This window comes from Pagrus pagrus, assembly GCF_965226575.1.
Source record: "Pagrus pagrus genome assembly, chromosome: 6".
In the NCBI taxonomy this organism is placed as follows: Eukaryota; Metazoa; Chordata; class Actinopteri; order Spariformes; family Sparidae; genus Pagrus; species Pagrus pagrus.
Window position 1 is genome coordinate 10,476,555 of NC_140190.1, and position 286,559 is coordinate 10,763,113.

General features: G+C 41.0%; 16 protein-coding genes across 35 annotated transcripts in view; 6 read left to right on the top strand and 10 right to left on the bottom strand.

Moving 5' to 3' along the window:
* The first annotated feature begins 3,256 nt into the window (after positions 1–3,256).
* Positions 3,257–12,103, top strand: fsd1 (fibronectin type III and SPRY domain containing 1). Its single transcript, XM_084354087.1, has 13 exons — positions 3,257–3,433; positions 4,810–4,905; positions 4,999–5,130; positions 5,995–6,096; positions 6,359–6,381; positions 6,814–6,935; positions 8,429–8,638; positions 8,724–8,822; positions 8,943–9,090; positions 9,182–9,264; positions 9,778–10,029; positions 10,287–10,375; positions 10,470–12,103. The coding sequence occupies exons 1-13, from the start codon at positions 3,419–3,421 to the stop codon at positions 10,578–10,580; spliced, it is 1,482 nt and encodes a 493-aa protein (XP_084210213.1). The 5' UTR covers positions 3,257–3,418; the 3' UTR covers positions 10,581–12,103.
* An 83-nt stretch (positions 12,104–12,186) lies between these two features.
* Positions 12,187–19,482, bottom strand: LOC311258040 (signal-transducing adaptor protein 1-like). Its single transcript, XM_084354088.1, has 12 exons — positions 19,293–19,482; positions 17,432–17,503; positions 17,219–17,338; positions 17,065–17,121; positions 16,759–16,910; positions 16,040–16,171; positions 15,846–15,915; positions 15,406–15,508; positions 15,110–15,199; positions 13,915–13,995; positions 13,537–13,674; positions 12,187–13,450 (listed from the first exon to the last, which is right to left on the bottom strand). The coding sequence occupies exons 1-12, from the start codon at positions 19,377–19,379 to the stop codon at positions 13,386–13,388; spliced, it is 1,167 nt and encodes a 388-aa protein (XP_084210214.1). The 5' UTR covers positions 19,380–19,482; the 3' UTR covers positions 12,187–13,385.
* A 2,226-nt stretch (positions 19,483–21,708) lies between these two features.
* On the top strand, positions 21,709–24,953 carry LOC311257993 (ras-related protein Rab-11B-like). Of its 2 annotated transcripts, none has more exons than XM_084354014.1 (5): positions 21,709–21,883; positions 23,131–23,326; positions 23,419–23,612; positions 23,704–23,784; positions 24,216–24,953. In XM_084354014.1, exons 1-5 carry the CDS (start codon positions 21,844–21,846, stop codon positions 24,359–24,361), a joined length of 657 nt encoding a protein of 218 aa, XP_084210140.1. In that variant the 5' UTR covers positions 21,709–21,843; the 3' UTR covers positions 24,362–24,953. The 2 variants fall into 2 exon arrangements, with proteins under 2 accessions (XP_084210140.1, XP_084210141.1); XM_084354015.1 differs by lacking the exon at positions 21,709–21,883 and adding an exon at positions 22,370–22,476.
* A 1,287-nt stretch (positions 24,954–26,240) lies between these two features.
* On the bottom strand, positions 26,241–34,232 carry marchf2 (membrane-associated ring finger (C3HC4) 2). 2 transcript variants are annotated; one of them, XM_084355057.1, is made up of 5 exons: positions 33,825–34,232; positions 30,791–31,083; positions 30,405–30,609; positions 29,968–30,177; positions 26,241–29,817 (listed from the first exon to the last, which is right to left on the bottom strand). In XM_084355057.1, exons 2-5 carry the CDS (start codon positions 30,970–30,972, stop codon positions 29,659–29,661), a joined length of 756 nt encoding a protein of 251 aa, XP_084211183.1. In that variant the 5' UTR covers positions 30,973–31,083; positions 33,825–34,232; the 3' UTR covers positions 26,241–29,658. The 2 variants fall into 2 exon arrangements, with proteins under 2 accessions (XP_084211183.1, XP_084211184.1); XM_084355058.1 differs by having other exon boundaries at positions 26,484–29,817; positions 30,414–30,609; positions 33,825–34,230.
* A 1,584-nt stretch (positions 34,233–35,816) lies between these two features.
* Positions 35,817–38,697, bottom strand: LOC311258364 (ras-related protein Rab-11B-like). The gene is made up of 5 exons (XM_084354589.1): positions 38,566–38,697; positions 37,376–37,571; positions 37,090–37,283; positions 36,918–36,998; positions 35,817–36,808 (listed from the first exon to the last, which is right to left on the bottom strand). Exons 1-5 carry the CDS (start codon positions 38,603–38,605, stop codon positions 36,663–36,665), a joined length of 657 nt encoding a protein of 218 aa, XP_084210715.1. The 5' UTR covers positions 38,606–38,697; the 3' UTR covers positions 35,817–36,662.
* A 1,875-nt stretch (positions 38,698–40,572) lies between these two features.
* pip5k1ca (phosphatidylinositol-4-phosphate 5-kinase, type I, gamma a) lies at positions 40,573–107,705 on the bottom strand. Of its 3 annotated transcripts, none has more exons than XM_084353984.1 (18): positions 107,341–107,705; positions 67,049–67,080; positions 66,116–66,202; positions 65,628–65,758; positions 65,342–65,459; positions 63,019–63,171; positions 59,568–59,867; positions 58,582–58,790; positions 57,723–57,806; positions 57,423–57,471; positions 54,888–54,972; positions 54,224–54,385; positions 53,446–53,587; positions 53,164–53,196; positions 52,786–52,899; positions 50,472–50,736; positions 46,068–46,157; positions 40,573–44,121 (listed from the first exon to the last, which is right to left on the bottom strand). In XM_084353984.1, exons 1-18 carry the CDS (start codon positions 107,471–107,473, stop codon positions 44,119–44,121), a joined length of 2,190 nt encoding a protein of 729 aa, XP_084210110.1. In that variant the 5' UTR covers positions 107,474–107,705; the 3' UTR covers positions 40,573–44,118. The 3 variants fall into 3 exon arrangements, with proteins under 3 accessions (XP_084210110.1, XP_084210111.1, XP_084210112.1); XM_084353985.1 differs by lacking the exon at positions 46,068–46,157 and adding an exon at positions 50,191–50,224; XM_084353986.1 differs by lacking the exon at positions 46,068–46,157.
* A 1,664-nt stretch (positions 107,706–109,369) lies between these two features.
* gpx4a (glutathione peroxidase 4a) lies at positions 109,370–114,661 on the bottom strand. 3 transcript variants are annotated; one of them, XM_084354287.1, is made up of 7 exons: positions 114,474–114,661; positions 111,281–111,375; positions 111,031–111,175; positions 110,727–110,878; positions 110,353–110,377; positions 110,010–110,069; positions 109,370–109,711 (listed from the first exon to the last, which is right to left on the bottom strand). In XM_084354287.1, the coding sequence occupies exons 1-7, from the start codon at positions 114,564–114,566 to the stop codon at positions 109,679–109,681; spliced, it is 603 nt and encodes a 200-aa protein (XP_084210413.1). In that variant the 5' UTR covers positions 114,567–114,661; the 3' UTR covers positions 109,370–109,678. The 3 variants fall into 3 exon arrangements, with proteins under 3 accessions (XP_084210413.1, XP_084210414.1, XP_084210415.1); XM_084354288.1 differs by having other exon boundaries at positions 114,501–114,660; XM_084354289.1 differs by lacking the exon at positions 114,474–114,661 and adding an exon at positions 111,497–111,804.
* Positions 114,662–114,729: 68 nt separating this feature from the next.
* Positions 114,730–117,451, top strand: polr2eb (RNA polymerase II, I and III subunit E, b). The gene is made up of 8 exons (XM_084354270.1): positions 114,730–114,896; positions 115,466–115,640; positions 115,820–115,935; positions 116,089–116,169; positions 116,279–116,337; positions 116,517–116,595; positions 116,973–117,045; positions 117,301–117,451. The coding sequence occupies exons 1-7, from the start codon at positions 114,840–114,842 to the stop codon at positions 117,036–117,038; spliced, it is 633 nt and encodes a 210-aa protein (XP_084210396.1). The 5' UTR covers positions 114,730–114,839; the 3' UTR covers positions 117,039–117,045; positions 117,301–117,451.
* A 426-nt stretch (positions 117,452–117,877) lies between these two features.
* Positions 117,878–133,197, bottom strand: arhgap45b (Rho GTPase activating protein 45b). 2 transcript variants are annotated; one of them, XM_084354539.1, is made up of 24 exons: positions 132,600–133,197; positions 131,299–131,551; positions 129,899–130,081; positions 127,393–127,536; positions 127,176–127,260; positions 125,498–125,570; positions 125,228–125,303; positions 124,651–124,782; positions 124,162–124,223; positions 123,953–124,063; positions 123,592–123,672; positions 123,331–123,498; positions 123,009–123,146; positions 122,723–122,919; positions 121,862–121,983; positions 121,600–121,686; positions 121,329–121,430; positions 121,065–121,228; positions 120,786–120,974; positions 120,568–120,705; positions 120,047–120,318; positions 119,724–119,961; positions 118,942–119,047; positions 117,878–118,756 (listed from the first exon to the last, which is right to left on the bottom strand). In XM_084354539.1, the coding sequence occupies exons 1-24, from the start codon at positions 132,876–132,878 to the stop codon at positions 118,296–118,298; spliced, it is 3,861 nt and encodes a 1,286-aa protein (XP_084210665.1). In that variant the 5' UTR covers positions 132,879–133,197; the 3' UTR covers positions 117,878–118,295. The 2 variants fall into 2 exon arrangements, with proteins under 2 accessions (XP_084210665.1, XP_084210666.1); XM_084354540.1 differs by lacking the exon at positions 132,600–133,197 and adding an exon at positions 132,035–132,504.
* Positions 133,198–135,326: 2,129 nt separating this feature from the next.
* tjp3 (tight junction protein 3) lies at positions 135,327–155,795 on the bottom strand. The gene is made up of 30 exons (XM_084354616.1): positions 155,619–155,795; positions 147,006–147,062; positions 146,303–146,427; positions 145,757–145,859; positions 145,380–145,674; positions 145,194–145,297; positions 144,926–145,115; positions 144,678–144,753; positions 144,474–144,571; positions 144,187–144,280; positions 143,556–143,738; positions 143,359–143,462; positions 142,957–143,044; positions 142,185–142,261; positions 141,834–141,930; positions 140,848–140,936; positions 140,679–140,751; positions 140,490–140,572; positions 140,329–140,392; positions 140,082–140,238; positions 139,207–139,315; positions 138,902–139,121; positions 138,608–138,813; positions 138,424–138,519; positions 138,246–138,325; positions 137,670–137,880; positions 137,453–137,553; positions 136,764–137,342; positions 135,953–136,017; positions 135,327–135,864 (listed from the first exon to the last, which is right to left on the bottom strand). The coding sequence occupies exons 2-30, from the start codon at positions 147,051–147,053 to the stop codon at positions 135,744–135,746; spliced, it is 3,936 nt and encodes a 1,311-aa protein (XP_084210742.1). The 5' UTR covers positions 147,054–147,062; positions 155,619–155,795; the 3' UTR covers positions 135,327–135,743.
* Positions 155,796–157,595: 1,800 nt separating this feature from the next.
* Positions 157,596–217,070, bottom strand: sbno2b (strawberry notch homolog 2b). 3 transcript variants are annotated; one of them, XM_084354551.1, is made up of 32 exons: positions 216,859–217,069; positions 204,525–204,751; positions 203,476–203,564; positions 195,301–195,421; positions 177,285–177,461; positions 175,111–175,197; positions 173,830–173,935; positions 173,552–173,712; positions 173,287–173,420; positions 173,026–173,116; positions 172,735–172,878; positions 172,516–172,633; positions 172,306–172,411; positions 171,969–172,122; positions 171,675–171,851; positions 171,218–171,315; positions 170,484–170,566; positions 170,054–170,236; positions 169,768–169,889; positions 169,377–169,508; positions 169,124–169,259; positions 167,856–167,968; positions 166,185–166,256; positions 165,965–166,073; positions 165,800–165,871; positions 165,528–165,671; positions 165,105–165,199; positions 163,924–164,016; positions 163,639–163,770; positions 162,957–163,033; positions 162,465–162,655; positions 157,596–162,030 (listed from the first exon to the last, which is right to left on the bottom strand). In XM_084354551.1, exons 2-32 carry the CDS (start codon positions 204,630–204,632, stop codon positions 160,814–160,816), a joined length of 4,842 nt encoding a protein of 1,613 aa, XP_084210677.1. In that variant the 5' UTR covers positions 204,633–204,751; positions 216,859–217,069; the 3' UTR covers positions 157,596–160,813. The 3 variants fall into 3 exon arrangements, with proteins under 3 accessions (XP_084210677.1, XP_084210678.1, XP_084210679.1); XM_084354552.1 differs by lacking the exon at positions 175,111–175,197 and having other exon boundaries at positions 216,859–217,070; XM_084354553.1 differs by lacking the exons at positions 195,301–195,421; positions 203,476–203,564; positions 204,525–204,751; positions 216,859–217,069 and adding an exon at positions 187,892–188,186.
* Positions 217,071–221,004: 3,934 nt separating this feature from the next.
* On the top strand, positions 221,005–233,753 carry tm6sf2b (transmembrane 6 superfamily member 2b). The gene is made up of 10 exons (XM_084354554.1): positions 221,005–221,173; positions 223,373–223,476; positions 226,440–226,537; positions 226,705–226,808; positions 227,451–227,533; positions 227,941–228,065; positions 229,534–229,635; positions 230,341–230,433; positions 232,704–232,823; positions 233,378–233,753. Exons 1-10 carry the CDS (start codon positions 221,094–221,096, stop codon positions 233,612–233,614), a joined length of 1,146 nt encoding a protein of 381 aa, XP_084210680.1. The 5' UTR covers positions 221,005–221,093; the 3' UTR covers positions 233,615–233,753.
* Positions 233,754–240,875: 7,122 nt separating this feature from the next.
* hapln4 (hyaluronan and proteoglycan link protein 4) lies at positions 240,876–251,164 on the top strand. The gene is made up of 7 exons (XM_084354404.1): positions 240,876–241,054; positions 242,452–242,569; positions 245,798–245,987; positions 246,639–246,811; positions 246,927–247,042; positions 247,427–247,613; positions 249,868–251,164. The coding sequence occupies exons 1-7, from the start codon at positions 241,052–241,054 to the stop codon at positions 250,257–250,259; spliced, it is 1,179 nt and encodes a 392-aa protein (XP_084210530.1). The 5' UTR covers positions 240,876–241,051; the 3' UTR covers positions 250,260–251,164.
* A 7,924-nt stretch (positions 251,165–259,088) lies between these two features.
* Positions 259,089–270,621, top strand: LOC311258927 (uncharacterized protein). Of its 3 annotated transcripts, XM_084355635.1 has the most exons (16): positions 259,089–259,562; positions 259,606–259,967; positions 263,382–263,581; positions 263,982–264,189; positions 264,876–264,951; positions 265,139–265,392; positions 265,538–265,588; positions 265,762–265,838; positions 266,625–266,764; positions 267,164–267,361; positions 267,622–267,708; positions 268,027–268,280; positions 268,767–268,937; positions 269,312–269,452; positions 269,648–269,768; positions 270,002–270,621. In XM_084355635.1, the coding sequence occupies exons 2-16, from the start codon at positions 259,959–259,961 to the stop codon at positions 270,217–270,219; spliced, it is 2,205 nt and encodes a 734-aa protein (XP_084211761.1). In that variant the 5' UTR covers positions 259,089–259,562; positions 259,606–259,958; the 3' UTR covers positions 270,220–270,621. The 3 variants fall into 3 exon arrangements, with proteins under 3 accessions (XP_084211761.1, XP_084211760.1, XP_084211762.1); XM_084355634.1 differs by lacking the exons at positions 259,089–259,562; positions 259,606–259,967 and having other exon boundaries at positions 262,953–263,581; XM_084355636.1 differs by lacking the exons at positions 259,089–259,562; positions 259,606–259,967; positions 268,767–268,937 and having other exon boundaries at positions 262,953–263,581.
* Positions 270,622–270,666: 45 nt separating this feature from the next.
* On the bottom strand, positions 270,667–277,107 carry LOC311258928 (uncharacterized protein; the record flags this gene model as incomplete). Of its 4 annotated transcripts, none has more annotated exons than XM_084355640.1 (8): positions 276,659–277,107; positions 276,254–276,615; positions 275,998–276,028; positions 274,023–274,068; positions 273,653–273,685; positions 273,408–273,518; positions 272,133–272,403; positions 270,667–270,882 (listed from the first exon to the last, which is right to left on the bottom strand). In XM_084355640.1, exons 4-8 carry the CDS (start codon positions 274,037–274,039, stop codon positions 270,667–270,669), a joined length of 648 nt encoding a protein of 215 aa, XP_084211766.1. In that variant the 5' UTR covers positions 274,040–274,068; positions 275,998–276,028; positions 276,254–276,615; positions 276,659–277,107. The 4 variants fall into 4 exon arrangements, with proteins under 4 accessions (XP_084211766.1, XP_084211764.1, XP_084211765.1 ...); XM_084355638.1 differs by having other exon boundaries at positions 273,653–273,744; XM_084355639.1 differs by having other exon boundaries at positions 273,653–273,744; positions 274,023–274,812.
* Positions 277,108–279,022: 1,915 nt separating this feature from the next.
* ncanb (neurocan b) overlaps positions 279,023–286,559 on the bottom strand; it is a 182,673-nt gene continuing 175,136 nt past the window's right edge. For all 6 annotated transcript variants that reach the window (XM_084354923.1, XM_084354927.1, XM_084354926.1 and 3 more), the window contains one exon: positions 279,023–284,862. In XM_084354923.1, the coding sequence (XP_084211049.1) occupies positions 284,726–284,862 (137 nt within the window). In that variant the 3' untranslated portion in view covers positions 279,023–284,725. The remainder of the gene's footprint in view (positions 284,863–286,559) is intronic.

The window sequence follows — 286,559 nt, forward strand, 5'->3', positions numbered from 1 at the left end:
CACTCTTACCTGTGAGGAACACCCGAGTCGACCGTTTCAGCCACATTTCCATTGTATCATGTGCGAGGTGGTCTTCCTCTCAGACTCATCCTGTTTCTGCCTGGCTGCCTGTCTACATGTCTGTCGCTATGAGAGAGCTAGACACAAAAACCTGTGCGTGGGTGGGAGGAGGAGTTTTTTTTTGTTGTACTGTACTGTGAGAATAAGTTCCTTTATCACTGAGTTGCGGAGGTTGCATAAACGACGAATAAAGATGGAAAATGGTGTAGGCTTATCTGACCAAAGACAGATTCCTGACCAAACCTTAGTGCACTATTGTTACTTTTACTTTTAACTCACAGACATCACAGCCACATGCTGCTGCTATCTGAATCTATAAATGTACATCCTGCTGAGGCACACTGCTGCAGATGTGGCAATCAGCGACTCCCCCAGTGAGATAAAGACGCGTGTGCTGACTTGCTGAATGCTGTCAAATAAAAACAGGGCAAAAGACGATGATATGAGGGGTTTGTGAAACCTTTGTGGGTTTTGGTGCGAGGGTGCTAAACGCATTTCACCTTGTCCCCACAGCGTCTTACTAGAAAAGAAGCTCTTGGCTTCCTGTGAGAAGACACAACTAAGTATGGTGGGATAGATGAACTCTCTGATTCGATATCCGCAATTTAGAGGATAACTGCAGAAAAGACAACAGAGATGAGAGATGATATAAGTTGAAATACAGAGATACTGACAAAACATTATAACCTCTGAGACCGTGACCTTTAACAGTCTGAAATCTGTGGCACTGATTGATTCTGATATCAAGTAAAAAACATCTTTAATTCAGTTTAAGTCAAAAAATGCAGCATGGTAATTCATGTCTGTGTGTTATCTGTTCATGTGAGTGAACAGTGAAGAAAAAAGGCCTCAAGAAGAAACGTCTCAAGGGGGAGTATAGCATCGGAAACCTCAAACTTTAGAGCTTCATTGTCACAAAGAGACTGAAAGTAGGTCCTGTGTGCGACGCAGTGTGAAGAAATGATTGCAAATCATTTTTTCTTTTTGGGCAGTCCTGTGCAAAGATGTAAGTGTGGGTAAGTGTTATCAAACAAACTGAAAATGACTTTTTTTTTTTTCTTCAAATAAAAGGCAGGCCTACAGAGAGGAATCTTGTCTCATGATGAATCTGCTTTTCCGTTCTGGTCTTATTTGTGTAACTTGCTGCACATTTAAGTGTTTTGTGGTTGGAAACTGCTTTTCCAGGTCATACAGATTTTGTTTTATGTTTTATTTTATGTAAGCGGAATGAAATAATCTGGCTATTGTTTTCCCTCATTGGCCAGTCAGTTAACATTTATTTGATATACTTTAATAGGCTATATATATATATACAATGATATGAATAATATGAATTAACTCTTTTAATCAACAAATCAACAATGTATTACAAAGTTTAGAAGTGAAAAATGTAGATATACAAACGTTAACATCTTTAGTGTTGTTTTATTGTTGGATTGATCAATAAAAAACAAATATACTGTCATTTTTTATTCTAATATACCTTGTGTTTTTTCTGTAATTGTTTTGTAGCAGAGGGTAATTTTTTTTTTCTCTGTAACTGCAACACTACCGTTTATATTTTGTTGTTTGATCTTGATTAAACGGTGACTCATGTACTGGGCTTCATGCTTGATTGTGTTGTGTTGTCTTGTTTTGTTATCTAGACTCTAATCTTTACTTTCGCATTCACGTTATTTAGCTGCGGTGAGAATCTTTTCACTGCGGTGGTCCACCACTCCTAAATGAGTGTCAAGGAAAAACTGACTACACTTGTTTGTTCTCATCTGTATGCTCATAAAGAAACACACAGGATTAAACAATTTACAGCACGTTTTGCACTTTGAGGAAGATGTCACATTGGTTCGGTCATATTGCCAGCTGCTACCTGAGAGAAAATGTTAAAGGAATATTTGTGTGATTTGATGTTGCTGCAGGTGATGCCTGGAAAGGGATATAGCCAGGAATGAATTCTGCCCAGGACAATTATTTACCAAATCGTACCATCAGCCAAGATGATGCATTAGGGACAAATGATGCTACATGATTGCGCAGCAGCCAAAGGACAGAATATTACAAAAAAAGAACAATAACAATAGCCAAAAATGAGCAATATAAATAAAAAGGTAAGAAATAGAATAGACTTGTATATACATATAAACATGATATTGTACAAAATTAACAGCAGTGATTTTTTATTTACAATACAAATAATAAATATGGGTATTAAGAAAATTGACCAGATAGTATAGTCGTATTGCACAGTGCAGAGTGCAGAGTGAGGTCTGTTGGGGGCAGTGCTGATTGTAGAGTCTGACAGCAGCAGGAAGGAAGGACCTGCGACGCCTCTCCTTCACACACTTAGGGTGTTATTATGAATATTATTGTTGTTGTTGTTGTTGTTGTTGTTGTTATGTGAAGAGGCCTTGTAAATATGTGTGCATTATCCTAAAAAAATATTTTTCGTCAAAATACCTGACAGGGAAACCTGGGGCAAACTAGTATCATAGTGTAGAAGTGCTGGTTGGTTTGTGTCCCTGTGTAAAACATACTGTCTATAATGTGCTGTGTGGTGCCCCGAGGCCCCCAAACAGATAAATCCACCCACGTTAGTTAACATCATTAGTTTTGATTAGAGGAGGCAATCATTTTACACCCTATTTCAATTAGTATGTAGACACATCCTGTCATTTTTAGTGGTAACATAATGTCAATTTGAGGTTTTAAAATAAACCTTCAAAATATGTTTCTGTATACAGTTCATTTGTAATATCTGCCTTTGCTTTAACTCGACGTCTTGTTTAATCCATTGTGACTCACACACATAGTCTTTAATCTTCTTATAATGCAATAATCCTCTTAATATAATGTGTTGGTGGTGTTACAGCAGCTATTCTGAATGATAAGCCACCTCAGACTGGTCTAACTACAGACACCCTCTTCACCCTTCAGCCAAACACCATATATGTTTAATTTAATTTAATTTACACATAAACTGACTCTTCAGTTACATTTCATGCCGTTATTTTACAGCGTTAATATCTAAATATTCATATTTTTGTTCTGAATATTGTCAGGAAAATAACTACATTGGAAGCACAACATTGAATTCGCCTGTTCTGCTCCCCCACTGTCCCTGAAGGCAGCATTACTCACCCACACAACAGAAACATCAGTACCCAGAATCCTCCTCTGCCGCATGCGCAGTCCGCACTACGGCCCGAAGGCGTTGGTGGTTGGTGTCCGTACGAGGATGCGTCGCACTCCGGCAGCATCAGTACCAGCTCCGCCGTGCTAATAAACCAAAAACCCGGGGGACGGAGGACTAATACGGGCGGTGTTTGCGGCTCGAGTGGCGCCGGAGCATCGGAGCGGCGACATGGGGGACCAGAAGGTGAGCCGGAGCCGGTGAACAGGTGTCCCTGATGGGGGGAAGCCGTTTCAGGGCGTAGTGTACAAAGGAAGGAGGGGGACGAGCCGCGAAGCTGGGGAGTTTGTGGATGCGGTGCGGGCTCGTTTTTCACAGACACGGTTCATGTCTTCATCGCTGTTTTGTCCGGTTGAACGTGGGCTTTATCCGGCTCAAACCAGCGGTGACTTGGTTGTGGATGTATCGGCTCTGTGGTCGGGGACAGGGGGGCCTTGGCGCAGCAGCTCCTCTCGCATCAACAAACATTAGTCCTTCAGTATGAATGGGCTTGTTCACTGTGGGATGGCCAGCTTGAGACACAATATAACCGGGGTGGTGACGTATCAAAGCTGTGATCCGTGTAATAATCGACCCAGTGTGTGTCCGGTCCCTTTTAAGTCGGCTGTTCAGCGGTTGTGAAGCCGCATTATTAAATTATGAATGCGCATCCTTCCGCCCGTGAAGTGTCCTCCCTCCCTGCCTCCCTCCCCCCCTGTGCACTGAGGCCAGGTCCAATCTGCACAACTAATGTTTAATCATGTTTGTTTGTTTTTTTTTTTAAAAAGGAGCTCAAAGCTCCATGTGGCCTTTGCACATAGACACTGATGAACAACCAGAGAGGAGGCAGAGAAAAGAGCTGGAGGTGTGTTTGACCTGCACTCATTCAGACCTCTGTGCTACAGCTTTTAATGAAGAATATTAAGAGCTGCAACGATTAAATTAATTGCAAACTATTCTGATAATCGACTAATTGGTTTGAGTCATTTTTTTAAAAGAAAAGGCGTCCCCAAATGTTTTGATTCCAGCCTCTTAAATGTGAATACTTTCAGGTTTCTTTCCTCCTCTGTGACAGTAAACTGAATATCTTCGGGTTGTGCACAAAATCAAGACATTTGAGGACGTCATCTTGGGTTTTTCACCACCTAACATCTAGTCGACTAATCAAGAAAATCTACAGTTTACAGAAGCCTGACCTATATATCAGTTGTCCAATGTTATAGGCTGATATTGGCCTTTTTTTTTTACAGAGCATAACACAGAAAAAGATGCTTGTGGTAATTTCTGCTCATTGAATTCCCAGTGTAGTTTTCTGTTCCAGTGCACTGATGTAATTGCATTACGCACCATATGCATCCTCATTATATGTAGTGTCCACTAACCTCATTTGAGGGATTATTGCAGAAAAAAAATGTATGTTTATGTTATAAAACATCCAGCAAAGGTCGGGCTCTAAAAAAAAGCATTCATCGCAGCACTGCAGAATAATCACATGTATAGTGTTTGCTGAAAAGGATCCGATTTAGTGTTTTGCATGAGAAAATGTTGAAAATACCACATTAAGTTTTTGTCTGTTTCTTTAGGAGTCACTGCGTAAGATCACCCACACGCTGGCGTTGAAGAATGAGGAGATTTCCAACTTCGTCTGCACTCTCAAGCAGAGCCTCGACAACTTAGAGGTACAAACACCGACATGGATGAGCTACAGTTTAATCCGGGAGTTTTTCCTCTGTCAGTTCCTGTGTTCACTCATCTTTCTGTTGTGGCACCAGGCGAACTCCAACAGAGTCCAGGGCGACCTGGAGTCTGAGTTCACCTCCCTCCACTCCGCTCTGGACGAGATGAAGGAAAGCATGTTGACGCGCATCAAACAGGAGAGAGCCAGCCGCACGTATGAGCTGCAGGTATCTGCTGCTGTCTTAATAGATTTTCTCACATTCTCTCTGTTCTTATAGTTTCTTGTCATGTCTTGATCACCAAATGAATGATGTGTTTTTGCTTTGAAGTCATCAACATTAACATAACCCAGACATCTTGACCTTTTAGTGTCTGACTGAAAACTGAAGATGTTCTCAGAACCTGGCTCTGTAGACAAAACTTCAGATGTCATCAACTTTGCTTTGAGCTTACATTTACATTTACATTTACATTTAGGGCATTTGAACAAAATCAAACTAAAACTAGACGTTTCCTAAAAGAAGGAAATGTAGTAGCCTAATAGATTGAGCACACATTTGAAAGATTTAGAAAAATCACAATAAAATCAAATTATTTAGGCAACAAAAGGAGAAAGGATTCACATGCTAGAGGGATTTTTAACTATCAAAGTAATGTGTTGGATGTTTAACCCCATCTTACAATGTAGAAGTTTGTAAAAGACCTTTTGATTCTGTATTAATTTATTTTTTTGTCAAATACAATTTCAAAAATTCAGTGTTTTAAGATTTGGTATCTTTGCTCTTAAAGGTCCATCACAAGTTTTTTTACAGCAATCACTCCAGTTTGCACATGCACTCAAATATGACGTTATATAAAGCTCCAAGGTCAAAATACCTTAGACTGCGTACTTCTCAAAGCTCTTCGTCTTGGTCTTTTGTTATATGCATTTAAAACTGTGCAGCCTCAGGACCAAACTGTGACTCTCAAATGATGCAGCCCTCTCCGCAGCTCCTGCAGGGAACACAGTAGCCTCATTATAACGAAAGACGAACGTGTTAAAGTTGGCAGACGTGACTCGTGTTTGACTGTGGGTTCTGTATTTTTCTCAGAGTCAGCTGAGCGCCTGCTCCAAAGCCCTGGAGAGTTCAGAGGAGCTGCTGGAGCTGGCCAATCAGACGATGTGCTCCTCTCAGACGGATGGTTTCAACCAGGTAACTGACCCCACTTATCTGCTGACGTCATGCTGCTGCACTGTTCTCTGTTTATAACTTCATGTTTTAATGACTGATGGTGAATTTCAGTGTCCATATGCATATGATTTTAATCTGTCCTTCTCGTGGTGTCATACTACCAGTGATTTTAACACAGCCACCAGCCACGTTTTGTGTTAAATGACGACATGATGGGCTACAACTCAGTTTTCTCTTCGCTCCGTATCTCTCCTTTTCCTTTCCCTCTCTGCTTCTCCTCCAGGCGGCCAAAGACATTAAGGATAGGTATAGTACTCAGCCATCCATTGCTTCCCTTTTGTCATAGTAACCACTGAGCCATCTCATAATGTAGCATGCATGCATTCAAACTATCTAGCCACCACCCATTTCGTAGACAATAAGCACTTTGGAAAACTTTCCACTCGAGAGCCTTTTGTCTCTGTGTTTCCCACTGTCTTCTCCGGTCTGTACCATCCTGTGTCAGCCCCTCCCTGGTTGCTCCCTCTCTAGCTCCGCTTTTTGAATGTAGATCAGGGTGATGAGTCAGTGTTAGTAGCAGAAGTCTAGTTAGTGGCCTTCTCTTAGTGAGCAGCGGTAGAATCACCTGTTTCTTTATTCGTTTGCCTCTGTTCCAGTTGAATAATGGTCCACGCTTGTTTCCACTCCGTGTGTGTGTGTGTTTTTGTTTGTGTGTGTGTCTCTTCTCTTTGTCCGCAGCGTGACAATGGCTCCAGCCTTTCGCCTCTCCCTCAAGGCTAAAGCCAGTGACAATATGAGTCACTTGATGGTGGATTTCAGCCAGGAGAGGGGGATGTTGCAGAGCCTCAAGTTTCTCCCAGGTCTGCATCACTTTTCATTTAAAATATTTATAACGCAGAGAACAGGATCCTCCACCAAAACATGCTTCCTTTTTCCTTTTTTAAACGAACAACGATATCTCAAAGAGCTTAACGTCACTGTGTACAATATCTGTGAAGAGGACTGCTTATCCCTTGTCAACAGGAGAAATTCAGTCTTCACATCACAGCACAAAATGAACAACAGAACAAGAACTAAATAACTCACATGAGCCTCCCAGGGAGGGTTACCTGATATAGTATGTATAGTAAGTTGTAAACAGAGGTCTGCTCCACGAGGGCTGCAGAATTAATTATGTATTATCTAAGTTAATATTGAATACTGAATTAATATTATCCGAATCGCGATATGGATAAATCACAGCAGCTACAGTTGTTTGATAAAGGTAAAATGTGACAGAACAGCATTATAATGAAGTATTGTAGCGCTGCAGAGATGCCTTGTTCTTGTTCTCCAGATGTAAGACGACATGTTTGTTCAGTACAGACCCCAACAAATGTCACATCATCATGATTTTAATAGTCTTTTCTGAAAGAGTGAAAATTGTGATGCCTAATTGATCCAATCATCATCAGTGATCATGAATCATACTGCAAAATACAAAATGCATTTATGAAAAAAGAAAATCTCTTTCTTATCTCAAACTGATAAAGTATATCTGATCTATACATCTCGATATTTGCAAAGAGTCAAAAGTAAAAATTGTTGTGTTGTGTTGACAAATGAGTAGTAACCACACACAGGTGTTAACTTTTGTCTCGGTTATGCAAAATCTCCGTTCCTTTGTGTCGAACCATACTTCAGAAAGTCAAACCACAGAAGAACAATGGCTCAAACAAACAAGCCGCCTGCTGCATTGGCTTCACTCAGCTCCACTTACCGGTGTTTTCTATATCAATGAGACGGATGACTTTATGTAATGTGAAGGGGGTCGTTTCTCATCGACAAAACCAGTATCAGCCGAATCTGCAGCTGCGTGAGGCTTCTTAACCTCTTGGTGTGGTTTTACAGCCCACGTTTCTTCTGAAGGGCTCGTCTTGTTGCTAGCAGCCGTTTGCAGCAAAAAAAAGCCACTGTACAACACCTGTTTAGCACCAAACAGCAAAACGGACATAATTTAGTGACTAGCTGGTGAAGAAAGTTGAACTATTAGCAACTAAACAGCCAGATGTTAACCTCTGGAGACCAAAACAGAGCTAAAGGTAGAGTGAATATTGGTCAGGTGGACACAAAAATGACTTCAGCAAGAGGTTCATACTAGGCTGTAGTTTTTATTTTGGGGTTATTCTGCCCCCTAGAGGCAAACATTTAAAAACATCAAATGATGCAGCTTTAAAATTATTCCCATGTGACCCATGTGTCCGTGTTTTCCCTTGAAAATTGTCTTGTTATTGAATACATTACACAATACTTAAAATGTTTGCTAACAAGTGCAGAGGAAGATGATTTTTCCTTCTTCTTCTCTTCTCTCCAGTTCCCGCCACTCCTGAGATCCAGGTGTCAGAGTGCCAGGTCTGCGATAACACGGTGAGCATAGTTTGGACCCTACCGGAGCCCGACAGCAAAATAGACCACTACATACTAGAGCATCGACGCACAAATCACGAGGGCCCGCCGCGCATCAGAGAGGACTACCCCTGGATGGTGTTGGAGGGGATAAAAGAGATGGAACACACACTCACAGGTAGGAGGAAGACTGCGAGGAGACGTTTGTTGTCTGTACTTTGATGACTCATAAAGGATCCTCCTTGTGTTTTTTTTATTCTCAGGTCTGCGCTTCGACACCCGCTACATGACGTTCAGAGTGAGAGCGTGTAACAAGGCCGTGGCAGGAGAGTTCTCTGAGCCGGTTACACTAGAAACACACGGTGAGGATACTGGAAACAAACTAGCTTTAGAAGATAGACAAGACAGGAAAAGTCTGCTGTATAATGATATTTAATAATAATAATAATAATAATAAAGTCTGCCTCATTTTCTATTTGAAGCTTTCACCTTCAAGCTGGACGCTGCTTCGTCCCACCAGAACCTGAAGGTGGAGGACCTGAGTGTGGAGTGGGACAGCAGTGGAGGAAAGATACAGGAAATGCGCAAGGAAAAGAACCGAACCAACTCCCCGATGCACTCTCCAGCCAGGTTTGTACGGATGTAAACTTGCAGTGTCTTTAAACCTCGATTATTGAATCTCAACAATATGGATCTTTGCCCACCATCTGTCTCTTATCAGATCAGCCCTGATGTCCCCTAAGAGAGCACCGACAGCCCGGCCCGGCAGAGACAGATTCACAGCAGAGTCCTACACAGTTCTGGGTAAGAATATGCACAAAAAGCACGACACATGTATTTCTACATTTCTAGCAGTAAAGCAAAACACACTAGAGTTATAACTGTAGCCAACATTTATTTGAATCTGAGCTGTTCTCGAAGAAAAAAAAAATATAATACTTTGAACTGAGTTTGAAGGCTAGCTCATTAGCCTAGCTGGCCTGACTGCACGAGGCATTAGCTGCTCAGGTAAGCTAGTTAGTATAAAAAAACAGCTGATCATCCAAGATAAATGTCACGCTGAAAAAGTTGAAACGTGGCAGTTCTTTGCATCAAAGCTGGTTTACAGACATTTCCTTGCCAGCTGTCTCTATTTCTCATTCCAACTTTTATTGGAAGACTCTCCTCTGAAACAGCCAACACAGATAACTTTCACAGATCTGAGGTTTCGTTCCAGTGAAGTACTGACAAACATCTCAACCAGGAAACAACACACTAAAACTTGCACTGATACGTGAACACCAGGTATTTATCAGCTGGGGTTATGTCTCGTGACAGCTGACACCATGATTGACGCTGGCCAGCAGTACTGGGAGGTGAAGTTCGACAAGGAGAGCAAAGCCTTCGCTGTGGGCATCGCACTGCGGAGCCTCGGCCGATTCGACCAGCTGGGGAAAAGCAGCGCGTCTTGGTGCATCCACCTGAACAACTGGCTGCAGCAGAGCCTCACAGCCAAGCACAACAACAAGGCTCGGACACTGGACTGTCCCATCCCAAACAGTATAGGGGTCTACGTCAACTATGACGAAGGTACGATGGACACAGAGTCAAATGTTGAGAACTTCTCCCCCCAACAAAATAAGAACTGATCTTAAAATATTTTGCAAACATTAAGTTCACACATTAGCAATTATCTCTTTCACGAGTGTGTGTGAAATAGTCCTTTTTAACAGTTCTTAGTGCTGAGACCAGGGACGGATCTAGAGAAATATTCATGAGATGGCAAGAGGGTGGCATGGTGACAGAAATATATACAATATTTGCTGATTCAGTGTGTTCCCCCTCAGGTGTTCTGTCTTTCTACAACTCCAAAACTAAACAGCTGATGCACACCTTCAAAACCAAGTTCCAGCAGCCAGTCATACCAGCTTTCATGGTGAGAAACATTTCATGAAAAACCTTTTAAATATATCTGTTATCTCCAAGCATTTTAGTTTTTAATCTGCTTGTTGATGTGGCGCCCCCTGCAGGTGTGGAACGGCACTTTCTCAGTCGTGACGGGCCTGCAGGTTCCCAGTATTGTGCAGAGCGGCCAGAGGAAGAACAGCGGCACCAGCAGCTCCAACGCCAGCCTCACCTAGACCCCTCCACTCAGCCGGCTGCTGGACGCCTCCCATTGCTCCTCGACCACAGTCACCGCTGCAGAACATCACCTCTGCCCTGGCTGCGGTCCAAGCCATATCATGGAAGAGTTACATCACTGGAAGATGATGGTTCAGCCTGTCCCACATACGGTGTTTGTGTTGCATGACGACCAAAAAATAGATGTGGGAACGAGTGAGTCATCCAGGCTGTCAGTGACAGAACTCTTCAGATGTATGACTCTGGCTGTTGTGATTGCTCGGGACATGTTAGCTGTAGTCCTGCTAGTTTTCCCTCTCTCGACACATTCATTTAGCACTGTCCCACTGCTGCTAGAGCAATGGTTTAGCGCTGGCCGCTGCCCTTCATTTCCTCTCCTTCACCAAAACTTTCAGTAGTACTGTCAAAGCAGCCAGCTGCAGGCCTGTCCTGTCTGCTCTCTCCCTGTGCCTTCCTCCTCATTTCCAAACTGATCAGCCAAATCTGGTGCTCTGCACCAACACGCTGATATCTCACAGCAAGAAATGGCCTCTCTTTATCAAGTTTAAACAACGTATCGTGTCAGTGTCGAGGTAACTTGTGTCAGTGCCAGTATAACCCACTGAATCTGCCTCTATCCATCAACCAACCTACTGTATGTAACCCAAATAACAGCCTGCTCTTAGACAGTAACGCTACTGAGTAGAATCTAGTTTAATACTTAATCAGGATTATTAAATTTTGCCAGCAAGCAATAGATCGAGCAGAATGATCAACACATATAGGAATGTTGTATTTGTTTCTTGCCAAGGCGTGCACACTCAACAGTGTTTACTACATTTCACTCTTTTGTTATCAGGTCCCACAATTTGCGTGCAAGAAACTGGGTCCTGTCACCTCCTGCTGAGGTTGCATTAGTTTTTAAAATTAGAGTCAGTGTCTGCTCTGACGGCCAGGCTGCACAGATAGTCCAAGGGGAGTGTTAATCAGTGTAACTCCACGTACTGTAGAGGAGTCATCAGATATGGCTTCAGGATTTTGGAAATGACTGTATGTTCACCTGACTGCATCCTAATGCTTGTATGTACAGTGTGTATGTGTCTAATCCTGATAATAACCACTTTATTTGCTGAAGATGAATCCCATTTACGAGTAGTGGACTGTGTAGTCCAAACATAACAAATAGCTAGCAAGTAGCCTCAGCTAACTAATTGTATTATGAGAGTTAGCCAGGTTCAGGCTCCACCTGGATGAGAAACACAAGCGATCAAACTCTGGAAGCTGATGTAATGAAGTCCTTTGTGCACCGCCCCGACCTCTGAGTTGCGTTCATGTCATACGTTACACAGTCTTGCTTTGCCACGTTGCTCCTTCTGTATGCATCTCCTGAATAACTGTAGCCTGCAATGCTTTAAAGAAGCGTCAAGCTGAGAATTATGTTGACTTTATTTCACATGCTGACAAAATGTCACGATTTATTGTAAATAGTTTAATTTTTCCACTATAATGTATCAGTCGTTGAGGTAATAAAGGAGTGAGAGCACTTTGTTCTTGGATTTCTGCTTCAAATAAGAATGAGACACAGCAAAAAGAAATAAACATCAGTTGTGTAAAAAGAGGATAAAGAGCAGGTACAGAACATTATTAAAGGAGACCTATTATGCTTTTTTGTTTTTTTTCTTTCCTTCGGTGCTTTATATAGGTTCATGTGCATGTAAAAGATCACAAATGCATAATGTAAAACAATATTCACAGTACAAATTAAGCTAACTGGTAGCTGCAACCATGACAGACACAACTGGAGACAGCAGTGCTGGCTCAGGCGTGTGTGAGCTGACCAATCAGAGCAGACTATTCGAGAGGGTGGGCCCTTAAAGAGACAGGAGCTAAAACAAAGCGTTTCAGACAGAGGGCGAACACAGTGCTGCAGCACTGGACTGTTTGAGAAAACTGATGTGTTTTTTGAGCATTAAAGCAAGTCACCCTATTCTAGTAGTAACCCAAAATAATTATGAACCTGAAAATTAGCATAATACGTCTCCTATAAAATAATTGATTAATAATTGTTGCATGTAGGGCTGCAACTAGTTTATAAAATGTCAAAAGATTCTTCATTTATTATCATAAATGACAAAGAAAAGCAGCAAATTCTCACATTTAAGAAGCTAGAACAGGCTAATGTTTGACATTTTTGATTATCAAAATAGTTTGGGATGAATATTCTTCTGATCAACTAATCGATTAATAGACTGTTGTTGTAGCATGGCACATACAAGACTGCTTGCTCACATGTATCTGATGCGATGTGACAAAAGCAAGAGTTTTACTTCATTGAATAAGTATATACAATACATTCACATACAATAGGTATAGTTACTACAAGCCAACTCAAGTGGGTACTGTATATAAAAGACATGCCTCTAAGGCAGAACAGATATAGCCATCTTGGCTACATAAAAAAATATATACAAGTGGACAAAACAACACTGATATAGTCAATCCAATCAGGCAAATCTACACCATTGTCAATGGTAAATGTGCAAAACGTACAAGATAAACGGTGAAGATAATGTGACGGGTACACCCCTCATTACAGTCGATTCATTTGCTAATGAGTGTCTTAAGAAGGGGGAATCAATACAGTGTTAATCTTCAGAGAGGCTTCACTGCTGACAGCCAGCTGACGAGGAGGAGGAGCAGAGCCACGGCGCAGGCGAGGAAGAGGCCGTCTGTGTGGAAGCAGCTGGTCTCTGCTCCCGTGTGTTTGGCTCATCTCGCAGGAAACAGAAGTCACAGATAGTTTGAGAGGCTCCGACCAGCAGAGGTCACTCTACACACTTCGCCTTTTGTTCCAACTTCATTTTCAGCTCAGACAGTGCTGCGAGAGGAACTGGAGCATATCAGACAATAAGTTTAGATATTATCTAAAGACAGCAGAACATAAAAAGATGGCACAGTGAAGCAGCGCGGACTTACTTTGTCTCACGTCCTCTGTGTTGGATCTCGTCCTGTTTGTTGAGGAGGTAGTGGAGGGGGGTGATACAGACGAGGTCCACTTGCGAGGGGCGGGAGTGGGAGGCATCATTGCTTTCTTTGGAGTGTCTGTCTCCAGTTCTGTGGACGATCAAAAGCACAGTGATTTAGGGTTATAGAAGGTAAATACTCACACACGGTGAGTCTCTGAGATTGACAGATGAGACGGAGGGACCTGCGTGTCAATGGAACAACTCTAGTTCGCAGTCGCAGTGGAAAAAATGAAGTCACACCAGTTTATGTTTGCGACACAGATAAGCAGCAGGCAGGAATGATAGATGAGCTGACTGATGGGGCCGCTGCCAGAAGAGGTAAACTCACCTTTGTCGTTCAGATAAATGGCTTCTTCTTCTTCTTCAAACGATACTGGCACTGGTTCAGGAGTCGGCACTCTTGGGGCCACTGCAACAAAACATGTAATTATAATAATTAAAGGGTTTGTATACAACCTATGCCATATTATTTAATGTGAACAACAACTACTGTCCCAGTACTCTCGCGAGAAATCACGTAAACATGAAGCTACGGCCGAAGGAATAGAGGCAAAGGAGATTTTTAGCCAGACCAGTGGTTTGTGATACAATCATGACGGGTCACTGGAAACTTACAAAGATAATAAAAGTGTAAAAATATAAATCTGCTACAGTATGTGATATTTCATTTTGTCAGATTTTGCTGTAATCTTTTTTGTTTTGTTTTAAGCGAATTACAAGATAATTTGACTTGTTGATAATTATTCAGTAAAAGAGAGCAGCTCTCCGGATGTCGAACAGCTTTTCCATTTTAACATAGCCTTAGAAAGCCCGTACGAGCAAGTCAAAATGATCATGCAAATTGCTTTTTACTTAAATAACTCATACACACGTGGAACAATTTCATTTTAAGTTTGCATTATGGTTTTAATAATCCTCTCTGAGCTTTCATAGTAAAACATGGGAAAAAGTTACTATTCACAAGTAGCACACAAATGTAACCTGTGAAGAGCGATCGCAGGCAGGCATTTTGTCATTTTAAGGGGTCGAGCGCTTAAAAAAAGGCTGTGAACCTCTGCTGGAGACTCTTACGTAGTCTTGTAAACATTTGCTTGAGTTACAAAGTCCAAAGTAAATCATAACTCGGCGGAGGAATTTTTTTACCTGCTGCACAAAGGCTCGAAAACAAGCAAACCATGAGTGATTGGCGGGTGTGGGTGACTGGAGTCATAATGCAAAAACTTCAGTGTTGCCACAATGGTTTGATTGATATGCTTACTCACCATTTAAGATATATTGCTTTTAAAGTAGTAGTATTCAAGTAGTAAAAGTGGTTTTGCTTTATGATGTAAAAAAACACAAGTAAAAGTCATTTTCCATGTCACTGCTCTCTGGAAATGCCCCGAGATAAAATATCTCTGTAGGGGCGGAATTCCTAAATACCTGACACGACATACCGTGACGACAGAAAACAGGGCGGGCAAATACTTGCACGAGATGTTTGTGTTCATGTTTGTGTGTTTTTCTATTCATAGACACAGTACCTGGTTTTGGGGGGAGAGCTGGTGGGACAAGGCTCGACTGGGCCTGCTGAACGCTCTTCTCTCCATTTTCATTATCAGAGCGAATGAAAGCTGAAAAAAAAGAGCCAGAGCTTGAATTAATCATGTGAACCTTTTGGTAAAAGCACATGCTTGGTCAATGGAATAATAATGACGCAGCTAGAAAGGTGACCTTATTTAGATAAGAAGCGAGAGAGCAAACGAAAGGCAGGAAGAGGAAAATAAGCAGAGTGAACGAGGACGTAAGACACAAATGTCTTTGTTTTTTTTGCACGTACAGATGTTTTTCTCATATTGCTCCTCGATGATGAGAGGAATCAAAACTCCGTCAGTTTTCTCCACCAGGTAGTTGACCACATCATGTAGCGTGGCACAGGGGACCTGCACGGAGAACATCTTCATTTAACAACTTAAAGCCAATAAAACACATCCAGGAAATAAAACAGGTTGTGTTTTTTGAGACAACTTTAAAAAAAACACAAAAATATCCAACACGTGCACAGAAGACAAGTGCAGAAGACATATGACTGCGACTGAGCTAATGTGACATTTTTACTGCCACTTCTGTTTACCGGTAATTGCTCTCTGCTTTTCCAGGAGGTCATGTGCTCATCTTGTCTCTCATGAGATCAACAAACAATTAAAGCTATCAAGTGAAACTGTTTCCATCTCACTGAGGAGTCAGAAGTACCTGAAGTAAAGGCTTTTCAATACTCACAGGGATGTCGACGTCGATGTTGAAGCCCCCGTTGTGTTTGCGAGTCACGCGGTAGTGTTTGAAAATCGGGCTGATGGAGAGAGAGAGAGGCGGTCAGAACACAAATAAACACATTATAAATGATCCGAGAAAAATATCACATCAGCAAAGATAGATGAGTCGGTCGTGAAGTGTTGGAGTGTGTGTGCGTTTACCCATCAAGGTCCTGTCTGGTGGTGACAGCGAAGTTGTTTCCACCACCTGCGGGCCGCAGCAGCAGGTTTCCTTTCTTGGCCTCTCTCTCGAGCAGCAGCTCTGCCTCCTGACGGGTCCTGTTGTAGTAACAACTGCAGGACACCAGAAGAGCTTATTAAAAAAAGTGATGCGTCCAGATCTCACATGTCGAGTTTGTATACGTGTATGTAGAGCATGTGAGGACAAGGAGCGTGAAACCCTCGAAAAGTCTTGTTTGAGATTCAAGACAGCTACTGTACTGAGCTGAACACGCTTTTTGGTTCTGATACCACAAATCAGTCTGGATTTAAGCTTCATAATGCTGCATTTTTTAAAACAATTCAATGGGGTTCTAGGTGTTTTTTTGAGCATTTTAATCCTTCTGAATGCCAAATATGAAGACACATAGTTTTGCCTGGACAGCACTTGTAAACACTTTCTAAGCTGCTGCAGGCCGGTGCAACAATGCATGACTCAGATGCAGGTGTCTGTTGCCTTTAGGCAGGGTTGGGAATTTTGCCATTTCGGTATGCTTCAAGATAAAGATAAATAATGCCTGTTTTGTCCTGTCTTATTCTGTGTTTGCAGAATATAGGAGGACAGGAAACCGAGAGCATGTAGGAAAGATCACATTTTCATGCTGTCAGCCCTATAAGTAAGAATTCCCCCCAATATTTCACTTGAGCATGAGTGTACTCACGCTGGCATATCTGCTACGAGGCTGAGGTAAGGGCTGAAGTTGGTGGCAGCAGGTGGAGGGATGGTTTTTAGTCTTTCTTGTTCTCTGTCGACGGCCTCTTTCAGCATGTGGATCTGACCTGGCAGAAGGTTGAGGGAGGATGGGACCGACAGCTGCAGGGAGACAAAGTTCCTGTTTTAAATGATCCGTGCAAATGACGGATGTAATCATCTACATCTGGCCTGATGTTACATACATCAGTCTCTTAAAGGTACATCATTTAAAACACTGACGGTAAAGAGAACAAGGCTCTTCAACGACACAGACCTCAGTCACAGAGTAGATGAAGCCCTTCCACAGCTCACGAGCCTCGGCACTAGGGACCTTCAGGTGCAACGGAGGAGAGAAAAACGTTAAGAATGAGGAATTACTCTGAAAAAAAAGATACTGTTCAACATATTTGCAGTTTTTTCCCCCTCACAGTGAATTTGATATTTCCGTCCTTCATCTGCAGGTTGAATCTGGCTGCATCTAAGTTACGATCCTGGCTGCTGTCGTCCGTTATTGAGATCAATTCACTCAGATCCAGTTTCTCCATGTACTGATGAAACACACGCACACAATGAGGAACAATTTTCATTAAAAACATTTAAATCCGTCTCTTACATTCACCCGAATCTGTGCGATTACTTACATCCATGTCTCTCTTTTCATTGAAGAAGAACAGAGTGTTTCCACACAGGCACGTCCACATTTTCCGCGACGTCTGCACAAACACAAACATACAGAGGCGTGCTGAGTAAAAAACAGCATACCAAGCAGGTGAAATTGCAGATGTGAAGAGGGAATTCAAAAACAGATGTCTAATTGTGTTAAACAAACACATAAAAGGAAGGAAAAAGGAAGACTTATTACACAACAAGGAAATAAATGGGGCAGCTGCAGTCTGTCTGTCTGCGTGACATTCCTGGATCAGACTTGAGCGAGTGAGTCAAGCCTTCGTTGCCACAATAGAAAACAATTAATCACATTTAGTTGGAATTGGGCCTGAAGGGAAATATATTAATGTGTCATTGATTAAGTTTTTCGTGTAGGCGAAAAGGTTCTGAGTTTTGAGGTTTTGTATGAATCGGACTTTACGTTCATTATTGTCTGTGTCAGGTCAGAGCCACCGGCAACGCTGTGTGTCACTAGTCGAACCTGAACTCGAAACAACTTACGTATGAGATCCAGGTAGTGAACTGTGACCCAGGACTGGGATAGTTTTAAAGGTGCACTATGTAGTTTTGGGACCTTCAAGTACTTTGGTTATATGTGGCGGACCCTGCCACCTTTCTAGCTTCAAACAGTGTTCTGGGGACCTCATTTTCCTCTGAAAACAGCTTGTTTATTCAGTTATGGAAATATAAATATCTATGATTTTGTATTGTGACCGCGTTAATGTTTCTTCTCCAGAACTACACAGCGCTCCTTTAAAAGTTTCCCCCTGATCTTATGTGCTCTCATTAAAGTGTATATGGCCTCTTATCAGAGAGGGCTGGGCAGAACAGCACACAGGATTTATTATCCTTAAAGCCGGCCGTGCCAGTTTGCGTCTTTAGTTTTCTGTCAGCTCCAGTCTTTATGGCACAATGAGCCGAGAAGCAGTCGGACCAGTTGGAGCCTTTGCACGCATTGCGGAAGGTCAAAGTCTACACAGCTTACAAGAAACTATCTAATCACAGACGGGCTGCTCCACCCACAGAAACAGCTCTTACCCTGTCTTACAGTACTAATAAAGTAATAAACATCACACTGGTTTTGTAATATTAAGCACAGGTTAGTGCAGGAAAAATCAGTGGAGTAATTGTAGTTCCTCATCATGAGGGTCAGCCAACTAGGAGACAATAGAGCTCGTCTGCACACCATCACAAATCAGCGCTGAACGCTCTGACATGTAAAACACACTGAAGCTGACAGCAGTGTCATGAAGATCCAACACGTCACTGCACATTGTCGAGATGCCTCAGAGAAAGAAAGAGAGCAGCCATCAACCTATTTCAAACATAAGCAGCTCGAACAACTAGTCGATTAATCGATCAGACGAAGAAAAACCTATTCTGATCATCGTTAAAGTCGTTTTTCACATGTGAGGACTTTCCTCTTTTATTATAGGATAGTAAACTAAATATCTTTGGGGGTTTTTCAGTGTTGGTAAAAGAAAATAATAATAATAATAATTTGAAGATGTCAGCTTCACAATTTCAAGATGTGCAGACATTTTATAGAGCAAATGATTTATCAATTAATTAAAAAAGAAAATTAAAATAATTAAATTACTGTTAGAAACAGCCCAAAAACATCCTAATCTTATGCTCAAAATCTACTTTTATAAACATTATTTCTAAAAACTGGTTCAGATTTTAAGATGTTTTTCTATTTCTAAACATAAAAATTTAAGTAGAAGAGATAAAAGTCATAATAATAAGCTTTTTGTCCATTTCACCAACAAAGTCACTGCAATGTGTTTGCACAGTAAAACAAAAAAATGTCTCCACTCTTCTCCAATGAGTTACCTTGTCTTTGAACGACCTCTTCTCCAGGTATCCTTCATAGTAACACGCTGGCAGCTGGTTCCTCTGTCGCGCGGCTCGCTTTGCCATCACGAGGAGTGAAGTTTCAAAAATCAGAGCTCAGGTACAAACTTCACTGAAGCTGTGGAGTAAAAAAGCCCATGGAAATATGAGCGCACGCTGCTTTGCCCCACCAAAGCACGCCTGTGAAGTGAAGTGACGTGAAGAGAGCACCTGTCTGTTGACGCTGACAGGCGGCTGCGTCCTCGCCGCTGATTGGTTGATATGAGGAGTGGGCGGGGTGTTTCTAAGAAAAACCACAGGTGAGACTCTCTGCTGTTGGCGCAAGGATGGAAACCACCCGCCTGAAGGCTTCTCAAAGTCACGACACTGTGTGATGTTATATGGTTTTATTATTATTATTATTATTATTATTATTATTATTATTATTTTACAGGTTTAAAGTGAACAAAAACTGGCAAAACAAGCTTTGAAAACACTACACAGCCTAGGATTTGTACAAATGTAAAATTAAATAAAAAATGGCAATTTTTATCATCTTATATAGCTGTTATCAAAAGTATTAAAGAAATCAACAAATAGTGCAGCAAATGTAAAAAGTATGAAGCCACACAAGGCTACTGCTTGTTATTGTCCTGCGGCTCAACAGTGCAGGTATAATCCAGATAAGCCGCTGAGCTGGTAACAAGTTAATCATTGGATCATATGTGGAATGAGGATCTATAGATGGTTCACTGCTGCTGATCTGTGTTTCATACATTTATCTTCCAACATGAACTACAGTGTGTTATGGGACAGATCAGAGATTCCCCCAGGATCCTGATGTCAACAGGGATCTCTCCAGATCTAGGTCACAGGTAATCAGAAGCTGCTGGGTTCCCCTGCTCAGTGGTTGTGTGTTTTCAGGGAGGCGACACCATCAGTTGGCTCTCTGCATTTTCTGTTTGGGTGAAAATCTGGTTGAGTGTGTTTGAGATTTCTTTCTTTTGGCCAGTTTCTATACATTTTGTTTCGCCCCCTGATCAGTGACTCTGGGTTTTATTCCCACCACCACCTTTTAGACACCAAGGCACCAGTTTGTTCTGACCCTTTTGTGATTTGTGCAGTGCTTTGTTAGTTTCCCAACCTGCGACCCCTGTCCTTCAGGTTTTGTGCTCTAGGGCAACAAATGCATGCTAAGTACATTTACTCAAGTACTGTACATAAGTAGACTAAATAGACTGATTAATCTAAAAAATATCAGCAGGTGAATCCCTCTATAGGAGGCTTGCAGGCAGACCCCTCTCAATTAATCAATAAAGACAATAATCATTAGTTGAAGTCCTGTACAAATAAGCTCCACTTCAACCAACTACACCAGTAAAATCATGCACAAGTCATAATACTATAATGTCTATGTAGTATAATAGTCACAGAGGGCATTTTCCTGCATTGAGTACTTAAGTAACACCTTAAAACAGGACTTAACTTGTATTTTTCAGTATTTTTGGTGTTCTTACTAAAGGACTTCCTCCACCACTGTGCAGACTCACTTATAATGTGAACAAGCAGAGGCCTGAAAATAAAAATATCTATCAAGAGGAAGAGCTGGTGGCTCCCTCTGCTGGCTGTTATGAGGTTTCATCCTAAAACTACTGCAGTCTAATGCAACATTTATGCAGAGGGTGCAGATTATGGTGTTGCTGAGTTGTATTATGGCACCTGAAGTGCCTGTTATGGGGACAGAGGGAACTTGAGGTTTGTCCCAGTACCATATAAATGTAAAGATAAATGGTTAACTTTACTGACTCTGAGCCACGACATGCTCAACTTTTATTTGTCAAATTAACTATAAAACAATAGAAATAAAGTTTGACGATAAAATCCAAACACAAGGTCCACTTGCAGCTCTTTCCTGGGACTTTGCTCAGTTTTATGAAAATAAGATTTATTGCCACTTAAACTTTGCAGGTTATACAACTTCATAGTTTTAGGTTTCTGGTCTTGGTTGGTTTAAACATTGAGCATGAAAGTTTATTCTGAAAACTAAAAAAGTTAAACAACTATAAATCACTATCTGAGTACTTATTGGTGATTAGTTGCCACTATTAGGCTACTATTGTTTATAAAGCTGATAAAGATCATGTTTAAACATCTAGAAAGAGATGACCTTGGCCAGAATATGATGAAATGAATGAAAAAGATGCAAAAACATTTTTATTTTCATCTTCAGTGGCCAAATCTGATCAAACTGACCAATAAGAAGAAGCACAATCAGTGTTTTTTTATCATACAGTTTTATAAATTGTGGCTGTGAGGCCTTAGTGTATCACTTTAAAGGTATTTATGCAAACAAAACAGGTGTAATGTTGATTACTTTACTGTACCAGGAGCTACACGCCGGTAGATCACGTGACGCAGTGCCGTGAACGCAACTCCAGTCTCTCACGGCTCTGCTCTCGTCTCCTGTCATCTTGGCACAGCTCCCTGGTTAGGGCAGGGAAACTACTGTCTGCCATCACCGTAATCACAGAAAGGTGATTGTCTTCAAACAATGGGGAACAGAGACGACGAATATGACTTCTTGTTCAAAGGTAAGCGGAAGAGAAACGCCTTGTTTTGGCGTTACCTAGCGAGGAAAACTGGCTAAAGCGTAGGTTAGCATGGCTGCTAGCTGGTTTAGTATCAGCTGGTGGTGGCAGCTAGCTAACGGTCGCTAGCCACACTGTTATCTTAGCCTGAGCGCATGTTGGCGTGTTTTCGCACCACGTAACCTCACTTTAACTTTGACTTGAGATGTATTTGCGCCTTTTTATTCATGTCATGTCATGTAGGGATATTCATGTTTTGCTACATGGGCTTCACAGAAAGTAGGGCGTGTGGTGAGTTAGCCCTGCAAGCTAGCAGCTGGTCCAACGGGTGGAGCTAACAAGTTTATTAGCAATAATTTTTTTTTTTTAATGCAGCTTTATTGGCATCGAAGAGAAGTTGTTATCATCCATAACCACAGTGTAAAACATACGTGTGCAAACATTAGCATGAGACTTTGACCTGTTTTCTTGAGACTGCCTCATGAAATCAAGATAAATGTAATGGAAAAGAAAACAAGAGTTGCCTTTGTGGAGGACTTCCCATTCAGCTGTGCAAACCTGTCGCCTGAGGGAGGACACTCACTCCTTTATGAGAAGTATGAAGAGGAATCTGTAGTAAGGCTTTGATTTGTAGGTGATTCCCCAGCAGACACCGTCTGTGATGACTCAGGGAATAATCCCAGTATGAGTCTCTGGTCACATGCTCCTTTTAACACCAGTTTCGTGATAACAATGCATTTTTCTGAATGGGATTCTGCTTATTAATGTGTTGTTATGTTGAATCACTCTGTCACAACACAAGTCACACAATGGAGCCTTACAAACTAACACAGGTCAGATGTGTGGGATCTCATGTTGAGATTTCAAACCGTCCGATTGCCCAAGAACCCGCTTTTTTTGTAACTTCCCAAGCAGTGGCGTAGATAAGAAAAAAGAGAAAGCAGGATACATCACCTGTCACGAGTTTGGATGCAGGGTTTTAAATGATTAAAGAGTTCGCTCGGGCCATTACGACAGTTTGGAGATAGTGATGACGCGTAACAACAGACACAGGAACAGAGGCCTTGAGAAACCGTTGAGTCAGATTTCCCAGAGAGCAGGTCCTGGCAGCTTCTTCCTGCATGACTCCCAGCAGGGCAAAGTCTGATAAGGTTTTGTCAGTGCAGAGAGTAGAAAGAAAACAAGTCAGCACTTTCGTCATGGCCGTGACAGTCAGCTACAAGGTTTGTCTGTTTTTGATTCTTTTGCAGTCGTACTTATCGGAGACTCGGGAGTGGGGAAGAGTAACCTGCTGTCCCGTTTCACGAGAAATGAGTTCAACCTGGAGAGCAAGAGCACCATCGGGGTGGAGTTCGCCACCCGCAGCATCCAGGTGGACGGCAAGACGATAAAGGCTCAAATCTGGGACACAGCTGGACAGGAACGCTACAGAGCCATCACCTCAGCGTGAGTATCTTCTTTGCGTGTAAACTGATATATATTGTGCTTGAAAAAAGACATTATAGTTATTGTATTCGTCTGGTTTATGATGTCACCAGGTATTACCGGGGTGCCGTCGGAGCTCTCCTAGTCTACGACATCGCCAAGCACCTGACATACGAGAACGTCGAGCGCTGGCTGAAGGAGCTGAGGGACCACGCCGACAACAACATCGTCATCATGCTGGTGGGAAACAAGAGCGACCTCCGCCACCTCAGGGCTGTGCCCACTGATGAGGCTCGGGCCTTTGCAGGTAAATCACCAAACACCATGGTAATAAGCAAGCCGAGCCAGCTTTATAGTCTTTTAAACACTAAAGCGTCTTTCTTTTCCTCCCACATTAGAAAAGAACACTCTGTCATTTATCGAGACTTCAGCGTTGGACTCCACAAATGTAGAAGAGGCATTCAAGAGCATTTTAACAGGTAGGAAGATGAAGACTTGGCACAGTGTCTCATGTGATGTTCTGATCTGGAGGTCTCATTGTTGCACGTAGGGCTGTACCAAAGCCTCTATTATTATTTTTAAATTAACAAAATCCTCAACTGCAGTAACATGATTCATTGGAAACTGAAATGTCTGACATGTTGATGGAGTTTTTGTTATTTTGGTTATAAAAATGTAATTTATGGTTGGTCTAGCGTTTAATTGCTGCTAGACCAACCCGATAAAGTTTAAGTTCACCCAAAAATTTAAAATTCAGTCATTATCTTACGCCAGCATTATGAATTAAGCTTTGAAGCTTCTATTTGGTACGGCCCTAATCACATATCTTTGATTTTCTGACCACTTATAAAAAGTTAAAACAAATCAAGAGCCTCACTGTGTTCCTCTTTCTTGAATTTTCCCTCTGCAGAAATCTACCGCATCGTGTCACAGAAGCAGATAGCGGACAGGTCTGCACACGACGAGTCTCCGGGCAACAACGTAGTGGACATCAGTGTCCCGCCGACCACTGACGGGCAGAAGGGCAACAAACTGCAGTGCTGCCAGAGCCTGTGACACTCCATGACACTCATCCTCCACCTCTCCACCTCTCCACCCTATCATCACATCACCTGTGCACTTTTTTTGTTCCCGTTGCTCTGCTCATGGCCAACTCCCGCTGTCCTTTACTTTTCTCTCTGCCTTTCATTGTTTTATATTCTTCTGAACTCACTCGTGCTCTTTTCTTCTGCCATGAAAAAAAAACAAACTTCAAGAAGCCTTTATGTCACTTGGTCAGTTCGAGTTGTACATGGAGTCAATGTGAAGGTTCCTGCAATGCAGGGACGAGGCATAACGAAGCCTGTGAAGTTGATTTGAACTCAACTGAAACTCTGTCGTGTGCAGGGAGGCTGGGAAACACATTTCAATGGTTACCACTAGATGGTGCTGTGTAAATAAACTACAGGCAGTTTACTCCAACCTGGTGAAGCAGTGTTAATGCGTCTGACAGTGTGGTCCTTCTAACTTCTCTCTTACATCAGATAAGTTATCATGCCAAAAATATCCTCTTTATGTATTTATTGAAGAATATTTGGCATAAGTTGTCATTGTTTTACTTTAAATTTAAGAACTGTATAAATTTACAATAAAATTCTTGACAAAAGTAGCATGTTGTGTTTATCTCACTGGTTGAAGAGAGGATCTGAGTCACATCAAGTTCCTGGAAAGTATCTGAATACATTTACTCAAGTTCTGCACTTGAGGTACTCGTACTTTACTTCAGTACCTCTGTTTTATGGTAAATATTGTATTTGTTACATTTATCTGACAGCTGTAGTTACTGAAAAAGCTGACCAGTTTATTAATTATGAAAAACTAATCAACGGTATATAAGGTAGTTAAATTAGCTCCACCTTGACATCATAATCCTGCTCACATATAAATGCAACAGTAACAACAACTAATCCAATAATGCATTTATGACAAATATAACACTTTAAAGGGACAGTTCAAAATCAAAACTCTGCCTTGTCTCTTATATAATGCAACTAGATGTAACTCAGTTTGTTGTGCGCAAAGCAGCAAAGAAATACATTTGAGAAACTCAACACATATTTTCAGGGGAGTCGAGCCCCTCTTCTTATTTCTCAGTGTGTACCTCCTCGACTCCTTTCCTCAACTCCTCTCCTCGCCTCTTCCACATGAGATGCAAGCAAGCGACATGAGGAGTCAAGGAGGCAGGCTATTAATAAATTCAGTCTGTTCAGTTTGTGGCAAAGCTGAATCATCTGTTCATCGTTTTCTAATAATCTAGATGTATACGTAGCACTACATGTGAGAGGAAACAAGTATTTTCAGATTTTGGGGTGAACTTTCCCTTTAAATCACAACATTTTGCAGAACTTTTACTTTTGATACTTTAAATACACTTCACTCAATAATTCTGCACTTCTACTGACGAACCTTTTGAATGCACTACCTTCACTTGTAGTGGAGTTGTGATGAGTTTTTTTAAAGGAAAGATCTGAAAAGTGCGTAAATCTGGAGCGATGATATCAGGGTTCCAGTTCCATCTTGTGTATGTAGGCAGATAAAATAACATTTTCAGTGATTCCTTCCTGGAGAGCAGAGACCGTTCACCGCGGCAGCATATGGAATATTTTGAACTTCTGTTTTTTGTCTTTGAACTCGTGTGTTTTTTTCTAACTAAGCTGCTTATATTTCGAGTAAGGACGAATAAATTCGGAGGCTCTCCAGAGCAAGCAAAACTTGACATGGGGCAGTTGTTTTTCATCAGGATTAATGGGTCCGTACAGCTGTGGTGAAAAACAGACTTACAGTAATGACATCAACCTCTCTGGACTAAGAGGATGATCCGTAAACAGCCATATCAGAGCAAAAATAGCGATTATCATTAACACAGCTCTCAGAACAGGAAAACAAATCACTTGAATTCATGTTCACCCACAAGTTATCCTTGGGTTTTATTCGCTTTGCAAATTATTCTTGGCTGATTGCAGGTACCAGTGTTTTGGTGAAGACGTGTTTTTCCCCCCCACAGCACACCATAAACATTGTAGTATTTAAAAATGTGAATACTGAAGAACTGCAACGTAAAATACAAATGACACATATCAACATACCCGCCATCCAAAAAAGACATTTAGGATTAAAAGATTACAAAAAATGTCATAAGCAACATCACAATTACATGTTTATTCGTGTAATAAACAACAAAGAAAACAATGATTTAAGATCCCTTTCTGGATTTGAAGAGTGGAGGCTATATAAAATAAGTATTACATCATGGTTAAAGTGTTATAAGACCTAAAAACTCTTTGGAGACGTGAGGATCTGCTTCATGCAAATAGCTCTGACAGCAGCGCTGCATACTTTGTACAGACTTCATACTATCGAACAAACATCAACATCGTGGTCAGTGGCTGTGTTGACTAACTGCACCTCAGCTCTTTATGTTGCTTCAGAACCAGCCCCGATAGATCCCAACACTCGGAGTAAGCCTCGTTCACGACAAACAGTAAACACACGGATGATCAAATGACTCATAAGCTTGTAAGGCCCCCCCCCCCCCCAGTTGCATCGCAATACTGCAGGATTTAATCCTTTGTTCTGAGGTCGGTTAAAAACACAAACAAAAGATTAAGTGGGGCAGAATGTGGGACAACCCACCAGGAGCTGACAGTACCAAAGTGTGATAGTGGTGTAGACGGACAGCCAGGGCAGGGATTTAACGCTTACAGCCACTAGTTACTGGTGATGCCAGCAGTCAAACACGTAAAAATATATTTTAAAAACAAATGTCTGCTCAACAGTTAGAGCCATAGCTGGTGTCAACCGCCCACTAACTACTGAGACGCACCCCGTTCCTAGGACTGTTTTACAACAACTTCAAGGAGCTGCTGCACAAGTGAGTGTAAAAACGTACTCGTATCAACGTCGGTAACAAAATCTGCTCTGAAAAGGTGACTGAAACACCACCACACACCAGTTTAAGTCAAATATCGTCCGAGCCTGATTGTTATAAAGTAAAAACGTGTACTACTAACAACACAATTGTGCATAAAATCCAGACGGTTGGCCTTTTTCACAATGAATCCATGCCTCGACTTTGACATCCAGAAGATGGAAAGCACAAACTATGATCAAAGTATGCCAATCAAAAGCACGATCACTCAAAAGAACCAAATCCAAATATCTTATTGTGGTTTTGGGACGTAAGTTTAGCCCTTAAATGAATAAATATGAACCAGTCTGGACTAGTTTTAAGCTTCCCTCATGGACCACATTCACATGCAGCCGTTTTCCGCTCAGGGTGGGAAGAGCTCAACTGTGGCACGCTGCCTTGTTACAGGTTGGTCGTATAAATGTAGGGAATATGAACTTCACAGCTCTCGACTGATCAGCATCTGAAGGAGGGACATCGGGCTCCCGGATTTTCACTATCCTTATCGGTTTGCTGATTAATTGGGGAACTGTCAATGATTCCCTGCATATGACATTATCACATTGATAACATTATCTGAGCTTCCCACCCCGAGCGTGATGAAAATGGCTGCCGTGTTAATGATTTTTGTGTAGCACAGCTATAAAGGTAATTTTCTTATTATACCACACAGAATGGCACACTGACAAATAGTAACACCTGCACAATATTACTGACCCATATGCTGGATTATGTTGGTTTGAACAATAAAATCCTCCTCAATACGACCTTGCTGTTGGACTTTTCATCCGTCTCCCTTTGACCAGGCCACAGCGAGCTCAGGCGGCCATTAACCGTCTCACCATTAACTTGTGGAATGATGTAATAAACCAGGTAGTGTTTCTACGACTGGTTAATTAACAGCCACTGTAAGTGACTTGATTCGAAATGGCACCAAGCTATAAACTTCAAGAGTGAGAAGTCCTAAATGAGTCTGTTCAGAAACATCAAAACATGCCTAGGAACAAGTTTGCAGCCCCCCAAAACAAAGACGACATCCCACCAAACGGCATCTCCTGGCTTTTCTTGAAATTAGCGACGAAACAAAGCTGAAGGCAGATGAAGCCTTAGTGCTGCTTGCATAATGTACCCACCGCGAGAGTCATCGTTGGCGGGTAAAGGTTACGTTAGACTGGCAGAAGCACTACAAACACTGAGAGCACTGACAGTTTTGTTTTGCATCAGATCAGAGAAAACGATGTTTGAGCTTGACTTGCAGGAAGTTTTTGTATCCCTGATTGCACGTGGAGTGTTTTAATAAGCTGTAACAACCAATCAGAAGGATGCTTTAGTAACCTGCATCGACAACGTTCCCCCTAAAAGCCATTTTGATGGAGATTTCTACCTACTGTCAACAACACCTACTGGCTAAGTGCTGATAAGGAACCTCTACGAGGACGCTGTTAACCCTACTCCAGTAGGAACAATAAGTCGGTTCAGGTTTTTAAACCACAAAATAATTTTGACACCAACACTAGAAAAGAAAAAGAAAAATATCAGAAATAAAGAAGTTATTAACAGTGCTTTGCATGCATAACTGTGCATGTTGGTAGAGGTGAAGACCTCCATGTCCACAGTGGTTTATTGCACATTCTCTGGTTTTACTAATGCTTTGCTGCCATCCAGTCTTGGATGAGATGTAAAAACAGATGCAAGGAAAAAAAAACAACAACCTTGGAATAAGTCTGATAGGCTCGTCTTGAAATGAAAAGTTTCATCTCAGACAGAATACTGGCATCTGGATTTGTGAAATGTAAATACATCAAGGATCTCAAATTTGCATTTTTCCTTTAGAGATTCACGTGGACTCGCACAATAACTGCTCAAAAGAGCTCCTCAGTGGGCAACGCTGTGCAGAGGATGCAAGGCCTATGTAGTTAATAGCCCAGATGTCACATGTGTCAAGCAGATATAACTCTTCATCAGTGCGTCATGACAATGAATGACCTGTCATCTGCGGACCATCAGCGGGTTGTTGGAACGAAGCAAAACAATCATTAGCACATTTCACAGTCCACTACACGAGTTAGTTTGGTCATTTCTTCTTCATCCGCGGTGATGAGACTGTTTTCCCATGTTAACGTCTCTGCACATGTTCATGTCTTTGCATAAGTCTGGTCAACATCCAGCGTCAGGACAGACAGACTCCGTTCAACTGTGCTCATTACTGCACCCACCGGAGGACAAATTAAAGAGAAAGTGAGGCAAGTTAAGTTCTGATGGGGCAAAGAAGTGTTTCTTTTTTTAAAAAAAGCAACAAAAAAAGCCCGCAAGTGCTTCTGTAAAGGCCAGCCGGCGGGGGTTGAGGCGTAGACAGTCGGCCCCCGCACATAAAGACACCATTATCACCGATCGTCTCCGTTTGGTCTCATACTATACTCTCATTGGCAGACTTCTTCATCAGTTTGGTAGACAGCAAGGAATGCTGGGAAGAGTTGGACTCCTTGGCTTCAGGAATGAGCAGGCGTACTTTCTGATTTGTTCTTCTCCACTCGGAGTACAGCTGACAGTGGTAGCGGAAAGATACCTGCACAGACAACCAGGCAGAACAAAGAGGTCAGTTATGTGAAGCTGGTTATTATGGCCTTAAAATCATGTTCATGGCAAAGCAGCAAGCCATTTTAAAACTTAAGATGCGTACTACAAGAGTCAAATCTGAAAGTGAATTCATTTTTACCAGCGTCCACAGGACATAGATGGTGAAGAGGGCGATGGTGAGGGCTATGAGGCCCACAGCCTGCAGCCAGCTGCCCAGCTGAAGATGGTCCTGAGCGCCCCTCAGGCACAGCCAGCCTGAAATGGCTGCTAGGGGCGTGATGAACAAGAAGCACACCATGTCGCAGAACAGCGTCCTCTTCTCGTTACGAGGGCCGGGGTCCCGCAGCCACTGAGGAATAGAAAGTGGGAGAGGCAAAGGAAAGGTAGCGACAGGTGGAAGAGAGATCTTCAGTCAAATCGTAAAGAGACAAGACACACGATAACAACAAGCAAGCAAGCAAGCAAGCAGAAAGATGAGATGGAGGAAAGCTACTCCACACAATCCTTCACAAACCACATACAATAAAAAAAACCACAAGCAGAAAGATTGATGCAGACAAGGCAAAGGGCATTGACCTTTGTTACCTCTGTGAGAGGCCTCGGCCGGCGCTCGATGCTGAACTCTGTGTGGCAGAGCTCGCAGTAGCTGGTGTTGGAAGACGACAGCCACTTCTCCAAGCAGCTCTTGTGTACCGTGCCCAGGGTGCCCGTGCAGTCGCAGGGAGACAGGAGGCCCTCGCTGCTGCCTCCTTCGTGGCAAATACGGCAGATGGGGCCATCGCTGAGACAAATGACACATATTTTTCAAGTGGAAGAGCGAGTAACACATTTTACATCTGCATCAGAACATTTTATTCCCCGACATTTCTCTTGTGCTTAATAGATCAGTCATTTTCTTCTTCTATGTGGATATTTCTGTCCATGTTAATGACGTCTTCCCCGACAACACGAGTAAGTCGTACCTTTGCGTGCTCATGGGTTTGAGCACCGAGGAGAGCAAGCGTCCGTCTATGGCCGTGACCTGGGTGACGTAGAGCGCCTGGCACCCGTCGCCACCTGCCTCCTCCACGTTCTTCCACAGGCCGGTGCTGCTCGCACAGTCACACAGAGAACCGGGCAGGTGGCAACAGCCCCCTGTCGTCATGGTTACAGTGGCCGCAGAGGTGGTGGGGTGAGGGCGTAAAAAAAGGTCAGAGGTGAAGGTTGACTCGGGGCGAAGTAACTCTGCACTCCACAGGTTGGAAACAGATATTTTCTACAAACAGAGAAAGAGAGAGACAGATTGAGAGTTAATGGATTTATATGCAATGAAGTATTAACAAATAATACGTGTCAAGCTGCAGGTTTAACTGGAAGACATCCATAATCAGGCTGACAAAGGCCTGAGCAACCTCGAAGAAACTCTGAGACACGTGGTTTGTTGTTAAGATAAACTCTACCTAGTTAACCTTGTACGTTTTAAAGGAAATGTGCTTTTGTAACCGTCATATACGTCGTGTCCAAAGTGCAGTTTGCTCATTAACGTCGTCAGCAACTTGTCAGCATTCCTGACTTCCTTTCTTGTTCCCCAGTAGTAAGTCACACAGTTAGTCAGCGCTGTGGTTTGACGAAGAAGCTAACGCAGACAACGGACGGGATGTGACTACATCTTTCATCTTTTTTATTTTTCAAACTTGCAACCTCAGTGGTTCCTTGAGTCTAAATAAAGGTTTGAAATGAACACTCACGCATCAATAATACTACTAAACAAATCAATTTTAATCAAGAAATAAAGTATATATTTCTCTCAAATGGATGATTTGTTTTGTAATTTAACTGCATTTTTATCCGAATACTAATCTTCTTTGACTCAAGTAAAACTTTGCAGGACTTTTACATGTCAGCAAGGCTTAAAACGTAAAACAACAACGTCAGAGAAGGTAAAAGAACAATATAATAAGCAACATAATGCTGGATGACAGTATAAAATAACAATACAGTGTAATATGCAGTAGCTGAAGCAGGCATACTTTTATATGCTGCCTCAAAAGCAAAATATAGTACAGTGAAGTGAGACACTATGTTGATTTATCGAAATTGTATTGTGTTGATTACAATACTGTGGAAGAGTTAGCTGCTTTACAGCTAAATGTTACAGTATTCATTTACAGTTTCGTAGATAACTTAAGTTCACATCACATGAAAGCAATCACAATCGTTCCCAGAGTGAGTTTGTATATTTATGATTTTGTCAACACAGTCTAGTTCTTGGTACTTTTAGCTTTATGTTACCACTGAGGCTTTAATTTCCTGCCGCACCACAAAAACTGAGATTATCTACAAAGACATTTTGTCATTTACAAGAAAAGCTGTCTGGAGATGGGCCAATTTACCCAAAGCATTATAGCATCCATTAAAGAAGCAAGTACAGTGTGTGACGTGCAGCAAACAGCTGTCTCCCCTCAGATAACCCTTCTCCGCAGATAAGAGGCAGACGGCCGAATGCGATGCAGCCTGTTGTACATTTGTCGTGCTGTTCGGAAATGATTCTGTACATCAAAGACAAATTCATATTTCTAAGTGAAATGTTTTTATTTTGACTAAAAAAAAAACAGATACAGGAAGAGTTATGGCATAAGACATTATAAAACCAAAATGAATGTCTGCAGTGTTGTAAAAAGTACAAGTACAGAGCTTTGAGTAAATGTACTTGGTTACATTACATCACTGGATACGCACGAAGATACACGCCGACATGTCGCCCACGTGCTCAACGCTGTTGCTGTCAGGAGGTTTAACACGGCAGACGGTGCGAAAACTCTATTCTGTCTCCTTATAAATATTTAATATAATAAATCACACTCTACAGTCATTTGAATATCAGAGAAGAGTGGTAACTACAGGTGTTGAACAAAACAACAACATCTGGTCTAATCTGAGGTAAAAACAACTGACATCTCTGATCACAATGTTACATTTTAACTCCGTTGTATTTCCCTCTGCTACAACTATAACGTATGGAACGCACCTTTAGTTGAGTTAGGGGAAATTAAGCTATATGAAAATGGCAAAGTTAATATAAAATATTAATTTTGCCACATTTCTACTCATTGTATTCTAGTCGTATGTTTATGATCCAGATATTTTACCATGCTGCGTATTAGTTTCTGCAACAACAGTGATCTAATGTCCCCACAGTGAACAGATTGAGCTCGTCTGTTGTATTAAATATGCTTTATTAGCTGTTATCATCTAACTTCAGACAGCTCTGTGACACTGGCTGGTGTCTGGACTTGAACGTGAAGCCCCTGGTGAGATGACCTCTTCACCCCTTTAAATCAATGGCTGAGTGTGCCAGCATCACTGACTGACTGCTGTTGTTATTTACACATACTGATACAGCATGGTACGATTAAGAGGCACAATCCCTGACCCAGATAAACAAAAGGATAGCCCTAAAAAACTAAAGACAGCAACAAAACATGTTGAGTTGTTTAAATTTAATCAAGCTCCAGTGATGTACTGAGTGTAAACACAGGAATAACACAGGCCAGTGTTTTGTTAGAGAGGAGACAAACTCCCCAATCATACACGTGAGTGTGACTGTAGCTGATGAATATTTTCAGGAAGTGGTGGGCATTTAAACAATGGACATTTTTCTTCTTCTTAATGTCCCTTGGCTGTTTATCAGAGCATCCAGCTGCTGTGGTTTTGATCCAGTCTATTGTCTGGAGTGTAATCAAGCCAATACAGTAAAACCCTTCCACTGCATGGCGACATCATTTATAAAAACAGGTTATAGCCATGTTTAGGGACATTTAAAAAAAAAAAACAACACTAGTCCTTTCTAATGTCATGTTTTATAAATATGAATAAACGTATTTTCCCATTGTACAGCAGACAAACGGTCCCGCTCCAGCTGTGCTGCTTGCTAGCTGCCAGCTGTTAGCAGCTAACTACAGTAAACTGCTAGCTGCTGTAAAAAAAACAAAAATACAAATTAAAACATCTACTCACCCCGTGTCTTCTTACAGATGTGACACAGCCGCGGGCATCACCGCCCTGATGACCTCGTACATCCTTCTCGTTTCATTTTCAGCTGTGACTACGTGTGAATTCACAGCACTGCTCCGAAAGCTAGCCTCTGATAATGCTACGTTACAGCCCCGTGCTAGCTAGCAGCTCCCAGCTGATAACACACACTCACACTCACACACACACAGCAGGCCAGCCTTCCGCTTTCCCAGGGCTTTAAATATACCCCAGGGGCTCATCATCAGCTGTCTGCCTCTGCTGTGAACACGGGCCAGACGACTGCACAACACAATCCGGACGACTTAAAATGTGATTGGGAATAACAACAGCTTGCCAAAGGGAGGGGCGTTCACCGAAACATCACATGCGCAGCACGGAGCAGACGTAAACAGAGAAACAGAGCAGGACGATGTGATTAATAAATGTCTTTATGAAGGGGAGAAATACTGAGCAGTGCTTATAGTTTGTCCTCTATACCCTCAGCTCACTATGCACAAATAGGCCCTATAGGCCTTTTTTTTTTTTTTTGTTACATGATATGTGCTGTTTCTTGCTTGTTTTGTTTTTTCTGAAAAACTAATAAAAGTTCAAGAGAAAAAAAAAAGCAAATTTCACCACAACCATCAAAAAGAGACCTCATTTAATAAGGAAAAGTAGGTTTAAAAAAAATCAACTGATTTTATCTTACAGTCCTGGAAATGTCAGATCTTATAATATAATATTAATTCTTAATAATGATTAAAACCTTAGGATTAAACAATGATGTGCACTACTCAAAATTAGTTAGGGATGTTGGGATGCATGTGCATTAATATGCAATAAAAGTCCAATTAAATGTGTCACATTATTTTTTAAATATTCACAAAACACATAAAATAAAAATTCAGATGTCACTGAAAAAACAATCAAGTGAAGCACGAAAATATCCCAAATTCCCTCACTAAATTTTAAGTGTTGTTCAACTATATTCACATTGACAATATTTGTTTAAATGAGGATGAAATATCCTAAAAGTGTCCAATATTTTAAGAGGCGTGATTTCACCTTGTGCAAGACCACCTATATCACATGTGTAGATTTAAAAAGGTAGCCTAATAAATAAATAATTATAAAAAGGAGCCTGTGCTAATGGACTTCAATGTGATTAAAGCCTCTCCTGCTCTGTGTACAAACACTTCTGTTGCTAAACAACAGCAGGGGACACAACATTAGGGGTACACTGTGATTCACACATCCAAAAATAAGTCTGTCTGCTATACGGTCGTGTGGATTAAGTTTATTTAGGTCTGAGTGATTCCTCTGTAATGTGAAAGTAGCAAAACATGTTTACATCCGCTGCCTTGACATCTTTTTTTTTTTCTTTATGAAGAAATGTGACATGTCACAAGAGAAGCAACACATCGAATCGATCACACATGAAAGCTTTTCTAACAGATGAGTGAAAAGGGAAAGTTCAGCCGACCGTTTACATATTTGCATTTCTTATTTTCAGTTCCAACTTCCCGACTAACAGCCGTTAAAGTGGCTGAGTGAAAGTGTTAAATGAAGAGCATTTCAAGATCGCACACATCTTTATCCATTTCCCTTCGACAGATATCACATTCAAATGACAGCAGAGGTCGATGGAGCACATGAGAGGAAATGTTAAGGACGCACACACACAAAAAAAAAGCATACAGTGCATGTTTTTCTCTTTCCAGCACTTTCCTTTACAACCGACAGGAAAATGTTACTTGATAAAGATGTTAAGTTTTTTCTTTTAAACAAATGGTGTTTTGTTCTGGTGAAAATTATTGGACATAAGTGCAAAAGAAAAAAGATTTCCATTTCGACAGCCTGCTGAAACAAAGTCCGACCTGAGCCAACCCAAAGAGAGGAACACAAGGCTCGAGTCCAGGCTGATTCCATTATTTCACAAACCATAAATCACACAGCACAATTTAGAGCATTACTTTTGTTGTAAAGCATTACAGATTTTGCGGTAAAAGCTCCAGATTGGTTTTGCCAAGTACAGCAATGAAATGCAATCTCAGCAGCCTTGAACGCGTTTTAATGAGAAAAAAAACCTATAACTGATGACGATTGCATCCGTTTCCTTTGGTATCTTTGATTTACACACACATACGCACACGCTCGCACACAAATAAAAACACTTCATTTGTTTCACACATGCCCGTATCAACTCAAAGACAGTCACAGCCAGTCTGGACCCTGGCTCATGCTAATTTCATGCCTCAGCGGGCACGGGGCTCAATTAAAACTGAAGAGGCAAATAGAGAACTCCAGACAGAGTACACATCGATACTCCAGCGGCACCTTCTCCTCATCTCCTCCTCTAGACTCGTAGTGCATGATAGGCAGAATCAGGTCAACCAGACATGAAATTGGGATTCCACTGTTGCAAGTCTGTATCATTGCAAGCGGAGAAAAAAGGAGGCGAGTAGAAACCACTTGAAGCACCGATACACACAGTCTACCGATCCCTCACCATTCCTTCAACAGGAGCGGGTCAATGGGACCATAAAGGCTAGTTAATTAAAAACAAATTGCAGTTTACTACAGCTTTAAGATTAACCTCGTAACACGCTATTATGATGCCATATATCTTCTAAAATCAGAGGAAGACAAACATACCATGAAAAGAAAAAAACATGGATAGAAACCAGCAAAAAAGGAATGTCAAATACAAGAGTCTTGGTGCCAGAAACTTCTGAACCCACGAGGGTTATCGTGATGACAGCAGCATGACAGTTGAAGTAAACCAGAGGTAAAGAGAGGAAAGACTGACAGAAAGTCAAACAGGGAAAGAAAACATGAGTGTCACAGGCTTTGGCAGCAAGGGAGTTTGCTGCCTCTCTGCCCGTCCGAGGTTGGGGGGAGGCTTATGTCCACTACGTTGTTTCCTGGAGACTCATCATTTCCGGATCTGTCTGATATTTGCTTCTGAGATACGATACGGTAGATTTCTGCAAGAGAAAACGATGAACGTCAAAGCAGTGAAACTTAATATTACATTGCCGTGGAGATTTACAGCAGGCTGCACATGACATTGAACAGTTCATCACTTTTTCCTACCTGTGAGAATGTTCTTAAAGGCTTCTTCTACGTTAGTGGAGTCCAAGGCCGAGGTTTCAATGAATGAGAGAGTGTTCTTTTCTGAGGATGAGGAGACAAAGTACGACGTGAACAAACAAACTTTACATGAAGTGCGATGCCGATTCATTAATAGCCTAACTTTATAATTTACCTGAGAAAGCTCGAGCCTCATCAGTGGGCACAGCCCTGAGGTGGCGGAGGTCGCTCTTGTTTCCCACCAGCATGATGACGATGTTGTTGTCAGCGTGGTCCCTCAGCTCTTTCAGCCAGCGCTCGACGTTCTCGTATGTCAGGTGCTTGGCGATGTCATAGACTAGGAGAGCTCCGACGGCACCCCGGTAATACCTGGTGACATCATAAACCAGATGAATACAATAACTATAACGTCTTTTTTCAAGTACAATATACATCAGTTTACACACAAAGCAGATACTCACGCTGAGGTGATGGCTCTGTAGCGTTCCTGTCCAGCTGTGTCCCAGATTTGAGCCTTTATCGTCTTGCCGTCCACCTGGATGCTGCGGGTGGCGAACTCCACCCCGATGGTGCTCTTGCTCTCCAGGTTGAACTCATTTCTCGTGAAACGGGACAGCAGGTTACTCTTCCCCACTCCCGAGTCTCCGATTAGTACGACTACAACCAAAAAACACACAGCAAGAATACATTACAAAACAACAGTGATGGTGTAAAATCAACACGGCTTCTTCCTGTTCAAGTCAGTGAGTGACATATACTATAGATATTTAATACTGTTTTATATACAATGTCCATCAATCACCTTGCTGTACAGTACGATCCTGGTGCTGAGTTCACTTCCTATTCTCAGTCTTTTATTGTGGCTGACTCTTTATGACAGCTTTCATTGTATCATGCCTTATAAGTACTTCCTTGACTCTCTATATATCCCTTTTCTTTTGGGGTTTGTTATTTTAATTTCCCAAATGTACTAACGAGCATCAAGCAACATATAATCGGGTTGTTTCAGTAGCCTGACATGTTTGAAAAGTGTGTTTTACTGTCTAACACAACTGATAATGTGATCATCAGGAGCAGCTTAGAGAAATATGTCAAGCAGCAGTTATATCTGTTGTTCGGCGATGTCAACAAGTTAGCTTAAGCAGCCTTAGCTTAACAAAACTCATAAAGTCAACTAATTTAAAATTAAGCGCATGTCTAAGGCGACAGAGGGCAGCTGTTGAACGGCGTGTACTTTAAAGTGCACTTACGGTCGTCTCAGCTGTTTCTAACGAGGCCAAGTAGGTGACATGTTAGCAAGCTAACGTTAGCTTACTTATGTAGCCACCTACTTACCTGGCGTTAGCCTGCTACGACACTAGCGTTAAATGCCATCACTGTAATCGCTAATTGTTTTGCGAGGTTAAGGTCTAAACTACTACAGGTGAAGTATTGGACTATTAAACACCACTAGATGAACTTATAACAGCGACTGCACAGTTTGCTCGACAGTCAACGGCTATCATGTTACCGATTGCCACTTCACTGCTAGTACAGCTAACTTTAGCATTAACGCTGGCTTAGTTGACTTCCTCAGTTCGACCTGCTGTCACGAACTTTTACAAAGAAGACGAACACGCTGTCATTCGTCCGCCTCCCGAGAAGACATTACCTTTGAACAAGTAGTCGTACTCGTCATCTCTGGTTCCCATCTTAGAAGAGTTTATGCACTTTTTAAATACTTTCCCCCACAAACAACAACAGCCCTTCCCACCGGCAGCTAGTAGTAGGCACCGCCTTCGAGGAAGAAGAGAACAAGCACGTGAGTGCAGGAACGTCGTTGTCGGCCAATTAGAAATGTTATCGCGTTGACTGGCAGATAGACCGGCCAATCAGGTGCTCCCTTTGAAAAATCCAACCAATCACCATCCACGGTTGAACACACGGAGAGGCATTACACCCTTTGTTCTCCAAACTTCAACGCCCTACGTCCTCCTCACTGTTTCATAATGTTTACCAGAGGCAGAGCACACCAGGATAAGTACAGTAAATATTTGTCAAGAAATAAAAAATAGATAAATAACATGTAACATATAAAAAAACATGTATTACTACTTAGAAAAAGCAGGTCCTCTAACAAACAATCTAATAGGGTAATATTTGCTCCTAACTATGCAATCAGTACACTGTTTATAAAGCAGGTTATTGAGTAAGTAACATGTTATTGTCCATTTATACTGCACTGTGTTGTCTCTTAGTGGACACACACACACACACACACCACCAATAATAGATTGTGCAGGTTCTGGTCGCTCAGTCTGGCCTGTTGACGAGGAAATTATTCCTCAGTTTCCCTCAAACCGCAGAGAAAGATGGATTTTCGAGATTCACTCCTCTGATCTGCTGGTTGTCTTATTAGTGGTCGTTTCCTGTGGCAGAAGTTTCCCTCTGCTGGTGGGAACAGACGCTCTCTGGCTGTTAGAGGGAAGTAACTTTATCTTCAGAATGACCTTCCCAGCTCCCACAGCCACGTTTTGCAGATATCAGTCCGACTAACAGGCCTCAGTGGTGTTGTCAACTGGCTAGTTAAATCCATCCCTCCTACAATTTGGTCTAGACCAAGATAGCTCAGCAGCTAGTGCCCGGATTTCCAATAAATTATTCCTTATCATTTTTGGCAAATCTTACAGGCAGACTGCCACCTTCATTTATATCCCACAGTAAGGAACAACTGAATATGTTGCCTTCAGGCGGTGTCGTAACTGCTGAACAATCTCAACATGTGAATGTGGCAACTATGATGGAGGAAGTTGAGATCACATACAGCTGTAGCTGTTTGGATGAATGATGGTGAAACAATGCATGTTTCACTGTTGCTATTAAAGGAACAGTTCACCCCAAGAATGAAAATTCAGTCATTCTCTCAAGTTTTTTTAGTCCACAAAACATTTCCGACAACATTCAAGTCTCCAGAAGCTGGAGCTATTTACACATTTTTTAAAAGCTGAATTTTTCGCTATAGCTGCTAAGCTTAACTTGTGAGCACAAACCCCATCTGAAGTGAGTGCACAAGCTCAACTGCTCATCAGGGGTGTAAATAATGTCTTTTCAAATCATTCTGGGATCTCACAACTACCAGAGACCTGGATAACACCGGACGAGCTGTGTGGAGCCATTTTATGTCACGTTTTAAAACAAGACTGCATCTACTTCAGTTGTTTAGGAGAATGCTGCGATGCTGTGAAGCTCCAGAAATGTTTTTGTGGACATGAAACTTCGCCCGATTTTTCATCGGCAGGAGACTAGATAATGACTGAATTTTCATTTTTGGGTAAACCTGTCCTTTAAGCTTTGATTTTCATTTCTATTTCTATTCTATTTCTATTTTAATTGTAATGTGCATGTAACCCTCTGAATTACATACCTGGTGTGCAAAAGGAGCTAAAGTAAACATATCCCTAAAACTGAAGCCTGCAAAACAATGTATTTGTTTGTACATTTCCACAGTTTTTGTACACAATTACTCATGTGACCCATATGATTCATAAACTCTGTGGTGGCAGTTAAAGCATTACAACTGAAAGCAAGGTGACCGGTACAGATGACTCATTTCCAATTTCCGAGCAGACGTCTGATGATTTCAACAAGGACTTAATAAAAAATAATTTATGATATCATCTCCATGGACAACAATTCATAGAACTGCTTTATTTTGTATTCATTCTGACTGAGTCCAAACACACACACATACAGCCATCTATTTATCCTCACGTATAAATAGATGAATATACACAGATATACATAAATACACATTTCTGATATGCATATTCATTTTAAAATCATGCTATGTCTCTGTAAAGGACTCTCCCTATTGGATGAGGGCACACAGCGATTTGAAAACACATACACAACACAGCTGAACAGTTGGAAGAATCCCTATTGATTTGCATGTACAGTAAAACCCACAAATCTTTCAGTTTTGGATATCTTACAAAGAGACAGCTGTGGTTTATAGACCATAAATATACAGCAGCTGCATCTCAATAAACACACTGAAGGATATGGTACAGTAAATTATGTAGATTGCAATCATTTCTTGCCCAGCAGCAAAAATAAAACCAAATAAAAATAATATTCTCCGATTCAAATGGAAAATATATTTGTATATCTTTATATATGTATTTATAATTTTATGTACACATTCTCAGGAGCACAACTATGAGAAAGAAAAATAAATACAACAGCACGAGTGAAAAAAAAATATAAACGATAGGCCTACATGTAAGATTTCTCAATAAGGCAATAAGAATGAACTTAAAAGCTAGACTGTACAAAATATTGCTGCTATGGTCTCCATCTGATGAACAACAGCAAACTGATTACAACTGGCCACTGCACATCATGAGAATGAGCCGATTTTTCTATTTTACAAAGTCTTGACATTGATGTGTCCCGTACACACAAATACACATAGAAACGTACCAACCAACTGAAGAAACTGCCTCTGAAGTCAGATCATAAAAAATCAGTTTGTTGAACTTAAGTCTTACTTGAGAGTCCTAAGATGTCAGCCACAGAGAGACTACAGTAAACACTAACCCTACGATGACTGTGATCGACTTCACCAACACACACACTTGATAATCCTAACATAAACGCCGTCTAAATATCAGCCCGTGTGAAGCAGAAACGAAGATAACGTGATGTATGTTTATTTGGCCTCTATCACTAGTTCATCTTCAGGTCCTCTTGAGAAGTGCAAACAACATTCAACCCATTTACAAACTGCTGTGTCTCACCGAGTCAACACTGCAACGCACTGTGTTCATTCACATTTACAGATAACAGGTACGATATTGACTGCAAATACTACAACTGATGCTTTACATCTACAAATGTCCAGTCGATGGATGTCTTATTGTGAGGAGGTGAGGGCGACTGTCACCGATATGCTCGTTGTTTTTCCACCCTAAGAAGAAATTCTTTTGTTACAAATGATTTGTGTGCATCTGTCCAAAAATACAGCAACACTGGAAGACATTGTCATAAGTTAAGATTACCATAATGACCAACAATGTTGCCTTAGTGTTGCGATTTAGTCATAAGCCTCAGCCGTTTAGTGAAAAAAGTAGTAACACTAAAATTACACGACAAATACGTGATGTAAAAAAACAAACCAACTGGGAAACTACTTTAAAAAAAAAAGTAGTTCTTTGGATGCAAATGAAAAAAAAATCGAAGCATTTGAGAGTGAAAAAGTAGCAGTAACAGTGAAGATTGGAATAAAATACAAATAAATAAAAGTTCATAGCAGTAAAACAGCAGAAGAAAAGCTCAGGAATAAAAAACGTTCAAAAAAACAACGACATTTGACATAAATAATAAATTATGATGCTATGAATGAAACAACATGATCGCTAAATATATTCTCTAAAGGACATGATGCGATTCAATTCTTCCATCTATAAACAAAACTGCATATACTGACTACCAGGAATGTGACGATGTCTGTGTCTGAAATCGCATACTAACACACTCAATCAGTGTCTACTGCATACTGTCGACCAAATGAACGACTAAGTATGCCATATCCAGCAGACTGTTCGCACTGAAGTATACTCAAAGCAACTGCATCACATGACTGTACCGATCACAACGTTACTGGTCCGTGCTACCCTGGAATATAATGTATTTATTTGAAGGCAGTTAGCTCACATAGCTGCATACTCAGAAAGTCCTGCTAATCTATGTTTTCACTTTGCAGATCAGCTGGATTTGGGGGATCACGTGATCTTGTCCGGCTTCAAGTTATGCGCTTGTGTCTTATGAGGAACCACTGGCAGCTACGACGTGGTTTGGATGTGACGACCAGCTAAAGAAGCAACGATTCGTTTGAAAACAACAAAGGCTGCTACTCGAGAGGTTAGTGTAGATGCTGCTACAGCATCAGTCGTCAGTGACGTAAGAACTGGAGAGTTTATTTCATCGAGAGAAGGCACTGAAGGCTTTTCTTGATGGAAAATATGTTTTCCCCTCTTCTCTCAACTGGCTTAGGTAAGAGTTTGATATACTAACAAGCTCAGACCCCACTGTTGAACTGACTGGATGACGTCAGCTTGCGATAGACGGTGATAGACAAATGGCTCGTCCAGTCACCTGCCAAGTATCTTTTAAAACTGCCTGCCCTTTTCCGAACAGTTTCTCAGGGTGACTTCCTCGATCTTTCTATGCCCCAAAAACCCCCGTCTGGCGCGTCAGGTTAGGCATTTCTTGCGTACACAATATCCAAGCACTACATACTGAATTTGACATCATACTTGCATGAACAGTACATTAGTATGTGATTCCAAACACAGCTGATGACAGACACATATCGATGATCTTTTTCAATTGGCCAAACGGTGGTTATCATTGTAACTCCGGCTCTACGAAGCACAGGCAGAGCCCTCCAACACCACAGGCTCGACCGCTCACCGCTCACTCTGAAGTCCGCGTGTGGCTGGATGTGCTGCTCGCAGGCGGACATCACGTGTTGTGTTTCTCTTCCAGCTGTTCAAAGAAAGCTGGATGGAGGTGAGGAGGGTACAACAGCGATATAGCCACTACCCAGAGCAGCACAAGTTCAGTGAGTGACTGGGAAAGCCTGTTGAGCCTGTCAGAGGGCGCTGCTTGTGTGAACTAGAACAAACTGTACAATACATACAAAAAGTATTCACCCCGTTTGGAAGTTATTATGTTTTACTTTATGTTAACTGACTTTAAAGAGTCTTTTTCTGCTGTTCAGTGTAAAAAAAAAAAAAAGCCACATTATATCTTCTTTGATTCGACGTTGTGAGATAATAAAACATGAAAACGTCCAACGAGGTGTGTACCTTTCATAGGCACTGAGTCACTGTCATGGATGTCGAACAGATAAGACCACATCCGTATACACACTACTGTATGTCACACATACACATTATTATTAAACCGATATAATTTTTGTTTGTGAAGGGTGAAAGGCAGGGATGGTTGGAGATCAGTGATGTCATCACTGTCAGGATTTTTTTCCCCCTCTCTGGTACAGAAGTCACTTTTTTTTCCCCCTCGGTGTTGTTCAGTTTCTGTATGCATGTTTAAAATCCTGGTTCGGACAGAGATCCTGCTGCTACCGCTGAGGTCTGGACATCAGACCGACGAGTCCTCTCCACTGAGACATTCGCTCCTCTCTGCCAGAGAACAGGGTTTACTGTGGGAGACACACACACAGACAGACAGAGTTAATGTGTTGGTGTTCACAGTGTAGATACTTTGTATTTCCCCAGGGTGTGTCTTCTCATGCATTACTTGCTAATAACAGTGGAACAGCAGGCAAGATAATAAAAGTGCTTTCATCAAATAAAGGGGGAGGCAGGAATCTCATAAACATAAAGTAACAGTGTAGATGTATTCGTGTTTTACACAGCAGAGTGATTTTAAGGTCTTGACACGGCGGTCCACAACAGTCTGACTGCTGCGAGTCTGATAGTATTAACTCCACATCTGATCAATTTCTGCTGTGGATTTTGGGGATTGTTTTGTATCAAGTAATGCTGAAATTTCCGGAAGACAAGAGCAGACGTACGTGTAATTAATTTTTATATTATCAAGATCAGGAGTTTATTTTTGCGCTAACAAATCATTTATTATGAAAACACCACTTTATTAGAGATTACAGTTTCAAAGCAAACTGTATAAACTTTTAATTAAGTTTCGTCATATGTTGTGCGAATGTTTTACCTCATGATTGAGGGTGTTTACATTATGACTAATTACTGTAAGGGATAAGTGTGATAACAGTACTATGGGCTGCTTGTTTCCACACTGACACTTCCCACACTTGTGAGGAGTAACCAGGCGCCATCTAAGCATGCTGACATGACACTGCCGATCTCAATGTCAATTAACTCGTGATCACAAAAAAACCCCCAATTTTTATTATCTTGAAATCAAGCAACGTTTATCTCAAAATGTCGAGATTACATAAAATAATTGCACCTACTGCCGTTATTGACTTCTGGAGTAAAGTAGGAATTTCCTGAACAAATCTGAAATATTTTAATTTATGCTTCACCTACGTAGTTCAAATCAAGTTTGGTCTCTGGTATATTTAAGCTCTCTTTGGTCCCTCCTCTACAGCTGCCATGTCTGTTGTAAACAGACATCATTGAAAACTTCCAACACGTGTCTGCTGAATTATTTTAAACTGGAAAATGAAAGTCCAGCCACTTACGTTCGGCCAGCTATAGACCAGTGTGATACGGCAACAACCGGAATTAAACTAAGTAAATCAAAACACAATTTAATATTCTTTTACATCTTTTGTTGCACATATCTTCCCAAACCAATGAATGTAGTCACATAACTAGTTTGGGAACATCCCTGGTGTAAAGATGTGTCTGAGAAGATGAAAAATAACATGAGCAGGAAAAAGAACCAATGGTGGATGACACCTTATCAGAGCATGCGATACGTTAGCGTATGGGCAAATGCTGCTACAGTGAACAAAGTAGACAAGCAGCCGCACATTAAACCTCTAAAGGAAAATAGTCTGAGCCAAGTGACGTCATTTCTAATTTAACTTGATGTCTTAACCAGATTGCTCTCACTGCAGTGAGAACATTTACATGTTTACACTGAAAATAAACTAAAAATCTGAACTCAAAAATGCTTAAAATTAATTTATATTGCATTAAAAAAACACCCACGTTGCCCACGATAAACAAAATCATGTCCACGTCCTGTAAAATGTGACTCCTCTGTGAGTTTCATGTACACATCTTTAGTGGGACCGTCTAGCAGCGTGAGCTGTGGAAGTCTGGTGATCCACGAGGCCGATGCAGTAACCTGTTGTGGTAAATGCTGAGCAGCTTGTTGTTGGAGGGACACAGGATGGCTGGTCGTGGACTAAATGGTCACGCAAGCTGCAAGTGATCATTTCCACCCAATTCTCAATGAGGACGAATGAGTTTTGTAATGTAGGGGTGGGTTTCTGGATGCAGAGCAAAGATGGTCTGTTGAACCTGAGAAGCTTTTTCTACATTTACTGTAGAAACCTCATTACCCTGAATAAACAGTCACCACCAGACACACCTGATTTTATCCCTCATCTAAAGGATTTTTCCTGTACTTGATATTTTAGTGCTTCTCACTTACTGTCTCTCTTTCCCAATCCCCATCTGGCAGGGCCTTTGACTCTGAGCCATAGTGTAGCGGAGAGTACACCCAGGTCCTGTCCTCTGGAGGCTGTTTTTACACACCCACCACAGCAGAGGGGGACAGAGGAAAGGCCAGAGGCACAGAGACAAGCAGCAGGGGCAGGCAGGAGAAAGACACGGGAGATCACAGGAGAAGAAAAGACAAGACAGGAAATGAAAATTAGGGATGCATATAGGAGGAAATGATGCTGAGAGAGACATCGGAAAGTGTTGAGTCTGACAAATCAAATAAGCGTTACGTGTTTAAAAAGATGTGTTATTTCAGCGGTTAGAAGACTTGAACACAAAGATGAAAATGTTAGCAAATATCAGGTTGTATCGAGGGTGATCAAGTCATATGTCTTAGTCTTTTGCCCCATTCGGACTAGCTCCTGGGACGCAGAGTGATGTGTTCAGAGCGAGGGAATGAGTCGCTGCATCAGCCAAACGGGAAGGATGAGGAGCGGGAAGGTGGCGGAGGAGGAGGTAGGAATGGGAGGAAAGCCAGGATGCTGGGACAGTCAGACACAGAAAGCATCCTCAGTCAAAGCAAAACACAAGAACAGGATGTTTTTTTTTTCCCTTTCCAACAAGCAGAGGAGCTCTTTGCACAAAGTCTTTAAAAGCTTCGATGTGTTCTTTGTTTCTGACGGTACCAGCCCTTTAAGAGAGGGAAGCAGCTGCAGCACGGTATGTTGGCGATGGTGACGGGGGTGGAGGTGGTTGATGTCACACACACATACTGTATATACACACACACGCAAAGCTCAGCAGCACGTTGGCGCTAACGCGCTGTCCACACTGGTGCAAAGGGAGATGAGGCAGGCTGTCAGTGAGTAAGGAAACAAACGGAGACTTAAAAGACAGATTGTCAAATAAGACGTCTTGTGTCCTCCCACACTTTATTGTCTTCTTCTCTATGGGGAAAGTAAATATAGTTTCTTATTCTAACACAAAAACACCTCACACAAAGCTGCGGGAAACCTTGATTCCTCTCAACTCTTTAATGACACGTTTCATTAAACCAACAGCAACATGCTCAGGACTAATCTACACTCACACTAGGACAGGGACCACTCACGAGACTACTACCAGCTAATTCACTTCTCACTTACTGGCCGACTGGGCTGACTTTTCCTCCTCTGTCGGAAAGGAGAGACCACCCAGGTCCTCCCATCAGGAAACTGACAACATGAGGGAATGCATCGCAGAGACAAACACAAAGAGATATGAAAAGATGAGGTGAGGTGGAGAGCGACAGAGGACGAAAAAAGAAACACGCTGAGGTGAAAATGAAAGACTGTCCTGCGTGTGACCCAGCAGAGATACACTGGATGAGTCAGTGGTGACAGATAGATTCGCAAGTCTCGCAGCCACAATGTCTTCATCTCCACACCTCCACGCGACACGCTACTATCTCACCACTTTCAATCTGACTCGTGAGGACAATCACATGACTGAAAGCAGCAGAGAAAGAGAGAAAACGATTGAGGACTAGAAGGAACAGCAGAAGGTGAAAATTATGAGATAAAATGGGCGAACAGAGCGAAGGGAGGGTGGAGGTGATGAAGTGAAGATGCTGGAGAGCAGACAAAAGAAGGAGCAGAATCAGATGTGGAGGACAGAGGTGAAGGAGAGCAGAGTGAGAATCATGAAAAGTGAATGCGGAGACCGTTGATAGTGGCTGAATAATTTAGTCACAAGCCACTCTGTGAAACCTGTGAAGTGACGACACACACACACACACACACACACACACACACACACACACACACACACACACACACACACACACACAGACAGACACACACGCACCTGTGTCCCTCTGCGTATCGAGCAATCACTCCAATCTCACCGTGGAAGCATGTGCCGTGTTCTTCCCCTCAGGAGCTACATGATCAAAAACGCTGCCGTCTCTTGTATCAGAATTCAGAACATATTCGCGGCCCTTTCCTTCGGCACTGTGGATAATGTGCACTTTCAAGCTTTGAAAAAGATGGTCCTGTAACTCAGACCGGATGTTCCTGCAGTTTGTCTGGACACTAAACAGAGGCCAGAATAATTTGGTTATGTTTAGTCTCTCAAAAACATCAAGGTAGCAAGCTGTAAAGTGCTTGTGATTGTGCCGTGGAAAGCAAACCAAACCAAATAATAAAAAGAAAGGGAGTTAGTTATTGAACTCAGTCCTCGGTCAGGCTGTTTTTTGCCCTCATTCTCTTTTACAATCACAATAGAGTTGAATTACAAGCAGCAATTATGTAATGCTCCACAATACACAATAATATAGATTTTCTGCCGGCTCAGAAAGCACTTCTATTAGTTGAAACTCCTGAAGGATAAGAGGAACAAACACAGTGTTGACACAGGGGCAGCAACACTGAAACTGTTCTGTGGTACCTGGTGTTTCCGTGCGAAGGGGCGTGCCATGTCATGTTGTTCCCAAACGAGCATGTGGAACGAGTCGTATCTTTTTAACTGTGCTAATCTGTTCGATCAGCTGCTGTAGTTGATTGACTCACAAACATCAGTTTGATGCGGGCGTCCATGTTTTCCCAAGCAGATGCGCTGGGACGCATTCAGATTGTAAGTCAGGAATACCCATTTAGATATATCGACTTCTGACTTGCAGTGGATTGCAGCATACGTTTTAAAGAGGGGAACAACATCAGTAGTACTGGACTGGGATGGGAGGGGGGATAAATTCTTAGATGCATCACGATTATCTCCTTAAGTCAAGTCAATCATCAGAAATCTGAGAATTCCCACCCCTAGAGTTGAAGTGGTTTGGTTACAGAAGATCAGATGCACAACAAACCACATGAATGTGTAGAGAAGTGCAAGAAGACTGGAACGACAAAAAGGGGCAATAAGACAAATTTCAAGCTGAAGCAGCGGTTTGAGTACGAGGACAGCTAAAGTGAGTTTAAACCAAAAATGTTTTTCAGTTTTTTGTCACACCATTAAGAATATTATTATGGCAGAAATAACCTGAAATATCCTTATATTATTTTAGGGCTAGCACCTAGAAATGTTTTTCAACAGAAAAAAACGAGCGACCATGCAGAAACCTGATGTGTGTGTGGGATGATGAAGTGATGATGACGAAGATGGAGATATCAGAAACAGACAGGGAGGATGATGAGATGGCGAGTTGGCTGACTGAGCTGCTGAATGGTCAAACTGAGTGAAAGCGGCAGGGATCCTGACAGTTTATCTTATTTCATATACACGAAATGTGGAGCTTTGCTTCCTCAGTTTGGCTCTTTGGCAGCGTGTTAACAGCAGATGAAACAACTTACTCTCACTGGGCCACTCCCAGCCTGTCTCTGTGTAGTTACACTTCAGGATGTGCACAGTGTCGCTTCATGCAGCGCTACAGACCCCCTGCTGCCGTGTACAGAGAGTCTATCCCCTCCCTTTGAAGCGTGAAGCCAGAGCTGGTCAGATGAGAGGCCTGTTAAATAACTGAGGGAGCTCTTTGACTAACCTGTTGGCCATTAGGATTTCTCATGCCACATTAAAGGGTGTTTGATTCCTGATAGGAGACACCCAGCAGGAGCACGAGCCGGGTGGGAACATTTCTATCTGTAACTGCGATCACTGGCTGCGCTCTCCATCCTCCACCTGACACTCATACATTCATTTATGGGCGCGCTTTTGGGCACATTTAGACCTGCCAACACAAGGCTATCTGATGATAGCTGCTTGCTTTTAGTAGAACGAGCCTGTCGACTGAAGCGCTTCGTTTGTTATTCAAAATTTAAATGCTGAGTGGGTCCCCAGCCTTGTTGATGATCACATTAAACATGAACTGCAAAGTGATGCTGACATGCTACTACCACTCTACAAACACCCCAAACCAAAGTGCACACTGCAATACACTGTGTTTAAAGGAATAGTTTGACATTTCGGGAAATACACTCAAAACGAGATGAGAAGATTGATACCACTACTCTAAATATGGAGCCAGCAGGTGGTTAGCTTAGCTTAGCATACATTCTGGAAGTAAATGTCGAAGTATTCCTTTAAGTGAAAGCACCACACACTGCAAGCAATAACTGCACGCACTCGTATTCCCATACCGGCTTGAGTCATTACGTCCATCTGTCAACGCCTCTGCAGGAGAGTATCACACAGCTCAGTCCTTGACTTCATCATGTATTCATCGTGAATACATTGTTTATTATAAATTAATCTCATATTAGCCAATACACAATGATGCTGCTTAAATATTAAAGATGATTTGATGGATAAATAAAAATGTCGAACTGAAAGAGATGAGAAGTGATGGGAGCTAGTCCTAGTCTGAGATGTGCTTACTTTTGTGTGTATGTGTGTGTGTGTGTGGAGGGTTTGTACGTACAAAGTAGATATCTGTGATTGGCACGTCATCCTCATCATCGACTGAAGCCTGGCTGGTGCACCCTGAGCCGGACATCTGGCTGGCTCTGTCCGCCTCCATCACCAGCTTGGGACTGGACGGGGCCTCCTTGGCTGCTGCACCAGGGGAAGAGGGAGCAGCTTGGGCAGACGAGGAGGAGGCTTCGGGTGCTGGCGAAGAGTTGGAGGGCGCTGCTTCTGCTGCTGCGGCATCGGGAGCCTCGGCACCAGCTGCTTCCTGAACCTCACTGTGGGCAGGCGGAAATGGGATTGTTTGAGAGTTAGTGGAGACCAGGGGTGTTCAAAGTCTGACACTGTGGGTCGTCCGCAGACAAACTGAGGCAACTGCTTGTTTTCCTGCACATCCATTCATTTTTTACATGATTTTTAAGGCTTCGTGTAGTTTAAGGACAAGCCGACACACAGCCAGCATTAACAGCCACTGATCGGGTCACTTGCCATAAGTCACTTTCCTGCAGCAGGGCAGAGGAACAGGACCCTGCTATTAGTGAAAGCTGGCTCTGGCTAAAATTCAACAGCTGTGTGTGTGGGGGTGTTTATCTGCTTAAGCTCCAAGATTTGCCAGCTGGCTGTGTGCTGCCACAATCCTTTATTGTTCCTGTCCAGATCATAAACTATTAAGAAGGATTTAGGCGCATCCACATTGCTTTCTCAGCTTCTGTGTTTGAGCTTAGCTCCGACTGAGGAAAAGCCCGGCAGTTGGCCGTGAGGCAAAAAAGCCAAGAGAGAAGTGATTGGCTGAGTTAATGAGGGGGACAGGATGGGGGTTGCCAGGCAGAAAGTCTCTCTGTCACCCCATCTTTACAAAACTGCACATATACTGTATCATTGTCTGTGTATCAGACTTTCTTTACATTTCAGTTTTTTCCCTCTCCAGTCGCTCTCTTTACTCATCTTCTCCCTCTGCCTCTGCTTCTCTTCCAATCATTCCCTTTTCTACGCTCCATCTCTCTCCTCTCACACCCCTTCAACCAGTTCTCCAGCTGCAGGTGAGTAAGAGTTAGCCCGAAGGAGTGGGCTCAGTCAGATGGTTAATTCAGTTGCCTGTCGCTATATCAGCTGCCCTCACCAGCCCCCTCGCTCCTCTCCAGCTCCTTCCAGACCCCCAGGCTATATGTCTAGCCACTGCCTTCTCAGCATCAGACCCAATTATTCAGTTGGTTTCCCTCGGCAATCACACACCCCGATCCTCACTGACCTAAGTATGAAAGTGAGCCCTACTGTTATGCTCCGTTTGAATTTAGTTTATATCATGCAGCTTACAACAAGTGTTTTTGTCTATGGTTTTTCAGTTATGTCTCCCCGGCTGTTTTCTGTTTTTCAAATTAAAATAAAATTCCAAACCAATTAACGTTATTTAAAAACCAGGTTAGGACATACAATGCATCAGGTCGCCCCAGCTTTATTGGAGCTGCCCGGGGCCTGAGGACTTCTTGCCCCACTAACCTACTTCTACTGGCTGGTTCCACCGAGTCAGGGCTCCTTTGGCCCCACGTCTGCCTCCCTTTGTCACCCCAACACACAGCACAAATTAACATGCATGTGTGCACTCTCTCATAACCTGATTACTCAGAGCAGATACAGCTTCATAAAGTGCCTGCAGCATTTAGCTGTCCACAACAGGAGACCCCAGAGTCCTATAAACAAATGGGTCAAGCTGCTTTCTGGGTTTATCTGTGTGCCATGTTAGAAACTATGTGTGTGTATGTGTGTTTGGGACAGGTGAGGCGTGCTAATCTAACAGCTGGCTGAACACAGGTGAGACACTGGAAGCAGATTATTTATAGTGTGGCGCCAAACTGAGTCATATTGATGATTTGGGTCATGAAGGGCTGATCAGAGCTCTGCAGCTTATCTGTCCTGTGTCGGGGTCACATGTATGCTGACAGTGTATGACAGAGCTGTTTTTGTCAGTGTTTACAGGGAAAAGACACCAGCACGTCAGTGTCATGGTCTATTTTGTGTTCATAGATATATCTAACATTGTGGGAGTTGCTGTGTGGGAGTTGTTTGAGTGTCTTAAATGTCTATTTATGTCTCTTTTCAAAAACTTTCAATGTCTTGATTTTGTTTTATCTCTAATTCACAAACTTTCAAGGATTTTAAGCACCTGTGGGACCCCATGTACTGAACACTAACACTTAGTGTGCATTATGTCTATTTTTTCATTCATTAGATGTTTTGATGCACTGTAAAATCTAAAATGTACTGCACATTATCGGGTAAATCATGTAATTCTGTTCAACAGTGTATGTGCCACTGTGTTGTCGGTGTACCTGGTTTCAGGCGGTGGAACGGAGATGGTGGGCTCACTGTCGTGTCTCTTCAGCTCCACCTCCACTGTGATGGTCTGCTGATCCTCCTCACGCACACGCAGCTCCTCCTGGGTCCTGAACACAAACACAACACACATCAAATAACACGCAGGGAGGAAATGAAACATGTGTGAAAAACAAACGCAGCCACATCTTAGCAACGGGAAGAATGGGCCTACTCATAAACACACCAGCCAACAAACTGACCTCACATTTTCTCCTCCACCCACCCACCACACCCAGAAATGTCTAATGCTGTGAAAACTCCGAAAACAGCTCAGTTAGTCCTGCTAAAAAAGGTTTATGAAGTGAAAAGCAGAATTCATGCCCTTGACTCACCTCCCGTCATGGCTGAGAGACTGGGTGTGCCTCCTGGAGACAGAGGACACAGTGTCAGTACAAGCTGTACATGAGCTAACACACAACACACTGGTCCGGCTCCTAAAATATCAACTAAGGATGCCGTAATGTGAATTTTCTCTGTTTAAGTTTTAATCTAAAGATTTAGGTGAGATTCACCTAAAAAAAGAAATATATACTACAATGGTAACAGGCCTCAGATTGTAATGGATGACTCCAGTGTTTTAAAGTATACGTGTATGTGTGTGTGTGCGTGTCCACCTGTAGCGGGGGTGCTCGGCCGTGTCAGAGGGGGACCTCTCTGGGATGGACAGAGAGGTGGTGGAAGAGAGAGTGGTGGCAATTGATGCTGTGGTGGCCTCCTCAAATGATGGAGGAGTACATGGAAGAAGATCTGGTCGCCCTGGAGGAGACACACACACACAAACACACACACACAAACATACATTATTTTTAATATTTATCTTTGAGAAAGCTGATAGCAGTTAATTTTCTTTTTTCACTTGTCTGAAGTGCTGTTCTGCTTGAGTAGCCCTTTGTTTCCCATGGCAACAGCTACAACCCTGTTATTTATCAAGGGTTGGAATAATCAGTAGTGTTATTGTTTACAGAAGGAGACTGTGAAACATTTTCATGTCATGCAGAGAGAAGCTGCCAGCAGTCGAAGTCGAAACTCTTTAACTCCTAACACGCCGCAACAGCAATGGAACCAATCGCAATGTTCGCTTCCAATAACTTCCAGGTAGAAAACCTCTGCGTCACGGACTAGCTTACAAACAATTAAATTGTTTTTTCATGATGTTATTTAAAATCTCATTCAACTAAAATGTATGTTTGATGCTTTAATATGTCATTAAAAACAACACTTTGACGTTATGTTGGATATTGTCCGGCCACAGACTAAAGAAGATGTGTTCATTGAATGGCGGATGTTAAATTCTGGTCTGCGTCTGTGATTGGCCTCTGCTCCTATTATCTGTGTCTGGTTATCCTGGGGTTAATTCACTGGATTGCAGCACTGTATACTGGCGTTATTTACCTTCGTCCTCCAGCGTTGGGAAGCTGCGAGCGCCTCGCAGGTCGTAGATATTCTCATCTCTCTCGGAGGGCAGCTGGCTGGCTGACCAGGCAGCACCAGGACCGCCGCACTTCGGCACCGACAACGACACACGGCCCTTCTTGGATGGAGATGACTTCAGAGCTGTGGGACAATGAATATTAACACATTAATGATCCCATATTATGCCCATTTTAGGTTCACAATTTAATTTAAGGTGTCTACTAGAAAATGTTTACATACATTAATAGTTATATGGCAGCTAGAGTTGTTTTATGATGAAAAAAAGACATGGAAATCTAACAGTGTACAATATCTGACCTTTAAAGAGCATACAGTGCTGTCAAAATAAACTATTTTTTTGAAAACGAAAGGTTTTAAATCGTCTTGTCCGCCTGCACCATTTCTGATAATTGCTACTTTCGGTGCGAGAATCTTTGGAAAGGGATGAAAAAGGATCAAATTGATGTTAAACCTTCACATGACACGAAGCAGCACCTAATAAGGCTGTTCGCTGCTGCATCTGATTTTCCTGTCAAGGCTCGGCAGTAAAAGAGACAAAAGCCTGGCATCTGACATTTGTGTCTGTGGCTCCTCCAACACAGCCCTGTCTGACTATGTAAGGCAGTGTCGAAACTGAACTCACAGGAGCTCTTCCTGAAAACCGTGCTGCTCATGAACTTGAAGAACCTGTCGGCGTAGAAGCCCGGCCGGTGGACTGATACAGTGTCCTGAGGGAGAGACGGAGAGATTAATGAGACAAACAGTGCATGAATAAAATGATCAAACCTGCGCTTACAGTAGATTAATACATAGTGTCCCATTTTCAGTAATTCCTTTTCTCTGGGTCAAACCACCGGACAGAACAACACACACAAAAAAAGCAAAAAAACAAAAAAAACAAACAAGTGACAGACGGAAACACAGTCAGACAAGGCTACAGACGCGTCTCTTCATTATTTATGTTGCAGCAGACTGACAGATGACACTTGGTGTTTGGTGTTTACTGACAGAGGGATGGAAGAGACTCAGGGAAGTGAAGGAAAAGCAGCTCGGTTATTATTAGGCTTTTTGCATCCGCGTCACCGGACTTCTCTATGAGTAACATCTTTGTAGGCATCCACCTAACTGAGCCAACTGTGTGTAACACAGAGAGAGCAATGAGTGTATGTTATCATCAGCAACAGTGACGCACACGCGGCTGTTACAGGGATGCTTGCTCTCCCACACATGTCTTGCATATGAGTGTGTTTCAGAGTGGGAGAGTGGAATGAGTAAAGAGAGAGATTAATCATAGGACGGAGAAAAATCTGTTGATGATGTAAAGTGCAAACCCCGGAGCACATGAAGGAGTGTAAGGTGCTTCAGAGCTGTGTCTCGGGGAGTATCTAGTAACTAGGCATTGTAATTGGATACAGTTGCTGAGAAAAAATGTGTTATCAAATTACACTTATCTCATCTAGCAATAAAATCAGAATGCATTGCTCACTTTGATTTGATTCGTTGATTAGATCGAGTTTATGTGTGTTCAAAACGTAATTTAGCTCTAAATTTTGCCTGTGCCCATCCCAATAGGCTACATATTTATGTTTTATTAAGCTTGTGTTTGACATATTACCACATTATTTGTTGAGTATTATTATTTGACCACTAAAATCTAATCAGTTCATCCTTGATTCAAATTGGATGTTTATATCAAATCTGAAGAAACTCCCTCACAGCGTTCTTGAGATATCACATACAGAAGAATGGGACGGACATAATGCCTCCGGCCAAGGCTGTCGCCGGCGCAGGGGCATAAAAAGTCATCAAATATAATAAGTTGCATTACTTTGATGATGTAATTAAAACAGTTACATAACCTATTACATTTTAACAGAGTAACTACTTATCTGTAAGCTATGACAGTCCAAAAGTAACCTTTCCAACACGGTTCAGAACTGAGAGACCTGGAGTTGATGGAGAGCGAGGAAACATATACTGCCCCTCGGTGTAAGCAGTATATTGACCAAAATAATAATTCAGTGAATTCTTATGTAAACTGTAGTTGTAGTATGTGCTCGATGTTATTTTTATATCATCCTTTTGCTTACCGCTGGGAATTCTGAAATGCTTTGCAAGCTCTGGCTGCATTAATGCAACAAAGACTGTGACCTTTAAGTAGTGAAATCGGACCTGACAGCTCACTTTAAACAACACTATATGCTGTGTAGGCTAGCAAGAGCTGCTTATCGCCATGGCTCAGGTCTTATTTGTTCATTAGATATAGTAGAAATGTATGTGGTCATGACATTTTAGAAACCCAAGTGGCATACAGTGTGCACACTTGTAATTCAAATACAATAGTAAAGAAAATCATCAGACACCGTGTGTCTCTCTCTCTGTTTCTCACACTTGAATAAAGGCTGACTGTTTATAAAGGTGATTTACTGCAATATGAGCAAAAGTCAGTAACGGCTAATCTTTGTGACAGTGACGTAAAACAATGAGAATGAAAGTGTATGGACTAAACAGTTTAAAAATAAAACCTCAATAAAAGACAACCGGGGCTAGTGATCGTCACACAATTCACCTTCGAGTAATCCATATCTCTGCTTTAAGCTGACTTCTAATCTGCTTTAATAAACAAACACACCCACAAACATTAATGTGTTTAAATAAACCTGTGTGCTTTCACTTCCTCAAACACTGTGTAAAGCACTATGAAGGCAGATCTACTGGGCCGGGAAGATATCATACAATAGTCATAGTATTAGCTGTGCGGGTTGAAAGAGAGCGAAATTAACAGATAAAGTAGGAGACAAGCCGACAGAAAATAAACATAGAGAAACAGACTGTTCTGCCAAACGTGAAGCTAATAAAACTCCTCATGGAAAAGGAAAAAAGCTTGAGGCTACTGTTTATGAGGTCTGGTACTCACTAAATGTAACTGTTGTTCTTTTGTGTACTCTCCTAAGAGACTTTATGTAAATAAAACCAGTCTCGTCTCTGGATAATGTGATAATACAGAATAAGATGGAGCAAGTTAAGACAGTTACAATTCTATATTTGTTGTTACCTGACTATAAAAGAGTCAATGTGTTGTACTGTGAGATGGATCGAGTTCCTGCATGTGTGTATATGTTATGTCTCTGCATCTGACAGACTCTGTCTCTATATGAAAAAGCTATTAAAAACTCACCCCGTCGTGAACCAAAGCCTTCCATGTGTGTTCCAGTTTCTTGATTAGCCTACAGAAACAAAGAGAAGCACAGTTTAACACAGTGATGTTACATATGTCTTATACATTAGGGTCATAGGCAACATGCCTGTAGGCTGAGGACCTTGAATGTGCTGTCTGAACTGATTAAGTTGTTTCAGTGCATGGGTAAACAGTATGTATATATATGTATATATAATTATTTGCCTTCCATCTCCAGTCTGTGACTCACTGTGAGATTAAGCTAATAATGGAAGAGTGGTGACCGAGTGTAATGATCACCTGTAGGATTGCAGGATGTCGATGATTCCGATGTAGAGAAGGAGTCTCTCTCCTTTCCCGTTCACAGCCGGGATACCGCCCATCCTAAAATGAGAAGCAAAACGAAACTGGAATTTCAACAACCACCGAATGTTCAAAACTGAAGATAAACATCTGCTTTCATATGATCTGGTTCTCCAAACTGTGATGCTGTTTCACCTGAAATCTAACAGTAACAGATAATCTAATGACAAAAGGCTAGACTTCTCTTTTTGTTTTTACTAAAATGTATGAAGAGAATTAAAGTGTATTTATTCCTAGACTCTTTGTAATCCATTCTGGCTTTTACTAAAGCAACTACCTTCACTCCAGCAACAGTGAAAATGTCTTAATTTCATAGCCGGCAGTTTTTTGGCCTCTAGCCGACCTGCCAACCTTTTAATCCACACTGAACCTAAGTACAGCCTGAGATCATCTGGCACGACACTGCTGACACTACTCTGATGGGTAAATCCTACGTTTGCCCTCAGGGTCACTTGAAAGTGGAGCAACCTGCTTCAGTGTGACCTTCTAAATCTCTCCTCGAGTCTTGTTTTATAAGCTTGTTGTCATTTTGGACTAGAAAATAATTTCCTCTAAAGGAACGTTAGCTGACTTGTGCTGCAGGGTTCGATAAGAAACAGGTTAAAACGTCTATAAAATAGTTTGCATGTGAGTTTTTATAAAGTATATTATTGTTAATATATATTGTTATATTCCATTAGCATTAATATGGCATAGTTGCTCATCAAGTGGATATCAGAGACATGCACACCCCTGCAGTCACATTTATCACCCAGCTCCTTTGCCAACAGTTTCTTGTCTCTCTGGTTTAACTCACGTGTCGTCAGTGTCGATGGTCCCTCCGCAGGCGGCTCCTCCCTGGATGGACTCCATGGCTGTGGAGTACAGGGCCTTCTGCTGGGCCACGGGCCTCTTCTCATCGCTGCCGCCCTGGGAGCCCTCCATCTGCCTCTCCCTCTCGGCCTGGTCCATGTTGTGAACCCCGAGCAGTAGACTGTAGTCCATGATCTTGAAGCTTTCTAGCACCTGAGCAACAGGACACATAAAGACAGATGAAAGTGTGCAGTGATTGACAGAAATGTGACATACAAATCAAGGTGAAAGCTTTTATCCAGAGTTTTACTTCAATGCTATACAGAAGACACTGAGCTATATGCAGTGATGCACTAGCATGCATACGTTAATAAATAATGTATAGGATAGCCAGTGTGTGCAGATATACAGTACTTCCTCCCAAGCACATGCGCTATAAAAGTAAATGTGAGGTGGTGATTTACAAGAGAGGGGCAGGCCTGCTACCAGACCAGACACCTTGTTAAACCTCTTGCTCGTAACAAAGCTCTGATTTACAGAGAGGGATCCTGGAAACGCCAAACACTCTCATAAATAGCTTTTTCTTTCTCTGCCTTCATCACTCCTGCGTCTCTCCATCCATGATGCTCCATTATTAATCAGGGTACCGTAAGATTCCTGGGTTTTCCGGATCTTATCCATTTCCTTTTGTGGACTTTCTACTCTACCTCTTTCTACTCTTTTACTGACTTCCTACTCCATCTTTCCCCCGAGACTCTGCATTATGGCATCACTTCATCCTTATTCCTATCATACCTCTAATCCCTCCCTCTAACCATTATAGCCTCACTCTTCTGAGGATCTCTCTGGAGACTCCAGATCAAGGTGTTATGTGGATCCTCCCTCAGAATCAGTAAACCACACTCGCTGTCTCCCCCTAAGCTGGTTCTCCCTCCTTCCTGCCGTTTTCCTTGTCTGTATGTCTGTATCCTCTCCCTCCATTTAACTCACCAGGCAGTCTCTCTGTAGAGTCTTGACCAGCGCGTTGTAAGTGTCCTGGTCAAGCATCAGTCCATCCTGGAGGTCTTGCATGAAGTCCAGGTCTTTGAAAGTGGGCCTGGCCTTCTCTCTTTCCTTCTTGGACGCTCGCCTCTTGTAGGTGGAGCCCTTCAGGTCGTATTTGAGGTGCATGCGAACCACGCGGGGAAGGACGTTGTTCATCACCACCACGCGGATGTTCTTCCCACCCGACTGGACACAGTAGAGGCCGAAAAACTTGGGCAGCAAAGTGCGAGGGTTCTGATTCAAGTTCTGTAAAAAGAAAAGTGCAGAAGAACAATCATCTTTGAAGGTCTTTTAAATTGCTTTCTGCTGCTGTGCTTTGACAGGATATTGAGGCAGGACTGAACATTAAAGGGAACGGATTTGATGAGTTTAATCAAGATTTGTGAGGGGAAAAGTTGGGTCGGTCACCACGAAACATTTAATCACATTTTACAGGACTGAATCTTTAAAAAGGTCCAGAACAAGATGTGCCAAGCACTATTAACTAGAAAGTGAAAATGTTGGCATTTTGACATAAAACACAGGAAAATGCTTTTGTTTTGGTGTCCAAAGATTGACAGGGAACACACCCAGGAATAAAGGTAACAACACAGAATCTTTTTTCATTTCAAGGGACCATTAATAATACATGAGCAAAATGTTACGCGATACACGTTCTGCACAAAGTTCACACTGGGATGCACTACTGTGAATACATTTCTGTCACATTTGGGTTCAACCCAGCCACAGTGCATCTTACCAGACTTAAACAGGGTCTTTAGGGGAAATGTAGAGGAGACTTCAATTTAAAAAATCTATTTTGAAATTAGTGTAAAATCAAAATCAATGGCTTTTCACATGCGACCAGACTGTTTTGTATGGACAGTGGGAGCAACTGACAGACATTTGTGGCAATCACTTAGGATTTTATGTAACATTTTTACCTCTTTTCTGACAATTTGTTGACAATTGACTATAAGAGAAAATAACTGTCTGATTATGGAAAGAGGAAACAATATTGTTGCATCCCTACAATGACACCTTGTTAGAAGAAAGTACACCTGAAATGACTAATATAGAGGTGAAACATTATTTAGAAGGCACCTATTTTACAAACAATTCTCTGTTATCCAGATGCAATAACATAATCAACTTAAAGGAACAGTTCACCCCAAAATCAAAAATACATATTTTACTATTTTACCTGTAGTCCCATTTATCCATCTAGTTTGTTTTGGTGTGAGTTGAAGATATTTACTGTAGCGATGTTTGCCTTCTCTCGAACATAATGGCACTAGATGGCACTTGGCTTGTGGTGCTCGAAGCATCAAAAATACATTTAAGAAACTCAACAGAAATCATGACCTGATTACTAAAGATAATCAGTACAGAACTTGTCGTGTTTCATGAAGGAACTATTTTCTTTCTACCAAATTACATCTGCCAACTGTATCCCCCTGGAGAAAAAGCATGCATCTACTCTGCTAAGTGCCATCGAGTTCAATTATATTTAGGGAATGGCAGACATCTCTATGGTTGCTTTCTCCAAACTCAACAACTCACAGCAAAACAATCTTGATTAATAAACAGCACAAGTACTTTGCCCTGTCTTTTAAATGCTTTTGCTTTGTACTTAATACAAGACTCTCCCCTCAATCACCAATCTGTGCTGAATATTTCAGCAGTCAATCCAAACAAATGAGGTAAGTCTGAGCTGGGTGCTCAGTTAAAAACCTGCTTTGACCTTGGGACCAGGGCCAGCTCAGTCCCATTAGAGAAATGAGAGGGAAGAGGAAAAAAAAAAAAAAGAGCGAGCCACGGTCTGTATAGTGATAACACAATGCATTCAAGAGAGGAAATTACTTCTAGAGAAGAAAGAAAGAGAAACAGAAAGAGGAGACATGTAGGATGAATGTGGAAGTGTGGCTAAAAGACCCTGTACATGTGAAGCATTCTGTGAATGACCTTCAGAAGAGAAAAACTGGTCAAGAGAGCAGAAAAATGAAAGAAAGAGGGTGCAGAGAGAGAGGGAGAGAGAGAGAAAGAGCATCCTCTGCCCTCAGCCACACACGACCCTTCTGTCAATGTTAAGAGGGCAGAGCAGTGATGAGCCAACAACACAGACACGTGAGGGAGAGGAGGGAGAGCAGAGCGGCGGAGAGCAAATATGAGCATGAAAGACAGGCGGAAGGAGAAAGCATGGATTAAAGCACGGGGCAGAGCGAATGATAAAGGAAACTAAATTACACTGAGAGTGTCACAGCAGCAGGGAGAGTGATAAGACATGAAAACGTGAGAGAGGATGGACTATAATAGAGGGAGCGGATACACAGAAGGGAGAGCGGTGGCAGCAGTGGAGTCGGTATTATATCACTGTGATCTGTAGGCTGCCCAGAGCCAGACTCCTCAGCCAGCCCGCTACTGCCAGCCAGTGTGGAAGACATGAGCAGCTCCAGATACATTTTGCTAATACATGTGCAGTCTTTCTGTTTATTTTTGTTCTTTAAGTAAATGTTTCTGTAAGTCTATAAAATCGTATCCATCTACCTTATCTTTTCTGTTGTTTTAACTTGTGTTTATCTTGGCATAGGTTTGATTTGCCAGTCTATTTGTTCTTCCCTGTCCTCAATTCACCTGCCCTCGCCTCAGGCCACAGCCTCATAGGATCTCATAGGAGCCTGAATTACTGCACCTTCATTAAACCTTTTTCCTGTGTCCAATTATACCTGTGAAAATGCTTCAGAGCACAACCAAAACGACGGAAAAGGTCACGGGAAATGTGCTGAGACTTGAACGTCCCTGAATGATTAAAGGAATTCTTGCAGTGGTCTTCGGCCATGACTGTCGGCACGTGAATAAACACAAGGCTGCGGGCCGTGAACCTCAGAGGCTGGGATGGCAGCATGGACATACATGGAGCTGTTGCTGGTTGAGTTCATTCAGAATGAGCCTGCAGACTGTGGAGAGGGTGAGGGGGGTGCGCTGCTGAAACACACTGGCCAGTGCCTTATGAAACCGCATGGCCCGGGGTTTCAGTCGGAGATCATAGCGCTGTTATGTCTGCTTTAATACAAAAAGGATGTCACGCTCGGAGGAGAGATTTCCAGGGTCTTACATAAACCTGAGATCTAAAAATATGACTCAAAAACAGCCCAGCAGGGAGTCTGCATTTAATGAAAGCGTGAGTGGTGCTTGACCACCTTTTGTGCCGTGTGTATGAATCTGTGTGTGCATATGCCCGATAGTATCAAGCTTGTATACTTAAGCATGAGTAATATTCATTCAGCATGTGTTACCCTGCATGTTTGATGCCTACCATGAAGGTAAAAAAGGGGGAACACTACTGAACATGAAAGCAACTGTTAAAGCTCACTAGCTGAAATGCAGAGGCAGCTTTTTGATTTCCCACTACACTTACCATGTAGTATCCTGGCAGTAGCTTCTGTAAGAATTCAGCCTCCTTGTGCATCACAGTCTTGATGATGAACTCGTCGTCCTTTGTAAGGTAGAAGACGGAGCCACTCGCTCCGGGATTGGACAGCTCGATCAGAGGCTCATTACATAGCGAGTACTGCAGGTACGCACAGAGAACAAACACAGACACACACAAGAACAAGGAAATATTGATTAAAACATAGAAAAACAAATTGACAGTTCTAAGCCAAGCTAATCTTGTGGATTAGCCTACAATTAGCCTCAGCACATCCATATATGGCTAACCCTTACCCTAACCCTTATATACCGTAATCGGAAAGAAAAGGGCACCTAAAATCAATACAACTAATTGAACCCACAATCATCATGTATAGACATTGTATGACATTAACATTATAGTAGAAATGATGAAGAAGAAGATAAAGATTGTGGGCGAGCAAGAAACAAAGAGTGAGGAAGATGTGCAGTAACAAATAGACTCATTTAGACGTCAAACAATGACTGATTTGAAATTCTAGCTTTGTTCAGGCTCCTGCTGGTGTGATGATGAGCTCAGCCCATTCTCTCCCTCCCTCTTGGCTGCTTAAAAGCAGGTAATGACGGACATGATTTTTTAAAAAAGGTGAAGCTGCCCCCACATACCTTCTGCTAATGGCTCACTTTTAAATCATCCCTCTCAGAGTAGCCTGACATTAAATTTCATACCTTTTTTTCCACATAAAAACACAGCCGAACAGGGTTGCTGGGAATTAGGGGTTAATGGCTGACTGGAAATGGTAACATGCACACAGTGCCACGTAATAGGATGTTATCTTCACACCAAGAAGGCTAATTTAACACACAGGAAAGTCTGTTATAGTTAAAACAGCCTTAGAGGTGACAGAGTTGTGTTGGGAAATGAAAGGGTTGAGTGCATTTACTATTAAAATCATCATCTGTTTGCACCAAAGTCTTATTTATTTTATCTTTGTGTTTATAAAATGACACTAACACAATGATTTTTGCTGTATGCTCAAACAAAAGCCACATGAATTATCATATATGATATTAGGCTGAATATCCATGGATTTTGGACTGTTTTGGACTTTAGTTTGACCTTTACAGACAAAACAAAATATCAAAAATGTATTGTCAAATACATCGACGTGAAAACATTTTTTACTTGCATTTATCAACATTTTTTCTGCTTGTACGCCCTCATGCGTGGTGTATGACATCACATGCACACGCAGTAACGGCAAGAAACCTCAAGAGACTGAGTTAAGATTGGAAAACACCAGTGTAAACCTGCTCACAGCATCGACTGGGAGAGGGCCAAAGCTATCATCTGACCAACATTACACCCTCAGATCATGAGCCACCTGCATTTGCTGAATAAATACTATGAGATGAGGTTAATTATGTAGATTATCTTGATACAGCATATACATGTATTTAATGCGTGAATACTGTAATTTTAGATGTGTCTCTTGTTTGTTGCATTTATGTGACAGTCATGCCCAGTTTTGTAGTAAGATCTAGATTTAGAAGCAGGTGGAGAGCAGTGCTCCTCTAATTCAGGACACTATTCAGTTAGGCCAGTCAGACTGGATTAGAGCACCCTGTCCCCTTAAGGTAGTGTATTTCTAATGTTAGAACAAGCTGCCAAACACTGAACAAGTTAGTTTGTATTGATCTTTAGTTTCTGATTGTGAGTCTGTTTCCTTATGAACACAGTCATACCCAAAAACCCTTTAAATGAGTCCTTTGGTAACATGCAAGTCCCCAGATGACTTATGTGTGGACATATGGTGATGAGGGACCACAGGCTGGCTGAGAAGAGATGTGGTGTTTACACGTGGTGGGTGTGCCGATGTATTAAAGATATGTGCACATGGAACAGACAGAAACACTGACTAAGCAGTGTATGTATATTCTGCTAGACTGCTCGGGGCAGGGCGGTGAATCATGCAGCCTCCAGGTCCTCCAGGCTGATGAAGGATGACAAGCTGCAGACCTTCCCTCCCTCTCCTCAACCATCCTCTCTCCTCCTTCTCTTGTGCTGTTGCATTGCCTCTCGTCCTCATTCTTCCCATCTCAGCTCCCCACTTCTCATCCAACGTTCTCGTCATTTAGCAATGGGATATTATTTACTTTCTATCTTCACATCTTTCTTTCTCCAATCTGTGTGTTTCATCATCCTTTCTGGTCTTGCCCCCCTTTCTTCTACATCCCTTACATCTTCTTTCACTTTACATTTTGTCATTCTAATCTTCTAATTAATTTTGGGCCAAAGATGAAACAGCTATGAGTGAGTCAAATCTTACCAGGTAGTCATCCGGCCTGATGCCAAACAGTTCTCTGAAGTAGCGGAAGGCCACAGGAGCATATGTTTTAAAGCGGAAGTCTGGGAAATGGTGGGCTGGAGTGAGGTTGCTGCCTTCACTGAAGGAGAGAAAAATATCAGAGAACATAAGATAAGAAGACAGTTATCAAATATTCTCAACAGGTAGGTTAGGAAGAATCAATATCAATGAGCACATCAATATAATTTCATCCACATGTGCACCGGCAATATATTGCATGTTTGGTTTGTGTGGTTGCGGCAGAGACCTGGGGAAAAAGATGCTCTCCACCACGTAGAAGTCCTGCATCAACACATCTCTCTCAGGCTTGGAGCTCAGGTTGCCCACCGTGTAACCGATGCCCAGCTGGATGGCACCTTTCAAGGCTGAGGATGTGGTCTGTGGAGAGAGGGGTGAGGGAGATGTGGTGAGAGAAATACCTGGCCTCACTGTCAATGAACGGTCCTACTCTGAGTCAGGATAAAATCGGTAACACTTTATTATATCCATCATTCATAAATGGTCCTTTTTTTGTGAAATAAACTTTAGTTAATTGTTATTTCACTATTAACAAACAAAGAAATGATATATTAACAATGTTGTAACTGATGTGAAATACCTATTAGCTCAATTAACTATTAACCATTTATTAATGATGGTTATTATGAAGTGTTACCTAAAATCATTAGAATTAAATGTTTTCAAAGTCTCAGCATGTTTAGAGCCAGAAGACGCATCATGTGCTGCCTGCAGTACCTTCTTGTAAGTAGTTTCCCCTGATGCATCCACACCTCTGTGGCCAATCTTCTTTCCCAGACCTGGCTGGCCTGAGGATGAGGGCATCTGACGAGAAAAAGAGGGAGAGGCACTTTAGGGTAATACAGGGGACAGGAGGGTTGGTACCTGGCTATTAACATTGAATATTTAAATACTGAAGACTGTGCAGTGACACAGTATTAATAAATGAGAGCTGATTCCAAGCTTTGATGACATGAGCAGACGAGGTGTTCACTTTGAAAGTAAAATGTAAGGTTTGGTTCATCTGTTCTAAGGATCTTTAATTAGTGGAGCTCCTGAATCAATCTAACTCTCACCGTGCACAGCATGAGGTCTGATAGCTCAGATTTTTATCTAATCTAATTCAGGAACTGTTTTAATTGTCGAAGCTGCAGAGGATATTTTAGGTCTGGAGCTGGACATCCAACTTAAATATTTCTGGTGCTGTTATAAATAATAACAGTTGGCATTCAACGAGAATTAAATGTCCTCAGCGGACTCAAATTGAAACAAACTGTGCAATATTTGTAGCTGTTTGCTTGAACGTACAGCACAGTGGCTGCAGTGCCAGATGGATGGGATTTAGTACCAAATTAGGAGGATTAACATAATGTGAGCCAAGTTGTCGAGCAAAGACAAACAATACTAAAGTGATTTTTAAATAATTTGTTGACTGCGCTTTCTAGCAGTCTGTACTTTTCATGCAGCAAGAGAGGACAATCATGTACAGCAAATATTTACTGACCCAAATATTCATCGTGACAAATAATAATTGCCCGACATCCTCAGATCAAACCTTTGTAGTGGTTTCATTAGTGTCTGGCTCAAACCAAAGAACTAGTGGCTATTGATATGGAGGATCAAACATGAACTAAAAAGAGCAGATGATCACAGGGACAGATGGAAGCTCACCTCTGTGATGAAGGCTTTCTTAGCAGCAGCATCTGAGAGAGAAAGAGAGAAGAGACAGAGATGTTAGTCGCACTGAGATGGAGAGCCTCCATTACTCAGCATCATTAGTGCTCTCCGTGACAATGATGAATTCCAAAGGGTGGACACAGCAGTCCAACATTATGTAATAACAGTGTCAAACACAAGTAGGGGCCTGTCAGCCAGAGCAACTGCAGGAACTAGTAATGTCAGCTACAAGGGCACCAAGTCCTTTGTAAAGCCCCATGTACTCGTGTGTGTGTGTGTGTGTGCGTGTGTGTGTGTGTGTGTGTGTAATAAATGCATTTTAAGCCATGCTTGCGGCAGGAATCCAGCAAAGGCAAAGTCAGTCTGTCAGTTCACAACTTTGGTCCAGACTGAAATATTTCAAATTCATTTGATGGATTGCCACAAACTTTTGTACAAACATTCATGGTACTCAGTGAATGAATGTTTCTGTCTAATGACTTTGTTGACTCCCTGACTTTTCCTCTAGCATTAACATAAGGTTCACATTTGTGGTTTTGTACGTAATGTCTCTTCAGCTATTGGATTGATGCTAACTGCCAACTACTCTGATAATCTGTCCGTCCTTTCAGTGATTTTCATGCAAAAAATGTCAAACATTTGCTGGTTACGGCTGAAATGTAAGGCATGATAATAAATGAAGTGTCTTTGGGTTATGGACACATGGTTAATCACGAAAATAATCTGCAGATTAATCAGTTCTGAAAACCATCGTTAGTTGCAGCTCTAGATGCCATTAAAATCTGGTGCTGTGTTCCCCTCAGGAATAACTCTGAAACAATCCTACATTTCATCCAGCACCACCATTACGTCTAAATCAATTTGTCCAATACGTTTGTTTATAACCAAATACCTGAAAGACCAATGACATTCCCATTATCCTCAGTTTGTGTTCAGTGCTTATTACACTAGATTAGTGTTAGCAAGCTAACGTGCTAAACTAATACAGTATACATAGCAAATAAAATACAAGCTAAACGTCAGCATGTTGACATTGTCATTGTGAGCATGCTGATGTTAAGCCTAAAGCGCAAACAACCACTGAACCAAAGTACAGACTCATCTACAGCCTCATCTTGTTTTGACTTGTTGAAATACCTAGTACAGTAGATCTGGCCAATACGACCTGGCCCAAAACATAAACATGTGTGAATCTTGACTGGAACAAGCTCAGACACCCTTTGACTCAAGTTGGTCACAAGACCCTTCTTTTTTTCCATTTAAACGAAAATAAACTTAAATCTCCTTTGAGTTTGTTGAAATGGGAGGACACCACATGCTTACGCTCTTTTATAAGCTTTACAATGCTAATATTATCTGTGTTGTGATGTGCTTCCCAAAGATACAAACAGCACACATTACATATCTAATAAATTAGTACAGCAGTCCTGCTACTGTAACCATTTTTACTCTAATAACAGGATGTAGGCAGGCAATCAGAGGCCTGTTTTTCACCAGGAAGGCCTGAAATAGATGCATAATTATAGATGTATAACATTCAGCATAATAATGAAGAGAAGGCTGAAGAGGGCAGGAAATAGAGAACACAACATGGGCAAATGAAAGAGTGGAAAGATACGGAGAGAGGTGATGAGACGGGGCTTCAGACAGTTCAAGAGTGAGGCTGATTGATTCCCTCTCTGTTAATCGTAATCATCAAACATGGCCGCTCAGATGGAGGAATTCATAGAGAACCTGCAGACATGTTCATAACAGCAATAACACAGTCTGACTTCTGTTTACACTGAAACTACAAATAAATGGAATGCAGCCATAATTACTTTTATCATTCACACCCGTGCTCCTCCTACTGCGACATGTCAAAATGTCTGCCATTAAAGGGTCTAATAAGGTTGTAGCGGGCGTAGCTGAGGGGAAGCATAACTTGATTATGTAAAATTACAATTGTTCTGCTTGTAATTGCTCCACAGAGTGAGCCAACATGCAGGAGTTGGGTGGAGTTTTTTCATACATACTGTAGAAGTCTAAGGGAGGTGCTGGACTAATAGAAGATAAAAAAACATTTTTTTTGGGATGTGCTATTAAATTTGCTCTGAAGGGAGCTACAGACTTTTTCATTTTCAAAAACTAATTTTAAAATTAAAACTATGAAACTATTAAAACTATGAAATATACTACATATCAAATCATTTTCATCATTTCATGCAAAGAAATGTCACCAGTGGTCTTCGTTTTGAACGGATACTCACAGCTCTCCCATCAGTTTGGCACAAGGTTGTAAGAACTAGGCCTGCAACTAACAATTATTTTCATTGTCGATTAATCTGCTAATCATTTTCACGATGTCAAAAAATTAGGAAAAATGGTAATCACGATTTTCTTCATTACTATCACAAAAGCAGCAAATCCTTTCAAGAAGCTTGAACAAGGACATGTTTGACATTTAAATGACAGAAACAATCAATTAACAGAACAGTTGGTGATTAATTTTCTTTTGATAAACCGATTGAACAATGAATTACCGTCAATCAATCGGCTTTGTTTGGGTGCTTCGGCTGCCTTTGACTGCAGTAATAATCATCTTGTACTACTATTAACATTAGTATAATTATATTCATTTTTCTAGGAAAAAACAGAAAATACTAACAGCAGGTTCCTTCAGCCACAATACACCTTTGTCATTGCAGAAACTTTGACTTGTCAGGGCAGGAATAGCACAGCATTGACATAAATGCTGGTTCTGTTCCCATAAGTGTCTCAATGAGCTATTCAGGTGAGCCAGTACACACAGTAGTAAGACCTCAGCTGAGTGGAATGCAGCCATCATTAATGTTATTTAGTACACCTGAGCTGTTCCTGTGATGACATGTCAAAATATCTCCAGTGAAATGGGCCTATTGTTTGATGCAGTTTTCACACAGACATGATGTCTTTTCTTTTTAACCTCACAACACTAATTACAGCTTAAAACATGCTAGAAAACATGCATCCTAACCCTGGAGCTAAACCAATGTACAGCTAATATCACTCTTATTAGTGACACATGTTCTTCTTCTCCTCTGACATGTTGTCAAAATGTCTGCTGTGAAAAGGGTCTTTTAACTCAGCAATTTAACAATTCAGGCCAAACAAGGATGACAGGAGATGAAACGTGACTTCCTTGCTTCGACCTCTAAACAGCATAAGAATGAATCAGTCTCCTTCAGCAGCTGAGACACTCACAGCTAACCTACATAAGCCAGTGTCACTCAGGAGTGGGATGGCATCTTCACCGCATCGCTCTGTGCTTACAGCTGAATTGATAGCCAGCCTTCTCTCGTCTCTGTGCGCCTGCCTGCCTGCCTGCCTGCCTGCTTGCCTCTCGTGGATGCCCATGTGACTGAACCACAGAATAGCCTGTTCGCCACCCCTCCTCCTGCTCAGTCTCTCTATCTCTCTTCCTCAGTCACACACACACCACACACACACACACACACACACACACACACACACACACACACACACACACACACACACACATTCGCACTGGGATGAGCAAACCGAAGCGTGCCAATGCAATCCCGGCAACGCTCCCTGCAAGCTGGAACATCCAGGGAATAAAATTGCAGAGAAAAAAAAAACCTGCTGGTGAAGGAATGTTTGCAACGCAGATAATGAAAGAGGACGTTCTTCTGCTTTTAACCACACTGTACTATTTACATGTATCTGTGTCTGTGGGTCCAAGCTTGTGAATGCATTTGATTCCTTTACATCTCTTCTGTCATTTCCAAATGCCTTTTCCCTGAGTGAACATGCATTTGTGTGTGTGTATGTCATGAATCTTATTGCTATCTCTTCCTTTCCGCATGTCTGCACCTGTTTAGACTTCCCTCAGTGTGTGTATGCATGCGTAGGTATGTGTGAGGGGGTGTGACTGATAGCTGAGACCACAGATTTTAAGGCACAGTGTGTGGTGTGTGTGTCTTTGTGTGAAATCAGAGTGAGCCGGGGCTGTGTGTGTCCAAGCATGTGCTCCATCTCTACCTGCATGACCACGACTGTGACAGTTTTACCAGAAACACAGACTGATTTGGACCCATACCATACAGCTCCCAATATACTGTATAAATACGAAGTACTACAGCCTCAAATATCATGATAATGCTGCTGTTACCATGTCTCAATAGTTTCAAATACTCTTTGCTGAAACCATACTGTCCTGCTGCTATTTCTACGGTGCTAGAGTGATAACATAACATAAACAGAGAGACATAACAATGTATATTACAGCGCACAGAGGTAATACAGAGGAAGTTATGGTGATGTAGTTATGATAGCGGATATGATGGGATATAATTGAAGCTTTCATAAGGTACTGAGTGCTAAAACAAGTCATCTTATCAGTGACAAACTCAACAAGCTAGGAACTACAGTCTCTGACATCTCGAGAAAGACATAAAATAGAGTTGAATTGGGCAAAAGATACACAAGTATCTGCTGCCATTACACCAGACATCAGAGCAGCTTCTTTCTTTGGGCTGTGAGACCCCTCAGTTCATCCTTTGCTCTAGACAATATTGAAATAGTTTCTTTTTTTCCTTGTGTGGCATAAAGGGACTTCAAGTCAAATTTCGTTCTACAAACTGCTGTTTTAAAACGACTATTAAATTAACCTTGAGTAATCCTTTAATCCTCATTTAATCCTTTAATTTGTGAATAAAGAAATCAGTTTAGTTTCTGAATACTAGCAGTTTTCTGAGAGGCTCTTTTTATCAAAGTTTATGATAACTTTCCTGCAAAAACTGAGAAAACCATCTTCAGAAATATGCCTCGACACAGAAGCACAGGAGTCTGACACGATAGCATGTTACTAGTTACTAAAGATCCCTCCATTTACCTCTAACAGGAACCCAAGTGATTCTATCCTTGATAATGTAAAGAGGCTTCAGAATGAGGACATGAGTTAAAATAGGTCCTGCTCCACTATCATGCTGCAGCAGCAGCAGTCTGCAGAGTTCTGCAGGGAACGGAACAACAAATAGACCCATCCAAATAAATAGCTTCTAGCTGAGACTGTTGCCTAGCGGGACTGCTATGTGTTGGTTTAGTGGCCTGCTCTTACAACCCTTAAGAGACTGGTCCATTACCAGCTGGTAATAGCCACGGGAGGTTAAGTGAGACTCAGGCTTATTTACTGTATATCATTTTCATACACAAACCCCGTGTTTGACTCAGGGTGCATGATCACGTGTTCAACCAACGTTAGACCCGTTCGTGTGAGAGCACCGTCACGGCTTAATCCCTGGTTGTTGCCAATTCTCGTATGACTATTTATACACATCACTGCTAAACCACAGAATTGCAATACAAGGCTGTGTATATTTGCTGAAAGACAAAATATGTAACATTTCTGCATCAAAATGTCCCAAAATTACTAGACATCTGTTATATATTTTGTTAATTGTGTACTTACATGTTACATCATGTTCAAACCCATAAATCTGTAATTTTGTCACCTGTTATATCCCCTCCTCTAGTCGCAATAACATCCAGGGAACTCTATTGTTTCAGTATTGCTTGTATTGTTCACTTGTGATGGACCACAATTATTCATTTTAATTGGGACTGATGGTTGTTTAACATTGGAGACAACAAATCCCATGATTGTGTGAACTTCAGCACGTCCTCAAACTCTGTCTTTTGTTAATGTTATGATTAAAAGACTCCTCGCAGCAGAAATTACATACCTACTTACATCAGGTGTTTGCTTAGCCTAAGTCCATCAATACATTTTTGCACCAACATCCTTTGAAGCTTTTTTTTAATCTAGCAAATTTATAATTTTGCATTTTTATCATTTTATTAACAAGAGGGACAAAGAAACAGTTTGTAACCCCCCTAGTTTTGCTCTTTTACTTCTACTTAAGCTTTTTACACTGTTTGCACTGAGTGAAATAGAAAAAACCAAAGACTATTAAAAATCCATTCAATCAAGAAAACCCAAACACTTCTGTTGCCCATAAAATGGATATAGAAGAACAATAAACAATGCAGTCTGCACAGTGTGTTGTGCTTCCACAAACACATTTACAGTAAAAAACAATTCTTGTTCAAACGTGCTTTATGAGGTGCAGGATGGTGCAGATCCTACACCTACTCATAAAAAACATATGAACATATATATATTATGATTCAACTCAGGGTTGAGCTTTTTTTCATCTTGTCCCACTTTAAAGTGATTTACAGCCGGGGGACTTCTCAGTATTCATCTCACACTTTCATTAAAACCTTTCTTGCTAACTGTGACACTGAGCTTTTATAATAACCTGGATAATGTTCTACATCTTTGACTTGTAAATACTGTATATGAAAATTGTTTTTATGCCCTCACACACACTTGCGCACATACTTTTTTCTCCCCCGTTTCCATGGTGCCCCAATTGAGGTCAACCAGCACTTTATAATGAACGCACGTGTGCCTGGATTCAGCAGACAGATGCTGCCTTCCACATGTCCTTTCATGCTGCTGTTTAACGGGGCATTAGCACGGCCACACAGGTGATGTCATACAACTCACACATACATGTGCATACAGACTGCAGTTATTAACACACTCATTATTTATGTGAGCATTCAGGATAGAAAAAATGCTAAATAAAACCAGCAGCAGCCTCATATGACTACTAGAACAAAACATCATCAGACACACTGTAGGAGTGGTTGTATTTCTGGCATTAAGTCCACTGATATCCCTAAAGTAAACACAGCACTGTTTGTTGAGTTATACAGTGAAGTTGTTGCCACTGCACCCAAAAAAATATTTTACATTAACAAAAAAGCAGCACATCTAAAGCAACAAAACAAACCTATAATAAATTCCAACAGGCAGCACTGACAGCAGTGTCTGACCCAGATGGGATCAATACTGGGCCTCCCTGAGGATGAGCCAAGTAAGAGACAGTCTTTGAGATGATTGTTTGTAATCTTGGCAGAGGCTAAGTGACGGCGCTCCAGCTATCGATTGAGTGTTAATTTTTCATGCCATAACGGGGCAGCGCTTGCTTATTGTGTCAGAGTGCGTCTGACCTGACCTATAGAAATCAGAAATCCATACATCTGGTAAAGAGCAGGAGAATCAACAAGGCAGCTTACTTACAGTGAATGCTCTTGTGTCAATGTTTTGCTGCGGGCTAGTAACATTATCAGTGAGATGCGCCCGTCTAGGGTGCTGCTGGAGTTCGGACGGACGGAGCCGCCTGGAGGACGTCCTTTTTTTAGAATATATTAATTTTTGGTTGACCTCAGCCTACTTCACTTCACACAGGAGAGTTATGCAACATTGATGGCTGCTGTTTAGACTGAGGGAAGGCAAGCTGATCCTAAATCCGTGTCATCGGGCTATTCCACCTTTGAGCCCTTGATCTCAGGGTATTTTTCCATGAGGACACCAGTCAGCCAGCGAGGTCCTTGTCCTCCGTCTCTGGCCACAGTCCAGAGTAGAAAAGTGGAGGCAGTAATGAGGCCAAATTGAGTACATTTGGATGCACACTGAGTCAATCTTCAGGATATGACGTTTAATTGTCTTATCTTATCAACGATGAAAAAACCTTCATATTGTTTGGAGGAAGAGAAACATTTTGGGATATTGGCTAAATCGCTTTCTTGGCAACAGTTAGAAAAGAAGATCAATACCACTTTAATCTGTCTGCAGTAGGGCTGGGTGATATGGCCTTAAAATAATATTGCACTATTTTTAGGCTTTTTTGTGGTGTAGTTTGTTTCAGACTGAACGACAATCAACACAATAAATATGACCAAATGTCTTGATATTCATATTTCAAAAATATTGTAGGGATGACATCAAAAGATATTAACACAGTGAGATTTTTGATAAATAACCATCAGTAATGTGGATAAAATGATTAAGTGGGTGCAGACTAGTATTAGAACAAGTAGAACACTAGTAAATTCAGAAAATAACACCACTTTTCTGTAATGCAGCCTTTAAAACCAGGAAAGGACAACACTTATAACATGTCTGATATCATGATAATGATATAATAACATATATGAATTGTTTCAGGTGAATCCAGCTCAACCCAGCCAGCAAAGAGCTTCTCTGCGTTTCTATAACTAGGACATGATTCGCACACACATTGACAGGATACTGGAAAAGCCAGGCACTAATGCGTGTGTAAACAAAATTGGTATAGATATCTGTGTTCTTCTTAATATATCACTTTTTCCTCTCAGTTGACCATTTCTCCTCCATCAGTACAGAGCTACTTGGATGGCAACACTAATAATTAAGGAGTCATCAACTTCCTAATGCTAAGCTTTTCAAAGAAGCTTTAAACGTTCCTCGCAATTACGGCACGCTGGCAGAATAATATCCTTACAGCTTATCCGTACTGCTTCTGCATGTAAACACACACACAAGCCAACACGCAGTTACAGACACAGACAGAGAAACACACACTTGTTAATGCCAGCTACTTACAAGCTACAGTTGGACGCATGGTTGAACTCAGCGCTAAATACGTTAACACGTCTAACACTGGCATGGTGGTGCCCGCACGCATTTCCCCTCAGCAATCCTGATTTACAGAACAAAGCGGTGAGCTCAGAGGGGTGAAAGCTGCTCCGTCCTCTGCTGTCAGAGCACATCATACACTTTGTATAATACACTGAGTGTGTGGAGGAAGCAGAAGCTGGAGAGGACAGCTTTTCACTATGCCAAGCCATCCATTATGATCAATGGCATCGGGCAAGCAAGAAGGCTTAATAAAAAGCGTCCTGCCTTCTGCTGGCTCAAAAAAACCTCCCTTTGAGACATGTTGCTTGGAGCTAGATGATGAGAGATGCACAACACCGTCTGCACACAGACAAATTGCTTGTTTTGTCCAACCAACAGTAATAGAGTCCAAAGATATCAGTTGACTATCGCAGAAAAGAGACAGAAACAGCTAATTTCCCAAATGAGAAGATGGATCCAGAGAATTTTGGACATTGTAGTTGCCAATTGAAGTCCTGTTGATTGACAGAGTGATTCATGGACCAATTGTTGAAGCTCTGTAACTGTCTTTAATCGTCTTTACTATAGACGTACTAGAGATGGTTCAATAAATTAACATCAATCCACAGCAAAGTAATAAAATGCTTGTCTGACAACTAATCATATGTTTTAGTTGCTTGTTTCAGATTCAACTCAATCAACATCAACTCAATGAAATACTGTAATGTTTGTTCTGGCTGTTGTCTACACTCCAAGATCACTCTTGGACATTTGTGCTTGAGCTGCCAATTAATTATTAATCGTTAGTCATAAAAGATTTACAGATTCAGCTGATTGACAATGTAAATATTCATTAGCCACTAAATGTGATTGTACCAAAGACGGTGTGAAAATCCAGAGAATAACACACATAAAGTACTCTTCTAGCCTAGCCTGCCATATGCTTTGAACAGTAGCCATTTTTAAAAGGAAAAAGACAGATTTTTTTTGCAAGCACCAGCGGTTTTCTTACATTACCAAACTACTGCAGAGCTGTAAAACAGCACACCACATTTTAAAACAGACACACACTTATAATTTTAAACTAAGGCCTTTTCTACCAGTCTCGGAGCTGGAGACACCGCACAGAGGCACACTGCTGCCATGAATCCAGTTGGCCTGGCCTGACTGTGGTTCACCCAGACAGAATCTGAGGTTCTGTATTCGTGACACGGGCAGACAGAAGCCTAAACTCAAAGCCAGCTAAACCACGGTCACTATTAGTTTACTATCCCTAATCCCAATCCCATTCTCTCCAGGCTACTAGACTCACTGTCTGGATTATCAGGATAAAATGGCACCAACGCCAAGGGCAGGTGGAGGTCAGGAGACCGTCTGTCTGTTTTTCTGGGTTGCTGTCTGTCTTTGCTCTGCTGCAGCATGAGGGAGAAATCCTGTATAATCAATTTCTTTTAACAATTCAGAGACACAGCTGATAGCAGGAAGGACTGTATTCCTACTACATAAACAGTCAAATTTGCCACAGTTTAGTCACTAGTTACTTAGCTTATTTAAATTATTCAGTGTTTTCAGGCTCATCACTAGTGACAGGTAACCAATCAGACATTGTTGTGGGCAAGACCAAAGAGTGGTGACTACAGACAGAACGAATGCTGCATCCGCGACAAAGGATCTCATTTTGAAATTTATTTATTTAACCGACACAGAAAACACTGATATCAATAATCAGAAAAAATGCTGAATATCAGCCCAGATAATCAGATGAATATCAAATAACAAACAAAATACCACACCTGCCAGAAATCTGCATCTACTGTCTTCCTTCACCATCCAAATCAATCCATCTAACCTTCAAACTGACAATGAGACGTGGCATGGCTGACAGCAGCCAGTGGCTCCAGTCTAAATCTCACCGCCGTTCAGGAGAGGCTGCGACAGTTACATCTCCATTTCACACCGCGGATCGGACTAATGGAACAGGTTGGTATGAAAGAGTCAGTTTTTCTTGGAGAGGCCTGAAAGCTCAGCGAACTTTGAAATGGAAATTCAAGATGCACAAAGAGGTGTCTACATTGAAGAGGAGGCGAGCTGCTCGGCCATGTACTGACAGAATATTAAGAAGGCCGTAGTGATAATAGCTGCTTTTTACACACACTGCAGACACACACACGCACACACTCCTTCTGACTGTCAGATATGCAGACATCTACCTGGGAATGTGATGCCTGCCCTCAGTGTGAGTCACTGCCGATACACATCAGGAGAGGAGTTGCAGTAATTGATATTTCCATATTCACAATGTCAGTCAACATTTTGTTCTGGATATCGGCTGGTGGGAATGTTGTATTAATACTACTGGATTGACATGTCAAATGTGTGTGTGTGTGTGTCCTATACTACCTCAGGGAGACTGGCAGTGCCGAGTAGCAGCACCCTGTTCTCTGGGCAAAGCTAAAAACAGCTCAGTCCTCCTGGCAAAATGACACAAACACACACACAGACACACAACTCTTATGCAATTTCAGTATGTTTTCATTACTGAGCTCCCAGATCAGAACCGAGCTTAGTGGTCCTTGCTGATCCCCAAAATGCAGTCAGAGCTTTCAGCCAAGGGAAAAACGGTCCTTTTACGGACTGTAGAGGAGCGGAGAGGAGGCTGGGCAGTGAGGGAGTCATGGGAGTGGAGTGGATAATACAAATAAACAGGGTGGTGATCAGCCTGACTCCTGTGTGCTGCTGTTATTGCTGAGAGCAGCATCTCCCGCCGCTGGTGACTCAGTATAGGGTAATCTGCTCTAACTACAGCACAAACACAGTTGCACAACAGCGTAGGTAACTGCTGCTGCTCATAAAAGAACAAATGGAAAAACCTACACACACACACACACACACACACACACACACACACACACACACATACAACTGCTTATATGACATCTGGGGCTCAGTGCAGAGCTGGAATTCAACCTTAAACCAATCTGTCACAAAGCCGTAGAGCAAATGACTCACTTTTAAGAATAAATCACTATTTAAATTCACGAGCCTGACCCAAACTCGACAAGAGTTGATTTTTACCTCCAAACCTGGCCCGATGCAGTTTTTGCAGCTTACTTGTTTACCCTGTTTCTCAGTAGTTTTAAACTTCCCCATTGACAATTTATGCTTTACGTCCTGCATCCTTAGCTAGCTAAAACTAGGTGAATGTTTGCTGCCTGAAAAATAACAAATAGTCTCTGTGTTGCGTTCAAAGTGTCAGAATGGAAAAAAAAAGAGGATTAGTGCATTTCAACTTACATTTCTTCAACTTAACCACAGGTCTGGGTGATATGGCCTTGAAATAATATCGTAATTTGGGCGATATCACGATACACAATATATAACTGTGTATTTAAAAGTCTCCTAAAAAGCACTTCATAAATGCTAGAACTGTATGTACTTCAGTCAGTCAGGGTTAACAGCTCTACCATTATCCTAATGTTCAGTGCATTTATCGCAGTATGCCACTTTCACACACTTAGACACGCCACACGGCCCGCCTCTGCAGGCTGCCTTCTAAATGAATACATGGAGCGCAGATGATCCGGTACCGCTGTTGTGTAGCAGCCTCAGGTATACGGTTGGTTACTCAGCAAGGTGTACTCCATCATTTACCTTCTACCAACACTAAGCTGCCTCTGTGTCTTTTTCACAGTGTGAGTCTGTGAAAGAGAAATCCTTTCTACAGTTTCTGTGGGCCTGGATGAACACCCACAGAAACACTGACAGCAGCCTTGGCCTTTTGTGAAACACAATGCAGCAAATAACACAGCCGGCAGCTGTTGATCTCACTCGAACATGTAAAGAAAATGAAGCCTCTTCTCCAGGCAGCCCCCAGGAAACACAGAGAAAACACGAGGCTGTAGAGGAGTGAGCAAAGTATTTTTCCCTGCAGTGCAGGAAAAGCAATAGTCATATAATGATGGGATTTTTGGCACAACACAACCTTATAACTCAGACACCTTTAACTGGAAAACACAACAGAATTCAGACATAAAAGCAGAGGAAAATTTTCACTGCACATGCATGAAAAAGAGAAGTCTACTGAGTATATATAAGCTCAGCCTCAGATGACAGGGGAGACATGCTCCAAAGTTAGTGTGCTCATTTCATAAATAAAATATAGTCACTACAGTAGGTACAGTGTGCGTCAGAGGCGCGCCACAGAAAAGCGTAGTAAATCTCCCGCAGACACAAATCTGACCAACCAGAAGCAGTGAATCCCACACAGAAACCTTTTACAGGCCACAGACTGACACTCGAAAACGAAGCCTTGATTATGTAAGTCTACACTGTCAGTGTTCATTGCAAATTCACCATCAGATGAGACACAAGTAGAGTATTGCTTAAACCAGAGTTGGGAGACTGAATTTGCCAAATAGGCCCACATTGTTTAATGAATGAATACATTTTCTTACTGCTCAGATCCCATTAAACTTACATAAAGCCTCCAGCATCTCACTTCTCCACTCTCCAAGGCTTTGCTAGCTCCACACTGCGAGCAGACTCAGACTGTAAACAACAGATTAACTGCTTTAGTCTAAAACTACTGAGAGAATCTCGAGATCAAGTCTTTGCAGCTCTTACTTTAACAACTGCAGTCTCAACTATTTACTGGCCCTAAAATCTAATTAGGAAGTATTTATTGTAAGTACAAAGAACATCAATGAGGTTGACTTAAAAAAAAATAAGCAGATTGAGATCAAAACTAAGAAAAGCGGCAAACATTTGTGAAGCTGGAATCAGTTAATTTTTGGTGGTTTCTTGAAAAATGACTTACATGATTGATCATTTATTTAAATTGTTGCTGGTTATTCTTTCTTTCTGTCTATGCTGATAGCAGTGTTCAAAGGTTTTTGTAGAGGGAAGGAAGATACATAAGGCGCCTGCGAGGCCTAAATGGATGTACAGGAACGCAAGCTTTAACAAAAGAACATAGGAAAATTTGTTGTTCGTTAAAAGCAATTAATAATTTGAATACATTTTCTAAAAAGCTTATCTGGGGCTTATCTCAGCATCCACCGGGTGACACGCAGGGAACACACTGTGCAGGTCACCTGTCTACCAGGTGACACACATAGAAAAACACATTCACAAATAAGGTCAAATTTTGAGTTTCCGCTTCATCTAATGGTATGTTTTCAGCCAGTGGAGTGAATGTGGGGGAAACCAGCACAGACATCATCACTGAATCCCCGAGCTGGTACCACTCAAACGCTTTCTTGGTTGAAAATAATCACCACTAATTTTCTGTGGGTGGTTCAGATAAGTTTGACAGCCTCATGCATCCTGTCTGACTACGCTCATGCTCCAGGAGCTGATTATGAAATAATATTAGCTTGCACAGTGGGCACAGTAACTTTCTTAATTAAAAAACAGCAGGTCTTTGCCTTATATCCCCCCTGAGAGAAGCCAGGGCAGAATGACACTGCAGTCATGTCAGTGTAAAACTAAGCCAGTCGCAACAACCTTTTAAAGCTGAAGAAAATAGAGGCCGGAAATTCTTAATGTCTCCATTTCCTATATTTACTCCCTCCCGTCACACGTCTTCCCAGCAGCTATCGCTCAGAAAATGAAAAAAATCCTGGCCAATCACAAGGGCAGACAGCAGCAAACACAGTGCTCCTGCCTCGCTGTGGTGTCTGTTTAAAATAGCTACAGTGGCACACATCCCCCTCTTGCAGAGAAAAATCAGCAGCATGAAGGACGTAACTGAACTGCGTCATCATCTACGTTAAATAACGTGACATCAAGTAACCCGGCGGAGGGTCAAAATCCTATACAAGCCCTGTGAATAGGCTGCCAGACAGAGGGACTCCTGTGACAGAGGGAGAGAGAGAGAGAGAGAGAGACCTTCAGAATGAATAAGGAGGAAGCAAATGGATGACAAAATCCACAGAAGGCAACCAGCCTTTGTGCTTCCGTCAGCAATTCTGACAGAAGCAGAGAAAAACACAGAGGGGGAAGGAGTGATGGATAGTGACAAATGAGTGGCTGAGCCAAGGGAGAGAAGAGGAGAGGAGAGGAGAGGAGAGGAGAGGAGAGGAGAGGAGAGGAGAGGAGAGGAGGCCACAGCCGAGGTTGAAAGGTGAGAGGAGTTGAGTACGAGTGCGTGGGGAGGATCAGTGAGATCAATGCTGTTTGTGCTGACAGAAGACTACAGGGACAAATTACGCCTGCCTGAGGATGAGGAGGTCTGAATGGGACTAAATGTTCAGACAGCTATTAAACAGCCAGCTGTGACACCCACATACAACGTCGTATACGCGCAGTCGGAGCAGCTGAGCTGAACAGCAAAGCCTACAATTACAAACACACAAGATCTGACTATAACCAAACTCTGACTTTGACAGGTTACGTGAACTTCCAAAACCTCCAGGAGCCAATGAGAATATATATTTATATATAAAAGAATATCATTTAAACTTTCCAATGTATGGATTTATGAATTTGTAGTAAAGTGTGGTAGGAAACTTAGTGGTGGTGATGTTGAGTGTTTGCCACAGAGCTTATTTTTGCAGTTATCCAAAACGAAAGAAAAAGTATTGTCTTTTTGTAGAGGGAGTCAGGGCGATGCTAACTTCCGGTTTGGCCTAAAAAAATACGCCATCCCTGCAGCCCGCTATGACACAACCATTGAAATGAACACAATCCCTGGTTTTAACACATTTCAGCTGAATAGCCTTTTACTGACTATCCCTTTAAGACCCGTCAACGACAGATGTTGCATGGGAGTCACAGTGTGACCCACACCTACCCCTCCCTGCTGCACGGCAGCTTATCAGAAGAACTAGCTTAACCTACAAAAGCTTTGTATCAGAGGAGGAGACACACACACAACTATATTAGCAATACAAAGAATAAGGTCGATGTCGGTTCACCTTAACTGTGTCAAGCGGGACATGTTCGGATAAAAATGTCCACGGCAGATGTCAGGCTAATCCATTCAAACAGTGAGATGATAGAGCAGATGATAATATCAGTAGCTTGGAGCTGATGTGTTGAACATTGATTGTTGTTGTTATGACTAACATTAGCAATCTGATAACCTCTATTCCCTGACTATAACTGTAACTAGAAAAATTGTATTTCCTGCGAAAATACAGTGTGAATGCTGACGGCTGAAGTGATTTCGCAAAATCTGCTGAATGTGCTGGAAAACACTTGCCTAATGCATAAAAAATGCATGAAACTATGAGAATGAATGGTCAAGAATTTGCAGAAAAAGCTGATTTTTTTCAAAAGCTGAAAAGGCAGAAAGACTGAAAAGTAATAGGTTGAAAGAGCTTAAAAAGCTGAACAGTTTGATAGTTGAATGGTTTCTATAGCTGAACATAAAGCTGAATATTTGAAAAAGCTGAAAAGGTTGAAAAAGCTGAACATGAAGCTGAATATTTTGATAGTTGAATGGTTTCTATAGCTGAACATAAAGCTGAATGTTTTGATAGTTGAACGGTTTCTATAGCTGAACATAAAGCTGAATATTTTGATAGTTGAACGGTTTCTATAGCTGAACATAAAGCTGAATATTTTGATAGTTGAATGGTTTCTATAGCTGAACATAAAGCTGAATGTTTTGATAGTTGAATGGTTTCTATAGCTGAACATAAATCTGAATATTTTGATAGTTGAATGGTTTCTATAGCTGAACATAAAGCTGAATGTTTTGATAGTTGAATGGTTTCTATAGCTGCACATGAAGCTGAATACTTGAAAAAGCTGTAGAGGCACGAAGCTGAATATTTGAGAGCTTAAAAAGTTGAAAAGCTGAAAAGTACAAGGTTGAAAGAGCTTAAAAAGCTTAAGATTTTGATAGTTGAATGGTTTCTATGGCTGAACATGAAGCTGAATATTTGAAAAAGCTGAAAAGGTTGAAAAGCTGAAAGTAATAGGCTGAAAGAGGTTAAAAAGCTGAACAGTTTGACAGCCAAACAGTTTCTGTAGCAGCACATATGCTGGAGCAGTAGCAGAATGAAATTTGAAAATGTCCCCATAAGAATGAATGGGAAAACACCTCCCAAACAGCTGCAGGTTTAGAAAAAAGTGTAATGGTTATGGCCAAAATATGTATACAGTGAGTAACAGGAGACATTGCTGAACCATGTGATGTGTTTTTTATTTCTGTAGAATGAAAAATGAGGGCACAACAGCGAGATACAAAATCGGTACCGTCTGCTCCACTCCAGAGATTTAGGCTCAAAATTAACACTGCGCCTTATGGGGGAGTTGCTGGAGTGCTTGCCGCTCGAGGGCTTCTACAGCCAAAAGTTTAAGTCGCACATCTAAAATAAGACGATCATATGAAAGCCAACAAGATTTCCTACATTTCTATGTATATATTGTCTATGTGAAGTAAAAGCTGTGGGACCCAAATCAAGCTGAAGAGAGTTTTTTCTAAAGTTTTTGCAGCTGCTCTCCACTCTAGCGATGATGTCACCCACTCTAGCTCACGCAATACACACCCATTATAAACCCAGAAGACGAGCTAAAAATCCTTCACACTAAAACTGTGATTTTTTCAAAACTGTAAAAGATTTTCAAAAACTAAACACATGCCCAATAGTTCAAGGTCTTGTGAATATTTTAAAGTTGGAACGGTGTATCTAGCTCAAAGTATGAGGGAGCAGAAGAGGTTGAAAGTCCATGAGTTTTGAGGAGGATTTGAAGATTTTCCCATTTGTTTCCATGTTAAATTTTTTTTTGAAAAAGCTGAATATTTGAAAAAGTTGAAAAGCTAAAAAGCTGAAAAGTATAAGGCTGAAAGAGCTTAAAAAGCTGAACATTTTGATAGTTGAACGGTTTCTATAGCTGAATGTATGCTGAAGTAGTAGCAGAATGAAATTTGAAAAAATCCCCATAAGGATGAATGGGAAAAAAATTTGGTTTTAGTTTTGAAAAAGCTGAATATTTGAAAAAGTTGAAAAGCTAAAAAGCTGAAAAGTATAAGGCTGAAAGAGCATAAAAAGCTGAACATTTTGATAGTTGAACGGTTTCTATAGCTGAACGTATGCTGAAGTAGTAGCAGGGCGAAATTTGAGAAATTCCCCATAAGGATGAATGGGGAAAATTTTGCAGAAAAAGCTGAATATTTCCAAAAGTATAAAAGATAGAAATACCAAAAATACAAGCAAGAATGTCCTTAATGAGCTGCACATTTTGATAGTTGGATGGTTTCTGTAGCTCAAAATTTGAAGGAGCTGAAGAGAGCTGAAAAACGTACGGAAGCAGGAATAATAATAACTAGAAAAATTGCATTTCCTGCGAAAATACAGTGTGAATGCTGACGGCTGAAGTGATTTCGCAAAATCTGCTGAATGTGCTGGAAAACGCTTGCCTAATGCATAAAAAATGCATGAAACTATGAGAATGAATGGTCAAGAATTTGCAGAAAAAGCTGATTGTTTCAAAAGCTGAAAAGGCAGAAGGGCTGAAAAGTAATAGGTTGAAAGAGCTTAAAAAGCTGAACAGTTTGATACTTGAACGGTTTCTATAGCTGAACATAAAGCTGAATGTTTCGATAGTTGAACAGTTTCTCTAGCTGAACATGAAGCTGAATATTTTGATAGTTGAATGGTTTCTATAGCTGAACATAAAGCTGAATATTTGAAAAAGCTGAAAAGGTTGAAAGCTGAAAGTAATAGGCTGAAAGAGCTTAAAAAGCTGAAGATTTTGATAGTTGAATGGTTTCTATAGCTGAACATAAAGCTGAATATTTGAAAAAGCTGAAAAAGTTGAAAAGCTGAAAAGTAATAGGCTGAAAGAGCTTAAAAAGCTGAACAGTCTGACAGCCAAACAGTTTCTGTAGCTGCACATATGCTGGAGCAGTAGCAGAATGAAATTTGAAAATGTCCCCATAAGAATGAATGGGAAAACACCTCCCAAACAGCTGCAGGTTTAGAAAAAAGTGTAATGATTATGGCCAAAATATGCATACAGTGAGTAACAGGAGACATTGCTGAACCATGTGATGTATTTTTTATTTCTGTAGAGTGAAAAATGAGGGCACAAGAGCGAGAGACAAAACCGGTACCGTCTGCTCCACTCCAGAGATTTAGGCTCAAAATTAACATTGCGCCTTATGGGGGAGTTGCTGGAGTTCTTGTCACTCGAGGGCTTCTACAGCCAAAAGTTTAAGTCGCACATCTGAAATAAGAACACCATCTGAAAGCCAACAAGATTTCCTACATTTCTACGTATATATTGTCTATGTGAAGTAAAAGATGCGGGACCCAAATCAAGCTGAAGACAATTTTTTCTCAAGTTTTTCCAGCTGCTCTCCACTCTAGCGGTGATGTTCCGCACTCTAGCTCACGCAATACACACCCATTATAAACCCAGAAGAGGAGCTAAAAATCCTTCACACTAAAACTGTGATTTTTTCAAAACTGTAAAAGATTTTCAAAAACTAAACACATGCCCAATAGTTCAAGGTCTTGTGAATATTTTAAAGTTGGAACGGTGTATCTAGCTCAAAGTATGAGGGAGCAGAAGAGGTTGAAAGTCCATGAGTTTTGAGGAGGATTTGAAGATTTTCCCATTTGTTTCCATGTTAAATTTATTTTTGAAAAAGCTGAATATTTGAAAAAGTTGAAAAGCTAAAAAGCTGAAAAGTATAAGGCTGAAAGAGTTTAAAAAGCTGAACATTTTGATAGTTGAATGGTTTCTATAGCTGAATGTATGCTGAAGTAGTAGCAGAATGAAATTTGAAAAAATCCCCATAAGGATGAATGGGAAAAAAATTTGGTTTTAGTTTTGAAAAAGCTGAATATTTGAAAAAGTTGAAAAGCTAAAAAGCTGAAAAGTACAAGGCTGAAAGAGCATAAAAAGCTGAACATTTTGATAGTTGAACGGTTTCTATAGCTGAACGTATGCTGAAGTAGTAGCAGGGCGAAATTTGAGAAATTCCCCATAAGGATGAATGGGGAAAATTTTGCAGAAAAAGCTGAATATTTCCAAAAGTATAAAAGATAGAAATACCAAAAATACAAGCAAGAATGTCCTTAATGAGCTGCACATTTTGATAGTTGAATGGTTTCTGTAGCTCAAAATTTGAAGGAGCTGAAGAGAGCTGAAAAACGTACGGAAGCAGGAATAACTAGAAAAATTGCATTTCCTGCGAAAATACAGTGTGAATGCTGACGGCTGAAGTGATTTTGCAAAATCTGCTGAATGTGCTGGAAAACACTTGCCTAATGCATAAAAAATGCATGAAACTGTGAGAATGAATGGACAAGAATTTGCAGAAAAAGCAGATTTTTTCAAAAACTGAAAAGGCAGAAAAGCTGAACATTTTGATAGTTGAGGAGTTTCTCGAGCTGAAGATGAAGCTGAATACTTGAAAAGGCTGAAAAGGTTAAAAAGCTGAACATTTTGATAGTTGAAGAGTTTCTATAGCTGAACATAAAGCTGAATATTTGAAAAAGCTGAAAAAGTTGAAAAGCTGAAAGTAATAGGCTGAAAAGGTTGAAAAGCTGAACAGTTTGACAGCCAAACAGTTTCTGTAGCTGCACATATGCTGGAGCAGTAGCAGAACCAAAGTTGAAAATGTCCCCATAAGAATGAATGGGAAAACACCTCCCAAACACCTGCAGGTTTAGAAAAAAGTGCAATGGTTATGGCCAAAATATGTATACAGTGAGTAACAGGAGACATTGCTGAACCATGTGATGTGTTTTTAATTTCTGTAGAGTGAAAAATGAGGGCACAAGAGCGAGAGACAAAACCGGTACAGTCTGCTCCACTCCAGAAATTTAGGCTCAAAATTAACATTGCGCCTTATGGGGGAGTTGCTGGAGTACTTGTCGCTCGAGGGCTTCTACAGCCAAAAGTTTAAGTCGCACATCTGAAATAAGATGATCATATGAAAGCCAACAAGATTTCCTACATTTCTATGTATATATTGTCTATGTGAAGTAAAAGCTGTGGGACCCAAATCAAGCTGAAGAGAGTTTTTTCTAAAGTTTTTGCAGCTGCTCTGCACTCTAGCGATGATGTCACCCACTCTAGCTCACGCAATACACACCCATTATAAACCCAGAAGACGAGCTAAAAATCCTTCAAACTAAAACTGTGATAATTTCAAAACCATAAAAGATTTTAAAATTTTGAAAAACAAGTTCAATAGTTCAAGGTCTTGTGACTATTTTAAAGTTGGAATGGTGTCTCTAGCTCAAAGTATGAGGGAGAAGAAGAGGTTGAAAGTGGATGAGTTTTGAAGAGGATTTGAAGATTTTCCCATTTGCTTCCATATTAAATTTTTTTTTGAAAAAGCTGAATATTTGAAAAAGTTGAAAAGCTAAAAAGCTGAAAAGTACAAGGCTGAAAGAGCTTAAAAAGCTGAACATTTTGATAGTTGAACGGTTTCTATAGCTGAACGTATGCTGAAGTAGTAGCAGAATGAAATTTGAAAAAATCCCCATAAGGATGAATGGGAAAAAAATTTGGTTTTAGTTTTGAAAAAGCTGAATATTTGAAAAAGTTGAAAAGCTAAAAAGCTGAAAAGCACAAGGCTGAAAGAGCATAAATAGCTGAACATTTTGATAGTTGAACGGTTTCTATAGCTGAAAGTATGCTGAAGTAGTAGCAGAGCGAAATTTGAGAAATTCCCCATAAGGATGAATGGGGAGAATTTTGCAGAAAAAGCTGAATATTTCCAAAAGTATAAAATATAGAGAAAAGAAAAATACACGCCATCATGTCCTTAACGAGCTGCACATTTTGATAGTTGAATGGTTTGTGTAGCTCAAAATTTGTAGGAGGAGAAACGAGCCAAAAAACGTACGGAATCAGGAATAATAATAACTAGAAAAATTGTATTTCCTGCGAAAATACAGTGTGAATGCTGATTGCTGAAGTGATTTTGCAAAATCTGCTGAATGTGCTAGAAAACACTTGCCTAACGCAAGCTATAGCTGAACATAAAGCTGAATATTTTGATAGTTGAATGGTTTCTATAGCTGAACATGAAGCTGAATGTTTTGATAGTTGAACAGTTTCTCTAGCTGAACATAAAGCTGAATGTTTTGATAGTTGAACGGTTTCTATAGCTGAACATAAAGCTGAATGTTTTGATAGTTGAATGGTTTCTATAGCTGAACATAAATCTGAATATTTTGATAGTTGAATGGTTTCTATAGCTGAACATAAAGCTGAATATTTTGATAGTTGAATGGTTTCTATAGCTGAACATTAAGCTGAATGTTTTGATAGTTGAATGGTTTCTATAGCTGAACATAAATCTGAATATTTTGATAGTTGAATGGTTTCTATAGCTGAACATAAAGCTGAATGTTTTGATAGTTGAATGGTTTCTATAGCTGAACATAAAGCTGAATATTTGAAAAAGCTGAAAAGGTTGAAAAGCTGAAAAGGTTGAAAAGCTGAAAGTAATAGGCTGAAAGAGCTTAAAAAGCTGAACAGTTTGACAGCCAAACAGTTTCTGTAGCTGCACATATGCTGGAGCAGTAGCAGAACCAAAGTTGAAAATGTCCCCATAAGAATGAATGGGAAAACACCTCCCAAACACCTGCAGGTTTAGAAAAAAGTGCAATGGTTATGGCCAAAATATGTATACAGTGAGTAACAGGAGACATTGCTGAACCATGTGATGTGTTTTTTATTTCTGTAGAGTGAAAAATGAGGGCACAACAGCGAGAGACAAAACCGGTACCGTCTGCTCCACTCCAGAAATTTAGGCTCAAAGTTAACATTGCGGCTTATGGGGGAGTTGCTGGAGTGCTTGTCGCTCGAGGGCTTCTACAGCCAAAAGTTTAAGTCGCACATCTGAAATAAGAACATCATCTGAAAGCCAACAAGATTTCCCACATTTCTATGTATATATTGTCTATGTGAAGTAAAAGCTGTGGGACCCAAATCAAGCTGAAGAGAGTTTTTTCTAAAGTTTTTGCAGCTGCTCTCCACTCTAGCGATGATGTTCCGCACTCTAGCTCACGCAATACACACCCATTATAAACCCAGAAGATGAGCTAAAAATCCTTCAAACTAAAACTGTGATAATTTCAAAACCGTAAAAGATTTTCAAAAACTGAAAATCAAGTTCAATAGTTCAAGGTCTTGTGGATAGTTTAAAGTTGGAATGGTGTCTCTAGCTCAAAGTATGAGGGAGAAGAAGAGGTTGAAAGTGGATGAGTTTTGAGGAGGATTTCAGGATTTTCCCATTTGTTTCCATGTTAAATTTTTTTTTGAAAAAACCGAATATTTGAAAAAGTTGAAAAGCTAAAAAGCTGAAAAGAACAAGGCTGAAAGAGCTTAAAAAGCTGAACATTTTGATAGTTGAACGGTTTCTATAGCTGAACGTATGCTGAAGTAGTAGCAGAATGAAATTTGAAAAAATCCCCATAAGGATGAATGGGAAAAAATTTTGGTTTTAGTTTTGAAAAAGCTGAATATTTGAAAAAGTTGAAAAGTTAAAAAGCTGAAAATTGATAGGCTGAAAGAGCATAAATAGCTGAACATTTTGATAGTTGAACGGTTTCTATAGCTGAACGTATGCTGAAGTAGTAGCAGAGCGAAATTTGAGAAATTCCCCATAAGGATGAATGGGAAACATTTTGCAGAAAAAGCTGAATATTTCCAAAAGTATGAAAGATAGAAAAATGAAAAATGGATGCCATAATGTCCTTAATGAGCTGAACATTTTGATAGTTGAATGGTTTCTGTAGCACAAAATTTGAAGGAGTTGAAGAGAGCCGAAAAACGTACGGAAGAAGAATAATAATAATAATAATAATAATAATAATAAATTCCAGAAGAACAATAGTGTGAATGCTTTGAAGCATTCACACTAATTATAATAACTTTAATAAATTCCAGAAGAACAATAGTGTGAATGCTGTGTCAGCATTCACACTAATAATAATAATAATAACTAGAAAAATTGTATTTCCTGCGAAAATACAGTGTGAATGCTGACGGCTGAAGTGATTTTGCAAAATCTGCTGAATGTGCTGGAAAACACTTGCCTAATGCATAAAAAAATGCATAAAACTATGAGAATGAATGGACAAGAATTTGCAGAAAAAGCAGATTTTTTCAAAAGCTGAAAAGGAAGAAAGGCTGAAAAGTAATAGGTTGAAAGAGCTTAAAAAGCTGAACAGTTTGATACTTGAACGGTTTCTCTAGCTGAACATGAAGCTGAATATTTTGATAGTTGAATGGTTTCTATAGCTGAACATAAAGCTGAATATTTGAAAAAGCTGAAAAGGTTGAAAGCTGAAAGTAATAGGCTGAAAGAGCTTAAAAAGCTGAATATTTTGATAGTTGAATGGTTTCTATAGCTGAACATGAAGCTGAATATTTGAGAGCTGAAAAAGTTGAAAAGCTGAAAAGTAATAGACTGAAAGAGCTTAAAAAGCTGAACATTTTGATAGTTGAACGGTTTCTCTAGCTGAACATGAAGCTGAACATTTTGATAGTTGAATGGCTTCTATAGCTGAACATAAAGCTGAATATTTGAAAAAGCTGAAAAGGTTGAAAAGCTGAAAGTAATAGGCTGAAAGAGCTTAAAAAGCTGAACAGTTTGACAGCCAAACAGTTTCTGTAGCTGCACATATGCTGGAGCAGTAGCAGAACCAAAGCTGAAAATGTCCCCATAAGAATGAATGGGAAAACACCTCCCAAACTCCTGCAGGTTTAGAAAAAAGTGTAATGGTTATGGCCAAAATATGTATACAGTGAGTAACAGGAGACATTGCTGAACCATGTGATGTGTTTTTTATTTCTGTAGAGTGAAAAATGAGGGCACAACAGCGAGAGACAAAACCGGTACCGTCTGCTCCACTCCAGAAATTTAGGCTCAAAATTAACATTGCGGCTTATGGGGGAGTTGCTGGAGTGCTTGTCGCTCGAGGGCTTCTACAGCCAAAAGTTTAAGTCCTACATCTGAAATAAGAACATCATCTGAAAGCCAACAAGATTTCCTACATTTCTATGTATATATTGTCTATGTGAAGTAAAAGCTGTGGGACCCAAATCAAGCTGAAGACAATTTTTTAACAAGTTTTTCCAGCTGCTCTCCACTCTAGCGGTGATGTTCCGCACTCTAGCTCACGCAATACACACCCATTATAAACCCAGAAGAGGAGCTAAAAATCCTTCACACTAAAACTGTGATTATTTCAAAACCGTAAAAGATTTTCAAAAACTAAACACATGCCTAATAGTTCAAGGTCTTGTGAATATTTTAAAGTTGGAACGGTGTATCTAGCTCAAAGTATGAGGGAGCAGAAGAGGTTGAAAGTCCATGAGTTTTGAGGAGGATTTGAAGATTTTCCCATTTGTTTCCATGTTAAATTTTTTTTTGAAAAAGCTGAATATTTGAAAAAGTTGAAAAGCTAAAAAGCTGAAAAGTATAAGGCTGAAAGAGCTTAAAAAGCTGAACATTTTGATAGTTGAACGGTTTCTATAGCTGAACGTATGCTGAAGTAGTAGCAGAATGAAATTTGAAAAAATCCCCATAAGGATGAATGGGAAAAAAATTTGGTTTTAGTTTTGAAAAAGCTGAATATTTGAAAAAGTTGAAAAGCTAAAAAGCTGAAAAGTATAAGGCTGAAAGAGCATAAAAAGCTGAACATTTTGATAGTTGAACGGTTTCTATAGCTGAACGTATGCTGAAGTAGTAGCAGGGCGAAATTTGAGAAATTCCCCATAAGGATGAATGGGGAAAATTTTGCAGAAAAAGCTGAATATTTCCAAAAGTATAAAAGATAGAAATACCAAAAATACAAGCAAGAATGTCCTTAATGAGCTGCACATTTTGATAGTTGAATGGTTTCTGTAGCTCAAAATTTGAAGGAGCTGAAGAGAGCTGAAAAACGTACGGAAGCAGGAATAATAATAATAACTAGAAAAATTTGTATTTCCTACGAAAATACAGTGTGAATGCTGAAAGCTGAAGTGATTTTGGAAATCTGCTGAATGTGCTGGAAAACACTTGCCTAATGCATAAAAAATGCATAAAACTATGAGAATGAATGGTCAAGAATTTGCAGAAAAAGCAGAATTTTTCAAAGCTGAAAAGGCAGAAAAGGTGAAAAGGAATAGGCCGAATGGGTTGGAAAAGCTGAAGATTTTGAAAGTTGAACAGTTTCTAAGGTGAATATTTTGATAGTTGAACAGTTTCTCTAGCTGAACATCAAGCTGAATATTTGAAAAGGTTGAAAAACTGAAAAGGTTGAAAAGTTGAAAAAGGTGAAAAGCTGAAATGGCTGAAGAGCTGAAAAGGTTGAAAAGCTGAAAAGTAATAGGTTGAAAGAGCTTAAAAAGCTGAATATTTTAAAAGCTGAACAGTTTCTCTAGCTGAACATAAAGCTGAATAGTTTGATATTTTAACAGTTTCTCTAGCTGGACATGAAACTGAACATTATGATAGTTGAACGGTTTCTATAGCTGAACATAAAGCTGAATATTTGAAGAAGCTGAAAAGGTTGAAAAGCTGAAAGTAATAGGCTGAAAGAGCTTAAAAAGCTGAACAGTTTGATAGTTGAACGGTTTCTATAGCTGAACATAAAGCTGAATATTTGAAAAAGCTGAAGAGGTTGAAAAGCTGAACAGTTTGACAGCCAAACAGTTTCTGTAGCAGCACATATGCTGGAGCAGTAGCAGAATGAAATTTGAAAATGTCCCCATAAGAATGAATGGGAAAACACCTCCCAAACACCTGCAGGTTTAGAAAAAAGTGTAATGGTTATGGCCAAAATATGTATACAGTGAGTAACAGGAGACATTGCTGAACCCTGTGATGTGTTTTTATTTCTGTAGAGTGAAAAATGAGGGCACAAGAGCGAGAGACAAAACCGGTACCATCTGCTCCACTCCAGAGATTTAGGCTCAAAGTTAACACTGCGGCTTATGGGGGAGTTGCTGGAGTTCTTGTCACTCGAGGGCTTCTACAGTCGAAAGTTTAAGTCCTACATCTGAAATAAGACCACCATCTGAAAGCCAACAAGATTTCCCACATTTCTATGTATATATTGTCTATGTGAAGTAAAAGATGTGGGACCCAAATCAAGCTGAAGAGAGTTTTTTCTAAAGTTTTTGCAGCTGCTCTCCACTCTAGCGATGATGTCACCCACTCTAGCTCACGCAATACACACCCATTATGAACCTAGAAGACGAGCTAAAAGTCCTTCAAACTAAAACTGTAATAATTTCAAAACCGTAAAAGATTTTAAAATTTTGAAAAACAAATTCAATAGTTCAAGGTCTTGTGACTATTTTAAAGTTGGAATGGTGTCTCTAGCTCAAAGTATGAGAGAGCAGAAGAGGTTGAAAGTGGATGAGTTTTGAAGAGGATTTGAAGATTTTCCCATTTGCTTCCATATTAAATTTTTTTTTGAAAAAGCTGAATATTTGAAAAAGTTGAAAAGCTAAAAAGCTGAAAATAAGAAGGCTGAAAGAGCATAAAAAGCTGAACATTTTGATAGTTGAACGGTTTCTATAGCTGAACGTATGCTGAAGTAGTAGCAGAATGAAATTTGAAAAAATCCCCATAAGGATAAATGGGGAAAAAATTTGGTTTTAGTTTTGAAAAAGCTGAATATTTGAAAAAGTTGAAAAGCTAAAAAGCTGAAAATAAGAAGGCTGAAAGAGCATAAATAGCTGAACATTTTGATAGTTGAACGGTTTCTATAGCTGAACGTATGCTGAAGATGTAGCAGAATGAAATTTGAGAAATTCCCCATAAGGATGAATGGGAAAAATTTGGCAGAAAAAGCTGAATATTTCCAAAAGTATGAAAGATAGAAAAATGAAAAATAGAGGCAGTAATGTCCTTAACGAGCTGAACATTTTGATGGTTGAATGGTTTCTGTAGCTCAAAATTTGAAAGAGTAGAAGAGAGCTGAAAAACGTACGGAAGCTGGAATAATAATAATAACTAGAAAAATTGCATTTCCTGCGAAAATACAGTGTGAATGCTGACGGCTGAAGTGATTTTGCAAAATCTGCTGAATGTGCTGGAAAACACTTGCCTAATGCATAAAAAAATGCATAAAACTATGAGAATGATCAAGAATTTGCAGAAAAAGCTGATTTTTTCAAAAGCTGAAAAGGAAGAAAGGCTGAAAAGTAACAGGTTGAAAGAGCTTAAAAAGCTGAACAGTTTGATAGTTGAACGGTTTCTATAGCTGAACATGAAGCTGAATACTTGAAAAAGCTGTAGAGGCAGAAAGCTGAATATTTGAGAGCTTAAAAAGTTGAAAAGCTGAAAAGTACAAGGTTGAAAGAGCTTAAAAAGCTTAAGATTTTGATAGTTGAATGGCTTCTATGGCTGAACATAAAGCTGAATATTTGAAAAAGCTGAAAAGGTTGAAAAGCTGAACAGTTTGACAGCCAGACAGTTTCTGTAGCAGCACAGATGCTGGAGCAGTAGCAGAACCAAAGTTGAAAATGTCCCCATAAGAATGAATGGGAAAACACCTCCCAAACACCTGCAGGTTTAGAAAAGAGTGTAATGGTTATGGCCAAAATATGTATACAGTGAGTAACAGGAGACATTGCTGAACCATGTGATGTGTTTTTTATTTCTGTAGAGTGAAAAATGAGGGCACAAGAGCGAGAGACAAAACCGGTACCGTCTGCTCCACTCCAGAGATTTAGGCTCAAAGTTAACACTGCGGCTTATGGGGGAGTTGCTGGAGTGCTTGTCACTCTAGGGCTTCTACAGCCAAAAGTTTAAGTCGCACATCTGAAGTAAGATGATCATATGAAAGCCAACAAGATTTCCTACATTTCTATGTATATATTGTCTATGTGAAGTAAAAGCTGTGGGACCCAAATCAAGCTGAAGACAATTTTTTAACAAGTTTTTCCAGCTGCTCTCCACTCTAGCGGTGATGTTCCGCACTCTAGCTCACGCAATACACACCCATTATAAACCCAGAAGAGGAGCTAAAAATCCTTCACACTAAAACTGTGATTATTTCAAAACCGTAAAAGATTTTCAAAAACTAAACACATGCCTAATAGTTCAAGGTCTTGTGAATATTTTAAAGTTGGAACGGTGTATCTAGCTCAAAGTATGAGGGAGCAGAAGAGGTTGAAAGTCCATGAGTTTTGAGGAGGATTTGAAGATTTTCCCATTTGTTTCCATGTTAAATTTTTTTTTGAAAAAGCTGAATATTTGAAAAAGTTGAAAAGCTAAAAAGCTGAAAAGTATAAGGCTGAAAGAGCTTAAAAAGCTGAACATTTTGATAGTTGAACGGTTTCTATAGCTGAATGTATGCTGAAGTAGTAGCAGAATGAAATTTGAAAAAATCCCCATAAGGATGAATGGGAAAAAAATTTGGTTTTAGTTTTGAAAAAGCTGAATATTTGAAAAAGTTGAAAAGCTAAAAAGCTGAAAAGTATAAGGCTGAAAGAGCATAAAAAGCTGAACATTTTGATAGTTGAACGGTTTCTATAGCTGAACGTATGCTGAAGTAGTAGCAGGGCGAAATTTGAGAAATTCCCCATAAGGATGAATGGGGAAAATTTTGCAGAAAAAGCTGAATATTTCCAAAAGTATAAAAGATAGAAATACCAAAAATACAAGCAAGAATGTCCTTAATGAGCTGCACATTTTGATAGTTGAATGGTTTCTGTAGCTCAAAATTTGAAGGAGCTGAAGAGAGCTGAAAAACGTACGGAAGCAGGAATAATAATAACTAGAAAAATTGTATTTCCTGCGAAAATACAGTGTGAATGCTGAAAGCTGAAGTGATTTTGGAAATCTGCTGAATGTGCTGGAAAACACTTGCCTAATGCATAAAAAATGCATAAAACTATGAGAATGAATAGTCAAGAATTTGCAGGAAAAGCTGATTTTTTCAAAAGCTGAAAGTAATAGCCTGAAAGAGCTTAAAAAGCTGAACATTTTGATAGTTGAACGGTTTCTCTAGCTGAACATGAAGCTGAATACTTGAAAAAGCTGAAAGTAATAGGCTGAAAGAGCTTAAAAAGCTGAACATTTTGATAGTTGAACGGTTTCTCTAGCTGAACATGAAGCTGAATACTTGAAAAAGCTGAAAGTAATAGGCTGAAAGAGCTTAAAAAGCTGAACATTTTGATAGTTGAACAGTTTCTCTAGCTGAACATGAAGCTGAATATTTTGATAGTTGAATGGTTTCTATAGCTGAACATGAAGCTGAATATTTTGATAGTTGAATGGTTTCTATAGCTGAACATAAAGCTGAATATTTTGATAGTTGAACGGTTTCTATAGCTGAACATAAAGCTGAATGTTTTGATAGTTGAACAGTTTCTCTAGCTGAACATGAAGCTGAATATTTGAGAGCTTAAAAAGTTGAAAAGCTGAAAAGTACAAGGTTGAAAGAGCTAAAAAAGCTTAAGATTTTGATAGTTGAATGGTTTCTATGGCTGAACATAAAGCTGAATATTTGAAAAAGCTGAAAGAGCTTAAAAAGCTGAACAGTTTGACAGCCAAACAGTTTCTGTAGCTGCACATATGCTGGAGCAGTAGCAGAATGAAATTTGAAAATGTCCCCATAAGAATGAATGGGAAAACACTTCCCAAACAGCTGCAGGTTTAGAAAAAAGTGTAATGATTATGGCCAAAATATGTATACAGTGAGTAACAGGAGACATTGCTGAACCATGTGATGTGTTTTTTATTTCTGTAGAGTGAAAAATGAGGGCACAAGAGCGAGAGACAAAACCGGTACCGTCTGCTCCACTCCAGAGATTTAGGCGCAAAGTTAACACTGCGCCTTATGGGGGAGTTGCTGGAGTGCTTGCCGCTCAAGGGCTACTACAGCCAAAAGTTTAAGTTCTACATCTGAAATAAGAACATCATCTGAAAGCCAACAAGATTTCCTACATTTCTATGTATATATTGTCTATGTGAAGTAAAAGATGTGGGACCCAAATCAAGCTGAAGAGAGTTTTTTCTAAAGTTTTTGCAGCTGCTCTCCACTCTAGCGATGATGTCACCCACTCTAGCTCACGCAATACACACCCATTATAAACCCAGAAGAGGAGCTAAAAATCCTTCAAACTAAAACTGTGATAATTTCAAAACCGTAAAAGATTTTCAAAAACTAAACACATGCCTAATAGTTCAAGGTCTTGTGACTATTTTAAAGTTGGAACGGTGTATCTAGCTCAAAGTATGAGGGAGCAGAAGAGGTTGAAAGTCCATGAGTTTTGAGGAGGATTTGAAGATTTTCCCATTTGTTTCCATGTTAAATTTTTTTTTGAAAAAGCTGAATATTTGAAAAAGTTGAAAAGCTAAAAAGCTGAAAAGTATAAGGCTGAAAGAGCTTAAAAAGCTGAACATTTTGATAGTTGAACGGTTTCTATAGCTGAATGTATGCTGAAGTAGTAGCAGAATGAAATTTGAAAAAATCCCCATAAGGATGAATGGGAAAAAAATTTGGTTTTAGTTTTGAAAAAGCTGAATATTTGAAAAAGTTGAAAAGCTAAAAAGCTGAAAAGTATAAGGCTGAAAGAGCATAAAAAGCTGAACATTTTGATAGTTGAACGGTTTCTATAGCTGAACGTATGCTGAAGTAGTAGCAGGGCGAAATTTGAGAAATTCCCCATAAGGATGAATGGGGAAAATTTTGCAGAAAAAGCTGAATATTTCCAAAAGTATAAAAGATAGAAATACCAAAAATACAAGCAAGAATGTCCTTAATGAGCTGCACATTTTGATAGTTGAATGGTTTCTGTAGCTCAAAATTTGAAGGAGCTGAAGAGAGCTGAAAAACGTACGGAAGCAGGAATAATAATAACTAGAAAAATTGTATTTCCTGCGAAAATACAGTGTGAATGCTGATTGCTGAAGTGATTTCGCAAAATCTGCTGAATGTGCTGGAAAACACTTGCCTAATCCACAAAACATGCATAAAACTATGAGAATGAATAGTCAAGAATTTGCAGGAAAAGCTGATTTTTTTCAGAAGCTGAAAAGGCAGAAAGGCTGAAAAGTACAAGGTTGAAAAAGCTTAAAAAGCTGAACATTTTGATAGTTGAACGGTTTCTCTAGCTGAACATGAAGCTGAACATTTTGATAGTTGAACGGTTTCTATAGCTGAACATGAAGCTGAATATTTGAGAGCTGAAAAAGTTGAAAAGCTGAAAAGTAATAGACTGAAAGAGCTTAAAAAGCTGAACATTTTGATAGTTGAACGGTTTCTCTAGCTGAACATGAAGCTGAACATTTTGATAGTTGAACGGTTTCTATAGCTGAACATGAAGCTGAATATTTGAGAGCTTAAAAAGTTGAAAAGCTGAAAAGTACAAGGTTGAAAGAGCTTAAAAAGCTTAAGATTTTGATAGTTGAATGGCTTCTATAGCTGAACATAAAGCTGAATATTTGAAAAAGCTGAAAAGGTTGAAAAGCTGAAAGTAATAGGCTGAAAGAGCTTAAAAAGCTGAACAGTTTGACAGCCAAACAGTTTCTGTAGCTGCACAGATGCTGGAGCAGTAGCAGAACCAAAGTTGAAAATGTCCCCATAAGAATGAATGGGAAAACACCTCCCAAACACCTGCAGGTTTAGAAAAAAGTGTAATGGTTATGGCCAAAATATGTATACAGTGAGTAACAGGAGACATTGCTGAACCATGTGATGTGTTTTTTATTTCTGTAGAGTGAAAAATGAGGGCACAAGAGCGAGAGACAAAACCGGTACCGTCTGCTCCACTCCAGAGATTTAGGCTCAAAGTTAACACTGCGGCTTATGGGGGAGTTGCTGGAGTGCTTGTCACTCTAGGGCTTCTACAGCCAAAAGTTTAAGTCGCACATCTGAAATAAGATGATCATATGAAAGCCAACAAGATTTCCTACATTTCTATGTATATATTGTCTATGTGAAGTAAAAGCTGTGGGACCCAAATCAAGCTGAAGACAATTTTTTAACAAGTTTTTCCAGCTGCTCTCCACTCTAGCGGTGATGTTCCGCACTCTAGCTCACGCAATACACACCCATTATAAACCCAGAAGAGGAGCTAAAAATCCTTCACACTAAAACCGTGATTATTTCAAAACCGTAAAAGATTTTCAAAAACTAAACACATGCCTAATAGTTCAAGGTCTTGTGAATATTTTAAAGTTGGAACGGTGTATCTAGCTCAAAGTATGAGGGAGCAGAAGAGGTTGAAAGTCCATGAGTTTTGAGGAGGATTTGAAGATTTTCCCATTTGTTTCCATGTTAAATTTTTTTTTGAAAAAGCTGAATATTTGAAAAAGTTGAAAAGCTAAAAAGCTGAAAAGTATAAGGCTGAAAGAGCTTAAAAAGCTGAACATTTTGATAGTTGAACGGTTTCTATAGCTGAATGTATGCTGAAGTAGTAGCAGAATGAAATTTGAAAAAATCCCCATAAGGATGAATGGGAAAAAAATTTGGTTTTAGTTTTGAAAAAGCTGAATATTTGAAAAAGTTGAAAAGCTAAAAAGCTGAAAAGTATAAGGCTGAAAGAGCATAAAAAGCTGAACATTTTGATAGTTGAACGGTTTCTATAGCTGAACGTATGCTGAAGTAGTAGCAGGGCGAAATTTGAGAAATTCCCCATAAGGATGAATGGGGAAAATTTTGCAGAAAAAGCTGAATATTTCCAAAAGTATAAAAGATAGAAATACCAAAAATACAAGCAAGAATGTCCTTAATGAGCTGCACATTTTGATAGTTGAATGGTTTCTGTAGCTCAAAATTTGAAGGAGCTGAAGAGAGCTGAAAAACGTACGGAAGCAGGAATAATAATAATAATAATAAATTCCAGAAGAACAATAGTGTGAATGCTTTGAAGCATTCACACTAATAACTAGAAAAATTGTATTTCCTGCGAAAATACAGTGTGAATGCTGACGGCTGAAGTGATTTTGCAAAATCTGCTGAATGTGCTGGAAAACACTTGCCTAATGCATAAAAAAATGCATAAAACTATGAGAATGGTCAAGAATTTGCAGAAAAAGCAGATTTTTTCAAAAGCTGAAAAGTAAGAAAGGCTGAAAAGTAATAGGTTGAAAGAGCCTAAAAAGCTGAACAGTTTGATAGTTGAACGGTTTCTATAGCTGAACATAAAGCTGAATATTTTAAAAAGCTGAAAAGGTTGGAAAAGCTGAAAAGGTTGGAAAAGCTGAAAAGGTTGAAAAAGCTGAAAAGGTTGAAAAGCTGAACAGTCTGACAGCCAAACAGTTTCTGTAGCTGCACATACGCTGGAGCAGTAGCAGAACCAAAGTTGAAAATGTCCCCATAAGAATGAATGGGAAAACACCTCCCAAACTCCTGCAGGTTTAGAAAAAAGTCTAATGGTTATGGCCAAAATATGTATACAGTGAGTAACAGGAGACATTGCTGAACCATGTGATGTGTTTTTTATTTCTGTAGAGTGAAAAATGAGGGCACAAGAGCGAGAGACAAAACCGGTACCGTCTGCTCCACTCCAGAAATTTAGGCTCAAAATTAACATTGCGCCTTATGGGGGAGTTGCTGGAGTGCTTGTCGCTCGAGGGCTTCCACAGCCAAAAGTTTAAGTCGCACATCTGAAATAAGATGACCATATGAAAGCCAACAAGATTTCCTACATTTCTATGTATATATTGTCTATGTGAAGTAAAAGCTGTGGGACCCAAATCAAGCTGAAGAGAGTTTTTTCTAAAGTTTTTGCAGCTGCTCTCCACTCTAGCGATGATGTCACCCACTCTAGCTCACGCAATACACACCCATTATAAACCCAGAAGACGAGCTAAAAATCCTTCACACTAAAACTGTGATTTTTTCAAAACTGTAAAAGATTTTCAAAAACTAAACACATGCCCAATAGTTCAAGGTCTTGTGAATATTTTAAAGTTGGAACGGTGTATCTAGCTCAAAGTATGAGGGAGCAGAAGAGGTTGAAAGTCCATGAGTTTTGAGGAGGATTTGAAGATTTTCCCATTTGTTTCCATGTTAAATTTTTTTTTGAAAAAGCTGAATATTTGAAAAAGTTGAAAAGCTAAAAAGCTGAAAAGTATAAGGCTGAAAGAGCTTAAAAAGCTGAACATTTTGATAGTTGAACGGTTTCTATAGCTGAATGTATGCTGAAGTAGTAGCAGAATGAAATTTGAAAAAATCCCCATAAGGATGAATGGGAAAAAAATTTGGTTTTAGTTTTGAAAAAGCTGAATATTTGAAAAAGTTGAAAAGCTAAAAAGCTGAAAAGGACAAGGCTGAAAGAGCATAAAAAGCTGAACATTTTGATAGTTGAACGGTTTCTATAGCTGAACGTATGCTGAAGCAGTAGCAGGGCGAAATTTGAGAAATTCCCCATAAGGATGAATGGGGAAAATTTTGCAGAAAAAGCTGAATATTTCCAAAAGTATAAAAGATAGAAATACCAAAAATACAAGCAAGAATGTCCTTAATGAGCTGCACATTTTGATAGTTGAATGGTTTCTGTAGCTCAAAATTTGAAGGAGCTGAAGAGAGCTGAAAAACGTACGGAAGCAGGAATAATAATAATAATAATAATAATAAATTCCGGAAGAACAATAGTGTGAATGCTTTGAAGCATTCACACTAATAATAATAATAACTTTAATAAATTCCGGAAGAACAATAGTGTGAATGCTTTGGAGCATTCACACTAATAATAAATTCCAGAAGAACAATAGTGTGAATGCTTTGAAGCATTCACACTAATAATAAATTCCGGAAGAACAATAGTGTGAATGCTTTGAAGCATTCACACTAATAATAATAACTAGAAAAATTGTATTTCCTGCGAAAATACAGTGTGAATGCTGATTGCTGAAGTGATTTTGCAAAATCTGCTGAATGTGCTGGAAAACACTTGCCTAATGCATAAAAAATGCATGAAACTATGAGAATGAATGGTCAAGAATTTGCAGAAAAAGCTGATTTTTTCAAAAGTTGAAAAGGCAGAAAGGCTGAAAAGTAATAGGTTGAAAGAGCTTAAAAAGCTGAACATTTTGATAGTTGAACAGTTTCTCTAGCTGTACATGAAGCTGAATATTTTGATAGTTTAACAGTTTCTCTAGCTGAACATGAAGCTGAATATTTTGATAGTTGAATGGTTTCTATAGCTGAACATAAAGCTGAATGTTTTGATAGTTGAACGGTTTCTATAGCTGAACATAAAGCTGAATATTTTGATAGTTGAATGGTTTCTATAGCTGAACATAAAGCTGAATGTTTTGATAGTTGAATGGTTTCTATAGCTGAACATAAATCTGAATATTTTGATAGTTGAATGGTTTCTATAGCTGAACATAAAGCTGAATGTTTTGATAGTTGAATGGTTTCTATAGCTGCACATGAAGCTGAATACTTGAAAAAGCTGTAGAGGCACGAAGCTGAATATTTGAGAGCTTAAAAAGTTGAAAAGCTGAAAAGTACAAGGTTGAAAGAGCTTAAAAAGCTTAAGATTTTGATAGTTGAATGGTTTCTATGGCTGAACATGAAGCTGAATATTTGAAAAAGCTGAAAAGGTTGAAAAGCTGAAAGTAATAGGCTGAAAGAGGTTAAAAAGCTGAACAGTTTGACAGCCAAACAGTTTCTGTAGCAGCACAGATGCTGGAGCAGTAGCAGAATGAAATTTGAAAATGTCCCCATAAGAATGAATGGGAAAACACCTCCCAAACAGCTGCAGGTTTAGAAAAAAGTGTAATGGTTATGGCCAAAATATGTATACAGTGAGTAACAGGAGACATTGCTGAACCATGTGATGTGTTTTTTATTTCTGTAGAATGAAAAATGAGGGCACAACAGCGAGATACAAAATCGGTACCGTCTGCTCCACTCCAGAGATTTAGGCTCAAAATTAACACTGCGGCTTATGGGGGAGTTGCTGGAGTGCTTGCCGCTCGAGGGCTTCTACAGCCAAAAGTTTAAGTCCTACATCTGAAATAAGACCATCATCTGAAAGCCAACAAGATTTCCTACATTTCTATGTATATATTGTCTATGTGAAGTAAAAGCTGTGGGACCCAAATCAAGCTGAAGAGAGTTTTTTCTAAACTTTTTCCAGCTGCTCTCCACTCTAGCGATGATGTTCCGCACTCTAGCTCACGCAATACACACCCATTATAAACCCAGAAGATGAGCTAAAAATCCTTAAAACTAAAACTGTGATAATTTCAAATCCGTAAAAGATTTTCAAATTTTGAAAAACAAGTTCAATAGTTCAAGGTCTTGTGAATAGTTTAAAGTTGGAATGGTGTCTCTAGCTCAAAGTATGAGGGAGCAGAAGAGGTTGAAAGTGGATGAGTTTTGAGGAGGATTTGAGGATTTTCCCATTTGTTTCAATGTTAAATTTTTTTTTGAAAAAGCTGAATATTTGAAAAAGTTGAAAAGCTAAAAAGCTGAAAAGTACAAGGCTGAAAGAGCATAAATAGCTGAACATTTTGATAGTTGAACGGTTTCTATAGCTGAACGTATGCTGAAGTAGTAGTAGAATGAAATTTGAAAAAATCCTCATAAGGATGAATGGGGAAAATTTTGCAGAAAAAGCTGAATATTTCCAAAAGTATAAAAGATAGAAACACCAAAAATACAAGCAAGAATGTCCTTAACGAGCTGCACATTTTGATAGTTGAATGGTTTCTGTAGCTCAAAATTTGTAGGAGGAGATAGGTGCTGAAAAACGTACGGAAGCAGGAATAATAATAAATTCCAGAAGAACAATAGTGTGAATGCTGTGTCAGCATTCACACTAATAAATTCCAGAAGAACAATAGTGTGAATGCTTTGAAGCATTCACACTAATAAAAGGAACAGAGTTCAGGTGAGCTTCAACTCAGGTTTCCCCCAGGTTACATTTTAAACCCCACAAGTCACATGATAAATCTGTATTTAAGAGACACTCTTGGCTACTTTGGTCAGTAAATTCCTTCCAAAAAACATACTACTGGTTGATATTAATGAGTGAAATCACACAGATGTACAATGTTGGAGTGTTTGTTTACTCTGCAATAGCACAGGAATTACTACAACTATAAGGGGCCAGAACAGTGACCCATTTGGCATCGAAAACAAAATCTGAACATTGGCATTGAAACACTTATGTTGGAAAAAGTTGTATCGGCACAGAAACATATATTTGACACAGACATAAAACCAAAACACTAAACACAGGCATGGAAAATTATTTTATTTTACTTTGATATTCTTTGTATTTTGACGTCTTTCGATGACAACCTTCTAATTTTTTTTCATGTCATGTTGTTTTTACGCTGTCTGGTTAATACAACTTTTTTGAATAGAAGTGTTTCAATCCCAATGTTTCCTTTCTCAGTTCAGGTTTTGTTTTAATTACAAGTTATGGGGTAAAGTGTGTGCAGCAAATGGCTGTTTACGAAAGTTTGTATTAGAAAATGTCTGACAGAGTGATAGTGAGTAGCTTATGAAGCAAAATAACTCCTTGCTTGTTTCACCAGATGAATTGTTGTGAGGTATTGACTACACTGCCTTTTCCCCTAATGGGACTTCTTAAGCACTCATAAAATGCGGCCCTAATAGCACATAAGGGCAGTGGATGATGGGCATAATTCAAATATGCCTTGGCTCAATAATATTTGAAACCAACTCACCCGACAGCAGGAGCTTTATTATCATTATAACCTCAGCTTTATTCATCGAGAGGATAAATGAGGTTACAAGGGTACAGATGTGGGTATGTTGAAAACAAGAAGCTTAAGCAGTCAGCAGCGTCTTTGAGTCACTAAAAATACATCATATAGTGAAGACATGAATGCCAACTGTCTGTTAACCGTCAACCTGAATACATTTGGCAGGGTTGCGCCGTACTCAATAATGCATCTGTTTACGGCTCTTCATGTGCGAGCTCTTACTTTCTCTCGGGTAAGGTCTGTGTTTTCCATCGCATGTGAAGGTGCACTGACTGAGCAGGTACACACTTGTGAAAATACCGCAGATACATGAAACGCGTGCCAGCAAGAATGCTAGAAAAGAGCATCTGCAGCCAAAGGCACCCGACGTCCATTTTTTCACCCTCTGATACAGCTGAGCTCGACGAGTAACCCTCACCAAACTGACGGCCCTTTGATTCTTGAGCCTGTTCTGTGTGGAGATACTGAGCTCTTGTCAAAGTCAGCACTTTTTCCTCAGCAGGGACAATGAAAATCCCCAAAAAACGTGAGCAGTGAATGCAACATGGCTGTCTGATGTTAGGACTCAAGAGCCTAACATTTCTAAAGGCATGTATTTACAGACACTTATAGTATTTTTATGTTGATGATGCAGTTGTTTATCACGATGGCCAAGACATATATTATACTGATTTCCAAAATGACAACTCATTATCCTCATTTGAGAATTATTGCTCTAGATGACCCCTAGCGGATGGGTCTATAATAGTGAATAGAAACTAGATGTGATAAATTCAGGTTTAAACCAACATCAAAGAACGGACTGAGATATTGTTGGTAGTAGTATAGTTGGTAGAGCGGGCGCCCAATGTGCAGAGGCCTTGTCCTCGCTGCAGCGGCCCAGCGTTCGAGTCCGATCTGTGGCCCTTTGCTGCGTCTCTAACTACAATCATTAGATCTTAGAAAAGTCATTTAGTCAGTTTGGGATGAGCCCTGTGTTAGCTAACTCGCAGCTTAATGTTGACGTCAGAAAACCCTGACTGTACTGAAAACCCTCTAATTGTCAAAGGTCAATTTCGAGGAGTTCGAGGCTGACATGGATATTTGAGTGTATAAAATCTGATAATAATATGTTGGCTGATATTCATTTACAAGCATGATAACAAAGACACTGCAGGAACTGGCTTTCTATAATGACATTTCTTGTTCCTCATCAACCATTGACCAACATATACACAAAACCAAAACATGGCCTTTTATAGGCCTTTTTCACCAAAGACAGTTCAGCCATGTCACAGGAGTAAAGCACAGGTGTAAATAATCCAATTAACGATGGTTGTACTCTATTTAGCTTCGTGGTCATGATCCCGGTATTGCTCATGCCACCTCACTGTCACACAGCCATGGCTTACTGGGGACACCTGAATAGAGCAGAGCTATTGTAACGTTGTCAGTAACACCTGTGCTTCTCCAACTATGACAAGAAGAAATGTCTGCTGAGAAAAAGGTGTGCCTGAGTGTTACAAAAAAAAAAAAAAAGCACTCTGAAGGAAAAAAAACCCCAAAATGTCTGGCATGGCTGTGGTTTGTTCATCATTCCTCCTCCTTGCCTCAGAATTGTGGATTTTCTAGCTCCAGTAGATGCCAAGATGATGGAAAATGGTTAGCCTAACATAAAGCCTTAATGGTTTCTTCATGATATTCATGTTTTCCTGCTGCCAGTGGGTGACAGGTGGTGATTATTCTAGAAGCCCAAAGCAGGAAAAGGCGAGGGGAGGGAGAGCTGAGAGAAGGGGGTCAGAAACCCTCCCTGTCTATCCCTGCCTGACAAAACCTTGTTATTACACATATTTACAGTTGGACCATATGGATATCATTTAGCTCTGTCAAACACCTACTCATTACCTCGCCATGTTTTGTTTGTGCTGCTGACAAAGTCACGACTGGACCGAAATGAATGTGCTATAAACATATGGGTAGTAACACATCTATATAGTACCTAACTTTACCTGTTTCCCCTCATCCTGTCAGCTAAGTTAGCTAGTAGCTTAGCTTACCAATTCCTTGCTAGCATAGATGAGTCGGGACTTTCTGGTCACAGCAGCACATTCAAATGGAAATGGATGTCAGGGTGATGAAATAAACATTAAAATGACGGGTAGGTTTTTTATTCGAGAGGTGATAAAGTACCCATGTCTGCGGCGTCCATCCCGTAGCTAACTCCGACGACCGTGTCCCCATCATCGGATGCTGCGGTCACTGATAGCGGGCTCCCGTCCCTGGCCTCCGACAGCCCGACCGCTCCCTCGGCTGCTGCTTCCATTCAGCCTCCCGGAGGAAAAACAGGCGAGCCCTCCGAAAGAAAGAGGCGCAGCGACGGAGCGAAACCGGCGGGAGAGAGAGAAAAAAAAAAAGGTAGGAGTGCGCTGTTTGATATGTGGGAATAATCAAACGGAGGGATGTGTGGTAGTTATCCGCGATGGTCCCTTCATCTGTGCGGTGTTTCCTCACGACGGCGGCGCACGCTTCGCTCCTCTCAGGTCGACTGCACCGCACTTGCTGCCGCGGCTCCGCTGCTGCTGCCTGGTTTTGTGCTGGACGCTGTGGCTCCCTCTGCAGGAGGCGGAGGGGGACTGCAGCCCGGAGCTCAGGGTGTCCTCTCGGGATGCTCTGAATCACACGCAGGGGTCAGCCAACTTTAACTGATGGGAGTCTGACTGGTTGCGTTACATTTATTATCTGTTTGTTTTATTTGGTTGTGCACCAAAAACCAAATAAGCCACTCTAAAAGTCACATTTTCTCATCTTGGCTCTGACCTTTTCACCTCTGCAGCTTAATCACACAGTAGTGTTATTGGCTCCTAAACAAGTAGCGTTTCTCCTTTATTATAACACATTTATTATTGGTTTGCTCGCTGACAATGTGCTGTCCATATGACCCAGATTTAAGGGTATCATTACAAGACATTCACCAGACTAATGAGTATTAATATAATAATAATAGATTTTATTTAGTATGTTCAAAAATAGAGTTTACAAAGTGCTTTAACAGACAAAGCAAAAGCAGGAAACTCAGGAAGACAATTTAACAGAGTAAACAGCCCAGCATAGCAGAAACAAGCCCAGACTAGAGAGAAGTTGAAACACAACATGCAAAACAAAGAAAGCTAATGTTAATAAACACAAATGAGGAATAAACCAAGAGGATTTGAATACAAATACAATGGATGAGGACAATGAAAAGACTAAAAGGATAGAGAGTAATGGGAATTAAAAGAAGACAACTTCATATAAAAGCATGTTTGTAATAAAAATGTCTTTTAAGAAGAAAAGAGAAAAAAAAGTTACTGATTTAAGCCTCTACTGAAATGTGCATTGTTTTTTTTATACTATTTTTTAAATGTGAAACTGCTCATGATGCCATTTTGATCAGGACCTTGCTGGCTAAATAAAGGATGAATCAAATTAGATAAAATATTACGATACTAACAGGTATCTGAATTTATAATATACAACTTTTTGTCTTTTTATGGCTTCGTTACTGGGTGAGGTTTGTCTAGTCTTGGCCTGTAGACCTCAGCTGTTTTAATCTGAGTTATTCTTAAATCCAGGTAATCAGATTTTTGTGTAGTAGAAAATTGTGAGTACATAAATAGTTTTTATTTTATTTCCTTTTAATCATCTGGTGATCCCTAAGAATAATCTTGACTCCTTGCAGGCTTCTGAACCACTGATTCTGGCTACTTTACTAAAATCAATTCTTGTGTGTTTTTTAATTGACTTTGTATTCAATTCTAGCTTGTGTGACAGTCTAAATGATTAATCTGTCTCTACAAGCATGGGACTGGATATGTTCAATATTTGCTTTTCTACAAGCATATTAATAATGTATCAATATGATATGATACAGATCATAATTGTGCCTGTCAGCTCAGTATTGAGTGGCTGTACTCCAAACAATAAATCTGTGACACTGAACATTTTTCTTCCGTGGAGACTGAAACCCCAGTTTCATCTTAAGCACTCGCGTTCACTCGTTAACGGTTTTCTGACACACTTACGTTTGTCGATTTTATACAGAGTAAATGATCATTGTGCACACCAATAGCTCAGGACAAAACATCAACACACATCTACTCTACAAGCTACACCACTATTACACAACATAATATAACTTGAAGATGTTTTACTGACAGACAATAAACATCACAGACAAAAGTATCATTACAACAAAATCTTAGTGAATTTTATTAAGAAAACTATTTAAACAGAGTTAGATTTAAGGATCCTTTCTCCTTCTCTCCAGAGAACCAGATGAATGCAAGCTTCGGTCCGCCCAGGAGGTTTGCACGCCATTTTCATCAGGTCTGCTCTGACCGCCATGCGGGTTTATGAACAGACCGTCACTGATCTGGGTTTGGAACCAAAACTATATCCACTGGTGCTCGGAGAGGCAGAGAGAAGAGATAAAAGGATGACAAGACAGACGGGGTGCTGGTAAGTGGATGATCAATCATCCATGAGGTGTTTACAGGTATGGGGGAAGAGCCTTCTCCACCACCTGCGAAAAGAAAGCAGAAGTAGAAGTTGACATAACAATATACACAGCATGTGCAGGTACAGTCATAGTGACAAAGACATCTTGCACTGGTTTTTTGAATTATGGGAAGTTTTCCTCTCTAAATCTTCCCCTTTTGGTTGTTTATTAAACGTATCTGATCCTCATCTTATTTGCTTTAAAATATTCACGACAGAACAGCAAAATGCACCCAATGTCATATCTGGACAGTTTTACAAATCGACTACTGTCAAGCTCTAAGCAGTAGCTATCTGTGGCAAAGTCAGATGTTTGTACATACACTTGGATCATCCAGGGGTCCAAATCTCTTCACCACCTGACCCTCTCTGTTGATCAGAAACTAGAGAGAAAGGAGGAAAAACAGAAAACTGAAATACAGTGAACATGACGGTGATGAACAAAGAAATATTTTCTGTTTTAGTTTTAGAATAAAAGACATTTGGAAACACATTTACAGGTTAATCAACCTATTCCCTCAAATATGTTGTACTGTTTCGTGATAACTGTAAACACACAATAGATAGAGGGCACCTGCTTTACATTGTTGCAAATGAAAACAGGACTACAGGATGACTTTTCAATCAAAGCTGGTGATATCTAAAATATGTATTTAAAAGAATTACCTTAGTGAAGTTCCACTTGATGCTACTGCAGAGATGAGAACAAATCATATGTTAGAAAATAGTCACAGAGTAAATGCAATGATGAGAAAAAATGTGACTGGAAAAAATTTGTAGCCTAAATATTTTAATTACATGTTCATTTTCCATTAATTGTATAATATAAGTTCAATGTAAAGGGTTGACTCAATGACTTACTTTGTCTGATAAAATTAAACTGTTTTAGGCGAATTATTGTCAAGTGTACAGCTCTAATTCAATCAAAAAAATATCATGTCACCATAGTACAAACATGCCTGTCATAATAAGCCAGAAGATGAATGCCAGCCCCATCCCTTTGCCCCAAGTGTTCACTCATTCATCCGTTCACCACTTACTTTCCCAGGAAGCCTTTCCCGTTGGGCTGGTCTTTCAGCCACTTCCACAGAGGATGAGCGTTAGCCCCGTTCACTTCAATCTTACTGAACATGTCGAACCGAGCGTTGTAGGACTGGGCAAACTGCTTGATCTGAGTTTCATTGCCGGGCTCCTTCAAAGTTAAACAATATGAGAGACGTAATATAATCAGTTAGTACTATTTAAGCCCAGAGCAGGTGAAAAATAAATTATATAATCCAAATCAATATCTTAGTCCTGTTTAAACACGTTGCTTTCATGAAACACAAAACATGTGTTACCTACCTGGTTCCCAAACTGGTTAGACGGGAAGGCAAGGATGCGTAAACCTCTCTCAGCGTACTTGGCGTGCATCTCCGTGAACTGAGAGTAGTTTACTGGGGTTTTGCCTCATTTAGAGGCAACGTTGGTGATGATGACAACGTTTCCCCTGAAAACACAAAAAGACACATTTGTTGTAGAGATGATACAGATAGAAGGCTTGTGATGGGATGATTCAGCAACTTGGGGAAGAGGACATCCTAGATAGGTTTACCTGTATTTTTCTAGGGAAACCAGATTGCCATCGATATCTATCGCTGAGAATTCATAAATAGACGTGGCCGTCTGCCAGGCCTCTGTCGGAGCAGCCTGTTAGGAAGAAAGAGGAGTAAAAAAACAGTGCATATACTGTAACCTCTACTGTGATAAAATCATTTAAAAACATATAAAAATACTTAATAAATACATTAAACATAAGCCTTAACATTACCATAGCCTGCAGCAGGACAGAGAAAAGGACAGTGGACCCTATCAGACGCATGACTGCCCTTCAGTAAGGTCCTCTGAAGGCAGAAAGCAACCAATTCGTGGACCCCTGAGTGTCTTCAGCTAAGCTCTCCCTGTCAGTCTGTCACTGAGAGAGCACACGTTCCAGTGTCCTCATTTAAAGGGAACAGGTGATCATTAACAGAATTGATAGGCCTGGATTCTCCAATAGGTCCCTCTCTGCTGCTGACTAACAAATCCACATCAGAGATGTGCGTGTACTGCAGTCCACAGTCCGCAACACTGTCACAAACTCATGAGGAAAGTCGACTCCTTATAAAAGCAAATATTTAGGCCACGGGGGACTGAGCTACATGTGGCCGGGGCAAAGAGCAACAGTCTGAAGAACTTATTATGTAATGAGCTTAATACGGGAATGAAAAACAAAAAGTTACATCAGTGAATCAACATGATTCGCAGCACACATGACCTCCTAAATCTCACCAGGACATAAAAATCACAAAGGCTGAGCCTGAAAACACTTGGGAAAACAAGAGAGAGATTATTAAACACTAATCTGTTTTCTTTACTATCAATTTAAATGTCATATTTATGATAACTGTTGACATGCACTTTAGATGTTTGTCTGGACTGTGATGATGGCTGCTACAGATGATCTTAGGCTGCGGTTGTTTTTTTCCATCTAATGTGTTTTTAATGTGTCTGTATATGTTCTGTGCTGTACCACAAATTGCCTCCCAGAGGACATAAATGCATTCCTATGTCAAAGTCCCAAGTCTAAGCCTCCATTAACTCTAATTAACTAACTAATACAATCTGGTAATACCAGTGAAACCACCAGACAAAGCATTGCACAACAAAATGAGTGATTGGGAAACACTGATTTTTGCAGGATTATTTCTCAATTTTCTGGCAAGTGTACTTTGCTTTGACAACTACTTATGAAAAGTATGCAGGCCCTATTTCATAACTTCATACTTTACTGTATGATCCAAATTATAGAATCAAGTAGCCAAAAATGTGTGTTCAAGAAAATGACAAATTAATTATGTTTTTGTTTTTTGGGGGGGAAAATATCATGGATATTTGAGCTATACTAGTGTCGATTGATGATATGGAGGATTTGCATGATTAGACTGAGCCAGGAGTCCCCTTCGTGTTTGTATAATAATTGTATTTTTGGTAAAACAGCTTGAAGTAGTGGAAATTTAAGTAACATTAGTCAGTCACATACTTGTTCCTCACTTAAGTACTTCAATTTTTTGGTGCACTTTATATTCAAATTGTACATTATTTTTCAGATATAGTTCTTAACCACTTCAAGGTCAATATCTTGTTACCAGATTATAAAACATGATGCATTGTTATTGATATAATCTTACATAACAGTATGCATGGTAGCTTTAATCAGCTAATGTCAAAACACAAGGGCCATTTCCACCTAATAATGTACTTGCTTTTGATAACTAAAATATTGTGATGCTAATACATGATAAGTTTTATTTAAAGGTGCAATATGTAAGGACTTTAATCTGAAAACATGAACAGTAGAACCTAACAAGAAATGAGAGTTCTGACATCTCAAAGACGTCTGCTGTTTTGCAGCAAAATCTGCTAAAGTTAGCATGTAAACTAGCTAGCCCTGTCTTGTAACCATTCCAAGCTTGCAATCCAGACCGCTAGCTGCACTGCTAAATGAGCTAACTAGCTAACAGCAGCTACAGTTAGCAGTTACTCTGGTGAATTGCTGTCCCCTAATTGTTTGGCATATGAATTTAAGAGGCTAATTTCTTACATTTAAGTACAGCTATGATGACTTATGCAAGACTTTTACTTTGTGATAGAGTATGTTTACAGTGCGGTAGTGGTACTTTTCCATAAAGGTATCAATACTTTCATACAACTGATAGTTTGTAAGATTTTGATGCCAATAATAATCATAATCTGGGATAATGTGATTATGTCTTTTTCTTTACTAATCTCCCATGTCCACGTGCTTTTGTCTGCACTTCTGCTGTTTTGTCTGTGCTCATGTGCTCGGTGCTTTTGTTTGTGTTCAAATACTTATGTGCTGATGTGCTTTGTTTGTGCTTATATGCTATGTGATCAATTGTCCTCATAAGTGTTATGTCCCTGCCATCAACCTGCCAGGGACAGCTGTCATGGTCTGGAGTAGGCTAGTGGTTGTCCTATTTTACTTGTTTGTGCTTATGTGATGTGTTTTATGTCTGTTTATGTCTAACCTGCCAGGGAAAATGAGCCTGTATGGCTAAATCTGGCACACGATAGACTCTGGTGCTCATGTTAATTAATGTACACTGTCCCTTCTTTAAATAGAAAAAAAGAAAAGAAAATACAGGCAAGCTAAATTATTTTGTATTACTGATATCATGAGGTTTCAGCTGTAACACAGTGCTATGACCTTGTGTTATAAAACCGTTTAATAACCGGGCCTGCTGTTGCACCCCTCAGGATGATAAGCCTATCAGCTCACACCAGATGGGGGAGCACTGCTGCAGGAACATCCGGTGTCACAAACTACACTTATATCAGCCTTTCTACTACTTTCACACCCCAACGCCCTCGGTTAAACAAATGTTATTAAAGTACACACCAAAATGCGCTATCTGTAAAGTGTTTATAATCCTTCACGCACAGACTGACGGACCACAAAGGTTTATAATCTGAATGACAAGAACGTAGGTCGTCGGATGTGTTGTGTAGAGCCACGAGGATCAATACAGTAGTGTTTTACTGTAGTTTACCAATAGAGCACGGGTTTTGTAAACAAAAATTACAGTCAGATATGCAGATTATATTAATGAAAATCAGGGGTTGTTATCATCGTTCACGCAGATTATATTAATGAAAATCAGGGGTTGTTATCATCGTTCACGCAGATTATAAATCACAGGAGCATCCACACCACACATGCCAAAGATCGTTTAGGTGTACGTTACCGTTACGGACAACGCAAAGTACAGTACCATCGCCAGTAGTACTCCGCTGCTCGCCACCGCCCCAAATGCCAAAATAACACATAAAGGCCTCATTTTTGTTTCACTTGATGCCAAATTTGACTCTGTTCAATGGCCACATTGTAGCTGCCGCTGACGCCGCCCCGCAGTTTGTTGTGAAACAGCCGGGAACGAGGAGAGGAGGCGGGGCCAAGACCAACCGACTGCGCTCATGTACGTCATCAGCCTGCGTCGATAGACGAGAACGTGCGCCGCGTTAGACACGGGAGCGAACCTTCTAGTGAAAACTGACCAAAAATAAAACAAAATATAGACTAAATTCAGATTAAGTGTTACGGCTGAGACGATATGGATGACGAAGAGGAAACATACAGGCTATGGAAGATTCGCAAAACCATCATGCAGGTGCGTTAGGTTTGATTGTTTTCTTTTTAGCATGTAGCTTAGCTAAAACAGCAGTTCCGCTCCGAGGTGATGGGGACTGTGGGGTTTGTTGAATTTGTCGGCAGTGTGTGGGCTGTGTATTGACAAGCGATTTGCTTTTAGATGATGAGTGTTTTTTTTTTACGATAGCAGGTTTCCCGAACACGAGTCTTTCAATTGAGGAAGCACTGCGATCAGTTAGCTAATGGTAAACAAGCAGAATGTATTTCCCCATTCTGGGAGATTTTAACTGTAAACAATGACTAAGCATCAACCTTTAAAGGCGCACTATGTAGTTTTGGGGAAGACATTATAATCAGAAGAGAACTATCTTCATTGACTGATTTGTTTAAAAATGCCTAAACAAACTAAATAAACAAACTCTTCATTTTCATGAATGAATAAACAAACTGACACAATTTCATACTGTTATACTTTGTTTATATGTGGCGGACCCTGCCACCTTTCTAGCTTCAAAAAGTGTTCTGCGGACCTTATTTTCCTCTGAGAACAAGCTTGTTTATTTGACTATGTCACCTTTACACCCTCAGCTGTGCCATGACAGGGGCTACCTGGTGACACAGGACGAGTTGGATCAGACTCTGGATGAGTTCAAGAGTCAGTTTGGAGACAAGCCCAGCGAGGGTCGCCCCAGACGCACAGACCTCACTGTGCTGGTGGCGCACAACGATGACCCCACAGACCAGATGTTTGTCTTCTTTCCTGGTAGGCTCATAACTTATATTAGATACGAAATGGCTGGCATTCCTTTAGAAAAATACACAAATCGTCTTGGAGCTAAAGATGCAGCCAGTATTGAATCTTAAATTGTGAGTAGAGATATTGAGCTGTGAATATATGGCTAAATGATATTACATAAACCATGTTTTTCTTCTCTTTTTCAGAGGAGCCAAAAGTAGGAATCAAGACCATTAAGATGTACTGTCAGAGGATGCAGGAGGAGAACATCACTCGAGCCATCATTGTTGTGCAGATGGGCATGACGCCGTCAGCCAAACAGGTAAACATTGTGTAAATATTTTATATATTTACCAAATCAACACAATAATGATTATGTGTGGTTTCCTTGTCATCTTGTCATTATACTGTAACTATTTTGTTGTTATTTACTTTTTTTTTCTGTGAAAGTATTTATGGGAATGTCTCCTTACAGTCTTTAGTCGACATGGCACCCAAATACATATTGGAACAGTTTCTACAACAGGAGCTGCTTATTAACATCACAGAGCATGAGGTACGCACAAAAAAAGTCCACTGCATTTAAATCCCTTTGATACTAAATTTCAAAATGACTCTGCTTCAGGTATAGAATTACATGTTTTTCCTTTGTGTTTGTCTTTCAGCTTGTTCCAGAGCACATTGTTATGACAAAAGAGGAGTTGACTGAACTTCTGGCAAGATAGTATCCTTACACACACTGCACTGTTTGGACTTTGGATGCTTAAATCAGATTTCTTGCAGAAAATCCACTTTGTCATCTTCAGAGTACTAACCAATCCTAATAAAGTACTAAATAGCAGTTGATTCAGCTAAAGAATATCAGCTGTAATCGTTTATCGACCCTTAACATTTTTACCTCAGTAAATTAAAAGAAAGTCAGTTGCCAAGGATCCAGGCTGGGGACCCTGTGGCTCGCTACTTTGGCTTGAAAAGAGGACAGGTAACGCATGTAGAAGACTATTGCAAAACATTATCATTATTACATGGCTGCATGGTGCTGTGTATTTCATGTTGGATTTAATAAATTGCCTTTGGTAAACAAGTGTGATCACCTGTTTATAAACTGATAAATGCAGAGTTATAAATACTAATAGTATATACATTTTGTAATGACTGACTTGTTGTTTAACAAAAACACAAATTATGATTTGCATATAACATGTGATAGCTGCTGTCATTTGTTTAATGCATGACCATTATGCAAACACACAAAATAGGCATTGTATGTTCAAACTAAAAGTGACGCAGGACTGCAGGCAGTTTGGATCTGTACCAGAGTCCAGGCTAAAAATGTGTGCTTTTTCTCAACTTCTCCAGGTAGTAAAGATCATCAGACCTAGTGAAACAGCTGGGAGGTACATCACATACAGACTGGTGCAGTGACAGACAGGTCAGTGTGTTTATTAGACATTTAGACATCCCGTGGACAGAATTCAGCTGATGATGCTGAGCTCATAGATTCTCTGTACGCTGTCAGTTTTTAATTTTTTTTACTTTTTGTTTTATTGTGTGTAGCATTAAAATGTAAAGATCTCAGAGTTCATGGATCAGGTTATGCCAATCAGTCTCATCGGCTAAAATGTGTACATAGACCATGAGTGGGTCTTTGTTAAATAAAACATACTATGAACATTTTATTTTCCAGATGTTCCTCTGGATCAACATTTAAGAGGACCAGTGAAGAAGTGTTACATCTTTCATCACTCATTCATGGAGAACCATCGGCTTTTGACTTGTGTTGTTTAAATTGTTTTTTGTAATGAAATATTTAGTAAAATAAACATTTTAAAATTGAATTACTGATTTTGTCAAGTTGATTTTAGCTCACATTCTCACTATTTACATACATTTCAAAAACAAGGAGGTTTTAACTTAAATCAAGACAACTTTGTTTCATAATTCTATTGACATAATGTAATGGCTTTAGATGCCTACCTTCTTTTTCCTTTTAAAAGCCATGCCGCAGCTGCTGTAGACTCAAGCTTGTAGAACTGGTCTGGTTGTTGTCTCGCAGGTCAAATAACAGTACCTCCTCTTTTCATCGTAAACTGTTCCCCTAGTGCCCTCCCTAGTGCCATGGAAGAGTAATATATCACTGAGATTCTCATCAGTGGTTGTAACTACTCATTTTGTTCCTGCTCGTTCTACGTCAACTGTTCCCCATTTGTCTTTTCTTTAACTTGTAAAATACACACAGAGTGAATGGAGTAACATCACTTAGACAAGTTTAAAATAAAATGTTTATTAAAATAGACCAAACATCCATATCAAGGCAATACAGGCAACATTTATATGAAACTGCTAAATTATTTTTTTTATTAATTTTAGTGCTGAAATGAAACCAGCAGCACTTTTAAAGGGAAATCGCTTGGAAATTTTGCACATTGCACACATTCTCATGTGACTAGCTACTCACCTTTCCATAAGCTTGTAAGAGCAATGAGTAAAACACTTAAAAATACAAACTGGCACAAAAATACATTTTTAATCATAACCTCTTGAAATGACAGGAGTAATGGCATCAAACAGCAGCAAGCGAGCAGGTTAAAAACATTAAATTTGACCCTGATGTACACAGCACTATAATCCTCACAGTTTCCTCAGAATCCTGCCACTCAACTCAAAATGATTTTGATAATATCAGACAAACTCTGGCTCACTGTCCCTGTTTCTGGTCAGGGGTAATTTCTTTCCACACAGACGTGCGAGAGGAAGCCCTGACAGGCTCAATACGGGGGAACAGGGGTAGTTGTTGTTGGACTGGTTCACGTTGAGCTCAGCCAAAGAGGCACTCAGCTCCTCCTCCTCTGCCCCAGTCTCGTCGTCTGGTGGCCCGCTGTCTGGCAGCGCGGGCGGCTCCGCTCCCTCTGGGTTGTCGGGGTCCTGGTCTGCCTCTTGTTCTGCCTCTTGTTCTGGGTCGGTTTGGGTTACAGACTGACTCGAGAGGTCCAGACTGTCCCTGTAGCTCAGCTGGTCGTCGTCCATGCTCACCTCGCTCTCCTGCTTCTGCAGTCTGCGGGAGTGCCTCTGGCCGTTCTCGTCCACCTCGGAATCAGAGTCGGGAAGCTGTTCACTGGACCCCAGAGAGCCTAAAGAGCTCCCTGAAAGGAGATAAAGAGGCCAGTGGTTACACATGGATACACAATTTTACATTACATTTTACAACTTATAAATGTGTATTATGAGCTCAATGAAAACTACACCAACATGAGGGTACTTCTTATGATTTAAGGGAAGTTAGTTCATTTACATTTACATTTATATCAGTATTAGGTAACCAACTTACCACATCCCTCCTCCATCTTGTCAGACTCTGGTTTATTCTGCTCCTCTCTGCCTCCATCCTCCTCTCCATCAGCAGAGCCCTCCACCTTATCGTCTGCAATACTCTCCTGAACCAGCAGGGGGAGGAAAAGAGAGTTATGTGAGAGGTCTTTGACGTCTGTTAACAAACATGCAAATCAGGAGGGAAGAGTGGTTTGTAGGCCCCAGCTCTGGATGAGGAAATGGATTTGTTGACATTTGACCACTTCTGTTGGTTTTTGTTTACCTCTTCTCGAGTTACATCAGATTCCGTCCATGCTCATAAATTACTGGCAGCTTCTCTGTAAGACCATTGTTCATTCAGTAAAAACAGGCTGCCCTTTCTCTGTGGTGAACTAACATTTGCTAAAGGAGGACTCCTGAGGGTCTCATAAGTTCTCTCTTCAACTTCGTCTACCATCTTGGTTTGGCATGTTAGCCTGCTAACAATTGCTAATGAGTATATTGGTCATAAATCCTATACATAAAGTTTGGAAAATGCCCTTGAATTAAGTTTTAAAGGTTAGGAAAATGCTGGAATTCAAATTATACTCCCACAATAACATCATCTGTACAGTAATCTAGCTCAGTTCAACTGAATGATATGCTATGCTGCAATGCAAATGAGAAACAAGCCCATATTTATCTTTGGCATCATAAATCTACAGGATTATTGTCTGTTCATTCATTGCCTTCATATTTCAGGTAAAAAGTGCCCCACAGTTTAAATACATAATCAGAGAGAAAAATCCTGTGAAATCGTACCTGCTGAGTGGAGGTGGAAGCAGTGCGGCTTGTTTTGTGGGTCTGAGAGGTTTTGGACTGGAAGATGGATGAATAGAAGACGATAAGGGCCTCCACGATGCGGGCCTGGTGGGGGTAATCAACCAGAGAGGACAGGGATATAGTGGCCCCGGTCGGACGGGGACGCATCAGGGAGGGACCAAACACAATCCCCAAGTTACTGGGACTCATCTTGTTATCGTCCTCGAGCTCTGCAATCCTGGGAGGATGAATAAATAAATGAGTTAACAAAGAGCCTGGTATTTCATTTTCCTGCTGTTTTTTAAATTTCTTTAAATACCCACCTCCGGAGGTGGCGAATGATGTATCGCAGCGTAGCGATGTTCGCCTTGGGCAGGTCCTTCAGAAGCTCCTTCAGCTTGTCCACCAGGACCAGGATCTCTGGGTCGGTGTCAGGGCCCAGATCCACCAGCTCTGGGCTCTTGCCCACTGACGGGTTAGTACTGTTCGACTCGGCCTCCTCAGCTTCTGGTGTTTCTGCTTCACTCTGCAGACTCTCCTTGGCCAAACCCATCAGGCTGTTGTACAGGCGGAACGGCATGATGGGCTCTGGCAGCTGAGGGCGACGGAGACAGGAAAGGAACAGGGCGTTAAGCAAGGACACACATGGAGGAACAAGAGAGAACATTTTTTTAATTATGAGAAATTACATTTAACTAGGTAATTAAAAGAAGGATTGTGAGAACACAAATAAATGTTTTATTATATTTGAATAAATAAATAAAAATCAGGTGCATTTGTTCACTCCATGAATCACTTAAGCATGCCGAGTTGCACTCTTGCACGTGCTGGCTTGTATGCGTACCTGTCTCAGGTAAAGCTTGAGGACGTTGCTAATGTCATGCGGTGAACACTGGGACAGCTCTACTAGCTCCTTGCCGTTCTCGAAGGCCTGACAAAGCTTCTCCACACGAGTCTTCACCCCGTTCACCCTGTAGATGCCCTGAGAGGAAGAAGCACACAGTTTAAATACTTCTGTCAGATTCAGATATCCAACACTTACTCTGAAATACGCTTTCTCACCTTCATCTTGAGCGCCCGCCTCTCTATCTCAGAGATACACTTGGTGATGATGAAGGGGATGCCGTCACTGGCACAGCTGGCTACCTGAGAGAAATCCCTGCCGAACAGCTGCAGACGGCCCTGCAGCTTCTTATGGCCGCACTGGATGGCCAGAGTCTCCAGACAGCGTTTGTGACACGCCAGGAAACACTGAGAACAGAGAAGAAGGTGTTGGACCTGGTCTAATCATCAATAAGATCCTTCACGAGCTGCACATCTGTATCCTGAAGGACTTCTCACCTCCTCACACTCAGCCCCCTGGAAGTAAACGTAGCTGTCACACTCGCGGCACTTCGAAGGAGTCCGTAGCTTCCTCAGTCGGTGGGTCTGCGCTGCCTTAGACAAGCCGATGTTACGGAAAGGTCTGGTGGACACCACCACATCAGGATCCATGCCGTTGATATCTGAAGACAAAGACCCACATCACACACACTCCAGGAAACTAATACAACAATAATACATTTGTACAAATAAGACCGGACAGAGGAAAATCTGAATTCTTACTTTGACTTTCAAATGATGTCACATTCCCGTCTTTCTCGTCTGCATCCTCATTGGACGACATCGTTCCAGTGGATGACGTCCGAGCAATCTTAGTGATGTCACCTGGGATTTACATATGGTTTTAATCTGCGCTCTCATGTACAAAAAACCTCACACTTACTCTTTAAGTGGCCAAGGGGGGAAAAAAAAAACTATTCTCCTTTATGGTAATTCACAAATGAGATATGTTACTGTGAATCTGTTACACCAAGAACAAAACACGTATACTCACTTGTGCTGGCAGAAGGAGACTCCAGGCCTCCCTCACCTCCAACACTGTCATCGCTCACTGTTGAACCCCATGACTTGTGGCCCTGCCCTGAGGATAGCAAGGTGACAAGGATATAAGAATAGTCAGTATAAGGAAGATAATGGGTTTAATGGCTATTTAGCCAGCTTTCATTGTAGATTGGTTACTTAAAACCATCAAAACTTGGCTAAAAGAACATGTGGTTGTCATCCTAACACCCGGAGCAGCAGCAGGAGACACTTACTCTTGCGTTGAGTCTCAGTTTCTCTGTTGTCTGCAGCTGCTGTGTCCACACTGGTGGCAGGACTGTCTGTGTGGCTCGTCGGCTCTGTGTTGAAACTGTCATTCCTTGGTCTGTGGCCATGGCTGCAACAAAGTGGAATTATAACACATTTCATTTATTTATTTCATATTCATATATCTTTAATCTAAATCTAATTGAATTAAATCCTGCAAGTACTCGACCAATCAAATATTCCCCACTGAAAGCCCCAACCCCCAAAATTCCTGTACTTTTGGAAAGCAGCCGGTTCTTTTTAGGTGGTAAATTAATGTCCGTGGAAATTATTTTAGTTCCTGGTCCCTGTGGTGGAAACTTCCTGTGACGGAAACATAGCTAACATCTGCCAACCAGCACCTCTAGAGCTCTCTAATTAACATGTTGTGTCTCGTTTGTTAACTGCAAAAAAGTAAAGTGTAGAAACATCAGGTTGTGATTCAATGGGGAACATGTGTTAAACTATTTATTGGCCGGCAAAATGAGTTTGTTGTCCTTTTGTTGGGTTGCCAGGCAACCAGCAGTGACACTCCAGAGACATTGTTGTCGATATCGCATGTTAATTTATAACATTTAGAGTTGGGGATTGTTACCTTTTGGACAGAGCTAGCCTAAGGTTTCCCCTCCGTTTCCAGTCTTCTGTTTCTAAGCTTAGCCAACGAGCCGCTGACTTATAGCGTACGGACATACAGTAAGAGGGGCATTAATCATCTCATCTCATCTAACCCTCAGCAACAAGGCAAATATGTGTTTTTCCAAATGTTAAACTTTTTCTTTAAGGTTTCGATTAAAAACCTAGATAATTGTTACTCTGACTGAAGCTCTTACTGTGACGATGAACTGGAGGGACAGTAGTTCTCAAATGTGTAGTGAACATTCGGCTGCTCTGGCAGCTGCAGGTCTCGCACGTGGGCTGCGTACTGCTGTCCTGGATCATACAGCTTACTGCTCTCACACAGAGTCTGGTAGTGGACCGGCAGGGCCACCGTCTGCATGTGCATGAGCTGGTAGTATGAGATGGTCGCCTGATGGAGGAAGTAATACGACAGAAAGTGTCAGGAAAGAGCTTATGTTTGACACCATCTACGACAGGTTTGTGTGTGTGTGTTCTGACCGAGCGGAGGGTCTGGTCGCTCTGTTTGACGACGTCCTGCAGCTGTCTCAGCACTGTGACCTTTGTGTGCTCCAGCTCCAGCTGCTGAGTGGTGGCGTCTGCTATACACGTCCGGTAGGTGGCCTCCGCCTCGTCTGCCTGCACGCACAAATTTAAATGCTCTTACCGTTCTGTTTTAATCTGACAGATTAGTACACAGATATATGAAGTTTCAGTCGTGATATTGTGGCAGCCAGATAAACGAAATTTCAGTTCCACGTGACCACACGTCACTGTGATAAAGGTCTGAAACAACAGATAAAATACAGTTAAGGATAAGAACCTTGTTGCGAGTTTCCTCTTCTAATCGTTTCTTCTTCTCCACAGACTTCGCTGTAGATCCTCCTCCTTCCTCCTCAGCTCTGCACGCTGCCGTTTTGGCCTTGTCATACTCCTCGCAGCGGACCATGAAGGCTTGCTTGGCTTTGCGCAGGTTCGCCTCACACTCATTCTACACAGAGAAATAATTCCTTAGCTCTACTTAAATGAAACAGTCTACTCTAACAGTATGTGTGCTCACATATACAAAATAAAGAGAACGTACCAGTTTTCTCTTCGCTCGAATCCAGTGTTCCTTGATCTCCTTACGTCTTTTTTCATGCTCCTGTCGACGCTGCAACAGAGGCTGCAGACACACACATGCACAGATCAACACCAGCCGCCATGAGTGGCTGTCACAGAAGTTCATTGCAAAAAGCTCCCACCTGTTTACAACCAAAAAACCAACTATTGATGGAAAAGTGCAAGCAATTTCAGCTTTGAATTACAGTGCTGAAGCAATGATGAATATAAATCATTCCTGCCTTTTTATGGCCCAAAACTGTTTCAGTAGTTGAACTCCTTACATGTAGTTCACTACTCCCCAACACTGAATTCATGTTGCAACAAACCTCAGTGAAGTTTACCTGGATGAAGGTCTGGTTGTGCAGGGTGGTGGTGGCCTGCTGCAGCCCGACGCTCTGCTCCTGGTCCTGCTCCAGAGCCAGAGAGTAGATGGAGTAGAGGGGCATGTGGGGCTGGAGGGAGCGAGCACAAACGCACAAAGATAAGGTTTGATAGCCAACATAAACAGAGGGTTTAAGTTCATCCTAGTTTTAAATAAAATGAGGTTTACATGTGTGATACTGTGTTTGGAGGACTGGTATAATCTCTGGAGGCCTTTGGAGAACTCAGTCTCTGGAAAAAACAGAAGAAAAGAAATCATTAATAGCTTAATGGAATGGACAGTGTGTTAACAAGTGGCTCACTTACTAGGGCTGCTTGATGTGTTGGGCATCTTAATCACTGGTTAATTTATATCTAGTCACAAGTTATCATTTAGCTCATGAAATGTCAACAAAATAACAGAAATGGGAGGGGGACCTGGAGATATCTGATGGTTACAAAATGGGCTACATTCTATATATCTGTGTATCTGAATACCCTTTTTTTAATCTTAAAATACACCACCAATAAAAAGAAAACGACTCAAATCTTCACATTTTCTAAGATGTAATCAAGTCTTTTTTTGGTGCATAACTAACATTCTTATCAATTAGTTTCCTGCCGATTGGACAATTTGATTATTCCTCGGACAGACCAAACCTTCGGCGCTCCCACTCACCCAGCGAGGTTCTCTTCTCCACGTAGGTCATCAGGTCCTTCATGTACTTAGAAATGGTTTTGGCATAGAGCAGAGCCGAGTCCACCCCTCCCTCACTGCGTTGGAGGATCACATCCACTTCCTCAACTCTGCCTGCACGTCAACACACAAACACAGGTCACTACACAGGAACAAGCACTATTTGTTGCTGTGGCAACATAAAAGGTTATTCCCGAATATGATCTGTGAGAGGCAAATGTTTGCAGCGAGGTGTGAAGATTATGTGAAGACATCCTGTGTTTTATTTTGGTGAACACTAATTTGTCACTGCTGTTAATAAAGTCATTTTCAATACGGTGGTCTGTTTTCCTGGTTTTGCTACGATACAGTCGTTCAACTGAGCAGCTGTCACTTGTGTCCTGGATCACTACTTTCTAATGTAAATGAAAAAACATGATAAAAAAGTAGCTTTTTGACAAGACAAAACGAGAGTGAATCGAAGGACAGGAAGTGCAGAAATATCACAAATGGCAGCGCTTAGGGACCGAAAACAAGACAACTCAAGCCCCAGAGTGTGAGTGAGCAGCTGTTTGCCTACCCATGTCCTGCAGGTCGCTCCTGAACGCTCCCCCGTCCGATCCGTGGCCCGACGCGGTGTACAAGTTCTCCATCGACTGCAGAGCACAAAGATGATTCATTACTGACAAACACAGATCAATGCTCGTCAACGACAGAGGGAGTTTTCTTTTTCCTCCTTCAGAGGAATGGGGGGGGGGGAGAACTTTGTGTACAGTGATGTTAGATTCGATGTAGTTTCTGACCGTCTGTGTGAGATAATCCTGCTGTTTTTAAACAGTGATGAACTCACCCTGCTCTTCTCAGTAGGCAGCAGGGAGAGCAACGTGCTGCTGTCCACCTCTCCCATCAGCAGTTCAGACACACTGAGAAGAAACACAACAAACACACTTTAACATGTGAAAGAAGTATAATGTGGAGAACATTGCAACCTAATGGAGGATTCATTTCAGCTAATAATAATAATAATATGGTAATTAGTAATTTTGACCTCCAAGAATTTTCATGTGATTTTCACACTGATAGACGCCTGTGATACTGTGACATCATCAAACCATATTACCTCCTATTATTAACAGATCAATACCTCATTATACCATTTGAATAAAAATACTATATTGTAAGAAAGTCATGACATATTATTACTAAATATCTTCGCCTAGTCGTTATCTTAAATTGGCAATAGACAAGTGTTTTGCTTTAACGTATCATTTTGAAGTAAATGTGGATTGCACAGTGTAATGGATGTGGAATAATGAAACCATCAGTGTTTGGACTTGTTTGCAATCACTATACAAATTTGTCTGCCACCGTTTGAATAAAATCACATCCAACTGTCCTCCGTTGTTGTTTTTAGCAACTTTGAGGAAAACAGGAACAATCCAGTCATCTTTGCAACAGAGGCGCCAACAACAATACCACTTGAAAACGCTCGTTTCCCCCAACATTACCCTTAATATGTGGCCTTGTATGACCCGGATATATAAATATCAGTCCGATATTACCCAGTTGTTACCAAGCTATTACCTTGTTATTAGCAAGCTATAATGTAAAAATAATTATTTTCTTTCTTTTTCTATCTCTCATTCTCATCACATCTCTCATTCTGATTAATTACGCGACTTGTTTACTAAAATTAAAGCTCGACAAAAACAAGTGGCACCTCCATCTTGGTATTTTTCTGTTCACGACAGAAAAGGAGTCAAACAGAGGAAGAGGGGAGGAGAGAATGAGGAAACAGACTCATCAGGCAGATCTCAACTGTCTCTGCCAGCTCACTTCCTCCTCAAGCTCTGTGACAGCTGTCTAAACCCTGAAATGGCACAGACTAGCATGTGACACACTGCTGGTGCAATATACTTCAATTATACACACAATACTGACACATTTCTCTACACTAGCTTTACTTTTAATCATAAAAGATATTATTCTTAAAGATTGAGAACAAAACTTTAACTTTGGAAAAACTGATTTAATTAGCGAGAATTGGATTTGACATATTTAATATTTTGTCTCTGTTCCTCTCACGCCTCAAATCAAAAAGAGAAACTTTCTCGTAATTTATAGCCTCCCTGATTTGTAACAATCTGTTCATTTCGCAGCCAGGTAGTCAACAGCAAGTTTTTCAAGTTTTGGTTTTGTGTCATACGGTTGAAGAAAAAAAACCCACTTCCTGTTTTCAGCTCTGCCTCATGCAAATGTGTCACCACCGCTGCACTTCTCTCTCCAATTCCCAACAACAGACAACTTTACACACATTAACACACACATTAACACACACACACACACACACACACACAGACACACACACCCTGATTCCTCTGTCTGTAAAAGAGGGGACAACTGCTTTGACACCATTATAGCTACACTGGTCCCTAAATCCCATTTTTTAAAACAGTATTTGTAGCAATCATGATACCAGTGCCGGCAGTAATCACCACAGGGTTACTTTAGGTGTCCCAGATACTCACTTGCTGCTAAAAGCGACTGCGATGGTTTCAATCGCTTTCTCAAAGTCCATTTTATCTGCCTCGTTACACGCCTCATAGTGGAAACCTGAAAAATCACATCCATGCTTGTGTTTAAACATACACACCTGCACAACTGTTACATCAAACTGTACACGTAAAATAAACTGTTTTAAAGGATTAAATTGAATGTTGCTGAAGGTTCCTCCGCACGACTGACCTTTGACCTTGGATATGAGCTTGCCGGCAGCAGTGAGGATCTCCACCGTGTTAAGCAGAGGGTAAGTGTTGATGACCTGACGCAGCACCCGCAGGACCTCCCCCAAACACTCGTGAGCCACCGGCCGCTGACTCTCCTTCTTTCCTGGAGAGAGGGAAGGAGGAAGATGTGGTTGGACGAGGAAAACGGACATATACACACAGAAAGAACCGAAGAGGCCATAAAAAAAGACCACAACACTAGTTCTTGGGCTGCTGCAAAGGTTTATTCATTATAGATTCATCTATTAGTTGTTTGGTTTCTAAAATGTCAGAAATGGTGTTCAGTGTTTCCAAAAGCCCAAGGTGACGTCCACAAATGTCTTTACTCATATAGGAGAAAAGAAAGCAGAAAATATTCATATTAAAGAAGTTGGAATCTGATAATTTTCACTGTTCTTTATGCTTGAAAACATTTCTCAAACCAATTAATCAATTACCAAACAAGTAAGTAATTAATTTAATTTGTACTGTTCTTGTTTAAACTGATAACGATTTGTCCAGAAACGATTTTATTTTATTTGATTCCAGCTCGTTTCAGAGAGGCAACCAATCACCGGGCGGATTTTATGATCTACGGACAGATAAAGCTAGCCGTTTTCCCCTGTTTCCAGTCTTTATGCTAAGCTAAGCTAAGCTAAGTGGCCACAGACTCTTGCTTAAAATGTACTGTATAGATATGAGAGAGGGGCTGCAGCTGATTGTTTTCATTATCGATTATTTTTTATGAAATGACAGAAAATGTTGAAAAATGCTCTAAAGCGACGTCTTCAAATTGCTTCTTTTGTCCAACCAACAGTCCAAAACCCAAATACTCTTCATTTAGAATAAAATAGGATAGAAAAGCAGCTAATCTTTACAGTTAGAATCTGAAAAAATGACTGAAATAATTAATCAATTACCAGTATCAATAACAGTTGGCCACCAATTTTCTTTTAATCAAAAATCTAGTTATCTACTAATCATTGCAGCTCTATGTGAGAGTGGTATTGATCTTCTCCGCTAACACTCTGCAAGACAAGAGCAAACAAGCCCATCTCCACAAAATGTGTAGAACTATTCCTTTAAGTCTCGCAGACAGAACAGAGATAATGGGGGGTAGTCGGTGTCAGACAGGTTGGGTCGAGGTTCACAGCGTCAGCTCGTCTGCTTTGAGGTCAGTGGTGACACATTTGCTGCCTGCATCCTCATTTCCCCCTTACACACACACACACTCACTCACAGACACATATACGCAAACAGACTGGTTTCGTTCACTTTAACAGTCTAATGTCGCAACTTGTGTGTATCATTTTTCCAAACGATGCAGCTCGCTCAGGGAGGAGGCCAGAGGGCAGCCGATCCTCCGTCCTCCCACGTTCTGTCTGAATGTGTGTGTCAGAGTGTCGCAGCAGCAGCAGCAGCAGACAATAAGAACTGAGTGACCTGATCGTTGTGCCAGAGAGGATGTGGTCTTCGCTATTGTTTTGCAAGATTAGAAACTAATTCGGGTGCTGTGCTACATCTGCTTTCTGTGGCTCGTGAAAACAAATCATTGACTGTATGAAAATGTTTGATGTTAAGAAAATAAAACAGGACGTGACAACCACGAGGAGATCAGAAGGCGTGACGTGGATGAAGCTCTGATTGTAATGCTGATTACGGAGAGGACGCGTCCCGTCACGCCGCTGCAACCGGCCTATCGCAGGAGGAAGTGTGGACGAGGCCGCTCTGTCAGACGCTATCCATCATGGCTTCCTGTTTAAAGAGCTCACTCTGGGTGGAGAACATGACGGAACAGAGCCAGATTACAGGAGACAGACAGACACGCAACCAAACCTCTCATCAGAAACCAACTTTAATCACTCCTGAAACACCGGTCCTTTTATGGCCTGTTTGTTTAGCAGGTGAAATCACCTCTGAAGGGGTGGTGTTCACTCCACGTACAGGTGTTCTGCCATTGTAGGCCTCGCTGCATCGCGCAACAGGGGGAAGAGTGTGTGTGAGGCTGCAGTAAACAAGAAGCTGGCTTCCTGCTGGAGACAAGAGTGCGGTCGACTCTGTGGGCGCAGCGGAAACGCAGCCCTTCATTTGGAGAGAGGACGCGCACAGCCGCTTGTTAGCGTGCTTGTGCAGCGTTGCTCCGCCCTTTTCCCCTCCCCCCCCTCACTACACTCAGACACACAACGCACATGTGCCTGAGAACGGGACTGATGCAAGATTGACTTATGTGGATGCCTCGCATCCGCTTCATGCAAGTCAAAATGGACTGGAGCCTGCAAAGGGAAGGAGGACCAAACCAAACAGTGCTGTTCTGCCTGCATACTAACTAACGTACACAACACAGTGATGAAAATCATAACTGCCGCATTTTGTTTCCACAGTGGTGTAAACAATCATCATTCATGTTGAGCCAACGCATGTCCTCAATCACGTCTCTCTGACTTGTAATCGAAAACAGAACTCAGTCTGTCTGTCAGTGCGTTTACCTTCAGCCAGCACCACATCCTTCAGCTTCTCCACGGCCTCGGCGAAGCGAGCCACGTCCCTCAGCAGGGCCGGGATGTCCTCCACCTCGATGGCTGTGCTCTCTGGACCTTCAGATGGAGTAGTCGGGGTCAGAGCCCCTTTCCCCTGGCCTTTAGTGAACACCCATGACTGGAGCGGGAATCCTGAAGAGAGACAGGGAGCAAATGAAGTGTTAAAGTCATATATCGAGCCGAAATGTTAAACATTTTTAATATCCAACCTCTCCACCTCTCATATCTGTCAGTTAAATATTGTATAGGGCTACAGCCTTAGTATAGTTTAGCACAACGACTGGAAACAACTGGAGACGGGAAGCCTGGTTCTGTCCAAATAAACAAAATCAGCCTCCCAGCACCTCTAAAGTTTACTGATAAAGACTTTATATCATGCTTGTTTCACTTGCACAAAAAGAAAAGTGTAAATTCAACACGTTGCAGTGTGATGGGGGTTATGTGCTGGACTGTTTCTTAATCAGAACCAGTAACTTCCTGTAATCTGTTGATTGCCTCACAACTGCCTCCAATCAAGAAACAGTCCAGCACGTCACCCGCTGTAAAACTGTCAACTGTTGTTATGCACTTCACTTTTTGAACAATTAAAATAATAAAACCAGATATAACGTGTAACTAAGTGAGCTTTAAGGTGCTGGTTAGCAGATTTTTTTTTACCTTTAGCCAAGCCAGGCTAACTGCTTCCCCCATGTTTTCAGTCCTTTTGCTAGGCTAAGCTAACCAGCTGCAGTCATGAGTATTGGTTTTGATCCTCTTTTTCTCCACCAAAAAGTGAACTAGCGTGTCAAAATATTCCTTTAAATGTGATGTTTTCCTGCTTTTCTCAGTTTTATATAATTGTAAATTGAATATCTTTGAATTTGAGGCTGTTGGACGGACCAATCAAACCATTTTTAAAACATTGCCTCGGCTTCAGTGATGGGGACTATTCCCTTTTTATTTTTTGGGACAGTTTTAAGACTAATCAATAATCAACAAAACAATCACTAATGGAAACAATCATTAGTTGCAGCCCTGCTACAGATAATAATTTTCAATAGCTCAAACTTTAACGCTCAAAGTTCATTTGAAATGCAGGTTATAGTCTCTTTAAGCTACTCAAAACACAAACTACTATTTAGGGTGGAGTGTTGAGAATGAGTTCAGGAGTCTCACAGCCTGAGCAGAGAAGCTGCTCTGTAGACTGACGGGACGGCAGCGGATACTTCTGTATCTTTTGCCGGACGGCAGCAAGCCAGATTTTGCTTTCCGTTTCTGTTTCACCGCAGATGTGAACGCGGCGCACAGCGGGCCGGAACAAGACCACATTTGAGCAGATTTCATTAACTCAGCAGGTGATGAACGGTTACCTGCAGCACTGGCGTGTCTGCTCAGCGCTGTCGGCCTCTTCAGAGTGGCCACTGGGGACGGGCAGCCCACCCCTTGCAGGGCCGCCAGCTTGCTGTGCTGGGGGCTGGGGGTGCCGGGGCAGGACAGGGACGGGTCCTGGAGCCCGGCGGAGCTCGGGGTGAGGGTTGAAGAGGAGGAGGAAGAGGAGATGGGGGAAGAGGAGAGGGTGATGTCGCCCGCATCTTTGCGAGGCTGCTCCTGCAGGATGGACAGCTGAGAGAGGAGAGAAAAGGTCAAGACGATCACATGATGCGACTTTCAGAGGCATGAGGGTGCCAGCACGTCTCTTCTCTGCCTTCGTTGCCTGACACCCTGCAGCGCTGTTGTTGGTAAACACACATATGAAGACTTTCACAAGATCCTGTGCCGAGTTGTGCAACACTTCCTGACTCCAAGCAGTTGACGGGTGTGGCAAACCGAGCAGAGTGTAGATTAGAAACAGAGAAACACATTTAGTGGATGTGCAATGGAAACAACCTTTTCTTTTGCCAACAAACTGACAAAAAGTCACAGATATGTTGTTTTTTATTTTTTAGCCTGGTTGATGCATCTCATCTCTTACTTGACTCAGACTCTACTTCTGGGCCCGACATATCCAAAGAGCCCTACTCACCGATACAAAAAGTCCAAATATTTCACGAAGACGACACAGAAAAGCGTCCCTGCATGTTTGCCATCTGTGGCACGCCAACGTACCTGCTTAAGCCATACGTTGTGCTTGTTGGGCAGTATGTCCAGCCTGTCCTTGCCTTTCGACTCGCCTCTCTTTACTCTCTGACTGGTAGAGTAAGGGTTGTAACTACTTTTGCTGCCACGTTTCAGCATGCTCCTTCCACCTACAGCTTCGTCCCCGTTCTAAGTCATCTTTTTCAAAGTGATCTAGCGAGAGTGCTCGAACTCACGTAGGCTATGCCTGGGACTGCCACGGCTTTAGTGGCGGAGATGAGTCAGTGAGCAGTGAGGCAAACAACTGAACACTAATCTAAGTGACACCGCTGCATCATAATGAGTGTCTGAGGAGTTTCTACCAGTTTCACACCCTGACTTCTATCTGATGCTATAGTCCCCACACATGCAGACGCACAAGCACAGACACACACACGCACACACACACACAATCACCCCCTTGTCCAGAGCCCTTCCTGCAGCCTGTCCCCTCCAGCCTAAGGTCATCCGACTGACACCACCACACACACACACACTCACACACACCACACACACACACTCAGCAGCAGAAACCAGAAGTGATGCATGTACTCACAGACTGGGCGCTGCTCTGCGGCCCGGGGCTTCCTGCTCGGCTCTTCTTCGAGATGGATGGCGTCTTGATCAGTTCCCGTTTCTTCCTGAACATCTTCAGGGTGCCTTTGCCGTCCATCCCGACCTCTTTGAGTTTCACGTACAGCCCCCCCACCCACCCCCCGACTCGCCACTTGGGTGCTCTGCCTCTCGCGCTCAGCAGCGGGTGCTCGGTGCCATCCAGGCCGACCTTCAGCCACGGTGAGTGTCTGTCTGTCTTCCTCCTGCCGCTGTCGCACATCGAGCCGCGCAGGCTCACTGACAGAGACACAGACAGCTCACCGCAAACTGTGCGCTCCCGGCATCCGCTGCGCTCCGCGCGCGCGTACGCTCAGTTTCCTCCAGGGGGAGGAGGAGGAGGGACACGCGGGTGAAGCACCGCTCAGTCACACAGTGTTTTGAGGAAGATTAATCACTTTTAGCTTCAGTTAAACTCGAGCAACTCAAGCCGAAACTTTCTGATGAGCCCGAGCTCAGCTGAAATGAAGAAAGAAAAAAGCTTCCACGCGCACACGAACAAACTCTCGACACGCTCACATCCACGGTAATCAGTTGGTCCTGACGCACGTGCGTTTCCAACATGTGACCACCTGAAGCTTTTCATGGTAGCCCTCCGCCTCCGCGTGCACCTGCTGCTGCTGCACACACACGACAACATGGAGATCAGGCAGCTGCTGGTGCATCTTATGCATCTGTCATGTTTGGATCATTTTGGCTGTGTTGATGCATGTTTCATACATTTTGAAAAAGGTGTGTTATTTTTATCTTTTAAATTACAACCTCAGCTGATATAATACGTCTATAATACACTGTATATTACACACAGACAGCGGAAACTGATGTTCATATTTTCTTCCATTAAAACCCATTAAAACTAGTTTTTCATCCCACTGTCATTACAGCCTCAAATCATGCATCCCATGTCACCTGCTTGTATTCTGTGACCCTGGATGAGTTTTTGTAATTTCTACTACTTTTCACTAGATAAGGCAGTTTACCTGTATTTTGGTACAAATACATGCTATTTTCCATGGTGTCCTATAGGGCGCTTTGCTTCAAACTTAACCCTCATGCAACCGATAAATACAGACCACAAAAAAAAATGTTCCATGTCAAAAACTACCATAAAAATACTATTTATTAAGTATATGTTTTAAAAAAAACAACAACAGTATTTAAAGGGTTAAAATCCTGAGAATAGATGAATATTTTTTAGTTATTATCCGGACCCATGTTGGTTTTAAAATGTAACCCAGTGAAAGTTGAAAGTAATATTAATGTATAGTATTTTTATGGCAGTTGCATGAGGGCTAAGATCACGCAGCACAAAACGTGAGTCACTTACAGGAGGCAGGTTGAAGAAAAAACCTTGCGCATGCCTCTGATGTATATTTTTCTCTGCTTTCCATGGAGGAAAAAAAGACAACTGACTGATATCAAATTGTAAACCATTAACTTCTTCAATTTACTTCTACCTAAAATGTCTCTAAATGTGGTTTCAATTCTCCACTTTGAAATCAATAAGTAAAGTTCACACACCATAAATTCATTTCATGAAAAGTTTCATTAGTAAAAATTAAAGTCTTAGTGCCAAAAGTTAGAACAACCAGTGATGAAATGAACCAAATGCAATGAAGTACTGTCCTTAAATACTTTCAGGTACTTTCCTTGAGTATTTCCTTGTTCTGCCACGTTATACTTCCTCTCCACTACATTGTTTTGATACACTTACGTTACTTTGCAGATTCTGATTATTCAGTGTTGATAGGCTATTGATGGGTGCGTTACCAATCAAATATTATTGTGGGACTGATGACAATGACAGACACTGTGTGAGAGGATGCTGCGTCAGAGCCAAAGTAGCACATTTTAAAATTAGTTTATCGGCAATCTGACAAAATCACTGACACCAATAATCTGAAAATGCTGAATGTACATGTAGCCCCCAGTAATCAGCCAGGGCCGATAATTGGTCTACCCCTAATTTATACGGATATTTTTCAAAATAAAATATTAGAATGGTTTGAATAACCCCAACCCTCGGGATGGGTTAAGTGCAGAGCACCAGTTTCACATGATATGTGACATAAATAGAGAATCTTCTGCTTCTTCTTCTTTGAAATGTTGAATTCTGCATCCAACTGGTGTTTATACATTTATCTCCTCCGTCCACTCTGACCACCAGAGGGGGACTCAGCGATGAAGTCTGAGGAGATGAAATGAAAGAATAAAAGTTTAATTCGATAGTAGTGAAGTGCGAATGTAGAGTGGACCCGGCTCTTACTCATGATCCCTACTTCCCATGTGAGTTTTTGATAATTTGATACACACAATAAGCACCATGTGAGCACAACATCAGCTGATATATTAGAGGTTTTAACACCAGGGCTCCTGTTCAAGACAAGGCCTCAGGAATAATCAAAAATGCAGAAGCCACCCTTGTTTCTGGATATTTTGCAGGTTGGTGTATGTAAACACACAAAGGTACAATTCATCAAATAAACAACAACACAACTGCAACAATATGAGGTATAGAGTCTGGGGTGATTGCCCTCTTTGCCCAGTTGGTTATACAGCCATGGATAACAAGTCATTTTCACATCATTAGCTAATATCAGTGATTATCAGTGATCAGGGTTGTATTTGCTTATTTGAATCCACAGACTTTTATAGATAAAATAAAACACGTTTGAAATCAAGAAAACAGTTTAATGTAGAAAAGTTATACAGCATCCACACGTTTAATACACATTCTTGCATGTTTCTATGAGAAGAGACTCATTTAGTGTGATTTCTAATAAAACTAGAATTTGTATACAAGTTACATACAGCAGCAATGAAAAAGGGTAACTGGATTTGTTTGACTTGGAGTTATTTAAATAAAAGATATGTAAAGAAATGAGGCACTTTGATTTTAACATTCATGCGGGAACCTGTCTTAGTAATATTTTAAAAAGGTTGTAGAAATCTTGAATATTCAATATCCCAGACAAAACTGTGCAGCCGAGAAAGTGTTCAAAATGATCCAAGAAACAAGGAGCTTCTTGGAGGAGTGAAATGTCCTCGTTAGTTCAGTTGACTCGCTCTTCAATCCTCAATGCAAACTCTAGAGTTCAGTCGCAGGACCCCATTCGATGTCTTCTGCCTCGTCTTCGTCATCGTCAGAGCTGTCGCTGCCTCGGATCTGTGTGCGTCTGAACTGGACCGCTTGGTGATGATGTGCCAGTCTGTCAGAGAGCAGGACAGATGGGTCAAGACTTGTAAACAAACTCTTTACTTTACTCTAAAACCCAAAGATAGCGAAAGAAGACTTACACAATGAACTGAGGGCCCTTCTTTACCTCAGCCCGAGCCTCAGGCTGTGCGTCTGCAGAGCGAGCCTACAAGAGAGAAAGAGACTGGTGTTAAACAACAACTTCTTCAGCCTTTTTTTCCCCCCTCTTGATTATTGACTATAAAACATAGGTTTAACCTAAATAAATACACGCTACAACAAACACACATCTTAATTTCACAGATGATCTTTGGTGGTCTTGGTGGTTTAAGTTAGATTTTAGTTGTGTGGTAATAATTCAGTCTTCCACTGCTGGTGCTTTCAATTGCTGTTGGGAAAACGAGACCTTACAGAAATGATAATGTAGCTTTTTGTATTAAAAAAAAGTAACCTTAGTGAAGTTTGGGAGCCCATTCTCAGCTTTTGTAAGGTTTTATGGCAGCATTTATAATACACAGCAATGTAAATTAACACTACTAACTATTATTTTCATGATTGATAAATCTGCATTTTGTTTTCGAAATAATTTATTTCTTGGTCTAAAAAAATCCCCTGAAATGTCTAAAAGTTCAAGTTTCGACATTTGAATCGCTTTTTTTGTCCAACCAACAGTAAAAAAAAACCCCTAAAGATATTCAGTCATGCATGACTAATAAACCAGCAGATATTTACATCTGAGAAGTTAAAACAGGGAATATTTGTCATTCTTGCTTAAAAATGAACTGAAGAAATAATTGATTATGAAAATAGTTAATTTGTCAATTTACTGACTACTTACTATGAGGGTCTTAAATAGTAAGTAGTCAGTACACATGGGTTTAATCCTTTAAATAAGAGCAATGTTTTCTTTACCTGCTCTAATTTCTCCTCAATAGCAGACAGGCTGGCCAGCTGTGGGCTCACGTGCTCTGGCTCAGCATACGAGGGCTCGTTCACAGAGTATCTAGTGGAGGGGTCGGGGGCTATAAAGTCAGGGGGTCCGTCTGATGGAGTGGTTGGTGCGACTACATCAAGAGCACTGAAATCTGAGTCTGTGAAGCTGCGGTGAGAGGGGTCTTCCTCCTCAGCAGCGCTGTGAGGGGGGCTGTAACTCTCCCGACGGGGAACCCTGGGCTCGGGCACGTGCATCAGCGGAGGGATTTCTCTGAGAGAGTAGTTGTCGGCGTAAGGCTCGGGGTCCTCGTCGGGGCTGCGGTGCCTGGAGGCAGGCTCAGATGATCGGGCTAAAGCAGCTCCAACTACCCTGGAGCCTCTGGGAGGATCGGCCTTTTTCTGACCGGGATAAGCCTCCTCCAGGTCTTCGTTGTCGGTGTAGGCCTCTCCATCAGTGAAGGCCTCTCCGTCAGTGTCCTCCAGGTCGCTGGCGGCACTGAGGTAGTCCGACTGGGTTTGGTCCAAAGCATCCAAGTCGTGTTCCTCACCACTCTCCAACTGCACAGGGGAAAAATAATTCAGTTATTAGTCTGCAACTAAACAGAAGGAGAAGGAGTCTAAGAGAAAAGGGGTTAAATATGACATGCGACAAGAGCTGTTTGTCGTACCGTGACTTCAGACACCCAGACTGGTTTGGACTGCTGGTGTCGGATCTTATCCTTTAGATTCTCATACCAAACATTGGAGCTGGGCTGCAGGTCAATACGGGCTGGAGGGAAAATCAGGAAAAAACATGGTGCAAATTGGTACCAGCACACAGACAAAAATGAAAAGAAGCTTCATGCCTACTATCTTATATTCTGATCAGTTTCAATGTGTCATTACCTGAGAAGAGGTGGCTGCAGTGTTTCCTCAGCTTGAGGGCCTGTGTGTAAAGGCGTCTGGAGCTCTTGTTGGAGTTGGGGCTGTACCTCTGCCTCATGGCCTTGATGTCTTTGCGGCTGTGAGGGTCCAAGAACAGGACCATGGGGTGGTACTGGATGTAGTTGAGCCTTTCCACTGCAGTGGGAGTGATGTCCAGAAGAGGGTGCTTGTCCTGGGAAAAGAAAAAAACAGTGAGGCGTGAGGAGGAAAGCAAGAATGCAAAGAAAGCTAGAAAATGTTTATTTCCTGCAAAAATACAGTGTGAATGCTGACAGCTGAACTGAGACTGAAAACAAAGCTGAAAAGGCAGAAATGTGAAAAAAAAAAAATGCCTGTAATGTCATAAAACTATAATGCATTGAACTACACTGCTGACAAACACTCATGTCAAACTGCATTAGCTTAGGAAGGTAAGAGATGAAAAAACATTGCTAGAAAAGCTTGGAGGTAATAATAAAGCATTCAGCATTCACACTAACAAAGTTTCTGTTGTTTTAAAAGTGACTGAATAACAAACTGTTTCTAAGACCGGCTCACCTTCTCTGCTATGCTCCTCACAGTGTCCAGTTTAATAACTGTGGAGCCACTGTCTGCTGCTCCACTGCGAGGAACCATGTCTGCATTGAAGCAAAAAACAGTGTTTGATTTAAATCATCAGATCGGTGCAGAATAACTAAAACATCACGTAAGAAAGTGTCAAAGAGAAGGCACTCACTCGCCACTTCGTACTCATCAGGCATCTCTCTGGCCAGCTTCTCCATGGCAATATCATTAAGAGGACCCATAATGACGATGGGTCGTTTGAAGTTAGCTGCAGACGCAAACAACTCAGGATTATTCAGACTTTCTCAACTCAATGCTGTGTTAGGAAAATTAATAACATGACTTTTAAAACATACCTTCTCTGAGCAGGACTCTCTCATAGGCCGGGAATTTGCCCTGAATGGTGAGCTGCAGCAGATCGTCACGAGACCGACGGGTGTTCTTCTCGTTCTTCTTGTTCCCTCTGAGCCCCCGTAGTTTCCAGAACTCGGCTCTTGGTCCCGACACCTGCCTCTCCCCGGTTCCCCGCTGTGCCTGCTCTAAGCTGGCCAACGTCTCAGCCCTGTGGGAGGTAGCGACAGATGTAAAAAACTAAATAATGGCTCTCGGTTAAACAACAAATCTAAATGTCGTTTCCGTCTCTTCCTGACCTGGCCTGGTTGGGGATGGTGCCTTTATCCATCTCATGCAGGTCGTTCCCCATGCGGACGGCCAGCCAGTTGCCCAGCTTCCCGCGGTGCATCGTGTCCACCACCCTGAACACCTCTCCTCTGGAGAAGCCCAGGCCGATGGGGCCCTCTGCCTCGTGGTCAAAGTGGGTGCGGATGTAGAAGTTGTCGGCCAGGTTGGACTTAATGATCTTCTTATAAACTGGGGAAACGAAGAAAGTTAAGACCGCTAATCGGTGGAGGCTTCGCCCGTAATTATCATTTAAGCGATTAAGTGACAAACTTACTGTCCATCTTGTGCTGAGTGCAGATTTGAACCTGCTCTCCTTTCTTGATGTTCAGGAGGAAGTTGGCTGCCTCCTCTCGTGTGAAATGACTCAAATCAACTTTATTGACCTGAGGAAGAAGAAGTCCGAATATTTTATGTTAAAATAGAAACAAGCTTAATTTTAATAAAATAACGCAAAAAGACATCCAACAACTGACTTCTGCAGATTACACAATCACAAAGAACTCAATGTGACCACAATTATTTCCCTTTGACTTCCTGATGCTCAACTAGCAGGGAGATGTGACGTGGACATAACAGAAATTGTGCTGATTCATGGTGACCTGTAATATTTTTGGCAGACTGATGCAATTCTCCAAGATCTTGAGCTAACATGCTGAAAAAGGATATGTAGTTGAGTTTTAAACAGTTTCCAGTCCTATATGTTGAATTAACATTAAAGTGTAGCTCACCCCAAAATCAAAAATACATGTTTATCCTCTTACCTGTGGAGCTATTTATCCATCTTGATTGTTTTGGGGTGCGTTGCTGCGTTTTGGAGATATCGGCTATAGAGATGTCTGCCTTCTCTCCCATATAATGGAACTAGATGGCACTCAGACCTCGTTGTGAGCAGTTTCATGTAGGAACTATTTTCTTTCTACCGAACTACACCCACCGGCCGTATCACCACGCAGAAAGAAGAAGCGTTTACTCATATAAGAGACTCGTAGCGAGAGAAGGCAGACATCTCCATGCAACTTACAATCTAGATGGATAAATGGCACTACAGGTAAGAGGATGAACATGCATTTCTGATTTTGGGCTGAAGTTTCCATTCAACCTTTTCATTACCGTTAAGCTTTAAAAAGGTAAAAAGGTGTACGATCTCACCTGCATGATCTGGTCTCCCTCTTTCATTCCCTGTTGATAGGCGGGGCTGTTCGGTTGAACTCCCCCTACAAATATGCCGACATCGTTTCCCCCCACCAGCCTCAGACCAACGCTGCCCTCCTTCACGAACGACACCGTCTGAACGTCTGAGCTGTACCTGAGAGTGAGGAGAAGAATTTTTTATTACATGTATTTCTGTTGATGAATTTACTAGATGTTGACATCCATGTAAATGAAGATTACTCACCCTGGATTAGGTGATGGGTAAGAATCTGGAGGTAGGGAGTAGATGGGCTCTTCTGCAGTCTTGGCTAGAAGAGATAAGGAAACAGAGTGAACAGTTAGACTTTTTTTGATTAATCAATCACTAATTTAGGCAAACAATTAATTGATCATCAAACTCCTTACAGTAGAGTGGTGGGTTGCTCTTAACCGAAATCCCAGACTTGATGGTACCGGTTCCATTAGCAGGACGAGGAACATGAGTCACGCTGTGAGGTGGAGAAAACATCAGTGTGTCATATTTGTGTAACTACACTTCTACACCAGCAAAACAACAGTTTAAATGTGAGAATATGTGTGTGTGGTCAGTCTTACCGACGCTTGCTCTCCCCTCGCTCAGAGCTCCCAGACCTCCTGAGTTGAGACAGCTCATCTGAGTCAGACGAGTCTGAAGGAGACAAACACACAACAGATAATGTGGTCAGGACTGATATTTCCCTAATTGACAACACAGAGGAGGAGAGGGTGGGAGTGTGTGACTGACCATCAGGGGGTGGTCTGACGGGCGATGGGGCGCGACGAGAAGACTCCTGCCGCACAGCAACTGGAGAGGATTTTACCTCGGGCAGGACTCTGAGAGAAGAAGACAAATACATGTAAAGCACTACAATGTATCATTTAACCTTCGTCATCGTCATCTTGTAATAAAACACTGAATGCTTGTTTTGTTTGACTGTCCAATGTGAGATTGCTGAATAAATATCCTACTCAAACAGAAATGTTGTGAAACATTATGTGATGCAATCCTTGCAGGAAGTCATGTCATGTGTCATCAGTGTGTACAAAGTGTTGTACAAAGTGTAAAGCAGCTGAACCAGTCAGACATCCTGTCGGTGTCATTTCACACGTCGCCACAGTGAGGCGGTGATCTACATGGTGCACTCACATCTCTCATGTAACTTTTAATAATCTAGGTTTATTGTGTTCTGTATTTATAGCACATTAATTCATGTTACATTTGCCAGCAAAACAGTTTCTTCATCTCAGATGGGCTTCATCAGACCCGTTCATCTCACTTGGCTCATGCTTCATGTCTTTCCAAGTGTCGTGACACTGACGACAAACTATCTCAGAATTTTCAGTTTACCATCAACAAATATTTAACTACAGGCATATTATGTGAACCCCTCATATTCTGATGCACGCACTCAGGTTACGACCAATAGACTGCTGCTTTACAGTCAACAGTGTTGGATGATGTTACATTTAGGTACATTGGATAAGTTCAGAGTTAGGTTTCTGATGAGTCATGTTTTCAGTATTTAGAGGTGTGTTTCTGCGCACTTTGGGCTCAGCTATAGACCCTTTTCACTGCAGACATTTTGACTTGTCGAAGCAGGAAAAGCACAGGTGTAATTTACAACATTAATGATGGCGTCATTACATTTAGGTGAGGGTCTATTGGGTAGCTGACTTGCCAACAGATACCAGACATGTCAGAGAGAGTCAACTTCTGACTGAAGCTCTCACCTGTATCGGTTTGGAGCCGTGTTGGAGTTTGTGCTGTCTGTAGAGTTCCTGCGAGGGACGGATGCGTAGCTGGCCTCCGATTCAGACTCTGAAGGAGCTGTGAAGATCAATAAATTATGTAAACAATTTCATACGTCAACACATCATTTTGCCTATTATTCGTTGGTCGGAGGCTAAAAAATGTAGATGAATGTGTCTGCAAAAACAATCAATAAGAACATATCTTAAGTTTTAATGTTTACGTCAAATGTCAGATATTTAAACCACCAATAAAACACAAAACACTTGGAATTAAAATAACACACACACAGCTCCTTCCACAATAATGCACAATGACTCAATTACACAAACCTTTCTTTGGTGGATTGCTGGCAGTGGCGCTGGCGACGCTCCATTTTGGCGGCTCCACAGCCACATCTGGTAGGACTCTGCAAGAGAAGAGAGGGAGGCGGGAGTGAGGGAGGAGGAAGACAACAAATCTCAGTTACGTTTGGAGAGGGGGGGGGCGCGTGGCTAATATGATGATTATTGATGAGAGGGTGAGACTGAAATGTTGAATATTCACCTTAGAGTCTCTGAGGGAAGCTCTCTCTTTGATGCTTTACTGCTTTGTAACTGATCAAAATTAATCATTCAGTCGTATCAGTTGTCTTGTTTGGTCTTATAAGCTATTGATTTTTAACATGCAGATCTGATAAAATGGCAGAACTGTTAATCAGATGTTTGATTGGAATAATGTTGCTTCAGCGACAAGTGTCCTCTGTTTAATCAACACTTAGCCACATACAGGAGAGGGACATGTTCAGTGGAAGTCACTTTTATTTCATTGGTTAACAAACACAAACACAAGGTACACAGTCACAAACACAAATCAAGCAAAAAAAAAATAAAGGCTACAAAATGAGACTTCAGCCACAAAATGAGCAAATCAATAAAAATCACCAGACATATAGGTAATTTAAGTTTTATAACCTAAATAAAAACATGCGATTAGCTAATTTTAATGACGGGGGGAGGCGTGCACAGTCTGCTCCCAGTCCGTGACATCTTGTTGGGTTTCAGGGAGGGAGGGGTGGGGGGGTTGGAGGTTGGAGGTTGGGGTTGGGCGGGCCTTCATCTGTACCTGTATCTGCTGAGGGAGTCCTGACTGTAGGTGGTGCTGTGCCTCTGAGGAGGCGCCGAGCTGCCGTCGTCCGACTCGGACTCAGAGTCTGAAGACAAGGAGGACAACAGTTATGGAACGTAACCGCAGCAAGCGTCGGTTTCACCGTGCTAGTAACAACTACTTTATTTTTGTTATATTCTTTATCACACGTGGTGTTTTTTCCTCTTGCCACAGTGTTTAATACCAAGTTAGTTAGTGTAGTGTTCACGCCGCACAGAGCACCTTTCATGCTTTAGCTTCATTTGACTGTTAACAGATGTTCAGCAGTAAACATTCAAAGATTAAACAAATATTGTGTGTACCACCACAACAGAGTTTGATCATCTGTCTGTGTGTGTGTGTCTGTGTGTGTTCACTGACCTGGGGGTGGGACTCTGAGAGGAGAGCTGACCCTCCTCGGTGGCTCTGGGCGAAGAGTGATGGGGGAGGCTCTCAGGCCAGGTAGGGGCAGATCAGGAAGAACTCTGAAGGGGAGAAGAAGTGTGAGGAGAAGACAGTTAGGAAATGTGTGGTGGAAAAAGAGATTTCATTCCTCGTGCATCAAGCTTCGTCCTTACTTGTATCTGCTGTCTGGGCGGGGGCTCTCTCTGCGCGGTGGGGGGGAGGCGCTGCGGTCAGAGTCAGAATCCGACACAGGCTTACGAGGCCGTGAGGCGGAGGAGGTGGGGCGAGAGGTGGACCAGTTGTGGACAGCAGGAGCGGACTTGGGGTTGGGGAGGGTGGACACGCCAGACATAGTTCTGGAGAAAGAGCAAACGAAAAATTGTATTTCTTAGATAGAATCTTATTTGATATTTGTTGTGTTTTTATGTGTTTTTATGTTCTGTAACCACGAAGTTAATTTAACCGAGATATGGGATTTAGAAAAACCCAGTAATCATTGCTAGATTACTTCTGGAAAAACCTGATTTGGTTTTACAAGAGTGTATGTGCTTGACAAAGACTTCAGACGTGGGGACTATCAACTGACAATGCAGAGGAATGAAAGGAACGATCATCTAGTCTAAAATAATTCAGTCAGACTAAAACTGAAACTGAAACAAGTCTAAATGTTTCCACAGACGAACAGGTTGCTATAAGAGTCAAACACAAGTGTACAGTAAGAAAAACTAAACTAAACATGCTTTCTTGTAAAGAAAGGAAATATACAGTTTGTGCTGAAAATGGATGTTTTGAGATGACACTGACTTGTATTTGCTGGAGTGATCCCTCATGTCCGGGCTGTTTCTCCTGACAGGAGGAGGTGGAGAGGCACTGCGGTCCGACTCCGACTCAGACGGAGCTGGAGGAGCAATAATGAACAGAAACCTCATTAGGACCTGCATCTTTTGGATTTCAATCTCAGCGTGACTTCCAGCAGCTACAGATGCACTAAACCTTTTACTAACACACTACTAAAACACAGCTCCACTTTTATATCAAACAAAATATTAATGTAATGTCTTCTGAGGATGAACATTCTCGGAAGGACTGACCTCTGCGAGAGGCGTGAGTTCTTGCTGGAGGTCGAGTCAAGGTGGAGCGCATCGGTGATGAATCGCGAGACTTGGCTGGAGGAGGTTCAGCTCTTGTTCTGGATAAAAAAAAAAAAACCAACAGATACAGGAATTCTTTAGTGACTTCCTATTTTATTCATCAACTCATGTCAGTTTTGGTGGCGTGGTGGGTGTGGTGTGTACCTGCGTGTCCGTTTCTCTCTGGTGGGATGACGAGACGCTCTGTGAGTGGGGATATCCGCGTCAAGGTCTGAAATGTCTGATGGGAAACACAAAACAATTTAATTTAGCGAACATCGACGATTTCTACATTTCTTTCTTCTTACACACTGTAGTTCAGAGGTGTTTTTACTCTCATCTCAGCCCACCATGCTCACATTTAATACCCCACCTTCCCTCCCCTTCCCTCCCTCTCCATCATCATCTCTCACCCTCCAGTTCGGAGCTGCTGTCCCGGCGGCGGTCATCCTCGCTGTTGGGGGCGCTGTCCTCCACCTCTGGGATGCTGACCAGGAACTTGCGGTCGTCCCTGAGGACGGTCATGGTCAGTTTGCCCCTGCTCTTCTCCACCAGGTGTTTGGTCTCCAGCAGGGATAGATTCTCTGTCGTCATGCCATTGATCTGATTGAAGGAGATAAATTGATTAACATGTGCATTGACACAGTTGTTTTAGATTAATCATCCAGTTCCTAATGTCACCTTGAGGATGAGGTCTCCCTCCTGCAGAGTTCCCTCCTTTGCAGCCAGGCCTGTCTCTGTCATGTGCTTGATGAAGATCTGACTGCCCAGCTTCAATCCATACTCTGCAGGAAGAGGAAAACAAGAAGCCCGTCAGAAATCAGAAATTCTCCTGGGAACTTCTTTCCCTGCTCTCTGAAGTCTTACCATCTGTGATTTTCTTTTTAAGCAGTGTAGTTTTGATGGGTTTCTCTGGAACGTCCTGATACGGCAGCCTCTTGTACCCCGACGACATCAGGGGTAGTGTGTTTCCGTGCCCATTGCGGTCTGGAGTGTTGCTTCGGGCTCGGGAACGGTAGCGGTTGTCGTCTCTGTTGTCGCTGCCGTCTGAGTAGCGCCGTGTTCGTCTGGGGGGGTCCACATCCAGCAGGTTGGAATGGGAGGCAGCCCGAGACGGCCTAGTTGACGCTGGGATCTGGATCTTGCGAGGACGTTTCACTGTCTTGAGAGAAACATGGACAGATTTAGAGACATGACCGAACAGTAATAGATGATAGATTAGAAGACATTTCCTTCATACTCACTATGTTTACAGTCTTGCCACAGGACTTGAGGGTCTGAATGGTGTAGTTTGAGTGGACGTTATCCATCGACACTGCGTTGACCATGACGATTTGGTCTTTGGTGCTGCAGAGCAAAAGCAAACACACGTGAGCCTGGTTCTGTTGGTGGGCCTTTAAAGCCTTTAAACTAGAGCTGCAATGATTAATTGACTAATGGATCAGTCATAAACTATTTTCGGTTAATCAGTTTGAGGAAGCTTTCGCACCAGGAATCATCAGCCAATCATGTTGTGCAGCACGACAACATGAGATCTGTTAATTATCTGTGTTTCTTGTCACCCTGTATGATACAAAGGGCACAAAAAGTGCGAGCGAACATATTGGAGCATGCATAGACTTTATACGAGTGCTCCTTTGTCATATTCCAGGTATTATTGTCAGCTGACGAAAATTTGCATCGCTGTGTTTGTGTTTCATGTTGTTTATTCATCATGTCCTTTTTTATGTTTACAGTCGAGTCCTAATTTTAAGGTTCCTAGAGTCACGTCAGAGCGACGGTCAACTTACAACAGTCGTCCCATGGCTGGTCCATTTGGCAGCACGTCTGACACCACCACAGTGGTGTCCCCGGTATCTGGGTGAGGCTTGTCTTTGCCTCCTGATATGGCAAAGCCGAACCCCAGTTTGGAATCCTGGCATTATGAGAGAAAAAAATAAATAATGAAAAACAGGCTTTCAGATGGATAGAAGATGATAGCGAGTGACACGAACGAGGAGAAAGAATGCAGGAGAGTAAGCGGGCAGGGTATGGGCATGTGTTGCAGATGCAGTGGAGAGATAGAGGGAGACGGAGCACATTCCAGCGGCCTTCAGAGGCGGGACAGTGAAGAGCAGCTGGGTGTGTCGCTGTGAATTCCAGTCTGTGCTGTGAAACTGAGAGGTCTGAAGCTCGGTACTGCTCAACCCCCGCAAGACCCATGACAATAACCGTGGAAACAATACTGAAACTTCCTCTGTGCCATACATCCAGGCTCCACTTTCACTTCTGCGTTTGTGCAGCCAGAGAGTGCGGACCGAACTGCACCGAGGCACCAAAGATCAAGTGGTCTGCACTTCAAATTTCTTGGGACTTTTATGTATTTTTTCTTAAAAAAAAACACTGTTTTTTATCTACAGAAAAGGAAAACACATCAATGTCTTCACCAAAATCCCACCACAACTCCAATCACACACGTCATATGTAAAAATTTTTCTACAAACAACCACTTACTTTGTTTAGTGTTATTGTATGTTGCTCCCATATTGTTAGCTCCTCCATGCCTGGTTTCTGGAAAGAAAAAAACACAACACACAATACAATGATGAGAACAGAAGTATTTAACTGAGACAATGTGAAATCATAAATTATTCCTAATAATCCAGGTTATTACAGGGAGGACAGTTGAGCCTGAAGAGTAGGAAGAGTGACTGATCTCAGCATGCTGTCACCTGCCTCAATCCTGCCAGACCGGTATGGAGGAGGGGCTACCTATACCTACCTACCTGTGTGTGTGTGTGCGCTGTCCCTGTCCCTGTGGTGTTGACAATGTATAACACCTGAGGCTTGTTCAGTCAGTGTACACATTCGAAAACATTGTATAGAGACAACAAGGGCTGCAACTGACAGTTATTTACAACATCGGTAAACTGGACCATTATTTTCTTGATTGATTGAAACGTTCATTGAAACCCCAGTGAACTGTCATATATTGTGTTGCAAATGTTTGGCATGAAAAACAGATTATTCAACTGTTTTATTTATTTATTAATTTTCTGTTGATTTGAAAAATAACTGTCTATTTTAATAAACAAATAATTTTTCCAGACAAAATGTTAAACATCTGCTGGTTGCAGCTTCTTAAATGTCAGAATTTACTGCTTTTCTTTGTCATTCATGATCGTAAATGAAGAGGCTTCTGTTTAAAGACGTCACTTTTGGCTTTGAGAAATGTTTGGACATTTAATAGACTGATCCCTCATTATGAAAATTGGCTAATTAATTGATAATGATGTTGCAGCCCTATTCTAGAGCATATTTCCACCTAAAGCGACGCAGATACATGTTTATTGTGCCTGTTCTACACAGCACATTTCTATGTTCGACTCTCTGCACACAGTCAAACTCACTCAGACCTGGAGGCTGGTGACACAGCAGAGCGTTCATTAAGAGTCAATAATTTTTAAACCACCAGGTTTTTTCTGTGAAGACACTTTGGTCACGTTGGTTATTTGATGCTGTATCGAGTCACAATTAAGAAAACTGGACTTGCTGTTTGTATCTGTGTCGAGCAAATTTCTACACTTTTTGTTTCCCACAACAAATCACAGACGGTTATTCGCTGCACTAACATGAACAAATGCCTCTCGTGTTTATCGTTTTCCACATACTAGCTATTTTCAAAACCAAACAAAGACAAAGGCTGGCCGTGAACTATATTTCATCAAACGAGGGAAGGTGAGTTACAGTAAGAACGGGTAAAGCCAGCTCCTCTAGTTAAAGACACAGAGGTACTGTTGTAGTCAAGTGAAAAAAAAAACAACTTGTTCAAACACACATGCACGAGTCATCTGTGCTTAACACTTGCAGTGCAGCACAGATGACATTTACAACTTTGAGGAATTCACTGGGCTCAAACATCAGCCAGGTACCTAATATCCTGTCACACCCAAACACATCATCTGAACATACAACATCAATTCACTGATTAATTAATAAGTTGTCAACAATTAAGTTAATTGCGAACTATTTTAATAACAGATTAATCAGTTTGAGGAACTTTTTAAGAAATAAAGTAAAAAATATCTGATTCCAGCTTCTTAAATGTGAATATTTTCTGGTTTCTTTGCTTCTCTGTGACAGTAAACTGAATATATTTGGGTTGTGGGGACAAAACAAGACATTTAAGGACGTTATCTTGGTCTTTGGAAAACACTGATCAACAGTTTTTTTTACAGTTTTCTGACATTTTATGGACAAAATAACTAATCGTTTAAAAACGAAAATGATCAGCGGTGTAAATAATCGTTATTTGCCGTCCTAGAGTCAGTCCTGGTTTCACTCTCTAATCTTTAAGGGGTAGAAATCTCACATATGATCACCACAAAAATCTCAAACTCGCTGGTGGAGGTAACCATGAGCACAGGTGCACGGTGTGACCTGTGAACAGTAGGCCATTTGTTTGAACAAGTTAATCATTAACCTGACAGAGGAATAACCATCGCTGAAGTAAAAGCTGGCTGAGGAATTTCAAACTGCATGTCGAGCTGCAGTATAATTTTAATCTAAGATGAAACCGGAAGATGTTTGTAGTTTCACTGGAGTTTGTTTGAGCACACAAGACAAACAAGGATAATAAACCGGAGGGAGCAGCGGTAACGACTGAATCAGATGATGAGCAAGGAGCAAACATGACTGTAAAACAACTTCAGAAGAGGACGACTTTGTTAAAACACTGTTGCAACACAAAAGTACTGAGCTGACCTATATTCAGGAAGAGCAGCTGAACCTCAGCACACTGATGGTACAGTCAGTTAAACTTTAACACTGTAGCGCTGTGAATGTTCAACAAGAGGAAATCACTGTTGACCTGTATTAAATTATCATCCGCTACTAAAGTTAAAGAAAGAAAACATGCAAATCATCGTCATGTCGAGGGAATTTCCTAAAAACAGCTTGAGATTTCTAAAAACAAATCAGGGCTTGGAGAAAAAGCAGATCAACTTTCAGTGCGTCTGCACTGAAAATCATTCATGTCAGTCACAAATTAGACGTTGCCAACTAATGATTCTTCTTCAAATTGCTGCTTTTTTCCAACCAACAGTCCAAAACCCAAAGACTCTTCATCTACTCTCATAAATGACAAGAAAAGCAGCAAATCCTTTGCAAATGTTTGACGTTTTTGCTTGAAAAATCACAGAAACGATGTATCGATTATCAAAACAGTTGCGATTAATTTAAAGCTATAGAATTAAGAAAACTGACAGTGATTTCCAGTCTCCTGATATGAGCCTGGTTTAAGGCCACAACCTGCTCTCCTTCCCGACACTCCCGCTACTTCAGGTTTCGCTGAGGGCTCGTTCATATCGCTAACAATTTATGTCCTTTGTTCATACTTTAACAGCTACGGTTTAGCTACATTCAAGCAGCGGTATATCATAAGGCTATTAATGATTTGTGTTCCTCCCTCTCCACTTACCACTTGGTCCTTGAACCTTACTTCCATGTCCCGCTGGGATGCCTAAGCTGAACAAAACACCTGCGGCCTGTGGCGCTCAATGAACAGACAGCTCTTTATGTTCCATATGGCAGCAACACCAAAAGCTAAACAATCACAGATCCCGCAGTCATCCAGCTTCGGTTTCCTTCCTCCTCAGATCAGCTCTGTATAGATGATGGAAACCTGATACACTCCTACTCAAATTATTCCTAATGTGACGGGCTATCGAGTTTCTCCCTCAGCAGAGAGAGAAGAGAAAAAAACTACTAGGAGAGGACTCACCTGGAGCGCTCCTCCCCCACCTTTGCCCACTCTCACAGTCACTCTCTAGTGGCCTTCAATAAACCTGGATTTAAGGTGGAGCTGCACGGCCTTACACAAATCCCCGTACACAAACATCAGCAGGGGGAAGTATCTTAAATGTGACGGGGGGTTGTAATCACAGAGAGATGTGCAGAGCTGCATCAGTCTAAAGTGGTGAAGTGAAGTACATTCCAGATGTTAAAACGTTACACGGACATTCAAGAGTATAATCAAAGAAAATATGACCCACAGAGTTTAAAGTTGGCTGCTTTCAAGTCAGACAAATATTTCTCTACACATAGAAGGAAATATTCTTCACTGTTTATGAGCTAAACAGCAGCACACTCACTACTCTGCACCAGAAATACTAGTAAGTTAAACTTATAACTAGTACAGTAGTAAAAAACAAGCATCTGTTACCTACAGTATGTTAACTACGCACCTTAACTGAAGATGTGAATATAGTGAATGTAATTTTTTTTTTTTGGACAAACCTGATCATCTTACTTTGAAAAAACTGGCCAACTGACAGTTAAACTTCCGTTTAAAGGGGCTCTTTGTAGAAATGTACATGTATTAATCCCTTTTTAATTGGCCATATGCGAGCGGATTATAACGTGACGTGAAAATATAGCCCTCCCAGTTGTCTATACCAGCCTGTGGTTGATTTTTTGAAGTTGTTTAATGCTGCTGGACTGTGGATTTCTTTGTGAAGGACCCCGGATTTTCTGTAACAATTTAAAGGATGTGACTTTATGCACGTTCCTGAGTGCCTTGTCTCAGTGCCTCTCTGCTCTGCTAACAGAGGAACAGTAGTTATTATTAGTTTAGAAATAGGGTCCGCTAACATGAACAAACAACCAGCTTCCTGCACAACACTGAAGTTCCCTTTAAACAACAGGGAAACTGGTCATTAGGAACATTGTGACTCCTTATTCCAACCTTCACCTGACATTATAACTCATCATGTCTCATACAAAATGTGCAACACATTTCCATGTAATATAATCCATTATTACATGAGTAGGGCTGCGAATTATATTTATTTTCACAATTAAATTAGCTTTTTTGAGTCACACTGATGGATCAGAATTTTACTACAGGCAGTTTATCCTTATGTGATCAGTGTATATGTTGTCAGATATGCAAAAATAAATGGCAGTACTTGTAATTTATGTGTATTTGAACCTCTTTTATGTCCAATGTACTGGTATTATTGTTATTACACATTTATATAAAAATAAACACAATAAAATAGTTTCTTTTTAACTTGTCTGTATCCCAGAAATTCTGTGATGTTCAGATGTACTTTTAAAATGATATGAAAGGAATGAAAGCATTAAGGTCTGAGAACTTTTTAAGCTTTAACAAGCAAATATTTGGTAGTTTGATTACTATATAAACAAACTATTTCCTGTATTTCACTGACTTATCTACAACTTGCATAAACGAACATACATTTGTAATGATGAACCAGCCGAATCGTCTGTGGCGGTCGACAAAGTGTGAAATATGTTGACGAAACTGCAAACTGATCTAGTGTAACACAAAAGACAACACATAACAACACAGACAGCACTGGAGCAGTAAGAGGTTGAGTACAGGCTGTTGCAACATCACTATCATCCACTTACAGGAACCACTAGCAGCGGTGGTTTAGGCTCCGGGGGCAAAGAGCCAAAGTGCTTCAGGAGTTTCATTCGCTGCGTCAGATTCATGATGATAAAAAAAAAAAACCTGCTGATTAACTCGGTCACTTCCGTCCGACGGTTACAGGCGCACACAAATATGTAGTCTGTGTCTCAGCCACACAAGGTCACTGATGCAGCTCTCAGAGTGAAAAAAAGACAAACAATCCACAGAACGAGGCCACAGGACACTTCACAGCATTCAGCTTAAAATCCTGAAAACGAAAAAGACACATCGACTCTCCTCTGCTTCCCACAGATGTGTCCATCACTCCAGAGTAATGATCAGTATTATTCCCTGTGTGGCCGGTTCATAAAGTCAAATAGGTCCAGTTGCTCCCGCTGTCAGTGGTATGTGTGTGTGTGTTGGTTAACTTGTAGACTTTCCCACAAGGCAGCAGCAGCAGGTCCCAGTCTACTGGCTGAGTTTCAGCCTGCTGGGTGCTATGGTTACCTCGGGGGAATGAGAGCACTGGGCCGTTAATAATTGACGGGGTGTTTGCTACACTATAGGTCTGCTTGTCCTGAGTAAAGTTTCCTGGGTTCCTGCACAGGCCCTGAGCTGTTTCAGGAGCAGGAAATGACACTGTGGCAACACAGAGCTCTCATGGTATCTGCCCTTCATGGGCAGCATCGATGCGGACCCAAAAGTGTGGGTGTGCTGCAGCGTTTTTCTGTCCGACTCTGTTTATCAGAGCCCTGCCTACTCAAGACTACAGTCACAGACTCACTCGTACCAGAGGAAGTCAAAAGGGGAGGAACTTTCTGTACCTGGAGGGTGAACAGAGAGCGATAACCAGATCAAACAGCTTATCAGATCCTGAAGCACAAAACGTCCTTCAAAGAACGAGAGAAGAGTCTGGATTGTGCAAATGTGGCTAGAGCTGCAACGAAAATAATCAGCCACTATTTTGATAATCAAAAACTTGATCTATGCAGAAGCTGGAATCTAGGAGCAATACTTTAAAAAAACCCCAACTTATTTTCCATTGATGGACCAGATTAGTCGATAATGACAATAATTGTTAGATGCAGACTAACTTTGTCAGTTTGAAAAAAGCTGCAGCTACATAACAGACGCTCAGGTTCAGCCAGGTGGAACAGCTGGCCTCTGGTCAGCCAGGACACCACTGCTGAATTATTCACCAGTCTGATGAAAACAGAGACTGTCAGACAAGCACTACTGTTACTAAAGCAAACACTCTGTAAAGGTGTGCCCCCTCGAGTAGGTAAATAATCACTCGGTCATGTGTCAGGACAAAAGTCTGTTCAGCAGCAGAGTAGGCTGGGTTTCTTTCATTTTAAACTGAGGCCACTCCTGTTGGCCGTCCAACATGCAAACTACCGCCTCCAGAGCACCTGCGCAGGTACGCTGAGAGCTTAACTTAAAGCCTCACTGTGAAAACAGAGGCCTACTTTCAGTGTGACACATAACTGGAATTCTTCAACAGTGCATCATGCAAACAACCTGCTCCAATAAAAAATAACGACTGAGAGAGTAATAAAGCCTTGAGTGGACTCAAACATACAGTGGGTCTGTGGTTAATGAGGAACAGCAAAGCTTTCTGTGCAAGTCTTGAGATCTGAAAGACAAATACTCCAGAGGTTTACAGAGCAGCTGTAATTACACAGGACGAGGCTTTGTACTGCAGCTCCCGCTCACACCGGAGTTACTTCACTGCAACATGTACTGTCAACAGTGTTTAAGTACTGTAAACGCACACTTTATAGCTGCCTGGACTCCATACAGATGTCTTCACTTGGGTTATGGAGAAATGTAACTAAGTACGTCCAGTTAACTACAGTTCTGAGGTATTTGTACCTTACATAAGTATATTCTGCTACTTTTTGCTTCCACTACACTACATTTTAAAGGCAAATATTGTACTTTTACTCCACTACATAGTATAAGTATAATTATATTGACAGAACATTACTTTTAAAACTTAAACAGGCAATAGAAAAGTTTTCTACTGTAACATTATGAAGTAAATGTTGACTGCACAATGTAATGGACAGAATAATGAAAACATCTGCGTTAAGACTTGGTTGGCAGCCTGGCACCATTTCTGTCTGCTTTCACATCTCCATTATCGACGAAATGATTGAATAATCTCACGTTTTGTCCTGTTTTGTTGTTATTTGTGATTCGGAAAGGAAAACGATCCATCTGTCTTTGCTACAGCGGCGCCAACCTGGAGACGCTATGAGGGAGAAAGTTGTCTTTTGCCACTTTGAGTACATGTAACATCAGATGCTTTAAGGCTTTTACTCAAGTGCTATTTGTGTGGGTGACTTTCACTTCTCAACACCACATCTTTACTTTTACTCAAGTATGACTTCTGGGTACTTTTTACAGCACTGCACACTGAGGAGAACAGATTCAAAACAGATTCGGTGTTGTTAACGAATAAACAAATTGGACAGTGAATGTAACACAATAACAAGTGCACCATGTGTACTTTAAAGCTACCTGGAGGCTAATGGAGCATCACAATCTCCAGCAGATAACCTCAGCCTGTAAAATGGCTAATGACCAATCAAACTGACTTTATACACTACATTTAAATCAGGGCTGGGTGATATTATTGTATATACCGTCAGATGATTTCACTTAGTTAAAAGTCACATGTTTTACCACCAAGGTATCCCCCTTTACTTCATCTCAGATGCTGCTTTTACTGTATTTGTTGTCATTTATGAGCTTTTATCTCGTTGTCTTTGTTTTATATTCTGCTTCCAGTTTACATGTCTTTTATTTAATAAACAAAAAGATGCCAAACATGGTTTTGTTGTACCTTGGTATGACAACAATGAAGGCAACAATAATCTGAATCAATGTGACGCTGTACAACAGAGACATATATCCACATTACCCGCACACAGCTCTCTTCAGGCAGGTTTCTGTAATGATGGTTCCTGATTTAGCCAGAAAAATCTGGGACTCAATCTTAAATCACAGGAAGTTGCCAGAACAGCAGCCCCCTCTAGTCTGAATACACGGCCTCATCTCTAATCAAACAGTGTATCAGTAAACAGGCTGATTGGAGTCGAGGGGAACAGAAGACGCAGCTGTTTGGGAATGCAGAGTCGAAACTATTGTGAAACTCCCTGGCAGGCAGGTAGAAACTTGCATGTGTGGCAGAACAGGTAAGGCGAGGAAAGTGGGGCTGCTGCAGCTGACAGGCACCAACCCCAACAACACACACACACACACACACACACACACACACACACACACACACTATTAATTATGTCAACCACAAACCAAAATATTATTTACCAAACCTCACAGCATGACAACAACCACAGCTGACATTTAAGCCTATAACTGTCCCCAGCTGATGAAGCTAGCAGGCTTTTTGTTGTAAATATCTGGTTATAGGCTAAACCACTGCAAATGCTCAAAGCTAGCTCCTGTGCTAGCGGCTAAACCCTTTTAGCTTCAGGTTTTAGGTCTTTATAGCTGTCTAATTCACACAAATTATAACGTTTTCTTTTAAATAACTTCAGTAAAAGCTTTCAGTTGTTCCTCAACTTTCTCCTTTCTCTCGTCAGCCTGCTGATGTGGACTGACAGCCATGCTTTTGTTACCTGAGCACCAGGAAACCTTTGACAGCAGTGAAGCTAACGTACCTGTAAACTTTGAACGTGTCTCTCGGTAGATTTCGTCAAACTTTAAAAAAATCCACCCTGGAAATCTTCTTCACTTCTTCGCCCACTCGAGCAGACTGTCCCCAGAAGTTTGAAAAGTTTCTCCTAAATCTCCCTGAGGACAGGTGCGGAGGTGTGGCGTCGACGGCTCGACGTACAGGTGAGTTTCACAACGTCATCACGCGAGGAGAGCGTCACCAACCGGAAGTTGGTCCTCCACGTAAATAGGTCCTCCTCCCAGTTTTGGTTGAGATAAAGCGGCTTGTTTCACTTCAGTAAAAGTACTTGAGCACAGATAAGTGATGGAATGTAACTTGGTATATTTAGTCAAGTACAATTTTGAGGTATTTTATACTTCTACCACATTTTGGAGGCAAATATTGTACGTTTTTACTCAATTATATTTATTAGTAACTAGTTACTTTGTAGCATCAGAACCAAAGTAGCACATTTTGTTTGATATTTTATCAACAACCGGATTAAAAAAAACAACTCTTATCAGAAAAATTATGAATATTGCATCTAATTTTAATCATTCGACACAGAATGCAGAATAAATACGTGTATAATTGACTTTTGCTTGTACTTTTGGTACTTCAGTACATTTATTGCCTGGAAATTACTGATAATATCAGATACTTTAAGACATTTACTCAAGTGCTCTTTGTATGGGTGACTTTCACTTTTACCAAAGTCATATTGTAACAAGATATCTTTACTTTTACTCAAGTATGAGTTGGGTTTTTTATACAACACTGTAAATATGACAGAGGGTGTTTTGTGCTGTCACAGTAACAATATATGCCTTAATGTTGTCCCATGTTGCTCTTAAAACAATGATGATATGAACTGATTGGCTTCCAGGAAACCCTAAAACAGTTTTATTTCCATAAGTTGTGTCACTGCTCCTGTGCTTTATTGTTTTATGAGGGGAACTTCAGATATGAATACTGTTTCACAAAGTGATGGCCATAGATACTAAATTAGTAGGCCGCTCATCCGACCCAGCCCTGCCCCAGTCCCCAAAACCTCTTGTATTATTCAGTTGTTCAGCAAAAGTAGCAATACCACAGAGTGGAAATACTCTGTTACAACTAAAAAACTTACATTTAAATTATTACTTGTATGTAAAAATACAGATGAAATAAAATGAAGTTTAAAAAAAATACAAAAAACTAAGAAAAGCAACCATTTCAGAATAATAGGCTATTTATCAGTAATCATAATTATTGATACATTAATATGTTCATCACTTTAATGTTGCAGCTGGTGGGGCTGATTTTATCTACTGAACTGCTGGATACCTCAATCTATAATAATAGACTACATCAGAATTTATCAGTTTATTGTTGTTGAACATTGTTTATATTTTGTATTTATCTGAACCTCTAAAAAAGTAAACAGTAACTACAGCTGTCAGATAAATAGAGTGGAATTAAAAGTACAATGTTCTCTAGAAGTAGAAGTATAAAGTAGCACAAAATGTAAATACTCAAGTACCTTAAAATTGTACTTAGTACATAGTAACATTCCAACACTGCTTTTGATTTTTAAGTTGTTTGACTAAAGAAATATTAATAACAGTCCCTTACACTGGGGCTCTGACTTATAGGGTCTATGTCCAGTAGCGTGATCAATGATTCATCCATGACATGTCTGTCAAATGATGCCCAGTTTAATGTGACACTGCAGCAAACACCTGTCATGTTCATATAGTGTGTGAACTTAAAGCTAGTTGGCTCCTGAGTCCAGATGTTTGCAGAGTAACAGCTGGGTCTTCTTATTTCTGCTCTATTTCATCTCTTCAGTCTTTTTTTTTTAAATTTCTGTCACTTGTTTAAATAAATTAGGAGTGACGTCACACAGGCTGCTTCCTACTGCATGAACCCACAATGACCCTCCAGGGGTTTGGAAAAAAAGCCCTTTTCCTAGATGAACAAAAGACTTAATTTCAGCAATCTTCAAGTTTTTATTTGTTTACAAAGTTAAGATTGCAATTTCATATAGTCCTTCCTTAAATGAGTAGAAAACCTTTTTAAAGAATTAGTCAAAAGGCACAAATTTTACAATATATACATTTGGATCTAAATTATAAATATATAGAAAACAAAAGCACAACCCAGAATAAAAGTGCTGAACACAGTTTCTTTTTTTTTGTTTTTTTTTACAGAAAAAATAGGCTTTGTTTAAAAATACATACAATCAGTAGCATGTTTTTTGTTTCATTTTTTGTTAGCAATAAATTATTTGAGAGTGATAACATTGATAACATAGAATATGCAAACGGTGGAGAAACGAGAAAAGATGGTTACAGTATACACAGAGCTATCCATCAGAGATCAGACACACAACAAGCTTGCGACACTCAATCATAACCAACAAGAACAGTAACTTGATTATGCCATTCTTAGTGCAAAATGATAATAAAATGATAAAAGGCCTAACTACTCTAATGAAGAATCCTTTAAAGAAGCGTTCTCTTCCTAAAAAAACGCGCTCCATATCCCTCAAATGCATAAAGCTTTATTTGTGTGAGTATAAACACAAAATCGAAGGCAAATCTTTTGCAGACTGGTGTCTGGGAATGTGCCTGATGTGGAATATTAAAAGCAAAATTAATGAGGGTACGAGGAAAACATGCTATAGTAAGATGCTGCAAATGAAAAAAAAAAAGAAAAAAAAGAAGGAAGCGTCAACAAGAAGAATCTGGGACACCGAGAGTCAGTCTGAACCTAAACATCTGTTACACCGAGGGAGGGTAAAGGCTTGGACACATCAATTGCACGTTTCAGTATAACCCAGGTGTGAATCGAGTCAAAAATATGTCAGCTTTAACATGAATTAAATGTCCAACACAAAACAAAACTGTCCACAGAAAAAAAATAAGTTCCTTAAAAAAAGAAACAGCCTTTGATCTTTGCCCTAAGAAGGCATAAACATTTAAAATCACTGACATGTTCACGAGGACAAACAACAAAACCCATCACATTAAGTCTAAAACATAAATACAGCAAGAGTCACAGCACAGAGTTAAGAAAAAAAATAGCACATGTATTGGTTAGTTTCACCACTGTCCGAAGGGGAAATGATATATTTCTGCTAACGCCCCGCCGTTACACCTCCTGTAGGTTTTCTTCCTGAGATTTATAAAAGTTCTGATATCTTAGAGCCAGTAACTTTTAGGGGTGTCTGTGGAACACTTTGGTATCTCTCTGCGAACTGAAGGCCTGACGAAAGGTCTACGAGTTGGAGAAACAATTCTACTTGAGAAAAGCAAAACTGAAATGAGCAGAAATAAATCCAGACACTGTACAGCAGTACAGAACAGTGCAATCTTATTTGGTGGCAGGTTATAATAGAATTTGTTTTATAGTAATCTTGAAAACTAGAAACTTCCCTGACCAAAACATTTCCTTAACTACTCTAATAAGCAGGATAACATATCTAAAATCTAAATATCCCTTAAATATAAATAACAATAACTTTTATAATAATAACAATGACTGAAACGTCAAGAACGCATTGCGCTCAATCCCGTGAAAACTTACTATACAAAGGTTGTATGCATTTCAGAATCTGTTTAAACTAAAAGGCTATGAAGCACAACAGAAATAAGGAGATTCATACCATGCAAAAGTAACCACAAAGCTTTGCCTGTTGAGCGTAAACAGTACTTAGGCATTTATGTCTCATAACAAATGTAGAATATGGTTTTATTGCTTTTTAATCACTTGAACTTATCCCGGCTTTTTTTTCTTTTTTTGTCATGATCCAACTACAGTGCATCTTTTTCACACAAAGATGGCCAGACCTCACAGGTTTTTAAATATGTACGATCATACACAGTGAACATCACAAAGTCTAAACATGTTGCGAATGTTTTTATAGCCTTGACGCCTGAAATGGAAACACACGCAGCCTTCTCATCGGACCGTCAAGACGATAAAAACTTCAAATCCTTTGTTATCAACTGTAATTAAAGACTTGAAACAAATTTGTGTTGGTCAAAATGACACAAAAAAAAACAACAACACACTCGAGACTTTCCTGAGAAATTCAAAATCAAATCAAACCAGGAGTCACATCACTAAATGTTATTGTCAGCTTGAGAAAAAACGGGGGGTGATGACATTTTTGGAAACAATTTTTATCCATGCTGCTCAATAATCCGTGCCACGCTGACCTCCGCAGCACGTTGTCGTATCACACAGAGAGAAAGGACAAGTCCGACAATCATACGAACACAAACAGGCTGAACAGAGGCTTCTTCCAGAAACCAACACCAGCCTAGTGTAACACAAACACCGACTGACTGACTGGCTGACGGAGGGGGCTAACAGATAAATACAAATATACCATATTTAAATTAAAATTAAAACCAATGCTCAAGAGTACAAATCTATACATTAGGCTACATGGATTTTTAAAGACTGCATTTATAGATTTCTCCAAAGGCACTGTTTGCAACAGCAGACTGCTCTTCCTCTCCCTTTTTCCTCACACTAGTGTTCATACAAGCAGGGAGAGTAACAGGAGGGAGCATGTAGAAGAGAAAAATGAAAACTGAGGCATTTCATGGCTAAAAGATCAGCTAAAAGATTTCATCTGCTATTTTTTTTCTTCTCATCTTCCAGTTCAACACTATCTTCTGTTTTCACTCAAACCAAGCCTTGTTTTTAGTACAGACAGACGGCCATGAAGCGAAGTAACAGTAAAGCAAAGTCCTAAAGATGCGGTTTTATCTGGTGAAAGGCATTTAGAGCTTCCAGCGACTTCACCGATCATACCTCGTAAAATCAGCAGCGGGAGGTTTATTAAAGATTTTCCACACCCTCGATGAATGAGCTTTTGTTTGGACAGCTCCTATGTTCAATAAAATACAGTTAATCACATGTTGTTTTTTTCACTTTTGTCGTTTTACAGCTGCCTTTCACTGTGGAGGACACACTTTGGTGCAGAAATCTGATATTGATCGAGCCCGCTGTCACCTCGACGGCCTCGGGCAGGTGAACGCTACAGGTGGACAGAGAAAAGAGTGAGCCGAGCGCAGGACAGGCAGTGACGTGACTATAGGCCCTGAGGGGAGAGGGAGCAGGTCCGAGGGTGCGATCACAGACAGCAGCGAACGACACACAAAATAAAGACCGAACAATAAGAAAAGTTCGCTGTTGGAGCTCCTAGTCTTGTGGCCGGTACTGAATGACAGACTTGCGGTCCGGTCCAGCCTGTAGCATGCTGTTCAGAGCCTCGCGAATGTCGAGGGCGGTGGCGCTGCAGTGGCCGTTGGGTAAGGAGTCTGACTGGGGGAGGAGATAGGAGGAAGAGAAGTGAGAGGAGGAGTTGGAAAACAGAGAGGAGGACGGGGACTGGCTGGAGAAGAGAGAAGAAGAGGACGATGACGGGATGACGAGGCCGGCGGGGATGTGAGAAACGAGGCTGTTTGACACAGAGGAGGTGGAGGACGTGGTGGAAGAGGAAGAGGAGGTAGAGGACGAAGGGCTGGCTTTCTGTGTGGGCATCTGGGGAGAAGCAGGAAAGTCAAGGAACTCTAATAACAAGTCTTGATGGTTATTGGCCAGATGTTGCTGCTGCTGCTGCTGCTGCTGCTGATGCTGCTGTTGCAAAAGAGGCTGCTGTATCTGCGCAGCGTGCTGGGCAGTCTGAGACATCAGAGACTCCAGGTTAAAGTCAATGGCCAATGCAGAGGTTCTCGCCAGAGTCTCCAGGTTTAGCCCGCCCTCCGTGGTGTCTGGGGAGGGCGATGGCGAGCTCACAGTCAGGTCCAAGATGTCATCCAGGGGGTTCTTGGAAGACAAACTGGGAGACATCGTGTTCTGATGGTGTGAGAGAGACTGGTTCTTTAGCTGGGGGAACTGGGAGTAAAAGGCATGGGGGTAATACTGGGACATATTGGAGGTGAGGCTAGCTATATTGGGTAGAGGGCCCTGATTGGTGGTGGAGTTGGTGGAGGAGTTGTTGTTCCAGCCGGTAGGGGTCCTTTGCTGGGTTTGGCTGGGATTTCTCTGTAAGGGCAACATGGTTATGTTCTGGGAGGGCTTCTGCTGTAAAGTGGACTGGCTTTGGGCCTGCGGTCTCTGCAGCTGGGACATGTTCCCAGTTTGAGTCCTTTGTAGAACGTTTGGGTTCAGTTTTTGTTTGAGGATCGGACTCTGGGCCAGAGACTGAGTCAGGGACTGGTTGTGCATGGGCTGATGGCTGAACAGATTAGCCAGCAGGTGTTTGTTCTCCTCCTTCATTTTACGCATGCGCTCCTCGGCCAGTCGCTGCTCCACAGCCTGCTGCTCCCTCTCCTTTCGTCTCCTCTTCACCTCCTCGTCCATGAGTAGCAGCTCGTCGCGCACACGGGCCACGCAGTTCTCTGGGATCTTGATACCTACGAGAGACGACAAGGACGGTCATGTGAGTTATCAGTGAATTGAATATTTAAAACATGTGATGTTCCAAAGTTAAATATTCTTACAATGACCATCTCATTTTAAGATGATATCACAGTCCATGTATTCACAACAGCAGTAAACAGGTTATAAAGACACATATAAAAATATCTTCATTAAATCTGTGTTTGACGCACAGAGAAAATAAACCAGACACTGAATCTCCAGTGAGCGTCCTCACACCGTTCACTGTTGTCAAGCTGTATTGCAACATGATCTGTGTTTTTGGCGCAACGATTTCATAAGTGTCAATTAAAGTCAGTGCAGGAGTTCATGAGAGACTGTTTTAAACAACCATTGTGGCACTTTGAATAGATTTCTGAGTTAACAAGGTGCACTTGAACGCATCGTGAAGTAGGGGCGATGTACTGACCGACTTGCTTGTTATGCTGCTTGGTTTTAAGGCGGACGATTTGGAGGATGCTGGAGCTGGTGATGTCAGACACCACATCGGATACACGTTTCCACACACGCAGAAGGGCACCACACAACATGTGGTACTGACGGAGACGCATGCCCTGCAGACACTCCTGGCCTTCCTCGATTTTCTTACACTTCCCGTTCCTGAGGAAAGGACAGAAAAGAAAAAGTCAAATATTTGATTCTTTTAACAAAAGAGCCCACAAGATTAGTGCAAATCAGAAAAACTACATGGCTGGGACAGAATTTTAAACAGTCCACTGGTCATCTGGTGGCACATGAGAGGCTTGCAGGTTATTTCTTCATGACTAGTTCTCAGGTGATCTGCAAATCCTTGGGAATGGCATCTGACCTTAAAACCACCCTGACTGAATCCTAATAAGCACCAGCCTGATTGGATGCATTGAGCCATTAATCCCGAGGGACGCTGTGGATTCCTGCTTACCAGTTGGCATGGCTACATTTCTTGAAGGAAAAGGTGAACTGGTTCTCCCAGCTGTCCCTGGCTTCCTCTGGAGTCACCTGGAAACAAGGAAACATACAACTGAAATCAGCAAAGAACTCATCATAAACACATCTTGGTGCAAAACCACTGAGCAGCTTTTTACCAACATAGAAACTTTAATAATTTCCAACTCAAAGTTATTTTTTTAGTTTTATCTCAATTAAAGTCCTCTGTTGTGTCGTGGAGTATATAAATATTGTGTTCAGTGCATTTATGGTGAAAGGTCATTAATCATCACCCTTTTGTTCATGTCCCTATTGACATACGTTTTACATTTTTGTTAATGATTTTAGGAGTTTGTAAAGTATATTGCCACATGTTTAAGCTCTACAGTGCCCTGAACATTACTTGTCCTAGTACTCTTCTATAACCACAAGGGGGCATTAGACTCCACTCAAACAGCAATAACAGATCAAGAAGGAATTGTCAGCCCTGAAAATGTCATATCAGTTTTTTTCTTTTTATATTTGAACTTTTATTGTAATCTTGAAAAAACAAACATCTCAAAAGACAATATTTGTGAGCTGGTTATGAAATACAAATATTTAGATTAAATTAAAAACTATTCTGACATTATTCAATATAAATACGCTGATATAAAGATATCAGTGGAGCCAGTTACCTTCCGGTAACGTTGCTGCAGGTTGTCCAGGCTCTCAGGGTGGGCCTGCTTGCCAATGTTGGGCTTGTAGACAACGAGATTCTTGCCTCTTCCTTGCTCAGCTAGCAGCACACATGGGTGGTTACCTCGCAGCTGTGGAGGAGCCACACAGAGAGGAAATTATTTGCACTGACTGTGAGATCAAAATAATCATTTCAGTGGAAATCAACTCATCACATTCCTATTATTGCAGTGCCCCATATCGTATTCCTTGGGTTTAGTTTGCTTATCGTAACATGGTCTCACCTTCAGGGAAAGGTAGAATCCATCGTCAGGACCGCTGAGCTTCAGTGACCTGTTGTAGGCCTCGTCCCATGGCATACCTCTGTCCACGCTGATCTACAGGCGCAAGAAGATTAAAGCATGTGCTGTCAAAGTCTGGATGGTATGTAAGTAACTTTATATCGCAACAGAGATGTCAGAAATCTAATGAAAAAAAAACGAGACCTTTGAGAGGACCTGATTAACAATTTAGCAGCAGCATTTTGCAGCAATTGTACATGATACACGGAAGATTTGCAGGCATCGAGAGAAAGAACACAATGTGAGCCAGACTCTTGCATAAAAAACAGAAACACATGCTCAAACAAAAAGTCACTCAGCGTAAGTGATTAAAACTCATCATCTACCACAGTCATTACACACACCCAACACTCTGCGCATACATACTTGCTAAACTGGTCATAGCTGTGCAGCTTTCTGCCAACTTTAAAATGTCAAACCTAGGTTAGCAGCCAACAGCGAAAAGCAGAAGACACCAGTAATTATCCTGTTTCCCCTCCCACTAGTGTCTACACAGACTCCTCAGCCCGTAGGCGAAGCCTGTACGATCACAGTGTTACTGCTGGCAAAGTGCCATCAATCACACCTATAGAGTGCAGAGGCAGCTGCTTGATTTACCTCAGGGAGTGCAGGTTATGTGGCACAAATCCCACAGTCGTACCAGGTTTCTTATACTAAGCATAGTACAAACCATGTCATGGAAATCTTAATGAATCTATAGTCCTTACAAGCACTACTGGATTTAACTCAAAGGAGAGAGCATCAACGAGAGACTTGCATGTTTTTTGCCCATCATGCATATTCATAAAATCACTTCTGGGTCGTAATGTTCAGGCTCTCTTGGGGATGGAGTGTGCACTGTTCAGGGTTCATAAAAAGGTCACATCCCGAGGTGACGTGTAATGCCTCTAAAGCAGCCAGCAAACGTGCCTCTCACCAGACTGTCTGCTGGCCTTCTGGCGGTCGCTACATCCTACATACAGGCCCACGGAGGCGACACAGTATTGCTCATCTGTTGTTGCTTTGCGCTATACATTTCTTATTTTGGCTCCGTTAAAACTAAATCTGGACAGAACTCAAGATATGATACAGTAATGATCTAACCATGAAGGAATAGACCTGAGGTGAGGCTATTCAGGGCTTACCTTATAGAGAACGACCTGTCCATCCTGAGGGTTTCCGACTGTCAGGAAAGTTTCCTGCTTCTCTTCATAGATCTCATCGTTACCCGGGGCAAGGTCTGTCAGAGACACAAAGGAACAAGCATTTAAAATAATTACTCACATCAGAAGTTGAGGCACATTCTTTCTTTTTAAAGCCATCCCTGAGGGGACAATCAAAATCTAATAAAAGGTATGATGACAGACAAATGAAGACAGAGTGAATATTTTTAATGTTTCTAAGGTAATCGATTATTAACTTCTGTTTTTTTAAGAAGTTTACCAATATATTTAAACAAGTAATCTTGTTATGGCTACCTTACCTTTTACATTTTGGTCTATAATATATTGTGCATTTATGTAAAAAAAAAACCATGCCTTGTTTTGAGTAACACTTGACCTCCATACCTAATATTCCCATGTCGTATTTGCCCTCCTTCTTATCCTTGTCGATCAGGTAGTCAAAGTTGTCAGTGAAGTACTGGAAGAGATAGTTCTGCTTGTGGACCTCCAGGCCCAGGATGCGATTTAAGAACTTGGTGATGCTACAGTCTGGGATAAAGACACAACACAACACAGTTAATGCTCGCACCACAGGTGACTTAAACTGTGAAATAGCTGCAGTAGTAATAGTAGTACACTCGCATAAAATATGTGTGCATGCCTCAAGGGTACTTTACCTTTCTCAGTACTGATCCCAAAGCGAGGCTCCTTACAAAAGATGCCCACATCCATCATTCCAATCTTCATGTCTGAAAATAAAGAAGAAGATCGTTTTACTAATAAGTCACAGTAAAAGTTGGTTTGTTTGCACGCGTTACCAGTCAACCAAAGCTCAAACATACCTCTGAAGAACATGGCTTCGCCCACAGGGTAGCCTTTGGGAGGGGGCACCTTGTTCTCTATGTGGCCCAGGATTGCTTTGGTGATTTTATCCAGAGCCTTGGTACCATACTGCAAGAAAGAGGACATTTCACTCAGAAGACTCATTCAGAGATAATGTTTACTGCTTAAAGTTAAAAAGGAGCATATTTTGACACTTAAATTGTTCTGAAATTTGCCTACCTTGTTCTCAAAGTTGTATTTGCTCAGGTCTCTGGATTCTGTAGCTCTTCTGTCTCCATGGGTTAATGCACCCTGCAAAGCGGATTAGCAACAGTGTTATTATTAGCATTGGCAATATTAGCTTCACAATCGTAAAAACACTATTACACTAGTATAGAGGGACTCAGTGACGTGGGATGAATCTGCATTTGTATCATTACCCAACCTGACTTTCCTGCTCAGCCTTGTTAGGAGAGGATGACCACGACTGTTTATAAGTAATCACAAAAGGTTAACTATTCATAAAAGATATTAAGCAGTAATTACAGGATGACTACAATTTACAGTAGTTAATAGCAAGGACTTCTCATTCTTGTTTGCCATGTTAAATGTCCACTGCAAACACAGCCGGCGCCACTTTTAATTAACTGAAAATCTACGACTATGTTTAGCAAACATATTTGTGGGACTGATATGACTCTCTGGTCTAACAATGACGCATTTGTGGAACCAAAATACAGTTAAAAATCCCAGTCAAATAATCAGGGATTTCACATATGAAGCTTGATTACACACACACACACACACACACACACACACACACAAAAACAAAACACAAACACACACACACACACACACACACAGAACAGGCTGTTCTCTGCTCTGGTATCAACAGGAAACAGACAAGGTTGATGTGCAAGGCAAATGTTTTCTTCAATTTCTTGCTGACATCATGTGCCTCAGTACAGCGTCGAGAAAAATTCAGCAAAGTGACAGGTAAAACCATCTTGAAATAATTTTTTTAACCGACTTTTGTCTCGTAGTCATCGTCTACGATCTAGTCTGTGTTTCATACTTTTTAATATTAAAAATTAAACTGTGATGGAGGTGAAGGAAAATAGCAATCCAGTCTTCTACCCAGCTGCTGCCTCTGCCCACAGAGACGAAGACTTGAGATACCAAAACAAAGGGATGTCTTAGCCAAATATGACTTCACTGCTGATCTGGAGTCAGCCAGTTGTGAAGGTATTCAGCCATCTAAGATGGAGCAACTGTGTGTGTGTGTGTGTAGTATCGGGTTCAGGCAGGCGGGCGAGATGTGACCTATTCTTGATGCAGATTTACCGAACACAGCTGGCAAACACAAGACCGACTTCCTGGAAGCTCCATCCAATTGCACACTCCTTGCCCTTTTTCCCAAAAGAACTGTCATGCTGTGTCACTATGGAAATAAATGACTGCTAGTGCTGAAATGCATTGATAATTATGGGGGAAAAAAACCCTACACTTATCCAGACAAGCTGCTTTGCTTTTTCTGCTTATTCAGTTTTCCGTTAGTGAGCAGGAGAAGGGAAAGACCCAGAATCTCTTGAGATTTGTGGAGGCAAGTTGATGTGACTTCAAGCAAACCAGCAATAAAAGAGGCTCTTCAGAGAGCTGCTAGAGGGGGGAATACCCCAGCGAACAGGAAGGGCATAGGGTGAGGGAGCAAATGGTAGACCTGGAGCACAACAATCAATAAACATAAAACACAGATAAGATCTGTTTACGGTAAAACAATTCTTCTTACACTCTGTAAGATAACAAAACAACAAGGATTATTTTCCCATGAGACAGATTTTAGTCAAAATAAGAAAAAAAGGAAGAGCAAATACACACCCACACAAACATATATAAGGCTTTTATATTTACCAAGCTCTCGAGTCTCTTAGCCACAATGGAGGCAAAACGTCTCTCCCCAGCTAACTCTGAGATGAGGAAGATGTACTCTGGGGCCGTCACCTGATTGGACCGATGGGTGCGACCTGGAATGACGAGCATATTATGATCAGACAGAATTTACACAACTAAAACAGCTAGAAAGATGAGGACTGTAACCGGAGTTTATAATACATTGTACAAGATCAGAATTACACAATAGTAGTATGGGTTGATAGTTGTTTGATAGTGACTTTGTGTGCAACATCCCTTGTTTCAAATTTATTGATCAGCCAGACAGACAAAAAATATCAGTTAAAAAAACTTAATTTCATGAATTTAACAAAAACAACTTTGGGAATTTGACTTAATAGAAGCTGCAACCACACACAGAGTGTAGAAATCCTCAGGAACAGAAAAGTAAGAAGGGGATATTCCTGCTGACATGATAAGATTTGCAACACTAAAAAACACTGAACATCATCTTTACACTCTGACACAAGATCCCTGCTTCAACGCGGTTCACTAACAACAACAAAAAAACTTCCGCTAAGTTTTCGATGGAAGCTACGGAGACTTCCACAGAATCGTTAATCACTGTCTGTGTTTATTTGTACAATGTGTGTGTTTGTGTGTGTGGGTGTGTGTGTCTGAACACAAGCCGGCCAAACAAGAATTAGTCTACGAGTTTCACACTAAGCAGGAAGTTTGCTAACGGAAAGAATTACTAATTTGCTAATTACTACTACAAATAATAAATTCATCCGCTCCTCTGTGATGGTGCATAAAATAAAACGAGGATGCAGAGAATTTATTTTAGTAAATCCTTCTGCCTTTCAGCCGAATCAAACTAAACATGTACATACAAGTCATACTAGGGAATACCCCAGGAAACAGGAAGGACAGAGGGTTAGACATACTTTTCAAACTCATACTAATTATGCAAATTCATGACCCCATTTCAACCTGTTACATCATGAAAACTCACATCTCATTGATAAAAAATAATTTAATTGAAGCCACATATTGGCTAACACTATATGATAAGCTAGAATGAGCAGTGAGGAACATTAAATTAGCATGAAAGACCCAAGATTGTATCTACAAAAAGTACATCATTTTGGATATACATATTACATGGTGTGCTCATCTTCCTCCTCTGTAACACAGCTGCTTTAACTGATAAAGAAGAATAACTTCTCAAGCGTTCCCTCCCCTTTACCATTCAAAAGCTCATTGTAGGATTGAATGTCCTGACTCACCAAATTGCTGAATGGCCCTGTCTGCACTCCAAGGCAGCTCCAAGGTCATGTGCACCCTGCGCCTCTGGTTTTTCACTCGCTTGTCTGCCTGCAGGGAAATCCCAGAGCTTGCCGCCTCTGAGATGATGGCCACCAACTGCAGAGGAAAGAGGTTTGGATAATTGGTGGAGATCTTACTGAACAATGTTCATGTAGCTGTAAACGGCCTCTAAGATACAGCAGGACATTTATCTATTTAATTAGTTTATCTTACCTTCTCTCCACTCATGAAGCGATCCTTCTCCTTGATATTAATGTGGTCGATGGTGAGACCCTGCTCAGCCCGTGACTCGTAACGGACGCTACCGTCAGGACGCCGCACCACACGACCCTTGCGACCAGTCATCTGCAGCAAAAAGATATATCACGTTATCACTTAATATATATATATTTTTCAAAACTTTTCAAGGTCACTAAACCAAAAATTTCCAGACTCTCAAAGCCTTTATCATCATATCTTTATTATAATTATATATATTTCAAATAGCATATTCCTAAACTGGAAAACATAACAGTTGAAATTAAACCTTCGCCAAACTTTCAAGACTTTGTAAAAACCCTGATTTAAGATTATTAGATACCCAGCTTTCTGGTTGAGTGTTTACCTCTGAGACTTTATCTGGTCCTCCAAACTTATCGATGAGCTCGTCCAAGGTATTAAGAGGTAGTTCTTTTCCCAGTACGGATATTTTGTTGAGGAGGCCCTGCTTCATGTCCTCTATTCTGGCTGTGAATGGGAAACAAAGGGGTCATTAACTATTTAACTCTTAATAGACAAGAGCCACAAAAATAACTGAGACTGGACACATCTGCAAGACAAAAATATCATGCTTTAGTTGATCTTCTCACATATCACTCCTGCTGAAAGCAAGAAAAAGGGTATCTCCCTACCTGTCTGACAGCTAGTGTGGTTCACAAAGATGACATCATCGTTGTCTAGCAGGGAGTCTGGTGAGGAGTTGGAGTCCGTGTCTATGCCATCGGAGTCACTGCTGCTGTCGTCGCTGATGTTGATCACGCCGCCGCTGTCCACCGTGTGCTTAGGTACTTTGGGCTGGCGACCTCTTGGCTTCCCTGATTGGAAACAAGAAGTTTTTGGTGAATAATTCAATGAGAGGCTACGAAACAGCTGCTGACCGCTAGCAAACAGTCACATACACACAAATAGATTAAAAAAACACTGTTAACTGTTAAATTAGACTGCAGGGCAAAAGCCTGACATGTCAGCTGAGTACTGGTACATTAAATGAGAGTGATAAACATAATATGGGAATTATTATGTTTGGGAACATGGTGTGACCACCGCATCCTCTTCACTTACGTTTTCTCTTATTTCCCGGTGCCTTCTCCCTCCTCTGTTTCTCTGACGGGAAATGTTTTGTTACCAGAGACTGGAATACTCCCCTAAAGGAAAAAACGAAGATGGGAAACAGAGAAAGAAACTTTAATTCTGACAGCAAAGTGATCAGGAAAACACAGGATAGTTTTGGCAGTTAAGACTTTCCTCATAATGGCTGCCAGGTGCTGACAGACAGACGAATGTGTTGTGTGTGATCTAATACGCAGACATTCAGGCATGTCTGCTATGAGAGGTTTAGGGTCAAACAAGTTCAAATCAATCGGCACACGCACCATCCCTTTCTTGTTTTTCTTGGATGAGAATTAAATTAAAATGAATTATCAGCTCATAACTAAAGAGAGCGTTTGGTTTAATTGTGGCTCAAATCCTTTTTTATAGATTGTTTGTGGTGAGAATGTGTTCTCCAGATTGGCGAAACTTGGCAGTTTAATGAAGCAAGAAACAAACAGAGTGCTGTGGCTTCGAGCACAAAGACAAGAGCCTGTCCAAACAGGGTTAAAGGTATCCGGTATCAAGAGAGAAAATGCTCAATGTTCCTGTCTTCCAGAAATGATTTGTTGTGACTGAGCATTAAGCTGTTCAGACAGTGAACTCCCACAAAGACATTTTGTCATACAAGTGATTTTACTTTTAAATAAACCTATTAACATAGGAACAAACAAGCCCACTGGAAAAAACTATTCTATTTCACTCACTCTGCTGCTGAGACAAATCTGTCGAGATGCCCGTCATTCTCATCCAGGACTTCTCTGGTGCGAGATTCTCCGGTAGACTGCAGCCCAATTACGATGCACTGTGGTGGAGAGAAACAAATACAGATTAACTACAGATCGCGTCTACTGTGTTACCTGAAGTGAGGTCTGTTGTGGACTAATTCCAGGCATCATGATGGCACATCTCATAACATCCTTGTAGAGTTTTGTCACAACTTAAATGAACTCAACTCAATCTGTGTATTGAGAAGTGCCAAAAAAGTACTGGCAAAACTTTTCTTCAAAACAGCATGAATTTACTCGAGAAAAGTATCTCTATCTCTCCTTTTAGCTCCACAGTACTTCTTACCACTTGTGCAACATCTATAGAATTGAACTTGCGCCCCAACTCATTCGGATTGCTCTATATAACTCATTGTTCAGAGTGTATTGTGCTGACCTTTCCAGCCTCCAGCTCTTTTTGGGCCAGCTCCACCAGACAGCGGACCTTGGCAGCGATGCAGAGGTATTTGAAGAAGCGCTGGTGAGATGACCAGAACTGCCCCCACAGAGACTTCCTGCTGACCAGGCCAAGCTCATCAGCTGCACGCATGAAAACCTGCAATGCCTCCGCCCACTGGACACAGATTCCAGATGTTAATAATCACTTTTAAGTAAAGTTTTTTTCTTTTTGAAATCTCAGAAGACCATAAGCAAACACTTAATCCTCATCTGTGAGAGGCATAACACCTACCAGTTTGGCAGCTTTGTTATAGACCAGTTTGAAGTCACTGTCCAGTCCGATCTCTTCAATGCGGAAAGACACCCCTGAGAAGCTCAGCTGCCTGGCAATGTACATACCGCTCACTTTCATGTCCATGGCAACAATCTCCATGGCCCCGACACCTCTGCATACAAAAGGCACATAAATCATTCAACATAATTCAATCATGGGTCAAACAGCTGTTACCACAAACTGATTATAAGGCATTTTCCAGTAAGCACAGCGATTTGGGGATATGTATCCGCATGATAGGGAGGCTCTCGGGAACGCTTTTGATTGAAATTTGGCAAGATGTCACCCTACAAACCTCTTCTCGATGGCGTGCAGGAAGTCATCAAAGGTTCTGAAGGGTGTGCCTTCACCCCAGATTCCCAGGCGGCTCATGTAGATCATGTTCTTTGGCTCAGAGGCACCTGGAGCAGAGATGAAAAATAAAGATATATTTTAAAATCCACTGTTATATTGCATTGCATGAGTGTGTGTGTGTTTTTCCTGGTGCTTGTGTGTGTCAGAATACCTGTGGCACTGGCATACACCACTCTGGCCCGTGGCAGCTTGTTTTGAAGGTCAAGCACTGCCTTGCCCATCTTTGTAGATGTGGCATTCTTGGCTTTGTGGCATTCATCGAAAATAATCTGTGAGGGGAATAGGTCAAGGGCAAACAGCGCACACATGGAGTGCTTATTTGTGTTAGAAAATGAGTTAGATGTGAGGTTTGTCAAGATCAAAAGGATACAACTCCGTCAAAGTCTGGCTTGCACCAGTCTAGGATCTGTTTAATTCTCGTCCGGTGCTGCCCTCCTGCCTGGCTCTCCCCAATCAGCGCAGAGTAAGTTGCAAACAGGACTCCTTCTGAGGTAGCTGTGTCTCCATACTTGATCTACAATAACAAATCAAACATTTAAAAGACCTGTACAGAAACCTTCGCAAATACAGCTTGTTTAATTTGCTGCTCAAATGTACAGCTGAAAAGAACAAAATGAATTCAGTTTTCTCAGGTTGTTGAGCCAATACCAGCTGGACTCACCTTGTTTAAGGCATGCACAGGAATATTCGATGCATCTATGTCTTTGAGATCTCTCTCTGCATCAAATTTCAGGTCATTGGATATGCTGAACCTGAGGGCAGAAACAGGAAAATCAGTAAATCAGCTAGCTTGTGCACAATCTAGCTCTTACATGCTCAATATGACCTGGCATAGATACAAAACACAATCATGTAAATCAATTATTAAAACATTTAGCCTTTAAACTGATTTTATGAGATCTGAGTATTAAATCTCCGTTACCATAGTGCTTTCTTCCGTCCCTTAAGGTAGTTCTCCAGGATGATTCCTGCCACAGTGCGTCCCTTTCCGACCCCTGCCCCATCTCCGATCAGGAAGCCTGCCCTCTGGTTGTTCTGAAGGATAACCTCGTGTTGCTGAGGAGAAAACAAAGTGAAAGCAAAAACACATGAACAAAGATATCTACATAATCCACACAATAATCATCCATAACTCAAAAATGAATAAGTGCTTCATGTTCTGTGTGTATGTGAGCCTGTGTGTGTACCTGGCAGGCGTAAATGATGGCCTCTAGCTGCAGAGCGGACAGCAGGCCACTGTTAATAGTTGGCTCAGGGATAGACAGAGTGTATGTGATGTCAGGAGGAGGGACACTGGATAGCGTGTTGGTCTCAACCACTATGTCAGGATGAGAAATTCCTATAGTGGCTGAAGAGAGCAAAAAACAGAACAGGTTAAGGAAGGGAGGAGTCTTGTCATGTAAACAAGAAAAATGTAGATAAATTAATAAGTAAGTAGATGTTGACATTCAGTCTAGTGGCCTACATTTGGAAGGTCTGTACTCAGCGTATGTGTCTACATGTCCCAGTTCCTCTGTCTCCTCCTCCTCTGCATCCTCTTCCTCCTCTTGTGGTGGCTGGGTTCTCGGAGCCTGGGGACACCACACAGACTTCGGTCATGTAATTCACATTGAAAATAGCCACATGTGGGAGATATAGGTCTTGTTTCAGGTTAGGTGAAGACGGGTTAGGAAAGAGACTGAAGCTGAAAGTCAGAGGCAGGTAAGCAGTTAGTGACAGAGATGTTCCAATACCATTTTCTTCCGATATCGAGTACCAATCCAATGTCAGTTCATAAAATAAAATATATATTATTATTTTTTTAACAGCTTTGCCAACTATGTATGGATGTTACAATTGCATACAGAGAGTGAATGAGATATAACTTTCTTTAAATATCTAGTTTTACAGTCATAACTGAGAAAGAACATAAATATCAACAAATGTAAGTCTGCTGACGTGACTGAAGTCACGCAAGTCATGGTTTATGGATATTGGCAACCTGTGCAGCGAAAAATCAGTTAAGTTGCATACAGACGTACAGGATGCTGCTAGGGAGTAGTATAATCTAGCAATTTAGGCAGTGTCGGATGCATTTCCGATATTGGTATCGGTATCAGAACAACTCTCGTGAGTAAAAAGTTAGCAGAGCACATCTAGAGGTCCTTATCAAGGACTGCCAACCAGTGCAACAGTATTGTAACACATGCAACTGAAAGGTGAACAAAAGCCAGTTGAAGCAGAATGAATGAGAGCTTTGAAACATGGCTGGTGCTTTACATATTCAGGCAACTTCTGATTAATGTTATCAGAGAAACTGGAAATGCAAAAGGGTCCCATTTTGACAGTTAGGTCAACATTAACACTTGCTCTTTTGTTGTCACACACACAATTACAAAAGACAGTGCAGTGTATGGAATAATCTGTTCATCGTGCTATGTGCATTTGTAGAATGTCCAATCGATGCAATATTGCAGCAATGCTTTCATCATCTTTGGTAACAGAGACTCGCCAAAGAAGGCTCAAGCAAGTTTTACTCATCATATACTAATACTTTTATGTGCTGCACTGTCAAAATGTGGCCCTCAAGTCTTAGATTAGTAGCATGTTATGTTGCTACGTAAAACAATCTAAGCTTTATCTTGTATTGCAAACACAGAGGGCAGAAACAGCTGCCCATTAGACGTGTCACATCATCTACGTATCTGTGCATTACTGAGAACTGCGTTTGAGTTGAACATCAGATTGGAGAGGTTGGTGTTGCTACCTGGAATCCTCCTAAAGGTGGGGTGCTGATAATAGCAGTTATATCATCCAAACTGGCCAAGCCATGAAACCTGCCGGTGCCATTCAGCTGTCAACAAAAGATAAAAATGAAGAAATAGAAACACAAATAAAAACACTGCCAGATGCATATGAGGAACTAAAAAAAACATGACTCATCACTGCATGTGCGTGTTGTCTGTATATTCATGTTCATGATAGCGTGTGGGCACTGGACTTGGATGTCCGTCGGAGCAGCACTCAACAAAATGCAATTTGTTGTCTGGCGGTGAAAAGCCAGCGACAGCAGCAACAACAAAAGGCAGATAAGGCTGTGTGTGTCTGGGAAATATAATGGATGAAATGAGGGCAGAATGAAAAGGAAAACATAAAAGGCTTTCAGAAGGGAAAAGAAATAAATGTACTCTGATTCATATCAAAAAGATATCCTTGGACTCGTCTAATTCAAAAAGGACTCAACAGCAACGCTGGCAGGGAGAGAGGAGCAGCACATGAGAATCTGCTCCTCTCAGATCACTGAGATATTATTTTGCGTACCACTGAGACAACAGAAAACAAACCAACTGTGAAGACAAATACCAAACAAAAATATGTTTTCCAAACTTGACACTTTTGAAATATTTCTCCACAGTTTTTATGCGACAATAGAAGTGGTCAGTCACATGAAGTCACATGATCAAGGCTCCTGCAGTGCTCTGCAATTTCAAAATAGCTGATTACATTAATTCAGTCTATTTTTTTTAGGATTTACATTGTGACAATAATGGACGACTGGAAGCTACACAAGAGAGAACTGTAAGAGTGTGAGTATAATGAAGCTTGGCCTGAGTTCAATCAGGAAGATTATTTTAATGCTACTCTACTCATTCACATTTCTCTCTCTCTCTCTCTCTCTCTCTCTTTATCATGTCCCGCTTCCTTCATGATAAGCTGACTATGTGTTTATTTTTCAGTGTAACAAACCAGATTATGCCACGATCTTCTTAAGCCAATAATATCGTTCCTGCCAAATGTTGAATTTTTACCGGAAGCCCATTCACACCAATATCTAGACTCCTTCAGGGAGAGTATCCTTTACCACACACGGCTACATCACTCCCTTAAAATACTATGTCGTCACAATGTGTTGTACTGGCCACAGACTGTTCACGCTTCTCATCTTTATTGTGTGCACATGCCAAATAAATACTTGTTCACTTTAAATAAGTCTCTCTTGATTGAAATGGTCTTAGCTCAGCAGAGGACTACCTACTCACAGTGTTATAACTAAAGGTGCTCCGATTGACAGGGCACCGATTGTTATCGGCCGATATATGTTGTAAAGTTTCTCTATGCGCTGCTAAAATGTCACAGCCACACGAACCACAGGACTCTGCTGCTCACTGGCTGCTAACAGCTAACCTCCTGCCAATATCAATACGGATTTTCAGTACCCTCTTGGTTTAACCAGCGCAACATGTTAGCAAGGTTCTTCCAGCGAGCCAGTTGTGACTGAGGGAATAGATGCTGCGGTGTTGGAGTCAGAAGTAGTCCGTTCAATTTATCATTACAACTTTTAAACTAAAGAAATGCACCCTTAGTTATAACAAGTTTCTTTGTCAATTGGTCCAGTCTCTGCGTTTCTGCTCTTAGGGTGTTCCACAAGAGAGAAAATGTGGAAGAATGGTAGACTTGTTCAGAGTTATGCTGAAAGAATATAATTCTTTTAAACCGCTGTGTGAGGTTATAAGATACTATGGTTTCTATTGAGCACAGAGCTACTTATTGTGTATCACTTACAAATTTTGTGGAAGAAGGAAAATGCCAGATAAAATGATATCTGTGTATCTGTACTAGGAATTAAGTAGTGTCAGTGAATCATTACTTGTTTAATAGTTAAAAAGATTATTTGAGGAATGACGAGCACAAGTCTTGTTGAAACATTCAGCAACTGATCAAAGCAAATAACTGTTCCTTCCCCAGCGCAAAATTTGACAGTGAGCCAGAGCAGCTCTTGTGTTTACAGTGCGAAAGGGACAATCTGAACCTTGATTGCTGTCCACCTCCCTCAGAACAGGCGTGCATGCAAGTTTGTATTCCACAATAGGCTGATGAGCTTTTGGTGTTGTAATCAGTGTTTCTGGTAATGATGTGGGGGTGTGAGGGCTTACTACTGACCTCTAGCTGGCTCTGTGCTGGTGTGGTGGTGGTACTAGTGTTGACGTCCCAGAGGGTGGGCACTGTGTCCAAGTTGTCTGTGCTGATGAAGGACTGGGCATCAGCATACTCCGACAGTGAGTCAGCCGGAGAGGAGAACAGAGAGTTTGTGGAGAGGTCATCAATGCAGGACAGGTCCTGAAGGCAGAGAAAGAGCAGAGGTGTTAAGTCTGACCTCTGAAACAGGGCAAAATATGGAGCAGAGCAGCTTGTTATACTCATTTTCTTCATCTTAAAAGAGTATAATATTGTGAAAGTGACGTGACAAAACCAATGTATGCAACTACACCCAGACAGCCTATCCAAAAGTGTCCTTTACCATCATGCATAATGGGAAAACAAAGGACTATAAATCCTAATTATATATCCTGTATCAGGCACGGCACACAGGTTGTGCAGCAGAGGAATAATAAGTGTGTGTAATAGGCACGGATGGGAGTGAATCACAGACAATAAAGGTGGCACATTCATTCTGGATTTCAGCCAATACTGCACTCATTTGGGAGTAACACGAGTAGCCTAAACAAAATCTAATCACACACAGATGTGTGAGAGCGAGCACGTAAAATAGAAAGCGAGGGGCAGGCTTAATGAGAGTGCTTGTGTCATTTTAGCCATGGCTGCCTTCCAGTCGCCCCTCTATTCATATCCTTTTCCAAGCCATTAGCATGCCATGCTCTTTAACTAGCCTCTCACAGGCACCCCTGGTCCCCCTGAGACTTATAAACATGGGTGTGGGGAGATAGGGATAGACTGATGATGAGGGGGGAGAGAACATGGTCGACAAAGAGAAGCTAAGTAGAGGAGAAGCTGTTTTTGGAAATGTGAGAATACATCTTGCTCCTCTGTGTGTAGTCATCAATGTGTCTTTGATGCATGTGTGGAAGTTCCCACACCCCCATGTTCCCACTGCACCCTCCAGAGGACCATGAAGTAGTCATGAATGCAACCCAACGGTCCAGATGGCTTATTCAGCAATTTCACTTCACTGTTTATGTCACTTTTAAGGTATAGTTCCTCATTTTGGGAAATGTGCTCATACTGTATACGTAGATGAGAAGATTGATACTACTCGCGTGTGAGGACTGTATCTAATCTAGCACCACCACATAGCTTACTTAGCTTAGCACAAATTGTTGTGAAGCAACCAGCATAGACTCCAGGAAGTTAATGATCCTGGCCAAGAAATGGTCCCCCCATCCTGCCCCCCAGTAAAACATAAATCGTGGTTTTGACACTTACTGTAGGGTTAGTAAGGCCCAAACAGGCAAAATACAACATATATATTTCTAGTCTTTGTACTAAGCTAAGTTAGCAACCTGTGTACAGGCATGTGAGTTTTATCAATCGTTCATCAACTTGTATGCAAAGCCCATTTCCCAAAATGTTGAAACTTCCCTTTCAGGTCTGGCTGTCTGTGCTATATACTACCAAGCAAAGCAAATATTTATGCAGGTAGTTTACACATCTCTCCAACAGTCCCATTTAAACTTGCTAACATGGTTTGCTTACAGCACTTTGAACACGCCATTTCAGACAAGAACAATGTTTAGCCACAAGCGGTGACGAGTGGGGTTGAAGCACAGTATGTTATTATCACTGATAATGACTTTTAGACAAAGGAAAAATCTATGCTGTGAGGATTCAAAGTAAAAGCTGTCCAGACATGGAGATAAATGAGTTGTGATGCTGCCTTAATCTCAACAATATGCTGCTACTGATTAATGCTGAGAAGCTGTGCTGACTTCTGACATCGCTGCCAGTTAGCCATTACTCACAGTTCATCTGAAAATGTTTCATAGGCATGAGAAGACAAGATGTAGAGCTCTTAGGGCTAACATGACTACATCATGTGGGAATGGGGCCTAGAGAGGGTGGTAAACAGCAGGCAGACACGGACACATGTGTATATTTTTGTCATCTGACGTTAGAGAAGCAACTCGCTGACCATAACGCGTGGATGTTTGTGGATTGGAAAGAGTGCTTTTTCAAGGGTACAGCACTCAGCTTATCAGTGTTTGCTGGGAGCTTTATGATTATGCCTTTCTCTTCATCTCTCTCACTCTATCTTTCTCTTTCCTTTTCTCTGTGTGTCTGTGTGTGTGTGTGTGTGTGTGTGTGTGTGTGTGTGTGTGTGTGTGTGCGTGTGTGTGTGTGTGTGCGTGCGTGTGTATGTGTATGTGTGTGTGCGTGTGTGCGCACTTCCTGAGGGCAAGATCAGGCATGAGCTCGGAAAGCAGGCTCTCCAAAGTTGGTCTGCCCGGCAGACCTGGGTGACAGAGGGGTAGAGGTAGAGAGAGTCTCTGCAACACATTACTGGCGCTCACTCACACATGTCCTTTCTCTATTTTCCCTGTTAATCCCGTCATCTGTGTGTCTTCCTGTCCCACCCTCCTCTGCCTCACCTCTTGCTCGTCTCCCTCCTTTCTCTGCTCTTCTAAGGGGGGATGGATGAGTAAACAACAAGGCTCGGAAAAGGTACACTGCGTCACCAGAGGCATCATTCCACAGAGGCAAAATTGTGGAAAAAAATACAGATAAGCACATAGACCATGTATTTCATTGTGGAAAATGGAAAATTATGTTTCTCTTATGGCAGAGGAAATCACAATGTTTGATGAAAAGGGTTCATAGAGGAGTTTTGCTACAGATATTTTTGGATCTATAAAAATATAGTTCAACAATCCTATTTAATCCGAGTTGATGAATATACATCTTAACTTGTGGCATTTATAAAGTTATGAGCTGGCATAATAGGTTTGCTTTTAAAAAACAGTTATGGTTAAATGGTTAAATGACTTCAGTGAGCTGCATCACAATGATTAATTCAAGCTCAAGCTGAAAAACTAACCCTAAATTGGTTTGTTCTGCAAATATGTGATGTAAACCTGTTCGTCATTGCTCTGTGTTATGTTACAATGTGACTTCTAGGTTTTCCACATCAAATAAATTCACGTAACAGAGCATACTGTTATTAAGAGGACGATCAGTCCTGATACAGAGAAGTCACTGAAAACTGCAGCAGGTCGGCTGGTGCTAACCAAGACATGGCCGACCTCAGTACCATGCTAATCGAGTTGTTTAGCAGAGCGTAACAGAGGCAGCAGTGTTTGTCCCCCGGCAGGCCCGTACCCAGGGCTGGTTCATCTACTGTTCCTAAGACTGGGCCCTGCCAAGCAGAGATAAGGCTTGAATTCCAACTGCTCTGATGCTAATCTGGCTCCTTCCACAGCACACAGCCACACATCCGTAGAATCACTAATCCTGCCTCTCTTCCACTCTCTTTTCCTCTGCTGTGCAATAAATAAAATACCTAAACGTGTGCATGTTTCTCTGAGTGCAAGTATTTCTTTCAAAACTGCTCTCATGGAATTAAATCTGCTTGAAATCGAATGTCATTTGTGGGAATAGGTAAAGAAAAATCACGTGTGTGTACATGTACACAGAGGAACATGTGAAAGCCCATTTGTCCACGCTCCTGTTTGTTTGCCTTTCACGTGTTCCTCATCCACTTCAGTTTCTCTTCTGCTATGAACGCTGAAGCCAGCATCATATCCTTCCATTACAACAGTTAAGATAAAACCACAGACGAACACTAGCATCCCTCTATACACTTGTCGATGACATCCTTACCCGAGACGCCCACAGAGCTGCAGAGCTACTTGATGGTTGTGGTTGAAGGTGGTGGTTATCAGCTCTAAGAATCACAACTGGAAAAATAACACCTCTGGACAATAACTTTCCACGAGCTGCTGGGCTTTATAGTGCAATGTGACGAGCGATCTGAAAGTGTCACACAATACAATTCTTCTTTAACAAAAAATCCCAGAGGATCCATGATCATGAGTACTACGAAATACATTCAGGCGAAAATAAATATCAGCACTAACAAAACTGTGACAAAACACTTATCTGTGCGACTCATGCAGCGTTAAACGGTTACCTTGGGAGAAATGAGGAACAGCTGTTCCCGATTTAATGACTACGACAACACTGGTTATGACATGGACCATATGATAAGCTCAGGCGCTACCATACAAGGAAGTCCTACCTATCTTCCCTCACAGGGCCTCACAATCTTTTGTTTAGCTTTATTGACAATAATTCACATGGTCTGTGTACCTCTCTGCGTAAATGTTGCTTAATACTATTAAAAGATAGGTATGTATCGTGACTGAGACCATGGGTTATAATATATAGCACATTTTATCAGATCAGGGTTTCTTAATCACGTCCTTAAAAGAAGAAGTTCAGTAGAAGCAGCTTGTGATTCCAGATAAGCTCCATTTCATTATGATAATGGCCTCTCAAATCAAATTGAAGACTGGACTCAGATGAAATGTGACAGGGATTTTTTGTTTGTTACAATATTTTTCCCAATTTTCCGATTGTCAAATTCTCTGTATTGTAGCTTGCATCACTGTTCACTCCAGTGTTGTCCAGAGGAATATATGGACAGCCTCGTGCCTCCTGTGGCACACATGGCATTGCCAGCTGCTACAGAATTTTATTTGGCAGGTTGGACATGTTGAAAACAGTTGACATGTTGTCACTGGTCCATGATTCCTTACTGCGTTCCCATCTCTAAAGTGTTCAGCAGTTCATGTCCAAGTTAAAGGTTGACAATTTTTTCAACAAACCCAAGAATTTAATAAACTTTTCTGCCTTTTTTTTATGTTACTGCAACATATTACAGACTTAAATCTATCCCTGCCATCAAAAAGCAAACATCAGGTAAGAAATGCTACATATGGTCTCACGCCACATCCTGTTAAACTCAATAACCTGCCTCAGCACAAGGCCAGGCTGAGGCCCTAGGCGAGCAGGCCAGGCCCAGGGCTTTCCCCTCCTACACACTGCCAGCTTGGCTGCTTTTCCAAGGCCAGGAAACAAGTCACCCTGGCCTCCTACTTACCCCACACACCCACATAAATACACAAACACACACCTCGAACAACCCCACCAGCTCACCCAACCATTTCTGTCATCTCTTGTTTAAACTCCCACCCCCCCGTTTCCCATCCCATGTGTGCCACCTTTTCTCTCTGTCCTTTCAGTCTCTCATCGCCTTTTAATATTCCCAAAGAATTATGGAGTAAGAGGAGGATCTATTAAAGACGTACTTTTCACTGATATTAATTTGCATGTAGCTCAGAAACTAGAGATATTTATACTGTCACATAGTTAAATAAGGACAAACAACACTTTATATCACAAACACTTTTCTATAAGTGACGTGGAAAATGTACACATTAATCTATATGTTTTCCCAACAAGTCATTAAAGCCTGTGGTCTGTTAGATCAGCAACTGTCACGTCTTACCCACCGGGCCCTTCAAACCTCTCCTTACTATTCTGTACAGTTGTTAATCCCACCTGAGCCTACAAGTCTTACTGTGACTATAGTAGTGGGGATTGGTGGTGAGGGGTGTGAGTCAAATCAAAACCAGGAATCTGAGGGCTATAAAGGCTAATGACATGCCATGACTCCTGTTTCAGAATGACAGTGTAGTCACTGGTCAATGAGCCAAGAAGAAGCAGTGAAAGCTACGTTCTTGTATGTAAATATTTGTGACGTGTGTGTGTGTGTGTCTGGTTTGGTGGGATGGAGGGTTGTTAAATCACCCACCCCACCCCTATGATCAGCTGACTGAAACTACCCCCACCCGAGGCTCTCCCTACTGGGGTCAGCTGTTGACCTTGTCCATGGAGTCAACAGAACCTGATTGATGGCCTGTGTGTGTGTGTGTGTGTGTGTGTGTGTGTGTGTCTCTCTCTCTCTCTCTCTCTGTCTGTCTCTCTCTCTGTGTGTGTGTGTGTGTGTGTGTGTGTGTGTCTTTTCGTGTAGCGGGTCTTCTTTCTGTCTAGATTATGTTATGCCAAGCTGTCTGCATGTCGTACATCCCTGACATATCTGTTGTGCTGTGACTTTAATAAGACAGCTCTGAGCTTTTCCTCTTTCTTGACCTTCTCATCGACATGAAGAAGACACTGACTTTTTGGCAAACCAGCTTTCTGACTGACTTGCCATTGAGATGACTGCTAGCAGTTTCTCATTTAAATTCAGTATTAAATTGATCAAAATGGCACGCAGACATCAGTCATCTTAATATGTCACAGAGCTTTGGTCTTGGAGACAATTTATCAAGAAGCCATTGTACTTTTATGAGTACGCATGGAAAGTTTGACACCTTGTTCTCATCTAAAAGACCCTTTAGTCACAGTAATTTTGAAGGGATGGTCTGAGAAATAATAAAAGAGATCAATAATTCTCATTGTATTTACAAAAGAAAATGATTTTTTGATCCTTGTCTAGCCCACAGACGGCCTAGTCAAGCTTATCCCCGGACCCACTATCCTCACAGGCAAGCCTTCATGTTGTGCCAAGTAAAGCAGGAGAGTAAAGCGAGCCAGGGACAGTGCGCTGCTTACAAGCCTCCTGGAATTTTCCAGTGTTTTCATACGTTCTGGAAAATAAAAGGATGCCATGTCAAGTGTCCCAGCTAGCAGCCGAATGACAGAGTGCGTTCAAAGAACGGTTCTGCTGGTTGTGAATGTAGGAATGCCCAAAGCTTACACTGAGCTGACAACAAGGAAACTAACAAGGAAACAGGTCTCTATGACGCACATTGTACTGCCGGCAAATAAATTTAACTGTGAAATTTAGATTCCTGAAAAGTAGCCGAAGAGGGGAAAATCTGAAGATGACAAAAGGAAAGAGACAGAGAAAGAGAATCCACAAGAGAGATTTCATCTGCTTTGTATTTGGTGTGTTGTCATGAGGACATCACCCATGGAAAGGTTGTCATAAGGATGAGACGGCATATGCAGAGGCATATCTTAAAAGTTTAAACCTATGTGTTGAACTGACAGTAACGGTGGGCTTCTGAAAAGCCTGTGCAGTTCTAACTACAAATCACAAGAAAAATGACTCACAGTCTCCAACTGTGTGTGCTAACTAATGCATGTGTGAGCCTGCTCCCGTAGTGCTGAGAAAAGTGGATGTCAGGGGAGTGTTGACGCAAGATGACGTCTCAAAAATGCAGAAATTTCATCACACCACAACAACACTTGCAAAACCAATGCCATTTGTAGCAGTGCCATAACTCTTAGGAGAATTACTGAGAATGTTCTCAAATTCTGAATGAAACAATGTAACTGTGTCAATTGCTCAAGACTTTAAGGAACACAGGTTGCTCACAGTTAAGAAGATAACATTATCTTCTGAAAAAACTGAAACACTGTTTATTTCCCTGCTCTAATAAGGACCTGTCAGAGTCGCGTGTACATTATTTCATGTTGTTATACATTTGTAAATTGGTATTATATGTAGCCTAAAGTGACTTTCAAAGTGAAGCGTCTCAGTGACATGAAATTAGATTATATCTATACCCTATTTTTACTTCCTCTATGTGGGAAACCAATACTAGACGACAAGGGGGTTTGCAGTTGTATGAAATCAAACATGTGAAGAGTCTATTCATAGGTTTCCATATTGCCTTAAATATCTTTCTTTAGTATTGTGCGTGTCATACACCCACGTGTTCCAGGACCACTATCACACTGTGATGTAGGGTAGCGTGCTCATTGCTTGTAAGTTGTTGACTTGGTTCTTAGCCAATAATCAACTGCCAGCTATGGAGGGAAATTTATTCTTTTACAACCATGGGCACATGTGCACTTTAATTATGACGACAAGTAGACTGAACTTTTGACCTACGTGTTGGCTGACAGACAAACTTAGTTTTATCCTGACCATCCTGTGAACCATCAACAGTTAAACGAAAACAAGTTTAAGTTCTACAGGCTAGAGAGTTTTAACAACTTAAAATAATATGTCTACTTGGTAATTTTGAGGTAATCGGTTTCCTAGATTTTTTTAAGTAAAGTCACTCTGTCAGATTTTACAGTGCATAGATGAACTGGACCTGGATTCATTTATTTATTTAAGGCATTTTTGTCTTTACTTGACAGCCGACAGCATAGAAAACAAAAAGGGAACAAAGGCAGGTCGCCAGGGCAAACACACACGGACGGAGAAAAACATTCACAACTACGGGAACATTTTAGATCGATGTAACCTGCACGTCTTTTGACTGTGGGATGAAACCGAAGCGCTCTGCATGCACACACGAGGAGTATCTACACACTCTAAACAGAAATGTTTAAGCTGGAAAACGAATTCAACCCCAGGACTGTCTCTCTGTGAAAAGACACTGCTGACCATTAAACTGCTATTCCACCCTTAATCAAATACAGCCCTGCCAGAAGTCCCACCTCTACAGAACATCTCATATTTAATTGACTTGAAATTGTATCAAAGAGGTGGTTTAAGTACATGGAGAGAGTGGTTATTAAGTCAATTTAACAACATTTGACTTAAAAGTTCTAGTTGGTGACAGAATAAAAACTTGAAACTTCAAAAGGAAAAAAAGCAATAAGATATTAACAAGGACTGCAGAGTGATATTTTGCCATCACTACAGGCAACAACTAATACATAGAAGCTTGAATAATTTGTTAACAGTAATATTAGATGATCTGTGACAACTGTAATCCTTCATCTTCATCGTACTGCAGCTGCTTCACTGTAAGACGTGACTGATTTAATACATCTTGAATCATGCATCTTAGTAACATGAACTGTTTTTAACGTCTAAAATATCACCCTGTTATGTTGTCTTTTCACCTAGCAGCAACCCGAGTTATTCCACCGTTGCCATTCTAACTACCACTGATGTGTGTTACATTTCCATAGATTTAATTGTTCCAGGCATAATCAGATATTATGCCTGGAACAACCCCCCCTCAAGCTCTCACTCATCCTCACCTTCATTGTTTATTCATTTCCCGTAAGCTGCACGCCTTGGTCATGCTTGAGGTTTAATGCAATACCAGGAAACTGACAACATGTGCCCACCAAGAGGCTGCCCTGCTGCACGGCAGGCCTTTAAGCACAGGTTCACAATTTTTCGTGTCTGTTTCAAAATAATGGTCAGGAATTTCACATTAAAAGACTGTGGGTTTGCAAGAAACATGCTAAGTCAGATTAGCTTCAGATGCATTTTTCTTGGATTATATGATGACTGTGAATTTTCTGCCCCATCACTTAGTTTGAAAGCACATCAGGATCTCTAAATGTCAAATGTGAACAGTTCAAACATGTTCAAACGGGCACCTGACTATGATATTTAATTTTTACATGATAGACTTGAACATTGTGAACCTGTCCTACAAGAGTGTGGAACAGACACATAGGAGTACAACACTGATAATGATAACTATAGATGTTGTGAACAGAGATAGCCCAATCAGCTTGCCAGAGAGAGACTAACAGAAGCAAATGGGCTCAGGCTATAGGATCATCTGAAGCCTGAGTTCTGTTAGTTTCTCTCCGGCTGACTGACTGGGGTATCTCTGAAAAGAAAAGGAAAAGAAAAAACAACGTATTTAAAGCATTATCTATTTGACATAGCTGATTGTGTAATTTCTCATATTTCTGTAGGAGAAACGCTGACGTGGTGAAATTAGCCAATCATCTTAACCAGAAATTCAGTGGAAACGGGCTCAGCAAGCCTTGCATCAATAACGTCATTAGACTGATATGAGCTGCTATAACTCAACCGACACTGTGTACTCTAATAAATGATGAATAAAAACCCACAATGCAGGTCTATTTACAGGGCAGTGAAACAATGAGCATATTCAATAGCCATGCAGAAAACAGACAAGAGTGCTATTTAGCCTGAGAAGATATCAGGTTCTAGCACTTACTGGAAGACAGCAGGGAGTGAGGCAGACAATCATTTGTCATAGTTCCTGGCTGAGAATGAGAGCCTAAAAAGGGGCACGGGGTGACTGACTAGCAACTCTGGTCTGCCAAAAACGTACAGCCCGACTTGCTGACAGACCAACTTTCAGCAGTGAACCCAAATCTTAAACCTGGGTTACCTTCTTTGGCATTATTCTCTTAATAAACAGCACATGGGTTAGTTTTGTAAGTAGATAACAAAGGAGGAGACTAGATTATTGTTTTCCTTAATAGGAGTTAAACCTAGCTCTGAAGATTTCTATTGAAAGAATGTCCTTTGTCAAGCATGTGGCTCAGCTCACGCACAGGAAACCAGCCTTCGTACGCACCAATGACAAACTTTTAAGTCTATCACCTGCCACTAATTTTTAAGGTTATCTTAATGACAAATATATTCCACTGTAAGGTAAAGCTCCAGACAGAGAATAGACAGTAAATGAGAATCAAAGGCTGGTGTTCATTAGCGTCACAATTACAGGGAAGTACTGACAAAATTCATTCAAGGAAGTTAAAATTAAAAATGCAGCAAGGAGTGGGAAACAAAGTGCTTACACATCTTATCTAGGAGCTTCTTGATAAGGACAATAAAAACTCTTAACACGAGCAGCTTTCAGTTAGTCCCAATTCCTCACCTAACAATTACTGCTCATGACATCAAAAACAAAAACACATTTCAACAAAATAACGCCAAGTCTTTAAAAACAAAAGCCTTGATTCAGCGTAATAGAGAGAAAAAAAGAAGCAAACAGTACCAGTACCTTGGGAAGTGGTCGTCCCAGCTGTGAATACAATTTAGTCCAGAACTGCATGAGAGACATGGGTCCAAACGCTGCAGTATGGGAGGGGGGGGGGAATAAACACAAACATACACTCCTGCTTCACCTTGACTCCCTGAACGCGACAGCCTCGTCCATGTGTTGCTTAACGTGTTGGTATTCACCTTACAGCTGGAGCACTCCCACCCAACAGTGGACTCTCACTTGACCTCTCAAAGTTCCTCTCTGGTTCAACACACACATCTGCCTCTATCTCAGGTACGCTCGGGGCACTGAGCTCACACATACACACTCTGTTACCCTCACAAACAGAGACACAGGCGAGTCTAAAACCAGCTTCCTGCTTCGCCAGGACAGTCAGGTATTTGCATAGAGGGCTTAGTCATAGTGATTGTGGACTAGTTCCTCAGAGCTCAAAAAGGTGGTTGGAGAGCGAGTGAGAGAGCAGAGAAGGGGAGGGGAGAGGTGGGGAGGAGAGGGAGGGAGGAGGGAGGAGCTTTCAGGAAATGATGCTTTTGTTGGTAAGTGACTAGAGTTACTGGCAGTCGGGCCCATTTTACTGTACATGGTGTAACTCAACCGCATTTGTAGTGTAAACAGTATTGCGCTGTGGACCTGGCTGCTCCTCACACCCTGCTGCTTACCGCTATGTTTAATGGGCCTGGGCCGCTATTTAATGATTATTATATTTAGAGACTGACTCCCTGCCTGGCTGCCTGTCTTACCTCATACTCTGCTCTTTGTCTGTCTATTTATCTGCAGAGGCTCAAATTCAAGTTCTAGTAATGGCTTCTGATTAATATAATGATCTATAGCTCAGAGGTGAAAAGGCTAATAATAAGAAGAAAGCAAACACAGTGTTTAATAAGCTCTTTGCAGCAGTGTGTCACTTGTTAAAGTGCAGATGTGGACTTAAGTCAAAACATTTCCTTATTATATCACTTTGTTGTGTTAATCAGCAATGAAAGCAGTATGATATCCACACTAATGGTTTACACATGGACATTCAAAAGAGGTCAGGAATGTATAAACGGGTCAAGTTGAAGCTGAGTTTGACTATTCAATGGGTCTTCCAGGCACTAAACAGAAACTACTTCTATCTGTGCACAATTATACACAAATACCTCATCATAAATGGTCATTCCCATTACTGGAACTAGGGGCGCGATTGAAAAAAAGAATATTCTGGGAATCTGATAGGAAAAGGGTTATTTCAAAGGATCCAAGAAGCAGATTAAAGACAATCAAACAAACAAACATTAGTTTGTCTGATAGGAAAGCAATGTTCTGTTTAAGAGCCAGTTATAAATGAGAAAAATTTGATTTATCTCCTTTGCAAGCGGTGTAGACTGGTCCATTTGCACACAAAGCTTCCAGGAATACATGATATCAAGGTACAGTAATGTCCATCTCTTCTATACTGGAGGGGAGTCAGACTCTCAGAGACGGAGTGGCGCCTGTCCATGGTGTCATCACTGCATGAGTGGGAATCCTCTGACTAACGTGCATGTGTGTGTGTGTGTGTGTGTCAGTGGGACATGCAGGGTCATTGGGGAGGAATGAATCATTGATGTGCTCCTTTTGAAAACACAAACACACAACAACGGTAACACCTTGTTGCATCACAGCCTAATGTAGGAAGAATCCATGTCTGACTTTTCTGACAACACACAAACATATAATGCATAGACAAGAGATTCAACATCAAGTCTCACTGTTTCGTGCACAGGTGCAATGCTGCTGTTTTGCGAAAGACAATCATGATAGCAGAACTTGTGACTATTCATATTTCAGTCACTCTGATTTCGGATAATGATTCCAGTTCTCACTGAGTCCTGGTTCCCTTTTAGCTTCAGTTATTTGCTCGCATTACTTTATCCTGGGCTGTTATGATTACAACTACCTACATCAAATATACAATACCTGTAGCATGCTGCAGGAAATGCTTTGTCGTGGTAGAAGAACTTCCTCTGTTGCATGAAATTGTTTTTGCACGGTAACTGTGTTTTGCTGTATCACTGATATCTTATATAAATCCTAGCGCAGTGAAAACACTATAATAATGCACTAACACATTGTGTATCCGAAAATAAACATGCATGCACTACATTTTATTTTCTATGACTTTTAACAAATACTCAGTTCTTTGAAAATCCAAGACGGATAGACGATGAACCATCCACATCTAAAGCCAGTGAATCAGGTGGAGCACACCCCGAAGAAAACAAGACACCTATAAACAACTCTTCAAATTACCCTTTAACTTGCTCCTTGAAACTAGGCCATCCAAAGGACAAAGTGTAAGTTTGTCATACAAGGAAGTAACCGAGAAATACCAACTGATTTATATCATGATGGGCTGGCCACAAAAAAGTCAAGAAAAACAAGATAATGGTCTATGCCAGTAAAATCAAACCCGGAGGCAAAGCACCTTTCATTTTCCCTTTCGATTCAGCATGGCACTTAATATCTGTCAGCTTTAGGGTCTCTGGAAGTTGTGCTGGTTCAACAGTAAAAACATGATTAGAAAGTAACCCTGGATCAGTGGACCGTATGCTGCACGCCACTGTGGTTACTATTATTCAACACGGTTTGAGACTAGCTGGAGTGTCTTACATTTGCAGTTGCAACTATGCATTTTCTTTATGTGCCCACTTGTGTGCTCTTGGATTTTCTCCCATGGTTAAAATACATATAACAATATTTTACTGATACATTCCCTCCATTGCCTCTGACAAAGGTACTGATATTAACTCTCCAGCTGGTCTTTGGGCACTCAATAATGGCTACCCATTGCACACAATTAGGGTTTTAGGTATTACGTATTTTGCAAATAAAGTGATTCCCATTCTAGCAAAAGCAAAAGTGAAAAAAAAATGTAAAGCAGAGCTTTGCACGAGCTCTTCCTAGAAGTGTGCTGTGCACAAGTGTGTGTGTGTAATAGTGAGAGGAACCACACAGAGAAAGAACGAGAGTGTGTAGCAAGAGACTACTACTGTGAATATGCCTAAACGTGCCTTGGTGTGCGTACATGTGTGCATACAGTGAATGTATATACTGTAGGTGTTTCATGTGTGTACTTGCACAGGGCTGTTCATTCTTTTGAGGTTAGCCAGAGTGGTTAGTGAATGAGTTCTGTTTTTTTGTCTTCCAGTAAGACGTGTTTTCATTCTGATGCTTTGCATAAAAGTTCAAGTCCTTTAGATCCACAAATGGCCGACGACCAAAGCAGAGACAGATATGCACGTGTCACTGAGGCAAAGTGTACGATTTTCCTTCAAAGCACAGTGAATGACTTTTGGATTCAATTCATTTTAAAGCACAGTACTGGTGATGTTTTGTCCTCTTCTTTTAAATCCGGTGTTGTGTGCATAGTCAGCAAAGTTGGAGTCGTCAGAGTTCATTTTACCAAAGACAAAGCCATCCTGCCATTATTTCATTGTCATTATCTTGTTCCTTAGTTTCCCTGCAACTCCAAAAAAAGGATCAACTGTGTAACTGTCATTTCTGGGGAAGTTTACCGGAAAGAACCATGCAATTTGGTGATGACATATCAAAAAATCTATTGTTTTTATAATGAAGCCATTTTCCAGATAAATTAAATCTGTAAAAATTGTCACTTAAGTTAGTGAACATGAACATCAATTCAACGGTTTCCTCGAGAGGAAAAAAAAGTTTCCATAGAAGTTTATATTTCAAAATAATTAGCACATTTTCTGGAGCCACTGAGGCACAATTCTATCCATATCAGATCAATGTTAGTAAAAATGTGAGACATTAACTTCATCCACATCATTGTACAGTGGCCATGTATTGCAGTTCAGCTATTAGCTTGTGATATATTGTAATTTACTGATAATCTTACTATCTAAGAAGGACAGCAAGTCTCAAAGGAGAGACTATTAATTCTAAAACAAACATTCCCTGTTTTCAAGTTACCAGCAATCTAGAGATGGACATCCTGCCCACGTGCTCACACAGTGTGCTTCCTCACAATATGAGGATATTCCAACAGAGCTCTGGTGAACTGCATAAACAAACTGTAACACAGCGGGAAGCCACGCAAACCTAAAGAGATTTTGCTAATGACTCTACAGCTGTAACTGAAACAAGGAAATGGCTGAGATAAACATGGCAGTCACCTGACAAACTAACAATCACATCAACCATTCCACCCAGTCACACATGCCTGAATGTCTTCTGTGCTGTCACAGTTCAACGGTGCAAAGAAAACAAGAAATCCTGCTTTCTGACTGTAGGCAGACAGAGGAAAAAATGGGCATGGTCAGATTGCCATGGTGATGGAGGAGGGGGGGAATGGAGGATGAAAAAGGGGGTTGAGTGTGAGGTGGTGGATTAGTCATGATGACCTCGTGACTTACATTTTCTCTGCGTGCCTCACATGGCAGAAAGGCGGAAAGGACAGCTGAGAAAGCACAACAAAAGCAAAAAACATCCCTCTCTCACCTAAACAAGCACCATAACATTCCACGTCTCCACTGCCAGGAAACCAAACTTGCTGATCACGGATGAAACAACGGTGAAGGATCTCATTGATACTCAAGCACGTAAAAAATGACAACTTCCAAATCCACACATTTCTAAATATGTACATCTAGCATGTTTCACACAATCAAGACTGCTGAACCCTTGTTGTTAGGGAGAGCACTTTAATAGACAGACAGCCTAACACAGATGGATGGAAAACTAGGGAAACCCCACGTGAATCACAAAATCCATGCAAGGACTACATCACACGTGAGCAGAATGACACATCACTTTCTTTATATGAAAGCCTTCATATGTGCAGACTTTGTTCTTGAAAAAAAAAAGTGTAGTTTTTGTGTCAACTTGTGCTTCCCTACAAACTGTTGCTAATTTTCGACTACAGCACATGTTAAAGCAACACTCTGTAACTTTTGATGGTACAGTGTCTTGTAATAGGGTGAATGGTGTCCGTGTCTCAGCCATCCGCCCCCCTAGCGCTTGTTTCCGCACTATGTAAGTTCAGTGAGAGGGTAGGATCACATCGTTACATACATGTTTACTTTAAAGTTTCAACACATAACATTGTTTTGATGTAACCTGTAAATTTGCATATACAAACAAGTCTCATATGACCTCAAAATGAAAAATAAAAAGCTTGCAAATCACTGATATCACCTGGGAATATCCAGTGATTTTGTTGTAAATCTTAAATTTACACTCCTGTCCAGAACTTTTTCGGTGCCAGCTACATAACAATGTGAGCCCGTATGGACCTAATTTCATTTGGCAATATCTGGCTTCACGTTAAATTGAAAAATATAGCCTGAGCTTTTATCAAACCCCCAGGCTGTACGACTCTGGAGCATCCTGCGCACAGCAGGAAAAACACATCCCTCAATGTCAAATTGGCTCATTTGTAGTATTTTGATTTAAGAGGTTTACCTAACAAATATCGTCCCCTTTTGCAGTCAAATTAATTAAATGTAGAATGTATGAATGCTACACTGCGGTGTTGCGAATGATGCATTTAATGTATGCAATAATATAGCACCCTGAATTTTCTCGGCATTTGTCAGACTCTTCAATTCCCCTACCATTCATTAGCCAGCAATGTGCCTCAGTGAGTTTATTTATAGAAAATAAACTGGTTCGGTGTATGTGTGTAATTTCATACTGTAAGATGATGTTTGAGTTTCTCTTTCTATTTAAAAGGGTCAACTCGCCATAAGTACAAAATGGGATTTTTCTCGATTTGCAGATAGCAGCAGTTTTGGTTTAATCTACAGGGATAATGAGAGATTTGTCTCTGATGTGAATGGAATTTCATTTGTACAGCTTTCCAAAAACAATGTCTTTGGATAATCCACAGACCTAATGTCAGCAGTGTTTATTCAAAATGCTAGTTGTGCAGTTTATTTAGATTTGCCCTGGTGGAGACTTAAAATACAATGTCAACAACAGTTTAAACAGATATAATAAGATTTAACTATTCAGTAAAAAGCCCTAAAAATGCACAATCTGCGTAAGAAATGCCTTTTTCCTTTGCATTGATGTCAGACGTTACCCCCCCTCCTTCTTATTTACTGCTTTGGCCTTATGTTGAACCAAGAAACCCCCCACAGCTCTGCCCTTTTTACCATCCGAGAGGCTCATCATAAGGCAGGATACTAGCAGGCTGTTTGGTAACCCATGACTGCTCTTCTTTAGAGCTCATCATCAGAGTATATTTTTAATATGTTTCCATAATGGCACTCATCAGCTTAAGCCACATAGGCATCAGATTAGAAACTCACTGGTCTGTGTCATTACAGTCGACTCTTCTTCATATGATTCTAACTATAAGGAATTGGCTGGACGCACACAAAAGTGCACAGAAATAGAAAATGTAAATGATGAATAGAAACTCTCTGGAATAGCATGAGTGAGTAGAAGCCTGCGGCTTTATCTCAATGTCAACGTTTAACAATATCCCATCTTAAAATGAATGACCGGGTCTTATAGTGAGAACACTTTGTGGACTCATTTCAAGCACGACTGACAATTAGAAGGAAACGCTGGGTTTATCTAACAGTGATTTTGGATTTCTGAAGATGCAGCGTGGACGTGTGGAGGAGTGTTAAATTACAGTGTCTTATTAATGACATGCCTTGACAGGAATGGGGCAGGTACTTCTACAGTTGTCTAGACAACACCAGCCTTTAATCAAGCTGCTCTCTGCTAAATTAAGCAGAGCTGAATACACATGAAACACAGGATGAAAGAAGTGGTGGGAGGCATGTTCCTTCCCCCTGATAAGAAGGTAAGAGAGGGAGAGGGACAGATGGAAACTAGGCACCGGGGCTCTCAGTAAAGGGTGTTCCACCATCCAGTGGCCGTAAAAAAAAAAAAGGGACAATAAATAAAATCCATTTTGGGACGGTAGCAAGAAGGGAGGCGGACCCAGCCTACAAATAATTCCAACTGCAACACTGCTATCACACACACAGACTGAGACGAGCACACACAGCAAGAATATGAAGATGTGACAATGACATCTTAAAGCAGTGTACTTGTGTACCACGGAGGAGATAGGAATAAACTCTCTCAGAGTGAGGAAAGTTGGAAGTGTGAATTACTTTAAGGTAACATCACATCTTCACATTGGACCACCAGACCGGTGGCCCTCAGGTGTGTACATTTGTACATACATTATATGAATAAATAAACTAATATGTACGTATATGTAACAACTGTTTTGTGTCATAAATGTGATTTATGATTTAATCATTTCCATGGTATTTTATTATGTGGATTGCTTTTAATTATCTAAATAATTTCATTGCACAAAAACAGCCCTTCTGTAATCCAGACGGCCAGTGTAAACATAAATACGCCAACATGCACAGCAGATATACGAGACAAACCTGGGGGAAATCTCCATTCCTAGGAAGGTTGAGGGGAAAGTCCACATCAGGGAATCCAGAGTACATGTCCATGTGCACATCCGGAGTGGTGGTGGTAGTGCTGCTGTTCAAGTGGTATTGCCTGGAAGGGAAAGAAGAGCTTTAGTTAGTTTAGTTATTTGTTTAACCGCTACCTGTTAAGTACAACTAGCACGCGTCATTTTGTTTTATTTACCCTCATTCGCCTTAAAGCTGACAAGTACACACACAGCCTTCTATGACTGTGCCATAAGTAGCTCCAGTAGAGTATAGTAAACGAAAGTGGCACTGAGAAGAGCCTCATGTGATCCAGTGGTCAAGTGGACCAGTAACAAAAGAGGATTATGTCTTCTGAAGATGGTAATCAAGTACTGTAATACTTATATATGATCATCTAACACTGTTCTACTCGATCACACGACATTATTAGCAATTCCAACAGATCACACAAGCCTGAAACACTTTCGGTTTTGTTTGACGACAGTCTGAACATTGAATTATTATGTCCACCAATGAATAACTGAAAGAAAATCTACATCTAGGCGTTCAAAACCAGCAACTAAAGTAGCAACTAAAATTGCCAAACATACAAGAAGGATAACAGAAACAAGCAATTTAGGTCAGACCGACAGAAAGAGTTCCAGGTCTAGATAAGATAGAAGGAAGAGGGAGGGAGAGAGAGAGAGAGAGAGAGAGAGAGGGGGAGAGAGAGAGAGAGAGAGAGAGAGAGAGAGAGACAGCAAGTGAAAATCATCCAGAGACAGTCAACAAGAACAAGTCCTACCCGCTCTGAAGATCCAAAATCTGCCTTTCACTAAAACCAACCATTCTCCTTGATCCCAAAGTTAACACTAGACACAGGCCCACTGACCTTGTTCTCTGAGCCCACTGAGCTATTTTCACTTTCTTGCTGAGTAAAAGTCATCATAACGCAACAGCTAACTTTGCTGATAGTAATGGACTGGCACTGGAAACGAAAGCAAAACGAAACCTTTGGTAATGCAGAACTGGAACTGTACCGCCCCATATTCCTCTCATCCAATCATGTGCCAGGGCTCGGGCTCAGGGGGATTGAGCTCGGCCAAAGCTATTCACAGGATTTGGCTTGGTGTCCTCAACCACGGGCCAGAGATCAGTGGGACTGATTGATTCAAGTTCAAAACACAAGGATGAAAGGGCAGCCATTAGCCGGTGTATAGAAGCCGGTCTGTGAGAACATGGTTCCTGTGGGGTGTTTTGTTGAATTTTCCAAACAACACATTTTCAACATATAAAAACATGTCTAAATTCAAATGTTATATTTTTGAAAAGTGTTTGTTTTCAAAGTCATCTTTTAAAAACCATATACTGAGATCACGAGACTGCAATTTAACCAACATTTTATTGAGTTAATACTGAGAAAATAAAAATCAAAAACATTTGTATATATGCAATGGCTCTGTTTTGTAAAAAGTGACATGAACATTGAACCTGCACACTGGAAAAAAAAAGCAAATTAACTAATGTCACCATGATGAGGTGAACCTAAATTAGAAAAAAAAATAGGTAATAGGTCATACTGGTAAAGAGTCTGCTCATTTCTCAGAAAAGATAGACTATGATTGTTAACAATCATCCACACTGGAAATCCCCTTCCAGCCCTTCAGCCAGCAGTGATATGACAGTGATATTATTACAGCAGAAGTCTTGGCAGGCCCGCCATCAGCTGCTTTCCAGCAACACAAAGCTGGTAAGGGGCTGTCAGCCAAAGGAGCTGATTGACTAACTGTTTGTCTGCATGGAGCCATCCCATACTACCTAGCTTGTAGCAGCTTACAGATCCTCATTTGAATCATGCTACTGTTTAACAATGCAACAGTGTCATTTTTAGACACAACAAAGATACCTGGCTATCTGACATCTGGCTAGTTTACTGATAACAGTTTTAATGACTTCCTTCCTGACAGAAAGTTTGCCTTATTTTATGACAACTTCATAATTAGTAGTTTGAAGTACTGTATGTTTCCAACACGGTTCAGTCATAAAGTGTCATGCTGATTGGGTTTGCTTCAAAGCACACTAATCTAGCAACACGTCAACATCCTTTTCAAACACACTAACACCTCCGCTGCAGTAGAGCTGAAAAAAAAAACATAACTACAACCCCAAACTTTTCTAAAGGGGCAACAAACAAGTTAAAATGTTTACACATTATAAATTAGAACCTGATCGATATTAAGGAGTAAAAAATTCATAAATTCCTTTAATAAGTATAAATTAACCCAAGCATAATTTTCTGCATTGTAATTTCTAAAAAAAAAAAAAAAAAAAAATCAAGCAAGAAGCAGCCCTATGCCAAATTCACCGTGAGGAAACATAATCCCATCAGAATGAAAATCAACAATATAATGGTTCTTCCACTGAAAGATAAAGATGTTTATCAGGGACGCCCTGAGACTACACAGTAAACAATAACACACAACCGTAACCAACGGCAAAGATTCCTTGGAAGAACTCTTCCTTCCTATCAACAGTGTGCAATAAGTGAACTTTGAGTCATGGATAGCACTGGGAAACAAACCAATATGGGTGCCCCTGTCAGGGCCCGCCACAACACATGGTCCACATATTTGATTTGGCAACGGTTTTTACACCGGAAGCCCTTATGACGTAACCTCGCCCATTTATGGGGGCTTGAGCAATTTGGGAATTCACTGTCATACCATGTTTTGGAGTTTGGATATGAAAAAGCTCACCTCAATTCACTGCATCCATAAAAAAATTGTGAAACAAACTAGCTGTGATGTCTTTGCAGCAAATCTCTTTGAATTGTAATTTATAGAGAGGAAACGATGTTCAATATAAAGAAATATAATACAGTCCTAATTTACAAAGCCACGTTAACTTTAAATACTGCAAACAAACTGAGCCTTCATTGTTGATAACTTGCTCGTAGTACAATCAGAAAAAACGGGACATAAAAATAGAAGCAGATCAGTGGTCTGTTTCTTATTTTTCTGCCATAAACAAACACCCAGGCTCAACTGTGTGGGACAGACATAACCAGACACTACCACAAACTGTTATTGCTGTTTGCTAAAAAGATTCAAAACAGTTGGCCTTTTTCCCTTCTTCAAATTGTTTGTTAAAGCTGAATTAGAAAATGACAGGAAACACCAACATAGTTTAGGTAGTTCATCAACAATAATCAGTGTGGGGCTTTTTACTACAATACAGGGTAATGTGTACAGTGTGGCCTGTAAGCAGAAATCATGTACAACATAATCGACATAATGGGGTCAGGCTCTAATTTACATATACACACAGACTTACAAATGCAGTGCTATTCAGTTCTATGGCCCTACAGCAAATACGAACTGTGTGAAGCTTAAAGGAAGAATTTGTAGGATTTTCCTTAAAAAAAAAAAAACTCTCACACACTTAACTTATGATCCACTAGATCAGTGTCTGTATCTGCAGAGGGCCTGGCCTCTGTCTGCATTTTCTTATTTTGCTGTGTTTGGGATGTTTCTGTGCATCAACCTTTTGACAGTTGATGTGTGGAAAGAAAGAAAAAAATAAGAAGAGAACAGTTGACATAAGTGTCATAAATATGCCGATACATATTACGGACATGTTCAGCTAGAGTTTCGTCAAACTGGTAAGCTGTGGTTGTTTTGAGCGTAAGTGAGCCCAAAAAGGGGTCAGATTTTTCTCGTCGTTTCATGCCAGAGCACCCACAGGCTGCAACACTTATCACCTGATGAAGCTCTAGCTGAACGTGTCCATATGCATCGGCATAATTATGACCCAGCAGAACACATTTCTCCACAGACACAATGTTTGTTTACTACCGCAGCTATGGAAACGCTTGAAATGCTTGGCTGGATATCGCGCCATTGAGGACTTTTGTTACCTCCACCTGTACGTAAGAGCGCACGTTGAGTATGTTCACTGGGGACACATGTTTGTGCCTGCTGTGCCAGGTATTGTCATTTGCATTTGCGTACTTGATTGGACCAGCTGTCTGGCCTATAACCGCGTCTTGTGCCATAATCCGTCATTCGCGTTTTATTCAACTTGCCATTATCATTGCACTTACTTCATAAGGCAGAACAAATAGGCTACATTTTCACTCTAATTTTGATGATAATGCCAGGGAGACAAAATAAAGATAAATGAGTGAATGTGACCCCCATCTGTTGACTTTTGATTTACTGTAGTGACTCTCTTTCCAGCTGAAGGCGTCAGTTATCTGTTCCATTAGCAGTCTCGAACTGATGACGCTCACTATCAAACCACAATCGCGCAAGGGCAGAGCCGCTGGTTAAATTTGGGGAACCAGCACCAAAATAACCACAGAAACCTCCATGCTTCAGTTATCATCAATCTCGGCAGTTGTTTTTTTTTTTTTTTTACTGGCAGAATGAGTAGCATTTGTCAGTTTTGGTTTGTAAACACAACACTCAAACTCCTCACATGAAAGTAGAGCCCATATATCAATATCAATCCTTGAAGTCTCTAACAACCATACATAAATATAAAGTGACCCCATGTGAGAACTCCAAGATTGAGAAACTGCCTCCTATCATGCAACACCAAAATAACAATACACCAAATGATACCCATAGAGAGGAACCAACACCTCTTCGATCCAGCCTAAACAAAAAAGTTTTTTTTAAATAAATACCCTTCAGAAGAAAATATTCTGCAGCAAAGGTGCATTGGATTGCATTATGTTGCACAGGAGTTGCTGTTTTGACGTCTATGCCCCTACAGTCATAGTATCAGTGAAGGTTTTATTACTATACATAGAAACAGTTTCTGTTGTGCTGAAGTGAGTGATGGACGTCAGTCAGTGCATTGATGTGTGCAATCAGGGCGCTGGCCCATTCACATTTTTCCCTCACTGGTGGTGCCATGTGATCTATTCACTCCTCTGCTGGTTCTCAATGGCCATGTGAGCCGACAGCGAAGGGGTTTCAAGTTCAATCAATTACATCCTGACCGTGCAATGCAAGTCAATCTTACTAAGCAGCCGCCTGCTCTGTAGCCAGTAGATCATGAAAGAAAAGAGAAGCGAATACAGTGTCCTGTAATAAAAAGCCTGAACTGAATATCCAAAGTACTGGACTGAGTGAAGAAAACAGGACCATGAAGAGATGCAAAAACTGAAGCTGTAAGACCTCTGTCCTGTTTACGTGGTCAAACTCAGAGCAGAGACAAAAAACTGAGAGCTGTAGCAAAAATGTTACAAAAGGGTGACGTCATAATTCGAGTCCTTCTGCCAGGTCACTCTGGGACAAAAGATGTATTGACAGATAAGTATGATGAATTTACACTTTTTCAAAACAAAAAGGTATTGTTCTTGCAAGATGAGCGCCTTTACAACACAGTATTGAAGTCCCAATAAGATACTCAATGAATCACACCATTCTTGCAATTAACCACAGAAACATTCTGACTTTGATCACAATATTTGCATACTGTAAGATTGAGCGACATGAGGGTCTTGTCAATCCAGCTTGATGTTAGAAACTGTTACTCTGAGTAAACCTGAAAACCATACACCATGCTCTCACGTCATCTGATGCTCCAACTTTCAAAGAAACACTACACAGACAGGAATAACAATAAAAAACACTATCACTTGAGCAAATACCTTCTGAGTGTGTTTCGTAAGACAGGTTTCGTGATGACTAACTATAAGTAATTTCAGAAGTTCTGCCACTAAGAGCATGAAATCTAAGTCCTCATCCAGTGAATCATAAAACAGATACTACAAAATACTGCAAAATCAAGCATATCTCAAATATAATCCACGTATGTTTGCAGCGTTGAAAACAATTCAAAGCTAAAGTTAACAATCTTTAAAGACACTGATAGTTGCCATGGTAGGGTTTTCTGACGCAAGAAAAGAAACCTGTATTACAACTGTCTTACGGCTGTGTGTCATCACATTATCAAGATTATTCAACTTAAAGATGATATCATGTATATACTACCCAGCCCTAATACAGATACACTTTCATACAGAAAAACCCCTCAACTCATTTGAGAAAACATAACAGTTAATGCACATCTGCTACCTCACACACTACTTATCAGTTTAATCTCACTTTTGGTAGGTGGACTTGCATTTCTATAGTGAACACTTGCCACATTCACCAATTCACACACACATTCATACGCTGATGGCAGAGGCTGCCATGGAAGGTGCAAACTGCTCATCAGGAGCAATTTGGGGTTCAGTATCTTCAGTAACTCAAGGTTACTTTGACATGTAGCTGGGGGAGCCACAAGACGGCCCGCTCTATCTTCTGAACTACAGCCGCTTGCTTGCATGTGCTGACATGTGCTTTCTGTCTCTTGCTTTCTCTCTTACCCTTGGAGCCTTGGTGGAGCCTAGGAGTCGTTGACATGCCATTTAAATGTCAATAACATTAAATTAAATTTCATTCCCTTCAAAAACACTTGTTCACCAAAGCCAGGCAAAAGTCATAGCAGCATCCAAGCCATGTTTGACAAAAGCCATGTGAGATAACGTATGTTAGCTGCATTTTTCAACTACATTGAAAGTGTATTGGGCTGTGACAGCCATCCTGTGGCTCAACGGATGCAGTTTGCAAACTGACAAGGACTGCAGCTGCTTCTGTTCTATTGACATGCTACTTACGGTAAACGGCTGGTGTACACAAGATGTTGCATAGTCTTTGAATTACGCATTCTCTCTTTCTCACTCACACACGCACACGCACACACACACACACACACACACACACACACACCTACCTTTGGGGGAGGAAAGAGACAAACACCTCTCATTTAGCGATGAGGTCATACAAACAGAGCAGAGTTGCAAGATGTCGAGATTAACCCCCTTCAGTAAGTCTGACAACAGGCCACCTGTGACAGGAAATGAGGGAGGTCTGACAGAGGAGACCAACCCCAATGACTGGAGGTGGTGGAGTCGTGTCTGGTTAAAAGTGATGTATTAGCCGGATTGTATTACATCACCCTGGGTGATAGGGTCCAATGATATTTAATAACTCATAATCAATTAATATAAGATTTGAATAAGAAGTGACACTTTCAAATGTCATGTTGATGAAGGTTCTCAGTCATCCAGGCCATGGTAAATCGAGGTGCTGTATCTTGTTTTTTAAATGTCATGTATTTTTCATCAGAAGGCTGAAACATTTACCGTTAGGGTCAGCACAGCATTAGGATGCAGTCACATTATTTTATTGCAGAGCATCACATTCATCACTGGACACAAATATAACAGTGAAACAGCATCACTAACAGCACTGACCCCTACAGTTATACTTCTATTTGCACATTTCTGACCATAAAGCAGCTATCAACCTAATTGTTTTTATCTGTTTTCCTTTCTGTCACAGAATATACAATTATGAATTTATGGCATCTGTCTTGTATAATATTAAAACAGTGAATGTCTTACATAACAGTGAATGTTCCCTATGATTTTAATCATGCATTTTAAAGCACAGTCTATGTGTTTTATTAAATAGGCCTAAAAATAACTGCACTGTACTGTAATTTCCTCTGCTATTATTGCTGCCCATGTCTTTGTCCTGCTTTTACCGTAACTGACATGCCTTACATCACGGTTGTTGTTTAAAACTTGTTTCTTGATTCTTGATTTTAGGTTGCCAACTTTACACCTGGCCAGGGACTACAGATAACAACTAGCCAGTTGGCTAATTCTGGCATATTTACAGTGATGTGCATTAACATGCACTTTCCCAAGGAAATAAACTGGATAAATGAAACAAAGATAAAAAAAATAAAGGAAGTGAGTCCATTTGCCATGTGAATGTGGCTGTCTTGGGCAATAATGGATTATTCCAATATACACGCTAGCAAAATATTTCTATTGCACATTCAAAACAAATGCCACACACATAACACCTACATATTGAGAGTCCTAGGACATTTTGTTCGCTCATATGTGAAACTCTAGTGGGTAGATATAGCCCAATTTTAACGGTTAACAGTTGCAACATAAACCCACTGCCTGCTGCGAGTACTGAAAAGAGTATGTTGTTATGGAACAATCTCAGCCAACGTGTAAAAACTAGTGTCAGTTCACTTTTTCAGCTGATTTGCCGTCATTCTCAAATCATGATAATGCACAGTATTGTATTGACTTACTGGTTTCCAGATTGCATAGGGCAGTGTATGCTGTATCCAGCCTGCTGAGAGAAGGGTCCCCAAGAACCAGAGGAGGCGTATATTGAACTCTAAAACAAAACAAAATGAAAATCCATCATTTTACAAAGTAAGCATAAAAATATAACACTGAACATCTGAAGTGCTGTAGGGCATGTGCCAGTTTAATGTGTCAGTAAAAAACAGTTACTTGTATCAAACTTCATTGTTTTTAAATTGTTTGTTTTAAAATATAGTGAAAGATAATGCTACTACCGCCATGACACCAGTGCATTTTGTCAGGCACAATAGTAAAAACTATGCATGTGATCAAAGCCACAACTTCTGCAGACAACAGAACATATGTTGAATGTATGGTACAATGTGATTGTATACGCCCTTAAATGGTCAGTTTAGCCAAATAACAAGAAATATTTTCGCTACTTATCCCATGTGGAATTTTGACATGCAGATAGTTTCAGTTTTATGAGCTGAGGTTTATTGTGAAATTCTCTGGAAATTCTGTGAATAACCCCCCACAGTGAGTTTAATGGAATTTTATAGCGGTGATCAAAAACAACTGGGAAGATTTATTTAGAGATTACTTCCAACTAAAGCTAAAACTGTGTTTTTCAAAATGTTTTGAATACAGTGCCGATGCATAACATAATTTCCAAAGTCCAGATACCATGCCTAGATACACGAGGGATGTGTGGGGAAATATGGGTGACGTGAATCATTGATAATTGCACTCATCTATACAGGAACTGCAAATTATTCCTAATTCTGGAAATTAATACCACACGCAGGATGTGCGATAGCAGTGAAAGTGTAAAGCAAAGGGGCAATATTAGTAGCAGTACTAAAGTGGTACTTTAGAAATGTTATTTGACCTCTCAAAAAGTGAGCTAACAAAAAGAAAGCATTAAAAAAAATTTAATTGCATTTGTATACATAGTACAGGCACATGGACACGAACACAAGAACCCATGCAAATTAACTGAATATGCATATGGTGTCTAAAAAAATGCAAATACACTTGTAGAGCATACCTCCATATTAGAGGAGGCCACAGAGAACAAGCTGCTGTCCAGCTGAGGGCCTTCTGGATGCAGGTAGTTCTCCCCGTCCATGGCCAGTGCTGAGGGGAGGATGGGCATCAGACCACAGCGTCACACATGACCACCAGCTGATTTAGGCTACGCACCCTCCGACCACCACCTGTGTGCTGGCTGTGTCCGAGATAGTACTTCTAACAAAGGCAAAAGCTCTCCATGACCTGAGGAGGATGGCAGATGTGGATGGATAGAGAGACGAGGAAAAGAGACATTAGAAGAGCTACAAATAACTTTTCAAAGAAAACAGTGATCAATAACACATAAAAATTTTGGATACAGAATATAAATAAAACAGATAAAGAATAAAATAAAATGAGAACATATTTTTGACTGTTTGTTCGGTCGATATCATAATACGTCTTCCTTTCAAGGCTGCTTCTGTCACCACGCAAACTGAATTTACATCTTATTCAAACTGTAGTGTCAGTTCATATTTATTGAGTGGCAGCCCTCATTAGCTGGTTGTCATCTGACATCACTGAAGGTTCAGCGAGGACCAATTAAAATCAAGGCAGGAGGTCCACAACAGAGCGAGCAGGTCTATTGGAAGAGACAGCGACTGATTATAAAGTTTTAGTGGTATCTGACATAATACTCAGTTTTTGACTGGTACAACTTGCTCCATGTTGGCACAGATCAATTTACTTTGTGTTATTTTATACAATGAAAAACTAGACTAAATATTGATACATTTAAATGGCCGGTGTGTGTGTGTGTTATACAGCTCAAGCCGGACACGTCTGATATAATGACAGGTAAGACAGGCTCAACCAGACTGTCTGAACACAGGCAGAAGGCTTCCTGCAATGCTAATAAGCTACCCATTCCTATCTGTCTTATTCCTTCTCATACACACACACATATACACACATATATATAAATTATATTATAGAAATTTAAATTTATGTAAAAGCAGGTTGCACTAGTGTTTACAAATATGATGATTTTTGCACCAGCGGGGTACTCCTGTTTTTGACGTCCACATTGCAGATTTCCCTCTTTCATGTGTCTGAATAAATTAGACACGCTACCCAAAAACTAGGAAACTGACCACAGTGACCTACTTTCTTCTGATATGGTTTCACACAGACACCAAACAAGTCTGAGTAAAAGGCTGGCAGCTTGTGCTTCTGCTGCTTTACACTCAGGTTTTATGACAAATCTGAAATAATGTGTATGAAGTCAGATTTAGCTGACTATCAATATCCAGTTTACGTGTACTTAGACAATAGATCTGCTTCTCTGGGGTTATATGGGAACACAAATTGTAAACTACTGATTCCAAACGCATTATGTGAGCAAAAATAAATTATATGTTGCTTCCAGGCTGAAAGCTTAACAAATATCCCACAAATCTGACTAGTTTGGGTGCTCAATTATTCCAAACTCTCAGCACTCCACAATGCGAGTCTGTGTAGTGTCAGCAACACTCCCTTGCCCCAAACTAATCAAACTGTTACCTTCCTTTCCAGTTTGCCACCCAATCTTGAACAGGCCAGACGTGTTCACTGGGGACAAAGCTGAGGTAATAAATCCTAATAGAGTTTATGAGGGTCTAAATAAGAGTGCCTTTGTGTGTCTGAGTGTGTGTGTGTGTGTGTGAGACAGAGACCTGACCCAACATATTCACCACTCGCATAGCCAATACACACAAAGAGAGGCCATTTTATCTTCAGGCTGCTGATGTGATACTGTCTGGATAAGGGTGAAGCAAATGTGGGGAAGCCGCAGAGAACCAACTGCCAAACTTTCTTGGCCAAAGGATATTAGATATTTTCTGAATATGTATTGAAACCTTCCAGCCTCTGAGGTCCAGATGAAGGCAGGGACAGGAAAGCGAAGCAGCTTGGGGCAGTTGGGGAGTGTGTCCTGAGAGCCTTGTGAGGCCTCTTTTGGTGTTGCAGAATTGTGCTCAATGCAACACCCTAAGGACGCAGAAAGCTTGGACGCATCAAACGTTCTTATGCATCCTGCCAGTTCATCTGGGTCAAAGGTCTTGGAATATTTCCTACACATCTTTCAGCCCAACACGCAGGTCTAATGCACATTTGTATTCAATCTAAATGGGTCATCATGCAGTATCTGACCTGGGTTCATACCTCCTTTAAATCTGGGATGTAACACTGTTCAACATTTAGGCAATGGGCTAACCAACTGCTATAAAAACAGTGAGAGGAAGAGAAAGCAAGCACGTAATGGATGAGCAAGACAGAGAAACTAAACTGAAACCTAATTTTTAGTTTATTGAGTGTAATTCAGTGTTATTCCATTGAATTCTGTGGTTCTGAAGTGATGTGTATGAAACTATAGTTGTAGACTCAAGTCTCTGAATGATTTCATCCAGGGATAATTTTGTAGTTTGTCATAGACACATTTCCAGTATTAAAGAGCTATTTGAGGAACTTGAAATCAGCAATATATTGGTGTATATCAGCTATAAAAGTACATTCCTCAGCCAGAAAATCTGAACAGCTGAAAATACTCTCAGCTCTCATGATTAGCCTTAGCAGGCATGTTCTCCCATCACCCTCTTCAGCCTACCAGCACTGCACTCATTGCTTAACAAGAAAATCCTCCCCAATGTATTACCATACTGCCCTATCCCCCGCTCCCCCTACTACCCATACAGCGCTTGTCACTGTCTCTTAGCAACAGAGAAATGTCTGTCTTTTGCTGTCCCCTGTTCTCTAACCCCCACCCCTCTGGCCAGCCTCTGAGGATAATCGATACTGATCATTGTAAGAGTGGTCCCAGATATCTCCTTCCTGTAAGGCCTCTCATTACCGGAAAACAACAAAACCCCCTGCTACTCCTAACCACTGTGGGAAGGAAGAGGGAGGTGAGTAAGAAAAGCTATCAGTAGGGAGAAGAGGGTTGGAGATATGGGGGAAAGAAAACAAAATAAAGAACAAAACACGCCTACAGCAGCACACGGGACACAAGGACTTCATTCATCATAGAGCAGCACACACATAAGTCATTTTTATAACCCTGCTTGGTTATTTAAAGACGTGTTTACATTGTCAATACCTGGATTTATAGTCTGTACTAATACTAAGAAACTAAATGTGCATTTCCTATATACTGGAGACGGTAGGGCAATTATAAAATACCAGAGAAAGAAAAAAGAAGGACAGAAAGAAAGAAAGAAAGAAAGAGACTGGTTTGCTGTGCAATCTGTTAAATCTGTTAATTACTTCAAAGGTTACTGCTTTTTTTACAGCCCCCTCCCATGTGCGTCTCCCTCCATCTCTTTCTCGGTGGGTGGCCTGGTGCAAGAGCTCACGGCAAGAGAGATTAGGCCATTTCATTGGCTGTGCTTGTAAAACCTTTCAAAATTCAAACAAGTGTTGCATATACCAAATGCTGAACAAGCCGAAATACACAAACTGATTAGTCTGTGCAGAAGGACTGCAAACATGGAGATTTAGTCACGTTATGGATACAGTATATCCAGTGACGTGACCGCATTTTAGACCAGTTGGTTCCATTTTGCTGCATGAGTCACTGTGCCTGTCTGTCAGCCAGACAGAGGCAGCATGCCTCTGTCACTTCAAAAGCACAAGATGTGTGTTAACTATGTGTGTACTAAGTTACAGCAGCCAACATTTGCTTGCAAATACGTCAGGTGGGATCTAAAAGCAGTCTGTGGCAGGAAGAACTGTCTGATTGTGTGCCGGTGCCCTTTGTAAGTATCAGTGGCCAGAGCACATGGGGATCATCCAGGCAAGTGTGACTTCCTTAAGCTGCTAAGTCACGATTAACGCTCACGAGGAGAACAACCACCCTGCCTGGCGCGTGTGCCATCACACTCACAAATGCACTCTCACATGTGGAGTGTTGATATACAATCATATTTCCACATACAACTGAATTATTTGTGTGTATGTGTGCATGTAATAGATTAAGGCTATATATCATGACATGTACAGGAGTTAATTAACTCTTGTGGGCATTTCGGTGATAAAGTCATAAAACACATGCATGCTAAAAGGAAATATATGAGCGGGGGAAAATTAATTTTTGTTTGTTTGTCAGAACGGGAGCATGGTCATAGTCCTACTTTCTTTTCTGTCCCCACAATAAGTCCCCACGTTTCCTTCCTGCACACAGTATCCAGGGCCCAAAATTGGTAGATTTTATTTATTTCCCAGCCAAAAAACAATAGTAATCTACTGAGTGGCTGGTACAACTTCAATATTCATTAACCATTTGACTGCTGGAAGAAAAAAGTTAATTTTTCACCCTGATATCAGAGTAGAGGGCAAGTGTTTTCGGTTTTGTGGTATCGCAGAACAATAGGGGGTTTACTCGTTGAACCTCATCACCTCTCACATGCACGCCTTCACTTCCAGTCACACTCATCTCATCGCATTTCTAAATCCTTCTTAAGGTACTGAGAAAATCCTTCAACACAGCGCATGGCTTCATCTTCATTAACCACAATCTCAAAATCAGCTCAATGTGGCATGCAAGGCAACTACAATGTATGAATTTTAGCACCATTTCTTAATTCTATTGTAGCAAATGCGGCTGTTTGAACTGCCTGCATGACAGTTTGCACTCAGTTGAGTCTGACTTCATGATAAGTCTGTAAAGGCCAAGAGCTCATAGTAACAGAGCTGCACTTCAGTATACACACGTGTACAGTAAGGGTGCATGCATAGTATAGAGAAGTTTCTCATGTGACAGCCCTCTGTTGGCATCAGTCACTCTCGCAATGTAGTCTGCATTTGTCTTCACCGCTAACAAGCCGGCTGACGACAATCATTCAATCCAAAGCACAACACTTACTCATCACCAATCTGAGTCCATCAGCATCACCGGTAATCAGGTTATAAATGATCAGTGCCCAGCTGCCCTCCACCAGAGCAGCAAGGGGGCAGTTAGTTGGTTATGATTGCAGAGACTGGCTGGATTCATTAGCTACAGTGATGAAATATTCATAAAAGGAACAAGTTACTTCCCAGGGAAACACTGGGCTTCGTCATTCAAAACTGCCTACATTATTAATTGGCACCTTTTTCAACACAAAAGGCCTTTACTTGTGCACATGAACACACACATACACACACACACACACACACACACACACACACACACACACACACACACACACAGATGCATGTGCATGCCGCATAGCCTTAAATACATAAATAGAAGGACAAAGACATTAGCCACCAATCCGTTCCTGTTCCTCTGCCCCCAAACAGAATTTCCATTCAGTATTACAGACACTGCCATAAAGGGGCTGCGAACAGCCCGGTGAGCGGGTAGGACAATGATCGAATGACTGTGTAACCAAATCTGGTGTCTTATCAAAAGCCGGGAAATGGAAACAAATTGGGTTTTAAGAGCCTGTTGTTATTGCATTTCGTCCCTTCAAATATTTATCAAAGAGGCTCTCTGGACTGGGACAGGACACGGGAGCACACTAAACAAACCAGGGGCTGTTTGAATGATTCAGTCTGACCGAAACGCAGGTTCAAAGATTTAGCTACTTACAAAGGGATAACGATTTATCTTAATTAGATTCTCATCAACCAGCTCCGAGTGGCTATTCAGCACCATTTTGCCATGATGATGAATATCTTTGTGCCCACAAACACCAGCTGAATGAGACATTAAAGTGATTTATCCATAAAGGGGGATCTTAATCGAGCTCTCGTGGCTCAGAGGATGCCTTTGTTGTGGTAAATAAAGAAAGAGATGGGGAGAGGCCCGGGGAGCAAAGAGGAAAGAAAGGTGAAGTCTGACAATGAAGTTCACAGCAGAGTGGTGCAAAGAGCAGACAAGTAGAAAAGCATCATAAACAATGGTTTGCAGTGGCTTGATGACACTCATTTAGGAGCAAATCCCTCTACTTCCACCGCCACCACCAGCACCCACCAGAAATAGATCAAAGACTCACTAGATCAGAGAGGGAATGATCCACTTAGCTGCCTCTTTGCCCCGTTTTCCTCTGTCATCTATTTTCCTCAGACGAGACACATGCTAGTTGTGTGTAGCTCTCAAACCTTTATGGCTCTGGTTCAACTAGTTAGGTGGTGAGAAAAGCTTATTTTAACTCATGATAATTTGTATATCTGAGAAGGCTGGACAAAAAAACATTAAAACTGCTAGGTACACTAATTGCGCAATTTTAATTTGTGTCATATTCACAAAACAATGTTCGCTGCTGTTTGGAAATGCTACTGTTCGGTCAAAGAAAGCAACAAAAGTACCAACATAAAAAACTTTTGGCAGAGTCTTGTAAAAATGTATATAATATTTCAAATTACTTATAATTAGTCAGAAATAATGAATAGAAAACTGACAAAATATGCATTAAATGTATAACCATGAGCCCAAAAATAAGAGTGTTCCTCCATTCCCTCTTTAAGCTTTATCTCTTTGCATCAGATGCTTCCCACTGTTAGTAGGCTAACAGTTGTTTAACTATAGAATACTTATATTAGCGGTGGGAATCTCTACGTTAGGGTTGCAGCAATATACCGATTTCAAGGTAAAAGATATATAAATGAATTTCTGCACATGTTCAACTATCCTCACCAGAACTCTACTCTACTAGAAGTAGCCTAGCCTGGAACGAAAACTTGAGAATCATTAACGTCTGTTATGTTTCACTATCCGATTGGTTCAGTCTGTTCTCACAAATGGTGACTGGCAATCGTGATGTGGAGAATTGGGTTTTAAATTTCTGATTACTAACTTTTGTGCATCTAGACATGATTTTTGCCATGTAACTAAGAATCAACTTTTTTCTTCCACCCTAAACTCATTCTCAAAACATCTCCTCCATCATGTCTCTCACCCTCTTACTCAATACTCTCTCCATCACTGACTCCATGTTCTGTCACTGATATTTTCTATTACTCCATTTCCATCACAAAGCCTCTTTCTTCTTTATAGTGATAGCCTGCTGTTTTCCTTTAACCATCACAATCCCTCTCTTGCCATATGCAAGCAAACTATACAGTATGTCGCCATGTCCCCATTTTCCTTATGTTCATTCTCCTTCTCACTCCCTCCTGGGAGAGCAAGCCGGTGGCGCTGGATGTTGCCTCTCACCCAGTCTGACCCTCAGAAGGATCCTGCTGCTGATTGGAGGCAGCTGGGTCCCTGTCTCTAAATCTCCTGCAACTACCCACCCCTCTCAGTCATGGTTATTCAGAGAGTCAGTCATAACACGAGGCTAAAGCTATCAGATGCACATTTCACAAGCAGACAGCATAGCACAGTGAGGTAAAATCTCGACTGTTGACCTGGAGGGCATGACACAAGAAAGGTCTGGAACATGCACAATTCAGGGTGGTTGTGATCTTACAAAGAGCAAACCTACTTCTTAGAAATCTAAATAACCAAATAATCAGAATGTTCTTTCCTGTGCTGAAAAAACACGAGAAGGATGAAATTCTGTAAGAGAGGTTGATAATATAAGTGTTTCAGTTTTCTGAACTCTGCCCTACCACTGATCAAATCCAGACAGTACTCTGCTCCACTCAGATTGACCTCACTTTTTCTGGCAAGCGTGAGAATATTGCAACACATGCACAGCGTCAGGGAGCCCTGTCCGTCTGTCTGTGCCACTTTGCTGTGCTAACTTCAGTTCAGTTCATCTGTCTGGTATTGACTGAGGCTGCCATCGTACTCTTGAACAATAACACCACTGCAAGCCAGTAAACCATGCAGAAAATTAGTCAGACGGGCACGATTCATTCTTGAAAAATTATGCAAAAGTGGTTAAATGCAAGACAAAACAAAAGGGGTTGAAAGCCCAATAAGTGTAGCCTAAATAAAGAAAATCAGTAAAAGAACTTTACAAACAACACAGTGCCCACTAGATGACAGGATAAGTGCCAGGCGAAATTTCAGGATCTGCTTGATAACTTGAGTAAAAAAGGAAGAAAAGAAAATGAATCCAATTTGACAATGATATTGAAATTAATTGAACCATTCTTTAAGGACACGGGTGAGTTGAGATGGGTAGATAAACCCAGCTGCCAATAGTACAAATATATTTAAGAGAGGAGAATCAGATCAAATGACACTGAACTGACTGGGACAAGCTGCGGCTGACTAATACAGGCAGACTGATTTTTTGTGACAAACAAGATTTTTACACATTTAAAGTAAATATCCTGTGGATCAATTCATAGGCTGTCGTTTAGAAAACAAGAATGATTTTTTTTTTTTTTACAATTCACCACACCATAGGCCTTAAACAGATATGATACTTATCATAAGCGAGTGTGCAAGCGGCCTCGAGAGTTCATGTGATATAAATTTAGTGAACAGAGGATGCACACAAGGCTCTGTGACATCCACATGCCAAGAATAAGTACAATAGCTACATACTGCCAATATGTTACAAGAAGTTAAGGAATGTGCATGTGTGGAATGTGTCCTCCATTGGACTCCAAAAAGCAGTATAAGCAGAACTACTTCCCATCCACAGCTGTCAGTGTATGCGTCTGTTTGGAAAATTGATCAGTCCCAGTAATCATGAATCTAATCGCATTATTTTTTCAAAAATAATGGCAATATGATTATTTTGCCAAATTGTGTAGCCCTAATCAAAATGTATCCTTTAATATATACAATCTAATACTGATTATGTCTTTGTCCTTACTAATGTCCTGTGTCCACGTTTTTGTCTGCACTTATGCTGTTTTGTCTGTGCTTATATGCTTATGGCTTTTATCTGTACCGATATGCTACGTGAAAAATTGTTCTCGTATGTGTTATGTTTTCATATGACCGCTTTCATGGTCTGGAATAGTGGTGATTATTTTACTTGTTTGTGCTTATGTGTTTGATTTTTAATGGCATCAACCTGCCAGGGACAGCGGTTGAAAATTAGCCTGTATGGCTAAGTCTAGCACATTTACATGATAGACTCTGGTGCTCATGTTAATTAATGTGCATTGTCCCTTTTTTAACTAAACATTAAAAAGTATGTACAAATATCACAAATACATGTATATTCAACGCAGGCCAAACATCAGGGGAGAAGGGTCCCATTTAAATAAAGGAATTCTGATTCTGATTTCCACTGATTTATATCAGCAACCCATCATCTGATCAGGGAGGTCATCAAGTCTGCTATAGGAATATCATGCAGACAGTGCAGCCCTGTCTTAGGCTACATAAGTTGACCACGAGTGTCTATGTGTATAATGTGGAATATACAGTATGATGACTCAACTACATATAACAAATAACTGTTTGTTCTTCCCTTCCCTATTTCTGTGGCTGGTAATATGTAAAGTCAAGCTGATAACTGAAACAAAGGCAAACACGGTATTCAGCCATCCATCAATGTGGACAGTATACTTCTCTGCTATTTCCTTCCTGGATGAGTCCCATTTTGAAATCACTGTTTGCTTTTCTAAGAAGGATGTTGACACACTTTTTCCACAGAAAACCATAAGGCAAAGCTGTGAGGAATTCCAGAGTGTACCATGCTCTCCTGCATTTCAGTCATCTCCTACAGAGCTCTTATGTGGCTTGGGAAAGATCCACATAGCCTCCAGGTCTGGATACTAGTTGGGACATGGGATACTCAGACAGCCCATTGTAAATGACCTGTTTGTTTCTAGTAACAGTGTAGAATGTGAACAATATGGCCAAATGCCCCCAACACAACTGTCACTTGTTCTTTCACTCTCTTCTGACCAAACATCCACGTTATGTTTAAAACATGAACTATTATCTAATGAAGTCCAGAGTCCGGGAAAGCAGGAACTGAATCAAACATATTACCTAGCCCGGGTTCCCCTCCTCCACTCCACATTTTTCACTCTCACTCTAATCAGCCCATGGGCCATAAATGAGATTTATCACTGGCACCAATTGGGGAGGGGAGAAAAAAAGGGCTAGCAAAGAGAGCAGAGGGCATGAGCCACAGTTGAGATGTTGATCACTAAATGCTGTTTGCGTTCACTCCACCAGTGACCAATTCAAAAACTAATACCCAAAAAGACAAAGTATGCCTTTTTTGGGGGGGTGATAATTATCTGAATGCATTCACAAAACCTCAAAATGATATTATGAGAATGGACATTTCGGAGGACATGTCTTTCCACTTTTCAAACATATCTGACCAACTTGCTAATCCTGCTTTTTGGACACACCCCCATCTCCTCTGTGTATCATCTTTACAGTTCCTGTAGGCTCTAAGCACAGTATCAACAGATCTGGTGTGTTGTGGCCCTCAGAGTCCCTGCAGGGCAGACATGCATCAATTGTCTGACACAGTGGGAAATGAGAAAAGGGGGAGCTGTGCAGCCCAAACATGAAGCTAACAACCAAGTAAAGAAGCAGTGAATTGTGGTTTTTGGCCTGTTTTTCTAATTGACAAACAGATAATTTAACAGCCAGACTGTGGGTAATAAAGCCTGTATTGGGAGAGACAGAAGGAAGCTGGCTGAAAGAAGGGATTTGACAGCAGATGAAACCAAGGCCATTGACCATGTCACTGGGGTTAACGGCACCGGTACTGTGCATGTTATTCACTTTACAGCTACCAAACAGCACCCATCAACAAGGAGTGGATGACATAATTAGAAAAATAGCCAGCCACCATAGCAACCTACTATGTCAAGGCTTGCGTGTGAGGCCTGACTAGCTTTGGCTGCAGGCATCGGACACACTGGAAACTAAAGAGCGAAAATTGCAGGAAAGAAAAAGAACTAGAGGGGACAGCTTCATGAGAGCTATTTTCATTTCCTCCTGATCCCTCCTCCTGTTTTCTGAGTCACCCCAAACATCCCAGTAGGTTTGGTTTCTGTCACATATTAAACAATCATTCTAGGTCATATAATTATTTTTATCTTAAAATATAGAAACTGTGACTGGTGTCAAGTAACGGCAGTCACATGTTTACTCTTACCACATATTTAATGATGGTCACATCATAGTGGTACAGTGGCATAGTGCAGGGTTCACTATTACATAGTTGGACCACTAATCTTTGTGTACGCATTTAATTCACACACAGCTCCAACCCTGTAAAATTAAAGTAAATTATTTGGGGATACATACACGTATTACATATAATGCTCACCAAATGTACACCATACCCGGTCAAAGTTTATAATTACTAAGAATGACTACAGCTACTACATTGTAATTACCCTTTCCCATCTCATTTAGGAATGTAACCATAATAGATGACAGGCACAAACTTGGGCTACATCTCCGAAAAGCTTCGATGAAAACATTATTTATTCCCAACTTAACTCGCAGTGACCTGAGATCATACTGAAAGATATCATTCGCTTTCAGTTTTAGCTATCACTTTATCGCGTAATCATGTTAATGCATTAAAATAAATAGCATATATGTGTTCAGTCGTGAAGTTTGTGTAACGTCTTCATATATTCAATTAAGTAGTACGCCGAAATGAGGTTTTCTTCGAAGAAAGGTAAGGTACGGAGGCACAGTGGTCACCGCTAAGCACAAAGGAAGGCAGCCAAAGCTATTACACTGTTACTGCCACTACTGTTAGCTTGCCGGACGACAGACGATTTACATTTAACAAGCGCTAGCAAGAAAGCCGACGTTGGCCCCAAAGCATTTCTGATTTATCCACTCCAGTGTCTCGGTCAGCAATCACGACCGGCAAAATATAGCAAGATCTCACTTAAGATCGTTAAAACAAGGTATACTTCGCATAGCTAATTGTGCTAGCTCGGTTAGCATAGCCCCTGGACGTTTTCTCACTTTGGGTATGTTCGATTTGTACATTGCCTGCGTATGTTGACGGAATAAAGTAGCTGTGTAGTTTGTTGAAGAGAATCTTCGATCATTTTCTGACTCTATGACCAAAAGTTTTATTTGTTTGGAAAGCACACAAAGAGGCATGTTACTCTTTCACGGGTAACGTTAGCATGGAAATGTTTGATGGGCCACATTACTTGCTGGTTAGCTGATATCAAAGGAATAGCTTATTACTAAGTAACTAGCTAGCTTTGTTAGCTGCTAGCCTTACTTGACGGTGGCGTAGTAATGCGGATACCAATAACACCACGTCTGTTTTTGTTTGCTACAGCTAACATAACACATCCCTCGGCCTCAACTCATTTAGTGTTTACCGATAACGTCTCCTATGATAACGTTTAACTCAAGGCAGGCGCTTAAGAACCGGCGTAGCCCGTCGTTAAAAACGTGCGCGCCTAGGAGAGGCTGCCCTGAACGCATCTTGTTATAAGGCAACTGCCGATGTGTCGCTAGCCTTTTCACAATATCCTCGAAATACACTTACCGTGAACGTGTTTCTTATTCTCAATCCAAACCCCGCGCAAACAGGCTGCTTTTGAACGAAGACTCGCGTCAAAGTAACAGATATGAGGAATTTTATCCAACTTATTCTTCTTCTAGTTGTTTTCTCCACTTCCTGATTGAGACGGTGCCATTTTGAATAGCGAAAAAATATTTCCGCCGCTGTCGTCACACGCACTGCCGCTTGGTGATCGCGAGCAGAAAACAGCCCGGCCATAAATAGACCGTCACAGTGATGCGTGGCCCACCTGAACCAGCGCTGCAGGTTAGAATAGATACATGATGATGACGATGATGATGGCAGATGAGACACGAAATCAACACTTTACAGCTGAGTTACTGGCATTAATGTCAACATGACATATTAATAACCAGACAATAACAATATGCTTAGAAAAAACACTTGGTCAGATGTATTGTAATCTGCCTGGAAAAGTTTAGATTTACTATTTGACATTTTTATAAGATGACATTTTATATCCAAAAAGACAAACATGTTGATTTAACTCTTAACACTTTATTAGATGTAATGTTATTCGCCTTGAAAAGTTTAGATTTACTATTTGACATTTTTATCAAAAAAAGACAAAAATATTGATTTAACTCTATTTACAAATCAAAATAGGCAAATACAGCCTGTAATACAAAAACACGTTGCTCAAGGAAGGAGGTCTATAAATAAATGTTTCTTTTAATTTCTTCTAATCTAATATATATATTAGTACTACTTCTTTATAGAGCACCAAAGGCGGCAACACACAAGTCAAATTGGCAAATTGGCATTGAAAGTCTTTATAACATTTTTTTTTTAGTTGTAAATTGCTTAAGATAAACGTTTTGTTCAGAAGATGTGGTGTAATTATAATTCAACTTTCCAAAAATAACCTATCGTCAGATTCACGGATAACTAAAACCTTAATTTTCATTAAAGAGGCACTATGTGGTTTTGGAGAATCAAACTCAGGATTTTAATATTTACAATATGAATGAAGTAATTATACAAACTCAGAAATACTAATTTTTCCATGACCGATTAAACATGCTGTTCTCCGAGGAAAATAAGGTCACCAGAACACTGTTTGAAGCTAGAAAGTTGGCAGGGTCCGCCGAATATAAACAAAGCAAAACAGTATGAAACTGTGTTGTCCTTTAAGGTCAGTTTGTTTATTCAGTTTATTCAGTCAAGAGAGTTTGTTTATTCAGTTTATTCAGTCAAGAGAGTTTGTTTAGAAATTTTAAAAAAAAATCAGTCAATGAAGATCTGTCTTTTCTGATTCAAATTTCAACCTAAAAATGACATAGCGCACCTTCAATAAATTAGTATATAATTTATTTCAGTATTCATTGTTGGACTTGCAAGGTTTTGTCATTGTTTTCTCTTTCACTGTAAAAGGCCACAAGCCTAAATTTAGCCTAAATACTTTTAATACCACTGCTGCTGCTGCTACTACTACTACTACTACTTCTACTACTACTATTACCACCCACACTGATAACCATGATAATAACCAATAAGGCTAATGAACAATTCATGTAGAAAAGTTCTCACTGGGTAAAATCAGAGATGACGGAGAAGGAAAAGCTGCACATCTGCAGAAAATAAAGAAATCTAATAAAAGCAGTTTTAGAGTGTGTGATTCTCTGTGCAGCTGAAACCGAATACGTTTATTACATGTTATTTCTTTCATACACCTGGACTACTTCACTTCTCTGCAGACAGTTATTGCATCAAAGAGTATTTCATTTTCCATACTAAATGGAGTACATGCTCATCCTCTCCTGCGGGTCGTTGTCTCATTTTGGCATCCATCTGTCCATTTCACGTTATTGAACGACGGAGCTGGAAGAGCTCCAGTTGTTTCCAGCAAACGCACACTGCCACTGCTTTCCTGGTATAACAGTCCCCCCTTTTCCCAACAAAGGAGGGTGGTGGGAAGCCAAGGGGCGGTGTGTGTGTATGTGTGTACGGCGTCGATATATGTGTGTGTATTTGTGCTCAAATTCAAGGTACTGTTTGTGAGAGATACTGGCAGGGTTGTGCTCTGTCTTCCCAGTCTGATAATGTTGTATTGTCGTCTGTCTGCAAGGTGCTGGGTGATGATACAGGATGTAAAAACAGTATAAATGCATCCTGGCACATTTTAGTCACACCTTTATAATGCATGTCAGCTCATCAATGAGGACAATATCAGCTCAAATTGATCTTTAGTAGCTTGTTCCACACAATAACAAGCAGGTACCTGTGATGTACCAGGTCCTAACACAATGGATAATATTTTAAATAAAAAGTATATCAGATGTTATATTTCAAAACTGTAATTCTGCACCTTTTTTCCTTAGTAAGGAGTCTGCTCCTCTAGTTTGAATTTGGCGCACCCTGCTGGACTCATACGGCAAACACTCGGTTTAGAGTGACCTGGATCTGGAAGTCACGGCTGTATGAGCAAAGAAATTGAACAATATAAGTAGTATGCTGTAATTCCAGGGGCTGAGCAAAAATACACGAAGCACAGCCTTTTCAATGGGGATTTGTCTCCATTGAGCAATTTTGAACACGATTGAGAAAGCACCACAGAACTGATTCCCACTTCCTTCTAGTGTCTTGATTCATGTGCAGTAGTTGTGTTCCTGACAGAACTGCAGGGATGTTACAAGTCGTCTTTTTGCCTATTCAGCCGCTGTCCGCTGTGACTCTTAAGCAAGCGAGTGCTGTAAATAGTCCAGTACATGCACTGTCAGTTCAGAGGACAGGCTAAAAGGCATGTCAGAGACTTCCCTTGGAGAGGCAGCAAAAAAGTGTTAAAAGTCTGTTAAGTCTTTAAATCATTGGATTTCTAACTCACCTGCATTTGCTGAGCTTTTCGGACCAATTGAAATGTGTTTTGATAGATGCTAGATAGATATTTTCATACTTTAGGCCAGAAATGTGACCCAAGTCATTTGGTCCAAGTGTCAAGCGAGTCCTTAGTCATTATCCCTTGGGCATGACAAGTCAAATCAAGTAGCAGGTTCTGTCAAGTCAAGTCGAGTCCCAAGTTGAGGCACTTTTTGCACCAAGGATGCCACAGTCTTACCTGCAGTGTCTGGTCTTTGTTGGGCAATATATCTAACCTGTTATCACATCATGACAACGAATTGAATTGAATTGAATTATTGATATTCAGTTAAATAAATGTAACCAAACCAAAAACAAATAACGTCACAAAATCTTATTTATTTCTTAATAACTTTCTCTCTTTTTAAACAGTCAGTTAAATTGTCAATACTGACAGCCGGACTAACAATTTGAACACAGACGAGTCATTCCAGTCATCATGTCTCAGGTCAAGTCAGGTCGCAAGTCCTTAAATTCAAAATCGAGTCTCAAGCCATTCATTTTCTGTCAAGTCAAGTTGTAGTCATCAAAATAGTGACTCGATTCGACTCCAGTCCAAGTCACAATAACGCGAGTCGACTTCTCTGCTTTAGGCCAGCAAGGGTCCATACATTTTGCTAAGTAAGTTTTCATGTTAGTAATAAATAATTAGAGGGAGACAGAAATAAAAAAAAGCTTACAAAAACAGTTTTCAATTCACTTTTGGTGCTTGACAAAAAAAAGCAACTAATACAAAGTATATATAAAGATAATATAATACTTTAACATCTGTTCAATGTTTGTTCAACATTGTCAGTATTAGTGAGTATACCATCGACAGCACACAATGCCCACGTTTCATAAAACACAACATTAAGTCCTCTGTAACACGGGAGTAGTAGTATAATGTGAACGTGTATTGCTCTATAAAGAGGAATGTAGGCCCGTTCTCTAATACGACTTATGTAAATCTCTGACGAATCCAAATTGCGTAACTTTTCCCCCAAAAGCTCCTTTGTCTCCACTTCATTATTTTCCAAGTAAAGGCCATGGGTGCCTCAGGCCAGCTGTAATTTGATTAATCCACCGAAAGGGTAGCCAGACGGTAAGAGCCTGCTCCGCTTCTTTTCCCATTCTATTCAAAATTGCAGATTTTAATTCATGACTTTGATATGATTTTATTTTACTGAAAAGATGTATTGCTTTTTCCCGAGTTCTTTAAAATATATCGATGTCTTGACATTATTTTAAATGTTGATTTGATCAAATATTAGTGCTGCTTGTTGACTTATGTTGATATTATATTGCATTTTCAGCAGTGGTGTAGATTCTACTGGGAGGAAGGCTGAGCAGCTTTTGAAGAGATGGAGACTTTAGTCTTTTTATTTTCATTTTCTGCCCTTGGTATTCTTTATGCCATGAACACCATTCCTGAGCTTCAAGAGTAAGTCATAAAATTTACTGATTTATTATCTATTGTATCTTGCATACAGTTGATAAACTGTGTAAGTCCACACTTTTCTGTTTTAGGGGAAAAGCTGCAATCATTTCTCATGAATTGTGCTAATAGCTTTTATACAACAATATTATACAACCACATTTATTAACTATAGTGTTTTTCATTCATGTATTACAGTATTATAATTATAATAGAGTTAGGAGAATATAAAGGTATAATATAGCAGGTTTTTATAACAGAAAATATACTTTACCACCACTAGAGCACACTGTAAGCTACATTTTGGCCTGTATTAGATGATGACAACCTCATAAATCCTTGACCATGTGCACTAGTAATTCCATGATTTCACAATGTATTTGCCAATTGTGTTTTTTTTTGCACAAACACTTTAAATAATTAAACCTGACATTTCTTGGAGGGGCAAGAGAATGAATGAGGGAGCAAACAGGAGGCACAGTGAGCAGAATTTGTGGAGATAATCTGTTATGATGATGAAGATAATTAGTTTTCTGAGCTGTAAGGGATCATTTTCTTATTCAAGGCTAATCTGATTTGCCTGTTGCCATTATATTGTCTACAATTACATTTATATCGTCTACAATTGATGAGTGCATACTGCAACACTACGGGCTGAATAAATAGAGCTAGTGGTAAAATGTTCCACTCCTGCTTCACACTCTTTAACCACAAGATATTTCTCATTTCCGACAGACTTTTATACTCCTCCTGTGTGAATATCTCTGCTGGCTCTTTTTTTTTTTTTTCCGAGTGTGTGGACATTGACAATCAATATAGACTGCACAGAAGAGTTTGATAAATTGCTCTTGACATACAATATGCCTCGCGCTCTCCCACTCTGCAAACAAACAGTATTGTGTGCATAAATCTTCCTGTACTGTTGAATTGGAGAGGTAGCAAGGGAGCTTCCCTTTTGCTCTCACAGCATTTGTTTTCCTTTCTGTGAGCACACATTGTGAGTTTTCCAAGGATGTAATGTTGTTTACTAGGAGATACCTCGCGCACATTAATCTTTTCCAGTGCGAGGCATCGGTACCTTTGACCAGCAAACATGGAGGGCAGCGCTGAACTAACATGGCCTTAGCTTGCTGCTTCCCACACCTTGGCCTATGATTGATTACACCTTTGTAAAGCTGTGCTTTTAAGCCACTGGTAGGCACGACACCACAGCAGTGCGAGAGGTGGACTACTGCAGATCTGAAGTTTAACAAAGGAAAGTTGTTCTAATGGACTTATAAAAGTATACGCTACGGCTTGATACATCATTCAAATTGTGTCTGAAAAAAGCTGGACAACTTGATCAGACTATCAAACATTTTTTCAAGAATATTGCAAGCCATCCAATATATATAACACAATCAAAGAAAAGGAGTAATCTTATTTTGAAAAGAAAGTTTAGTGCAGTGCAAGAGTTTTACAAGATCAATAACAGCAATACAGAGTCAGACTTTTGATGTCAGGCCTGAAAGTGAGCAGTATACTTTTAAAAAGCCTGCATATTAGCCTCCTGCAGATGTCCAAAATATCAGTTTTTTATTACCTTTGAACATGGCTGGAAATTGTGAGATCTTCTTACAAATGTTGAAACTCAGTCTTGAACAGTGGTCACTGGCTTGACAACCCTGTCAACACCATCCCCTCTACCTCTCAACAGGAAAGTCAGCTCATATACTGTACATCTGACACATATTGTAGAAATGTCAGTATGGTACTATGACAAATACAAATTTAAATATATCTGTGGTTCTCAGAAACGTTAACTGCCAACATTTTATTCCAGCGACTGGATATCAGGGAGTTTAATCCACTGTGAGCCTGAATTCTCACCAGGAATCTCCAGGCACACACCAGCAGAGCCTTTTCTCTCTCTGGCTGCAGTACATCTATCACACAGACTTCCCCTCACACTTATTCGGCCCTGTGTTAACTGTAGTACGCTGTGTGATTATCATTCTCGCCGACTCGCCATTCATTATCATTTACTAATTTAGGACTGCGTAAAAAGACTGGCACTACTTCCACGGTAGAAACTAATTAGTAACGAGAGTGAAGCGGAAAATCAGAGGGAGGTGTCTAAAAGGGCTGTGTCAGCAGTGAGACTGTGTTAAAAAACAATCTGTTGATATTTCATTAGATAACAGTTTGATTTCTCTCCTCTCACAGGCCGTATGTGATCTTGGAGATCGGCGTTGCTGTGTTGGTGGTGGTGTTTCTGTTCTACTTCCTCATCACTCGTAGCAACCCGCCTAAAGACGTCTTATTCTTTGGTAATGTGCATTTCCCAACTTACTCGCAATGTTTTTCAATACAGAGGTTAATAACCACTATGCATTGTGTTGCAGCTGATTCCTTACAAAAGGGTTTCCAGAACTCTCTCTTGCAACACACCGCGTGCGAGTGACAACATGAATTGTGTTGAATGTGATTTCACCTGATATGTTTCGAAAGCAGCTTAGACTGATCAGGCTCAGAGCGAAGCTTAGCCAGACTTTTCTAAGGCGTGACTGACCCAAACCCTGTGCAAGCTAAGGACCTTCACAGCACTGGTACTTACTCAACCTTTTAACTTTTCTAGACGAGACGTGAGTCCTTTAATTGACCTTGAAGCTAAATCACTCCACAGTTACTGCTCCTGTATAATACCATTCATACTCCCATTACTAACTCAAACACCCTAAGCACTTTTGTATTCAGTGAGAGTGCACCTTTCAAACACCTTTAATTAAGCCTTTTTGCATTCATTTGCATCATATTGTTCCTCACTGCTGGTCAAATGTGTTTGGTCAAATTCCATTTCCAGCCAAGGGTTTCCCTGCAAACACATCCCTGCCGCTAATGCCAGGGGCTATGCTAGGGGGCCAGGAACCAGGTGATATGTGGGTTGTCAGCGCCCAAGGCAGTGCCAGTGTTGTGTAGGCAAACCGCAACAATGAGAGCGACGCTTCGGAAGGCTCTTCTCAATGATGGAAAGCCGTAATCCCCCCGCTATCTCAGCTGTTAGATGCCAGAGATAAAAAAAATCCCGCTTGTCCTGAGGATTACAAAGACATGGGTACACAGGAGAGACAAAATGTGCGTGTGGATATGTGCATCCGTGTTCAGAGAGTGTGTAAAGGACAGATAGGAAGGATGCGATACAGCGGTTTGTAAGCCGCCGTATCTGCAGAGAGATGCCCGTGTCACAACACACAGTGATTCACTTTATAATGACATTCGGTAGAGTCCAGACAGTAAATCATTGTAATTGCTTTTACAGCTGTACCCTATGAACTGATTCCAACTGCAAATCCCTGATGCAGACGTACGCTTTGTCCAACATTTGTGCGTGGATGGATGCTTCTTTTTCTCTGTTTCTGTTCATCCCAATCCTGTTAGATAATACTCATATATACCGTCATATCTGTGGAGTCACTGTATGCATATTAGATGTCCCCAAACACTCATATCTCCCCAACTGGTGCGTGCAATTGTCACCACAGAGAAAAGGTCCATTGCCTCATATTGTTTACCCCACATGCTGAGTCTGCTATGGATTCATCAGCCCAGGCAACGTTTTTCCACTCATTAGCAGTCAAATGGGCATGTTATCCACTATAATATCCTCTAGCAGTTTATCATAGACAGACTTACCCTGTGTGTGCCCGAGCTAGCTGTTATACTCCACAATTATATCGTGATGGTAAATTTCATGCTGCACTGCACGCTGACGATGGCTCGTTATGGTCTGAGTTACCCGATTTCCTGCTGAAAGTCTCCAACTAGCTGTAGCCAGTGTTTCAATAAGCTGACGTGTTTTGCGGTCCATTTAATGAGATTATAGCCATCAAGAAAGTCAGCCAGTGGCCTTTGAGATGCACAACACTGCCCTCTTGGCCCCAACAATAACCCTCTTGTCAAAAATCATGCCAGTCAGATGAAAAGGCAGCGGGTTAGGGTTAGGGTTGTGCGCACAGTTGTCTTGTAGTGATTCATTTACTATTATTTTACAACACAAGGCTTTACAAATAATTTGTAGTCCCATTATGCTTCCACTAAAACAGAAATTATATGGATGGATTAATAATTTAAAAAGCCATAAAATACACAACTATTTTTTTTTTTATATGTGAGAACAAAGGATGAGTTAAGAAGTCTCACTGCCAGGGGAACAAAGCTGCCCTGTAGTCTGGTGGTGCAGCTCCAGTCTCTTGCCAGACAACAGCCGGGTGGGTGTTGTTTTCCCAGTTTCCTTTGGGCTCTATGCAGACATCTCACTTTACCGATGTCACTGATGCTCAGTAGATGGGTAACAATGATGTTCTGGGCAGTTTGAATCACCCACTGTAGAGCTTTCCTGTCCTGGGCTGTGCACAAACCATGCCAGTTTGTGGTGTTTCGAGTCAGGTTGCGTTCTCCTTAAGTTTCCTTAAGGAGGAAATATATCCCTTTTTGAGCTTTCTTTAAGAGTTGAGATGAGTGATGACCATGACAGGTTCTTTATGTTGATTCCCAGGAACATAAACTGTTCACCTGCACCACCTCAGCCCCACATACATTTTCAGCCCCCGAAACATCTTTCAAAAAGCCCACAGGGCGAAGAACCTTTGATTAAACAGGGCTCGCGAATATTTTGGTTGCACATGCGCCCAAAAATCTGTCAAGTGCGACTAAACATTTTCATTGGCCGCACCACTGCACCTAAGAATTTATTTTTTATTGAGTTTATCACATTTTCTTGTTGTGTGTGATTTAAATGGAGAAAAAAATATTTGTACCTTTATTTCTATTTACAATAATTTGCATAGTGTGTAAAAAAAGCATATATTATATATATATATAATATAATATATAATATATAATATATAATATATATATATAATATATATATAAATATTTTGAACTCCCAAAAAATGAGTGAAAAAGCTGGAAAAAGACTGAAAGTTAGAGAGACGTCTAGGGGACATGAGGATCTGTGCTTGTAAGCACTGTATGCATTAAGAAAAAAGCAGATTGGGAAATTACATGAAACTTTCCAAATCACAATGGCTTCTAGATGACGTTTGTTTAAAGCTGCTGAACATGTCAAAGTTTCCTGAGTCCTGCAAGTACCCCCAAATAAACCCTCTCTTACGTATACACACATACACCAACATGACACAAAATGACTTAATTACTTAACCTGAGGCATTTTTCTCATGTCCAGTATCAGGTAGATGTTTTAATGTCCCTCCTCTGATTCTCGCCTTTGCAGTTTTTGCTGAATTTTCCTTCACTTGTATCATTGACCTCACGAGTGCCTTGGAGTATGACGGCATTATTTCCGGCTTTATGGAGTTCTACCAAAAGACAGTAGGTTTATTATCCTCACATCTAAATTGCTGATGATAAACCTGGTACACAAAGACGACAATATCTGTGCCTTAATTTTAAACACTTTTGAAAGATTATAGAGGCAACAGTGGAGACGGTGAAGCAAACACTAAATCAGCACACTGTGTGTATTGTGTGTGTTTCAGGGAGAGCCCTATCTGGGGACAGCCTATGCCATCATGATGTGTTACTGGGATGGAATAGCCCACTTTATCATGTACCTGGTGATGATCAGCAGGATAACGGACAGGTGGGTGATGGAAAAGTCAGTTTGAGTCATGTCAAGCTCATTTATCTTGCGCTTCATCGCAAAAATGCTATTGCAAAATCTATTGTACCCTATCCAACAGAGCAAACAATGACTTAGATGAGTGTAGAAGCTGCATGCACTGTATTCAAGTCAGTATGTAGTTGTACAGCACTCAGTAGGCTTCAGACCTGTTTTTCACATTTGATTTTCTTTAAGAAGCAGTAAATGCAGCCGAGTGAACTGTACGTTTCACCGCCGAGATTCACAGGGTGCATTCATCACATAAAATTCACACGATGGCCTGAATAAAATCTTATTTTTAGAAAACAGTCTGGGCCCTGTAGAGTGAGAAGATCATAAAGTGCAGTCAGTGAGTTCAAGAGTTCAGAGCGAGCGCTGCCTCAGGGCAGGTGCTATCATGGAAATGAAATCCTCTTTTTAAACAATCTCAGATTTTTACTGCTGGGAGAAATTGTGCTGGGCTTTGTATTGCACAGAATTTGTATGATAGATGTATAAGTTATACGATAATAAAGTACATGACTGACAAACATTTGGCTTATCCAACTTGGTTTGCTCCTCTCTTTTACCTCCTGTCTCTACAATTGTATAATGACGCTTGTTTTGTGGTTTCTCTCTCAGGAAAGCCTACCGTACCCTGGGCTTGTTCTGGGCTGGCTCTTTGTGTGCCAACATGAGCGTGTTCATTGCCGGGATAGTGGCAGGTGAGCCGCATCTTCTATTCCCCCTCCACCAGTCCCGCGATGACAAGCTTTAATCAAGTGAACATCTGCACTGCCGTGTACCATCAGTGTCACAGTTCAGCCTGCCAACAAAATACGCACAAGCCCCATGCCTCGCCCGCCGTCACAGCCCACAGAACAAAGCAGAACGCAGACTTAAAGCATCTGTTGTTGGCATTTCAAACTGCATACATAAGTGTCAGAAGATCAAACTCGTCTACAGGCAACGTGTTGTTCTCTCTGTTGTATTATCATAGACTCACTGTACTGGATGCCTTTGCCTGAAGTGCCCTGCGGAGGTTTTATTTGGAAGCTTAATTACCAGTTTACATTGAGATGTTTCGAGATTGTACGAACTGATAAAAGTATCTTTCTTTTCTTTATGACAGGTAAATATGGATCAGAGATCCGTCCAGCCTTCTGGCTCAACTTCCTCTTCCTTTTGATGCCTGTGTGGGGAGCTGTCACATTATTCACAAAGCCCAAGGACAGACCACTGATCGGTGGATACAATGTAAGCCTGATGCCTGAATGGTCAGACCTTGCGATGAATTTGGAGAGGTTTAGAAAATTTATGTTTGTTCAACATATTTAATCAAAGTATAATGCACCGTGGTGCAATTCAATTAAATCCAGACCATGAAAGATGACAAAGGGTAGCCAGTTACGTCATTTCTATTTATGAGTTGCTGCAATTTCCAGTGGTGTCACCATTGTCATGGTAGGAGTTGTGGTGTAGTCAACTGAATCAGGAAGGTCATTTGTTTGTTAGAAAGTACATCTACAATACATTTTCAAATTTCACTATAGCATCTTCGCCACCTCCTTTTCATATCACATTATCTAGAGCCCAGTGTCAATCTTAGCCTGTAACATACAGTAGCTCAAGCATAAAATTATCTTGAATGGGTGACTGTAACGTCCTTGGGAGAGTGGTCTCCATTTAGTCTCAACCCACCATAGTCTTGATTCAAAAGCTAGCTTGGTCTTAGGCCTCTAGGTCTGGGTGAGGGGGTTAGGGTTTAGTCTGGAATATGCCTCGAGTGCCTTGAAAAGTGTTGACTTTTGCTACATATTTCTGACAGGAGGAGTTCATGTGTGCCCAAGAAGTTTGCATTAAACAAATAAGCTAACTGACTGATCTATTTATACTTTTTCCAATGTGAAAAGTCCGATGGCACTTTGAGCTAAGATGTGTAGCATGCATGTTGTGTAACATATAAAGTACCTGCTTAACAAGTGGTTCATATGTCTTTCATCAAATCTTTCATAAAACTGGCTACCCACCTGGCAGGCCACTTCCTCACGTATTGTCGGCATGTATGATTCGTCCTGTTTTTGCTTCAAAAAAACAAAAAATTAACTTTTCTTCCATGTTAACATTGATGTTTCTATCCATTTGTAAAGAAATGCATTTGATTGCACATCTGTAATAACAGACACAAAACAAAACTGTGTGGAAATGAGTGGAAATTAGGCATGTTGACTAATTACATGTGAAGGGGGTTGCTTTTTGGTCTGTAGTCTTGGGTCACTCTAATCAGCTCCCTGTTTGGCTGTAGCGTGCAGTTTTTTTGAGCGAAAAAGCTCTGATGCAACAACGTTATGCTGCCTGCCCAGCACCAAATGGAAGACAAACAAAGTTAGCGATTAGCAAGTGAACACAGTGAAGCATTAAGCAGAAATGCTTTCCTTCAGGAGTTGGTGAAGGTCAAAACGCATTTGAGAGAAGAATGAATATTGGACTTAGTGGACCTAACATGACACACTACTGCTTTCCCTTTTCTCCTGAATGTAAATACGCACAAGGTCACCATATTAACTTACATAGTTGGTTACATATTGCTTCCTGTTCCCCTGAGTGTCCAAAAAAATCAGCGAAGAGAAGCAAAGAGTTTCTGGGAAGGTCTTAGTAAAGCGAGAAAAACCTGACCTTGACTGAACAACTGTATCCTGTACGTCATGTTGACATCTCCCCACAGGCCCAGCATGCCCAGAGCATGAAGCTGATCTGGCGCCCCTTGGATCTGATCCTGGTGCTGCTCTTGTTAGCTGCCATGGCCTTCACCATCCTCAGAGGCTTGGTGAGTGTGCAACACATCTGTGCTAAGTACAGAGTTTAGGTCCAGGCTGTAATGGTAGTTTTAAAAGTCATGTAGCCTGCGATCTTGCTCATGCAGAGTAATTTATCCAGGGAGTGTTCAAGATTTAACAGTAGCCTATGTATTATTTTGCTTTAACGAGCAAATGCATTCGTTTAATTGAGCCACATGGGAAGGCTGTGTATTAATGCTCTACAAAGGATCGGGCAGTGATATATGAACTGTATTACCAACATAATTACTGTGCTAGATATTTCAGATTTGAACAAAGATGTATTATTAAATGAAAGATAACCGTTCGGCATTTGGGAGACACTCTTATTTGCTACCTTGCCAAGAGTTAGATTAGAAAATATATACTGCTGTTATGTCTGTGAGGTAAATTAAGATACCTCCACCAGCTTGTTAGCTTAGACCAGCTTAGCAAAAAGGCTGGATACAGGGAGGAACAACAAGAAGTGCTGTGATCAAACGTGAAAAAATGGCGACCAGCACTTCTGAAGCTCACCATTTAAGTCGTATGTCTTGTTTCTTCAATCTTTGAAGTGTAAATGAAATCGCCAGTCTCTTACTACACAATTACTATACATGTTTCCCATAAATTGATCGATCGACAAATTGTAAACTGGCGGCACTCTATTGCGTTATTTTATAAGGTGTTGCTGTTATTTTGTCCACCCTATGTAGGTGGCTCTGGACTCTCCACTAGAGGCCTGCTCCGTCTACCTGAAGCACTACGAGCCCTACCTGAAGGATCCTGTGGGCTACCCCAGAGTCATGGTGAGTGCTCTCTCAGCCTGTGTCTGTTGCTGCAGCAGCGCCTGAACGCTGCTCTCCAGCCTGCTTTTAATAACCAGTCACATAATGGACCTCTGCTTTCATGGATATCACTTTGAGTGTGCTGGAAGCTTGCCCTTATCGCCTTCACTCTTTTAGCTCGCAGCTGATTACAGAGCCATTTTTCATCATTACAGCAACAATGAGCGAGGGTTGAGAGGCCGGCGTATCTTTGTCTCTCACTTTAATTTGTGTAAGATGGATAACAGATTATTACTGTGACTGGCACTGGGTCTGCTCTCCTTTTATTTTCTCCTGTTGACCCTGCGCAGCTGCGGGTTTTGTTGTGTTTTGTTCAGCGTACATAGCTTTGTCAATAGGTTATCCAAAGACCTTGTCGGGGCTGCAGTCCAGGCACAATTGCGAGTCATTGATCAGACAGACAAACCGCATGCTGAGAACTTGATAAGCTAATCCCTCGCCCAAAGCCCCCCATCAGCATCTCACTGGGTGGGAGATGGGGTGTGCGCAGCATGTGAAAGCATGTCTTGGTTAGTGTCCTTTGCAAGTCTGTGTTTGTGTTGCAGTGGCTCATGGGTGTTTGTGTGTATGCGTGGGTGTGAAGAAATGAAATGAGTTTTGGGGTTTTTCTGTTTTTTTTGCACAGGGTGACACTGTTTCTGCACTGACTGACCTCTTTATTCATTGATGATGATGAACGATATGTGACAGATTACCGTGGCAGCACTAAAAAGACATTTCGACAAAAGACTGAAGGGCATATATGATTGGCTTTCAGGCCCTGGGCTGAACTCATTAGAATTCATCTAGACCTCAGAGCAAGAATGAAAAGAAACCGTTCAGTGGTATAATTTGAGGGTTTTATAAAGTGGGAAACTGGCTTCATGCGCCAAATATTTTCAGTTGAAGGTCAAGACAGTGTCTGTAGTGACCCTCTTGTGGAAGTAGTCGTTTGTGCTGAGGGTGCAAATTGGAGCAAAACACTCCAGCGCTGCACTCAAGAACAATTTAGAGAGACTGAGGTTTTATTTGGGAATTTCCATTTTGTGAAAGCTTGTTTTACTTCTTCGCATTTCAGAGGAGAATGTAGAGCTGCAACAAATAATTGATCGGTCGTCAATTATTGATTAAAGCAACATAATGTAGAAATTGGCATTTTGTGCGATTTGGCGCCCCCCACAGTTTCTGAGTGCAACACCGCTGTCATAAATACAAAACCCAGATCTGTAACAGTTTGTCAGACGTAATGTAGCTGTTACCTACAAACAAAACTCATTACGTCATAACAATGTTATGTGTTGAAAACTTGTATTGTAAAGTAAACATGTATGTAACCCCTTCATACTTTATACTATTTATACTCATTCTCAAACATTTGTGAGAAAGATATTTGATGGAGGCAGAATATTTTACAGTTTAACAATTAAATGTGTTGTAAAATGACACCAGTCCACTGAAACAGTAAATTATCGTCATATTGACATCGTATAATCTCGGAAATAAAGGTTTCATATCGATGCTTATCGGACAACGTGCGCAAATACCAATACGTCTGTGATAGGCCAATATCGGCCTTTAATATCAGCCAGCCGATATATCGATCAGGCTCCATTTAAGACTGTAATTACTTGTCACATGTTTACATTCAGCATGAAATTAGATAAAGGTGATACAAAGATTTACTGTTTTCTGGATGTAGTTGGACTCAGGAACACCAGGAGCATCAAAATAATACATTACAAATACTCTTGACTAACATTTACTTTTGGTTTCTGTCTGTATTGTCCTTGAAAACTTTACTGAACAACTTTACTTTTCCTTGACTTTTTCTGCAATTTCTAAGAATTTCTCCAAAATAGTAGTGCAACTTTTATGCAGCACATTATTCTGAGGGTGTTTCTATTTCTGCATTCAAAGCAGCCCTCTTGTGTATTCAGTGTGAGTAGGAGAAGTGCAGTGTAGGCCAGAGGACAATGAGGATGTACTGTATTAATCGTCTGCTGGAGTGTTGGTCAGGGCCCAACAACAACACCGACTGACAGTGATAGAGGGGATGTCTTTCTGCACTGTGTTCTGGATCCATAATCCATATTCACTGGAGTATACTCTATAATATACACCTACAACTCACCTACACTATATAGCTATGGACCACCGAAGTTATGTATGTCGACAAATCAAAAATTTTGAGTGAAAACTGCTCATCAAGTCATCATTTCAGACTAATCTGCTGGTGCGTTTGCTTTTTATAGATGCTGCACTTGTTCTTCTATGGATTACCTCTGCTGGGTGCATTTGTTTACGGGCTCCTCAAGCCCGGGTGCACGTGGATGTCAGACTGGACCTTGTTCTTCGCCGGAGCCGTGATCCAGGTAACACCATGAAGACAAAACATCAATAAGAGAAACTGGCTCTGAATACACAGTTTGGGATACAGGTGTTGCATACTGAAGTGGGCTGCACTGACAGTTTATTGTGCTGCCTGTGATTAATTAAAGTTTTCATCAGCAGTTTAGGTTCAGTACAAAGAAGGTCTGACACGTGTCACTGCAATTAAACTCCTTGTAGCGAGCTCTTATCCTGCTAATAATTACCTGGACCACATTTATCCTTTGAAGCATTTTGTCTAATAAACAAACTCATGGCGCTTTCTCCCATACTAATGTGACAGAAAAATCGGGACCACGACTCACGAGGAAGCACTTGATTAAAGCCTCCTTTTACTCTCTGTTCTTTAAACAGCCGGCTTCTTAAGTCTGTGCATCTCCTGTGCAGTCGTTTGTATATTTTAAGTAGACTAATGACTGTAGAAGAAAGACTCAAGGTTACTCGTTCCCTTTAAGGGGTTGTGGACAGAAAAAGCCTTCAAATGACTTGCCATCAGCGTAGAACAACACATAACAGTCTAACTTGTGTCTCCTTCCAGTGCCAGTGGGCACACATTGGAGGCTCCCTCCACTCTCGTACCACGGCTCCGTTCCGTATCCCAAACGATGCTTTCTGGTGTGTGCTGACAGCTAACCTGCTCTACGCAGCCACTCCGGTCCTGGTGGCCCTGCGGGTTCAAAGTAACCCCTATTTCTTCCTGAAGATCAACCCCTTTCCGGGGCAGACAGGTCTGCCGAACAGCGAGGAGAAAGATACCAAGTTCAAAGACAAATAGTAGCTCCATCTTGTGTGACCTTTGTAGTTAATTGCTTATCTGTTGATTCATGAAGAGCTGTTTTATTTCAAATGCCACATTTCAAAATGCCATAATACAAGATTTTGCTCAGAACATTTGGATTCAGTGGTTATTTAAATGTTTGCTTCCAACGCTTTAATTCATTTTGTCATGAATAAACTGTGAAAGAGCTGTTTTGTCAGTGAAGTTGGTTTTATATGATAGTGGCTCTCTGGGATGGTTCAGACATTCATGATGCCCAGAGGATGAATCCCAATGACTTTGGTGATCCCATTACTTTATGTCCACCAGCAGGTTTTTACTTATCCTCATATCTCAACATTGGATATTCATTTTGCCAAAAGAATGAATCCTAATGACTCATTATCCACTGACTTATCAATATCTCAATATCTTCTTGATGAATTTCCACACAAATTCTTACAAATATTCATGGTTTTAAGATGATGTATTCATATGACATTGGTGGTCCTTTGACTTTTCCTGTAGCACCACCCTCAGGTTGACATTTGTGGTTTTCAGTGAAATTTCCCTCCAAAAACTGTACTGATTGCCTTGAAGTTTGTTTCAGACTTTAATGCCCCCCTCAGGATGAATTGTAGATTTCGATTTAAAAATGTAATAATTAAGCGTTTCAGTGTGAGCAAAACTTAAAAAAAATATTCCAATCAGCCTCAGCTATACTTGCGTTTAATGCCAATTAGCACATTTTTGTGCACGCTAACACGCTACGATGGCGAACATGGTAAACGTTGCACTTGTTGCACGCTGACATTAGCGTTAAGCTGGAAGCACTGCTGTAAGTTCAGCCTCACAGAGAGTATATACAGCATTGTAGCATCCTGGTTATGGTTTGCTTCACGTTGGTATGGATTTAAAGCAATACAACCACCAGAGGGCGCCACTCAAAGTCAAATCGGTCTCACACAACCCTTTGTCACCATCAAACTCACATTTAATTCCCATCCAGCCTCCTCCCAGCTGTTCTGTGGTAACTGTTTGTCCTTGTGATCCGGTGAAGTAACATCATCACATAACCTGTCCTCTAAAGGTTCTGCCATTTGTAAAATGTGTTCCTCCTCATGTGTCCTCGCTTAAACAATAGTATAATAACCGAGACGGTGAGAGCCAAAGACACACCTGCAGGCAGATGATACTGTTATGATCATACACACAAGGATATGAATAACCAGGTTTTTCTCAAGAACATGGCATTTTGACAGTTGTAACAACGTGCTGCTGAGGTTTTATATATTGTGTGGGCAGATAAGAGAGACACGATGAAGATGATGGAAATATCTATAGCAGCTTATCATTAAATCAACAAAAGTGCAAACAGAAGAGAAGCCGAATAATAGGAAAGCAGATAGCAGGTGTCGGTGTAGTTAAGGTTCATGCTCCATGTTCTGTCGGAATGTTATATCACAGCCAATCTACTCAATCTTTATTAAAAGACAGATATTTTTGATGTTGCTGAGAGTTACTTAAGTGTCATATTTAGCCCACACACATGTGAAACAGACACCGCGGGGGTTTGAGTAGGTCAGACGGTGACTTGATAAATCCACAAAATACTTTCTATTTCTTACGTGACACCTCGGGAGCCACCACGGATCATTACTCAGAGCTGAGTGGCAAGGATGTGCCGCAGAAGGTAATGTATACTTCAACAGCAGCTCTTGTCACTCACTCACACTGCTGCTGTCTGCTGCCAGCCTATCTCCTTTTTGAAAAAAAAAAAAGGCTTTTTCTTTCTCGGCTTAAGTAGGAAAACAAGACACGCCGTTGCCATTCTGCATTCTGTCTGATCCTGTGTGCCCAAATTGTGAGCGTTTCATCCTTCCTCTACTGTTACATTTCTTGATCCTCTTTGTTTCTTTTCTGCTGAGTGATGCTGCTGCTGCTGTGTATCCACTCTCTGTGGGTGGCCCAGGAAATAGTCAGCCACAGCTCTCATCATTGTCTGCTACAGAGACATCAAATGACTTTTGTTTGCATAAACAAACACTGAAATGACCACCGGGCACTCTTCAAGAGGCTTCTCTCGCATTCAGAGAGAAGAGAGACCATTGTTAATACGTTTAAACAAAATTAAAAGCTGATTATCGGCACACCATGCATTTAATTGAGGAATACTGAATGCTGCCAAACCTTTTCAACAGCTTTGGATGCAGCTCAGTCATTCAAATGGACACACAGCTTTTTTCTTGACAGCGATAAAAGGGGCTATTTACGTGGTTAGATAAAGCTTTTTATAACAGCGGTGCAGTGTAACCCTTTCCTCCATCCCCTGAGCCATCAATAGCAGCAGTCCACTCATAAGTAATTATCCCCTGTACTATGCTGAGCAATAGGCCAGCAGACAGACACAGAGAGGCCGACTCATCTAATTCACTCTCCCTCAGCAGCTTTTTTCATGCTGAAGTGTGACATCGGCCCTGCTCGCACATGCTAGCAGTGCATTCTGAGTGTGTGACGGAGGCTTTAAATCAAATGTGGCCACTCCAAACAGCTCTGTAATCCCATGATGGGAGTCACAGGGGAGCTCTGCTGCAGATGTCTGCTCGGCCTGTGCATCCGACGCCAGAGAGCTGCCGAGCTCTGAAAAACACGACTTAACAATTCACACAGTGTTGGAGCTGGTACCACTTTTTAATGAAATGACCTCTGAATTTGTGTTTTAATGAATCCATGACATAGCTTCAGTTTAAGTGATGTCAAGAGGGTCCACATTAATACATAGATAGTAGCTATTCTCTTTATCTAATACTATCTCAGCTGTTAAGTACGGACTTCTTAGTAAATGTACTTGCCTAAAAAATGATCTCAAATCCACTAGTGAAACGTTGCTCTTTCACTGAATAAACGTGGAGGCCAGGCTGGAGTGAGGTCAAGTTGGCATCTCCTGAGGCCCTATGGGAGCCTGAAATTCTCTGGTTCACTGTGTACTATGTTTGCAGTGTTATTTATTTATTTTTATTTAATTTCCTTAAGGATGATACATAATTGCACAGCAACAAAAGGTGGTGGTAGTGGCGGGGGTTGTCCTATTTCGCAAATCCTGACCGGGTTAATCCAGCCGTGGGTGTCAGGTAAGCGTATGCTGCGATCTGCTCCAGTTGGCAACATAACTCAAGTTCTCTGCAGTCAGTACGCTTAGCTGTTACACACGCAGGTTCAACAGGCAACACATCTGCATACATCAGTAAGCAGTGAACTTGTGTTTAACACTGAACCACTTGATTCACTGGTCTTTGGCCAACATTAACAGCTCTGCCCACTGATGCATCTCCAGGGAAAAACTGGACTCTAAAGCGCATCTGTGATGAAGACTTTTATGCACCAGTGGACATGGAAAAAGACTAGAGATTTCAACTTAACTGTTAACTACATGGACACCAAATAAAGTGATTCGATTGGCATCGACATGCCCCAAAGCATTTAATCAGAATATAACTTTTTTGACATGTGTTAAGTGGCTCCACCCACTGTGAAGCATCCAGTCTGCCAAAAATATAAAAGAAACAGAAGGACAAGAATGATATTTTTTAACTTAACTTTATTCAATTCAAACATTCATTCATTCTGCCTGTTAATACAATTTTAAAGCTGAACCCAGATCATGTCCAGGGAACATTATTTGTGTTTCTGGTTCAATGGATCCTGGCTTCAATCATCTTTTCAAACACTTCTTTTTCTTATTATCTATTAAGATATCCAAACAAAAGAGCTGTTTCGGCCACAGACAGATTTTGTTTTGCTACATCCATATTTCAGTCCTTCTCAGAAGCAGCGTTACCTAATGTTACCTCCCCCATGGGAGGCGTACATGCGCAGAAAGAACATATTTATTCCAACCAGAGAAAAGCAATCAGTTTAAGCCTTGACATGGTTATTAGGCGCTATTAGTATTTTCCTATTGATTAGATTAGCAAAGCTTTACAACCACCCCTCTCGATCTGATTGAACATTAATTCAGATCGGACTGAATTGGATTAGTCTCTTCCCATTGAGGTGCTTACATGAGGCATTTTTATTCTGATTGGGCTATATTATGATTATTAGTGAAATGCAAACACTAAATAGTTAATCCATGTATTTTAGCAATTCTTTCTTGAAAGAAACAAGCCCACTAAATCACTACCGGCAAGACATCTCTGGCCAGTGGTTCTTCTCAGTTCATTATCTCTGCCGGGCATAAGCGTGTCTATTAACTCTAGACTAATCAATACATCATTGAAGACGATGTTAACTAACACACCAAATCAACTGGGAAAGCATGGCTCCAGCGTTGCTGGCCTTGAATTTCTCCCTCCAACACAGCTTCTTTTCATTGTCGACAGTATTTTTTTTACCTTTCGTCCTCTTCTTCTCACGCTCATGCTGATTGGTCTTTGATGCTCCAGGGAGAGCCTGGGCAGACCTTTTGAACTCCGGTAACCTCCTCTCACGGTGATGCTGCACTGGACTGCAGTAACTCAAGCGGCTGCACAGCAGTTGACAAGCCTGCATTTCCTTGTTCTACAACACGCTGCTAGTCAACTTGAATCTCAGTAGCACACAGTGTGTTACAATGCAGCTATCAGTGCAGTTTTAGATCAAGTTGAACACAAAGTGCAGCTGCCTCCTGCCGAACGTCCTGTCTCCTCTCATTGTCAGACGCTGTGATCTCAAGGGGCCTCTCTGATTTTACAGCCATCCTTGTTGAGGGCTCTTGTGGAGTCTGCAACAGATGCCCATATGGTGCTTGAGAGAGGCTTCAGAATCAGATATGTCATTGATGCTGTTTTTAAACACCTTGCGAATCACCACTGGTGGATATAAAGAGGTCTGCAGAAGTCTAAAAACAGCCTCCCTGCAGCTGCTTTTGACAACACTGACATTCACTATATTCAATGACTGGTCTGCACAAGTAAACATCTTGATTTCACGTTATCGACCATTTTCTGACATACTAGAAGCTTCACATTATAACTGCCGACAGCAAAGGGAAAGACCTGATCTTACATCTGGGATCATTTTCCTTACTTGTGTTGAACCCAATCTTTACTGGCTCACCCAAAGAGGTAAGTGAAGCAGCTGAATATCCTGGGTATCTGCTTTTGTGGCTTCATAATTATTGTTGTAGTATTGTCACCATGTCATTATGGAAGACTATAAGGAATAGACAGTCTCAATTTAATATACGAATTACATCTTCTTCTTTTTTCCCCGTTAAAAGTTTTTTTTTTCCCTCAACATGGCAAGTTTTTCCTCACTGGAATCGAGGCTCTAAGGACAGAGGATGTCATTCACTGTGCAGATTGTAAAGCCCATTGAGGCAATGTGGTTGTGATTATTGGCTATATAAATAAAGTTGATTTGATTTGATTTGAATGCCTTTAAATGACCTACTAAAGCAACTAAGACCATGAGCAAAAAGATGAACACCAACTGCTGCTAATTGTGGCTAGTAAGCTCGGTTAAGTGTGACACTAGCAGTTGTATTAGCTGACTCTGCTTGGACTTGGAGCACGCTCGGGGAGTGTTGGTGTTGCTCATGTGAGAGTGTTTATGTGCTGTGTCACACTTCCAAATGTTGTATCATGGTTTGACAGCCTTCTTGCTTAGTTCCTGATATAAAAGTTTTGTAGTAGTTGCAGTTGTATGAATAGCAGAAATGTTAACTGCCAATGTTTTATTCTGGCGACTGGGCTGCCTCCGTAGATGAACCCTAAACCTCAATCACAACAAAAACACTAGATCCATTTATTTTTGTGTAATGTTACAAAAGCCAGCACTTGTATGAACACATTGTCAGTTATTGTCAGTCTGTGCATGTTGAGCTGTCCCAACACATCATGTCAAATGGATGAGAGGAGGGTCCGATTCCTTACAAAGTAGATATAAGAGAAAAAAAATGATCCTTATTATCACAACCTGACCAAAACCATTTCTGTCAGCCCAACTGATGAATAAGTAGCCATATTTGGCCGTGACGATGAATACAGCTTTATGCGTGGGAGGTGATGAGCAATGTAACTGAAACAAGTCAGTTCATGATAAGAATGTTAATGCTATTATCAGTCATTTGTAGTTTTGGAAAAGGGACTTTGGAAGAAAGAGTACAAACCATAGATGAAACCTATTAGAATTACAATTTCATAAATTTACATGTATATCCAGCCTGAACAAATATGCATGTTTATGTATTTAAATGACATATTTTGGCATATGTGTCACATATATAATTATTTATACATATAACATATATGTATTTGTATCAATGTGTAATATACAAATGATACATATATTCATATAATATTATTAACATTTCATCATATATATATTTTTGATATAATAATATGAGCATACACAAAAGTTACTATTGGTTCTTTATATATGTTAAACTTAAATCCTTATATAGCCTATTTGAATGACATATATATTGTTATATAAATTCAACATATAGACATTTTTCATATACAGTCGTGGTCAAAAGCTTTCATACACTTGAAAAGAACATGTGTATCATGGCAGTCTTCAGTTCCAACATCAGTTGTCAATTAAATCTTCCCATAGTTGGAATAACTGTAATAGGACTTTCAGTATTTTATAGAGTGATATTGCTTCTTTTAAGAGGATGTTTGCACCACCGCTGGTTCCAAACAACAAAAAGAGCATTCAGGGTACATGAGGATACAGAACATAAAACTTTACATGAATTATTGCTCACCATAATCACCATATAGTGTCCAAAATTGGGATGAGAACATGCAGTCGACTGGCTTTATATACACTCACCAAAGTCACAGCTGGACAAACAGCTTGTGCAACACCAGCTTCTGTTTTCTCCTGACAAAAATGAAATAGGGGCTCAGTTTCACATTTCACCTACATTTACATGCAAGTTGCAGTTTATTTTATGTATTTCTCTAAATATACTGTGTAACAATGATGTCATCTGTACAGTCTCAGTTTCTATAGGAAGAGGAAAGTATTACTGTGTTAGCTCGTCCTCAGCCATGAAGTTGTTGGTTGTCTTGATAACACATCAGTCTTTAGTCTTTGGTCTTTAGTAACAGCAGTGTTCTACCTGAAAGTTAAAAGATTTCACTGCATGAACTGCAACAAACCGATAAGTGACACTCTAACGGGCTTCAATAATGCACAAATCAGTGTGAAATCATTGCTGTGACTGTCTCCTTTCTCCAATGTGGTGTGCTGCGTCATCAGAGGACTGCGGGACCCACAAACACCGGTGGTTCCCCTGCAGTGCGAGAGATCAGCGATGGGACTGGAAACACAGAGAGAGAGGGAGGGAGGGAGAGAGGCTGAGAGAGCTGCTGCAGAACAACATCCAGCCTGGGCTGAGGAGTTAAACCGCGCACAGTGACACGTCTGCTTCATCCAGGCATTAATCCTGTTCTGATAGCCATGGTAAGTTCACTTCTGTGCTCTGCTGGTGCGGCTCTACTGCTGCTGCAGTTCTCTGTGCTGCAGGATTGTTCATTCGACTAACCTTGAAAAAAATGATTGCAGCAGGGCTGTTTATAATGTGCAATGTGCATGTACAGTGGCTGGTTTAGTGACTCTGCTTCACTGGGGCCTGTTCGGGTGGTCTGTACTGCAGCAGTGCTGTTGCGTAGCATAGAATTATTCACAGGTGACACTGACAATGTAGACCTCTAGCAGTGCACACAGCTGCAGCACACATACTTGACTCCTGTAGTCTGCTGCTGATGATCACATTGTGTTATCCGCTCTGAAGTAAAACACAGACCTATGTCTCTGAGCGTGTGTTGAAAGGTTGTAGATTGCAGCATCACCTTTGCAATCCATCGTGGATTTACGCATGCACCACCGGGGACGTCACATGCTGGGTCACAAGTCTGCAACTGTAGTGTTTTGAGCTACCACTCATCCATAACCAAGACAGATGGCTTGTAAAGATAATGAGCTCTTGACCAGAATAAGCAGCAGTTACTTCCAGGAGGGGCTGTGTTTTTCAGCAAGGTGATCCTCCATTGATCACCACTCTGAGAGAGAGAGAGAGAGAGAGAGAGAGAGAGAGAGCTTCAAAATGTGTTGTCGCCTCTTTTGCGTCCTTCTTTGTGTATGTTTAATATGCACAGTAAGCACAAGTTTTCGTCAGGATGATTCTGTCAGCATGTATTCCTTTGTTTACTCCTGGCCTCTACTGAGCTACTGAGTTTCCCTCACAACTTCCAAACAATTTCTTTTCCTTCTACTGGCACCTGGCACGAAAGATAAAAAAGTGCTAAACAAGCTTAAAGTCTTGACTATCCTGTGTGGCCTATCTCCTCCTTTCATACTGCAACTGTGAGCCACACAGCTGGCACTTTAAAACTGGGATGTATAGCAGGCGCCTGCTTAAAAGCGGGACACTCAAACCGAACACAGTCGAGTTGGCTTACCTTAATTTCTTGTTTTGAGGAAGCTGAAGTCATCAATTATCTTCTGCTTTTTGTCTCGCTCACTGAGCAGCCAATCAAGCCGACACTCCAACACCTAAAGTTTGAGTTCACTTGCGGGACTTAAAGGAGACAGATGTGGGTTTTGGAAGTTGTTTGGGATATATTATATGTTGCTGCTAATATGTTATCCTTCATTATGAATGTGAAGTACCAGAATATTTGCACTGAAGTTGCCTTTAAGGTATTTGTTGTTTCTCCCTGGGGTGAAGCTGTTGTCCTTGGTATCTTAGCTAATCTCTTCACCGCAGCCTTTTTAGGTTTTGATTGCACCCATAGAGCACTACAATCTTGTTTTTCCATTTTCAGTAAACCTGTTCTCTGTTGTGTCCCTTCCTGCAGTTGTCAAAGCAGCGGTGGCCTCTGGCCTTTGTGGTTTTCATCCTGACTTCTGCCCTCTCAGTGACGTCCCTGCCTGCCGACATAGAGAAGGGAAGGAGAAAGGTGGTGCATGTGCTCGGTAAGGACATTTTTTTTCTTTCCTGTTTCTTATAGTTAGTAGTAGTAGCAAAGTAGCAAAGGCAGGAGCTCTTCATTTTGCACTGATCTGCATAACTGTTACAGCATGTTTTAGAAAACCTGGCTGATACACTGATGGCTCCAGAGGCGACTTTAGTGTTTCTATTATTTATGATTTTATTTAGTGTTATATACAGATGACACCTGAAAAATGCTCTTGTTAAATCTAACCCTTCCAAAGAAAGAAAGGAGAAAAATAGTCAGAAAGTGCTCACAGGTTTTCAAATTCTCACGAGGAGTCCAGAGAAGGATCGTGAAACTGTCCAGGAACATGCACTGAAACAATATTTCAAACAGTATTCCCAAAGCCAACGCTGTGGTAACCCGAGAACGTTAATTCATTATCGAAGCTGTTAATTTCCAGTCTAGCACTAAGTATTCACTTGAGGACTCTGATAAATCTCTAACATTTTAACCACTAAGAAAACTGATGACATCGGGGATTAAGCTAATTAACAGCATGAGACCTGGCTGTCCATATTATCTACAATGTAGAAATTTAAAAGAGTTACATTTCTATATCTTCAAAAGACTCTTTTTTTCTGCTGACTGGATATGCATTTGATTTTACGAGGTCTTTATATGCTTTATTTGTAAATACAGTCTTACAGCTCCTTTGCAGATCAAGCAAAGCAACTACAGCCGTTGAATAATAATGATGTAGTGAGTGAAAAGTACCGATTGAAAGTGTAAATTTGCATACATGATAAAAGTTGAGTATCACACAAATTTACATATATAATATGTAATATTTCTGTATTTAAATGTCTGAAAATGATTAGACCTTTGGTTTTTATTTTGTTGAGTGGTGTACTTACATTATCCTAAATGTTCAAACCAGAGAAATCATACTTTTATTCAAGGTAATGGATGGGTGTTACACAGTGAAGCAGCCCGTCCTCATGAGAAAAACGACCATATAAATCAACTGTGAAAGCAGCTTCTTAAGACCCATGTTTACGTGTCCTGTTGGGTGGTGACCTCTTGTGGCTCAAGTAATTATTACAGCAGCAAGGGAGGAAGTCAGGTGAAGTAGTCGGCTAAATAGAGCGACAGAGTCCGTATAGGAAGAAGATCTTTTCCTCATCCTAACCAGTTAGATTTAGTGCCTAAACCAAACCAAGTAGCTTTACTGCCTAAACCAAACCATGTAGATGAAGTTCCAGTAAGTTGAGGTGTTGCAATGAAGACAGCAACTCCCATGATCCCACACTACTTACATCTTTTGTTTTGATTGAGAGATCCCTAGTGGAATAAAATATGTATTCTGGGTTTAAAGTTGTAATAATTATTTTTTGAGGATAACTACACAACAGGCATGGCCCTGACAAAAGAGTTTCTCTTGCAGTCATTATAGCCTAATTAGCAGTTAGCAAATGGATATGCAAATCTAAGTCCTGTATTTTCCACCAACTTCTGAGAAAAATGATCTGGAGCTTTCAAAGTTTCTTTTCTAGCTGGTCGTCTTTCTTTTTTTTCCGTCTTCTGTCTGATGCTGGGCAGGTAGCGTAGATTTATCAGAACCTATTTGCTCTAATTAACAGCTGCCTGCTGCTTCTAATCTGCCAGTTTTACCACGACAGTGTGATGCATGCAGACACGCACATTAACCTAACTCCCGTCACACAGGCGCTCCTATCTGCAAACACCAGCGGTAGTTGTTAACTTCAGTCCCACTGCCAGTGATGTCTGTAAAAGGTGTCTCCTTAATGAAACACGGAGCTGTTTGTCCGAACATCTGTCTGTTGCAGCGTTGCCGTCAGTGTTGGGAAATAATGTGCTCAAAGTTTTGATTAAACACCACTTGATGCTTTCATGGCTGCTGGTGATAAACAACTTTGCAGAGTGCACTAAGCACTGACAGGACTAATTGCTGGCTGGCGTGGATAATTGTAGGTGCCTTTATCTAGTCACAACATAGCAGAAAACCTCTTGCAGCCACTCATTAAATGTTTTAACCACACTTGTTTCGTGTTCAGTCTTTTGCTGCCTAGATACACACAAACAGAGTCTAAGTGAATGTCTGCCAAACATGCAAACTAGGTCTTGTACTGGCCATTTGGAAGAACAGCCCTGCGGTTTCCATTAGTTTCAGGTCTTATGGTGAATTGCTCTCGGCAGAGGTTGAGGTTCGAATTTGGAGTGGGTAATCTGATGACAGGTCCGGGCAGAGAGTGAGTTAGCTGCTTTTCTGCTCTTGATATGCTGGATGTTGAGGTACTTATGTGACAGCTCCAGTAAACAGCACACTCTGTACTAGCTGAAGCTGATTCAATTTTGAGGGTATCTCACTGCGGTAACCCCTCACAAAGAGAATCAGATTACATTTCTCCTTCCTACGTCAACATTAAGGACTTGGCTATACATATTTGCATGGCAATGGAAAATTCGTCATGCACTCCGTTGTATTCACCACCTTTATTATTGCACAATAATATAGTAATTAATTATGGGGTTGTTAAGTAATTCTTGAAGCATTTTTTGTTATATTTGTATAAAATGTCTTAACACATTCAATTTTGGTGCTCATCAGTGGCGGACTTAGGATGTTTGAAGTGCAGGTGCGCATAAAGGCACTGAAAGGGTACTTCACCACGTTTTGTTCCCTCAGAATTAAGTCATTTCACGGTGGGTTGTGACGAAGAAAAAAAAAAGTTAACCCAGTGTTTAACAGCCACTTCTTTCAAATTTAAGCTTATGGGAAAAATGTCTCTGGGCTGGTGTGCATCACCTGACTTAATTACATGGTTTAGCCATTATCGCTTAAATGCTCGTCGCTGTTCCTGGGCGCTTGGTTGCAGGCCTCCATGAGCCCGTCCAATCATTTCATTCAGCCTGTATAAAATCATTGGACATCCCACCTGTCCGTCTACGTATGTACCTGCCTAACCACTCGCACTTTGCCTCATTGCTTCTACAAAGGCTGCAGTGTGCGTACACGTGTCCTGGAGGAGTGCTTTCAAAAGTTCGCTTGCTCTTTCTGGTTTCTACAACATTACCAGCCTCAGGTTTAATATGACATCAATCAACGCCCATTTGGAAAATCAAAAGGAAGTATGAAAGTAATGAGAAAGCTGGCCAGCAAGATTAAACAAAATGTCAGATATTTATCATTCACCACTGAAGTGCTTTGATAAAGCGGCCCTCCCTCTTCTCTTTCTCCCCATAGAGGATGACACCGGAGCGGTGATAGTGCAGACAGCTCCTGGTAAAGTGGTCACACATCGCGGTGGCTCCATCACTCTGCCCTGCAGATTCCACCATGAGCCGGAGAACACCGACCCTGCTCGCATTCGTATTAAATGGACCAAAGTGACTGACGCGCTGCAGTTTGAGGACGTCTTTGTGGCACTTGGAAGGTAAAAATCTGTATCTGTGTTTTTAAATCAGTCAATTTGTATCTGTCGTTTTAATCAGCGTTTCTGTTTCTCAGTTTGCAGGGCCCAATCCAATAGATAATGATTGGATTGATTAAATAGATGTTATGTACTGTAACTGCCACGAACTATAGATGCTATGCACACATCCAAATAGTAGTATATAATGTGAGTATTTTCAAAAAAGCAGTAGACTTAGGCTCAGGAGCAGGGACAAGCCTCAATCAAACCTGGCAAACCTACTTATTCAACCCACATTTCCTGTTCGTCTCCGTCCACCCTCCCTTTCTCTCCCCCTCTTCCATTTACCTCTCGACCTCATCCCTCCTTCTGCCCATCCCTATTCACATCCGTGCCAGAGCGGACAACACTTCCTCTGCTTCCGTACATCCATTCAGCCATCCTCAATAGCCAGTACTTCCATTAAACCTTTAAACTCACATTGTTGGCATGGTCGTTGTTGGTGAACCCACTCGTATCATAAAAAATACATTGCTCTTTTCATGAGGCTATAAAGTAAAAGTAAAGTCCAAGTCTAAAGCATTTATTAAGTTGAAGCATCTCTCAGTTATTTTGCTCATAGCGACTTTTATAGTGGTGAAAGAAAATACTGTTTCTGTCACGTCTCTTCAGGCAGCAGCGCGTGTTTGGATCGTACAGAGGCCGAGTGTTTTTGGAGCAGGCAGGACCAGGCGACGCCTCAGTGATCATCCAAAATGTCACACTTGAGGACTATGGACGCTATGAGTGTGAAGTCACTAACGACATGGAGGACGACACAGGCTTCGTCAACCTCGACCTGGAAGGTCAGGAATTGAAGAGGCTGCTGTCTAGAGATAGATCAGTTCACATGAGACTGAAGTGAAATTCATCCACTTTAAACATCACACTCAACAGTAGGCCTGTTTCTGTCACCTGCAGGAGTGGTGTTCCCCTACTACCCCCGCGAGGGGCGCTATAAGCTCAACTACCACCAGGCGGAGGATGCCTGCAAACAGCAGGACGCCATTCTGGCCTCTCACTCTCAGCTGCACAAGGTGAGTTTCTGCCTCTCCCTTGGTTCAAATGTTTGTCATGTTCGAGGCAGATTAAGAGAGACAGTCACAGATCACTACTAAGGATTTATTTCTCATTTATACTTTCATTTAGAGCCACTCTTCTAGTGATAGCAATGCACTTTCTTTCTACAGCCCTCAGTCATAAACTGTTTTAGATCAGCACTAAGTCCAACATTAAGAATATGCATATGACCAGAGCAGACATTTTACTGCAGGTCCCTCCTCCTGTTTTAAAAAGCCATATGCATGAAAGTCCAGAGTAATGAAGTTATGTCAGAAGAGATAAACCAAATTCGCTCAGCTCTTAATAATGTGTTTAATCCTTCAGTGTGCCTCACTAACCTACATTATCTCCCTCTGCAGGCCTGGCTGGAAGGGCTAGACTGGTGTAATGCTGGATGGCTGGAGGACGGCTCAGTCCAGTACCCTATCTCTCATCCCAGAGACCAGTGCGGCCGCAAGGACACCCCCGCTGGCGTCCGTAACTATGGCTACAGGCACAAGGAGGATGAGCGCTATGACTGTTTCTGCTTCACTTCCAAGCTCAACGGTGAGGAACAGAGAGAGATGTGGGTTGGCGGGCTCGGCTGTGTGCACATGCGTGTCTGTATCTGAAGATCAGAAAGACTTTGTAGTCCATCTACATGATCACACAGCTAAATATAAACATTCAACTGAGCTTCCAGCATCTGTGGCTCACGAGTAGAAGAGAACAAGACGCTGACGGAGCTGGATTGTTGTGGTGCCGTATAGAAGGAGGATATATCATCAGTGTTGGACTGTGGGGAAATTAGGCCCACGTCTCTGATCTGTGCCTATGATCTCGCCGGCCTAAGGCCATTGGATTTAGATCAGGCTGCGTTGATTCTGCCCTGCTAGGGCCACAGTGTTCTCTGGGTTCAATGTGTGCATTGCCTTTCATCTCCCGTTTCTTTGATTTACATCACGTTCCCACAGAGACTGCTAGTATCTCCGTCACACGCACCACCTCCAGGTTCACAAGCCCAAACAAACTTGGGAAAGTCGAGGCTGGATTTGTTGCTCGCGTCACGAAAGTTATGTGTAGTCCTGTAGTCATAGCAAGTCCACGTGAATGAGAGGAGAAAGGTGCAATAACAGCTTTTATTCTGTCACTTGATTATTGAAATTGAAAACAATGATTGTGGAGGATACCAGCAATCCATGTTTTAATAATCAATATTGAAGAATATTTAATTAAAGGTCCAGTGTGTAGGAATAAGTGGGATCTAGCGGTGTGGTTTCAGATTTCAACCAGCTGAATAACTTGCCTGACCTATGACACTATGGTGGTGACTCCAGGTGATTATGCACTACTGAAAACACAATTATTAATATTATATTCCATTTCTGCATATAGATCCCACTAAATTACACATGCTAGACCTTTAGTTTGATAGTTTGGGATACTTATATGCATTCTTGATGAAAGCTAGATGAGAGGATTGATAGTACTGCCATGTCAGTTAGATAAAATCAAACTAATTCAATGTCAGCCTATACAATGAGCACCTTTTCTCTTTGCAGGCAAAGTGTTGATTTGACTCTTTTGTACCGTTTTTGTGTGGCTTAAACAAAAAAAGATAAAACACATTAATTAGTGGAGCTGTTGCTCCCCTTTTGTTATGCTAAACTAAGCCCAGCTCGCTTCATATTTCCCCTACGCACATGAGAGTGGCATTGATCTTCTCATCTAACGCTCAGCAAGAAAACAAACACGTGTGTATTTCCCAAAGCATCCCACTCCCTTAAAACATCGTGACACACAGTGCACCAGTGGTTCAGGGAGTATTAAGCAATTCAGTTTGGAAAAACCCGTCCTCAAGCCTGCCTTCAAGGTGCCTCTTTGAAGTTCGGATAAGAATTCAAAACTTTTCATACTTTCTAAAAACTTGATAGATTCAAGGCAGTGCTCTTCATTTCAATCATTAACAAATTGAGGATAGTCTCACCTGCACTGTGAAAAAAAAGAAAGAAAAAAGAAGCAGTCCCTGTGCTTTTCTTCAGCGAGAAAAAGGGTGCATGACAGGAGCCTAAAACGATTGCTCATGGCTTCCCCTGTGTGTTAATTATTGCGGACAGTCTGTTGTGGGCAGGAGGTTTCAGCCGTGGTCATGACCGATGCCGTTGCTCGGTCCAGCTGGAAGGCATTTACTGAGCGTCCCCCGGGGAAATATGAGACAATATTCTGCCTTTCTAATAGCAGCAGTCACGTAAACAAGCATAAAATCAATAGCTGAACCGAGCGCAGAGCTGAGGCTGCAGACATGATTTTCATGATGGCAGTTTTTGTTTGGAGAAACCACCAACCTCTTTATTCTCAGTTAGGGAGCTCTTTTGTCTTTTAGCCCCCTTCTTAGAAGAAGCTACCTCATGATTCAGCCCAGTTCAAACAATTCAGCCAATCAGGATGCCAATTTCTTTAAAACTGCGAGGTAAAAAGTCTCCCCAGAGGTGAGATGAAAGCAAAAATGGAAGCGTTTTAAGAGTAATTTTGAGCTGGTGTGCCGTCCGCTGACAGAGTGTTGCCTTTTCGATTCTGAGCGGCTGCCCAGACGGTTTTTGGAGTGATTTGATATTCTGAACACAATCAGACAGAGATGCCAGGAAAACTGAGAATATCTCCCCTCAGGGCTCGGCTTGTCTCTGGGGCTTCGCTCTCTTATTCACTTCTCTTTCTTTCCGTTTGCCCTCCTGAACAATGCACTTGCTCTGTTTTCCTTCACCTTTTCACATGCTCTTACAACAAAGATCTTCTCCTCTCCTCTCCCTCTATTTCCCCCCAGGCAAAGTGTATTTCCTCAAACGCTTTAAGAAGGTGAACTATGCGGAAGCGACGAAGGCTTGCATTCGAGATGGCTCAGCGGTCGCCAAAGTGGGTCAGCTGTACGCTGCGTGGAAGTTCCAGCTTCTGGACCGCTGTGAAGCCGGCTGGCTGGAGGATGGCAGCATCCGCTACCCCATAGTCAACCCTCGCTCTCGCTGTGGAGGATCCCAGCCCGGCGTCCGACACCTGGGCTTCCCTGATAAAAAATTCCGCCTCTATGGGGTCTACTGTTTCCGCATAAACAAGGAGGAAACAGCAGGTGGTAACGAAACGACAAAAAGCCCGACAGACAGTTTGAAAAGGAGGAAGAGCAGCAACAGCATCCCGATGAATGCCACGAGGGTGATTTAAAGTGAAAAGACTGAGAGCAGTTTTAGATTTGACTACAACAAATGTCGCCTAGCAGCCAGACTCCATTCATCGCTTTTTAAAGTAAAGCGCTCACAGACATAGTGTACTCATTTTCAGATTCGCCAGAGAGAAGAAGCGAGGCTGTGTAAAATTGAGACTGACATCTTTATTAGGGTGATTTTCCTTTCGTCTCCAGTCAGTCAATCATCTTAAGGAGTCACTCTGTTAGCACATCTGTCGCTGGAAAACGGTAAGATTAGACAGCAGCTTGATCATCGCTCAGGCACACAGATCAGATGAGAGAGGTCTGCCATGAGGATCCTTGTTTACGTGTGTGTGTGTGTGTGTGTGTGTGGGTGAATCATAAGTTGGCCCCTGCTGTGGTTCCTGAGCCACAGCAGGGGTGTGAGCCAGAATCCCAGTTTCAGGGTGAACACAATCATTACTGGGTGAGACGGGATGAGCTGCCTGACTGTAGGGAAAAGAGCCCTGTAAGTTTTGATTGTACCGAGTGTCATCGTCTTGCTTGGTTAGCAACCCTCTTGCACAATGGGAGCCATTTTTCTCATTAACTAGTCCTGGCAACCTCATCATCAGAGCTGAACAGGCTGAGTAGTAAATGCTGCACTAGCTCCAAAATATTTGCACTTTGAATACATAGGGCTTTATTTTATGATAGCATCCTAGCTTAGACTTGAGCGAGCATGTATTGCTTGGCTGAGGCTGAATAAGCAGAAATGCAAAGCTACAGTAAATGCTATTTACCTCTCATAATGCACTTCTAAGCTACCTGGGCCTCCAATGCACTATTAACCTTCCACCTTTATTACGGAGTTTGCCACTGGAGACCGGATGAATGTTCTGGGAGAAAAATAAATGTCTTGAAAGAGTTGATTTGAACAACATGTGTTTGGATGCTGTTTTTCTTTCTATATATAACTGATTAAATGAGTGCAGAGGTATAACAAATGCACTTGCTTCCATACACTGTGCACAAGTGGTCATTGAATGGTCTGATGAGTTCAAAGAAGCACAGTTCAAACATTCACACACTGATGTGTTATCATGCAGAGTCTCTAAGCAGTGCATGTAGAGGATACACACTTTAACAAGATTAAGGCCATGTTCAGACTGCAGGAAAATCAATGTTGTTTCTGAAATGTGATCTTCAAGTAGACTGTATGTACTTGCATTTGCAAATGATCAGATCGGATTTTTGTGTTCACTACCCTATCTGAATGGGTTGCTATGGGAACAACGTATGTATGTGTCAGTAACTAAGTAAAACTTTTGACATATTGTCGCACTGCACCACATATTTTGATCTTAACGCTAAATGAAAATGACACATGACTGTCCCACACATGCACAACACGTGTTAATGTTCTGAGTTTTACAAGCTGCAACTCTACTCAGGGTGGGCCTGGTCACTAGTTTTACAGGTATTTAATTATAAACCAAAGTATTGATCAAATTAAAATGATGGTTCTGGATGAAAAGTCAATCGATCACCGCAATCAGTATTCATGTCTGTTCAAATCTGATGGAAATCCATCCAATAGTTGTTGAGATGATTCAGTCCCGACCAGAGTGTCGGACCGACAGATGGATCGACCAACCAGTAGATGTACACTGCCATCAGAGGGTCATCGTACAGTGTTCACCAAACAGTGCATTTTGTCAACCGAGACTCAGCGGATGTAGTCATCTATCTCGTGGCGCTTTTACCTTTGTGTAATTAACAGTCATACAACAATTATGTGAGCAGGAGTCACAGCTGGTGAGTGATGAATGTTTTCAGTCTGGAGTGTGTGTGTGTGTGTGTGTGCTTCGCTCTGCCTCGTGTGTTCGACTGTTTGCCAGCGAGAGATACTGCTGAGAAGTGAACCTGGCTCTGAGTGGGAGCATTTTGGTGTTTCGCCAGCACAACAGAACAAACCATGTCATCGCCATAGCAACCGGCGGCATATAATTAAAGTCAAGTTCATTGAAAGTCCAACATCATGAAATAATTGCTGTGAATGACGAACTTAAGCAATTACAAAAAAAAAAAAAAAAACCCTGACTGTTTGCTGAATATTGTCAGCTCTGTGATTTTTCAAAGGGAAAATGAGGCTCCAGAATGACCTCGATGATCAAAGTTGATGATTTTAATGATTCGCTGAGTACTCTCACCAGCCCCATTAGTCCGCGCTACTGCGTGAATATGGAGTCACATCCACTAAATTAATAAGCAAAGTCCTGCTTGATGCACTGTGACATTTATAATTTATGGTGCATTATGTATTCCGCATTTCAGTACTGAAGCAATTTAGATGTTTTTTCATGTGCTCAGGATTGTGATGGTAACCCTTTTGAAATTCACTTTGCCTGGTATTTAGCGGCTAACTCCATCTTACGTAAGAGCAAGGTCGTCATAAATAGCAGCCGCTACTTCACATTTTGACTGCCAGCACTTTGGCAACCAGAATTGATGCACGTGTGTGCAGAACGCCTTTGTTAACAGGATTATTGACGGTAATAGTCGCTACATATTGGGCCAAAGATTTCACAGATGGTGAGCTCAACAGACCAGGCAGTAGAAAATCCTCATGAGACAGAACATTAGAGAGGTATTGGCCTTGATTGAAGCTCCCTCACGCTCCCTTTATTCAACGACTACAGAAACATTGAACGTAAAGACGCCGAGAGAGAGGACGGACAGGTAGAAAGATGGAGGCGCTGAAAGGCAAGTGATTGAACCCTTTAAACGAGACGGCTCTGAAGATGACAGGGCTGTCTTCATTTCATCAGAGTTCCTTGTCGCCTATTTTTTTTTTTTTTGAGCACGAAATGAAATTAGATGAACCTATAACAACAGAGTGCTGCCACACAATAAATACAAAGAGATGGCTTTCACCGGCCGCTCATTTATCAGCTTGTGACAGAGGTCGGGGCCTACAGAACAAGCCGGAGATAAAAGCAGAGAAGAGGCGTTCGGTCACAAAGAAGCTACAGAAAATACAGAATGATTGGATTGATTATAGTCAAATACAGAGATAGAGGTGATTATGCTCGATTAGACCTCTTCCCTGCACAGACTGATGATGATTCCCTGATTCTCCTGCTAGTTTCCTTTCACTGTTTTCACAAATGACACTTCTGCCATCCTTATAAACCTTTATGACAGTAGATATTTCCACTTCTCATAGCAGGAAAATTACAGACTCCTCTCCACTTGAGTGCGTCGGTTACGGTTTATTGAGCAAACATGCAGAATTCCCAGACCCTTGAGACGGAGAGTGAAGTTACTGACACTTAATCATTGTCATCTTGTTATTGACACTTAATCATTGTCATTTTGTGTGTCATCACTCACACTGGTAGTTTCACACAACTGTTGAGGACTATGGCGCTACCGGACTCTCTGCCTCTAAACACACATGAAATGGCTCCATATGTCACATTTTGGTCTTAAATTTGGTAGTTACTGCATTTTGGCTTTGAAGGGTAGTATAGTCTGGAGGGTATATACGGTGTAATGTGCTTTACAGTATTAAGGGAATGATTTTGGACACAGCCACAGACTTTATTTGGATAAATTAAAAGCATTTCTTAACCTTACCCTGCAATCCTTTGCAAGTCTGAGGTTGATATTTCTGAGTTGGTATTCCCAACTTTCAATCTTTATACGTCCCAGTGCATGAATTAAACGCCTGCAGCAGGCTGATGTACAAGTATCTCTAGAGGGACTGATTAGCAAACATCAAGAGACCGGAGGAAAGGTATTTCTGCTTACTGTTCACTGTGATTGCCAGCATTTTACCGTGACATCACGTGTTATGTCAGTGACGTTGGACTTGGTGGATCTTGTTTCCATATTGATTGCAACATTATTGGAAGTCTTATTTTGCATGAAAGCCATCCTAGATTTCCTAAATTCAACTTTGCAGTATGCCCAGATTGTGGATTGTCACAGGTTGTTAGGTTTACAGGGCAAAATAAGGTAACTTATTAAAATTGTCTTAAACTTTTCTGACAGCCTTGAGTCAATAATAACAAAATCTGGGGGAGTAAAGAGAAAACATTGATTTGATGAGGTTTTCAGCCCAAATAAAGAAGCAACTCGACACCAATTTGTGCTGCTGTTTTTTTTTGTATCGAACTGCAGTTAAGTGAAGAATGTAAACTACACACAAGACTTCGCTCTGTCTGAGGTGTTTCAGGCCTTTATCATGGGAAAAAAAGATGGGTAAGGGTGCACAAAGCATCTGACAGGTTAATTATATCATTCAGCAATCACACTATCTTGTGTTTCCTTCACATGTCTCCATCTGTCCTCACTTTTTATTCTCCATGTCAGCACCATCTTGTGGTCTACTTCACATCCACACTGAGACATACAGTATTTTGGTTATTTTCATAGTTAATAATTAGAAGCCAAGAGCATCCACACAGTCCTGATGTACGTCACACAAAAATGAAATACAGACTTATCACAGACAACCAAATTTAAAGGAGCAGTTCACCCAGAAATTAAAATTCAGTTATTATACTGAATGGAAAGTCAGGTGAAGTTTCAAAGTCCACAAAACATTTCTGGAGATTCAGAGCCAGCAGTGGAACAGCACCGCAGCATCCTCCTAAACAACTGAAGTAGATGGGGAAAAAAACAAACATGAAACCAAACATGAAATGGCTCCATACGTCTGACGTAATCCAAGTCTCCAGAAGGCATGAGATCGCAAATTAATTTGAAACGATGTTATTTACACCTTTTTTTACGCCGAAAGCTTCAGTGTAGCTACTGAATTAAAGCGTTGGCATGCAGCCTGTCTGAGGTGGGTGCAAAGGCTTGATCACACGTCAAGGGTGTTAATATCATCTCTTCAAATCCATTTGGGATGTCTAGGCTTCCCGGAGAGTCTCCACCTACTACAGTTGTTTAGGAGAATGCTGCAATGCTGTTTTGCCGTTGAGCTCCAGAAATGTTTTGTGGACTACTGAATTTAACCTGACTTTCCATCGGCATTGGGGTGAAAAATGACAGAATTTTCTTTTTTTTTGGATAACTGCAGATTTCCACCTCATTTATGCCTTGAAAACATACAGATAGAGAGGTTTTAATACAGAAAATCTGAATATTTGCTTATTTTCCCCCCCAGCATACATAAAGCCACAGGCATGTTGGCTCATAGCCTCATTGCAATAGATTCATTGATCCATAGCCCATTAATGTTATAATATAATGTCATCATTATACTCTGGAAACTGCTGAAATCCTTCCTCTGTTCATCCCGACAAATATGCTTTAATGTTAAGATGTGGGCAATGCAACGCTTGGTGATTATCCCCGAAGGAATTAAGTTTTACTCCGTGTCAGACCTCAACATTGTTATGATTGAACGCACCAACAGATGCCATAACCACACCAAATTAGCCCACGGGAAATAGCTTCTGAAATTACCCCATCTCGCTAAATGATCTCCCTTAATGCCTCATGCATTCTCTGTGTAATTCAGCTGGACCATGCGGCTGCTGAATCTGATACATATTATGCATTGAAAGCGGTTGCTTTGCAGAGATGGGTAATTGGCCAAATTGTGAGAGGTTTCCCCTGGAGTACGGGGCATATTAAACAGGCAGCAGTGTTGAGTTAATTGAAAGTGTTAACCATCTGATGGAGCGCAAGGCGGCTAATGAATGGGAGTCTGTGCTCTGTCATCTATAGATGCCTCCGAATAAAATGTGTGCCGTACTTTCACCACAGTCCAGCCTCCAACTTCCTTATTAGCTCCACGCTTTGGTAGCGAGCTGTCACACTCGCACATCAGGGGAGGGAGTCTCACTGGTTTACAACGATCCCAGATTTGGTCGAAAGAGAATAGCGGGAGGTTAATGAAACAGTTCAAACCATTTGTGTGAGAATGAGGTTCAGAGAGAGAGAGTGTGTGTGTGTGTGAGAGAGAGAGGAGAGAGATGAAGGAAAGCAGGCAGCCTCAGCAGAAACACAAAGTCACAGGGAAGGACAGAGTGAAAGGCGGGCAGGGAAAAGCAACACAGAGAATAAGACGTGTGGAAGAGAGATAGGTGGGAGAAAAGGGGTTTGAGGGAATAAAATGAAGGCGGAAAGATAAGAGAAAAAGAGAGGGGAGAGGCAGGAAACGTCAGGAGTGAATACCGGAATGAAGCAAGACTCGCCCGGCACTGGCATGCAGAAATTGGCTGGTCAGTGAGCTATTGTGGTCCTGCAGGGGGAGAGAAGGAATAGAGTGGCTGGAGAAGCACACAAACTGCTGAACCTTATCTCACCTCGGTCACAAAACCCAGTCCCCACAACACCTACGATTCACTCCATGGCCTGTGTGCACTTTCATCTTTCAGGGAACTTCGAGTAACTTCCCAGAGGAAGCCGGCGTGAAGAGGCAAACTTCTGACCTTGAAAACTGTTGAGATAGATCAGCGTTGTTGTGTCGATACGGTAACACTTCCCGTTAAGTGGCTATCTCACATCTTTCCGAGTTAATATTTCATAAGCTCATTAGGCTTCCCACACTGCACTGCAGCTTGCTGTATAGATAGTTGTAAAGTCCAGAGAGCAGTTGTTACTCTGGAGGAGTCGAGAGCGAAACGAAGCAGCTCCCCTCGTCTTTCTGACGCCAAGATGTGACAATTCAGCTTGTTTCGTTTTTGCTTTGTTCCAATTCAAGAAACGAGCTTCCCGCCAGGCAACGTATGAGCCAGTTGTTTCGGACAGAAGGGTCATTTGCATTCTGACTGTAAACAAGCAGATTTAGTGGAGGCGAACCGAGACCAACCTGTCTAGGCGATATGGGCTCGTTTGTTTTGCTCTGCACCTGAGTGCTGCTGTTGTGTTGACACAGTTTGAACCAAACCTCAGACTGAAACGCTCCAAATTAGTTAGTTGCAAATTAGTTTAAAATTACTCACAATGCAAAAGCTCTATTTCTATAATATGATACTATGTCTTGGATTATTATTAAATATACAGTAATGTGTATGTAGCATTTTACCGTTGTATAGATCAAGGTTGAGCGAACAGTGACACCTTCAAAGACTGATAACTGTGTGTGCACAGTTTCATTCAGGTAACATTATTTTTATTTTAAACTGTCTCCCAGAACTAAACTTCAGAGGAAAATATTATACTTTTTACACGACTACATTACTTACTCCACTACAGTGCATGCAGATTATGATTTTACATATAAAACTATTTGAAAGGTGTTTAAAATACAATAAATCCTTAAGATTAAATCATGTTACACCTCTCTGGTGACCCCCTTATAAAAAGTAGATTGTTTCATTTAAAGAACTTATTATTATAAAATTATCCAACAGTTCACAAAAAGCAAAGATTAGATAAAAGTTTAAAAATATGCCTTTGTCAGATTGATCTCGTGACCCTCTGGGGCCCAACCCATAGAGTGATATCTACTCAACTAAACTAGCTAGTAAAATGCTAATTACACATTGTATTCTAGTATTTCATATACAATACATCATAATAATTTTTAGTAACATGGCAGTTTTAAAGCAGAATGAGTACTTTGACTTAATACCTTAAGCACATTTCTCTAATAATACTTGCGTACTGTAAGTATGATTATGAATGCCGGACATTTACTTTTAATGGAGTATTTCTACATTGTTACATAGATACTTTTACTTACAGATGACGAAATATTTCTTCCATTACTGGTTATGATGAAGTTATGATCTTACGTAAAATCCTGATCTGAAAAGTACTTGAACAGCTACTTTGAGCATTAGATTTGCATAAAATGGAAATACTCCTACCTAAGTATAAGTACCGAGTGCAAGTAATAGTACAGTACTGGAGTAGATGTACTTAATTACTTTCCACCTGTGTTGAAGGATGAGTTAAAAGCAGCTCAATAAAGCCAGATTTCTGGATCATCAGTTGGGATCATGTAACAAAACACTGCACAAAGTACACACAGCTGGTGGAGCGGAACGAGAGGGCGATGGTGTATGACAGACCTGGACCGGCTTGATGTGTCTGTGTCTCTGTGTGAGAGTCTGACCTGAGAAGCAAAGCCAGTAGACACAGAGACACACAGACACACTACGACAGTAAAAAAAAAAAGCTGTCAGTGAGCCAAGACGCTGCCATCATTAGGTTTGGCTTGAATGCAGATTCATGGGTGAAGCTATTCAACAACCTGGCTGTTATAAAGATGAGGAAGATAAACGGGGTTAAGATGCATATTAATCCTTTTTTTTTTATTTGGATAAGCCGCTTGGTGTGCGTTTGTGGAGAGAGAGAGAAAAAAAATGAAGTGTGCTTTCGCCTGCAGCCTCTTATGTGTACGCGTGAGATAAAGACAGACAGTAATTCTGGAAGGAAACGAGTCGGAGCGGCGTCGAGGTTCAGTAAGAGACTGCCAGGCCTAAGATGATGCTAAACCCCTTGTTGCTTTTCATAATCTTCTTGAACTTTGGCAGCGGCATTAGGAGATAACGCAGGATAATACCAGAGATCCCCATCGATTGGCCGTGCCTGCCAGATGAGCCTGATATCGACCCAAGACCAAGGTTATGATGAGCTGGCTTTGCATGCCTCTAATTTATCTGCTCATCTCAAAAACTAAGTTGTATGACAGGAATTGGGACAAATCTGGAGTATAAATAGCAAGTTTTTAAGCCTTTTCATTGGCTATTACGAGAAAAAGTGTTGAGTATGTTTATGTGAGCTTTATGCACAAGTGCATGCCGGTCCTCGGGGGACAGAACATTTCAGGGCTCAGGACATAATGTCAGTGATTGTTTGGAGTGTGGCTCCAAGTGGCTGGAACAAATCTATGAAGGTATATTTGGTGCAAAAGTCCTGAGCAGTTGTGACAGTGAATTTGTATCTGTAGAAAAAGAGTCACACATGTGTATCAGTAAAGTTGAAGTCACAGAGAAGGAGTTGCACACCTGTAGAATTTTTTTGTGTCCCACAAATACAACTCAACAGTTACACCTTCTCAAATTCTTCATTACAAGTACACAAATCCTCTGTTACAAATCACAAATCAAGAAATTCCTGCTCTCACACATTTTGCTCCAATAAATGCAGCAAAAATGGTGCAAAACACATTTGCACACCTGTATCAAAGAATCTGAAGCTGTGGACAAAATTTGAACATCTGTAAATCAGTATGTGAGTCCGTGTAATGAGAGTTGCACACCTGTAGAATTCTTTCTCACAAATATACATTTTTTTCTTGGATATTTTTTCAGCACACATACAAATCAGTAACTACAACTGCTTGAATCTGCTGCTACGGGTCACAAGTAAGTAACTACAACTGCTTGAATCTGCTGCTGAGGGTCACAGATGCCGTTTTCCTCTTTCAAATCACAAGTCGCCCGCGCTCTGACTTTTGCACCAAATATCTCAGCGTACTTGGGGCAAAAGTGATTTGTGTACCTGCAAACGCGATTCGTGTCTGTAGAGAATGGGGCGGGCTTTGTTCGGGGAACAGAGAACTCCAATTGGCCAGTTCTTCTTCTTCTTTGAGTCGTTATGGTGGTAGGCAAAGTTGCTTATACGCCATTGCCGCCACCTATTGGCTGGAGCGTGGAGCCGACCGTGGCATCTTAACAGGAAACATCCCGCCTAGCCATCAGCCAGAGCTGCGATCGCGCCTTGAAAAGAACGCCTTGACTCAGCGGAGCAGTTGGCGTGTGATGTTTAAGGTACGTATGTTTTCTGATATCACCACCGTTATACGTCTGTGTATCGTTTCATTATGCACTCCAGTCAGCTACGTTGGTGAAACATGTTTAGTTAAGTTAGCTCCCCTTGCCTCCCGAAACGTAACGTAGCTAGCTAACATATTATAACGTTAGCTATGGTATCTAGTCGTCTGTCGATATACCCTCATATTCAGTTATGTGCATTGATTCTGTTTTGCCTTCTAGAAATATGTCAGATCAGGCCGGGTCTTCCCAGGTGAGTGATTTACTATGATAAGAAAACCATGGTTAACATCCTTTTTTTGGGGGGGGGGGGGGGGGGGGGACGAACGTTATAAAGCAATAAATCTCTGTTGGTAGTAGTTTGTTAATTGCGAATGTAGAGAACCGTTCATCCTATCTACTTCTCACTTAGTACATGTGTCGCTAATGACCCAAGGAAATGTTGGAATTTAGTGCGATTTGGACACGCGACACTTTCAATATTAATCTACTTCGATTAAATAAGGGAACACACACTCCCCCTTTTGGTCGCCGCTCAGTCGCAGTACACTACAGACCAACTCTTTTTCACTCCCAGTGAGTTACCAGCACGATCTGATAACCTAAAATAACTATAGTTGCAGTGTTTATTTAGCAGGCGTCTAACATAACAAGGCTATTTGAAAACTGTGGGCCACAGAAAGTTCCCTAGCTTTCCTAAAGTTAACCCATTTTCCCCGTGAAGCAAAGTGTATTAAACCGGTGTTTTTAATCACAAGTAGCCACTACTTTTGTGTTTTTCGGTGAACCACAGTGTATTTCATCGGTGTTTCTGATCGTGAGTAGCTGGACTTGGTGAGTCTATTTCCCCAATGAATGACCTGAATCACGCACTCCTCCACTCGTGAGTTTCTTATATAATGTTGAAAAATAAATACATAGATATACAACTTGCTCATGTATACCTCAAAAAACATTAATGTGTCATGTTTAAGTTGTTCTGCATTTCAATTCTGAGAAAGTTTGTATATAATTACATTGTTGTATGTGTCATAGCAGTCTTTTTGAATATGAGCTCCAGTGTTTTTCTGATCAGAAATTTGTCTCTGTTGTTGTTATTATTATTATTATTATTATAAATATACAGCAGTGACATGGACATTAGATGATGATGATCAGGTGATTGACTTTTTACTGAAATATTAACAAGATAAGTTCTGCAATTTATTTGGGGTAAATTAATTGTTATTTTAATTGAGTAATAAAACAATATTCTTCAGAATAATCTATACATTAGTGGTGAAGAGTTATCAGAGAAATCATAAAAAAAACTATAGTGAGACCGATGTAGAGAGAGAGTGTTAGGGTTAAGCCTCTCTCTACATGGAAGATAAGATATTCCGTTATTCTTCCCACAACAGGGAAATACACATGTCAGGTTAACCCTTACCCCCTCTCTCTGTCTCAGTATTGCTGGTTATAAATACTTAACAAGGCGTCAGCTAATTGGAGTTGTAATGTTAACCTTTTGACAAATCTGCACAGTCAGTGTCAGTGTGAAGTAGTTTGAATGAGCGGTTTCTCAAGGAAGCTACAAACAGCAACACCAGAGGTCAAACAATTGGCCTGTTACAAAGAGGCAGATTTTGAACCGGCACTGCAATATTTTGTATTGATGTTAGGAATACTATAGTTAAGTAAAGGGATGTCAGAGTTTACATTACAGTTAATTTAAAATCTAAATTTCCCATTAATGACTGTATTTCTCCTGCAGGGAAGTGCACCTTGTAGTAGGTGCATTGTGGTAGAACTACCAAATGCCATATTGAAGTACAATTGACATGTCTGTTCAGGCCTCAGGAATATATGGCCTGTCCATATAATAGTACTGTAACGATTCATTTTAACAATGATTCGATTCATATCACGTTTCGTGGTTAACGATACGATTCAAGGACGATCGTCTTTCACTTAGAACAATACGATCCGATACGATTCAGTGACTTGATATCGATTCAGTAACTTTTTAGCCAAATATTCAACCAGTGTGACTGTGAAATAAATACCTGGATACTGGACAGTGCAGGTGAAGTGTCAGGTTTAAATTATGGATATAAACAAGTACACAACAATTAATGGCAAATGTATTAACCTTTTATTTGAATGAAGTGCAACCAGGAGGTTAACCTTTTCTGCTCTCATTTTCAATATAAAAAGTAGGGCTGCCCCCAAATAGTCGACCAAGCACTGGTCGACCAAAAAGTCATTAGATGACCAAAATTTCATTGGTCGATTGGTCGCAGAAAAAAAAACTGACTGGCGGCTGGACTGTGTATAAAAGGCTGGAGGGCTTTTAATTTGAAGGGCCAGATACAGGAAGTCGTGACACCCACTCACTGTCAGTGTTTGTTTTTTTTAACACGGCAGGTCCCTCCATCGGGGTTAGACAGTTAACAATTAATCAACCAATTAATAGCCAACCATGTCGGGAAAGACATCTAAAATATGGGATCATTTTGAAAAGAAGAAGGATGACCCAAAGAAGGTGACATGCAAACTTTGCAAGAAAAACTTCGCCTATCACTGTTCACGACGAACATGGTGTACCACCTTAAACATGTAAGTAGCCTAGCTACCTGCCCATGGCAGCCGAACGTTTGAAAGCAGAGATAAATACATTTTATTATTGTTATGTGCGCTAGTATTAGACTATTCGTGTGTACTGGGAAGGCTAAATTATCCAGCTCACTATGTTTTACTTATTGTGTAAATCTCTCTACAGGCGCATCCACTTTACCGCAGAGACTTTTTAAATTTTTTTTAATATATACATTATATATATGCGTCGATTAGTCGACTAATCGCTCTGAATTGACGACCACTGGTCGACCAAGAAAATCCTTGGTCAGGGGCAGCCCTAATAAAAAGAGTATAGTAAGTGCAACCAGCATTTCTTCAGGTTGAATTAATAGTAGGTTTATCTGCTACTTCTGCTGTTGTTTACAACATAAAAAGAGTAGTTGTTGTCACTCTGAGATTTGCGCTACTGCCGGCGTGTGCCGATGACATCACAGACAGTCAGACTGAATCGAGTAACGTTTAATGTGTCTTTATCGTTAAAAGTGCTAAAAAAAACACACATCCATTAAGTTTGCCATGCTTAAATCCAATGTGCAATTTCCAAGTATCGATACAAGCCCGGAAGGCCAACTTGCCGAGCACAGATCGATGAAGTTGGATCGTAGGAACATAAATTGAGTAATCGATTGAGTAGATGAATCGTTACACACCTACCATATAATCAACAATACATTAGAAAAAGCTTTTTGCAAAAGTGAGTCTTTTATGTGTAAACATGCTGTCTTGCAAATTTTGCACAGTTTCCAAATGCATCTAATTAAATGTAATTTCCACATCTGTCAAATTTACCAGCCCACAACAAACATTGAGACAGCAGTTCGTACGCTTCTGCACTGCATAAGAGGTGAAAGGGACAGCAGACCTCATGCACCTCAACACACAGCTGCACAGTCTACTGCCACTGGACCTACTACAGCTGCTCAGCCTACTGCCTCTGGGCCTACTAGCAGCAGACCTGTAAGACCAGCTACTGTACACCAGGAGATGCAAAGGTAAGTGACTGTTTGACTAAGATAGAATATATAATGTTTTATTATCTTTAAAGAAAAAGTTTCATAGTGTTCTAACAGTTTTCAACAGTTGAAAGCCTCTATTTAATCTGAGCTAAATTAGGCAACACAATGCAAAGCATTTATCCAAGATTTAGGTTTTTTTTATTCTTGCTACATCCTTTCATACTACATACTTTGTTGCAAGTGATTTGTAGCATTTGTATGTGTCAGTGAAGGAATTACTAAAAACTTGGCAATACTGCCAGTATACTGCATGTATTTAAACTGACAGTAATGTTGAATTTTATGGTTTTAAGTATTAAAACAATTACATTTATTTAAAAAAGTTGTCCTTTGATATTTAGATGTTCACTCAATAACTGTCTATGCTTCATCCAAGATGTTTCCCAGCATTGTATTCTGGAGGCCAGAAACGCAAAAGGAAGTCAGCAGATCCTCCATGTATGTCGGTGGTAAAATTTATGGAACTGCAGTTCTGCCTACAACCTACAAACACAGACAAAACACCAAAGGATGAGGCAATGCTCCTGCAAGCAGGTCTTGGAAGGCGGACCATAAATGTGCCTAACAATGCAGATCACGCAGAGGTGAGCCTTAAGAATAAAGACAACAATGAACTCAAGCAACATCATAGTAGTTTTTCAGCTGATATTTCAAATCTTGTGATTTCTGCCGTGGCCACCATACTGCTGGTAGATGGTGGGCAGTTAATTCATCATTGAGCTTATTCACTTCATCTAATACAGAAACACCGGTCGTAAAGATACTAAATCCTGATGATATGCTATTCTTAGTGATGGCGCAGTTATATTGATTAACCAGCAAGGTGGCAGGACAGCTAGTTACATTACGAAATATCAGAGCTCATTCACATCAAATCACTTTTGCTCTGCTAATCTCTGATATTTACATTGTGATGGCACACCTGTCTGCTGCTCTGCTCATTTGCAAGAGCCTGGGTGGGTCATCAATGTAACAGGCTGCACCTGAGAGGTGGGAGGGGCAAAAGTCTCAGATGGGCTGCTCTCCAAGGCTGATCTCTTACTCTCTGGGCAGCTTCATCTTGGCCTCATGGCCTCTCCATTGTTTTAGTTATGCTTTTGGTTATGGTTTGTGCATCTATTACAATGCTCTATTTTTTCCCAAGTATCATTATTATTGTCAACCATCTCTGTCTAGCACATTAACTGGACTATGATCTTTTTCTGCCGTCTACAGCTGATGACATTATTAAAAGTGCGTCCACAATGACCGCATTGCTAACTTTTTCCAGATAAGCAGAGTACTGTTGGAAGAATTTCCCAAAATGCGAGATGTGCGTGGTGGTTGGCTGCTCAAAAAAGCTTCAGGTGATATTCTTTTTCCGTTGTTGCATAACATATCTAAACCTGCTGTATATATAAAAGATATGCATGAAAAGGTTGTTAAACGTTACGAATGTATCGTGATATGTTATCTGGAATGTCAATGTTTTCTATGATATATAGAAAGATTAAGCCCTTAGAATGAGCTAATAAAATGTTTTCATTTCTAAAGGGGGAAGTGGACAAAGAAAGACCACTCCACTGCCCCAGGGGTCCCAAGGGTACACTGCAAAGATACTTCGGTCTTCATCAAACAGTGGGAAAAATGTGCTATACATTGTCCCTCTTCAAGAAAAAATGGATACCACCCCGCTGCCGTATGATGCTGCAGAGTTCGAAAAAATGCCAAAAAACGAATGCATGACCTGTGGCTGCTTGATTCCTCTGCCCCTGATTCAGTTCCATATTCAGTCCTGTCAAGACAATGTAAGTTTTCATAAACATCTTTAATAACCAAAAAAGAGTCTTCTATACCTTTAAGTTCCTCAGCTGTGATTGTATGAACTCCTGCACTGCCTGTGTACTGTGACTTAATATTGAGCTGACCATTGTGTTTTATATTACCCAAAAGAGAGGTGCATCTGAAGAGGAAGCGGAACAGGTTTCGGATATCATTTGTGTGGTAAGATGTCACTGATGTTTCAGTTATAATATTGAAGCAGCATTTTAGATAATTACACATACTGATATCACAGACATCAGCATGTTATCTTCTTTGGTTCATTTACCACCGTCGTATTGTCAAGTTCAGGTGTGTTCATTTATATACTCCTTTGTAACCTGCTTGGCCCACAGGACTTCTCCTGTCCAATTTGTGGAAAGCAGTTTCCTGCAGAGACTGTTGCCTACCATGCAAGTTCATGTGGGGAAAGGTATTCCACTCATTATAACAAACTAGTTCTGTGCCTGTCCAGAAGGTGCCTTTTCGTAACAGGCTGATTGTAACTTTCTTGAACTACTCATCCAAAATACTTCTTCACACTACTTCTTCACTTTTGATGTTTAATTTAAAGATATTTTTTTATTACTCAATTACACGTAATGCTCCATGTACTAAGCCTGAGTTGGCTGGGTTTGATTCCCATCAGCGCCCTTTGCTGCATGTCGTCCCACCTCTCCCATATTTCTTGTCACTTTGGCTGCACTATCAAATGAAGGTAAAAAGCTACAGGCATATACATATATCACGCACACATGTAACGTCCAAATCGCACCAATTTTTCTATGATCATGAGTATGCACATCCTCGGGTTACCAGCAAGACACATGCCAAGTTTGAAGTAGTTTGGATGAACAGTTGATAGGCCATTCACAAGTGAACAGAGTTTTTGCTAAATAGTAAGATGTTGTTGTAAAATCTTAAATTTAGTTTAAAGTCATCCTTACACACTAAATGAAGAGTCGGCACTGTAAACGGCAAATGATTTAACATTTATGTATAGGTTACTTGATTTGTAGCATAATGCTCTAGATACTCATTTCATATGCATGTGTTGCAGGTAGTAGGTTGGCTCAATGGGTGCAATCAGGTGGGCCTCATGGCACAATGCCATATGAGGTCTGCAGAGGTCTTCTGTATTTTGGTTGAACTGTGATGTTTAGACTATATACATTATTGTATTTCTGCTTATTGTTGTTTCTTTATGCTTTATGTTAAGGTTTTCTGAGTTTTCTTCAACTCCATCTGACTCTGAGAGTATGCACATGGTCAGCACACCTGACCCTAGACCTTGCACATCAACTACCCTGCCGCTTGACGATGTCCCATTGTCCAGACCAATCGAAACAGATGATTTGGGTTAGCATTTATTCATTCAGAGTTAATTCTAATACAATACAATTAGTCATAATTGTGTAATATGGTTAAAATGACATTGCTTTTACAATAAATGCCACAATTCAGAAATGCAACCTTACATCACCATACACTTTGCAATGTAGATGTTGCAAAATGAGTCAGCCTGGTTTTCATTCTTTATAATAGTCTACATGGTCCACATGGGCAAATACAGATCATGTAGACTATATAGACCAAATGTTGTTGAATTTTCACTAACCAGTCTTTGTGTATTTGCTCATGCAGTAATGAGTTAAGTGTACTGAGTGAGCAAGGAATGTTGACCACATTGATTCAGACATCTTGTTATAGCTAGGGTGTGATTATCACTTTAAACAAAATTTCTTTTTTCATTTCCAGCTTGGAAAAGCATTGACGATCCAGAAGTGGCAGCAGACCAGTACAAAAAGCAATGGCTACAGTCCAGAGAAGATGAGCCTACCCTAAAAATTAAAATTGACATCACAGAAGATGTAGAGGACCAAGAGGGCAGAATCCTCTCCTTTTATAAGGCTCCCAACATTGACTGGGCAAGACCTTTCCAAGCGAAACTTCAGGGTACTGTAACTTAACTAAGCTGTACGCCTTACTGTTTTAATTGCATGTAAAGAGAATGATGGTTGTCTGTTCACCTGTTTCTTGCTGTTTTCCCCTGAGGACGTGTGAAAAATATTTTAATATTGATTTTAATGAAACATAATGCCAAAATTGTGTGTGTGTGTGTGTGTGTGTGTGTGTGTGTGTGTGTGTGTAAAATTATACCTGAATAGGCATGATTAGTACTAGTGTACACTTTTAAACTTTGTCTGTGTTTTTAGGAGATGTGGCCGTTGGAGATGGTGTGAATCGACACTTTTTCAGTATGGTCATGCACAAGTTGCACCATGGTTTCACAGTTGATTTTGGTAAGTCCTCTGGACAAATCTGCTACGTGAATAGACATAAAAGTTAAGGAATATTTGAGTAAATAAAGTTATTAAATATTTGAGATTCGGAAGCATATTATAGGTAATAATTTTGGCTCACTCTCAATCTGAATTTTTATAGATTGTCAGAAAAAACAAAAAGCTATCTGTCTCATTGCACATTCCTAATGTTTGTCAAACTTTTTCATGATAAAGTATGTATTTCTTCCTTCCTCACTGGAGTATTGCATAAAGATTGAACGGCAGTCAAAAGAAACGATTATTTTGTACTTTCTGTTTTTGATTATTTCTCTGTAGGAAATGCATGCGGCACGTTGCTGTTTGAGGGCCAACCTGACCACCTAATCCCTTCCACCTCCCAAGTGTTGGTGCAGAATGAGATGTTTATTGTGGCAGGAAGAATGATAGGCCATTCTTTCCTTCATGGTGGCCCTCGTCTGACAGGTGTTAGCCCAGCAGTTCTTCATGTGCTGTTGGGTGATCCACCCCAGACATCCACCATCACCCTTGAAGATGTGGCGGACATGGACATCAGGGAGACCATAAAACCGGTAAGTATAGAGAGGTGCAATGCACTCCATCAGCAACTGTTTCATTTGAATCTTTGTACCTCAGCACATTGTATTAAATGAAGCTATGAAAGATGTAAGAGTGCATATTGTCAGCTTTAATATTAGGGTATTTACATCCTCAACAGGTGATGTAGAAAAAGTTGTATTTTTCAATCTTAATTTTGAAACACAAATAGCCAAACAGCCGTCAAGCAGCTGTCCACTCACTTTAATTCACATAAAAGTGGTGAGTGTAAAAAAAAGAGCCATAACTACCATACAATTCACCTGATATGAATGTAAATGCTCATATCATAACATTATATTCTCAAGCACTTAACCTCAAATATATTGTTTCTTGCCAAGCCCAATATGCTATATTTAATAGACAGCAGTGTCACTGAAAATTTGGACAGCACTCAATGTACATGTACATGTACATACAATTTAAATGTTATTGTGGTTGGTCTCATTTTGATTTAAAAGCTGTATGAAGATGGACAATCAAGCAGGAAGAGAGATGAATGCAAGAACCAATGCAGTGCACTCACTCTGGATCAGAGGGCAGCTATAAATGCGTTGGCAATGGCATGGGACCTCCCTGTATTAACAGAAACCAACAGCACCTGGCTTCTTCACAATCTGCTTCAGCATGCAGTAAATCCCAGTTCCAACACTCGATCCATGAACGATTTGGATTTAGATTTTGGTCGCTATGGTGTTTAAGTATTGTAGAGCAAGTTTCTTTGTAGTCTAATGCTTTAGATTATCTTCTATCTTTATCTTCCATCGCTGTTTTTATTCCATGTAGTTTAACTTTTTGCTTTTGTACAACTGAAATTTTCATTTCTGAATAAACTTATCGAACACCCTGAATCTTCATCATAGGACTACAACAATAGACAGTAATTACTGTATGTGATAGATTGAAGAACTTTAGACATTGCAGATAATTTGCAGACAGAAATTAAACAAAAGACATGGTCTTGACAGGAGAGACTAATTATTATTTATCCATGATTTATTTTAAGGTGCTTGGGCGAAATGTGCACCAACTGAAGCAGCTCAGGCAGGGACTGAAGGAGTCACTGATTTTGCCACTGCTGCAATCTCGACCAGACACTGTGGCATCAGTTTTTCCATGTCAGTTGAGGGCTGTATGCAGTGCCCAGGTAGTGCATGTAATTTTTCTCCCCAATAATAAACCATATCTTAAGTACCATCTGACCATTTTAAACTATGTACCCTCAGTCTGAATGAATACGTTGAAGTAAAATGAGTCAAAGAAGCCACACAAGAATGAAACCTGCAAATGGTGATATAATTTGTGTATTGTCATAATCATCCTGTTTTTTTAATTATTGCAGATTGTTTTAGACCAAATCAAATGGCCTGAAGCAGGATCATTGGAGGATGATGACAGCGATGGTTACTCGGTTGATTCCAAATGCCGAATTATGGGGTACTTGCGTGAGTTTGTGAGAACAGGTATATTGCATATCGATTGCATACTTTTTCCTTTTTCCACAACGTCCCTCCCACAGTAATAAGGTTTAAAATGCATAATTATTTTCTGTCCTGTGTACTTGTACACTATATAGTCTGTTTACAGACTAGCACAGTATTTGTCTATTGTACTGTAGCATGTAGTCACTCACTTATCTCAGTTTTCAATTGTTCGAGAACTTTTATTGTTGTTCTTTCGCTGTCTTTGCTTTCAGTGTCCCAAGAGCAGCTGAAACAGCTAGTCAAGTTCTGGGTTGGATGGGAGATACCCATGGCTGACATGAAAGTGGAGGTGGTGCAGGCAGAACATCCAACTTCATCCACATGCTTCCGTACCCTTCGCTTGCCTGTTAACTACAACAGTTACAGCGAGTTTAGCTCTCACTTACAAAACTGCATTGCCACAAATGACAGTGGCTTTGGATTGTTGTAGAGTAATACTACACCTGTTAAGAATGTTAACAAGAGTCTGAACAGAATGTTAAGAGGGGTTTTTTTTGTGATAACATTTTTATTTCTTTTTTTTTTTTTGCAAACTTACAAAGAAAAAAGAAACACAGATGTGTGCCCATAAGAAAGACATTTCATTTGAAAGAAACAAAACACATACAAAATAAGTAATGAGAAAATAATTAATTTTAACACTTACAAATTCACAAGTTACCTCTTGTTTTCCATTTAACTGCATTAATGTAAGCAACTACAAGGAACTTTATTTTTATTTTTTATTTACAAAAGCTTTATGGGCAAACTTTGTTAAAGCAGTCAGTGTACATTTAAGTATTCACTATTTTCATTAAACATATTTCTAGCTTTTCCATGTTGTTGAACTTTATTCAACTCTGTTTTGATTTATCACAGTCCAGTCCACTGTTCAGGGCTACACATAGCCAATGCTGTGCATATACTGCAGTGCAGCTAAGTATTTGTCCACCCCCATGCACGTTGAGGGTCCCATTGGGTCCACAGCAGCACAGAGTCCAGCCAGGTTCTCAGGTCTCAGGGGGCAGTCACTCTCAGGGATGTGCACACCATAGTTTGGATTGCTGGGTGTAAGGCCACTACTCTCCCAGTCAATTGGTGGCATGCGCAAATCCTGTAAGATACAAAGTTATTTTGTGGTATAATTTTTCGACAAGACGTGACGTGCTGAAGAAAGATAAACTGCAATGCCAGATAATAATCAAATATTATGTTGTGTGTTGATCAAGTAATACAATAGTGTGAAGAAAATGTTAAATGCCTAATATAGGGATAGTAATCATCCAAAACATATCTTATGTAAGCATCACTGCACCATGTATGACTTGTTGTGTGACCACAGAGTGAATCTGACCCCATGTGTGAACTTTTGAAATTACAAAGTGCACTCATATAAAACTTACTTAAAAAAATAATCACAAGAAAGAGATAAGGGTGTCAAAAATGCAGCTGTAAGTAAGTAAAAATAAGGACAAGAAGAAGTCAAAGACATAGCGGTGTAATGAGGATGGCGGAAGAGGTTTTAAAAAAAAAATATGCCTGTACATATTTGGGCAAAGCCGGATTTCTCCTTGAGGGTCTGGAAAAACCCTAAAATGCCCCACAAGTAATGATGTAATGAAATAATGATATTGACCAAAGAGAATTATAAAGATGTCAATTTTCTGCCAATGTGAATGTTAAGAGGTTGGTCAATAGGTGTGGGAAAAGTGAAATCTAAAGGGAATATAAGCTAATGCACTAGCCATTGAAGCTCAGAGGCAAGTTTTTTTTGCTGCTCAAGACTCTGACTCCTGATGATCTTTTTGAACACTATTGAGAAGCTTTTTTCCTGAACTGATTGAACATTGCTAAAACCACCTAAAATTTTGGTCCAGTGGCCTGGGACTTGGGTTTCAAGGGACATCAATATTCTTACACAACACTTCAGCACACCTTCAGCCAGTAGGGGACAGAATCAGAGGAACCCACCACCAGAGGCGTCCACACCCTCTCATCAGACCCACAGGCCCAAAATTTAAAGGTAAGCAGAGCCTGTAATATCTGCAAATTTACGTAGTGGTGTCTGAGTGGAAGGTGTGGTCCGCCCAGGTAAAGGATAGCCTCATAATTTATGATTCACCCCTTTCTGAACCTAACCCTTAACCCTCTAAATTAATGATCACGGGAGTCAACAGGGCAGCAGTGTGTGTTCTGTGTTACTGTCTGTGTCTGTTTCCATGTCTCAGCAAAACCATGGTGAGGAAAGAGTGAATGAGTGTGATGAGATTATGCTCAATGTGTGCATTGCATGCTGGCTTGTAGCAACACAATTTCTCTTGCCTCAACTCCGTGATGTGCCGACTATATTTCAGAAATAGTTACCTCATCATTGTACTCTTCAGAGTTGCACTGTAGTCCCATGTGCCAAAGCTGGTTGGGAGTGCGATTTCTCTCACTTGAAATGGGATGATTGTCCCAGCCATCCCTGAAAACATCAAGCTGTGCTTGCAAGCGGGGAATGAAGACCCAGTGGCAGCAGAAGAGGTGAGTGCTACTGGAGAGATCAAGGAGACCATCCTCCTCCAGGTGATGCAACATGTCATAGAAGTGGCACGTGACTGCTCTGAAGACATCTCGCCAGAGACGTTCAATTCTGTTAAAAGCACATAATTTAGAATTCAAATTATTTCAGCATTGAGAATACTTGCATTGAAAAACAAGTAATAAAGTCAGCCGAATACAGTTATTATTGTACCATGCTAATAAAAGAAAGACATGCCAAGACAGTGAAAAACTGAAAGAAGCCCATGCAAGCTAGCCACCATACTGCCCTTGAGATCCCTAAAACAGTTTATGATGCCCTAACTGAACTGCATTGCCTAGCGTCTGTACAAAATGAAAAGGAACAGTTTCCCTGCATATTACTGGGTTGTAATATTTAAGATATGTGTCTAAGCTTCTTGATATGTGTGTATCTGTACAGTGATTTAAATAATGATGAGCTTGATGCCCTGGTGTCAGCCATCCACTCCAGCAACCCACATGCAGCTGCAGATCACTGGTGCTTTAGCATGAATTGAGGTTGGTTGTGTTTATTAAAAGGAAATCTATTGCAGGACTTATGGTAACATACTTATGGTAATGTTTTTCCATTAAGGTACAATATGGTGATATTTGAAGGAACTGATGGCTTCTCAAGGAAGGTAGTGATGATAATAACTTGAAGGCCCTTTTCACAGCATGTGTTTTTTAAAAAAGTACTATAACCACTGTATAAAGACTAGTAAATTGTTAATGCTGAAAACCTGAAGTTACATAAGGACAGCAAAGAATTTTAGTTCAAAGTTACGGTCAAGATTTTCATATTTACCAAAGTCACATCTACAACATCAAAATGTTCTTAATAACAGACATCTCTTCTATTTGCGTAAACTGAATTGTTACATACATGTATACCCTATACACACTGTATATTACATATTCTCACCCTCTTAAAGTAATGGCTTATGTCATATTTTGAAGTTTTCTAAAAACAGAAAAAACTGAACCAAATATCTTCTATCCGTTTTTTCTGTTTTTAGAAAAACTTGAAAATGACTTAGGCCAATATTTTAAGAGGGTGACGATATATGTATGTATGTGTGTTTTCATAAGTACCTCTGATTATGCACACTTTTCCCTGCAATGAAGCTGTTTCTCCCAGCTCCTCGGATAGAGAACATAAGGCGAGCCACATCAACATTTTCCACTCCATGGTCACCCCGAACCCTAGAGAATTGAATGTGGTGTAACTGAGGACAGCATATTTTTACACTTCCTTCAGATGCAGCATTTACTATGAAGAACAGTTAGTGTGATATAGTTAAGGGTAGGATATATCAATTTAAATGTACAGGATTTACCTTTGTGGTAAGCCATGTTTCTCAACAGCTTCACTGAAAAAGGCAAGGGACGTGGAGGCCTTGTTGTTATTGGCAACACCAAGATACATAATCTATAAAATAATACAGAAAAACCCCATTATACCCTAAATCATACATACTATAGCAACTATCCTGACCTTATTAGTCACACAGTTGGGTGCAGCAATGAAAAACAAACTGATGTCTGTTACTAAGAAAATTTTGATGTTGTAAGCATGATTCAAGTAAATATGACATTTATGATCTTAACTTTTAACAACATTAACAATTTACTAGTCATTATATAATGATTATGCTACCTTAAAAACACATGCTGTGAAAAGGGCCTTTAACTTATTATTATCACTACCTTCCTTGAGAAGCCATCTATTCCTCCGAATATCACCATATTGTACCTTAATTGAAAAACATTACTATTAGTATGTTACCACAAGTCCTGCAATAGATTTCTATTTAACTAACACAACCAACCTTATGAGTTTGTGGTTTGTGTCGATATGCACCAGTGATCTGGGGCCTGGGACAGAGTATGTTCTGCGTACCACACACCGCAACTCTGACATTCTTGACACAATCCCTGCAGTGTCAACTCTGTGCATTGATGCACGAACCCTCTCCCACTGAACTCTATGTCCCTGAGCTCGCAGCAGTCCCAACATCATTCTGTACCCTGCATGAAGGTTGCTGGAGTGGATGGCTGACACCAGCACGTCAAGTTCATCATCATTTAAGTCACTGTACAGACCCCTCACAGAGAAACCCCAATGACTCATACGTCTCTGCAGCGTCCACCTAGAAACCCCAATGAGCTTGGCAATATACTTCACAGTCAGGCCCATGTTAAGGAGCTCAGACACATACTCTTTGCATATTGCAACCGTGGGACGACCAGTATTTCCCCTCTCCAGAGAAACTGTTACAAATGTCTCCCTTTCATTTTGCCCTGACACTAGGCGATGTACCTCCATTAGGGCATCATAAACTGCTTGAGGGATTTCTAGCACGCTTGATAATGCACTAAGAAGAACCAGCTCCTGTGAGCATATGAAGTCAAGGTAGTCTCGGTCCAGAGGGGCACGATCAAGCCAACTTGACAATCTATTGAAGAGTCTGTCCAGTATTTGGCTGAGCACCATTTCCTGGAGGAGAAACAAAACATTCTGGTACAATGATGTCTCTAACATTTTGGGGCTGGGGGAGGGGAATATGTGACACGCTTTGTGCTTATATGCTTTGGAGGTATACCCAGATCTTTTCTGCCTGGTTGTGATTTAGACATGATCCAAGCACAGTTCAGTAAACAAATACGAGTAAACAGAGGAACTGCTGTTTATCTGGATACAAAAGCAGTATTAAGTTTTCATTTCTCAACAGATTTCATTAACTCTTTTATATATTTCATGGGTTGTGATCTACATAGAGAACAAAAGCAAAGTTTTGTCTCCAGTTACATAGAATTTTGTATTTTTGTCTAATTTTGTGAATGAGGCTATACACTAACAACGGATTAAAGTCACATAAAAAAGGCAAACCTAATAAATGTCTGTATGTAAATGTATGTCTGTTTTAGTGTTCTTTATATAATGAATATGTTTGCTGTTTACCTTGTAGTTAGACAGCCTTTTGAAGTTTGTGTTGCTTGTTAACTCATTCTCTCCCCAGCACCAGTGTCCCTTGACAAAAACAGTGATTTTACCTCTCAGAGCTCAGAAGCTGCTGGTCAACTTCTGCCTCACTCAGTCAGTTTAATTGTGGTATTTTGTGATTTTGATGTTGGAATGAGTCTGAATTTACTGAAGTCACACAAACAGCCCAATCAAAGTGGCAGTCAGAGACCAGCAGCTCCTCTGGTGTGAGAGGTTAAAATTATGTTGAAGTCAAGGGAGTTTAGTGCTGGGAAAGTGATTTAACAAGTGTGTTAACGTTTCAAAAGAGTCTGTCTAACACTAAGTTAAAGCACTGAACAAATTCTTAATATACCCCACACTTAAACAGTGATTTTATTAGGTTTGCCTTTTTTTGTGTTAAAAATATATTTTGCTGCCATCCACACAGCAGTACACAGTCCAGCTTGATGTTGGTACTCCAGTCTGCATCTCTGTACCACAGTCTATTGTATGTAATACACTGACTGTGTACAAGTACCTCATACAACCACAATTCAAAGAACCCAAACTATTCTTTAAATACTACTATTTAAGTAAATCATAATATTTCTTCCACCACTGCCTACACATACTAGCCTTCACCTTATTGTTTTATAATTATTTAGGAAACATCATTCATCATTCATGTTAAGTAAATACTCACGATATGACACTCACCTGGGAAGACCCGGCCTGATCTGACATTTTTCTAGAAGGCAAAACAGAATCAATGCACATAACTGAATATGAGGGTATATCGACAGACGACTAGATACCATAGCTAACGTTATAATATGTTAGCTAGCTACGTTACGTTTCGGGAGGCAAGGGGAGCTAACTTAACTAAACATGTTTCACCAACGTAGCTGACTGGAGTGCATAATGAAACGATACACAGACGTATAACGGTGGTGATATCAGAAAACATACGTACCTTAAACATCACACGCCAACTGCTCCGCTGAGTCAAGGCGTTCTTTTCAAGGCGCGATCGCAGCTCTGGCTGATGGCTAGGCGGGATGTTTCCTGTTAAGATGCCACGGTCGGCTCCACGCTCCAGCCAATAGGTGGCGGCAATGGCGTATAAGCAACTTTGCCTACCACCATAACGACTCAAAGAAGAAGAAGAACTGGCCAATTGGAGTTCTCTGTTCCCCGAACAAAGCCCGCCCCATTCTCTACAGACACGAATCGCGTTTGCAGGTACACAAATCACTTTTGCCCCAAGTACGCTGAGATATTTGGTGCAAAAGTCAGAGCGCGGGCGACTTGTGATTTGAAAGAGGAAAACGGCATCTGTGACCCTCAGCAGCAGATTCAAGCAGTTGTAGTTACTTACTTGTGACCCGTAGCAGCAGATTCAAGCAGTTGTAGTTACTGATTTGTATGTGTGCTGAAAAAATATCCAAGAAAAAAATGTATATTTGTGAGAAAGAATTCTACAGGTGTGCAACTCTCATTACACGGACTCACATACTGATTTACAGATGTTCAAATTTTGTCCACAGCTTCAGATTCTTTGATACAGGTGTGCAAATGTGTTTTGCACCATTTTTGCTGCATTTATTGGAGCAAAATGTGTGAGAGCAGGAATTTCTTGATTTGTGATTTGTAACAGAGGATTTGTGTACTTGTAATGAAGAATTTGAGAAGGTGTAACTGTTGAGTTGTATTTGTGGGACACAAAAAAATTCTACAGGTGTGCAACTCCTTCTCTGTGACTTCAACTTTACTGATACACATGTGTGACTCTTTTTCTACAGATACAAATTCACTGTCACAACTGCTCAGGACTTTTGCACCAAATATACCTTCATACAAATCTGTCACTGCTGCACAGCAACAGAGGAGAGCTGAAGGTCATTTTCGGCTGCGAATTTAAGAGAAACCCGTTAAGCAGCCTTAATGAGCGCTGTCCTTGGAGCAGTGCGAGCTGAGCGAAAACATCAGTCAGGCAGCCGGCAACAGAGGAAGAGGATGTGAAAGAGATGCTATATTCAGTGTGACTGATTGTCGTCGGAAAACAGAACCCGGCACTGTGGCTTCTTCCGGTGCTTCGGAATAATAATGAAATGAGTCGGATATCAAAGGAGATGAGAGGCACGAGAGAGCGAGGCGGAGAGAGAGAGAGAGGGGAGGCTGTGTTTTTACAGGAGACAGTGCTGCGAGGCGATGAAACCAGCCATTGATAAGAGAGGACTCATCAGAGGAAGTTCAGGTGAACTGAAGGTCTCGGAGGTTAGGCCGCACAACAGTAGGCGTATTCACAAACTGTTTGCTGCCAAAAACAGAATCTCGTTCTTTATTTCTCCTTCCACTTTCACCCTCTTAGCTTTGATCCCTCTCTCTTCTGTCTCCTCCTACTCTTTCTCACTCATGCCGCTGAGGGATTTGCCCCCAGTGAACTATACTGTTACTTGAACTATGCAGCAGATTTCGAATACAGAGGAAAAAAAAAAAAAAAAAAATGCAAAGTTGTATTTGTTTTGTTGATATCTTGGCAAGGGAGAAAATATTTTTCCTAATCCGAAGAGATTTGGAAATGCATCTCCTCAACAAGGTCAGAGAGGAGCAGATCGTTCTCCCGCTAAAGAAAACAGCAGCTCAGAGCAAAACTGAATCTCTAATGTACAGAGGAGCGCGAGGAAAGCAGGAGAGCGCGCAATTGAGCGGCGGAGAGAGAACGAGTAGTTTTAGCGTTCACTTTGAATTTTTTCGGACAAGAGTAACAAACTCCCGACAATGCTGTCGATACAATCAATTCTGCAGGAACAGATGTGTGGAGCGGAAGAACACTGCCCTTGGCTAGATCAGCGTGTTTCGTTCTCGTGCTTAATCATTTCAAGTGGTCGGCCTTCTTGTTGCCCCAGGTTTTCAAACCTTTTCAGGGTGTTGAAAAGGTTTGAAAAATTTCAAGGTTTTTTTGTTCTTCTTAGATTGAAAGAAGCATGCTGAACTTTTTCATTAAGATTTCATAAAAAGCGAGCTTTGAATAAGATTGTTTGAGAACACAGTCTCTATCTATCTATCTATCTATCTATCTATCTATCTGTCCATCTAAACATCTACCAAATCGACAAGTTTAGTTTGATTCAAGAAAAGTTTCACAAAACTTGTGGTAAACCTCTTTAGCTCTAACGGCTAACTCGTACAGTCATTCATATTATTTAATTCAACATTGAAATCAAAATCTTATATACTGTAAATGCATTCAGTATAAAGACTCTTACCTTTGGACAGAGCCAGGCTGTTTTCATTAAGCTAAGCTAACCAGCTGGTGGCTCAAGCTGTGTGTTTCCTGTAAAAACATGAGGGTGCTATCCATCTTCTCGTCTAACACTTAGTAAAAAAGCAAACTGTGTGATTGCATTTCCCAAAGTGTTGAACTATTCCTTTAACTAAGTGGAACGTCGTATGGGTGCTAACAGATATCAGTAACAGGTGAAACCCATCGTGACGTCACCTGGTTTGTGGACTACAGTTTTGAATCCTCAAGTTTTTTCATCATGACCGTCGCCATCTTGTTTTTTTCAGAGTCAGAGGTGACCATAAAAACCCGAGGACATGCTGTATTAGCCACATTAGCTTAATCATCTATTTTCCACAAACAAAAACAAAGGTTAGCATGAGTTAAAGGAGAGTTGCAACATTTAAAAAAATGACACAAAATGAACCGTACACAAATAACCACTCCAAAGCCAGATAACGGATCCAAACAAGGGTTTCCTTTAATGGTCATTTGTCTTGTAAAGAATATAATACAATGACAGGACTGGAATTCATAAGAACATACATCAATAAATATGGATAAATACTCGTGGACCACACTCACACGGCCGTAGATGTGCTCAGTTGCAGTTATATTGTGTCTGTGTTCACACTCGACATGAATACATACAGTAGCTAGCTGCAAACTGAAGTGTCGTGCAGGAGACGGAGCCAGACAAGTGATATTTCTCCGTATGTTAAAACATCACCTCTCTTCTGGCTCTCCTGCAGAGTGTGTGTCGACCGGAGCGTCTCTGCTTTTCTGATGCAGCGGTTTAAAAACAGCAGTGTGTGTGAGAGCAGGAGTGAGAAATTGAAAGCGGGAGATGTGCTTTGGATCCACGGAGGCTGTGTGAATATGGTCCAGAGAGGCTAAGCAACAAACACACCCAGAGTTTAAATGGATTTTTTTTTTTTTAAAAAGGGGGGAAAGAAAAACCTCAGAGTATTTACATCACAGAGGAGGAGTGTTTGCCGTCGGTTTCTGCTCTGCGTTCGCCTCTTTCGTTTCTCATTCTCTCTCTGTAACATGTTTCCATTCATCCCAACAGAATACAGCTGTTTTCTCGACAATGATGAATAGTCTCAACTCAACGTCAGACAGAGGTGCAATGCCACGAAGGTACCACTAGAGGTGTGCCTGTATATCAGATACCGAGCAGTGAAGAAGTGATGCAGCAGTCCACAGCAGGAGGACTGGGTTTTGAAAAGTTTGATGAGACTGAGCTCAAAATTTAAAAAGAAGATAATGACGCAAATGACGCAGAAAGAGAGTTTGAGTTGAAGCAATTACACGGGAGAGTACACAACTTGCTTGTTCTCAGGGACACAGAGGAGTGCAGTGAGCCATGACAGTCTGTTTTCCTGTCACTTAGAAAACATCCAGCGGTCAGTCGACGCTATTTTGCCGTCAATGCCATCGACAGACTTAATAGGAACCCAAGACAGACAGCCTAATCATGAAATCAATAGTCTGTCTGTGAGCGACTGAGGACAGCAGCCCTCCGTCGCTCTTATCGGGCTGCCATCGCTGACGAGCGCTGTGTTTAAAATGTATCAGGTTCATTTGTAACAGCGGCACAAGTAGGAAACCGAGATTCTCAGTTTTTCTTTCACACTGTTTGCTAAAAGGCCTCCGCAGTAAGTCTTCACAGCAGGCAGAGGGAGGTGTTAAACAAACTCATCTAGTTTGTGTTTAACTTAAAAAGACTATGCAAACAACACAAACTGCAAAAAACTATGGAAACAACACAAACTGCAAAAAACTATGGAAACAACCCATTAACACCAGACAATCACTGAACTAAACATACAGTAAGGAAAAAGCACACTGGCGAGCTAATTCTTGTCTCTTTTGTGGTTTCCAGCGGGCAACCAGGGCCGCAAACATCGCAGGTATCGTAGCGGGATCCATAATAATGCAGCATTACCTCCAAGACCAGGTGGATGTTATGTTAAAAGCACCCTGTTCCCGACTGGCACACCCACTGTGTAGTATTTCGCCAGCTGGTCCTGGATTTAAACTGAAGCCTGTACTGAACTCAGTCCCCCGCAATCCTCCAGGTCTTCACACCTGGGTGCAAAGTCGGAAAACTCTGCAATGCCACCTGGAGACAGCGTATTTAATCAACTTGTTAGCACAGTTGTCGTTTAAGTCGCAAAAATTGCTCGTCTGCCTGTTTCAGGCGTTAAACCTGATCTGTTATCATTGGAAAATAATTACTGCACCATGCAAGGACAGAGAGTTTGACGGGCATAGCAACAGTAACTAAGGAGAGCGGGGCTTAGGAAACAGTCAATGCAACTCTTGGTTTTTTTAATATCAAAACCTGCCTGTATTCATGCATATTCTTTGAGGGCACTTGTTTCAACTTTGAGGCCCTTTATTGGTTGTTTGATTTCATTTAATTACATGCTTGGATATTAACTGACACGTCTGTAAGCCCCTTAAGTTTCTTGTGCTCTCTCACCTTGAAATGTTTTATTTGTTTTGCCTGGTTGTGCCGTTCTTTTTGTGTGTGAGAAGAAAATTGTGTAGGTGTGCCTGAACGCTGGTGCAACCGTCTGCCATCGCCTGTCCGACATGAGCGTACCCAAAGTCACCTTCCTCCGACTTGTTTGTATCCCTCTTGTCACACTGACCGACTAGACACACACTTGCTCGCGACATATACAACACATTTAACCAAGCTGTGCTCCTGTTGCTACAGTTTAGACAGAGTGCAATCAAACAGTCACAGCTACGAGAGCACAGAGATGTAGTCGCACAATCCCGCTCTTATCTCATCTCTGCTGAAGAGCCCTCCGCTGTGAGCTGCGAGTGAGGGGAATGACTCGGTCACGATCAGGCCTGGTGGCTGAGGCTGAGGAAAGGCCTTCTGGCGGTGAGGACGCTCAGTGGCTGGCCCCGCTCCTCTCCCCTCGGGCACGATGCTCCCCTGCTGTGCCAAGAGACAGCTGGCAGCAACCTCTGTTAAGTCAATCCTCTTCATAATTAAGACTCACAATTATAAGTCTTCGTCTATGTGTGTCTGCCTGCCCTCGGGGCTTCCACTAGAAAGACCAATGAGGGGAGGAGAGACCGGCGCGAGCCGAGGAGATGAAAGGAGTCAAAATCGAAGAGAGAGAGAGAGAGAGAGAGAGAGAGAGAGACGCTTCTGAGAGTCAAAGTCAATGTGTTTGAAATATGAAGAGGAAAAAGTGTGAAGAATAATGTGTGTGTTTTTGCATGAGTCCAACTCTGAAAGCGTAAAAGAGAAGCTGCGAGTGTGTGAAAACTTGGCATCTTCAAACCAGAGAGCAACAACCGACCAGTCCCAGAGGACGTGCCAGAAGCAAGCTGTCCTCCTTAAGAGTCAACACACACACACACACAGACACACACACAGCGCAGAGGGTGACCATCACCACCACAAAGGCATCTTTTATGTGGTGTCCATTTTGGGCTGCTTAGTGAAAGAAATCTGCTCAGACTTCTCAAACTTTATCCACTCATTCATCAAATCTTCATTAAGGAAAGAAGATTAACATACATCTGTGGTATTTTGGTGGTCGGCTAATAATCTCTGCAGAGGCGAAGGAAAAAAAAGACCGAACAGCAGATTAAACATCCATTCATATTCAGATGATGTTTTTCCAATCTCGACGGATAATGATAATCAATTACATTTTCGTCCCGACGTGTCTCCTCGTGTTCTCTTTTTTACGGCCAAGATTCAGTTCCCCTCGTCGGTTTTTAGAAAGTTTTGTGCTCCTGTCACACAGCTGAGCACGACTGTAATTACACTGTCTGTGGGCATCAGCTCTGATTTGAATTACTGCGAGAGGGGCTTCTCTCTGCCCCTTCATTCATCCACCGGCGCTCAATCCATTTTCACGGACAGCAAGCTGACATCTATAAGAAACGACAGGGGGGGTTTGATGGCTGTGACAGTTCTCCGGGCCTCCTGTCCGTCACCCTAAACTTTCCACTGGCTATCCGTCAAGCTAACCCTTTGCCTCGTCATCACAGCGCTGTGGTTCCGCGGATAATGCAACTTGTTAATTAGGCATGCGGTAGATTAATTAAACTGATACAAGGGTGCAGGTTCACTATTCTTCTCAGTGCGGAGGGGTGTTGTCATTGCCAAGGTGAGAGGAGACAAACAAAGGCAGCGAATTAATGTGCACAGGATGGATGTTCACGCCTTATGTGACTTTATAAAACCTGTGTCCTTTTTAGAAGACGTGAAAGGCCGCTGAGTGCACTCTTTCACCAATAAAGAGCTGGTTAAACGTAATTTAGGAGTGTCTATCTTCCAAAAGACAGTGACAGTGAAAATATAACGTCCAGAGAGGAAGATAAATGAAAAGTAGTGGAGGTAAAAGCTGAACAAGATGGAGAAACATAAAAGATGAAAGTGCTGGAGTCGGTGTTTGCAACATAATCCCACAAGCTCTGAACCTCAAGTGCTGGCTTTAAAAAACCCACCAATTTAACCCGGCAGTAAAAGGGAAGGACGAGCGAGCAAAGAGCTTGTTCTATCCGTCTCAATCCCCTCTTTAAAGCGGGACGCGTGGCGGCAGCGAGCACAGGTGTGAACAGCTGTGGGACTCGGCCTGGCCCAGAAATGGGAAGCTTTAATCTCTGCTGACCCTCTCTATCATCAGCCGCTGGGATTTCAGCCGCTGTCAGCATTCTCAATCATAGACACACAAACACACACACACACTGAAATGAGAGAGATGTCAACATCCATGTTCATCCTTATACCCTGTGAACACAGCTTTGATTCATGCTCAGTCATCAACATTAGTCTCCCCTAGTTTTCATGTCTGTTCCCAAATTCATCCTGGTTTAGAGGCAGAGCTGCAAAAAATCTGCATTTTAACAAGTCATTTTATCTAATCCAACCCCGATTGTGATAAAGTTGGGATGCTGTATAAAACATAAATAAAACGGAAGGTGAAATTTCTAGACTTTTTTTTTTTAAAAAGATGTTTTTTGTAGTGTAGCCAAACTCTGCACATGCACTTGTTATATCTTGTTCTTGCTGAGACCTGCGGTAGATAACCTGCTCCGGCTTAATTTCTCCTCATCAGACGGGAAAAAAAAAGAAAAACTCCAGTGAAGGGAACATCATCAACCTGCTGCATCATCTTCATTAATTCACAGCACACATCCTTACAGCGACACATATTATGAGAAAAGGCAAAGCAAACGTGGGATTGCTGATCTGAGTCGAGACATCAAAGGTTCGGGTTAACCCTCGACGTTGACAGGGGGTGGATGTCTGACACAACAAGAGCAGTTTGAGATTGTTCGACACTTCTGAAAAGTGACTGACGTGTGATGTGATGAAACTGAGCTGAGATGCGGTGTGTTTTCCATTTTTCCTCTGGGGGTTTAGCATCTGATCTAAAGTAACAAGTGTCTCACACTGACAAGAGGATACAACGCTAACAATCAAATTATTCAATTACGACTGCCTCTGATTCAAAGTAAATCAATTAAATCTGCTTCAGAATAACTCGCTTAAAGTCAAGCACGAGGTTTTACAAAGAGCAAACCAAAAGCAGCAGAGTCAAGAAATAAACACTGAGTATTTGTAAAAAATAACGTGTTCCGACAGACAAAAGGCTCAAGTCAACAACATGGACGTCTCCCTTGACTCGTCTGATTCTGATATTCAATGATGTCGTCCCTATTTGTAGTTTGTACTAAACCTCTTCTCTCCGAAGAATGTTCGACGTGGATCTCGAAGGTGTTGTCTTATTTCAAAAAACAGGTCAGCGTCGCCCCGCGTTTCAGGTCATCGTTGAGCTCGGAGGGGGAGTAACTGGGTCGTGTTGGAGGGCGGGTGAGAGACGAGTTAAAACCAGAAAAAACAGAGGAATGAAAGTAAAAAGAGTACAAAGGGATCTTGTTATTGTCCCGGTGATGCCTGGCAGCACTTCGGCGGGCCTCAGAGTTGACTATGATACAGGCTGACTCGGAGAGCCAGGGGTGGAGCTAAGGGCGGGGCAGTGCGGTGCAGGGAGGGGGCTGGGGCCGAGAGGGTGTGAAGTAGCGGGGGCGAGAGGAAGGGACGGGGAGACAGGCAAACCGTGGTCGGCAGCAGAGGAGAAAAAGTAAAGGGGATGGTTTTTTTTTTTTGGTTCAGAAGTGGCCGTGGTTGTGGCCCTGGCCCGGCTCTCCTCCGTGGTGCCCTCCCTCTCTGTGGCCGTGCCTCTTGTGCTTCCTGCGCTCCCTCCTGCCCTTGTGGTGGTGGCGCCGGTAACGGTGGGCTCGCCGGGCTGGTGGAGCAAACAGAGCGGAGGAGAGAGGCAGTGAAATGAAAGAAAGGGCAGACGATTTATTAAAGGAAAACCAGAGATGGGATATGATGAAAGGCAGGAGTGGAAAAGTGATGTAAGAGGAGAGATGAATCACTGACGAGCATCAGAAGCGCTCAGACGGATAGTCAGAAGGAGGTGAAAGCAGGTAAGAGGCGAGAGGAAAGGGATCAAAAAACGGGAAGGTCAAAACGGCATGCTCTCTGTAGATGGTTTAACTGTTTGAGAATCTGTTTTATCTCACACTCAGTCGACTGGGCGCCTTTAGCAAGAGCACACTGAGCTAGCCACCCACTCACTACCTCAGTTTAAGCTTGTTCCTGGGGTGTACTGCCAAATTAGGTTGCTCCATCCCTTTCTGGTATTCGCCAACAAAGAAATGTCGTCTGCAGTGAATGATAACACCCCCATAACTCTGGGCCATAAAAACAAATCCGTCCAGAGATAAAGAGTTGTCGGGGGAAAAAAATTATTCTTGTCACTTTCAACAGAGGCGACATTTTTTTTTTTAAAAGCATTTCATCATTACTGTCACTGAAATGAAATACAAGGCGCAGTTTGTTGAATATTTATATATATCAACCCTTTATATCTCCTCTGAAGAAGCCAGGAATTATGCTGAAAAGCCGACATTTATTCTGACTATTCTGTCACAGTCGGAGTGAGTCCTTTAAAAGTAATCAAATAAATAAAGTTTACTCTGAGGTTCAGAGGAGATAAGGTGTATGGGAGTTACTTAATGACAGACTTATTGATCTTAGATGGAAAACTGCTTGAGAATAAGAGGAAGCTTCAACCATAAATAAAAAACTGTTATGACACTGAAATGTCATCATTTTATTCCATCTAACAAGCTTCTCTGGAGAGATATGAGTTTATTTAGGGTTAATCTGGAGTCATTTATGGGTTAGCTGCTTTCTGTCCTCTGTGTCAGAGTTTGACGCTTACACAATCAGGGACAGGAGGCTTTGTGGTGCATTAAGCTGCACCTCAAAAACTTTGAAAACTACAATGCTTGGTACAGAAAAGGGCGTGGGTGCTGACAGGGACTTTATGGTGCATTCAAATGCACCTCGTAAACTGAGTAATCTATACTCCATTGACCATGAAGGTTGTTTAAAACAAATATTTTTATTTTTTGTTATTTTCCTTATTATCGGCAAACTTATCCTTGTTTCCAAGTACCTCTGTGATATTTTCAAGCTGTTTTATTGCACAATTTCCTAATAATGAAATACTAAAATCATGTCCAATATGTTCTTTGGGTGGAAAATATAATATATTATATCTACAAGTCCTCTTGGCCAGTGTGACGGTGAGCCCTCCCACATAATAAATCCCAGTATAACCTCTAAGACTGTTAACTGCTCTTGTTCAATTCTTTATGCACAAAAGCTTTTCTATGATATGGCGTATAAAAGTCGGATCCCCCTTTGGTTGAACATTTTCAGGTTTTAGCAGACATGCTTTGTGTTTAATGAACGGTCAACTGGTTCCAAAAAACTTGTTTTAAAAAGTCTTCAAAAGAAAATCCCACCTCAAGCGCAAAGCACTTCAAAGGAGACTGTACCACTTCTAAGTAAGCCCAGGGGATTTTCATTCAGTCTGCAACCACGGTAATCTTTTTGCTTGCTTAGTTATTAATAATGAGAACAAGG

Excerpts from the sequence above, each read along its gene's own strand:
- fsd1 (XM_084354087.1), top strand. Across the intron at positions 8,823-8,942 it reads GGTTACACTAGAAACACACG|CTTTCACCTTCAAGCTGGAC; the intron begins GTGAGGATACTG and ends TTCTATTTGAAG. Across the intron at positions 9,091-9,181 it reads CCGATGCACTCTCCAGCCAG|ATCAGCCCTGATGTCCCCTA; the intron begins GTTTGTACGGAT and ends GTCTCTTATCAG.
- LOC311258040 (XM_084354088.1), bottom strand. The coding sequence starts at position 19,379 with ATGGCAAAGCGAGCCGCGCGACAGAGGAACCAGCTGCCAGCGTGTTAC. Across the intron at positions 17,122-17,218 it reads ACGGAAATATCAAATTCACT|GTCCCTAGTGCCGAGGCTCG; the intron begins GTGAGGGGGAAA and ends TTGCACCTGAAG. Across the intron at positions 15,200-15,405 it reads GCAATATGAGAAAAACATCT|CTTTCATTCGCTCTGATAAT; the intron begins GTACGTGCAAAA and ends CTTTTTTTTCAG.
- LOC311257993 (XM_084354014.1), top strand. The coding sequence starts at position 21,844 with ATGGGGAACAGAGACGACGAATATGACTTCTTGTTCAAAG. Across the intron at positions 23,613-23,703 it reads TGAGGCTCGGGCCTTTGCAG|AAAAGAACACTCTGTCATTT; the intron begins GTAAATCACCAA and ends CTCCCACATTAG. Across the intron at positions 23,785-24,215 it reads ATTCAAGAGCATTTTAACAG|AAATCTACCGCATCGTGTCA; the intron begins GTAGGAAGATGA and ends TTCCCTCTGCAG.
- marchf2 (XM_084355057.1), bottom strand. The coding sequence starts at position 30,972 with ATGACGACAGGGGGCTGTTGCCACCTGCCCGGTTCTCTGTGTGACTGT. Across the intron at positions 30,178-30,404 it reads CTCTCACAGAGGTAACAAAG|TGGCTGCGGGACCCCGGCCC; the intron begins GTCAATGCCCTT and ends TCTATTCCTCAG. Across the intron at positions 29,818-29,967 it reads TCTATGTCCTGTGGACGCTG|GTATCTTTCCGCTACCACTG; the intron begins GTAAAAATGAAT and ends TTGTCTGTGCAG.
- LOC311258364 (XM_084354589.1), bottom strand. The coding sequence starts at position 38,605 with ATGGGAACCAGAGATGACGAGTACGACTACTTGTTCAAAG. Across the intron at positions 37,572-38,565 it reads GTACGACTACTTGTTCAAAG|TCGTACTAATCGGAGACTCG; the intron begins GTAATGTCTTCT and ends TTTTGGTTGTAG. Across the intron at positions 36,809-36,917 it reads CTTTAAGAACATTCTCACAG|AAATCTACCGTATCGTATCT; the intron begins GTAGGAAAAAGT and ends TTTCTCTTGCAG.
- pip5k1ca (XM_084353984.1), bottom strand. The coding sequence starts at position 107,473 with ATGGAAGCAGCAGCCGAGGGAGCGGTCGGGCTGTCGGAGGCCAGGGAC. Across the intron at positions 66,203-67,048 it reads AGAAAGCCTTCATCACAGAG|ATGCCCTCATCCTCAGGCCA; the intron begins GTGAGCTTCCAT and ends TTTTCTCGTCAG. Across the intron at positions 52,900-53,163 it reads TCTCTCAGCCATGACGGGAG|GACCCAGGAGGAGCTGCGTG; the intron begins GTGAGTCAAGGG and ends GTTTGTGTTCAG.
- polr2eb (XM_084354270.1), top strand. The coding sequence starts at position 114,840 with ATGGATGACGAAGAGGAAACATACAGGCTATGGAAGATTCGCAAAACC. Across the intron at positions 114,897-115,465 it reads TTCGCAAAACCATCATGCAG|CTGTGCCATGACAGGGGCTA; the intron begins GTGCGTTAGGTT and ends TTACACCCTCAG. Across the intron at positions 115,936-116,088 it reads TGACGCCGTCAGCCAAACAG|TCTTTAGTCGACATGGCACC; the intron begins GTAAACATTGTG and ends GTCTCCTTACAG.
- arhgap45b (XM_084354539.1), bottom strand. The coding sequence starts at position 132,878 with ATGTGCGACAGCGGCAGGAGGAAGACAGACAGACACTCACCGTGGCTG. Across the intron at positions 124,064-124,161 it reads CCAAACACAGTATCACACAT|CCCCACATGCCCCTCTACTC; the intron begins GTAAACCTCATT and ends CGCTCCCTCCAG. Across the intron at positions 122,920-123,008 it reads GCGACCAGACCCTCCGCTCG|GCGACCATCTCATACTACCA; the intron begins GTCAGAACACAC and ends TTCCTCCATCAG.
- tjp3 (XM_084354616.1), bottom strand. The coding sequence starts at position 147,053 with ATGGAGGAGCTAACAATATGGGAGCAACATACAATAACACTAAACAAA. Across the intron at positions 139,122-139,206 it reads CACTCAGCACAAGATGGACA|TTTATAAGAAGATCATTAAG; the intron begins GTAAGTTTGTCA and ends TCGTTTCCCCAG. Across the intron at positions 136,018-136,763 it reads TTGAGGAGAAATTAGAGCAG|GCTCGCTCTGCAGACGCACA; the intron begins GTAAAGAAAACA and ends TCTCTCTTGTAG.
- sbno2b (XM_084354551.1), bottom strand. The coding sequence starts at position 204,632 with ATGCCCATCCTCCCCTCAGCACTGGCCATGGACGGGGAGAACTACCTG. Across the intron at positions 203,565-204,524 it reads TGGCCTCCTCTAATATGGAG|AGTTCAATATACGCCTCCTC; the intron begins GTATGCTCTACA and ends GTTTTGTTTTAG. Across the intron at positions 165,872-165,964 it reads CGAAGCCATGTTCTTCAGAG|ACATGAAGATTGGAATGATG; the intron begins GTATGTTTGAGC and ends CTTTATTTTCAG.
- tm6sf2b (XM_084354554.1), top strand. The coding sequence starts at position 221,094 with ATGGAGACTTTAGTCTTTTTATTTTCATTTTCTGCCCTTGGTATTCTT. Across the intron at positions 223,477-226,439 it reads TAAAGACGTCTTATTCTTTG|TTTTTGCTGAATTTTCCTTC; the intron begins GTAATGTGCATT and ends TCGCCTTTGCAG. Across the intron at positions 226,538-226,704 it reads TGGAGTTCTACCAAAAGACA|GGAGAGCCCTATCTGGGGAC; the intron begins GTAGGTTTATTA and ends TGTGTGTTTCAG.
- hapln4 (XM_084354404.1), top strand. Across the intron at positions 246,812-246,926 it reads CGTCAACCTCGACCTGGAAG|GAGTGGTGTTCCCCTACTAC; the intron begins GTCAGGAATTGA and ends TGTCACCTGCAG. Across the intron at positions 247,614-249,867 it reads CTTCACTTCCAAGCTCAACG|GCAAAGTGTATTTCCTCAAA; the intron begins GTGAGGAACAGA and ends ATTTCCCCCCAG.
- LOC311258927 (XM_084355634.1), top strand. The coding sequence starts at position 263,295 with ATGTGTAAACATGCTGTCTTGCAAATTTTGCACAGTTTCCAAATGCAT. Across the intron at positions 263,582-263,981 it reads GTACACCAGGAGATGCAAAG|ATGTTTCCCAGCATTGTATT; the intron begins GTAAGTGACTGT and ends GCTTCATCCAAG. Across the intron at positions 269,769-270,001 it reads GCGTGAGTTTGTGAGAACAG|TGTCCCAAGAGCAGCTGAAA; the intron begins GTATATTGCATA and ends CTTTGCTTTCAG.